This window comes from Cyprinodon tularosa, unplaced genomic scaffold, assembly GCF_016077235.1.
Source record: "Cyprinodon tularosa strain WSP-4 unplaced genomic scaffold, ASM1607723v1 ctg662, whole genome shotgun sequence".
In the NCBI taxonomy this organism is placed as follows: Eukaryota; Metazoa; Chordata; class Actinopteri; order Cyprinodontiformes; family Cyprinodontidae; genus Cyprinodon; species Cyprinodon tularosa.
The window spans coordinates 113040-377500 of NW_024039410.1; the positions used below are offsets into that span (position 1 = coordinate 113040).

The window sequence follows — 264461 nt, forward strand, 5'->3', positions numbered from 1 at the left end:
GAATATATCTACACATACCTTGCTAAAAAAAAAAAGAGAGAACGCATAAACAATATAATATAACTTCAGTTAAACTTCTGTGAAATTAAACTGTCAACTTCGGAAGCAACACTGATTGATATTAAATTCAGTTAGCAAGACACCCAATAAAGGAGTGCTTCTGCATATGGGGACCACAGACCACTTCCCAGTACCTTTGCTTTCTGCGTGATATTTTGGTCACTTTTGAATGTTGGTGGTACTTTCACACTCGTGGTAGTATACCCACACAAGTGGCTCAGGTAGTGCACCTCATCCAGGATGGCACATCAATATGAGCTGTGGAAAGAAGGTTTGCTGTGTCCTTCAGTGTAGTGTCCAGATATTCGAGGAGCTATCAGGAGACAGGCCAGTACAACAGGAGATGTGGAGTAGGCCGTAGGAAGACAACAACTCAGCCGCAGGGCCGCTACCTCTGTCTTTGTGCAAGGAGGAACAGGAGGAGCACTGCCACTGTCCTGTAAAATGACCTCCATCAGGACACAAATGTGCATGTGTCTGCACAAATGGTTAGAAACCGACTCCATCAGGATGGTGTCAGGGCCCGACGACCACAGATGGGAGTTGTGGTCACAGTCCAATACCGTGCAGGACACTTGGCATTTGCTAGAGAACACCAGTATTAAGATATTTGCCACTGGCGCCCTGTGCTCTTCACAGATGAAGCAGGTTCACACGGAGCACGACAGAGACATGACAGAGCCTGGAGATACTGTGGAGTGTGATCTGCTGCCTGAAACATCCTTCAGCATGACTGGTTTGGTAGTGGATCAGTAATTCTGTGGGGTGACATTTCTTTGGAAGGCCGCACAACCCTCCATGGGCTCGCCAGAGGTAGCATGACTACCATTAGATGCCGAGATGAGATCCTCAGACCCCTGGGTTCCTCCTAATGCAGGACAATGCCAGGCCTCATGTGGCTGGAGTGTATCTGCAGTTCTTGCAAGATGAAAGCATTGAAGGTATGCACTGTACCGCCCGTTCCCAAGACCTGAATCTGATTTATGGCATCTGGGACATTATATCTTGATAAGTGAGCCTCCATTTACATAATTTAAGTATGTGCTTTAAACTGTTCCTTTTATAGAATCATTTCTTTTTTTTTTCAAAATCAAACTAGTTTGATCAAAATAGGTCATACTAGTAATATTGATTTTGTTGTTTTTGCACCACAGATTATTTTTAGGATTATTTTAATTTTATTTACCATTAATTCCTGTAGCAGTTTCTCAGAACCAAAATGTATAAACCTGATGAAACTTACTGTAAATGAAATTCCTGCTAGTTTATTTTCACCATTTCTCTCACTAGATGACACACAAATGTCTTATCAGAGATATCATTGTTCCTTATATCCCTAGCAGAGCAGTTTGCTCTTAATCTGCTGGTTTATTAGTGGTTCCTAGAACTAAAATTAGAATGGGAGGCAGATCTTTTAGTTATCCTGTTCCTGTGGAACCAATTACTATGTTTAGCCCGTGAGGCAGACACCATGTGTACTTTTAAGGATTGTCTAAAACTGTCCTTTTTGATGAAGCTTATAGTTAGAGTGGCTCAGGTTATCCAGAGCTATCTCTATAGTTATGCTGCTATAGGCTAAGATTGTAGGATGAAATAGGGTCCCCTTTTTCATCATTCTGCTTAATTCTCTCTAATCTCCCACTGCAGAAATCCTTAGTCCAATCTCTGCTTTTTCTCAGAGTAGCTCCATCTGGTTTGTTCCTGTTTGGCTGTGACTCCATCCAGCTGTGCTGCTGCCATCAACACCCTTGTTTGTAGATGTTGGAGATCTGCCTGTTTTTCAGTGTAGTCCTGTTTCTCTGACTGTGACTGGCTGGATGTTCTCTCTTCATCCTCTGACATGGGAGCTGGCTCAGAGCTCGTCTGCCTGGCTGTGTGTTTCCTGGACGGGGCCGCCTTTTACAGCTGCTTTTTGTATCTCTGCCTCTGTCTCCTTGAACCCCAGTCGGCCTCAGCAGATGGCCGCTCACACTGAGCCTGGTTCTGCTGGAGGTTTCTACCTGTTAAAAGGGAATGTTTTCCCTCCACTGTCGCAACAAGCATGCCTGCTGCTAGCAGAGAGTACTACTTTGAAGTATTCAATGCAGGTCCAGCAGATTACAAAACAGCTTCTTCCTCAACGCCATCAGACAGCTGAACTGTTCTGAAAACTCATAAGAATGCGTTTTTTTGTACCATTTTTTTCTTACACACTATTTACATTTGATCACTGCTGCACTTTGAGAAATGGAAATGTCATAAGAGCTGTACAAAACAAAATTTAAAGAGTTGTCTAAGTCTAAATAGTCATAATATGTGAAGCATCTGGCCTCCTTATCCATGCCTCCAAAAAACAAGAACAAAATGATGTACATTTAGTTTTGAAGATCCTCAGCCACCAATGGACACAACTGATCAATAAAATGAATCATTGTTTGGCTTCATTTTTCTTTTTTTCTTTTCATTCTTATCTGAAGTCAGCGTTCAGAGCCTGGTGTTGGATCAGTGTCCTAAATGATAAGGCCGTCTGTGAACTTTGGCAGAAACCTTAAATATGAGATTGCAGCTGCTCTAATATTTCCACATTAATTTCAGTTGGCATACTGGACAATGCCCCCATCATTACAACACAGTCAGGGCAACATTTCAGCATGAATTTTCTGCTGGACTTAGAAAAAAAATGCTGACAGGAAAAGATTGCTGCAGGGATTTTATGCAAAGTATATAAATGATGAAGAAATAGAATTGCACTTTGAGGATTTGGGTAATCTAGCTGCTCATGGCTGATGACTGAATGGTGTCAGACATATCAGCTGGCTTTGGAGGACCCAAGAATAACAACGTTATTGACTTATTTTTCAAGACTCTGATCAAAGTACAAAGGAAATCACTGTGTTCTCAAAATCCTGCAGCATATCTTATCTTCGCCTTTCTCTAACAAAAACACAACAGAAGTGGAGTTCAGATGCCTGTTCAGAAATATTGATCATTCAGCTGAATTAATATCTGGAACATAAGATTAAACAGCATACATTAATTGTTTTATTAGACCTTAATAACACCTCAAATGTTATCTATTAGAGAACTTTGGCTTTTGTATGATTTGGCTTCGCTTGGATATTACCTAATAAAATGACTGGAACATGTGATAAGACCTTGGTTAATTCAATAGTAGCTTCAGGAGACCTATTGCCCTTTACTTTCAAGACCATAAAATCTACATCAGAAAGAATAAAACAATGACTTTTATTAAAACTGTTGAAACAGGGCCGCATGATAGTCGTAAAACATAAAAACCTAATAGATTCTGCACCGATGTGACATCATCATAAAGTGTTTTTTTTTCACCAATCAATTAACAGGTTGAAGTGAAAAAATTCAACACTGATGTAAAAATTGAAACAATCACATTTACAATAAAAACTGAACGATAAGAAGAGTCAGTGCTAGAAGAAATCATCTGAGCATGTTTGATCATGGTATTTAAGACTTTACTGGAATTAATGGAAACTTGCCTCATGGCTTTGTGTCTCTGTGTCCTTTGGTGTTCCTGAAGGATCAGTGCTTGGTCGACCGATTTTCTCTCCATCTTCTTCCTCTTGGTTTCCTTTTAATATCACCTTTTAAAATCACTTTCCATTGCTACACTGACAATGTCCAACTGTACAGACCCTTCACTAGAACCAGAATTAAACATGGAGAAGCAGCATTTAGTTCCTATGCTCCACTTATCTGGAACAAAGTTCCAGAAAACTGTTAAAGTGCTGAAAGCCTGAGTTCCTTTAAATCAAGACTAAAAACACATTTGTTTAGGACTACCTTCAACTGTTCTAGTTAAACAGTTCAACTAAAAGATTGTTAGTTCAACTTTTTTTTTCTTTAGTCCAACTGTTTTTAATATTCTTTTTTGTTTCTGCTTTTTTGGCTGTTACACTGTGTCAAGATCAGGGATCTTATGGCTGTCATATTGTGTCAGGATTAGGGATCTTGTGGCTGTCATATTGTGTCAGGATCAGGGATCTTGTGGGTACCATATTGTGACAGGATCAGGGATCTTGCGGGTATCATATTTTGTCAAGATCAGGGATCTTGGCACAATATGATACCCACAGGATCTGGGATCTTGTGGGTGTCATATTGTGTCAGAATCAGGGATCTTGTGGGTACCATATTGTGACAGGATCAGGGATCTTGTGGGTACCATATTGTGTCAAGGTCAGGGATCTTGTGGGTACCATATTGTGTCAAGGTCAGGGATCTTGTGGGTACCATATTGTGTCAGGATCAGGGATCGTGTGGGTACCATATTGTGTCAAGGTCAGGGATCTTGTGGGTACCATACTGTGTCAAGGTCAGGGATCCTGTGGGTACCATATTAGGTCAGGATCAGGGATCTTGTGGGTATCATATTGTGTCAAGGTCAGGGATCTTGTTGGTACCATATTGTGTCAGGATCAGGGATCTTGTGGGTATCATATTGTGTCAAGGTCAGGGATCTTGTGGCTACCATATTGTGTCAAGGTCAGGGATCTTGTGGATACCATATTGTGTCAGGATCAGGGATCTTGTGGGTACCATATTGTGTCAAGGTCAGGGATCTTGTGGGTACCATATTGTGTCAGGATCTGGGATCTTGTGGGTATCATATTGTGTCAAGGTCAGGGATCTTGTGGGTACCATATTGTGTCAGGATCAGGGATCTTGTGGGTATCATATTGTGTCATGTTCAGGGATCTTGTGGGTACTATATTGTGTCAAGGTCAGGGATCTTGTGGGTACCATATTGTGTCAGGATCAGGGATCTTGTGGGTACCATATTGTGTCAAGGTCAATGATCTTGTGGGTACCATATTGTGTCAAGGTCAGGGATCCTGTGGGTACCATATTGTGTCAGGATCAGGGATCTTGTGGGTATCATATTGTGTCAAGGTCAGGGATCTTGTTGGTACCATATTGTGTCAGGATCAGGAATCGTGTGGGTATCATATTGTGTCAAGGTCAGGGATCTTGTGGCTACCATATTGTGTCAAGGTCAGGGAACTTGTGGGTACCATATTGTGTCAGGATCAGGGATCTTGTGGGTACCATATTGTGTCAAGGTCAGGGATCTTGTGGGTACCATATTGTGTCAGGATCTGGGATCTTGTGGGTATCATATTGTGTCAAGGTCAGGGATTTTGCGGGTACCATATTGTGTCAAGGTCAGGGATCTTGTGGGTACCATATTGTGTCAAGGTCAGGGATCCTGTGGGTACCATATTGTGTCAGGATCAGGGATCTTGTGGGTACCATATTGTGTCAAGGTCAGGGATCTTGTGGGTACCATATTGTGTCAGGATCTGGGATCTTGTGGGTATCATATTGTGTCAAGGTCAGGGATTTTGCGGGTACCATATTGTGTCAAGGTCAGGGATCTTGTGGGTACCATATTGTGTCAAGGTCAGGGATCCTGTGGGTACCATATTGTGTCAGGATCAGGGATCTTGTGGGTATCATATTGTGTCAAGGTCAGGGATTTTGCGGGTACCATTTTGTGTCAAGGTCAGGGATCTTGTGGGTACCATATTGTGTCAAGGTCAGGGATCTTGTGGGTACCATATTGTGTCAGGATCAGGGATCTTGTGGGTATCATATTGTGTCAAGGTCAGGGATCTTGTGGTGTCAAGATCAGGGATCTTGTGGCTGTCATATTGTGTCAAGGTCAGGGATCTTGTGGTGTCAAAGTCAGGGATCTTGTGGTGTCAAGATCAGGGATCTTGTGGCTGTCATTTTGTGTCAAGGTCAGGGATCTTGTGGGTACCATATTGTGTCAAGGTCAGGGATCTTGTGGTGTCAAGGTCAGGGATCTTGTGGTGTCAAGATCAGGGATCTTGTGTCTGTCATATTGTGTCAAGGTCAGGGATCTTGTGGTGGTAACCAGGTCAGGGATCTTGTGGTGTCAAGCTCAGGGATCTTGTGGGTACCATATTGTGTCAGGATCAGGGATCTTGTGGGTACCATATTGTGTAAAGGTCAGGGATCCTGTGGGTACCATATTGTGTCAGGATCAGGGATCTTGTGGGTATCATATTGTGTCAAGGTCAGGGATCTTGTTGGTACCATATTGTGTCAGGATCAGGAATCGTGTGGGTATCATATTGTGTCAAGGTCAGGGATCTTGTGGCTACCATATTGTGTCAAGGTCAGGGAACTTGTGGGTACCATATTGTGTCAGGATCAGGGATCTTGTGGGTACCATATTGTGTCAAGGTCAGGGATCTTGTGGGTACCATATTGTGTCAGGATCTGGGATCTTGTGGGTATCATATTATGTCAAGGTCAGGGATTTTGTGGGTACCATATTGTGTCAAGGTCAGGGATCTTGTGGGTACCATATTGTGTCAAGGTCAGGGATCCTGTGAGTACCATATTGTGTCAGGATCAGGGATCTTGTGGGTATCATATTGTGTCAAGGTCAGGGATTTTGCGGGTACCATTTTGTGTCAAGGTCAGGGATCTTGTGGGTACCATATTGTGTCAAGGTCAGGGATCTTGTGGCTATCATATTGTGTCAAGGTCAGGGATCTTGTGGGTACCATATTGTGTCAGGATCAGGGATCTTGTGGGTATCATATTGTGTCAAGGTCAGGGAACTTGTGGGTACCATATTGTGTCAGGATCAGGGATCTTGTGGGTACCATATTGTGTCAAGGTCAGGGATCTTGTGGGTACCATATTGTGTCAGGATCTGGGATCTTGTGGGTATCATATTATGTCAAGGTCAGGGATTTTGTGGGTACCATATTGTGTCAAGGTCAGGGATCTTGTGGGTACCATATTGTGTCAAGGTCAGGGATCCTGTGAGTACCATATTGTGTCAGGATCAGGGATCTTGTGGGTATCATATTGTGTCAAGGTCAGGGATTTTGCGGGTACCATTTTGTGTCAAGGTCAGGGATCTTGTGGGTACCATATTGTGTCAAGGTCAGGGATCTTGTGGCTATCATATTGTGTCAAGGTCAGGGATCTTGTGGGTACCATATTGTGTCAGGATCAGGGATCTTGTGGGTATCATATTGTGTCAAGGTCAGGGATCTTGTGGTGTCAAGATCAGGGATCTTGTGGCTGTCATATTGTGTCAAGGTCAGGGATCTTGTGGTGTCAAGGTCAGGGATCTTGTGGTCTCAAGATCAGGGATCTTGTGGCTGTCATTTTGTGTCAAGGTCAGGGATCTTGTGGGTACCATATTGTGTCAAGGTCAGGGATCTTGTGGTGTCAAGGTCAGGGATCTTGTGGTGTCAAGATCAGGGATCTTGTGTCTGTCATATTGTGTCAAGGTCAGGGATCTTGTGGTGTCCAGGTCAGGGATCTTGTGGTGTCAAGATCAGGGATCTTGTGTCTGTCATATTGTGTCAAGGTCAGGGATCTTGTGGTGTCCAGGTCAGGGATCTTGTGGTGTCAAGATCAGGGATCTTGTGGCTGTCATATTGTGTCAAGGTCAGGGATCTTGTGGTGTCCAGGTCAGGGATCTTGTGGTGTCAAGATCAGGGATCTTGTGGCTGTCATATTGTGTCAAGGTCAGGGATCTTGTGGTGTCCAGGTCAGGGATCTTGTGGTGTCAAGATCAGGGATCTTGTGGCTGTCATATTGTGTCAAGATCAGGGATATGGCGCAAAATGATACCCATAGGATCAGGGATCTTGTGGGTATCATATTGTGTCAGGGTCAGGGATCTTGTGGTTTGAAAAAACAATGTTGTGTTTGAAATAAATAGGTCCGGGACCTATAAAGTCAACAGGGTTGACAGAAGTTGGTAAAGACATCATTGTTGGAGTCTGAATTTTTTATTTTTTATTTAATTTAATTTATTTATTTTCTTACTTTATTCCTACTTGCTTTGATTCTGTTTTATTTTCCTATATTTTAATCATATAAAGCACTTTGCTTTGTCTTTGTACTGAATTGTGCTATACAAATAAATTTGCCTTGCCTTGCCTAATGACATCTGTGCTTTAGAGGCCTGTTTATCAGCTATTAGGGTCTGACTGTCAAATAAAAGACAGAACAGACTTAATGGTAATCAGACCCCAGAAATAGTTGCACTCATCTCTAAAATGTGACAACTACGTGATAAAATTAAGGAACACGATTAAGAACCTGGGAGTATGGTTTCATCCTCATCTTACTTGCGAGCCTTACAGCAGGTGAATAGGACTACCTTTAATTATCTTATAAAAAAGTGCCAGAATTAGCCATTCAATGAAGCAGAGATTCTTACGCATGGATTTCTGTCCCCAGACATTGATTACTGCAATGCCCTTCTCCCTTGGTTATAGAGGAACAAATTATGAGGTTTGCAGACATGTCTAAATGCGACTGTTTGTGTTTAATAAAACTGAAATGTGCACGACCCTTCAATGGCTGCCCTATCATGCTGGAGCTGAGTTTAAGACCCTGTTGTTAAGGCTAAACTGTCTAAACTGTTACCATCTGGTGGGGTCTAACTTCTTGGACACCGAGATCTCAAGAAACCTGCCTTTTAAAAATCCCTAAAGCAGAAAGAAAACCTTCTCCCTTCGTGCCCCTTTTCTTTGGAACAACCTTCCTCTCTACATCAGGTTCTTAGGATGTTTGAAAGCGACGTTAAACATACACTTTTTTCACTGTGTCCAAGTCCTCTAAAATTAGGTACACCTACCCACCTGCTTATTAACACAAATTTCTCACCAGCCAATCACATGGTAGCTACTCAGACCCCATTAACACGAAGGGAAAAGGCTGATATTTCCCTGTGTTTTGGCCTCTGGCTTACACCAGAACCACGTTTTTATCACAGAAAACGATTATTTCTAAAACCTCCCGTGTTGGGAGCTGGAGAAGTACCACCTTCCTCCAGCAGAGTCCGCCGTGGATCCTCCGGAGTCGAGCCTCCTGCACAGCTGGAGCTCATTCCATCATCAGAGGATCCACAGTATTTAAGCTGTCTTCAGACCTTGCCTCAACGCCGCAGTGTTGATCCAGTTGGTTAGCACCTAAGCCTAGTATCTCTGAGAACCTTTGTTGACTTTTGAATCCAGACTGGATTCTAACCTTTGTCTCTGTCTTCCAGGAAACCTGTTTTTCTCCTGTGAAGCTCAGGAAGAGCTTAACCTGCCGAGCCTGCCCTCTGAGCCAAACCTGAAGCCTCTCTCTGGATTTCCATGCAGCTCTGGACCAAGAGCTGGAAAATCTAAGCCAAGGTCAGCTCACTCTCAAGAAGTAAGACGCTGAAACAGTTTACGGACTCTGCTGAACAAACTATCTCCGGACCCAACAGTTTCCCTCTCAAGGCTTTAACCAAGAACCCTCAAGGTACAAATCTGAAACTGTCAGAATCAAACTCCTCTGCGCAAACGCTAACTGAACTGTCTCCCACGCAGACTCCAGTGAACCAGTTTCCCCAGGCCTGAACCAGAACCTGTGATTAACTCTGTGCTTGTGACAATAAACATTGTTAAACCTTTTACTTCAGTTTCCGTCTCCGTGGTGTTCTGCATCATTGGGTCTCACTAGTGAACCCATCATGACATCCGGCCAAAGTGGACATTTCTGATAAAGGTGGTTATGTGCTGCCATGTCAAAAGGAATAATCAGCGTTTTAGCTTCTTAAACAACAAATTATGCGCCAGAAAATCCTTAACGCCATGTGAGCGCCTGATGTTTACAGTTTCTGGCATAGCTATTATGGAGCTCGACAGCTTATTTATGTGGGTTGATGTAAATGACAAGTTTTTTTAAAACAATGTTGCGTGCACAACGTTATTATTGAAAATATAGGGGGGGACATTCATTTCTCTAAATATGTGTAAATGTGGCCTCAATGCATTTAGGCATGTAGACATGGTGAAGACGATCTTCTGCAGTTCAAGCGGAGCATCAGAATGGAGAAGAAAGGTGGTTTAAGTGACTGATTGTGGTAAGGTTGTCGGTGTCCTAGTATTTCAGAAAGTGCTGAGCCACTGGGATTTTTTATGAACAACCATCTCTAAGGTTTACAGAGAACGGTCTGAAAATGAAAAAAATATCCAGTGAGTGGCAGTTCTGTGGGCTTAAGTGACTTGTTGATGCCAGAGGTAGAAGGAAAATGGCCAGACTGGTTGGTGTTGATATAAAGGCAAAAGTAACTCAAATAACCACCTGTTACTATGGAAGTATGCAGAAGAGCATCTCAGAATGTAAAACACTTCGAACCTTGAGGCGGATGTACTACAGCAGCAGAAGGCCACACTGGGTCTGACCTTGTCAGATAAGACCGGGAACTGAAGCTACAATTCATACAGACTCAACAAAATTGGCCAATAGAAGATTGGAAAAACACCGTCTGGTCTGGTGAGTCTCTATTTCTGCCTCGACATTCAGATGGTACGGTCAGGATTTGGTGTCAACAACAAACAAGCTTGGATCCATCCTGCTGTGTGTCAATGGTTCAGACTGGTGGTGGTAATGTAATGGCATGGACAATATTTCCTTAGTATCAACTGAGCATTTTGTCAATGCCACAGCCTACCAGAGGTTGTTGCTGACCATGTCCATCCCTTTATGACCACAGGGTAGACATCTTTTGATGGTTAATTCCAGCAGAATAACAAGTAAATCTTCTCCGACTGGTTTCCTGAACATGACTACGACTTCACTGCATTAATGAACTCCACAGTCACCAGATTTCAATGCACTTAAACACACAAACACATAACAGGAGAGTTGTCATGGATGTTTAGCTGACAAACCTGCAGCATCTACATGCTATCACGTCAATTTGGACCAAACTCCCTGAGGAATGTTTCCGGGAGCATTTTAAATCTATGCCACGAAGGATTAATGCAGTTCTGAAGGCAAAAGGAGTCCAAATAGCAAGCTGTACATACTGTAATAAAGTGGCAGGTGAGTGTAGATTGTCAACTCTCCTTTTAACAGTTTAGCACTTTGTACAAACATACTTTTTAAATAAATTTTATTATTGAATCTTTTTTAAGATTAAATGTTTTAGAAACACAGCCAAGAGATGCATGATTGCATTGCAGATGAGGCTGGTTGTTTCTCAACTCCAGGTTCATGTCAAGGACTGTCTGATAGTTTTGATCCAAAGGCTGCTATGAGTCTTGGCCTGGTCCCATAATTTAGTCAGTTTTGGGGAGAATTGCATCAGAAACTAAGTACAGTACTGATTTTTTCCAATAAAGTGTCAAACTTTCATTTAGGGTTATTAAACATGAAGACTTTGAAATATGTTAAAAAGCAAGTAAACAAAACCCTAAGGGGATTAAACACTGGCATGATTATTTCTCTTTACATTTTAACATCTACGGATGCCACCATACAGTCCAAAAGTCCAACAAAAACATTTAAAAATGTGTAACAAAGCTGGAACAAAATGTCAAAGGTCTTCCTGTATCTTCTGGCTGCAATGCTAAAAGCAAATTATTTCAGAATAATAATAATTCAGACTCACTATTGTAACATAATTGTAATATATAAATTCAAAACAGACTTATACCAAAACCCAGTCAAACGTATACTAAGTTGTCACACCAGTATATATATATGAATGCAAACAACAAAAAAAACATTATAAAACAAAACATAATTGAATTAACAGTTTTACTTTTTGTACATAAATCTTGCCCTTCGGAGGCTTGGTGAAGATAAATCTGTGTTTTGTATGTTGTTTCAAAAACCTGAAAAAATAATATGCCAGTTTAATAATAGGGAAGCTATTAGTCATCTTTATATATTTTTTTAATATATAAAAAATAAAAACTATTTATCTTCTGAGAATGTGGTTATTTAAGAGCAACTATGCAAATTAACAAACATCTACAAAAAGTACGATATATTATATTTTTTTCCTTGTGAATCCCAGATTGTTCATTCTTCTTTGCCTTTTCTAAAGAGTGATTTAAATCAGTCCTACCTGTCTTTATCCATACTGGGGGAGATCATTGATGTTTGAAAAAGGAGGCAGAATAAAGCGTTAGCCTCGCTACATGCAGTTAGCCAGGCCTTCTTGCTAAAAAAGGTCCTTAAAGGACTGAGTGAACAGTCTCCATCTATCTTTGGACTGCTGATCAATGTTGATGTTCAGCTTATCAGGTCCAGGATCCTTCGCCTCCAGCTTCTCTTGGCAAGTTCACTTACAGGTGTTGTTCCAGATTATTAACATAGAAATACATTTAAACTTTTTGTTTAAGTAGCACATTTGTAGCATATTGACCATAATATCAAAAAGACTCGTCCCTTAACATTTATTTGGGGAGTTTGAAGTCACAGGTCATTGTTTATGACAATATGAGAAAGTTTATCCATGTTCTAGTCCAATGAGGGTGACAGGTAATGGAGCCTAGCAGAAAAGTCGGGGGAGCATAGAGAGACATAACAATGCAGACGCTCACACCTCAGGACAATTTACAGTCCCCTCACAGTAAGACTACTTACTCTGGACTCTGAGAGGAAGCTGAATTACCCAGAGAGAACCCATACATGCAGAGAGAGCCTATAGATTGGGGTTCAAACCCATGACCGTCCTGCTGCAAGCAAAAAATGAGGAGTACAGAAAATGTGTACTTTATCATATTTTTACTCAAGTGAAGCTGGTGAACCAAAGCTAGCATGTAACCAGGGCACCCTGCCTGTAGCTTAAAGTAAGAGCATGGTGCCGCTTTCATATCTATTCATGCAGTAACCATAGTATTTTAGAGTGTTATTTTAAACTTTGCTCTATTTTGATCTTGTGCTCTTTGTGTAATAGATGTGAAGAACTGTTCAATAACTTTTAAATAGTATAATAATATAATTATTTCCTTGTGGTTTGCGTAAAAGAATTTTGGAGGTAATAGAATCACCTGAAACACAGTGACTCAAGTTCATACCAGCTGACCAAATTTACCTTTCTATGGTGTTATTGTGAAGTTTAAGTAATAGCACATATATTCACCTGATGATGATGATGTCTGTGTGTTACAGACCCTGGTTGCGTGCACTAAAGGGTATATGACAATAGTATACACAAGTAGTGAATTTCAATCTATTTATTAATTCTTATTTATTTTATTTTAAATTGGCCTATCTATTTAAAGTAGGTCTTTGTCCCACAAAATACATAAATAAATATTTTCACAGCATGCCCTGTTCAAAATGACTTCCAGGGGACCTGCCTCTTATTGAAGGAAGTTACTCATGACAGGTAGAGTAGCCAGAAATTTAACCATGGGAGAGAAATGATACCTTATTAGTATTTTTACTCAAGTAAAAACAACAGAACAACACCGAAATATTTAATTATAACAAATATTTTCCTAAATTACTCAATCAAATATCTAGCAAGGCCGCTGAAGAACTGGCCCTGCTGAGAAAGGGAGAGGAGATAAGAATTAAGGGGAGAGAGACAGAGATAGAGAGAGAAAACAGGGGAAATATATGGTGGCCCTGAAGTGCAAACTGCAACTTTGCTTTATGTAGTTTTGTTTTTCTTAATGTAGTTGCACTTTGCTTTATGTAGTTTTGTTTTTCTTAATGTAGTTGCACTTTGCTTTATGTAGTTTTTTTTTTTTTTTATGTAGGCTAGTTGCACTTTGCTTTATGTAGTTGCGATTTCCTTAATGTAGTTGCGCTTTTAGATTTGTAGTTGCAGTTTGCACTTCAGGGCCACCATAGAATTAGGGTAAAATAAAGAAAAAGAAGGGGGGGAAAAAAACAGAAAATTGCCTTCTAGAAGGCTGCTTCCATGTTAGTTAATTTTGTTTGGCCCACCCTGGCCCCGTGGTAAGTTTCGTACAGAACCGCCCCTGCTAGAAAAAAGGGGGGGAAAAAACAGAGAGATTTCAGAAGTTTTGTATTCAAATTCAAATTACATGACCATTTTTGTTTACTATTTACAAAAATAACCAACATGGCCAACATGTTTCCTCTGCTCTCCTCCACCTGCAGGCAGAGGTGGAGGGTTAAAGCTGTTGCTGTTTCCACCAGCAGCTGATCGGGCACCACGTGACCACCCCTTCATAAATACACAGACGCTCCGCGTCTCGTGGCCACTGCTTCTTCAGGTTTACCCACGCGCGGTCCAGCCTCGCGCCCACGCTGTGAGACGGAGCAGTTCAAAGCTTCCCTCCTGTCTGTCCCTAAATAACTGTCCGCTCTGCTGCTGCTGGACGGAGATGACAGAGCAGCTGTAGCTCCACAGTCTGCAGACCATTTACAGACCACCCAGCAGAGACCATGAAGACCATCCTGGCTGCCTACTCTGGAGTCCTTAAAGGTGAGACTTCAGCTGGCTTTGGATTTTAATGCAAAAGTCAAACACAAGGAGGTGATCATCAGTTTTAAGGATCATAATCAAAGGCTGCTGGTGGATTAGGATGAAATTAAACTATATAATATAATTTAAATTTAGGATGATGACATATATGTGGAATAATAATCAGAGTTTCTGTCAGTGGTACACTGAAAAAAATAATGCAACCTTTTTTTGGCATTTATTTAATCATATTGAGTTACTTTAACACAACCTTTTTATGTTAGCAGGGTAGGACTGGAAAAACAACTGTGTTAAAGTAACTAAATATGATTAAATAAATGCCAAACAAGGTTGCATTATTTATCTGATGTGCATTGTTTTTATTTTTGAAAATTTTTAGATTAAAAAACTACTTATAAATATGAAAAAAAAGTAAAAGGTGTCCCTCATTTTATGAGTTATTAGTTTTCTGTTGCCCTAAATGTCTATTTTCAGATGAAAGTGTTTTTTGTTTTAAATTTTACTTTTATTTTAATCCAATCAAGACCTCTGCATCCTGCTTTTCTTTTTCTGTCAGTCTTTTGTTGCATTAGTCCGTGAATTAACAGTGTTTCATGGCATCTTAAGTACTTTTAGTAGATACTCTGTTTTGTTGTTTTTCTTCGTGTTCTTTTGTTTTCTGTTAGTACCTATAAATCAGTGTTGTTATTATTAGAACAATTGGGGGGTTAAGCTTTAGTTTGGACGCCATCACTTTATTTTTTTTGCAACCTAAAATCCTTCCCAAATGCCAAACTTGTCCTTTTTGTTACCAGAGGCTAAAGTCTACAATCCTTTGTTTAACCAGCTAATTGCCAGTGTGCAGCAACAGGTGGGGGAGGAAACCTTGTGGTTTGAGACACTTTCTCTTTCTATTGAAACTTGGGAACATTGTGACTACATTTTAGTTGTTTTGAAACATTAATTTTAATCAAACATGTGTATTTTATATTGCTGCTTATGGAGTGAATTTTGTTCTATTATTGTTTATAGCACAGAACATGTTTTGTAAATCAGAATCAGACATGCTTTAATAATCCCAGAGGGAATTATAGAAAATGAAGGTTTTAGCCTAAATTACAGTAAATGAAAATCTGAAAAAAATTTGCAAGCCAGAAACTTTTTAAAGCATTTTAATAAAAGGTTTTAAAAAGTAACCTGCTGTTTTCACACATTTCTTTTTTTATTCCAAATGTTTTATTGTATTTGCTAAATGCTATTTGTTTTTTTTATAATTTCTTTTTCAGATTAAGTTTTCCAAATTGCTTTCTTCTTGCATTCTTTCCACTGGACTAAAAGGTTTTCTATTGGTTGGGTTTTATGGGCTTGTACTGGGCTTGAAGTGAAGAGAATCTGATATGTGAAACACAATTTAAAGAGAATGCAGCTGGTAAAATTATATCTGAAAAAGACAAATGTGTCAAAATGAAACATGAAAATGTAAAATGTGTAAAAGAAAAAATGAAGTTTGAAAAATATATATTAAAAAAATACACATTTTATTTTTGAAAAGGTGAAATATTTTTGTAGAAGATTTGTATTAAAGTTTAATTTCTAGTTTGCTCTTTTTCTTCTCAAATTTCTATTAACAGAGCAGGTTTTTCTTTTGCTACGATAATGGAACAATCTGTACTCCATAGATACCTGTAGCCAGCATATAGTCTCCACCCTCCTCCTAAATGTTTCCTATATGTCTTTAGTTAAACGGTTAAACTAAAACATCATTAGTTCAGCTGTTTTATTTTCTTTAGTCCAACTGTTTTTAATGTCCTTTTTTTGGTTTCTGCATTTTTTTTATTTTATGTTAATTTTTGCTACTTTGTTTGATTCTATGGTATTTTCCTATATTTAATCACGTAAAGCACTTTTCATTGTCTTAGTACTGAATTGTGCTAGGCAAAAAAATTGCCTTGCCTTGCCTATATAGAACCCAATGTGTTTGAGTTTAAATGCATAATTTCCGTATTGAAAGTGAGCACGGTTGTTATTTTGTGCACACTGCGATATCCTGCACATGCTCTGATTATTTAAAGGAACCATCTTTGAGGCAATTAATTTCTCAACAGCTCTTATGGAAAACAAGTTTTGTCTTTTAATTTATACTAAGAATAAAATGATACAGTTGAGGTGCTGATAAATCTATGTTTTTATTTGGTTCTTTAAAAAATGGCACTGGCAAACAAAAAAGAAATCTCCAAACTATATTTGTCACCTTCTTTAGGTTGTGTTTGCAGCATGTGAGACCCATGGCAGGATGCTCATCCATACCAGAGTACCCTGTAGTTCCAGCATTTTTCTCCTCCAGATCTCTATTTAGCAAAGCTTAGCTTCCACTTACTCAGGTCTTGCCAGTACCAATGTTCTTTCAACGCAGCAGGAGCCTTAAGTAGCTGCAGCATCCTAGTTTACAGGCATTACCACCAATGGTAGGTTATTTTCAGTGTGGGATTAGATGGCAGCGTTTTCCTGGAGTTAGCTCTTCTCCTTGTTGGCTCTCAGGTTAAAAAGCTTTAGTAGTTGTTAATTTGAACCACTTTGCCCTCAGTGCTCACGTGTACATTAACAGCATGGAGCAACCAGTAGCTGCAGTCCTTTCAAATAAAACCATCAAACACAGTTTTTGAGAAATCATTAAAGCTTTGTTTGCTTTTTGACCTATTTGGAAACAGCTGATTTATTTTTCCTCAGGAGAAGAAGTGAAAAAAATTTCAGGAAAAAAAAAAGTTTTCATGTCTTGTTTGCAGGCACGGGCTCCAGCATCCTGTCCTCCCTGCAGGACGTGCCGTCAGCGCTGTGGCCCTGCAGCTCCAAGATGGAAAAGCATCTGCAGGTCATCTCTGTGCTGCAGTGGGTCGTCTCCTTCTTAGCCATGGGTGAGGGCCAAACCAGAAACATTTGTCTAAAGCTTGGTGTACATTTTAACATGATCTAAGGTTCCATTTCTCCTCTCTGTGTCTAGGTATTGCCTGCACCCTGCTGTTGATCTATATGTTCTGCACAGATTGCTGGTTAATTGCTGCCCTTTACACCGCCTGGTTAATTGTTGACTGGAACACCCCGAAACAAGGTGAAAACCTGTAAATACATGACTTCCAAAAAAAGAAAATTAAAAACAATCCAAGCTTTTTTAACTCAAAAGTTTCAGTTCAAAAACTTTATCCACGCAAAACGGTTCAAAAGCTTCTTGGATGGGAAGCGGAACGTCTTCATACTTGGAAACAGAGTCCAGTGGATTGTTTTTAATTTTAATTTTTTTGGAATGACTTTGACCTGGATGACTGAGAATCTTCACCAGCGTAAATACGTGATATGGTGGTGCTGAAAGCTGCTGGGTCTGAGTGTCCATGAGTGCGTGCACAGACATAGCTGGCTTGTCATCATGGCGTCATATAAAAAAGTACAGCTTTACCACAGCATTGGGTAAGCTCTTTTGTAACGATGAGCACAAACAAGGAATGCATTATGCCTCGACTGGTTCCTCATCAAATCATCAGGATATGGCAAATTTCCAACCGCATCGGTGGGCTTCTTACTAAAAGCACAACTTAACTGACTTGGATTAGATCCTGTCTGCCAATAGATTTTCCCAGCTGTATGAAAAAGGGACTGAGTGATTTAGGTCAATATAAATCCAGCCATTGACTTTCGTTATGTGGGCATAAAGGCCTGAATCTTGGACTCTTCTTGAGATATTTACAAAAAGGTCAGTAAAACGTTGAAGCACTGGTTCCATCCGATTAGAAATCTACCAAAAAATAACATTTTCATTTCTCAAGGACAAGAAAATAAAGTTTTCCTTGCAACTATTGAAGGAGGTTTGTTACTTTTTTCATTCAATTCTCATTTTGTTCACTGTTTGTTTCAGAAACATTCAGTTGGCTCAAGTGAGAGAAAAGTATCATTTAGCTTCAGGGTTGTTTTCCTTTTTTTTTTCTTGATAGCCTCGGTTATCAGTGTTCTGTTCTGTGTTTCTTATTCCTAAGTTCTGTTAGATTCCCATTAATTTAATAATAATTTTCTTTGTCTGGATGATGAAGGGGGGAATCAGTAAAAACTCCTAAAGGGAATAAATATTTGGTCGTTTTTCTATTAACTCCAAAATTGCTGCTTGTGATAATTAGATAATTAGAATTAGAAGTTCATGATTACTTCCAAAATTATATATCCTTCTTACATTTTTCCCATGAAAGTCGCCGTTTTTTTCTGAAGCGCAATGAATGCTGGGTGGATGACCTGTTTAGCTCTGAATGGACCTGAACCTATAAAGCAGAGGTCACAGATTAGTGGACCACGGTCCGGATCCGGACCCCCTGCTGGCTAATCCGGACCTAACCTTATTTAAAACATTTATAAACAACTGCATGTAAATTAACTTGCCCCACTTCTCCTGTTAATACGGTAAAGCCCTCCATAGCGTTCGGCATCAGGCTACATGTGATACACATTAGCCAATGAGCTGCTGTCAGTCTGGGTTGCTGCTGCTGCTACTTTTAGACACAGCAGGCAAACCTGTGGCAAGCCGGGCAATGGGAAAGAAGGAGAAGATGATGAGAAAAAGAGAGCAGAGAAAGTGTGGACTGCTGGAAGAACTGTGGTGAACTGGTGAAAGAAAAGTGAAATGGTGCTCAAAGATGACCCTGCACATTTAGAGTATGTTTGACTCAACCTGCTGCTGTGAAGCAGGATTCTCCACCATGAACAGAATCAAAAATAAATCTGGATCCAGGCTCAAAATGAGCTCCTTGATATGTGCTTTGGAGTGACTTTGTCTCCATTAAACCCAGGTTTAAAGCCTTGCAGGGCAGCATGAAGCCCACTGCCAACATTAAGACAGAAAAAAGAAAGAAAACAACAGTTATTATATTCAGTTCAGGTGTTTTATGAAATATGTGAATCAGGAAATTGTCTTTATACCAAACTGAATTATTGTTGTTCTCTACTTCAAAAAAACATTTTAGTTTTAAAAATGGAGAAATGTTCTTTTTTTTATGTTATTTATATTCTTTTATTTAAAAAGTCAATTTATAACATGGATGCATAAACGCTTCATTTTATTCAGTGTTAAATTCTGTTTAAAATAACAGATTATGATTAAAAAAAGTCTCCTTACCTTTACTGGCGTGAAGGAAGCCATCTATATTAAGAAAGAAAAAGCAACCTTGAACAGAGGGGGTGGACTCAGATTTCAGCTTTAAAAAACCTACAATTCAGGAATTGAGTTAATCCCTTACTGCTGTCATCGCTGCCCCACCGCCTGTACAGGAGAGCAGAGGACCTTGCCTGTTCAGCGAGGCCAACAATTCCCTTTAACAACCCCCCTTTCAGAGACATAGACAGGTATGGGGCATTGCAGGCTAACAAAAGAAGTCAAAGGACCCCCATTCCAAAGGATTGGACCCGTTCGTCCTTTTCAATTTGCATGTTTCCTAAACAAAAACAAGGCTTTGTTGGGCTGCTGTATAAAACCTCAAAATTTCTGACATTTTGAATTGAAAAAGCTTCCTTGATGGGAAGCAAAACATCTTCAATCTTGGAAACAAAGTCCAGTGGATTTTTTATAACTTTGTTATGTAATAAAGGACCTAGCATACATCATTTACCCAGAATGCATACAGCGTAAACATGGTTATGTCTGTTTGACAATATTTTATTTGAATTCTTTAAAACGAAACAGCTTCTATTACTTTTACTGTGCAATTTTGCATCTAAAATATTTATCAAAGTCTATGTTATAACTAATATCTGATCCCTTGTAAATATGGCAATGTGAAACTTGTGGAAAACTAGATTTAAAAGAGATTTCTATTAAATACATAATTTATTAGAAATGTATGTAATTTCTTCATTTAAAACTTGAAAAATCTCCTTAGAAATTCTCAGGCATTTATTCAAACAAATTGTTTAATACTAACGACAAACAACCGTTGGTTTGATTTAAGGTGGGGCAGTTGGTTAAAGCTGAAGAACCCATTATGGCTAAAAATATTGTACATATGTGCACTGGATTGTTCTTGAAACACATCATTTATTCTAGTCCTCATTTAAAAAATATATATTGATGTCTTGTTTTTGTTTTTTCCTCAGGTGGTAGGAGGTCTTCATGGGTGAGAAACTGGACAGTATGGACATATTTCCGAGACTATTTCCCCATCCGGGTAATTATGTCAACTTTCTGCTCGATTGTGCTAATTCAAGAAACTTTAAAACTCAGGAAATCAAAATAAATCCTGAAACCTATTTAATCTGACACTGTGGAGCCTGTGCTGTATGACTTCAGCAGCTGTTTGCATGTCTACCATCTTCCTGTAGATAAGGCTTATCAGGGCTAGATGGTGTATCAGTTTTCTGCTCCAATGGTGTTCCTTGTCCCGTGTTAATGATGGAGGGTGTACGTTGGTCTGGAGTTTAAACCTTTGTTCTGCCTGATAGTCCGAAGGTATCTGGGTAATCCTTGCTGTGACTGGAGCAGTGTGCAATCACAAACTGGCACAAAAACACGCTGGCTCCATGCAGAGGGTGGTACAGTAGCTGTCTCTGGATGGCCCAAAGGTCAAGGCTGGATCCTGTTTAAACACAGGATATCGCCTTCTGATTGTTACAGTCAGCTGTCTGAGCATGTTTCTGGATTCAACGGATAATTAGGTCACCCAAAAAAATAAAAGCTACTTGAAGTGTTGTAAGAGGGAAGAAGAAAACCCATTTTGTGAGGATGGAAATCTGATTTTTAGAAACATTTTTGTTGTGATTGGCTTTTCCTGAAACAATTTTGTACTGATATACTAAAACCTGAGATAAGGAATGATAAAGAGTACATTTAGATTGCTTAAAAAAATGTAAATTTCCCAAACTTTTATTCAATCTTTAGTTTTGCTTTAGGTCTCTCATCTGGAATCATTTATTTTCTTATGCATACTTTTAATTGGATGACTAATAAACTAAATCCCACCTGATCAGAACCAGCAAACGTTATTTGAGCTTAACCAGAAGAGTATATTACTATTCATTACTGATGGTAGTGGTCATTTTTAAAAAAATAGTTGAAGTTCAGATATTGTTCTAGAAAATATTTTACAGGGGAGACTTTAAAGGTAAATGGTCATATTATATGGCTTAGCAAAAACACTAGAATTCAGTTACTTGTGATAGAATAAGGCTATATACTCCAAAAGTCCGTCACAATAGAGTTTTGATGGTCCTTTTTTGAGCCTAAATAGAACCCCAGCACCGGGGGACATGAGCAGGTGTAATCAGACGTGGTGCCATCTACTGGCAGAACCACTGAACTACCAGAAAGCCAGCTGGTCGCCAATAATGTAGCTACCAAGGAAGCTCTATCCATTGTAACCGTGCTGTAATGCCTCTTGGAAAACCCTCAACTTGGAGGATGGGGCTTAAAAGCATTGCTAACACCATTAGCATTGTTAGCAAGAACATGTATTTGCATGTCTACTGATTTCACAGCAGCATCGGAATACTTCCTGAGCTTTAGCTCCAGCTTTAATGTCTATCAAACATAGTATGGTTAACCCAATGCAGCTAAGATTTTATCCCTCTTTGAATGAAAATATATATGTGTATGTATATGTGTGCATGTACGCATGCACAGTGATGTAATCATGGTCACATAATGTTATGGTAAACGTTTGTTCTCATGGAGAGTTATCTCTTAGGGTGCATTCACACCAAACATTGTGTCTGCAGCAAGAGCAGTGGATCTGCAGTAGTGTTGCGCCGATGCCATTTTTTGGCCCCGATACCTGGCTGTGCAGTATTGGCCGATACCATAATAATGTAAACTAAATGCCATCATGGCTTTGTCAAGCTGCTGCTTACCTTTTATGAAGCAGGAAAAAATCTAATACAAAGTGAATCCTGTAGAACTTTTTAAGTTTTACAGGATAATAAAAATAAAAAGTTTTTGTTGCCTACCAGGAGTGGGTGACAATAGTTGAATAAACTTATGGCTCTCAAAATGGTATCTGTGCCCTATTTGTTGGTACAAGCCGATTCCGATACCACCATTTTAGGGCAGTATCGGGGCCCCGTCCGATACTGGTATCGGTGCAACACTAATCTGCAGGCAGCCACTGTTCTGATATCACTGTGAGGAGGCATCGGAGCAGGGACCGCTGAAGCGGAAATATCTGATGTTACCCTCTTTTTCTTTTAAAAAATTATCAAAAGGATGCGACTTTTGCCTTTTGTGGATGGAAAAATGGCTGCTTGTTCCTCCCGAGTTGCTTTGGAAAGAGTTTGATTTATCAGTCGGCTGATAAATCAAACTGATAAATCGGTGATTGGTTAAAAACTCGACAAGGGAGGCAGGTACCTAATCAGCTTGAAGAATTCTATTTAATGTCCCTCCCTTTTAAAAAAGCATCTGAAAAGAGGCTTCCTAGATTGATATTGTGTAGAATTCAAATTAAACTACAAGTTCAACTTAAGTTGGGTTTATTTCTAGTCTTTGACTAGGCCTTTTGGGAGGTTAACTTTCACCCCAGAACTCTATGAAACTCCACCTGTATGCCCATCAGTACTTGGCGCCTTTCTTGACAATCATCACGGCCTGATACTGCCACCACCGTGCTTCACCAATGCTGTATCCAGCATTAACAAACTCTGTTACTTTGCTTTAAAGCATAATGTTTTTCATGCCAGCCAAAAAGCCAAAGCCTAATGTTTATATTGATTATGAAGGTATCTTGGTTTTATTTATGGGCATATACGCGATTACAAATGCATGGCAGACTTTTTTTAAGGTATTTATTTGTGAAAGGTTTTCCTGCTCACTACTTTACAGGGTGTTGACACAATCAGCATAAATGCCAGGCAGAAGCAATTGTAAATGCATAGCAATCAGCAGGTTTAAAAAAAACAAAACCAGAGAACTCAGATAATTCGGTGCATCCATTTAAAAACAAAAACCTTGTTTTCTGTTCCACCAAACTGAGGTAGCTGGACTTTGTTAATCAAATTGATCTGTGGTGTTTGTACTGTTGAACTGCTTGTCTTTGTCTGTTTGAGATCCAGCTGCCATGCCTCCTGTTTGTCTTTCGTTACAAATATCAATAGCACTGTAAATCCTGCATGAGTCAACACAGAGCTGGAACGTGTACTTAGGTCCTTAGGAAGGAGGACTTAAGTTGACCTTTCATGCCTCTATAGATATAAAAAGAGAGAAAAACAGGCATGTACCGAGGAAGAGATTATTATTTATGAGCTGGAAGCTAACTGTTCAAAGTCTGACCATATGTTTGTGTGGAAGTGAACACCACAATAAATCTGGATTTGGATTGATTGTCAGATAAACAGCCTTATGCATTCTGATGTAAACCTAAAAAAACAAAGGTACTTCTGGGTAAGTGCAACCCGTTTGCTTCGGCCACTAGGTCTGTTCTCCGACTGTCCGGCATATATCCGCTGCCAGACGGAGGACTGAGCTACTATGGCAATCTTAAAGGGATCGCATTTTCCTAATGGGATTATGCAACCCCAGCTTTGACTTGCTGCTATGGAAGCCTTGTGTGCAGGTCAGGAGAGCTGTTTGTGAGTCGGGTTTGCACCTTTTTTTTTTTTTTTTTTTTTTTTTGTGTAAATTTGCAAATAAAGAAATCAAGATCTTGAAATGGCGCAGAGCGTTATAAGTCCAACCCGGCCAGACTGAGCAGGTGGGAACCATGCGCGCTGGGTCAGTAGTTTTATGATTGTGTTTAAAGCGCCATTGGATTTGAGCTGATAAGGATGTCCCAGTCTTACTAAAACATTGGAGTCGTTCCCAGATCCTCTGTAAAAACAATAACTCATCAATCAATATCTTTATCGATTAGTGCCTCCCAGCACACAGAAAACTCCTGAAATGGGAGAATCACTGAAGCCTGATCGGTTAACATAGGATTACTTAGTAAGATGTTATTATTTAGTATGTTTGTGCTTCCCTCTTCATGTCTTTCAGCTCATCAAAACCCATGATCTGCTTCCCAGCCGGAACTACATACTGGGCTACCATCCCCACGGTATCTTCTGCTTTGGGGCTTTCTGCAACTTTGGTACAGAGGCTACGGGATTCTCTAAGAAATTCCCGGGGATCAAACCCTCCCTGGCAACCCTGGCAGGAAACTTCCGCCTGCCCGTCCTTCGGGACTACCTGATGTCTGGAGGTGAGAAGTTCTGTCTGCTGCTGGAGGGGTGTTTGACTTCTTGGAATGTTTGATGATGTTGATAACTGTGTTTGTCAGAAAGCTGACCCTTGTCCTGTTGTTCAGCTTCAACAGCTCCTGTTTACTTCGATCTGCTGATTTGACTCATTTCTAGAGCTTCAACTGCTGAGGGGCTCTTTGTTCTTTTGACTTCATCTTTTCTCAGCGATACCTTCTAGACACTTTGTACACGTTTGTTCTCATGGAGAGTTATCTCTTAGGGTGCATTCACACCGAACATGGTGTCTGCAGCAAGAGCGGTGGATCTGCGTAGTATCCCTCTGCAGGCAGCCACTGTTCTGATGTCACTGCGAGGAGGGATCGGAGCAGTGACCGCTGAAGCTGAAACATCTGAACCTTTATGTGAAGTTGCATTGTGGCAACAAATCAGGGACTGTTTGTGGTTGTGAAGAGGTTGAATGAGTGCAGCCGAGACAAAGCTGTATTTAATTTTTTTGTGAAAAGATGATAAAATAATGCTGACAAAGGATGAAACAAAGAATGCTCTTTCAAGGTTTTTAGGTGGCTTTTTAAAGAAGCTGTTTTAATTTAGCCCTACACTGAAAATGCGATCTAGAAGTAACTCAACATTTCTTAGATTACGTGTATTTAGCCTTAATTTGAGCAGGTAAATAAGATACTCTGCCAATAGACTATTTTTACTCTTAAAATAAGATAATTAGATAATATGGACTGAAAATAAGACAATACAATTATTTTTGTTTCCTATTATAAATGCGAATTGTCTTGTTCCACTGGCAAAGTTCCTCACTTACCTCCTCAATTCAAGAAAAAAATCTTTTATTTTTAAGAAAATATGACATATCTAGTTTTTGATTTTTTTTCTAGTGTAGAAGGAATGTTGGTCATCCTCCTTTACCTCCCGTCCTTTATAGTCGCTGCCCCTCCCCAGCACTGCTGCTCTCTGCCCTGCTAGATACAAGGAAGCACCGCAGAATCCAACCATCATTCAGATGCAGCAATTGGGAGTCTAAGTGGCGCCTACCATCCATCTCTAGGTTATTGAGGGGACCTGTAGAGTTGAAATGGAAGATCAAGCTTCCCTCTTTCGCACGACTCACTGAGTGCTCGTGGAAATTACCACGGACACTGCGTTCCATCTGAACGCACCCTTAAGGGCAGATTAGACTTCTGCAGCCACACACATCAGATGTCTCTTGGGTCTGGTCACGAACCAGTTTTGCTGGCATGTTTCTGCACCATCGGTTTGGAATTTCTAGGCACGCACAGCAGTTTCAAAAGCACAACGGGGAGCCTATTTGAGAACTCACGAGAACTTCAGCGTATGGTCACAAGCACTTCGGCAGCGCCAGCGGGAGCGTTTTATCTTCCAAAAAAACAATGCCGTGTCTGCAAGATATCACTGTCATCTTATTATAGTTCGTCTGAGGCATCGTACAAGCGGTTGTACTTCCGAACCTCCTGGATTTACCTTTCGTCTTAGTTGTCCATTGTAGTTGTTCCTCGGTTTTTAAAAATAGCATGCCCCCAGCACCGAATCGAGAAGGACAACCACACAGACAGCCGGAAAGGCATACCATGGAACAATCACAGCTGCTTTTTGTCTGTGCACTTCTGCTTAAGGTCTACGCGGGATTACAACCATCCGACGCGTAGCCAGAATTTTTTTGTTTTTGCACAACAACGGTTGCGGAACCTCTCCACGCGGGGCGTGGTCGTGCACAGAGACAGTTTTGACGGTTGCAGAGGCTATGCCTCAGAAGCATAAATTGGCCTTTAGGGTTATTTCTGCTGCTTAAAAAGCAACTAATCTGACGGTGCTTTTTTGCTTTTCCACATATCTGTGAAAATATAAATACACCTTAGTTTACATTTTAGAACATAATCAAAAGGACCTGATCTAGAGGTAGAGCGCTACTTTAACACTGATCAGTGAGTGAAACGCCCTCTGATTTATTAGTGTATTCAACAGCCACGCCTTTAGATCACAAGAGGTGCATGCATTGCTGCTTTTACATCTGCTATTTATTGATGTTTGATTATTAACTTATTTCTTTACATTGAAACTTGTGCAACTTTTATTATCATGAATGAAGTAGGGCTGCAACTAAGATAATTGTGTAAATTGCAAAAAATATTGACAGTTTGATCAGACTAATTGGCAAAATGCTCCTTAGAGAAGAATTTATGCAGAATTGAAACTAAAAGTAAGCCTCTTAAGGAGTTCTGAATGGAGCAAATTTACCAACCATTCAGGATTTTTGCCCTAAATGCAAAATATTTATACAACCTTTACTGTTTTGTTACAAATATGTGCATCATTTTAACCAAAATAACAGCGACTGCCTTGTTTCTGTATCTTGCTCCCTGTTGCAGGTATCTGCCCAGTGAACAGGCACTCCATCGACTACCTGCTGTCCTGCAACGGGACGGGAAACGCTGTAGTGATTGTAGTCGGAGGAGCAGCGGAGTCTCTGCACTGTGCACCGGGCATAAATTCTGTCACCCTAAAGAACCGCAAAGGCTTTGTAAGGCTGGCCCTGCAGAAAGGGTGAGTACCCGCTTAAACGCTGCAACATAAACACACACTTCAAGGTCTCAAAATACAACCTAAGCCAAATCTGCTATGAAAACTTCTCTGCTGTTGTGAACCTCAGGAATGAACAAACCCTACATGATTAACCTTTGAAAGGTCAGAAAAGCCCAGAGCAAGGCGTCAGTAAATCTGTTATGAATGTGTCGTGTTGAGCGCCTCGTGGCATGGCCTACCGCTGCTGAAAGGTCAGACTGCGTGAACCCGTCCTGACCTGCACTCAGCAGTACTTTAAACCCCGTTATTAACTCCACCGATAAGTCATCTTGGTATGTTTCTCTAACCTAAACCTATCACTCTGTGCACCTTATGTGCAGTGATGAAGACCCTTCATTCATAACAACTAGCTTAGTGTTTTAATTTGTGAAGTTCAGGGCGCTTTGGATGCACTTTCCAGAAGTGGTTCATTTCTTATAAAATAGGCATGATGTTCCAGCCAGTTGAATAGCTTTCCTTTTTCAAAGGTGGAAACTAGCCTTGAGGATGATTTTCGTGTAAAACCCCAAATCCTGAAAGTGTTGCCTCAGACAATTTGAGAAGGTAATTAAATGAAGCGTCCCTAAAGTTCTCCTACTGACATCAATCATAAAGTTTCCCATTTCTACAATCCCCTTGCGTAATTGTTATGCATCGCCAGAACAAAACCCCATGTGTTTCTCCAGAGCGGCGCTGAAAATGGGCTGCTAATGCCAGCAGGGCGAACTAAACAGACTCCAGGTTAACAAAAAATCAGATTAAATAATACTACTTATACTTCAGCGATAGTATCAGGGTGCTACTTCATTGTATCTGCTATACTATATCCGCTGGTTGTGCTGTTCTCTCTGCTTCATCACCTGCAAAGAAAGATGTAAAAAGAAAACTTTTTATCATCATCTCCCTTTTATCTCCTCTTATTTTCATCTTTTCTCATTTTTTTCTGTTTTTCCTTTCCTGTTCTACTAACATTGCAGTGTCCTTATAATCTGTAATACTCCCTGCATGAATTATAATAAAGCAATGTATATGCATAAATCAAGCAGAACACTATGGCCATAGTCATACTGCTCCACTTGTGAAAGCAAAATCTGTTAGCCTCACTTTTTGGCATCAAGACAATTATTGTTATTGCCACATCGCCAGACTGGACACTGGTTTAAAAAAAAACTAAACAAGAAAACACCTGAAGCCAGCTTCTGTTGGACGTTTCTTTTAGCTGTGGTTTCCAAATGAAAGCATCCCACTTGGTTAAGCAGACATATTTTATTTTACACGTTTCCTCTGAACCATGGGCGGTTCTAGACGGGGGGCCAATGGGGGCCAGTGCCCCTGTAGATCATGTCGTGGCCCCTGTTATAGCCACTATACTGCAGAAATGATACTCAAACAAGTTCTGATGATGATACGCGCTGGAACAGACATGGTTTACTGATAGGTCCTTTGAATCTATTTCTTTTTTTTTTCTTTACAAATTCAGTTTTACTGATTATTTAAAAACAAAAAGGTGTTAGCTTCAGTGGTATTGAGATAGGATCCCAGTTTTCATCTGCTAAATGTTTTTTTTTTAACTAATTAAAAAAAAACTCTAATTTTTACATTTTTGTTAAATTTTGAAATAATTTTTAACACTGAATTTATCAGTTTTTCTTGACTTCTAATTCTGAATTTATAGAAAACTGTAATTTTAACTTAAGTTATAAAAATGTAAAATTCCTAAATTATAAATGTATATTGACCTAATATTCCAAATAATAACTTTATTCGATCTTTTAGATATTTATATGAATACTTTTTTTGAGTTGCTGTTTTGCTCTGCTAAGGGGTTTTTATTTTTATTTTGCGGATAACTCAAATGAACATTTTCAAGCCAAAAATAAATATTTTCAGTTGGAATTTGAATGAAACCTAATTCAATGGAAATTTCATGTCATGCAGCTCTCTTAAAATATTTAAATCCTTTGCCCATTTTTTTGCTTCATGCTTTTTTGTGCCCCCATTAAAAAAAACATGCTGGCCTCCCCTGGAAAATTAGGTCTAGAACCTCCACTGCTCTGAACCCTCAATCGTAATGATCTCTTCTCTCCCAGGCCATTTTCTGATATCATGACTATATAACAATAAACGCATAAATACTTGGGATGTTGACTGTTAAGCCTGGTAGATAACAGAAGTTTGGTTTCTTAAAGGAATTTTTAGGTCAACCTTAATGAGGCTGAATGTGTCCGTTTCCCCGCTTTTTTTTGTAGTTTCTATACTTTGTGTTCTTGAATGTAAACTTTAGCTGAATGACTTCCTCTGTGATGGTTCAGGTCCGACCTGGTTCCAGTGTATTCTTTCGGAGAGAATGACGCCTACAGGCAGGTGATCTTTGAGGAGGGGACCTGCTGGAGAGCCCTGCAGAAACGTTTGCAGAAGATCTTGGGTTTTGCCCCTTGCCTTTTCTACGGCAGCGCCTGGGGAATCGTGCCTTTTGGAAATCCTATCACAACCATAGGCAAGTGTCTGCATTCGTTGTTATGCATCTACAAGAGTGAAAACAACAAAAATGCACCCTAAGGTCCCTAAAGTATTCATACCCTCTTGGGCCTTTTAGATTCTAAATGATGGGAATAAAATGATTTATGACTCATAACTAGTTTAAAAGTTTTTTTTTCAAAGTACATCTTTAAAAGCTACAAAAAATTTAAATCTTAAGTAATTTATTTTCTTAAAATAAGTGGATTTTTTCTTGGATTGAGGAGGTAAGTGAGACACTTTGCCAATGGAACAAGACCATTTATATTTAAAATGAGAAAAAACAATTTCATTGCCTGTTTTCAAGTGCATTTTATCTAATTATCTTATTTTAAGAGTAAAAATACTCATTCCATTGGCAGATCCTCTTATTTACCTACTCAAATTAAGGGTAAATACACTTAATTTAAGAAATCTTTACTTATTTCTAGATTATTTTTGCAGTGTAGTGGTTAAAGGTCGCTACATTGTTCGCAGCAGGAGAGAAATTAATTTATATTCTAGAAGCTATGAGATGATATGATTTCATCTGATGCTTGCTCTTCAAGACATCCATCAGTCTATGTGATTGTGGAAGGTGTCTGAGGCTTGCACTAGGTCTCAGCTGTAGTGACAAATTCTCAAACCCGAGCTGTGGACCTCTGCAGCTCCTCCAAAGTAACGATCAGCCGTTTTGCTGCTTCTCGGTTTATTTATCTCTGGCAATAAACTGTTGCTCTATGCTCTTTGGGTGATCGATTAAAATTCTTTTACAATGCTTTTCTTTTTATTAAGGAGCCCTGAGCCTTTCTGAGAACAGCTTGAAGCTATCTGAACTTTGTTTAGTTTTTTTCAATAAAATAGCAGTAAAACACGGGGAAGTTTATGGCAAGTTTAAGAGGTAGGAACACGTTGGCAAAGCAGTATAAATTCTTTGTTTGGATGGTGCTTTAAATATAATTTAGTGGAGAATTCACTGATAATTAAAAGTTGAAAATGTTATAGAAATAAAGCTGTTATTCTGTCTCTATATAGATCCAGTCAGTTACTGTAGGATGTTAATACCAGGTCAACCTGTCCATGATGATCTTTACCTTTTAAACCGCCTCAATGTGACCTAGTGGCAGATGAGAGTTACCCTGAAATCACACATCCTCAATGTCCAGCCCGCTCCGCTCCAGACCGCCTGCACAAAGCAAAGCCTACAGCCTCTGCTGTTCCTCCCGTCCCAGTGGCGGCCGGCCCATAGGGGGCGCTGGGGCACCGCCCTCCCTGATAAGAAGAGAGAAACGTAAAATATATTTTTAGAAATTAACTCATAAATGTCAGTTTTACTCTCTAGACTGTGTACCTATAAGCAAAACAAATTATATAAACTACATTTCCCTATCTACTGTCATTAATTTGTGGATTTCCACAGACAGACTCCTACCGTCTCTGTTCTGGGGGCTGTGATCAGACTGACCCACATTTGCAGAGAATCTGTCAATCATGTACTATTGCTAGGTGAATTTAATGGCCAATCAGCGTCTCGGAACTTTATGGTCTTGGGGCGCTGAAAATACTGCGCTTTCACAGGCTTCTGAACCCAAGCGCAGGTGCAGACAATTAGAGGGAAGATGGCGAATGTAACGACCGAGATGCAGCTTCCACCAAATTCGGTGAGATCCTTATTTATCTACCCGTTTGCCAGAAGAACATCCCTGTTGTAGGATATGAACATTTCCTGTCATGGTTATTGTGACTGTGACGAATCCACCTCGTCGCTTAAAACAACCTCTCTAACTTTGCTCGCCACACACACATTCCTGTTATACTGTGTTTGTGAGGACCAATACACTCGCGCTGAGCCCAGTAGCTCCATGAACTTAAAACACACAAGCTGTTCCTGGTTACCTGCTGGCGTATTGAGGGTGCACACTTAATATTTCAGTGGGGTTAGCCGTGTGTGTGTGGGTATGTGGGGGGTGTGGGTGTGTACGTGTTTATGCTATGGGGACTTGTCATCTTCAGTCTGGCTGCGTCTTTGCTGGGTTCAAACCCAGTTTGGTGTAATTGAATAAGTCAATGAATCTGTGTAAAAGAATTAAGTTGTAAAAATTATTTGTTTTTGTACATCAATTGTTTGTGGAGGTAATATATGGACAAAACTGATTAATGAGAAGAAATCAGAAATAAGAGAGCCTGATGTGAGGGGCTTAAACTATTTAATGAGGGCTGTGGGAAGAAAAGCGGCAATTTTTGTTTTCTGTTTCTTTGTTACATTGCTGGTAACTGGAGGGAGGCTGAGGCCCAGAGTATCTTGTATATGTTTAGTTTCTTTTGCACCCTGTTTTGAGTTTTTGAGCACAATAAATCACCAACACCGGTAACCCGACTGAGCCTGGATTCTTGGAGGCCAAAGAACCCGTCACAGTGACCCAATTCATCACTGTTACTGTTATTATATAGTAAATTAAATCATTACTGTTAAATTGTATGTATTGTCCAATTGTTTATTTGAATTCTTATTCCGGATTAGTTGGAGACATACACTAGGCTATATCAGCCCCACCAAAAATATTTTTCACCAGCCGCCACTGTCCCGTCCTGCTCCGGTCCGACTTCCTCAGAGCTCGAGGAGAGCATGTGTGATATTATTTAATTTATAGGAGCAAAACGCGCGGAAAGGAACACTTAATTTAATGACGTATTAAAAAAAACAACAACATCAGCATCCAGCGTATATGCAGTTTCTACCCAAATATTTTCTTCTAGTTGTGTATTTTTGTAACTGGGATCACTAGGATCATGCATGGTAAATCTGGTAATAGGGTAACCTATTTAATTTGACAAACCGGATCTTCTCAATATTTTTTTTTCCTGTTTTATATGATATTTTATATTTTTATGTTTTTTTTTCTCTTTGATTAAAATGACAGACAAGCACTCCGCATGGCGTATGTGAGCGGAGTGGAGCGCCGACAGAGTATGTGGAATCTGGGGGTCAAAATAAGATGACCAGATTTCTGAACTCGTATCTGGAGACATTTCCAGCTCGTAGACAAAAAGAAATGCAAATCATAGGAATGGAATAGGAAACGGTTTCATCCATTTTTAGATATTTATATATATTTAAAAAAAAAAAAAGTAAAGTGTAAAATTTCAAGAATGTCCCTCTCCTATTTCTTAAGATTAATCAAATTAATCAATCGATAGAAGATAGAGGGAAGAAGTCTGAATGACTCGATGGCACTAATAAACACTATTTGTAGCTGACTTCTACCTGCTCTGTTTTACTCCAAGTAGATTTTTCCTCTGCTCTCATTCAATCTTCTTTCTATCAGTCTTATCTTCTTCCTCTTCTATCAATCTTAGACTAATCTAACACAGACATAATAAAATCTAAATCCCATAACGACGGATCTGTAACTGAAAAATCAGAGCATCATTTTTATATATTACCAAAAACTAAGACACTTTGTTTAAATTATTGGATGCAAACTATTGGAACTTCAACATGCCATGAAGCAGGGCGTGCTTTGGTGGCGCAGTGGTTAGCGCACACGACCCATGTATGGATGCCTAATACCCATACCCTCTTTCCTATCAGCCTACTGTCCATAAAATCAAGTCACTAGTGTCAGAAAAACAACAAAAAAATTGTACCATGAAGCAAATTTCTCATCTCCGTCAAAATATTCATTTTATACCAAGAGGCTTAAAAGTTTCTTTTAATCCCGTCACAGCTTCCAAGAGCGCATCTCCCAACTTCAAAACAAAATATCTCAGGCATGAATGAAGAGATGCTAAGTCTGGAAGTAAAGAACAAACCAATGTTGTATGATCCTAATTATCACTATTACAATGGTTACAATGAAAAGAAATGTCTGGGCAGAAACGTGTGATGGATGCTTATGGTGATTTTTAATTATGTCATTAAGTGTTAATTTCCGCATGTTTTGCTCCTATGATATAATAATAATAATAAAGTAGCGCATCCTCTCCTTGAGCTCCTAGGAAGTTGGAGCGGAGCCAGAAAGCAGGAATCGCAGAGGCTGTAGGCTTCGCTCAGGCGGTCTGGAGCGGGCCGGAGGATTTCACTGTAGTGCTGCACTCTGCTCCTCATCACAGCCAGCTTGCTAACAGCTGATTCTGCACACAACATGCTTAAGTGCTCTTTCTACCATAATAACAGTCTGCATGCAACATTATCATAAAACTGTAAAATCAGGGCCAGCTTTAGCTGAGGACAGGTGCTCCAAATTGGGGACTGTCCCTGGAAATCTGGGACGTCTGGTCAATACCTTGGTCTCTAAAAACTTGTTTTCCTCTTACAGTGGGGGAGCCAATCACGGTGCCTAAAATTGAGGACCCGACAGAGGAGATGGTGGATCTGTACCATGGAATGTACATCAGGTCGCTCCAGTGCATTTTTGACAAGTACAAAACCCGCTTTGGCCTGAAGGAGAGCGACATCCTGCACATCCAGTGAGAGGACCAGGAGCAGAGCTTCTCTCCTCCCGCTGCCTCAGCCGTCCGGTTTACCTCTGGAGCATGAAACCACACACCTGTAGACGTCTGCTGAAGAAATCTCCGTCCACCGCAGTGTTCTCAATGTCGGCTCGCACAGCTGTCGCTGGAGCTCAGGAAAAGACTGGCTTAAAGGATGGTTGCCTCACTGCAGAAATGTGTTTTTTGTTTTTGTTTTGTTTTTGGACAAAGTTACACCAAACACCACATCAAAAGCTGTGCCTCTTCTGGTTTATTCGTGTCTCTAAGAAGCCTGTACTGTCCCATTCAGGCAGAGGGGGGTAAGCTCCACTAGATGGAGCTGGAAAATCAACTTTAAACACACAAACAATGCAAGTGGCAAGCACCACTTTAATAATGTTTAAGAAGCCTAAAGTTAATTGAGCCAAAGGTTTGTTTTGTCCCACCTGCTGATTTCTGTGGGATGTACACAGACGGTGTACATTTTCTACAGGCTGGATGAACTTTACCCATGTGCCTGTAACTGAAGATGCCATAAAGTATTAATTGTATTCCTTTAAGGTGATTAAGCCCGTTTGGTTGATCCCCTCTAGAGTATTTCTCATGCACTTTTATAAGCGATTAAGCTCTGAAGCTTGTCTTAACAGTCGGCTTTAATTTCGTTTTTGAGAATATCTATCTGCTGCTTACGGCTTAATTCTAGCTGGACGCCTGTTATCTATGCCGTGAAAACTGATCATTCCTCTGTCTTCACACCTTTGTTTGAAAAGTTTTGAGGTTTAACAGGTGGATTGGGTTTGTTGGTGCCAAAAACCTAATGGGTTCCAGAAAGTGATGTAGTTTGATCAGTCAACATTGATTCTTTGTGTTAAAGGGATTCAGGCCTTTGGAAGGAGGCTCTGTTAAAGGAAGGAGTCAATAACTCACCTGCAGTATGGAAGGAATATTGGTCCATTATTGTTGGAAACAGAGAACATGTTTTGTTGATGGAAATAAAATTTTAAAAATGATTTATATCAAAAAGGAAATTGCAATCCAGAAATGAAACCGAAAAACTTCTTAATCAAAAGAAAGTTTGAAGATTAACTTAACTGTTTTCTCTAGCTTTTTATTTTTATCTTTTTTCACATATAATGTTCTAAAAATCATTTTTTTATTTTTTTGTTTTTTCCATTGAGTTACCGTAACCAATTCCATTCTTGCAGATCATCTCTTCACCTCTGGGGGGCGGGCTTTCCTCTGGAACGAGGAGCAAAGATGCATTTCTTTTAGCCTGCCTGAATGCTAACATTTAATTGTTTTTTTTGTATTGCGCTTGAGGTGAAGAGAAAGTTTTCTCTGAAATGCAATTTGAAAAAAATCTAAATTCATAAAACTCGATCTGAAAAACAGAAATTTGAAAAAAATCAAATCTAATTTCTAACAAAACAGCAAAGGTACTCTTAAAGCCTTTTTTTGATTAAGAAGTTTGTTTTTTTTTGTTTCCTTTCTTTGTTGCATTTCATAAACTTTCATTTACAAAACATGTTCCTTGCTAAGACAATAATGGAACAAAATCTACTCCATAGTGCAGTTCACTCTTTTTGAAGCATCCTTTAGCTAGATTAAAGCTAAGGGCTAGGCCTACTTTTGTTTTAAAAACATTCCACCTATTTGTTTGCCTTTTATCTGACCTTTAAACCATCATTATGTTTATTTGAGGCTGTTATTTACTCTTAAGTAGATGATTACATAGACCGGAACTAGAGGCAGGAGGATGGTTCGCCACCAATGACCTCCCTGTTGTTTTGAGTTACTCTGAGAAACATTTCACATTTTATTTTTTTACAAAAATCACTGTTGGCGCTCTGCTTTTAGATTCACATCCCAGTGTAAGGAAATATCTGATTGTAAATAACTGCTTATTCTAAGCATCATGATGGTTCAAATGGTTTATGCAGAAATCTTTGCTTTTCTTGTTTTTAAGATGGGAGTTATCTAAATGGTGGTACGATGCAAAAACTGAAATATAAGTTGGATTTTATTGGAATTGGTGAATTCTGCCTTATTTTGAGCAGGTAATGTGCCAATGGGTTAAGTGGATTTACATTTAGAATAAGAAAACTGTTATCCTGTTTTGTTGTGAACTTAAGGATAAGTTCACTTAAATGTTAACTTATCCTTTTTTTTTCTTCTTTTTTTTAAGGGCAAAATAATCTGTTGGCAGATCATGATAATTAGCTGCTCAAATTTAAGGCCAAATACACTTTTTAAATTTTTTTAAATTTCATTTCATAACAGTTTTTGCAATATCAAAATCTCCTCTGGTCTTAGCCTCTCTCAGCCTAGTTGTTAGCTTCAGCCATGGCAACTAACTAATCTAGTTAGTCCCCAGAAAGTTCTCCTCCTTAAGTGCTAAAACAGAACTTCCTTTCAAATGTGGAGTTAACCCTTTAAGCTGCGTAGTGTTTGCAGGTTTTCCTGTCCCCCTGCTAATTGTTCTGAGCAGAATCGTAACTCTGTAAGAATCACATTTTTAAGGTAACGTCATGTTGATCTGTATGAAGGTAGTCTGTAATAAGCTGGAAGATAAATTTCCTCTCGTCTCAACACTGTGACTTCCTCAGAGTAGTGAATCCCAGAGCAATGAAGAAGATGCCTTCTGATGGACGTCATCTGTCTTTAAATATTTAAATTAAAATTTTGTATGTTTCCAAGAGACCTGGATCTGTTTTTGTGTTTTTGTTGAACCATTTTCTGCAGGCTCCTCGTTATCATTTGCACCTTTGAACAGGCCAGCATGTGTCATTAAGACTAGAAAACAAAAATGTAAAATTCTAGATGTTTGGAATATAGAATTTTTGTAATTTTATTAAGGATCCCCATTAACTGTTGCCATGGCAAACAGCTAGTCTTCCTGGGGTCCACATTAAAAACATACAGTAAAAACGGTTACAAATATAAAAATTTCCAAAAATGTAATTTCTTAAAATTACTATAGGAAGTACAAAAGAACAAGTAAAATAAAACAGTCAATAAAACAAAACACTTCAGGGCATCAAATGGAGTCTCAGATTCTTCTTAAAGGATCATTTACTTTCAGTGTAGCGGATGTAGTGAGGATGTAGTGAGGTAGAAGTGAAATATCTAGTTGCTTAGTGACAAATTAATAGGTATCCATTGTTTTATTAATTCACACTGTCCGGTAGCTTTGAAACTAACAAACCTAACTAAAGTGTGGTGCAAACCTACACTCCTTTCTACATTTGGTCACATTATTACCACAAACTTCAATGCATCATGATCAGAACAACAACCAAGGAACACAGCAAAAGGATATCCAAAACAACCCACACCATGCTGTTTAATCCATATATATATAATTGGATGGAATATGGTTCAAACCCACCAAGACATGACTTTGCTGCTAAACTGACAGTTCAATTCAGTTTAAGATGGGCATACACTGTATGATTGTTTTTTTTTTGTTTTTTTTTTCCGGGCCGATCTTACAGTCGTGCGACAATTTTTAGATCGGGCCGAGTCGTATTATACAGGGGCGTAACAAGGGGCGATTAGCTTCTTACGACCACCTACCGATCAGGAATTGTAAGGTCGGGAGAAAATCAAACCTGTTTGAAATTCAGTCGGGCATTGTAAGGTGTTCGTGGGCAACTCCTGCTGTTGAAGCAGAGCTACGAGCTCGATTTAAGGGCAGATTAGACATCAAATGTCGCTTGGGTCTTGTTGCAAACCAGTTTTGCTGGTATGCTTCTGCACCGTTGGTCTGGAATTTCTAGGGAAGCAAAGCAGTTTCCCGCCAAAGCGCAAGGGGGAGCCTTATTCGAGAACTCGCGAGAACTTCGGTGGCGTCGGTGGGAGTTTTTCATCTTCCAAAACATCAATGGCGCGTCTGTAAGATATCACAGTCACAGAGATGGATCTAGAGCTTCTAGATATCGAAAAGGAACAGGATCTGGCTGATCGCCATCCAGCAGTTGGCAGAGACCTTGGCATCTTTATGTAATTTGTCTGAGGCATTGTACAAGTGATTGTACTTCCTAGATTAACCTTTCGTCATAGTTGTCCATCGTAGTTGTTCCCCGGGTTTTATAAATGGCGCCCCAGCATCAAATCGAGAAGGACGAGCACACAGACAGCCGGAAAGGACCAATCACAGATGCTTTTTGTCAGCGCACTTCCGCTTGAGGTCTGCGCCGGTTTGTGACCATCCGACGCGTAGTCAGGATTTGGATGAGGTGCACAATGACGATTGTAGAACCTCAACGCGGGGGGTGTGGTCTTGCACAAAGACAGATTTGATGGTTGCAGAGGCTATGCGTCAGAAGCATAAATTGGCCTTTAGTTGACTGCGCATGTGCAGACAAGGGAGGTCTTCTTCCAGATTGATGTCTCTTGGTGCTCAGTCAGACTTCTGGTTTTTAAGGGACAGTCAGATCACTGATGTAAGATGGAGCTTGGCCATTTAAGGCTTTAGACCACAGGTGTCAGAGTCGTTCCAGAAAGGGCCGTGTGGCTGCTGGTTTTCTTTCCACCCAAGCAGTAGCACACCAGACTCCATTCATCTCATCAAGGTGAGTCTAGTCATAACCTGATGACTTGATGGGATGAATGGAGTCTGGTGTGCTACTGCTTGGGTGGAAAGAAAACCAGCAGCCACACGGCCCTTTCTGGAATGACTTTGACACCCCTGCTTTAGACGTTCAGGTAAGGAGAGTGTGCTATCTGTGGAGGAGCTGCAGAGACACAGCCCAGGTGGTGGAATCTGAAGAAAGGACATGGCCTCTAAACATCAGTTATCATATGGGGTGTAGCAGGTCTCCATCTATTAAAACTGACCATCAACTAATATTGAAATAAGAATGAGCAATTTCTCGTCAGATTTTTAATCCCAAAACTAGAAACTGGAATTCCTTACACTGTTTTGTTGCCTTAAGACATTATCCCCCCCAAAAAGCCTTACATTGTGGCTGCAAGATGAACAAATATAAAAAATGGTAAATAATTAATTTAATATTTACATTGCAAAGTGTGTTTACTAAATACTACAAAAAATGGGTCTGTTTTATATGGATACTAACAGAAACTTTCAAAAAAGGCCTGTAAAAAAGTAAATCTGTTTATATTTCACAGAAAGCCAAAAATCATTACTTAATACACTTTTGTTAAAAGGCTGGAAATGGGATGGAGTCGTCCCCTAGTGGTCAATAAATATTCCGCTTGCGTCTTGTTTTCCAGATTTATGCTTAAATCAGATCAAATCAAAATGTATTTATATAGCAAATGAATACCAAAGTGCTTAACAACATGATTAGAGATCATACATACAATAGAAGGAGTGAACATGGAAAACAACTAAATCAAAAAACATACAAAAGAATGAAATTGTCACACCACTGCTGCTGTAGATTAATACGTAGTTTTTATTTTGGCGCGATAATTCTCAGGAACAAATGCAAATAAATAATAACAATATTACAAATAAGCTCTGTGAGTATTTAATACACAATAACATAATTTATAATGGGATAAACGTTTTTGCAGAGAAAATTATCACCTTGTGATAACTTTGCGTTGGTAAAGAATATCAATATTAATATAAATTATTAACAATTTGTAGTAATTAGAAATCTTAGTGTAGTAAACATGCAAATTCTGTTGAAATAATAAAATAAGGTAATAATTGTGTTTACCTTAGGAGACTAAGGCAATATAGAAAATAGAGCAAACAAGCTCAGACGGAACAAAACCAAAGGAGAAATACTAAACGGTAATTTAATCTATAAAAACATTTCTAGGATTTGACATGAACCAGTAAATCTCCTCAGAAATGTATTCAAAAATATGTCAATGAAGAGAAGAAACAAGAGAATAAATCATGGTACATTTGACTGCAACATCCAATCGTGAAAGTCAAATTCTCCTCAAAAACCACTTAAACAGATAGCGGTAAACAAAACAAAAAAATAAATAGATCAACGAAAAAAAAAATACAGAATTGCTTTAATTCTAATATTAAACATAGAAGTTTAATTGCTGGGGACTTTTTTAACAGAGAAAGTGTGCAGCCCGGTGCTGTTCTGTCACTTGAATGTCACGCTGCTCCTACAACTTCCTCATATTTAGCAGATTTTACAGAATTTAGCGGACGCTGGCCTATTCCTGGTTGACTAACGCATCTTTCAACCAATAGGAACGCTCATTGCCAAGACCGAGCCCCGCCCTCTTTTGATGGACGTCCGTTTGAGCCAATCACGGACCTCCTTGACGTACTTCCAATTCGGAAACGGACTTCCGAAGCAATTGTAGCAGATAGCCTGCACTTTGTTTACGTCTGACCAGCTGCTGGACTGACAGCTCCCGGAGAGCTTTAAACGCGTGTCTGAGCGCCTGCCGTGGTTCCCTGCATCTTGGTGAACTTTCGGAGGGAAACACTGGGGATGGAGCGTTTTGTTGAATGAGGGGGACTCGCTAGATGCCGACAGGAGGATGAACTCCATCACCGGTCGGGCTCTTGCCTCTGTCACCAACTCTGGAGCTTCATCCTCTCGAGCCCTGCATGTGGAGCTCACCTCCCAGCAGGTAGGCCTCCCCCTGCCCCCTCCCGCGGGTGGAAACAGAGGAGAACTTTGATGGAGTCATGTGTTTGTGTGTTTGGAGGAAATCAGGCCTGTCGAGCTAGCCACAGCTAGCTTGTTTTAGCTAGCTTGTAGAATATAAACTGACCTCTTGAACTCTGGGTTCTCTTAAAACTATCTAAATACATTTTGTATAATTATGACAATCCTCTTATTTCTCTATTGGGTGTGTTATTTATGGTAAAAAAATCACTAATTGTGTTGACAGCAGCACTGCTTCAGAAAATGTGACACAACTGGACGTTAGATCAGTCAGCATGTGACAGGTCACTCACTGGAAGCCGATAAGCTAAACGGCTATACTCACTGCAATCGTTGTACTACTGTTTTTTTAAATTATTTTTTCGCTTCTAAATGATATTGTCTTCAATTTTCATTTAAACGTGTTAGTTGTTAATAAAGAAAAGCTGATAATCTCGTTCATTCATTTGGAGGCATGGTTAAGAACGCTTGTAAGCGCGCGCAACACTCCCATATTTTGGTACAAATGCAAACAAAAGGAAGCTTCATGAGCCTTTTTGTTTTTGATAAGTTAAACCACTTTCCTCTACATCTATTGGCATTCTGAGAAACAGGACAGTGTAGTCTTGTTTCTCTGACTGTCACTGGCTGAAAATGCTCTCTTCATCCTCTGACATGGGAGCAGGCTGGGAGCTCATCTGCCTGGCTGAGTGTTTCCTGCCTTTTACAGTTGCTTTTTGTGTCTTTTGTGTCTCTGCTTCTGTCTCCTTGAACCCCAGTCAGCCTCGGCAGATGGCCGCTCACACTGAGCCTGGTTCTGCTGGAGGTTTCTTCCTGTTAAAAGGGAGTTTTTCCTCTCCACTGTCGCTACAAGCATGCTTATTGTGAGGGATTGCCTTTGAGTCAATGAGTCGATGCAGTCAACTGGTTTCCTTGCATAGAAAACTTTGAATCAATTTGACTGTATGATCTGGTTGAACTGTAAAGTGCCTTGAGATGACATGTGTTGTGAATTGGTGCTATAGAAATAAACTGAATTGAAAAAAAAAAATAGAATAATATACGTTTAACAATGGTAAACATGCTCAGTTTTCTTAGTATATAGTCCCTTAAACTATAAGTAACTTCATTTTTCATGGTAGTGACTGACTGGTGTTAGTCTGACTGATTTTACAGCAGGTGTTCTGAGTTCTACATACCAGCTATGTTTAAACATGATCATTCTTCCTTAAATTGATCAAAAGATCTGACTAGGCATCTATGGATGCACCAATCCAAGGGTGTAGCTCTGTGATGAAAGTTTATGGTGACGCTCTAACGTTGGAGGCTGATGGACCTACAGTTATTCCACCTGAACCCTTTTATTAGGTTTTTGCGTTTTCCAAAAATGAGCTCAAACATTTATTTATTGAATGCTTCCCTATTGTTGAGAACAAAAGAGAACCAAAATACACTAATATTTATATTTATAGATGTTAGAGAGAAGCCTTTTATTGCATGACATTATAGGGCCCAAAAAATATTAATGTATAAAAAAGAAAATATATGAATAAGAGCCGATTCCGATGCCAAAATTGATATGTCATGCATCCCTAAAAGTACGATTTAAATTCCATCCATCCAGAAAAATATGGATATGCTGCATTTTAAATATAGCAAAGCATTTTTTTTTTTTTTAAACTTTCTGGTAAACTTGGAGATATATTTTCTTACATGTTGCATATCAAAGTACATCTGTTTCCCCTTTAAATCTGCAGCTCTCACTACTTCTCTCTGTGCTTGAGAACAACACATAAAACAGACCCATTATACAGATGCAGAAATTGTAATAGAATAGACATCCATTTTTAAAAACCGAGGAACAACTACAATGGACATCTATGACAAAAGGTTAATCAGTCTTTTTGCCAACTCCATTAACAGAACCTGTTCCTCTTCGATGTCTAGCAACTCTAGATCCATCTCTGTGACCATGATATCCATTGTTGTTTTGGAAGATAAACACTCCCGCCCCTTCCACCGAAGTTCTCGCGAGTTCTCGAATAGGCTCCCCCTTGTGTTTTGGCGGGAAACTGCTGTGCGTCCCTAGAAATTCCAGACCGACGGTGCAGAAGCATACCAGCATACCTGGTTCTTGACCAGACCAAACCCACATTTGATGTGTGCGGTTGCAGAAGTCTAATCTGCCCTTAATCATGCTACGTTGCGCTTGCTTCATGGTACGGGCCGGTGACAGTGAAATCATTTCAGTAATTATCTAAATGTCTATAATGATAATAAAAGGTAGACGGACCAAACCCAGTGAACTTTTATTCAGTTCAACCTAAACTTAAAAACATTTGTAGTTTAAAAGCTGCACAAGGTTCATATGTTGATGTTCTGCTTGTTTTTAAAGTTTCTCATCATTCATCCAAACAGCCTTGAAAATATAAAAGTATTGTTCATTTTAAGATTCACATTGATCAAAATGCTATATTAGTAAATATGGTTTTCATTTTAAGCCATAAGCTGAAAAATGTCCTGTTGTCAGCCAAGTTGCACCAGAGCATGACACTACCACCGCCATGTCACTTGCATGAAAAGTGAGATTTTCGTCCCCGTAAACTCCCGTAAACTCCCGCAGATCTGCCTGATTTTCGTCAGTTTCCGACAATTTGCAACCCGTGCTTGTCCGCGTTTGTCGTGCCACAAATTGTCGGAAACGTACCGTGACGTATGTGGAGAGCGATCAGCTGTACTAATGGCCCTAATTAGCATATGAATACAGCAAACCCGCGCGGCTGGCCAAGTCTGGCTTGAATAACCTTCTCAGTATTGGCTGAAACCACTATTCTCAAACAAATGAAATCGCTCGTGATTGGCAGCAAAACCACACGTGGCCACGCCAGGCTTTAATTTTCTTACTGAGTATTGGACGGAACCACTTCTTTTTAAACAAGTAAAGTCGCTCGTGATTGGTTGGCATATATATATATTTACATATAAATTTACATATATATATATTTATTCATATATATATATATATATATATTTATTCATTCATATATTTATTCATTCATATATTTATTCATTCATATGCTGTGTATTTATGTTATCCTACACTACTACACAATTATTATGCTACCATCAAGGACATGAATGAATTTATACAGGAAATGAAGATTTGCCAGGAAGCTGTTTATGCAAAGAAAGAGCTTTATTAAAACACACACAACTATATACAACGCGTATCCAAACACATGCGTTTCTAAAAATTAAAACTCCGTGAACGGTCCGTTTGCTTCCTCGGGGTTGGAGGTAACTGGCAGCATTCCCTCCGAGGCAGGTCCGATGTGCAGACGCCTAGTGTGCGTGGCCCTGTACTTCGGCATCGCTTCTAACCGGGACTGCAGCTTAACACAGAGTTCAGAGGGATCCGGCATACGAAATGGCGGCGACCGTACAATCCATCCAGAGACACCGCCGAGGAAGGCGGACTTCCAGAGTTCCACTTCCTCATCTGCTAGCACACTCTGCCTCGCTTTCAGCAGCTGAAAAAAAAAACAATGAATCAGCGCACTGCGTATGGACACAACACATCTATCAATGCACCTGAAAAATAGTCACCAAATAAAGTCTTGCCATCTTTCTTCTGGCCCGACTCCGAGCAGATAGCCTCCGCACGCAGCGTGTGGCTGGCTGCGTATATCTGAAGCTCCTGCGTACCGTCTGAAAATACGTCTTACAGGCAGCTGGAAAACAATTAAATGAGAGTGGTATGAATGAAAAATCAAACGCAAGTCACAGTAACAAGGAAGGAGAAAACATTAAAATAAGTCACTTACACACAATGTCGTCTTTATCAACATCGTGCAAATCTGGACTTGCCGAGATGGGAGGTCTGTGAAAACAAAATGTAAAAGCTATGATCGGTATCCATCCGTATCCATTGCCTTTTACCGCAGAATGAAAGCATATTCTTTAAATCTTACCCTTGCTCCGGTTCATAGCGCCTCCAATTAGTCTCCGAGTTGTGAAGACGGCGTACTGCTTCCTGTAAATCACAAAAAATACACTTTAATAAAGCTTGTTCTAGCAAGGCTACTATTAGCCGCTATTAGCCGGTAGCTTAGGCTAGGCTGCTTTTAGCTTAGCAGGCAGTAATCGAACATATATTTACCGCTAGCATCTCTTCTTTGAGTTCGTCTTGTTCGATGCAGAGTCGCCATCGCGTCCAAGAGGAGTTTTACCCCGAAATCCAGAAGCTCCAGACCGCCTGCACAAAGCAAAGCATACATCCTCCACTGTGGCTGCACACCGCCGTTCTGAGTTTCTTGGAGATCGTAGGGAGCATGCGCGAGATGAACCAGGGTTTCCGCGGATCAATAAAAATAATTAAAAAATCATTCTTTTTTTTTTTTTTAATCAAGGCCTTAATTGGCACTAAAATTATTTAAATAGGTTTATCGAAGTATTTATAATTCTTTAATAAAAAATGCTTATAAAAACAATTTCGTCAGATATATTATATCGCTCCAGGCGGAGAAAAAGCTAGAGGATATACATATACGTATATATGTGTGTATGTGTGTGTGTTTATATACATACAGGAGTCATGGAACTGTGCTTGCAGCTCCTTCATATTTCATGTACACTAATAACTTGTGTACATGGTTCTTGTTGATGGCATTAAAATCATTTCAAATAGCATTAAAATAGCATTAAATTAGAGTCACTCATTCCTGTATGAACCCTGTGAGTACTTAATTTAATATGACATATTAAAAAAATCCCACCATCATCCAGCATATGTTCAGTTTCTGCCCAAATATGTAGATTTTTGTAACGGGGATAAGGATAATTCAAAACTGCTTTTTTTTGAATGAACTTGTTCACTACTTCCAAACTCAGCATCTCTTTTCATTCCTGTAATAAGAAGTTTCTTTTGAATGGATTTGATTAAAGTTTAAGTCCCTCGGTATAAAATAAATATTTTGATGGAGATGAGAAATCTGCTTCCTCGTTGGTGAATAACCAATAGTTTGGATCCAATCATTTAAATAAACGGTGTTAGTTTTTTTTTATATATATATTTATAAGAATTGTGCTATAATTTCTAGTCACCGATCTGTTGCTGCTATATTTTAATTTGACGAACCGGAATTTGTCGATGGTCTTTTTCCTGTTTGGTGCGATTGCAATTGCGGATCTTGACCTGGCCGGACCTTATGACCACAGTGTACTAATCTTCTCATGGCTACTTCCAACAGGATAATGCGCCATGTTATAAAGTAAATCATCTCAGACTCATTTCTTGAAACTTTTCCACTTAAGTAATTGTGAATTGAGCATATTGACAGACAACATTTTATTTTTTATCTTAAATGCAATTTTTTTTTTATAATTACTGCTCTAAATGTATTGCTCTGTCAGCTAAAGATCTGTTTTGGTCTCTATACTTTAATTAAATAAATCAATTCAAGCTAAAATGGAAGAGGCTATACTAAGCCTGATCTCTTTGTATCAGAGAATTTCTTACCCAGAAAGATGTCACTTGGGGTAAAACCCCCCCTGCAACCCTGGTTTGCATTTGTATAGCTCACAGCATGTTCATTTACATGTTAAAGCCTCCCCTAGAATTCCATGGGGGGGAGGCATGGGGGGAACACTGCCTAAGAGAGTCCACATCAATTTCTGACAATTTACGGGAGTTTTCGGCGAAGCCTGCAAATTGTCGTAAACTGCCGCTAACCTGAAGTTCCACAACAATCTACAGTGCCGCATATTGACGAAAATCCCACTTTTCATGCAGTGTGTTTAACAGATGACCTGCTGGCATCAACAACCAGCATCCAGAGCAACCTTTGCTGGATAAATTCAACCTGCAAACGTTCAACTTTCAATGTTTTTGTTTTGGTCAAAATCCGGACTGGATTGCGATGGAATACTCAACGTTTGAACGTCAGGCGGTTGAAGATGTTTGTTTCTCTGTTGCTGAGAGCTGCAGACGACACAGAGCTGTAATTCCTGGACATCATGTGTTTTTGATCCACGCTTCGTGTTTCAGGATCCAGAGTTTTCCCAAACGAAGTGATTCAACCTGTTTAACCATTGCCAAACTCTGCCTCTGCTGCTCTTGTTTCAGCTGCTCGTCATTTAGCTGCTTCTGCTTTTCATTCTTTGCAGCTTTTTTTTTTTTTAAAGCTCAAACGTTTCCTTTTTCTCCTGGATGTTTTAATCCTGTCTCATTCTCTCCTTTTTACTGGAGCTGACTTTAAAATCCAACACTAGAAAGGACATTTGGTCTCAGATGTTGAAAGTGGTGAAAACCAAGCTGTTGAGATGCATGAATAACTAAAAGCATCCTTGCATCGTGGAATATGCCAAACGTAATAAAACTGAACGAAAATCTTTTTTTTTGTATGATTACAGTTTTTTATTATTGGTTGGAGCTGAAATTGAAGTTTATCATATCGTTATCTTGATTAGTTTCTAATCATGATAAGGATTTGGATTTATGTCCAAATGATTGTAGTGACTTGTTCTTAACAAATAGAGAAAAAGAAAAAAGAATGAATCTAAACCACGGTGAGGTGTAAATCACAGCCATCATGGTGATTCGAATCAGTAGCAATTTCTTGACCCAATGATTCGATTATTTTCGATACTCCAGAATCCGCCGTGTTTGTCTTGCCTACTCTTTATGCAAGTGTGTGCAAAACAGAAATGGGGTAGTGCTAGAGGAAGCGAGGTAGGAGGGCAAAATAGGTTTAGCGTTTACACAGCACGGGAGTCAGAATTAGGTCCAGGAGCAAATGGATAAAAATAGACCGGAGACGTGTCGATGCATCGGATCATCGGCTGTCCTCTTGTATTAAATTAATAAAACTTCATGTTCTTGGCTTGCAGAGCATTTATTGATCCAACGCTCTCACAAAAAAGCTAATTTTAACTTTGTCCACTGGGTTACAACCAAAGGATCTTACATTTGCCGCAATGCAGTGATCAATAACAAATAAAAAAAACACAAAAACTACAAACAAGCGGCATATAATAAAATGCGGTGTGGCCAAAAAGTTGTGCAAGTTCTGCTACTTAGTATACTGAGAGAGGTCTGTAATTTTCATCATAGGTACACTTCAACTATAAGAGACAGAATGAGGAAAAAAAATCCAGGAAATCATATTGTAGGATTTTTAAAGAATTCATTTGCAAATTATGGTGGAAAATAAGCATCATGTAGCATGATTGTTGACCCAGTTCCTTCCCATCTTATTTCCCCCTGCATGTGGTTCTCTCTCTTCAGCTCCATTCAGAAATATGTAGGAACGTTTTTAAGGAGGGGGTTTCAAGTCCTCAGTGAAACAATCAGTTGTTTTGTTTCTCACTTCCTAATCTTCTAGTGAATCCCATGACTCAGATTCCACCTTATCCTCTGCTACAGGAAAGAAGTTAGACCACTACTGGTGGGAGTGTAGTAACGGGAAGCTGTAACATCTAATTCCTGTGCTTTCACCTCCCCCTCCTACACACACTCACACACCCCAACATATATATATATTCACAAAGACTGAGCTAATATATGAACAAGTGATGCTCTGAGAGCAAAGACTTGTTTTTGATACTTCTTGATGTGAAATTTTTGTGTGTTTGACGTGTTACTATTTATGTTTGAAGTAGAGGTGCAAACCTGTTAAAATGAAACTTGTTTCAGAGAAGCGACAATAAAACTGTGAAGCTGACACCTGAACTGGTTTTTAGCATCTTAAATAAACGACTCGCCTGGCAGACCTTTTGCTTACAGGCCCATGACCTCTTAGGGGCCCCATCACTGACACCTGGTGGGTCCCCTACGCAAACATACAACTTTGCAGATGTAATGGTGCGAAAAATTCCTCTTAAACCCACCTGATCCTGAAATGACTGAGTGCACGGGACGTATTTATACCACAACACATGGCAGATTTCACCATGATAGTGAGCCGTTTAAACACGACACAAATGGCAAAGCAGGCAGTGGTACTTTTAATTACTCTGTTAATAACTGTGTATAGTTCATTAGACGGTTGGTAAAAAATACTCATATAATATGTTTCAAAGAGCAATAAAGAATCTTAAAAGAACGATGTATTTGAGTATTTTTTACACTACGACTTGGAATTATGGGTAACCCAGAGCATACATTAAAACCATAATCATTACTTGCAATGGTTTAGCGGCGATGGATACCAAAAAGAGGAACTTAAGCAGATTCCAGAAAAGAAAAAGGAAAGAAGAGCTGCTGGAAGAATGGAAAAAATGGTCGATAAGCATCTCCCTGAAATATGTTTTTAGAACTTGGGGTGTCTGTAATGTGGTGGTGTGCTGTCATCAATGGTTCCATTCAAGGTGCGCAGTCACTTTTTTTCCGTGTGTGATGTGTGATCATATACTAGAGAATTGCATAATTATATCTTCTTACCTGATTTATGGAACTGTCACCCAATCCCGAACCTTTATCACATGTTGTACTTCAGATGGGGTCCGCCCAGATAATTCTGCATACGGGCCTATTGTTGTGTTGTTACACCATTGAAAACATGCCCAAAGGATTGGTATGTGATGAAATGACTTTATATTCAGATACGAGCACAGCTCTGACGCCTGCAGGGATGGCGATGTCATATAAGACCAAGATTAAAAATCAGTGCAAACAACAGTTTTACATGCAGAACTTTTATAGCCCTGAAAAAGTAGATGATTTTGAGTCAATTTGGAGCTTAATGAGGCGATAGTCTGGATGACCTAAAAAAAAAAATCTTTAATACATCTGAAACAGCAGTAGCAGACATCTCTATTATTTTCATGTGGGTGGGGTGTCAGCTTCATACAGCTAAAGCTCCTCCTGTTTGATACTGTTTGGGGTGTGTGAAAACTACAGCTGTACACACGCTCGATCTGAACGCACCATTAGTTTGATTACTCCGGTTAACAACTAATCAGTTATTAAATTAGTTGATGATTATTTTAATAATATATTAATCAGGATTAATCTGATTAATGGTTTCAGCCATACAGCTCAGTCTAGACATAATTCAGAACCTCACTGTAGTAAAAACACTAACTATTCTCGCTACATTATCTTTTTATTGATGGTTCTGCTCTGTTAAGTGTTGTTGTTGTTTGTGACCAATAGCAGGTCTGCTTGGCCTCCTCCATCACAACCCGAGTGGGTGGGGTCCAGCTTTTGTTCGCCAGACACTTTTCAGGTCTGATAGGACTAACAAACCCGCTAGGTCTCTTTAGAACGCGCTGTTTCAGACTGGTTTTATGTACAGCGGGGAGTTTGGTGCTTTTCTGGTCTCTACAAACAGGGGTGTGAAAAGTGTTTACCCCCTTCCTGGTTTCTTCTCTTTCATGTTTAGCACACTAAAGTGTTTCAGAACATCAAACACATCTTAATAGTAGTCAAAAAGAAGACTAGTAAACATCTCTTATAGTGCCAGTAGTGTATGAGGACATTATATAGGGTGTTGGCCTCCAGTCGGTTGGTATGTCAAAAAGGAGGCAAAGGAAAACTACTCAATTTGTCAAGACCATATTTTACCTCCTACTTGATTTTTAAGTTATTTGATTGTGATGTATTGTTTCATTTATTTTTGCGCTCTTCAAGGTCTTCAATCAAAGGGCATGTCATTGTTTAACGAACAGCTGATTTGCTGCTGGATGGAGTGTTTTTTAGGATTTAGATCAATCCTGAAAGCTAGCCTGCCCCGGAGCAGGTTTGTTGTTAAGAGAATGTTACCATGGTGACTAGCCTTGCTAAGAAAGAATCCAGCTTAAGTGGTACAGGGAGGTAAGGTTTGAAGCTGAAGTTGCCTCACTAACCCAGTAATCCTGCTTCGTGGTCCAGGCCTCAGCAAGTTCACCTCTGAATGGCTGCAGAAAAAAAAAATCCAGACCTGATTCCTATTCAGATGCTTTACCTCACTAACACTTCATTTAGCACCCATACTATTAATATTTTCAAGGCCAACCACTTTTCACACAAGGTCATGGAGATTCATTTGCATTCTAGGTTTACTTGTGTCATCTAATGTCTAATAATATCGAAGGTTCTTCAATTTTTTTGAATTGTTGAAGTGCAAAAAACATGTAAAAGAATAATAAATCAGGAAGTAAGCCAACATTTTGTCACATGGATGTTAGCTTCCTGTTGTTCAGCTCTGATGTTGGCCTCCTGTCGGTCGATCTGATGTTAGCCTCCTGTCGGTCGATCTGATGTTGGCCTCCTGTCGGTCGATCTGATGTTGGCCTCCTGTCGGTCGATCTGATGTTAGCCTCCTGTTGGTCGATCTGATGTTGGCCTCCTGTCGGTCGATCTGATGTTAGCCTCCTGTCGGTCGATCTGATGTTGGCCTCCTGTCGGTCGATCTGATGTTAGCCTCCTGTCGGTCGATCTGATGTTAGCCTCCTGTCGGTCGATCTGATGTTGGCCTCCTGTCGGTCGATCTGATGTTAGCCTCCTGTCGGTCAGTTCTGATGTTGGCCTCCTGTCGGTCGATCTGATGTTAGCCTCCTGTCGGTCGATCTGATGTTGGCCTCCTGTCGGTCGATCTGATGTTGGCCTCATGTCGGTCGATCTGATGTTGGCCTCCTGTCGGTCGATCTGATGTTGGCCTCCTGTCGGTCGATCTGATGTTGGCCTCCTGTCGGTCGGTTCTGATGTTGGCCTCCAGTCGGTCGATCTGATGTTGGCCTCCAGTCGGTCGATCTGATGTTGGCCTCCAGTCGGTCGATCTGATGTTGGCCTCCAGTCGGTCGATCTGATGTTGGCCTCCAGTCGGTCGGTTCTGATGTTAGCCTCCTGTCGGTCGATCTGATGTTGGCCTCCTGTCGGTCGGTTCTGATGTTGGCCTCCAGTCGGTCGATCTGATGTTGGCCTCCAGTCGGTCGGTTCTGATGTTGGCCTCCAGTCGGTCGGTTCTGATGTTGGCCTCCAGTCGGTCGGTTCTGATGTTGGCCTCCAGTCGGTCGATCTGATGTTGGCCTCCAGTCGGTCGGTTCTGATGTTGGCCTCCAGTCGGTCGGTTCTGATGTTGGCCTCCAGTCGGTCGATCTGATGTTGGCCTCCAGTCGGTCGGTTCTGATGTTGGCCTCCAGTCGGTCGATCTGATGTTGGCCTCCAGTCGGTCGGTTCTGATGTTGGCCTCCAGTCGGTCGGTTCTGATGTTGGCCTCCAGTCGGTCGGTTCTGATGTTGGCCTCCTGTCGGTCGGTTCTGATGTTGGCCTCCAGTCGGTCGATCTGATGTTGGCCTCCTGTCGGTCGGTTCTGATGTTGGCCTCCAGTCGGTCGATCTGATGTTGGCCTCCAGTCGGTCGATCTGATGTTGGCCTCCAGTCGGTCGATCTGATGTTGGCCTCCAGTCGGTCGGTTCTGATGTTGGCCTCCTGTCGGTCGGTTCTGATGTTGGCCTCCAGTCGGTCGATCTGATGTTGGCCTCCAGTCGGTCGGTTCTGATGTTGCCCTCCAGTCGGTCGGTTCTGATGTTGGCCTCCTGTCGGTCGGTTCTGATGTTGGCCTCCAGTCGGTCGATCTGATGTTGGCCTCCAGTCGGTCGATCTGATGTTGGCCTCCTGTCGGTCGGTTCTGACGTGAGTCTCCTGTAGGTAACATGTTTCTTTTTCTCTACTCACAGAGACGGTTGCGTCACCTCCGGAGCATTGCTGCCAGGAACATAGTGAACAAGAATGGCTCTCCACTGCTGGACACTTACTTCACCCTCCACCTCTGTGTAGGAGATCGCATTTCTAGAGGTCAGTAGAAACACCAGAAACAAACAAACTATCACCTCTTCTTGTTTTTCAGAAGCTCTCATTTGAATCCAAAAGGCAACCAATGTTCTCACATTCCTTTAATATCCAACAGTTACCGACCAGTCACTAAAAAAAATAAAAAAAATTCAGCTTTCTTGTAAGCTGTGTTTGAAACGCAGTGATTTGATCTCTAACAAAGGTTTAAAATGTCCAAGCAAAGCAGACTCTTAGTGCACTGGATTTGAGACGATCACAAAAAACACACAAAGTAAAATGCAGTCAAAGAAGCTAAAAAATGCATTTACTTTTACTTTTGTTTTATATGGCACAATCAGAACTGGTTTGCTTTAAGGAAATATAACAATTTCATTTTCTGCATTTCTGTCATGTAAGGAACACCTGGGGCCTAAAGCCAGGCTGGGATTGATGCTCGGTTGTTTCGTTAAAAGCGGCAATATTAATTTATTTTCTGTGTGCTTGGGATGTGTGGAGTAATTAAAGGACAACTCGCCCCCAAACCATCTTTTGTTTGCTGATAAACTGTCTGAAGATGTCTTACAGTGCTGTTTACACATACCAAGCATTATTTTTATTTATTTACAGCATCCTGAGGTTAAAAGGCATTGCTATATGGAGTGAATTTTTTTTCATTGTTATTGCAGACAAAGAACATGTTTTTGTTTATACAAATTTAAAAAAACTCTGAAATATATTTTTTTCAGTCTTTTTTTCTGATTTTTTTTTTCTTTTAAAGATTTACCTTTTAAAATATATTACTCTCATTTTCAGATTGATTTTTAGGACTTGCTTTCTTTTCAAATGTGTTTTACAGATATCATTGTTTTAACTTTAAATAAGACTGCTGCTAAAGTCCATGCAGGCCAATAGAAATGTGCCTTTACTTGTCACTGTGTTCGAATGTGATCAGTAAAACGTAATCTGAAAGAAATAATTTATTAAACTGAGTCTGATAAAGAGAAATCTGGAGAAAAAAAAATAAAATCTAAGAAAACAACTAAGACAATTCCAAAATTTTATTTCCGTAATTGTGTTGTTTTTTTTTCTAATTACCATGTTAAAAAAAAAAAACTAATTCAAAATCATATCATTAGCTAGATGTAATGTAGGCCAATTCAGGGGAGCTAATGCCAGCTGCTCCACCGTGGACAGTGGTGGTCCATTTAGGGATTCATGATAAATGATTTTGTTAGGATTGAACTGAAAATAAATTGTGTTTGTCTACTTTACAAGAGTGGTTAAAAATAGTTGATGCATTAAATTTGGATTACAAAACAGTCTGTATCATCAGCCTGTTGCAGGGGTCGGCAACCCGCCGCTCCATGTTGAGGCTCCCTGAAGCTTTTTCAAAAATGTATCAAAATGGAAAATATGTTTTTTTTTTTTTGTTTGTTTTTTTTGCAGGTCAAACAAATTTTATTTTCCAATGCTGTACATTTTTTTTATAATAAATAATAATAAAAAAAAAAAAAAATAAATGTAAACATTTCTGGCAACGAAGATTTGCGTCACAGCCTGCAGCACGTGTTTCAGTGCTGCGCGGTGCCTGGCAGGTGGCTGTAGTAAACAAAGCGGCGGGTGGGTCTCAGGCAGTGGATGCCAAAGGAAAAAAAAAAAGAAGATGGATGATGAGAATAGAGGATTCAAAGAAGAATGGACCGAATCACTTTCTTTCATTACAAATGTGGAAAGATTGCCTGCATGCGTGCGTTTGCATAAAAACCTGCTGTTATTAACCTTCTGGCATTGCTTCATCATTCCCCCAATCTGTTAGACGTGCTGACCTTCTCATAGGATTGCAATCACTACAGCAGGTTTAATTCAACCCAGAGATGCTGAACAGGTGCTTAGGTTGCTTATTTGTTTTGTGTGAGAAAGGCTATTGACCACTTAGGTCTTTCCTTTAATCAAAACAAGGACTTTTCGAATTGATAGCAGCGGCAGAAAGACTTTTCATAGATCCCTTCCCCCTCGTGGGACTGGTGCCCATCTCCAGCCATCAATGAGCGTCAGGCAGGACACGCCCTGGACGGGTCACCAGTCCATCACAGAGCAGCTTTTTCATAGATGTTCAGTTATTCTTTACAATAAGACCAAATAAAGTTGAAAGTTGTGAACGAACAAGGAAGGAGATCATTTCCTGCAAGCTTTTAGTGAGCATTGCTTGCATTGTACGCCCTTTACTAAAAATGTTAGTAATCTAATATTTTGATCTGGGAGCTGCCAGGGAGACGGATACAGCACTGCTGATGCAGATCGCTATGATCACTCCCCTGAAACAGTTTATTAACGCCTAAATTAACATAACATTTCAAAATGCTTTTATTATTCTTGTGCCTGCGGTTTGCACCATATACCTGAAAAACGATAACATCTACTTCCAGCTGCCACAAGCAGAAGGGGAAAATCCCCAAGAGGCGACCAGGCCTGAGACAGCTGCTGCTGGGGATTCCCAGTGAGTGCACACTGTCCATCTGTGGGGGTCTGAGTGGCTCAGACAGCGAAATAATATCATAAGGCAGGATCGAGATCTTAATGAACTGGCTGCACAGACGCTCTCTGCCATCGAACACAGGAGCAGCAGAGTCATCTGGACACACTTTACTGGAGCATCAAAGATGTCTGACCTTAATGTGGCTGTGATTGAATGTGATCAGTAAAACGCAGTCTGACAGAAATAATTCATTAAACTGAGTCTGAAAAAGAGAAATCTGAAAAAATCAAGTCTAAGAAAACGGCAAAGTTACTCTTAAAACCTTTTTTTTTGTTTATCCAAGACGTTTCTAAAATGTAATTTCCGGATTACTTTTTTTCTAAAGTTTTATTTCCGGATTGTGTTTTTCTTTTTCTAATTACCATGTAAAAAGAAATAAATAACTTGTTCAAAATTCACTTCATATTACTGCATATGTTTTTTTCTTTAGCATTACACTTTCTGATTGTTTGAATTAACCTATGAAACATAATATTGTACCTAAAAATTATCTCATATCTTACTAATAAAATTTCCACCTCTATCAAGCACACATACTTCCCTTAATCAGGACAAAAATAGTGTTGCATCAAAAACAAAAGGTTAGCTGCATTCCACCTCGACATGCCAGAAACAGCCTTTCAGAGTCTAAATTTCCACTCCGTGGAAAGCCTAAAGATGTGATGCACCCTACGAAATATTCCTAGCTAAAAGCCTGATTTCCTGGATTGACCTGCCGGTACTTTGAATCAGTCTCAAACAGAAGATATGTGAGATGACTCAGACTGGTTGCACATAGAAATACATAATCTGACTAAACAACTACTTTTAGATAGATTTGCATGGCTGCTATGCAGAAATAGACCAATAATAATAATAGCGATATGAATTCTTTGGACTCAAAAGAACCCGTCTGCATTTAGAAACTTGTTTAAGGTGAGCCTAACTGAGCTTTATTTTGATCTGGTCTGGTAAGTTCAGAATGCTGGAGATTCTGTGCAGGTTTCTTATAGATGTTAATCTTTTCCATGTGTTTTTTGTTTCAGACTTTTACAAGAGTGAAGTCATTCGAGACTCACTGGTGAGTATGCTGCCACTTCCTGTCTGTCTGCTGTTATGTCACCAACATAGCGTTATGGCATCTGGTTCATTTAGTGGGATACAGCCGAGAGAAAACACCAGCTCTTTGCATAACAGCAAGAGGAAAGCTGGCAGATAATTGTTAATCTTATCCTCATTTATCAGAGGCTTCTCTACTGATTGTGTTGGTTCAACCCCTTGAAGCCTGAATTGATATAAATGTACATATAAAAACACATTTTGTGTTTCCTTTTCCCTTTAATGCCATGCCAATTTAAAATGGTTAATGTTACTAAATAAATAGAAATGAAGGTAATGTATATTTTGTAACAGCAGTTGTAACTACATAATAACATACACTGTGACTAGCACTGGGGTGATGCATAAACATTATGATGGATGTTTGCCTACACTGCAAACTGAAAATGTCTTAAAATAAGTGTATTTACCCTTAATATGAGAAGGAAAATGAGATGATCTGCCAATGGAATGAGCATTTTTACCCTTAAAATAAGAGAATTAGATATTATGCACTTGAAATAAGAGAATGCAGTTGTTTTTGTTTCTTATTTTAAATGTACATTGTCTTGTTCCAATGGCAAAGTGTCTCTCTTACCTGCTCAATGCAAGAAAAAAACGCTTTTATTTTAAGAAAAATGTACTTAGATTTAAATTTTTTGCAGTGTAATACAAACGGTTTGTTGTTTATTAACAACAACAGGCATCAAAAGGTTAAAGACGGATAAAAACATATTAAGCTGAGTTAACAGCAGAACTGAGTCTGATATAAACTTTCTGAGGCTCTGAGTTTTCAGTATATCAGTGGATGACGGTCTGTTTTCTTCATTTTCTATTCTCCTGTCTCTGGTTTTTGTTTCTTTGCTTTTTAAACCTTCTGTCCTTAAAATGTCCCAGAGAGGCAGGGAATTTTCTCCCTGTTTGGTCTGAAGAAAAATATTCGCCATCAACCCATAACACACCCCAGTAGAAATATTGGTATTTTGGGTCATATAATGGAGAAATTCAATTTAAACAAAAGAAAATCATGAGCTCCATTTTACACCTTGTTTGGCTGTTTTTATTTAATTCTTTACTATGTGCAGTGAAGAAAATAAGAATTTGAACATCCTGCTATTTTGCAAGTTCTTCCTCTTAGAATTAATGGAGGCGTCAGAAATTGTCATCGTAGGTGGATGTTCACTGTGAGACATAATCTAAAAAAAATAATCCAGAATTCACAATATGTGATTTATTTTCCTCACTGTAGCTCAAATGTAGGTTAGAGTGAGACATTTAGACCGAGTTCTTACACCTGATGTGACCCTGGTTGATTTTATTCAGCCCTGGATTCTTGTGTCATTAGGTGCCAGAGTTCAGGTGTGTGTTTTTATGTCTCCTTAGAACCCGACCTGGCGGAGCCTGGACTTTGGTATGCTTCCAGACCTCCTGGATACGTCGGTGTCTTGCTTTGTGGTGAGGATATGGGGCGGACAGGAAGAACAGTACCAGCTCCTCATTGAATGGAAGGTCAACCTGGATGGCCTCAGATACACGGGACAGCAGGTCAGCAACCGTTAATCGTTTCACTCTACGAATCATTTAAGAAGCAGCAAATAGTTTTATCTTGTATAAAAAAAATGGATAACATGAAGGGCTATTTTTTTTTTTTTTTTGTATATATGCTAACTTAAAAAATAGTACATCATTATACACTCACCGGCCACTTTATTAGGTACCCCATGCTAGTAACGGGTTGGACCCCCTTTTGCCTTCAGAACTGCCTCAATTCTTCGTGGCATAGATTCAACAAGGTGCTGGAAGCATTCCTCAGGGAGTTTGGTCCATATTGACATGATGGCATCACACAGTTGCCGCAGATTTGTCGGCTGCACATCCATGATGCGAATCTCCCGTTCCACCACATCCCAAAGATGCTCTATTGGATTGAGATCTGGTGACTGTGGAGGCCATTTGAGTACAGTGAACTCATTGTCATGTTCAAGAAACCAGTCTGAGATGATTCCAGCTTTATGACATGGCGCATTATCCTGCTGAAAGTAGCCATCAGAAGTTGGGTACATTGTGGTCATAAAGGGATGGACATGGTCAGCAACAATACTCAGGTAGGCTGTGGCGTTGCAACGATGCTCAATTGGTACCAAGGGGCCCAAAGAGTGCCAAGAAAATATTCCCCACACCATGACACCACCACCAACAGCCTGAACCGTTGATACAAGGCAGGATGGATCCATGCTTTCATGTTGTAGACGCCAAATTCTGACCCTACCTTCCGAATGTCGCAGCAGAAATTGAGACTCATCAGACCAGGCAACGTTTTTCCAATCTTCTATTGTCCAATTTCCATGAGCTTGTGCAAATTGTAGCCTCAGTTTCCTGTTCTTAGCTGAAAGGAGTGGCACCCGGTGTGGTCTTCTGCTGCTGTAGCCCATCTGCCTCAAAGTTCGACGTACTGTGCGTTCAGAGATGCTCTTCTGCCCACCTTGGTTGTAACGGGTGGTTATTTGAGTCACTGTTGCCCTTCTATCAGCTCCAACCAGTCTGGCAATTCTCCTCTAACCTCTGGCATCAACAAGGCATTTCCGCCCACAGAACTGCCGCTCACTGGATGTTTTTTCTTTTTCGGACCATTCTCTGTAAACCCTAGAGATGGTTGTGCGTGAAAATCCCAGTAGATCAGCAGTTTCTGAAATACTCAGACCAGCCCTTCTGGCACCAACAATCATGCCACGTTCAAAGTCACTCAAATCACCTTTCTTCCCCATACTGATGCTCGGTTTGAACTGCAGGAGATTGTCTTGACCATGTCTACATGCCTAAATGCACTGAGTTGCCGCCATGTGATTGGCTGCTTAGAAATTAAGTGTTAACGGGCAGTTAGACAGGTGTGCCTAATAAAGTGGCCGGTGAGTGTATATGAAATACTGTTGTTGCAGCTGTATTAAATACTGACTGAATAAACAGAAATGTTTTGCAAAAATGCACATTATTAAATATACAACAAATCATGATCCTATTGAACGTATATTGAAACACTTAGAATGTCCAATGTACAGCGATGTAAGAGTATAATTTAAAGACAGGGTATGTTGCTTTATGAAATTTATTTCATCGAAATCCAGTGGATGCTAACTAGGGCGGTGCAGTTTGTAGCACTGCTGCCTTGCAGCAAGAAGGTTAAGGGTTCGATTCCTGGCCCGGGTCTTTCTGCATGGAGTTTGCATGTTCTCTCTGGCGATCTGTCCAGGGTGGGCCCCAAATAGGCACCAGATCCCCTTGTGACCCCAGCAGGGGTAAGCGTGAGGAAAATGGATGGATTATTGTTAACAAGGATATAATTCTCCATTTTTTATTGTAAGCTAACTGATTGTTCTAGTTATTCTCAGAGGAATGGTAAAACCAGAACCATGACGTGCATTAAATCACTAAAAACCTCTCAATCTACCGTTATTGTTGCTAGCTTTGTCTCATTCTGTCTTGTTACAAACGTTTATCCTCGGTTAACCTCATAATGTTCATTCAGCATCTTTGTCTCCATTAAACAGTGTAAATAATCCCTGATCAAAATCTGGATCCATTCATGTTTCTGCTTTAGCTTGCTTCCCTCCAGCCTGCTTTACTTTCTTGTTAATACCAGTGAGGCTGTTATAATGGCGCCCTCTAGTGGATAGCAGTAATACAACATAAAAAGCTTTTCTTTTAATTGGACGTTATCAATGAATCAGATGGAAAATTCTTTAATCTAATAAACCATTAACCGACACTTATAAGTTAATATTTGTTTATATTCCTAGTTGCTGCTCTTAAGTCTTTAACCTTTTCTTATCTTATTTCCATCTGGTTGTTTACGAAGGCAATGTCATAGGTAATATGGCAGGAAAGTGTGAAGATAATGATTTTTAAATTATGACCACATACGAAGATTGTTAAGGTTTGCTGAAAACAACACAGTCTTGCATAACTAAAACAGAGAATGATGTATAGTTTAGTACTGCAACGCTTCAGACTTTTTTATTCCATGCCCCTGAATAAATACTTTGAGAGCTCACGTTTTTTCCCCATTACATCTGATAGTCTTTGGAGGTATTAGAGCTGGGCCCTTTGCCAAACATAAAAATTGTGATTTTTACCTCCTTCCATGTCACTTGTCCTCCTGACCAGGAGTCTTCAATGTTTTCCAGGCCAAGGACCTCAAACTGATGGCCAGATGGAGCAGGGACCCCCTAATTATATATATTGTATGAAATTGTGTTAGGTAGGAGGTCTTCAACAGGACCCCCTGTTGAAGACCTCCGCTCTATACTAAGCAGAGGGATGTTCATGTTTAGCTTCCAGGTTTATGACCTTGGATGTTCTACTATTAAAGCTGCTACTAGCTTTCATGGACAGATGTGCAACCCTCTCCTTTCCCTTCTGCGTGTTTTTATTTAGGAGGTAAAAACTGCAAATAGCAGAACAAAAAAATCCAACATTTTTTGCCGGCAAGTTTTGAATCTTTTGTTAAAGTAGAAGCAATTATAACTGTTTTATAGACAATCCAGTTATTAAATATTTAAGTGGGGCTATTGGAGCACGCTTACTTTTCTTTGTACGGGGAGGAGAGGGGGACAAAAAAAAATTTCCTGGCTTTTCATGTAGACCTAGGGGAGTGTTAACCTTTTATATCCATTCATGCTCAATTTTCATTGTCTTAGAGAAGCTTAGATCACGACTTTCATGCAGCGTCTCCACACTTGGCAGGATGATCTTCCCGATGATCGGTCCCCAGAGACTCCTAGTATCAGAAGTTATCATTAAATATGTGGCAAAGATCTGCATGAATCTGTGTGAGAAAGCTGTGTGAAATGGACTTTAGAATAAAATAATTGAAATTCTTTGCATAAACCATCAGAAAAGTCTTTTAGATTCTATAAAACTTCTCCAAAGTGTCCTGTAGGTCCTGCGGCTCCACCTCATGCAACAGGAGCTGGTGCTTAAACAGCTCTTTGGGCTGTAAATGTTTCAGATCCCTGTTGTAGAAGAAAAGCACCAGCAGCATGACGCTGCCACCACAATGTTTTATCATGAGGAAGGTAGAAACAAGGAGATGCGCAGTAGGTTTGCCTGCTGACCACAGGTTAATTGTAGTTTTTAATCTGACCACTCCATCGTCTTCTTCATGTTGGCTTTGTCCTCCTTCAGATTTACTCCAGATTCATTTCAACAAACGTCCTTGTTAAATTTCTGTTCCTTCTGTATTGTCTTTGTTTCTCTGTCTCTTCGGTAGCGATGCCCAAGCCTCTGCCAGTATCAGCATTAATGTCTTTAAGGTTATGTTGTACCAACAAAAAGTGTTTTTCATGATTTTCATATAGAAGCACTTTTATTTTCTTAATATATTTGGGCAAGTTGGCATTTCTTAAAGCTACAGTGTGTAATAATTACAGGGATATACAGTCAGAAATGTAATATATTATACATAACTATGTTATTTATCATCATCTACGAGCTCAGCCTCTTAACCTTAATATTTGCGTTGCCTTAGAATTCGTTATTTATAATTACATAGGAGCGGGTCTCGCAGCCATGGAGGCAGACATCTTTGCGCTACGGCAGCGCAGAGCCAACAAACTAGTGATTGCGAGATCGCCAAAACGTCACAACGATGTAGAAAAAATAACGGGTATATTTATTATCTTAAGTCTTCATGAAATCTATACCCTACACAGACTAATGAAATACTATCTGTAAAATTATCTATGTAAACAAACCTCATCACTTGAGAGGGTAGGTGATGCGGACGTCGTGGAAGACATTTTGTCCCGTAACGCTCGCCGTACTGTTGGGGGGGGAGAAGCGGTGGGGGGGGAGATGTTCATGTTGCTGCGGTCTGCAGTCTGGACGTTAGTTGTCGCTGAAAATTACACACTGTAGCTTTAATACATTGACATTAATTTTTACCATCAAAATATCCATATTTTTTTTGTTCCACAGGAAATAAGCTCTTGTCCTGGATTTCAATAACACTATTGGCTTGAAACGTTGATTTTTAAAGTACGCTGGTGAAGATTCTCAGCCATCAAGATCATAGTCATTAAAAAAAAAAAAAAAAAAAATCCACTGAACTGGTCAAATCTTTGTCATTGCTAACTGATCTGATGTCAAATATTTTGGCAATAAAGGTTAAAGACTTTGCTGCTAACCTGTCTTCCCCCCTGGAAAGAACACAGCAAGGGGTCTATATTCTGTCTCTTTATCAATAATAATAATAATAATATAATTGAACTTTATTGATCTCACATTGGAGAAATTTACCTCAGCATTTAACCCATCCCCTTGGGGAGCATTGTGCGCCACCCGGCGAGCAGTGGGGGATTAATCCCGTTAGAGGGTACTCAGTGAAATACTGTAATTTTCGGACTATAAGCCGCGACTTTTCCCCATTTTTCAACCTTGCAGCTTATATAACAATGCGGCTTATCTATGAACTTTTACAGCTAACGGCCACTAGGGTTATACCTAAATCTATGGATTTTACCATCCACCATGTTGACGTCACATTTGCTTCAACACACAAGTGTTGAAGCAAAGCGGGAATGCGGAGGCCCTCCGGAAGCAGACTTCTACCGCGAGTGGTACGAGACAAAACGACAGCTAGAAAGACGGATATTAAACATAAAAAACCTGCGGCCTATAGTCCGGTGCGGCTTGTATATGTACAAATCATGCAATTTAGCTTCTGCGGCTTATATTTAGGTGCAGCTAATAGTCCGAAAATTATGGTACTTTGAAAATCAAAATTTCAAGCCAATAGTGTTATACAGGCAAGACCAAATATGGATATTTTAATGGCAAAAATGAATGTAAATGTAATAACAGGTATCTGGGGGTCTTTGACCTTTGCTTTAGAGCCATTAGCTTAAAAGGGCAAAAATATATATATATATATATACTTTAGATCCATCAGGTTTAATCTTTTATTTTAAATTCTAAAATTTGAGCTTGATGTGATTTTTTTTTATTTTTATTATTATTATTTTTTCTTTTTGTTCCACCTCCTAATAATCTTCTGTGTTGTTAACCTCTTGCAACTCATAGCTTTAGATATGAATCTAATCTAGACTCCAGTAAGATGATTACCGTTATGTTCATAGTTTTCTATTTTAACTAAAACTAAAACTCTTTCCACGTCGAGATTTGAAATATCTGTTCTCTAAATAAATAAATGTGTTGAAGTCATTCCTCCTTGTCCAGATGTGCAGGTTCACAGCTGCCCCAGCCTACAATCATTCATTCTGGCTTCAAACAATCGTCCACTTTCAGTCCGGATCCTAGTTTTCCTCCCTAACCCAGCAGAGGGGATGCCCATATATTTAGTTTTTTTTAAATAAAAGAAGCTCTCTTAAATTATGTCTATGCAGGGCCGTGCCACGCTGCTTCTGGATCGTCTTCAGATCGTATTATTCCGTTACGTTGAGAAATTGTAGCCCTTTTAAGCAGAGTTTAAACTCTAACAGGTGCGGATCCAGAGATGAGCTGTTTTCACTGTCAGTACGTTTGAAAAGTGTTCCTAACCCCACAGAAAGGTGCCTGCTACCTGCTGCTCTCCGCCGCCTCAACAAACCCACTGGAAGCTTCGCTCTGTATCAGGTTTAAATGATCTACAGGTCGTTTGGTTACCTTTTTAATTTACGCTGGATTCTTAGAAAGAAGGTTGCAAATCCTAAGTCTTCCACCGTAGTAAATCCTACATTCCTTGCAGATTTTCCTGTACTGTAAACTCTGCGCTGGAGTAAATCCTGCATCTCTGCATTCCTTTCTCATTTTACGCCGCGATAAATCTGATCCTCCTATATGTGAGCAGATGAGTTTAGCTCCCTGCTTTCTATTATTCAAAGCCTTAAGGAAATTGCTGAAGTAATTGAAGTTATTTGATTGTTTTTCTCAAGTGTGGGAAGCTTAGATTATTGTTTGATCTTCCAAATGCGTTTTACATCCATCATGAAGTTTTAATGTGTAATATAATCGATTTTGTAATTCTGCGCTCTAGTGCCAAATCTGAATGAAGCTAATCATTAAACGATGTCTGTTGTGAGTTTAGTGCATCGAATAAGAGGCCGATCAGTCTCATGATACATCAGAGCAAGCTTACGGTTCTGCTGTTCCTTCGCAGTGGGGCTGCGTTCAGAGCTCATAAACAGATAACTCAGTTTCATGCACATCCAGATGTCTCTTGTACTTTGTTCTCTCCGACCTGGTCCCCATATTCAGCCTCTACCATCCCGCTCTGCCCACAGATTCGATCCAGATACCCAAATGAGATCATATTTGGACTGAATGATGGCTACTATGCAGCTGACTTTGATCACAAGGTATTACCTTTGGCCTTTTTTTCTTTTAGTTAAGAAACAGAGTCTCCTAATAGTTGTATTTGAAAATAGAGAAGCTTCAGCGCTAAAGATGTGTCTGTTTCAGGATCCATCAGAGCGGAAGAATTACAGCCTGCTTCAGGTGGACCAATGCTCAGTCAGGAACTCCTACAGCGTTTTCTCTCTGCTCAGGTAAGAGTCCCACCACTCAGTGTTATTCTCTCAATGTACAGCCCATCTGATTTATAATGATCCAAAGGCAGCACTATATGGAGGACCAATCCTGCCATAATTAAAAATACATACAAAAATAAATGAAGGACTTAAAGTCGTAGGGAAACGGCTGTTCCAAACGTTGCATTTCCGAATTCTCCCGAGTGGTGCACGACTTTACATGAGTGAATAAAGTGAATGTGATTGGTCGATTATCAAGGAGGCGGGATTGTTGTGGTGGAAGGTTCACAAGCAAGTTTGGTTGTAGCCGGTTTGTTGGAAGCATCTCGCTAACCAGTTAGCAACTTAGTGCTAGTAGGTTCCCAATGGGAAATTCCATTGGGACCAAGTAGCACTAAATTGGTGACTTAGAAACGACACTGTCAAGGAACGCTATGGACAGAGGAAACATGCAAGAGGAGGAGAGTTTAGTGTCGGAGGTCGTGGATGAGTCTCCTCCGTCTCCTTTCAGTGGAGCACCCACAGAGCTCAAAGTATTAAGTTAAAAGTTCTCTTTTCTGTTGCTGTTGTTCAATAAAAGTATTTTTTAAGACAGGGGTGTCAAACTGGTTCCAGAAAGGGCCGTGTGGCTGCAGGTTTTCTTTCCAACCAAGCAATAGAACACCAGATTCCAGTCAACTCATCAAGGGAGTCCAATCTGAACATGATGACTTGATGATATGAATGGAGTCTGTTGTGCTATTGTTTGGTTGGAAAGAAAACCTGCAGCCACACGGCCCTTTCTGGAACCAGTTTGACACCTGTGTTTTAAGATCAATAGAGGCGAGAACATTATACTTTTAAGGGTCACTATATGGCCCATTTACCGATTTAATGCGTAATAAAAAAAAAAAAAAAGTTCACATGTTGTGAGGACTGAGGCAACCAGCGGACCTCTGAGGCTAACGGCAGCCAGGGCTAATTGTTGCCCGTCTGCAGCAGCCCTCTCTCTGCATAGCCGTCTGTGAAGGACCGCTGGCTGTGATGGAGAGTTTACTGTTTTATTTGGTAAAAATGTTCATTTGATTTGTGTTTATACGACTGTGTTCATTATTATTCCCCCAATAAGTCAAAAAGGTACGAATTCATTATTATCTAGAGACTATTAATAACAGGAGGTGAAATGCAGCTCCAGGTGAGCCGAGCAGGGGGTGATGTCATCAGTACGCTTCTGCTCCAATGGACCCATGTTTATCCTGCATGCTCCCGTTCTCCCAGAGTCCACACTTTACTGTGTTCTTCTCAAGAACATACTTAGCGAGAACACGAGTCCTTACTCGGGTTCTAGTGAATTTAGAAACAGCCAACAATTGGCTCTCCAACTATACGCCTATAAAGTTCACCATTACTCTGCGAAGATTGTTATTTCAACCACTGCGTATATTAGCTGCAACATGTGAATCAAGATGCTATGACCAAAAGAATTTGATTGAAAGATGATGTTGATATATGATTGGCCGAATTTAGGTGTTCAGATAGACGTATAACTAACTGGCCTGCATAAGATAATGAAGAAAAAAACACAGATTTTTAAGACAGGATTTTTTTTTTTTATAGAAATTTTTATACATTTTACACACATACATGATTAAACCAGAATGATTCAACATTTAAATATTAATTCCCTAAGACTTTAATTATATAAAATTGTATATATAATAATTAATTGTAATTTTAATTATATAAAACTTATTTTTTAAGCAGTTTTATATAATTTAGTCCTTCATTTATTTCTGTCTGTTTTTTTGTAAAGACTTCCTCCTCTACTGGGCCAGGTATACCTGGATCTGCCTTCTTCAAGTCACTGAATTTCTTCTTTTTACCACAACTTTTGGAATGTTATACATTTTCCGTCCAGCAGATGGAGTCTGTGTGACAGCTAACAATAGGATGCTCATTTAAATCAAGATTTTCTTCTCTCTAACTGAATATAAGCAGCCAAAGCCTGCAATTTACATCATAAAAAAAAAAAAATGAAAGAAAAGTGATTATGATGCAAAAATGTATCTAAAAATTACAAACAAGTTCTTTATTTTAATGCATTTACCTGAGGTTGAGCAGGTAATTAAGCTAATACAATAAAGGGGTGAGTATTTTGGCTTCTTAATAAGATAAAATCTATTTACTGCACTGGGAAAAAAAAGATTCATAAATGTTTTTTGTCTTATTTTAAGAATGAAAAATCCTACTCTTATTAGCAAATAAGGGGGAGCCCCCACTTATTTGAAGAAAAAAAAAACTTCCTTTAATTTAGTCATTTTGTATGGGCTGAGAGCAGGGGATTGTATTTGGGGGGGTGTAACCTGAGCCCCTCCACTTCACACCACAACAAGGCGACAGAGAAAAGCTGACTCGGTTGCTAATGAGAAGGGGGAACCCTGGTAGGCTCATTAAGGGCAAGAGCCACAAGGAAACCCTGGGAGTTGTTGACAAACACAGGTTTGTTGCCCCACAGCTATATTTAAACGCGGTGAGATATAAAAACCACTGTCTAAATCCCCAGGGCTTCCCCCCCTAAGGGAAACCCTCTGTTAGCCGGGGTCTGATCATATAACAGCATAATCACATCCAGTCGTTGGTCCATGGAAAAGTAAATCTGGATAGCTTTATTTAGACTCTTGTTAAATAGGATCAGGATCCTATGATTAGGAGAACTGTGAAACATTCTACCTCTTTGTTGGGGGGGGGCGGATATGCGTTAAAGGACTTTGTAGCACGGAGGAAAAAGGAGCGAAAGCCAAAGCCTGCTGAACCTTAGCAGCTCTGCTTTATTGTTGAAGTGGTCATGCTTTATGTGTATAGCAGCGCTCTGCCTCATGAGGAGCTCCCTGGAAAAAAAAGCCCAACTTCAGCCATAACTTCTCTGACCTCTGCTCTTACATTTTCTATTACCTTCATTCACATCCTCTTCCTTGTATCCTCACCCTGTGGGACTCCATGAAGTTTAACACCCTTAAACTCAACCCCTTTCCTCCTCCATGTCGCTCTATCTGCAGCTCCTCACCCCCCCCCGAGTCACTGATTTTCTTTGGCTTAATCTGCTCTCAGACACATGGGCTTTGATAATGTACAGCAGAATGATTAATAAGTTATTTTACACTCCAGCAGGGATTAAACTCTAAGCAAACAGCTGAAATACAAAGTTGTCAGTGTTTAGTTTCCGACCCGCAGCGCTGCTCATTCTTCAAAGTACATTAGTGCTCTGTACTCTGATGTTTTGTTAAGAGGAACCTTTACACAATATTTTCACATTCCAGCTACAGACTTTATTGCATTTTTGGGGATTTTATGTGATAGATCAACACAAAGTAGTTGTTTTACTGTTAGGTGGAAGGAAGAATATATATCTTTTATTTTTGTTTTTCAAAAGTCTTTAAAAATAGAAGACTGAGGCATTCATTTGTCTTCAGTGTTCCTGATTCTTTACTTTATAGAACCGTTTGCTGCGTTTATGACGTAAAGATAAAACCCCAGATTTTTTTTCAATAATATCTGAATGATCTATCTTTGTCCTCCTTTTTAAGTTTCATAAAAAAGATGAAATGACGAATTATCACAGCAATTAAAATCTAACACAATGTTTGCAGTCCGCTGTATTACACAACGAGGTAGTTAATCAGTTTAAATCAGTATCCGTATACATCATTATATTTAACTGATCAATAACAATAGAAAAGACATCTAATAAAGTTTCCAGTAATTTCCCTGAACCCTGATCCTGAACTTTGTGGTATTCTGAGGAATAAAGTTGGAGGAGAGGGTTTAGTCTCACAACCTCGTGGCCATGATGCCAAATTACGTAATTTACGTAATTACGTTAGCTTCCACACTTCGCACTGCGTCTACATAGACAGAATTTCACTACTGCGCACCTTGGAAGATGTGTGACAACATCATGGAGAAGCCTGGTGGAAGAGAGACAGCTCCTACAGGCAAAGGTTGGAAAAAATAAACACTTCTAGAAATGTCTATGATTCAGCCAATAAATATATACACCATCAACAGATTGTTAAAACCTCTCTGAGAGAAATTACTCTCACTCCTAGATGACACAAAGAGAAGAAGTCAAAGATGACTGTGTTTTCTACTTCCTTTGGTGTTGTAAGCTTGCAGTTTCTGCTGTGTACACCCACCTGGAGCCGTCCAGAATATTGGGTATAACTGGAGATTCTGCATAGAGTATAAAAACTGCAGAAGCTGATTGAATGAGTTTTTTTCCCACACCATGGCACAAATCGTATCTTGTTCAACTCTGATCCTCTCAGCAACTGAATATTCCTCCCTGTATTTTTTCCTCATACTGAAAGTAGAATCATGAATCCTTTTATGTTCGCTTGTTTGGCTGTGACTCCATCCTGGAGAGAAATATCAGCTGTGCTGCTGCCATCAGCACCTGCCTGTTTTCCAGTGTAGTCCTGTTTCTCTGACTGTGACTGGCTGGATGTGCTCTCTTCATCCTCTGACATGGGAGCTGGTTCAGAGCTTGTCTGCCTGGCTGTGTGTTTCCTGGACGGGGCCGCCTTTTACAGTTGCTTTTTGTATCTCTGCTTCTGTCTCCTTGAACCCCAGTCGGCCTCGGCAGATGGCTGCTCACACTGAGCCTGATTCTACTTGAGGTTTCTACCTCTTAAAATTAGTTTTTCCTCTCCACTGTTGCTACAAGCATGCTTAGTATGAGGGATTGCCTTCGAGTCATTGACATCTAAGATCTCGTTCTTTTGGTCATGAACATAGCTGAGGTTAGGAACATAAATCGAGAGCTTTTCCTCTGTGCTCAGCTCTGTCTTCATGTCATTCATGAACAGGACCCCAAGGTACTTGTACTGATCCACTGAGGACAAGAACGCTCCTCCAACAAGAACCAATATTTGCAGTCCTGTCAGAGTCCAACATGCATCAAGAACAGGTCTAATCCAGTGGCAGCAATGTGGCCCCTGCTAAGCTTGTACAGAGACCGGACAGCCACAAGTACATGTCCCAGACTCCCACAAAACATAAATGTACCGGGTTGGCAAATTGCCAAGAACCCTGCGAGAACCCTGCAGAGTGTAGAGCTGGTTCACTGCTCCAAGGCCAGGACAGAAAGAAGACTGCTCCTCCTGAAGCCAAGGCTTGACTGTCAGCCGGACTCTCCTCTCCAACACCCTGGCATAGGCCTTTCCAGTGAGGCTGAGTAGGTATAATTGGAACATACTCTCCGGTCCCCCGTCTTAGGCAGGAAGACCACCCCAGTCTGCCCACCACCCCAGTCCGACCTCCAGGCGATGTTGAAGAGGCGTGTCAACTGTGACAGCCCGGCAACATCCAGAGTTTTAAGGTACTTATGTCATTTACATCAGTTATTAGTCTTTATGGGGGCCACTCTTTGTCTTGGGTCACCCCAAAGAATATAGCCTCGGGATAATCCAGGCACTGATACCCCTCCGTCATGTTAAGGTGGCAGTTTTATCACATTAATACTGATAAGATTAATTAAAAGGACAGAATGAAGGAAGTTGAGAGACAGAGATGTTGGTCTATAGAAAGACGTCTTCATTGTGTGAGTTCAAACACATCTCTCAACACAGTTCTTTAACAAAACAATGAAAGCCAGCTCCATTGAGAAAAAAAAAAAAACACTTGTGAAAAATATCAGTAATTTGTTAGCAGATTTAGTCTGCTTTTCTGTTTGGACCCACCTGCTGACACCCCTGGGCTTGTGTGAGCAATGCACGCCGATGCTCACACTGTGAGCACCACGCGTCTTAGATGGCCAGATGAAGAGAAGAGCTTACATATCATCAATCAGCATGCTTTTGTCTCCCTCACACAGGCTGAGGTGAAGGGCAAATCCATCCTACGCAGCGACGGGCCTCTGTGTGGGTAGAGGGGGGAAAAAGCCAAAGCAGACGGTGACGAAGATGATCCAGCTGCTCAACAAAGCGTTTTCTGCTCCCCTTAGCAGAGCCTGATGTTTAAACAGTAAGAGAGGAGGGATGTCCTGTCAGTGCTGCTGAAAGACATTGCTGCTCCACATCATTAAGCCGCATATTTGACTGGTTGAATATTAACAAGGCAGCTTGACAGTCGGGAACTGTTTCAGTTTAAAGGGTTTTAAAGTCGTCCTTTTGCGGCATGTTTGCAGGAATGGCAGCTTAAAGTGACATTGGAGTGGAAGTCATTGAGCGATACCAGCGGCTCTTTGAAGCTTAAGTGTTACGTACTCACACGCAGACACTGAGTAGTCTTTCAAATGACAACAAAACCCTTGTGTATGCTCGGTATTAAAACACTGGCCCCAGTGACACATGGGAAACATCATTGTTGAGGTACAACTTATTCGGTTCAGCGCTGTGCCTCAAACTCCTGGACCCTCGAGGGGGGGAAACTTTCTTTTCTTCTGTGCTGATTAAACCCATATGTAGACTCTGCTGCCTTATTCACCATCTGAAGTATGCATTTATGTACAGTATGTGTCCACAGAAGCTGTGTGCAGTAATGATGAAGCTCTGTGGGGGGTTGGGGGGGCTGCTGTGACTGTTAGATAATGCTTTCCTTCAGACAGGTCTACTTGCCTCCCGGTTAGAGGATCTGAACTGTAGGATGCTGTTAAGATTCTCCTTTAAGTGGGCAGCTGGATCTAAGTCCATGGATGACTTTGGAGCGGGGGGGGTCTCAGCAGGCACCAAGCTGACTGCATGTGCTTAAAATTGGTGCAGCAGTTTGGATGCTGCTGTTTTCATTTCACACTGCTGGAGAAGACTTCCGATTGAGTGGAAATGAACCCTAATCGAGGACAAGAGGGCGTCGCTTTCCAGAGATTACTCATTTAATCGTGTGTTTACCGAGAGGAAATGTACTTTGTCTCCCTAAAATAATATAAACTCAGTGCAATATTCTTAATGTTTTATGTTTTAGCTAAAAACATAACTACTTTTTTCTAGAAAACACAAAAAAGAAAAAAAAAATACCAATAAAATAGTTTAAAGTGTGCTACATGCAGACCTTAGTGACCCTGTGTTGAACTGGTTTGCAGCTACCTAACCGGGATGGTATTTGTGTCTAAAGATGACGGATAAGCATGGGTGTTCCACAGGTGTCAATATTGGGACCATTTTTTATTTTTGCTGTTTTATAAAAATAATCTAAAGGAGGGTCATTAAAAAATCATTAAGTCATTAAATTATTATTTCTTAAATAAAGGCCTTAGTTCACATAAGAATGGAATAAATAGGGGAGTGGTGGCCTAGTGGTTAGGGCATTGGGCTTTGAATCCTGAGGTTGTGAGTTCGATCCCCCACTCCCACAGACTGCCACTGTGGCTCCCTGAGCAAGACCCTTAACCCCACACTGCTCCCCGGGCACCTCACAATGGCAGCCCACTGCTCCCCAAGGGGATGGGTTAAATGCAGAGAAGTAATTTCCCTCTGGGATTATTAGAGTATATAAAATACAAAAAAAATAAATAAATAAATAAATAAATGTGATTATCATGACATTTAAAATGACTTCTTTAAAAAAAAAAATAAGGTTTATAGAAACAATTTCGTCAGATATATGATATCGCGATATAATTGATATAATAAAAGCCGTAAATGCGGAAAAGAAGCAGAGTTGGAGAAAAAGCAAGAGAATGTCAGGAAAATGCAAATTTCAACAAAAGTGGCCGGAAAACGAGGAATTTGGGACATGGCGCAGCCTGTTGACGATAAAGATGACCAAGGGTTTTGGTGTATTTTTTATTTATATATATATATATATATATATATATATATATATATATACACTATATTGCCAAAAGTATTTGCTCACCCATCCAAATTATTGGAATCAGGTGTTCCAATCACTTCCATGGCCACAGGTGTATAAATTCAAGCACCTAGGCATGCAGACTGTTTTTACAAACATTTGTGAAAGAATGGGTCGCTCTCAGGAGCTCAGTGAATTCCAGCGTGGAACTGTGATAGGATGCCACCTGTGCAACAAATCCAGTCGTGAAATTTCCTCGCTCCTAAATATTCCACAGTCAACTGTCAGCTGTATTATAAGAAAATGGAAGTGTTTGGGAACGACAGCAACTCAGCCACGAAGTGGTAGGCCACGTAAACTGACGGAGCGGGGTCAGCGGATGCTGAAGCGCATAGTGCGAAGAGGTCGCCAACTTTCTGCAGAGTCAATCACTACAGACCTCCAAACTTCATGTGGCCTTCAGATTAGCTCAAGAACAGTGCGCAGAGAGCTTCATGGAATGGGTTTCCATGGTCGAGCAGCTGCATCCAAGCCATACATCACCAAGTGCAATGCAAAGCGTCGGATGCGGTGGTGTAAAGCACGCCGCCACTGGACTCTAGAGCAGTGGAGACGCGTTCTCTGGAGTGACGAATCGCGCTTCTCCATCTGGCAATCTGATGGACGGGTCTGGGTTTGGCGGTTGCCAGGAGAACGGTACTTGTCTGACTGCATTGTGCCAAGTGTAAAGTTTGGTGAAGGGGGGATTATGGTGTGAGGTTGTTTTTCAGGAGCTGGGCTTGGCCCCTTAGTTCCAGTGAAAGGAACTCTGAATGCTTCAGCATACCAAGACATTTTGGACAATTCCATGCTCCCAACTTTGTGGGAACAGTTTGGAGCTGGCCCCTTCCTCTTCCAACATGACTGTGCACCAGTGCACAAAGCAAGGTCCATAAAGACATGGATGACAGAGTCTGGTGTGGATGAACTTGACTGGCCTGCACAGAGTCCTGACCTCAACCCGATAGAACACCTTTGGGATGAATTAGAGCGGAGACTGAGAGCCAGGCCTTCTCGTCCAACATCAGTGTGCGACCTCACAAATGCGCTTCTGGAAGAATGGTCAAAAATTCCCATAAACACACTCCTAAACCTTGTGGACAGCCTTCCCAGAAGAGTTGAAGCTGTTCTAGCTGCAAAGGGTGGACCGACGTCATATTGAACCCTATGGATTAGGAACGGGATGTCACTTAAGCTCATATGTGAGTCAAGGCAGGTGAGCAAATACTTTTGGCAATATAGTGTATATATATATATTTATTTCTAAGTGCATTAAAAAGCATTAAATTAGAGTTAGTCATTCCTGTATAAATCCTGTAAAGGATCGTTTAGGTCCAGCTTTGGCTGATCTATACACATGATAAATGATTTATACAGGGGAATAATTTTGATGTTTTTTAGCTCCGTTCAAACAAAGTGGTTCAATGAGTCTAACTGGAAGAATAAACAACACAGATTACTAGAAAAACAATAAAAAAAAAAAGATGGATACTTCATTGTGAAAGAGGGAACATCTCATAAAAGCAAAACAAAGAAGAAACATTATTGTTCTACATCTGGCCATATTCTGATAATTAACTACGCATTCGTTGAAATCCTGCTTTTGTGTCCAAAACAGCTTTTTTTGCGACCTCTCCTGGTTAAAAAGGGTCACTGCATCTGATTTTTGCTATTGGCTAAAGCCGGGCATACACTGTCTTTTTTTGCCGTTTCCCTTTCCACCTCATCTTGCGTCCTGGATCGTGTAGTATACCGGGGGTAACGGGAGGCGATTAGCCTCTCATGAGCACCTCCCGATCAGGAATTGTAAAGTCAGAGGAAAATCAAACGTTTGAAATTCAGTCGGCCGTCGTAAGGTGGTCGTGGACAAATCCTGCTGTTGAAGCAGAGCTACGAGCGTCTATGAGCTGATTTACCAGAACCTCGAGCTCTGCGCTCTGGATGTGCAAACAAGGGAGTTCTTCTTCTTTTTCCAGAATGAAGAGTTCACCATCTCTCGATGCTGAGTCCAGCGCGTAGTTTTTGGACATGTTTTGTGAGCAGGTGGATTGCATCAGAGCGTTGGGCTGCACAGTGTGGGAACATACATCATGAGCTGCGAAGTTATTAACTGCAGTTTCCTCGAACGGTTTAAGTTGTAGCTGTGTAGAACAATTGAAAATATCGCACAGTGTTTGCCCGGCTTAAGGCCTAGTCTAGATGAAGATGAGCATGATTTATTTCCATAGGCAGCTTAGTGAAAAATTGGATACTTACATGTTTGCACAGCACCAATGAAGATGCTCTTGTACATCAGTCGGGCTTTTGGTGGCGCTGTGAAACAGAATCCCACCAAGACCTCTGAAAAAATACTGGGTTTGCTCAGAGAGCTCAAAGTAAACACAGCAACATGGCGGAGAAGAAGCAAATGCAGGTTACAGAGTTTAGGTGAGCTACAGCATCATTGTTAAAAAAAGAAAAAAAGATGCTGCTTGCATGTCCGTAATAAAACATGCAGCTGGAGTCTTCTGATTTTCCCACTCTAGGACTCGATTTCAAAAGTGAATACTTTTGCTTCTACAGGCTTTGTTTGATTATACAGCTGGAAAGACACTCATCTTTTTTTGCATCTTTGTGTGGATGTGGCCTTAGCCTTGGATGTGACCTCACTTAGGGAAAACACTTCAGCAGCTTCACCCTGGGCAGCGATGGTTCGCTTAGGGTCTGACTGTAAACACAATGATTTTGTTATCATGGGAAATGAAAGTGGTCAATTACAAAAGTTAAATAAAAGATAAATGTCTTAACATTGGATAAAAAACAAGACTGGAATGATGAACCAGTGTTTACATGTTGCTACAATTGGTTTTGAATTGGTTTTTGGTGTGATGTAACAACGTGGGCAAATTCACAGGTCGTAAACGGGACTGGACCAAAGCCTGTTCCCTTCTAAACAAAGTCGATTTCATTTTGTTCCATTATTTCACTTGACTTTCATAAGAAGTTGTTCAACTTGCCAGTTTGGATGAACCTGAAAATGTTTCAGTTGATGATAGTTTTCTATCCTTCTGCTACTTGACCATACATCTATTGGGAAAAAAACTAACATTTTGAAGAGAAGAAATATTGACAAAATTGGACAAAAGGTTTTGTCCAATGACTTGCTAGGGTGAAATAATGATTGGGCATTCATTCGTGTCAATAGTTCTTCCGACATGAAGGTGATTTAATTTCTGTTTACTAAGAGTGTTTGGCTCGGGTATTTATTGACTAGAACAATGTCTGTGGGAGGAGCGAGCAGTCAGACAGGATTTCTGAACCAGTGGATTAAACGGTATGGCTTTAGGCTGATTTATGCTTCGAAGCCAGGTCGTCTGTGTGTCGCTGTGAATGCAAAGACGTCCTGGCCCCTTCCGCAGACACTCTGGTGCACCTCTCCCAAATTATAGGTGGCCACAGAAAGGAGGCCTCTGATTGGTCAAATCTACATCCGCTTGCCGGCTTGTTTTGTTTGTATGACTACAATTGCGGAAAACAACTCATGAAGATGAACCAGCTAGGAGGAGTGAGAGAACACTGGGACCCTTTTTCCACCTCGATCCCCGCTCTTTTTCGCCCTCATGTCCCTCAAACTTGCCCCCACTTCCTCACCGCCTCGGCCGCATCTAGACCCACAGCTAGTTCCTGATTGGCCCTCTTGCATTTTGGCGTGGAATAACATAGCACAGACCATGCTTCAAATTTGAGCATAAATCAAAAATATCTGCGTCAAGCTCACTGCCATACACTGCTGCGGGGGGTACGGCCAGCCCTTAAGGTACACCGGCCTCCTCCACAGAACCTTCCTCTCCTTCCCCTTTTTCCTCTGTCTCTGGTGAAGACTGGAGAGATCATCCAACTCATATGATTGCTCCATTGCAAAACTATCACATCGCTCTGCTCTCCATGTTTGTGTTGCCATTGTGCTGCAGTCAATCAAAGCCAAGGCCACACCCAGCTTTCAACCCCAACCCCCCAGTTCATTTAAGAAAGTCCTTTATTAATCCCAGAGGGAAATAAAACATCACCATAACTCCCATAATATGGGTTTCTTTAATGTGTGGCTATAGGAATAGGCAACGCTGGTCCTCCAGTGCTACTGTCCTGCAGATTTTGTATTCATCCCTGCTTCCACACACCTGAAAATGGTTAATGGCCAGGCCTCTGCTAAACTTGCTGACATGCTAAGGAGGTATTTTAGCCTTTTGTTTGTAATAACAGGGCAGATATGCATGCAAAGGTCGCAGAGCATTGGTACTGGAGGACTAATGCTGCCTAGCTCTGCTATAAATGCTGATAGATGTAGACAGGAAGGATCTTCTATAGCTGTCTGTCTTACAGTGGGTCCTGAGGAGCCTCTGACTAAAGAAACTTTGTTCTATGACATTCTGATGAAAAGGAAGGCTCATGTTGTCCATCCTGTCCTTCAGTGTATTTAGAATCTTCTTTGTAAAGATGGTGAATACAGCGTGAAAAGGCAAAGTTTGTTGCCAATCATCTCAGAAACTCGTTCATCACATAGTCATCACATAGAGCAAGCCTTTATTGGTATTGATTATTGGTCCACAGGTAATGAAAACCCAACTCAGAAAATTAGAATACTGTGGAAAAAATTAATAACTTGAATCTTTAAACAGTCTATAAACCTCGGTCAAAAGGCCACATGATAAAGGGAAAGACTGCTGATATGACAGATGGTGACACTCTGTACCAAAGGTAATCAGAGAACTGCATCCTTGAGAGGATTCGTGAGGGAAATCCATTCAAGAACATAGGGAAGCTTCACAACGATTGGACTGAGTCTCAAGTCACTGCATCAACCGCTGCTAAGTGGTGAGGAATGTTAGACATGGGCTACAGATGTCGCATCAAGCCAATTCAGAATGAGAATAAAAAGTCACAACAGTGTGAGCAAAGAATTGGAACTGGATTTTGCTCATGATCCCAAGTTCTACATTTCCTTTCGAAATCAGTGTAGAGGAAAAAAGGGGAGGCACAGAGTCCAAAGTTCATAGTCCCTTGTCATCTGCCGGTTCTGAATCACTCTGTTTCTGAAGTCCACAGTCAATGCAAACATCTACCAGAAAATTTTAGAGCGCTTCAATTTTCCCTTTGCTTGTAACCCTCTGGATTGGTCAGCAGACTCCCTTGACCTAAACCCAATAGAGTATGCAGTCAGGAGGAGGATGAGACACCAGACTGAACAAGGCAGATGACTTGAAAGCAGCTATAAAAGCCCTATGGGCTTCCCTTACACGTATGTAGTGCCATAGGCTGATTGCCTCTTTGCAAAAAGACATAAATGCAGTGATTTATACCAACCAAGTATGGAGGGTAGGGCTGGACAATACTACGTCAAATCAATATCACGATTAATTGGGCAGTTTTAACCTCAAAGGCATGTGAAGGAAATGCAACTGATCTATTCTTTATTTATTTATTGACCAAATCAAATTACATATTACTTTCAATGAAACGTAATAGTCTTACAACCATTCAAGGTTAAATATTCAAAAATGTCTCATTGAACAGGAGAAAAATGTTTCCCCTGTTGGAAACATTTTTGCACAAAGATAATGAAACCTTTTGCACAACTTTGAACTCATCAGCGTGGCTGTGCTGCAGGTGGAGGAGGTTGGATGTGTTACTATAGGTAGTCCCTACAGTTTTCAGGCAAACTTTGCATTTCGTGTTCTTTTGCTCAACATCTATGGCGCAATGTTTGTGCTATCGAATTGAGCGTGCAGTGAGAACAATGTGTATGGCTTAAACTCGCACACCCTTTCTTGAAACCCATCTCCCGCATGCTGAACTCTGACAACACGTTCTCAACCACTTACTTCTCTACGCGCTCAGCTTCATCTCTGCGCTCGCTCGGTTCCACAGGATTAATTGATGTAATTTCATTTACAGCTGTGTTAGATGCTTCTTCACTGGGCTCGTCTGCCATTCTCTTTGTTTACGCTTCTGATTGGATTGGTGGAGTCACATGATTACCCACATCCTTCAGTGTCTGAAACGAGAAGTTCGTTCAGCAAGGAATAATCAGTGGATCATTATCTATACCTAAAACTAATATGCTTGCGGTTATTTAATGAGTTTAGTGTTAATCAGTAAAAGAATAAAAACAATCATTTTTGTTGCGATCACTGAGTCCGGGAACGGCCATTTTTGCCCAAATATAGTAACACGTCACTCCTGACATCTTCTGTCACGGTGCGGTAAGCCTAGCGCCATTCTCCCTGCTTTACAAGCAAAATCAATGGGAACTACTAGACACATCTGCAATCAACAACAATTATTGAAGATTTCCAGAGGACTTCACCATTGAAATTCACCAGAGCTATAGTGACAATGACAATGCCCATGTACATGGCAGTTGGACGTTGGCATAAATTTTGTAAAAGTGAAAAAAACATTAGTTATTTCACCTTTCCCATTCGACGGACCCGTTCGTTGGATTGCCAACTTGAAAAGGGAGGATTTGCCAATGAACTTCTGGCAAGATAAAAAACACGTGATATGTAGCCAACATTTGGAAGAAGAATGTTTTCAAGACGACTTTGATAATAGCGCGTTGTGACAAACACCAGGTACAGTACTGGGACTTGATCAACAGCCAATACTGCACCGTGACGTCACAAACTGACCGACTTTTCCTTTCAAGGGGAATGGAAATACCAGCCACCGGAAAAAAAGCCAAATTTCATTTATTTTTTAGCCACATGGGAACATTTTTGCCGGTTAGCGTAGCGAATGTTCTGTAACAGTTTATATATTCAGTTTATTGCCATGTCTAATTGAGGGCATAGGAATGGACAGGCTGGCATCCTATTTAATATTCTAACTCTGAATGAAAAACCACCTAAAGGCACGGGCACGTAGGAAGAGGATGTAGCCCAAGACGTGTCCACAGATAAACTCAAAATACTTCCTACACCCTGTATTGCTCTCTGTCTGATTTTTTTAATGGTACGTTTGGGTGAAGATCATACCAACCAAAACGTGTGCGGGAAGTTTTTTGTTAATATTCTGACTCTGAAACACCAGATTTTAAGTTTTCTTTGTCTGTAATCTACAATCATCAAAATTACAAGAATTAAAAGCTTAAAACATTTTAGTGTTTAACAATCTCAATAAATAACCAATTTAATTTCTGAGAAATGTTTGCATTTTTATACAATATTCTCTTTAAAAAAAGCAGCTCTGTGTTTATGCTTTTTATCTTGACAATGACTGTGGAAGCAGATCAGTTTTATCACAGACGTTATGGTTTAACAGAAAAAAGTAAAGTAAAGTAAAACAATTTGTGTTTTATAAAGGTAAAAAAACTTCCACGGATCACTCATCAAGGCTTCACCTTTTTATCTGGCATTGCCTCGCTACATGATCCCTTCCTGACCCTTTCGAGACTCGACATGTCTTTGCTCTGAATCTCGTCAGCCCACTCGTGTCTTTGTTGCATTGTAAACATGGCTTATGGCGGGTTAGCGGAGCTCCAGCCATCAGCCTGGAGGACGTAGAAGCTGTCAGAGAAGCTTCTCTCCAGGCATCTTATCTTCCGCTCCTCGTAGATGGAGATAATGGTGAGCTGAAAGTGGTTGGATTTGTTGACATTCTTCTGTGATGAGATAAAAGATGGAATTCAGAACGGTTGTTTGTTTTGATTAGGTGATTTTTTTTTTTTTTTTTTGTCACCAGTTGAGGTGTTAAGAGAGGTGTTATCCCCGCTTTGTTGTTTTGAATCCGTTAATTGAGGGCTCTGTTCGCACAAGCCTCTTTGAATGGTGGTTGCCTGAAACGAGTTCCTGGTAGAGATGAAGATGCGTTTGGAAACATGCAGGACAGGCATGTGTGAATAAAAAACAACCCTTGGATATAATGGATCGAGCTAGCAAAAGAAAAATATGTTTGTGTTTTGAAAAGGTGTGTTACAAGGCTCTAAAAACGAGGAAATGAAGTTTGTTTTGAGGAAAATAAAGTCTGGTCACATCTTTGAATAACGTGCTTTGCTTTTGATAAGCTCCCACTTTAAACAGTAAGTTTTTAAATCTAATGTTGGGAGTTTGGAAAAGAACTTTTAATGTTTTGTTTTCTTTTTTCATACTTTTAAATTCAATTCAGTTTATTTCTATAGTGCCTATTCACAACACATGTCATCTCAAGGCACTTTAAAGTTCACCAGATCATACAGTCAAATTGATTCAAAGTTTTCTATCTAAGGAAAACCAGTTGATTGCATCGACTTATTGACCCGAAGGCAATCCCTCACACTGATCATGCTTGTAGCGACAGTGGAGAGGAAAAACTCCCTTTTAACAGGAAGAAACCTCCAGCAGAACCAGGCTCAGAGTGAGCGGCCATCTGCTGAGGCTGACTGGGGTTCAAGGAGACAGAAGCAGAGATACAAAAAGCAGCTGTAAAAGGCGGCCTGAGCCAGCTCCCATGTCAGAGGATAAGAGAGCACATCCAACTAGTCACATTCAGAAAAACAGGACTACACTGGAAAACAGGCCGATCTCCAACATCTATAAACAAAGGTGTTGATGGCAGCAGCACAGCTGATATTTCTCTCCAGGATGGAGTCAAAGCCAAACAGGAACAGACGACTCTTAAAAACCTGTTTTAATTAAACTGTTCATCAAGTTTAAGTCAGGCACTTTTTTATTATATGTTTGTTTGCAACAATAATGGAACAGAATTGACTCCATACAAAAGGAAGCCAGCCGTCGCTCTACCAGTGAAGGGTCTAAGCCAGGCGTGTCCGTCTGTCCTTGAGGGCAGGTGTCCTGCTTTAACAAACCTTATTCAGAGAATTGCCCTTCAATAAAAGACTGAATCAGCCATCTATGAAAAAACAGGGAAACCTCTAATGCTACATTCAGACCGGACACAGCAAAAGCAGCAAAATCGGGTCTGCTGCTTCATTTTTGCTGCTTGTACCAGTTAGTTCTGACGCGCGGCTGAAGCAGCTTTGCTGCTCTGGCTGCGCGGTGCAAAAGTGTGTCTGACGCGCGTTGGGCGGAGCTTCACTATCACTATGTTTTTCATCTAAATAATCCAAACTGCATATTCTGCCGGCAGATTTCTGCATTTTAAGTTAATTATGCGTTAATAAACTGTTTAAGAGAAGTGATCAGAGCGGTCTGTGTCATCAGCGCTGTGTCTCTCTCCCAGCCAACTCCCAGATCAGCTTCTCTGATTGGTTGACGCGGCGCGTCGAGCAGCAAAAATTCAATTTTTCCATCTCGAGCAGCAGCGCGTTTGCAGCGCGTCAGATGCTTAAATGCGCCCGACGCGCTGCTTCAGCTGCTCAGACGGGCCTGCTGCTCAAAACGCGCCGCGGGACCTTTTGCTGCGCCTTGACGCGCGTCAACCATTGACTTTGCATGTAAACTCACTGCTTCTGTCGCGCCAGCTGCGTCCGGTGTGAATGCAGCATTAAACATGCAGGACTGACCTTAAAGTAATTCAATCCAAAACCTTAAAGCGCTCATAGTTACACCTGTACAGGTCTGTGTTTTCGTGTCACTCCCCAGACAAGCACTGTACGCACCACTTGTTGCATGTTTTTTATTAACACTAAAGCAGCTGATACTAATTAGCAACTATTCTTCTTATTTACTATTTTAACTAACTGTTATTTTGAAGACAAGCCTCACACTTTAAAGGCAGAATTGAATCTGACATTGTTGCAGAATCTCCTTCTGTGATGAAAGGGTGGAATGAGCTTGTTTGTCTGATGTTTATCAGGAATCGGGCTGATACCCACCTTAGCCATAACGACCCGATATTCTGCAGCAGAAAAGTTTTGAAGGTTTGGGATATTTCATAGTGGCCCATCTCCACTGTGGGTGCATGGGAACCTCCCCGTTCTCTCTACAGGGCTCCATATTGCCTACAATTGGGTAGCCATTAGGGTGAAAGTTTGAGGTGATAAGTGGGCAGACATGCGTGAAAAGCAGAGGAGAGATAACTAGTTAAACCTGAGGGAAGGGGACTTATCTGATTCTCTTATCCCAATCGCCCAAACAAACAGAGTTGTTGAAAAAGATCTATCCTGATAACCTGAGGATCTCTCCAAATTCTTTCCCTGTTGAGCAGATTAGAAATGTGGATTTGAAAACAGACAGTTTATACTCTCTTCCTGTAGAATAACAGAATTGGTTTAAGTAGCTTTTTTAAGAGTTATCTTTGAAAGTTATTTGCCATTGAGGGGCATTAATATTCAGAGATTACTGTGGCTATCATAACTATAAAGCCTCCCGGAATGAGTAAAATAACCCAACTAGGCTGTGGGCTCATTAAAGAAGAGTCTTCTGCTCTAAACTCAATCAGAACATATTCCCATGGAGGACATCCATGGCTTCCAGCCTGTGATCAAACCACATTCATATCAATAATCAGTCATGTTTCAGTTTTTTATTTTACCAGACAAAACCAGCTCCTGTTTGCCTAAAAAATCCACCTTAAAGTCATAGGGAAGTCATATTTAAATGTCTAATCATTCTAGCTTAAAAATGTATATAAATGTACTCTTTATCAGACCATATTGTCCCAAAATTAAGGCAAGGCAAGGCAACAACATTTTGAGTGTGCGTTAGAGACATCTCCAGCAACCACAACAAAATAAAACCGCAGTAGTTAAAGTCGTAGGGAACAGGCTGTTCCAGCTGTTGCATTTTCGAATTCTCCCGAGTGGTGCACGACTTTACACGAGTGAATAAAGTGAATGTGATTGGTCGATTATCAAAGGGGGAGGGGATGTTGTGGAGGAAGGTTCGCAAGCATTTTGGTTGTGGCCGGTTTATCAGAAGCATTTTTGCTAACCAGTTAGCAACTTGGTGCTAGTAGGTTCCCAATGGGAATGCTAACGTATAACTAACTGGCCTGCATAAGATAATGAAAAAAAACAGCAACACAGGTTTTAAGACAGGAATTTAAAAAAAAAATAGAAATTGTATAACTTTTAGGACAATGTCGTGTGACATGTTTAAGCCAGAATGATTTGACATTTAAAGATGAATTCCCTACGACTTAAAAAACTTCTAAAAGAGAAATGCCGCCATGACGGCACGGTACCATATGGATAGCATTGACACATCAAGCTGGACTGGGGTGAACTATTCCAGCCTGACAGTTTTATTCAGAGTTTCTCAGTTTTTCACTCTTTAGCTGGTTCCCAACATGGGAGAATCTTTCCTCTGGATGAGTTTGGTCCCGTGGGTTTGTCTATAGTTTGATGGCCTTTGAATTGGAAGCAAACATTCGCTGCTTATGATTGATGGTCATAATAATGTGTTTGCTTGTCATCTGTGTACTGATCTTGCAGTTTTCTGTTTCAGTGATGACAGTGACATGGAATTTGGAAATGGTTTGCGGCTTTTGGTAAATTAGGGGCCTTGGAAGGTCTGTCTGTGCTTTTACCGGGACTGATTGGTTCCGGTCTGCTTTCCAAGCCAATCCTGTTGAAGTTCATCTAGTTGATCTCTTTCTCTCAGCTGTAAAGGTCTGTTGTTTGGAATGAACTCAGTGTTGTTTCTGCTCATTATTTAATGTCAAAACTTCTCATTAACCTCTACAGAAAAACAAAACAAAAAGGGATAACAAACTCCGCACAACAACTATTCCCCACATGGGAGCAATCATAATTCTTACTGTGTCATGTAAACAGTTCAAAAACCATCCAAACTGAGTTGAATTTATTGCCTCTGTTCTTATAAATTACTACATTTTTATTCAGCTAATCAGTTTAATGACCTCTTTGCGAAGTCGGGGATGTCGTGGTGGTCCAGTTTGTTTGTGAGATGATGTTAACGGCGACTTTGTGATCTGCTTCCCCTTCTGGCAGGCTTCACACAGCGCAGAGAGTCATCAAACAGACCCAGATGACGGTCCAGAAGAGCGGGAAGGAGATCGAGGAAAAACTGAGAACCACAGCGGCTTGCACTGAGCGGGTGAGCCAGCCTGTCAATATCTTTAAATCTCAAGTGTTTCATCAACTTTCTGCCCTTTTCTAGACACATCATTCAAGTTGAATATGATGTATACACTCTTCATCAAGATAATAATTCACTAGAACTCCCAAGGCCGTCATTTTGACGGTTCTGAGATTTTAAAGGGAAAGACCTTATTTTAAAATTAATCTTATGTTGCTCATGTTAACTGACTTTTCCTATTTCTATATTTCCTTCATTTTCATGTATTTTTTTTATAAAATAAAAATGTAAAAAATAAATATGGTCAATTTTACCTGGATCTCTCACAGCAATGACGGCTGTGCGTAGCAACCAACATTCTTCCTAGAACTCTTTGGCTATTATGGAAAAATGGCTTTCAGAAGAAATCTAACAGTGAAACAGGCTTTAGAATTGCTTCAAAATATTGATGATAGCGATTTGGTTGGAAAGGGAGAGACCGATGAGGAGGACTGAGTAGAAAGAGAAATGTTTGGGGGGAATCAATCAATTTCTGTGAATAAAATTATAATTTCAAACTTTAAACCTGTGTAGTAAAATAGTCTTGCTTTATGGATTTATTTCTAATACAAATTTAGAACACAAATAATAATAGCATACAATACAGCCTTTGAAAAATATATATTAGACCTGTTTTAAGGTTTACGTATCCACAATGGGTTTATAACGCACAGAACCATCTCAGTTGATGACATAATCACTACTCATGTGTTCGATTGGGAGAAATGTCACCAACCAGTGGGAGTTCAAGTAGGATCTGAATAATGGGAGTCCTAGTGTTAAACAGGTTTTTAAAGAGATTAATTTATCAGAATATTATTGACAAGCTCCAATGTTTTTTTATAAAAACTTTAACTTAAAGGTGTACGTTTCTAATGCAGGGCTCGATGTTAACCATCGCCCGGGGCAAGTAGTTTTTATTGTTGGGAGAGTATAAATTTCATTGCATTTGCCCGGCGGGCAAGTGCAATGATCGCAAAAAAAATTATTTATCACTCAAAATTACTTTAAAATCACTGACATTCGCTGAAAACGACCCACAAGCGTTGCCGGCGCCATTTTTGTTGTTTGTACACATTCTCGCGTGATTTTCCATTAGATGACGTGATTCAGCTCTTGGGGAGAGAGTTCTGCAGAGCAGCAGATGGATGATGAATTTAATCTATACTATAATACACGCTAGATTTAAAATGATCAGTCAGGGATTAGGAAAATAACTGTATGCGATCAGTGTAAATATTTCTATCATATGGCAGTCTTCTGTACAGTGGTCATACATTAAAAAATGTTCATTAAATCTTTTTCTCTTAGACATTGGAGTGGTGCATTTAAATGTTATAGAGCTAAACATGTTAAATTGGTGAGTAGTAGTAGTGTAAGTTTTAACCTGTCAAGTTTTTTTTTAGATTTTTAACATTACAATTTATCTTTTTCCAAGCACACAACAGTTTAAAGCAAAGTTTAGTTTGAAAAGAATGTGCAGGAAGGATTGAAAAGCATGTTAACACGGTAATGTAGGCTTGAGTTCATTATCTGACGCATGCAGATACACACCAGGAACCTGGAAACTTACTGAATTACAAAAAAACATTTAAAAAACAAACATGTTTCATTGATTTATATACAAAAATGAATATCAGGAACTATATTTATCAAACATTATACTGGGCAAGTAATTATTGTTTCTGGGCAAATTCAATTCAATTCAATTCAGTTTATTTATATAGCGCCAAATTCACAACACATGTCATCTCAAGGCACTTTACAGTTCAACCAGATCATACAGTCAAATTGATACAAAGTTTTCTATCTAAGGAAAACCAGTTGATTGCATTGACTCATTGACTCAAATACAATCCCCCACACTAAGCATGCTTGTAGCGACAGTGGAGAGGAAAAACTCCCTTTTAACAGGAAGAAACCTCCAGCAGAACCAGGCTCGGTGTGAGCGGCCATCTGCCGAGGCCCACTGGGGTTCAAGGAGACGGAAGCAGAGATACAAAAAGCAGCTGTAAAAGGCGTCCCCGTCCAGGAAACACACAGCCAGGCAGACGAGCTCCAAGGCAGCTCCCATGCCAGAGGACGAAGAGAGCACATCCACTCAGTCACGGTCAGAGAAACAGGACCACACTGGAAAACAGGCCGATCTCCAACATCTATAAACAAGGGTGTTTATAGAAGCAGCACAGCTGATGTTTCTTTCCAGGATGACGTCACAGCCAAACAGGAACAGACGAGGCAAAGCTACTCTGAGGAAAAGCAGAGAGAGCAGAAGGTTAGAGATTGAACTAACAGATTCTGCAGAATAGGAGAACAGAGAGAGAATGAAGCAGAATGATGAAATGGGGGTCCCTATGTCCTCCAAAAGTCTAAGCCTATAGCAGCATAACTATAGAGATAGCTCAGGATAACCTGAGCCACCCTAACTATAAGCGTTATCAAAAAGGAAAGTTTTAAGTCTAGCCTTAAAAGTAGACAGGGTGTCTGCCTCACGGACTAAAACTGGTAGTTGGTTCCACAGGAGAGGAGCCTGATAACTAAAAGATCTGCCTCCCAATCTACTTTTAGAAATTCTAGGAACCACTAGTAAACCTGCAGATTGAGAGCGAAGTGCTCTGTTAGGAACATAAGGAACAATCAGATCTCTGATATAAGATGGAGCTTGGCCATTTAAGGCTTTATATGTGAGAAGGAGGATTTTAAATTCTGTTCTTGATTTAACAGGAAGCCAATGAAGAGAAGCCAGGAAATGAAATGAAATGTGAAAGCCACTTGCCCAAAGGGCAAAAAATCCTTGGTAAAATCCGTAGTAAAAATCCTTAACATCAACCCCCCTGTAATGTAAGAGTTACAACATAAGAGGATACTGGAACAGTTTTAAAATCTGCTGCTCAGGTACCTGACATAAAAAACTGTACAAAACTGAATGAAATCACCAGCTAAGACTCCTCAGCAGCCTGCAATGTTTACCACCAATACGCCCCACCGCTAAAACTGTTTAAATGTGAACATTGGCCCATTAAAATCATAATTTTATGCCATGTGACACTATATATATAGACTGAATCTGCATTGATGACGCTTTACTATCCTGAAAGTCAAAGTTTAAATGACAGCATGACCTATTTTCTTATATAATCTTCTTAATTGGACCAGTTGGGTTATTTATAAAGCAGAGATGGTTAAGCACTGAAATCAAAGATCTGTGGTGCATTCACTGTTCAGGAAGAGGTTAGATTTTGGGGATTTTGCTAAAAAAAAAACTCAGTTATCTCAACCTAAATAATCCATTTGATTCTGGTCAGTACTGTTTTGGTTTCTATAACCTTAACATAGAGCTGGATAATAAAACTACATTTATCACATTAGAAACCTTAAACATGATTGTTTTCCCAAAAGCACGGTTTCCGCGGCTCATTAAAAATAATTTAAAGTCATTAAATTATTATTATAAAGCAATTTTTTTAAAGTAAAGAAGTTTATTTTGTCTTTTTTTAATAATTAAACTTAGAGGAGACCAAAAATGAATCCGATTTGGTTGGAAAATATCAGAGACTGAATTTTTTTAACCACATCACCCAGCCCTAATAATTATAGGTTATCTTGTATTCATTAACAGTTAGTACTACTGACTTGGTGTTACACAAGCTAAGAATGTATATAAAGATTATCAGATCATGCAAACACCTCTGCGTCTGAACAGACCAACTGTCTGTAGTAATTTGCGTTTGCAGCAGTCAGCAGAAGTACGGCTGCTGGTCTCTGGTCTGACTGAAGAATCGGCTGATTCTACCATGAAAACTGTTTATTTGAAAAGCTTTTAACACCCACAGTCTGGCATGTCATTTCTTAATAAAGATAAAATTGACGGATCATTATCGCCTTCAGGCAGCTTCAAAATGTTTGAATGGCTAAAATACAGCGTGGGTCGAGAGCATTATGGTTCTGCCTGATTATTCCTTTAATAAAGCCTCCTGTTTATGCTTCCACCTCCTGTCATAACCCTGAGAGTGAGCGTGGAAAAATCAAGAAAACACATGAAGCATTTTTTGAATTCTCAGCCACACAGCTGAGTAAACAGAGAGCTCAGCTTTGAATTGATATATATATATTGTTAAATGTTCACCTTTTTTTTTCTTTTTTTTTGGATAAATCAGCCTAATTCATTGTCACTCTGCAAATTGTTGGTTCTTGTACAGATAAAAAAAAAGTTGTTTTTCTTTTTTCATTTAGAAATGTTAAAAATTGTTCTTGTTCAAAGCTTTGTGTAAATCTTATCCACAAGGGGGCACTAGACCGGTAATTTAATCTGATAGCACGGTGATTCCTGAAGTGGGTGTCGGGACCCAGATGGTGGGGGTGGGGGGGTGTGGGTGGGGTGTGTGTGTGTGTGTGGGGGGGGTGATTTCCAGAAAAATTAAATAAAAATTAAGAAACGATTAGAAATAGCGTCTGCACCTTGAAGACGGCGACTAATTCTAAGACGCTGGCTGAGTTTTGGATTTCAGTTGACAGTGAAATAACCACAGCTATCCAGGGCGGCTTTCGATGTGTTGATGCCGTTTGGCACTACCTACTGCGAAAAGACTTTCTCTGCTCTGATGTACCTAAAAAAAGAAATACGGATAGTATTTTGAATATGGAGGATGTTCTCCGAGTAGCGGTCTCCAACATTAAACCAAGATTGGTCCAAACATATTGCACATCCATCTCATTAGGCGAGGTCAAGTTCAAAATAGTAAATAGTAATTTACTGTAGAATCATGTTATGGCTGTTGTGCTATTTTGTGCTTGTGTTTGGATACGTCTATAGTGCGTGCGCAGTTGCGCGCAATATTTATATACGTTTATAGTGGGGGGTCCTATGTCACTTGCACCGTCATGGACTGAAAGTTTTGGAAACCTCTGTGATAGCAGGCCAGGTAGGACCAGAAGGTTGAGAAGTTATGGAGTTATTTGTAAATGGGGAAATATTTACATTATTACGTTAGAAAAACAAAACTTCGTTAAATTGTTGTTACATGACTTAGCCAGCTATGGATTCAGCGCTCTCAACTTACATGGATCAGTTAATGAGAAGAGCTGCCTGGACGGATCAGTGCTCAGAAAAGGCTTTATTATTGAACTAAATAATTGTTCAAGCTAATTCCGAAGTCAAAACATGCAAAAAATTAAACCCATCTCATTCTAAATCAAAAACCAACATTTAGTAACACATAAAACTAAATGGTAACAATGGATAGCGAATGAGGGAGCAGCAATGCACACACTTCAGGGCAGTGGTGACCTAGTGGTGAGGGCATACTGTAGGGCTTAGAAACCTGAGGTTCTGAGTTTGAGCCCCACTCCCACAGACTGCCACTCAGGGTCCCTGAGTAAAGACAAAAACTTCACGTCATCTCAGGGCATGGCTGTTGAATGCACCCAAACTTTTGTTTATAAAAAGTTTTTGCACTCTCTTGATCTCCAACGCTGCTCATTGTAGTACCAACAGTATATGTAATAGACTATAATCCACTTTAAGTCGCTAAAACTGCAATTATTTAAAGTTTAGCAGTTTGTTCTACTGTGTTGCAGAACTCAACATAGCTGTTAATAAATAAACTCTCAAAATGCCTCATTTTTCATTTCTTTTCTACCACACCCCCCTGCAATGATACTCCACCTCCCCTAGAGGGCACACCCTTTAGTTTGGGAACCATTGCACTAATGAATCAGTCAACTAACGCACTACAGAAACCGATACAAAACCCCCCATATCGCTAATGTTGGCCAAAAATATTGGCCAGCTATTTTATCGGTCTGTCTCTAATAATCACACAAACAATGAGGCAAGATTTTAGGTTAATAAGAGTTTTCTGAATGAAGCTCAAATGCAAATATGTTAAAGGAAATATTCCTGGTACCACTTATTCGTCTCAGTGGTTTAATTTTTACTAAAAATACCGTAAGAACTTTTTATTTTTTGTTGCTCTCTGAATGAATCCTCTCGCGTTAAAGGTTGGTATTTCATGAAGGTTAAGACCTTTTACACATCTCTACCAGGGTAACCAATAAATGGGGCGATGTCCTTGAATAGTCTTTTTTTTTTTTTTTTTTGCTGTCCATGGCTTTACATGCCTATATGCTGAACTGATTTCAGACAGCTGGCAGCTTTTCACGTCCACCTTTAGAGGCGAATCTGAGAATTTATGCACTGCTGCACCACGTGCTAAAACTTGAAGGGTTTTAGTGCAGCTGTTACAGCTGCTGCCTTTCCTTATGTTCTTTTGATATACTTCTTTCTTTTGTGTTGTGCTTCCCAGACCCTCACCTTGACTATATAAGCTCCCCTGCTAGCTTTAGCCTTCCCACAGAAACTTTAAGCCTCCATCCTCTCTGCTACAAAAAAAAAAAAGTCTCTGATTTTTCTCCAATATTGAAACATTCCTTGAAACTGTCTTCGGTGCCCAAATCGGCTAATAAATCACCTAATCCCTGCCTCTAGCTCTTTTTAAAAGCGCGGTAGAGTGGAGCATTGTTGGACTCTTCTAAGGCTTTAGCCTTTTCAGAGCTTTCCCCTTGGACGTATTATTGAGCCTGGATCAATGGAGGGCAGAGCGCCCCTTTCACCCTCTCACCCACACTCTGTCATTAATCTGCTGGGTTCTAACATGCCCCCCCCGCCCCCTCCTTATTTACTCAGCTGACCCACTGCTGTTTGATGTTCAGTAAGAGGCAGGCAGGCCCTGGGACACACACACACACACACTGATGCCTGTGACCCACTCGTCAACTCTAAGCTCAGTGAAAGTGTAGGAGGATGAAGCTTCGTGCCAAAGACAGAGGTGGTTAACATGCAAGCGCCACGGCGAGGACGCAGCAAGGGGAAGGAGGTTATATCAGTCCCCCCCCCCCTCAGCAATTTGCTAGAAGCAGCGTATCTGTGTTTCCTTAGATCCACACCGTGATCACTATCTGATTGCGTGTGCGAGATGTCACAGTCCCTCCCTGCTGGGTGTACCGGGATCAAAAACAAGCGCCATCTCTGCCAAATCTTCATCATCCATCTCATTCCCAGCTTTAACTGTTCTTATCCGACAACTCGTACTGCAATTTATTCTGCCTTTTAAATCTGATCTGGGTCTGTTTGAAGTGGGCTTACGCTTCGGCTCTGACTTGATATTTTTCATTATGCAGTTTTATTCAACACCAGCTGTTTATTGCGCTTTATTCCACATCTGGATCCATCTGTCCATTCAGCTGTTCCTTTTTAGATTGTTAGCACTCTGCAGGGCACGCCACCCACTATTGAATAGAGACATAAGAGGCACACTCTATGGGGAACGCAAGATGTTGCCTCAGATGTTTGTGCTCATTAGGGATCATTGTGATCTGATGGACCTCTGTGTTTTTGCGCCAAAGATCCCAACAAAGAGTCTTTTTCCATGTCTTCTCTGATTTTTTTATTTTTTATGGTTCATCTCTCATTTTCTCAGGTTGTTCGCTGCATTTATCTGCCTCTTTGTTTCCCTCCATCCATTTTCCGTCACTTTTATCCCAAGTTGGGTTGCGATTGGTGCTGGTGCGGGGTTCGCCCGGCACAGGTCGCCAGTCCATTACAGGGCAACACAGGGCAACCAGCCATTCACGCCCCCAGTCACACCTAAGGAGAATTTATAGAAGCCAATTAACCTAACAGTCATGTTTTTGGACTGTGGAAGGAAGTCAGAGTACCCAGAGAGAACCCACACATGCACAGGGAGAACATGCAAACTCCATGCAGAAAGAATTGAACCCGGGACCGTCTTGCAACAAGGCAACAGTGCTACCCACTGCACCACTGTGCATCCCTGCCTTTTTATTTCCATCATGGATATTTTCTACTTCCTCTGCTGCCTCTTAAAACACATTCCTCAATGATAAAACCCTGATAGTGCCTCTGTCTGCGTCGGTTTAAAATATGCACCTGTTTGAACTGACATATTGTCCGATTGAAGCTGGGAGGGGGAATCAAACAAAGCAATACTGAGATCCTCTGTGTGGAAAATGTCCACACCCATCCTGGTTTAAATTCCAAATTAGTGGTCAGAATCATCAGCTGAGAAGTGACTGTCTCCATAAAAGTGGCAGATGAGGATGTCTGCTGCTCTGCAGCATTCATGCTTTGGTGTTTTAACTCAGCAACAATGGTAGAGTGTTGGAATTCTGTCATTTTACAACAAGAAAAAATGAGCATCCCACTAAAATAACCCTGAAGTCAGCCTCTTAAAGGCTCCAATAGATTTCCTCTGATGGGTTAAAAAAAGAGCTACATTTTTAGACCTTGAAGGCCTCAGTTATAGAAGTAAAATTACCTTTGTTTCTCATGCTGGAGAAATTTAGGGTGTGACGGAAGCAAAAACTGTTTGACAGAAGCAGAGGTGTTTAATTATAATTTACATACTCAGTTACGTTTGCTTTAGTAACATTTTGAAATAAATATACTAATTGGAGTAGTTGTTATCTACTCTATGCTTTTATTTAACTAATATAGCTATTCATTTGATAGGAAGATTCAGATCAGGTAATTTGGATATCCAAAATCATTTATGGGTCCAATAGGCCTGCAGCTATCGATTATGTAAATATTTAATTAATCTATCACATTTTTTTCATTTAATCTAAAAAAAATATAAAAAAAAAAACACTTTAGTAAATTATGTATTTAAATAAGCGAATGTTTTGAATTGAGGGAATTTTAATAGAATTTTTTGAAATCAGTGAAATCGGGTATTTCCTGTAAGGTTCAGTCAGACTTCTGCACCTGTTGGTTCGCTGTTCATAAGCAATGTGCTTGAATTTGTCTGGGACAGTTTTTTTTAGAATTGTATTTTTAAATACAAATCTAAACTCTATATTATTTTACCAACTTAGGAATAAAAATTTATTTCAGACAATTTTGACAAACGACAATAAACAACAATAAATAAATCAACCAAATACACACAAGAGACTAGTTAACATTAACCAAACCAAACACCAATTTTCAAACTAACCGAACACTTAAACATAAATAGAACAAAAGCCTCATCCAAAAAAACCTGTCGGTATTGTGTCATAGCGTTCCTTGACAGTGTCATTCCTAAGTCACCAATTTAGTGCTACTTGGTCCCAATATAATTTCCCATTGGGAACCTACTAGCACTAAGTTGCTAACTGGTTAGCAAGATGCTTCTGACAAACCGGACAAAATCAAACTTGCTTGCGAACCTTCCGCCACAGCAACTCCTCCCCTTTGATAAACGACCAATCACGTTGCCTTTATTCACTCGTGTAGTGAGAATTTGTAAATGCAACGGTTGGAACAGCATTTCCCTTTAACTTTGACTTAAAAAACTCAGGCTTTCAGCTCTTTTTCAGTCTTCTGGGAGTATATTCCAGATCAGTGGAGCATATGAACTAAATGCTGCTTCTCCATGTTTGGTTCTAGTCCTGGCTGAACAGAGTAGACTGGAACTAGAAGACCTGAATGGTCTGGGAGGTCGATACACTGAAAACAAATCTGTTATGATCCATTCAGTGATTTCTATAGTATATTTGAGCTACAGGCGAAAGGACTTCTGAACCAGGCTGATTTCGATTTTTTTTCCTATATAATCCATTTGGTAAAGCTGAGTTTGACCCCTGACCTCATAAACTGATCTTATCAATGGCTGGAACCTCACACAGCTTAACGTGCGGCCGGGCTTTCCCACGACGGAGGCTCATTACTGACGGGTTTCACCAGGAGCGCTGATCTCTGGGCTCAGCGACGTGTTTTCAAAAGTCTGATCAGTCTTTTTCTTTCTTGTCATTAGTTGTTGACACTAGATTGTGGATTATAAACGAAAGCTCTGCCTTTGTGGACGTGCTTTAAATTAGCGAAATGTGGGATAAAGCAACTAAAACAGAGTGTGTTTCTGGAAAACCTTCCAGGAATTTTGGGATTTAACGAACACCCATTCAAGTCAGAATCTGTCTGTGGCCGCATGCTGAGCATTTTACCTCATGGTCTTCCTTTGTGTCCTCTGTTTGTTTTCACCGAGCAGAAGAAGGAGCGGGAGTGCATGCAGCTGCGCATCGCCGTGCTCCGCAGTGAGCTGCAGCGGCAGAAGAAGGCGCTTGGCCGGGAGACGGACATTCGACAGAAGGAGAGGGCGCGGCTTCAGAAGAAAGGTAACTCGGATGGAAGGAGACGAAAACCACATTTCCGTTTATAAATGGAAACCAAGGTTACAGCTGGACCTGCACGGTGATTTTAACTACATGAATAGTTGTAATAAATGCCAAACCTCTTAGAAAATTCCTTTCACTAGTTTGTTTTCTAGTGAGCTTTTGTATTGTTTAATTCTCCTTGGTGTAATAAAATACCAATCTTCACTTTCTCCTCCAATAACAGCTCACCCAGCGTAGAATTACTCACCGTTTGCTGTTTTAACCCTGTGACCCTGCTAAACCTAATGCAGACGCACAAGTAGAGAGAAATGAAAAGAGCTTCTGCAACTCATTTATTAGCCTCAAGTGGAGTCGGTTTACTCAAATACTTAATGCACTTGTGTTAGAAAACTTGTTATGATGGTGAAAACATGTGCAACTAATTCCAGCATCAGCCCTTTTTACTGTTTTCAGAAATATCTTACACTTGACACCATCTCAGATCCCACAGGGATAGAAAATTATTAAATGCATGAGAGATATTTTTATTTTACCATGATGAACTCTTTTTCATTCTAACATGCTTTCTCAACAGAAACAGATGTAAGTTAAGTGTGCAAATAAATGTGAACTAGGTAACCCAAATATAACACTCTTTCTGTAAAGCTAATATCATACAGGTAGCGTTAGCTTATGTTACTGGGAGGTTCGTTTCATTAAAGCACATACAAGATTTTAACAGACTCATTTGGAGTTTAGATGGATGCCCTTTGGTTTTTTTGACCGTCACCCTCTTTATCGACCGCTAAAGAACTCGCTTCTCTCTGCAGAATGGACGTGTTTTTCAGGAAACGTAATATTCCATTCACAGGTTTGAAAAGGAAAACTCTACCTCGGGATAAATTAGCATTCAGTTGCTGACCAATGCTGAGCTGAACTGTTGGTGCTCTTTCCCAAACTCCCAACCGAAGAGAGAAAAGATAAATGCTGTTTGGCTCTGCTGTTTGTTGTAAACCTTTCTAATCAGCCCACATGCATTAGCCTGTTTTATGATCTGGAAAAAACCTGCATTTATTATGAAGCTATTGCTTTTGGCGACAGGTGTTTACAGTGTTCCATAAAGCTGCTGATTTTGTTTGTCTCATCGGATCCCATCTTTGAAGGTATTCAGGATTTATTAAATGTGGTACATTTTCCAAACTTCCTTTTGAAACCCATACACTCCCATTGGGGGGGTAATGGCCCAGCGGTTAGAACAGTGCGCTTTTGCTCAAGGTTGCAAGTATCCGGTTCGATCCCCACAGCCTGCACTCTGGGTCCCTGAGCAAGACCCTTAACCCCCACACCTACCCTGGGTAGCGCACAATGGCTGCTGCCCAAGGAGATGGATTAAAATGCAGAGATAAATTTCTCCTGTGTGAGATTAATAAAGTCCAATTAGTATTTTAATTATTATAATTATTATTATTATTATTAAATGGAAAAACATCCCTTTGTTCATGGGTCTAGATAAAAAATTTAGACTTGATAACTGAAAAGTTTTTTCTTTCTTTTTTGTCTTACAAAGTAACTAAAAATAGCCTAAATACATTGAATTAATTATTATTTATTCTTGCATAAACGAATGGATCAGTAAGTTCCAAGCATCCAGGGTTCAGTATCTGCTTAAATGATCCAAGATGGAGGGATGGACGGGGTCTCTCTGTCACCAGCAGTAACGGGAAGCAAAAATGATAAAGTTGTCACATTTGATCACACAAGCTGTAGTGAAATTTTGTTGAAATATGAAGAACCGGAGTAAAACTGTGTGGAGGTTGAGATGCTAAACAGCTAATGGGCTTTACCTATATAGAGTTTTAGCAAGTTCAAGGAGCCCAAAGCCCTTTATGCAATATATGAGCAATTCTGCCATGCAGTCACCTCTGAGTTGACCAGCAGGTAAGGCAGAGGAGAAGTCCTACCCAAGGATGAACCCCTACCTCCTCAGGCAGTGTTGCTGTGTACAAATCCAAATAGTTGAATGTGTGAGTGGCATATGATTGGTTCTATTTCATCCCTACTGTCATCCGGGATTCATAGAACCGTAGTTACGGTAGTAACTTTCGATTCTGTGTCAACCTCCCTTTCCTGCTATTCCTGCTGCTTGTCTTCTGAGATAAACGTCTTACAGCTTTGGGCAGAAGGAAGCATTCTAGTTAAAGATACGGTTCAACTCAATCGTACCACAGATTTTCCACCGGATTTTTGTCTGGGTCTTTCTAACACACAGATGTGTGGTCAGGGGTGAGGTGTGCCACATCGAATGGAGGTCTGGACAGAACCACTGAACCGAACACATTCTTCCAAAGGTTCAGTTCAACAACAAGCAGTGTCCTTCTCTGCTGCCCACAGGCAAACAGACATATCTCCCTCCACTGACCCAAAGCTCTCCGGTCAAAAACATCCAAGGTTTTATATTCCACCTTGGGCCAAATGAGCAGAAGCTGGTTTTTCCTTGGCCTCTCCCAGGTGAAAAGACAGCTGGAGAGACTGAACCAGAACAAGGCTGCAGGTCCAGATGGTGTCAGCCCCAGAGTCCTGAAGGCCTGTAGGTTTCTACAGCACTTTCACAACCTTAGCCTGACCCAGGACACCGTTTCAGTGATGTGAAAGACCTTTAGGACAAAGAAAAGTAAATATCCATCAGTCATCTGTGACAAGACTTGTTACCCTGACATCCTAAACCCTGCAAATAAGCAGCTATCAGGACCCCCTGCAGTTTGTTTATCGCCTTGGATTTGGAGTTGAAGATGCCATCATACACCTGCTTTAACAAATGCTTTTTCATTCAGACAGGGCAGACGGCACGCATGTTCTTTGCTTTCCTCAGTGAATTTAACACCATTCTATGGAAGAAAAGCAGCCTCATTGAAATCTACCTTTTTTTATTAAACGCTGAAATATTTTACACCTTATTTTAAACATTGAAGTTTTTTACACATTAGATTCCTTACACTGAATTTTAATCTGATGAAAATTCACCTGCAAAAAAATTCTCCTGTAAAAAATTAACTTGCAAAAAATTACCCTAAAAAAATTAACCATCAAGATATTTGCCGGCAAAAAATTTGCCTGCAAAAATTCAGCTCCAAAAAATTCAGCCTCAAAAAATGTGCCTGCAAAAAAAATTGGCTGCAAATGTTTTGACCTTTTGGTGAACTCAAGCCAAAGCAGTCTACACTCAGTGCAGTCGAGCAGCTTGTAGCCAATGACATTAGCTTATTTGGTCAGGAAAAAAAAAAAAAAAAAAAAAGATTGCCACCAGCCGCTTCTTCCATATCAAACCAAGAGCCCTGTTAGACAGGGGTGCCGCACTAGCTTTGATTGGCTCAGTTCGCCGACTGGGGTTCAAGGAGACAGAAGCAGAGATACAAAAGCAATTGTAAAAGGCGGCCCCGTCCAAGAAACACACAGCCAGACAGACGAGCTCCGAGCCAGCTCCCATGTCAGCGGATGAAGAGACTCTACACGGAATTTTACACTGAATTTGACCAGATAAAAATTCAGTGTAAGTAATTCAATATGAAAAAAAAATCAGTGTTTCAAATTTGGTGCTACAAAAGTTCAGTGTTTAAAATATGGTGTACAAAAAAGGCAGATTTCAGTGAGACTGTTTTTCTTCCATATCATTCTTCCTGATTGTTATTTTTTAAATGGTAAAAAACTCTTAGGTTAAGGCTTTAAGAATCGCTTCGATCAGAAACGGACCACAGTTTTTACCTAAAACTGAGGGAAAATGGGCTACCTCTGCATCGCTAGTCTGGCAGATGGCGCTGCGGAGCCCTTTTGCTCTGCGGCGCAGTTCTATAACTGTAGTTGAGGCAGTCACAGCGGAAGATGTGGACTGACTCAAACCCCAAGCAACATGGATACCAAAAAAAGTGAATGATCAATATCCTCTGATGAACTTAAATAAATGTTGCTTATTTTAATCGAGAAATTCAATTTCGTATATATAATATCGTAACGCAACACCCGTCCCAATACTCACCCCTACCTTCACTCCAGTCTTAACTCTTTGGCTGCAAGTTTCCATGTCCCTGCTTAGTGAAGCATCCCCATAGCATGGTGCTGTCACCACTATGCTTTATAACAGGATGGTGTGGTTTGGATGATGGGGTCTGGGTAATAGTTTAGTTGACATTACCTTTAACTAGTCCAGTTTCCCTAAATCCAAGCCTACATCCGGAAAGCTTCTTCTATACTTTGTATTTGAAAGCCTGTGGAATAATCTTTAGTATCGGTAACTCAGAGTAGGTAGACGTTTTCTGTGTGATATGTGTATTGTATTTTGGTGTTGCGTATTGCAGGCTAACAAGGAACGCAAACGACTGCTCATTCCAAAGGGACGGACCCGTTCGTCCGGTTCAGTTTGCATTTTTTCTAAGCCAAAACAAGGCTTTGTTTTTGGTCCACTCTATAAAGCCTTAAACTCAGTGCTGTTTCTAACATTTTGAATTAAAAAAGCTTAACGGATGGGACGCAAAATGTCTTCAAACTTGGAAACAAAGTCCTGGATTGTTTTTTTTTTTACTTTTTTGAAAGGCTTCTCTGTGCGGCTTTCCCAGTCTACTGCATTGTTGTGCAGGAATGTTGTCCAAGTTTCTTTGATAATCCAGTTGCTTTAACTGGTTTTAGCTATCTGGCAGATTGTTATACACGGTGATGCTATATTCCTGTGGCCACAAAACAGCCCAAGTCCTCACCCCTCCACTGCCATGCTTTATAAAAATGCTAAAGACATCAGGTCTGTGATGTGAACAAAAGATGATGTAGATAGGGATCAATAAAAGTATATTATAAATCTTCTTTCTGCTGGCATTAATATGTTTTAAAACTGTAAAATCAATAAATACCAATATGCAGCAAGCATGACTTCAGGGATCAGGTTCTTATAAGTTGGTCTGATACAACATAACGCCCTCAAAAGTGTTGTTAAGGCCATGCTTTGACTGTAGGCTATGGTTGAACTCGGTGCTCCTACCCGACATCAAACACGTGGTTTTAATATTACGGCTATCAGGTGTTTGTGTTTATTGGATTAGTAGCATGTGTTTAATGTATAGAGTATTTTACACATTCCAGTGTTTATTGGATCCAGCAAACTATCAAGGTGTTATTGACATTTTAACAGGGTGTTCAAATAAACCCCAATATTCCTCCTGGGGTTACCATAGCAACATTTAATCTTTAGTTGTAGTTTTTTTTTCATTTATTCCTCTCTTCTCACTGTTGAGGGTCTCATCTGTACCTGGTCATGTGCTTCCCCTACTTCTCACACTTTCATTGCGAGTTGTAACAAATTATCCCCGTCAGCCATTTTTTTTTTCTCTGCAAACCAGTTTTCTCTAATCTAGAGGCTTGGATCATCCTGATAAAGGTAGAGGTTTTAGAGGTGTGTCTGCCAACACATGAGATGGGAATATAGACGTTTTTACTTAATCATTAAAATATCACTTAAGAATTACTAATACTTGTTCATGTATTGTCTGACAGATCTGTGTGGTCCCTCTTTGCCATCTTGGACATTGTGAGTAGGAGAATTTTCTTGATGAACAAGAAATTCTGGTACCCCTAGTAATGACAAAGTCTTCCTAAATGCAGACACAGTAGCTACTTCAGTCCACGTGATGTAGGGCAAAGTGTCGGTACCACCTTTTTCTTTTGTTTCTCCTTTTAAAGCTATGAGTTCACAATAAAAGTAGTTATTTCCCCAGCCTGAAAGGAATCCCTTTGGTCCTGCAAGGGTCACGCTCTTGTCACAATTTCCTCCTGTCTGTTTTCCCTCCCTCCAACTCGAGCAGACGACATAAATCAGGCCTGTGAGCAGCATTTATTGTACTTAGCAACGGTGGTTGTTCTCACGCTCTGCAGCATTGCCAGGTTTCCTGACCAATAAATGTCAGTGGTTAACTTCCTTAAGTGTGAGGAACAGTATTTTGTAGAGTGGGTTTTGTCACCTCCGAGAGAGGGGTCTCATATTGAAGCTATCACCATTAGGGCTCCTTTAGCAGAAGCTCAGTTTTATGCACTGACTTTTACCAGCAGGTTGTTGGGCGCTTGACTACCTGTGCTTCCCTGTTCATTGGCTCGACAATTTTTGTTGGTTTTCTGTTAGAAAACTTAAAATTCATCCAAACAATATGACCATATCAAAGCACAAGTATTAGAAGCAAAAATCAGTCTTGTTTTATGGCTATCAGCGGACCTATAATAGATAGAAAACATGCTAAACAGAAAAAAAAAAACGAAAAATGGGAACTAGAACTGTTAATGATGCACTCTCTAAGGCTCCAATTTTCCATGACCCTATTGGCCTAAATACCTACACTTGGTCCTGATTTTTTTTTTTTTTAATCAACGTTAGAAATTTAATTCCTAAATAAGAGTCAAGGTGAGATCATGCTATTGCAATAAAAGAGGAGTTTGTTGTCAAATGGTCTCCTGCTCTTAACCAGGGGCGCATATACACGTAGCAAGAACTGTTCCTTTGGAAATGTGAAAAAAGGTTGTTTCAAGCTAGCTTGATGCAGACAAATACACTGTACATGTTTTCAAAGTTCATGTTATTACTGTAACCATGTTGACTCAAGTTTTAATGTATGAACAACTTGGTACGTTAAAACACAGAGTAGCAGTAAGTTACTTTGACTCCGAACTAATTGGGTTAGAAGGCTCTGATGGACCTTGTGTGTTATTTAAAATAAGTTATAGCAAAAGTTTTCCAACTTTCTTTACTTCATCTTTTTTTCCTATCATGCTTAGATGGAGTGCCTTATTTTATTTGGTTCAGAGGTGGTTTTTTTTCACAGCTTCTATTCCTTATAAAACAAGGGTGAACTGTGTCCTGAAGTGTTTGACCTGAAGCTGAAATTTCCACCATTTGATTACATATAAATATTCTCAGCTGCTTTCGTCCACTGCTTTTTAGTTTAACACAATGCAGTCTTTGTTAGCTTGATATGAACTTTTATGGCCAAACAGCCAGCTCTCTGGTGTTTTAAAGAGTTTTTTTGTGGCGGTGTTGCTTCTCATCTGACAAACTAACAGTGAACAGATTGTCCTCCGATGAGGTAAGGAATCAAGAACTGAGATCAACTATGCTGTTGCGCTCATTCCACTAAATCTCTCTGAATATGTAAGGTCTTATAAAAAGTATTTATTTCTCTCAAAATTCCCCCATGTTTTGTCACATCACAACCTCAGACTTTAATGTAGTTCCATAGAATCGTATTTGATAAAAGGAAACTTAAACTTTCATTGAGCTAAAGTTCTAAAGCATTTGTATTTAGTCTCTTCCAAGTTTTTTTATTTTTTTATTTTTACCTCTATGATTACAGTTGTGTGTCTCAAACTACTCTGCATTTCTAAGGACCTAAACTTAGACCCTCAAACTGTGATTTCCACATACTCCTTTGGATCCTCAGTTGCATTTAGATCTTCAGGTTGATTTAATTATTTAACATAAAAATACGGCAAATTAATCTTTAATCCTAGTTAACTTATGAATACCTCAAAGGATATGCTCCATGGGAACCCTCTGGTCTGGTCTGGTCTGGTCTGGGTCTTGGTCTTGTAGTCATAGGGTCTTGTTTTAGTCTTGGAGTTGGTCTTGGCCTTAGAGGGTCTGGTCTGGTCTTGGACCTGGAGTCATAGGGTCTGGTCTTGGTTTTGATCTTGGACTTGGTCTTGGCCTTGGAGGGTCTGGTCTGGTCTGGTCTTGGACTTGGAGTCGTAGGGTCTCGTCTTGGTTGTAGTCTTGGACTTGGTCTTGGCCTAGGAGGGTCTGGTCTTGGCGTTGTAGGGTCTGTTCTTGGACTAGGTCTGGCATTGTTCTTGGTCTTGGCATCGTAGGGTCTAGTCTTGCTTTTGTAAAGAAAAAAAAAAAAACAGCCATGAATCCATCACAAATTTCCACCAAAGCTGACTTTACTGGTCTGATTTTGCTCTGTTCAGATGCATTTAAAACACAATAAACTCCATGTTTTCAATTAGAAAATGTGGACCAGCTCAACGAGTATCTTAATTTAATAGATAGATACAGGTGGATATGGAAAAAAGAAGTGAGAACTTTACCTGGGAATTTAACTCTTTTAGTGATGAGGTTTTGTTTTTTTTCCTAACTTCTTTTTTTTAGCTGATATTAAACTGGGCAGCATGTATTGACACTTTTATACAGTCTTTTAATTCTCCTTATATTGAATACCTCGTACTACCAGTAACATCCAGTTAGGGCTGAAGATATGGCCACAACTTATCACATTTATGTTTTTTTAAAGTTTAGTTGATAAGGTTTTATTCTAATATCTTTGAAAAATAAATAAAGGCCTCAGAACAACAGCCAAGAATGCCCACAACAAACAATAATTTTACCAATAATAATAATATACATTAAACCTGAAAACTCAGTGAATAATGCTATAATCATAAACTAATGTTCATTAAGATATTGAAAATGTAATATCATTATTATTGAATAAAATTATAGCATAATATATATTGATACTAACTTATTGTCTGACTTTAAGTCCAGTATTACTAGAATAATCCCCAGCAGCCCCTTGGGCTTGCATTTCTCTGCTGTATTTCCTTCTACATCTACAATGTTATGAGAAGGACCTCATAGTTTACTAGGTCATGTCAAAACTCTAAAAAGAAATGTTAGAAACCAATTCATAATTCAATTTCACCCTTGCATTTATCCAGATTATATAGTAGCCAATATTTTCTATTTTCTGTGGGGGTGTTTGGAGAAACCTGTATCCAGAGTAAAACATCTGTGCTGCAGTAGCTTCTGCTACGGATTGTCTGTCCATATCATACCACTGTACAAACGGGAACAGGTTAGAGACATGAAAGGATGGGAAGATTGATGGGCACACAAGATAGGGTCGAGCCACGCATTACATGAAAGAGGTGGTGGGATACAGGCCTCTGTCATTCGTGTTAAAATATGTTTTCATGTCATCACTCAGAACAGAGGGATGGACTGTCTGATCTCTGTCTGATGCTATCTGCCCAGACAGCTAATCTGATTGAGATGTTTCCTTCAACCTCTCTTTTCTCCATCAGCCTCTCACCTTATACCCTTATGATGCCTGTGGGGAAAGCCTGCATGTAGGTGGAAGGCCTTGATAACAAGCAGGTCCTCTGATCCATCTGATCACATGTTGTCTGATAATCTTAAATGCTGCGAACTTCTACGAAGGCCAGCTGTTGTAAGACTGTTCAACAGATTATCTTAATTAGTTCCTGGAAAATCTAATTTCAGACACATTCTTTACATGTTTTGAATGTGTGCACTTTAGAAAGGCTCTGTGGCTGTGTAGGAACATTGTTGCACCTATGCAGTACCCAGGCTAACCTGACTATTACATTTATATATACACTGCTAAAAAAAATAAAGTTAACACGTAGAACACATAGTATGACTTCAATGAAAACAAAATTCTCTCCATAAAGGATTGGTTCTGCAGGTCGGGACACAGACCACTTCTCAGTACCTTTGCTCTCTGGCTGATGTTTTCTTTACTTTGAATGTTTGTGGGGCTTTCACACACTTGCTAACATGGACAGACTCTACAAGTGGTGCAGAACATCCAGGATGGCACATCAATGCGAGCTATGGCAAGAAGGTTTGCCTTATTTCTCAGTATAATGTCCAGAGGCATGAGGCGCTAACAGGAGAAGGGCCAGTACACCAGAAGAGATGGCGGAGGCCGTAGGAGGGCAACAACTCAGCAGCAGGACCGCTACCTCTGCCCTTGTGCAAGGAGGAACAGGAGGAGCACTGCCAGAGTCCTGCAAAATGATCTCCAGCAGGCTACAAATGTTCACGTGTCTCCACAAATGGTTAGAAACCGACTCCATGAGGATGGTATGAGGGCCTGACGTCCAGGGATAAGGGTTGTGCTCACAAGCCCTTCAGAAAGCTTTGCAAGGTGTCCTGACCAACAGAATTGGCAAATTTATAGAGAGATATTTGTACCTTCGGTTATAGAGAACAGGAACCAATCCCAGTGTGCATTGAGACAACACGCGCGCCCATTAAAAACCGGTCTGGCCCGTGCTCAGCTCTGGAAAAACTCTTCTCAGCATCTCGTCGCGCTCAGTTCCATACGCGTGCTAGGATCCATTTCTGCTCGCGCTCGACCTGCTCTCTCCGTGATCAACACCAGCTGTGCGCTCGACTGCCTCTCTGCGCTCGCAAATTCATAAATGTATGTAAATAAACCACACCATCAGCCAATCACGGCCAGCTTTTTTTCATCCAATCAAAGTATTCGTTCCAAATACTACATCCGGTTAAAAAAAAAAACACAATCAGGAAATCTAACAACTCTTTTAGGTTCGTGGTCAACATTCAATTTGATGGACAGCAGATAGTACTATAAAATATCTTGAATTATCTCAAATAAATATCAGTAAAACAGTTATTAGATCATCACCTCATCCATCTCTTTTTGCCTGCTATTGATATGGATTTAATTTTGCTGTTTAAAAAGAGAAATCAGGAGGACATTTCAGATTCAAGTATGGTTCGATAGTATTAAGATAAAAATATTTTAGATATGGAAACATTTTTAGGGATCCTTCAATATATTCCAATATTAGGAATGGTGTTTCTTTTTAGTTACAGAATTTAATTTTAAATCGGGTAAAAGAATCAGTGATTGAATTCAGCCTCCTAAGGAGAAAAGTTTGTGATCATATTGGCGTTAGAATAGATTGAAGAAATTGTTCCTTTAAGAAGTTAAATTTTCTGTGATTCTAGTTCAGCGTTATATTCATTTAAACACAATCATTCAGTCAGCAGACAGTAGGATATATTTGTTTCAATCCCGATCTAGTTGTTTGCCAACCGCCATATTTACATACATTTATGAATTTGCGATCGCAGAGACTGAGTCGAGCGGGCAGAGAGACAGCTGAGTGCACAGCTGGTGTTGAGCGCGGAGAGAGCAGGTCGAGCGCGAGCAGAGACAGATCCGAGCACGCACAGAGATGGAACTGAGTGCGACAACAGTGTGTTGAGAAGAGTTTTTCAGAGTTGATCGCACCCGTGTTGTATCACTGCGGGCTCGGATTGGTTCCTGCGTGCTCAAACCGAAGGCACAAATATCTCTCCATACTAATTCACCACTGGTACCCTGTGTGCTTCATAGATGAAACCAGGTTAACACTGAGCACATGTGACAGACGTGAAAACGAGGATAGCGATCTGCTGCCTGCAACATCCTTCAGCGTCACCGGTTTGGCAGTGGATCAGTATGTGCTCCATGTGCTCGCCAGAGGTTGCATTGCTGCCATTAGATACTCAGATGAGATCCCCAGACCCCTTGTGAGACCATATGCTTGTGTAATTGGCCCTGGGATCCTACTAATTAAGGACAATGCTAGGCCTCATTTGGCTAGAGTTTGTCAGCAGTTCCTGCAAGATGAAAGCATTGAAGCTATGGACTGTCCTGTCCATTCCCCAGACCTGAACCCAACTGAACACATCTGAGACATCATGTCTCAATCCATCCACCAATGTCATGTTGTACCACGGACTGTCCAGGAGGTGGGGGATGCTTTGGTCCATGTCTGGGAGGAGACCCCTCAGGAGACCATGTGGCTTCTCATCAGGAGCGTTCCCAGGCATTGTAGGGAGGTCATACAGGCACGTGGAGGCGGCACCGAAGACTAAGACTCATTTTGACCTGTTCAAAGGACATTGCATCAAAGTTATGTCAGGCTGTAGTGTGTTTATCCACTTTAATTATGTGTGTGACTCCAATCCAGGCTTCAATTGGATAATTATTTGATTTCCATTGATGATTTTTGAGAGATTTTGTTGTCAGCACAATTTTGTACAGAATAAAGTATTAAATGAGAGTATTTCATTCAATCAGATCTAGGCAGAGATGGCAAAAGTACTCACTTTCCGTAAAAGTACAGATGCTTGTGTTAAAAAATACTCTGGTAAAAGTGGAAGTACTGATTAAACCTCTTTACTCAAGTAAAAGTAACAAAGTACAGGCTTGTAAATTTACTTAAAGTATAGAAGTAAAAGTAGAAACCACTTTTTTCATGCCGTTGCCTACATTTTAAATGGATGTCTGCCAATAGGACTAGATCTCCGTTGTGTTCATTTTCAATCATCTCGTCGTCCATGCTACTATGCTAACGCCACCGCCACCAAGCTGCAATGATTTGCCGCGAATGAATACCGCCGAATCTGTCGATTCATCTTGTAGTGGTGCGTCAAATGCAACGTAGATTCCCATCCAATTAGACTGAATTTGGTATTGATGACGTGAAAAATAATAACGGTAACTCCATTGAAATGATTCAAAACTAAAGTAACGAACAGATATTTGTGTAAAAATGTAAGGAGTAGAAGTAAAGGGTCACCATAAAAATAAGTAGTAAAGTAAAGTAAAAATATCAGAAAAATCTACTTGAGTACAGTAACAAAGTATTTATACTTTGTTACTTCCCATCTCTGGATCTAGGGTATGTTATTGGAGTGTCCCCTGTAATTTCTGAGCAGTATTTATAAGCAGGGAAAGTATATACATTGTCCCATGTTTCTACAATAAGAAATAAGAAAGCCATCCCCCCTTTTATCCTGATGCTCCTAAATGAGGTCTAATGAAGTTTCCATTAAAAAAATCCACCGAATAAGTAAATGGTGTCTGCTGTATGTCATTTAAATGATGCAGAGATAAATGTTCTGTGAAGTTCTTAAGGGTTTTGTTTCACAGAACCACACTGGGAGACCCAGCAGACTATGGGCTTGGACTGAAATACCTGCATTCAATGAGTGGGCAGGATAAGTGAAAACAAGTGATTATTTATTGGGCTTTTTTTCCCCCACAAAACATAGAAAAAAACACTTTTTTCCCAGAAAAACTGGGCAAAAGTCTGATTGCCTCAGATTTAAGCCAGTTTTGTGGTTCATGTTTATATGAAGGCCTTTTAATCTCTTGCATAGAGAGCCGATTTATGAAGCCACCTAATAAAAGCAACAGTGTCATTTACTTGGTTTTGCATTCATAATTAAAAACGCTCGTAAATCATCCTCTTATTTTTTACCCGCCTCAACATGTAGCCTCGCTGACTCGGTGAAAACAGGTTCCTGACAGGCTCAGAGATTATTACAGAGTCACAACTGCTGCGGGAAAGCACCACATATTCATATGCACAATCAGAACATAAAACAAATGATTTTTGGCACAGAGATCAGAAAAATATCGGGTTACAACCCTACACTTATTATACCTCTGTGGTTTCTGGTTCCCTGCTGCTTCAACTCGTCTGTGTTTCAGTTACTCCTCTTCCTCCGGCTAGATCATCACCGCCTCTAATGATATCTATTCAATTTGTGTTTATGTTACCCACTCTGTATTTATGGAGTCTGACAAATCCTATAATCTCCATGCATATGTTGTCTGGTTTTATGTGGTGTCAAAAGGAAATGGTTTGTTCCCGATCAAAACAAAAAACCTCTTTCATCTTGCGTAAGTTTGACAGTGGAAGGAAGCCAGCACAACGCAGGCCCACCTGGATGTTCAGATGTAACAGACCGAGGCACACAAACCTGATCATTTACATTTTTCTTTCTCTTTCTGCTTCTGTCAGAGGAAGTTTTTTCTACTCAGCACGAAAGTCTGAAGGAGGAGAAAGAGTCCTTAACAAAGTTGCAGAAGGAATGCACAGCCAAGAGGTAAGTGTTGGGATGTAATTAGACATTTCTACAGAAAACAGAAAACAAGTCATGCATTCATTTGTACATGCCAGGTCCCTGCCCTCTGAAATTGCAGCGTTTCTTTATCTAAATGAAATGATAACTAGAGAACAACCCGCTTCTTCGTCTTACTTTGCGTCTTTGAAACAAGAAGATGTTTGTCTCTGTGCATTCCTAAAAAAAACCCAAAGGCTTGGTTTTGTTCTGGCTTGTGGAACGATGTTGGGATGCATAAACTGGATGCTGCTTTTTGTATCCGAAAAATACCTGCCAGTTCCAGGGGGGTCACTGAAGCCCCAGGAAGGCCTGTGGGGGCCAAGAGATTCAGAGAACAGGATATTATTGCAGACACTTGGACATCTGCCTAAAACCCATTATGTGGAAATGTATGTTGTTCATGTAATCCTTCAAGTCTGGGACCTGAGACCCGGATCTGAGGATTGAGCTGGAATACCTTTAGCTGCAGACAGGAAAACTACAGCAGACTTGTTCTGCAATATTAGATTAAGAAGAAGGAACCTTGGAGAAAACTAAACAAAACCATGCAGAAAAAGTGCTGTAGTAGACATGTAAACCAGATATCTACATACTCTTTAAAATCATTTTTTAAAGTCATTTTTTGATTATTTCTATTCTATTCAAACAACCTTAGTTTATATATTGATTCATTTAGGTTAGCATAGCAGACAGAGAGGAGGGCGCTAGTGTTCAGATAATCTTGCTCCTCTCCTGCTTTGACATGAAGGACTTCCCTTCAGCAGCAAATTCAAATGTGCAGAACTGGCATTCCAAAAAAAGAAAATTACAACAATCCACTGGACTCTGTTTCCAAGTTTGAAGACGTTTCGCCTCCGATCCAGAAAGCTTTTTCCAATTTAAAATGTCAGAAATAGCGTTGAGTTTGACGTTTTATACAGTAGCCAATCAATTCTTGTTTTTGTTTTGAAAACATGCAAATCGGAACAGATAAATAGTTCCACCCCTTTGGAATGGGGGTCATTTGGCTTCTTTTGTTAGCCTGCAATGCCCCATACCCGTCTAAGTGTCTGAAAGGTCGGTCGTTAAAGAGGATTGACTGGCTGAAAAGGCGAGGTCCGTCGCTCTCCTGTGCAGGGGCTCGGGCTGCGATGATAGGGGGAAATGATTTAGCAATTGAGTTCATCTCTTCCCGCCAAACGACCCTCATTCCAAAGGGATTTACCCGTTCGTCCATTCCAATTTGCATGTTTTCAAAACAAAAACAAGGTTTTGATGGGCTGTTGTATAAAAATCTCGAACTCAAGCTATTCCTGACAATTTGAATTGAAAAAGCTTCCTGGATCGGAGGCGAAACGTCTTCAAACTTGGAAACAAAGTCCAGTGGATTGTTTTTTTTTAAACTTTTTTTTTGGAATTTGATTTCAACACATATCAGATTTCTCATCATCTGTTAAATAAATTCTAGTCCCTTGCTGTTAACGTTGCTCATAGATCATCACTGCCTTTAAATTTCAGGTGGTTTCACAGATTTGTTTCCTCCTGGTGGTTCAGACGCACAGAGCAGCTACTCTTGTACATCATGTGTTTTTGATCCATTACTGATTCCCACCAAACTGAATGGACATTTCCTTTGTTTGCTCTTTCTCTCATCTTTACTCTGACTCAAAACACATCCCACCATTTTCCACCTCAGCCTTTGACAGCGTTGGCAGACATTAAACAATAAGAGTTTTGTTGCAAAGAAGAACAGGTTCCAACGTATAAACGCCATCTACAGGATTGAATCCATATCAACATTTTAAACAAAGTGGGATTCATCTCAATATTATTATTGCAAAAGGATGTTTGGCAGGATTTCTTTTCCAGTGTCTGAAATTCACACTCTGCATGCCAACTATAGACTCGGCCTGTTGGGTGGAGCGTCCAGACGTGGCTGAAAGGGTGCAAATAAACACAAAGTTGGAACATCTTGATATCTAGATCAAAAAGAAGACTTGGACTTTTGTAACTGAGGTCATTGTAGTTTAAAAAAAAAAAAAAAACCCTGTCGCCTGTAGTGAGAATCGTGAAATAATCAAATTTCTGATCTGGCGTTTATCATGAGGAGTAGCTTCATTCACCAACAAGGCAAAAAATGAAGGTTAGAAGGAAGTTAAACTGGAATTACTCAGTAAAACCACATCAGCTTATGTCTGATGGTTTAAAACCTGGAATCCTGAGTTCAATTCAACAGATGTCTATCATTTAAAATAATAATAATAATAATAATTCAGCAGAAGTCTGTTAAAAATCATAGTTCTAGCTTTTTCATCAAAATAATGAGTGAATAATACAACCAAAGAATGTCCCAAATTAAAGTATTAGTTTTACTGAAAACATTTTAGCATTAATTGTTTTATAAATGTTGACAGGTCCAAAAAATATAAATATAACTTTTGGTTATGATGCAGACATGGAGACAAAAGGATGGTGCTCCAATAGGAATGAGTCAGAGCGTTGGTGGACGCTAGTGGCTCCATGATGGAGCTGAGAAATTGCTTCTTCTTCATCTCAGATTCAAGCATAACATAATGAAGCAAAACAAGGATAAATAGTTGGTACATTTTTCAGTGTTTTTGAAAACTTAGGGAAGCAAAAGTGCCCAGAAGCCGAACTGAGGCGGCAGCTTTTGTTCTGGGCGGCAGACGGTACAGCTGAAGGTTTGAAGGAAAGCAGTCGAGCACGAGTGTGCAACCTACTGGCTGGGACTAGTAGAACTTTTAACTATCCTGCGACTTATGGAAACCCCTGACCCCATCTGCATGAATATAATGACTGTTGAGTTCTAAAGAAGCCTGTTAATCAGATAATAATTTGATTCAGGCGTGTTGGAGAAGAAATGCATATAAAAGTTGCAGGATGTTAATTTTTTGGAGCCGGACTCTGGCATCATTGATTTAGTGCAACATTTCATCCAACATTTAGCATCCAGCCTTTTAGGATGACCCTATTCAAAATGTCTGACTTGGTAGTCCAAGTTTGGGATGAAACGTGCTTCATTTAGCTTCATGAAATAAATCAAATACAATAAACAATATAAAAAATCTTTAACTGAATCTGGTTGATTAACATGTTGTCAAAAAGTGAAAAAATAATGAATATCTATTCAATTTCAATTCAGATTATTTCTATAGCGCCAATTCACAACACATCATCTCAAGTCACTTTACAGTTCACCTGATCATACAGTCAAATTGATTCAAAGTTTGCTGTTGAATTAGCAAAACATTAAAGGGGGGAAACCTGAAGCTGCTTGGCTGCTTGAAAATAAGCAGCAGGGAAAACGACCTGAAACTTCAACGTTCGGGAATAATGAATTGGCAACAAAAAACTGCAATTTAATAGAAATTTGAACATTTTCTGAGCCAATGATGACATCTTTCAATATTAGCAATATTGAATAAGACTTAATGAGATTATTATGCGTATGGCACTTTAATATCAGGCCCAGGATCTAAAACTTCCCCATTTTTAACTCTGATTTAAAATTAGCATTACAGAAGCTATATTTTTATGATGGGGATGGGTAACAGTACATTTTTATGCACAAAGTGATGAGAACAACTGAATTTACTTAAATTCTGAGATCATTAAATTAGATGGAACTGTAGACTTATTATCATAGCTTATTAGATATAACTCATATGGGAAGATATGTTTCCTGCCCATTTTTTTATCTGGTCTGCATCGACTCTTTGACTCGAATGCAATCCTTCACACTAAGCATGCTTGTAGCGACAGTGGAGAGGAAAAACTCCCTTTTAACGGGAACAAACTTCCAGCAGAACCAGGCTCAGTGTGAGCGGCCATCTGCTGAAGCCGACTGGGGTTCAAGGAGACAGAAGCAGAGAAACAAAAGGTAACTGTAAAAGGCGGCCCCGTCCAGGAAATACACAGCCAGGCAGACAAGCTCCGAGCCAGCTCCAATGTCAGAGGATGAAGAGAGCACATCCAGTTAGTCACAGTCAGAGAAACAGAACTACACTGCAAAACAGGCAGATCTCCAACATCTAGAAACAAAGGTGTTGATGGAAGCAGCACAGCTGATATTTCTCTCCAGGATGGAGTCACAGCCAAACAGGAAGAGACCAGATGAAGCTACTATGAGAAAAAGCAGAGAGAGCAGAATGTTAAAGCTTGAACTAACAGATTCTGCAGAATAGGAGAATAGAGATAGAATGAAGCAGAATGATGAAAAAGGGGTCCCTATGTCCTCCAGCACAGCATATCCTCCTTTTAATAATCACTGCTGAAATCTTTATAGGCGTTATATTGATTAAGCTGTTGAGCAAATTTCTACTTGTTTCCAAGGAGCTTCTTTTATTTCTTTTTAAGTAGAAATCACAATTAGTTTGATGCTGTAGAAACTCACCTGTGATAATTAAATGAAGATCATAGCCTCTATATCTTCCAATAGCTAAATATTGTGATGCTTGAATAGCTGAAATAGCAGAAAGATGACAGAAGAAATGAAAAGCAGCAACAGGTTGAAATGTGGCATCAATTACTAAGAAAGTAAAAATAAACTGATGCATCAAAGTTCATTCGGAGAAAAAACTACTAATCAAAGTTCAGTTTTTAGTTAAAATTACGTCCTCGTTATTATTTCCCTCTTTGGGATTAATAAAGTATTTTTGGATGAAGTTGAATTTTAGTCCTGCAGCAGCTTTTCTAAGCTTTCAGCCAAAGTTTCTCTCGCTTTCATGCATACAGGATTACCTGCAAATAATCTGTGGGAAGGAAAAAAAAAGAAACTGGAAAAAAACCAAGGATCTACTCATCACCTTCTCTTCAAGTATTCAAAGGGACAGTAGGGAGAGTTTGCATGCTTCAGAAAAATACTTTTAAATGAGGTGGTATGGTGGGCGAAGCAGTTATAGGAGCCAAAGCCTGCTGGACACTCCAGATCAAACGATCTTCACCCACCAGTCTATCTGCTTTCCCACTTCCACCAAAGTGTTTCTTGCTGAGAGAATAAAAATAATAAAAGATTGCTAGCCACAGGCGAGGCCAGAAAGGAAATACAACTGAAAGGTTGGAAGCATTTATGGGAGGATGGATCACTTTCAATTACTAAACCAACCCCCCAAATCCCTTTTCATCTTCACAAAATGATGGGCTATTACCCAATCTGCCCCACCAGCGTATTGCATGGGACAGAGGGGAAACACACTAAAAAAACACTCTTTCACCCCCCATCTTCTTTAGCTGCGTTTATAAAGATGAATAAAAATTGCATTTAATGAAAAGAACCGGGCAGAAACACCATTTGCTAAAGATGGGCTCTGTGTCTGCACCTTGATGTTCTATCTCTCCAGGTCGTTTTCCTGAAAAGAGATCACTCAGGACAAACTCTTTAGATAACACTTCAGAACTTATATGTATTAAATAACCAGGAGATCTGACAACAGGTTCTGATAGAAATTGTAATCTTACTCAGACCAGAGAAATTGCTTTGAGTTTACAGAATGCCAGCCGCTCACCTCTCAGGAAGTAGCCCCATTAACCCTGTAATGCCAAATGTATCATATTTGATACATACAGTTTCTGAAATGTTTTGCGTCTGACACCTTTTGCATAATTTAATCGTAAAAACTTTGCTCAAAATCCTATTGTACACAATCAGATATACCTGATAACAGCCAGTAGAGGACTACACAAAAAATAATCTTGACTTATCGCATAGTAATAAATTATTAATATCAAAAATATATTTCTGTTTTTTCTTTTTACATAGTTTGTTAAAAGGCCAAATAAGGACTTCAAACCAAAAAAAAGTCATTTTCTATTTTGTTTTTTTTCTTGGATCTGGCTTTAAAGGGTTAAAAAAGGCATTTTCTACATCTCCAGTCTGCCACATCATCATATTTTACATCCTATACGTTAGCAGATGATTAGACATCCATGGCTCCAGCCTTATTAAAAATATTACACTTTGTCCTTAGCTGAAGGACTTCGCCCTCATTCCATTTCCTAATCTTTGCCAAGTACAGAATGAAGATTATAACTGTTGATCCAGACAGAGGAACTGTCCTAATTAGAATAAAACATCAGTTCTGACACACAACAGGCAGCCAATACCAAGGTTTAATAAACTCACACATCTTCAATGACAATTATCCTAACAGACAGGATTATTTTATTGATACTGAAATTAATATTTAATCTCACATGTAAAAACTTTAAGTAACTCAACCCTTGAAGGAATCACATTTATTCTGGACGGGAAGAAAATTCAACTTTTAAAAATTATTATTTTTTTTTTTTTACAAATTCTCCAACATTTACTATAAAATGTGCCCTAGAAGTATCAATCTGCCATCCTTCTAATATTTAACTCAGCAGTGATTATGATCAAAGGAAACATTTACACGGCCTGGGCAGGGCAGCGGTGAGTGTACGACAAAGCAAGCCAAAAATCATAAAACACAGGAATCGGTTCACACCAACAGGAAACCAAATGATCACAGCGTCTGGGTTTTCAAAATAATTTGCTGAAGATAAAAGATGGGCATCTTCACAGGTGATCCGACTTATTCAAGCAGTTTAACCTTAAAAACCACCAAACTGTGTTAAACCCCTTCCTGTTGGTCTTTTTATAGGCAAAAGGCAAGGCAAATGTATCTGTATAGCACAATTCAGTAAAAAGACAATGCAAAGTGCTGTACATGATTAAAATATAGAAAAATAAAACAGAACCAAAGCAAGTAGAAAAAAAATAAATAAATAAATAAATAATATAAAAAATGCAGAAACAAAAAAGAATATTAAAAACATTTGGACTAAAGAAAAATAAATAAAAGTTGAACTAATTATGTTTCAGTTGAACTGTTTAACTACAACAGTCGAAGACAATCCTAAACAAATGTGTTTTTAGTCTTGATTTAAAGGAACTCAGGCTTTCCGCACTTTTTTTTTTTCAGTTTTCTGGAAGTTTGTTCCAGATAAGTGGAGCATAGAGAGTCAAAGCTGTTGATTCTCAGCATTGTCTTTTACCTGTATGCTCCCACTGTCTCCTCCTGCCAGCCTGCTGCTCACTCTGCCCCCCCCCCTGTTGTTTGGTTTATCTCCTCAGAGAGCACTTCCTGAAAACCAACGCCCAGCTCACCTTCCGCTGTCGCCAGCTCCTCTCTGAGCTCTCCTACATCTACCCCATCGAAGTGGTAAGAGCCAAGGCCGATTCTACCGTCTCCGTTACAGTCTTCCGCACATTGACTGATAAACTGATCAGAACATTGATCCGATCTTCTTATTCACAGTATTTCTAAAGTTTTGACTCACTCATAAGATTTGAACCAGTTTCAGTTTGTCTTGAAGAACTACATCGTTAGAGGTAAAATTGCAGCATATTTGTATAGTATTTTTCAGTTCCGGTCATTTAAACGTGAAGAAAAAAGAAGAAACTTAACCTTTTTAAAAAGACATGGCCATTTTATATTCACCATTAGCACAGCTGCTAGTGCTAAAGTGCTCTCCGTTTCTTGATTCTAATGGATGTACTATAGATTTTCAACTCTTTTTCAACAGTTACCTACATTTGGTAACAAGTTGAAAGCTCAAAAGGATGAACAGTGGCAGGATGTTTAGCCTTCCTGTTACCTGCTGAAAATCTTGCTCTCTCTCATTTACAGCCTTGATAAACCTCAGATATTTCTCCACATTCAGCTGTATAAACACTTCCCTCCTAATTAGCTTATCAGCTCTCTAAAGCTCTTCCCTTTAGCCTCAGATGTGTCACATACTGTAATGGTTGCAATACGTTTTTATTTTCGAGCCTTCGGCTGTCTGCTCCTTCTTTCATTTATCATGTTTTAGAAAATATATTTGACATGGATGAAGCAGAAGTTTTGGAGACATTTTTTGATGGATACCTCCCACACATCTTTAGTCCACATTTTTTCTAAAATAATACATGTTTCACGGCTCATGTTTCTCTGCTTTCAGAGATCGTCCAGAGTCCTCACATCTCTGTAGGTTCCTCACAGACTCTTTCTAATCACTCACTTTTGTAAGATATTTGGCTAACAAAGTTGGAATGCTGATACCTTAAAACCATAACCGGATGATTTAAACCCAATCCGTCTGCCAGCTGTATGGTTTTTCCTCCCATATCATCCCTCATCTTGTGTGGCTCTGCTTCTGCTGGCTCCTTATTGTCCTTCAAATGAAACATTTTCCCTCAATCTGCAGGTCAATCAGTCGGATTATGTCATCTGTGGAGTGAAGCTGCCAAACTCAGACGACTTTCAAGGTAATTTATTAAGTGTCTGTGACCTGACCATGTTTTAGGCCAAACATGTTATTTATCTTCCGTTTAAGGATTTTGAATTTAAATAGATGTTAACTAAAGGACCTGGAAATTTGTATGGTTTGCAAACCAATCCTCTAAACTGAAAAAAATGTCCATAACTCATACATGTATTTCCCTTTGTGGACAAAAAAAGTCAGGTGGACATTTTTTTTTGCAATATGTTTAATATTTGATTTGCTTCCATAACTCCCCTCAGGCACTTTTGTTTTTCTTAGAATTTTCCTCTTCTGAAAGATTTTCCCAATAAATCTAAATAGCATTTTTTTTTTATCGATCCCCTTGCCTGTACTCTTCCTCCACCTGAACCCTTTCAGTAGAAACTCTGAGCTGAGTTCTCTGTGGTTGTTTGATCACCGCTGCTCCACGTCACATTCCTGTTTGCTCAAACCTTTTTCCAAAATTCTTCCACGCAATTTTATCCTTCTATTTCTTTAAATCAGTTTTTCAATAGAGATTTCACTTGGATTGCACTAACCACAAGCAAGTAGATGTTTCACTCCAGGGTTTGATTATTATTATGACCCGTAAAGTTGTCTTTTCCAGAGTCCATTGTCGCAGGATGTTATTGTTACTGCTCTATGGAAAAAAATATTTCTACTCTTGCATGGATTTCTGTGTTAGCTGCAACTCTGTCTTTTGTTGATCGTTGTGGCAAACCCACATTAAGCTGATTATATAAGCTTATTACTGCCACATAAAGGGCTGGAGTGACAAAGTCAGTGTCTCCTTTTAAATGACCAAAGTTGTTACAGAATCACAAGTTACTCCGTCTGGGATTTGAAAATAGCTTTTTGTTAAATTGTGGTTATTCTCCAGATTCAATTAATTGCCCAGTCCTACTCTTAACAAAAACTAAAACAAAATAAAGGGCAGGTCTGGTTTACGGTCTGCTTCCGGGTGGTGAACAGGGTGCCTATTGGGGTCAGTAGGGGAGCTGGATCCCTAATAGGACCCCGTTCCCCACTTCTTTGCTCCCCTCGGATGCCTCCCTACACCTGCTCTATCACACTTCCACCCACACAGGATGTCGGGGATCGTCACCAGGCCGGGGCTTCCTATGTGGTTTCTAACATTACCAAGACATATCTATGTAGGGCATCAGGGTGGGCAGTGGAAGTGGGTCAGCCCTCAAGCTTTGCCTCCGCTGCTCATTCCCACCTGTGGTTGTTGGAATGCATTTAGACACTTATACCCCTTTCCCAATGGCCTAAAATCACTTTTAAGCCTAGAAACAATTGGCTTTTAGTGGCAGTGGGAACGGCTCACTGACACGTGTCAGATCGTCAAATGACTCTGCAGGCGATTTGGGTTAAAGTCGTCTTCGAACGGCACTGCTCCAATCAGCATGCAGTGGGAACATCAGACCTGCGTGAACCCGCTCGTTTACCTGATACTATTGAGTGCAAAGTACGGACAATATCACACTGCACCAGTCTGATTCAACGAGCTGAAAGAAATCTGAGTGCATTTGATAAACATGGAGGAGCACTGGTGAGAAAACGTCTCGGGTGCTTGGTATATTTGGGGATACCATGGACTAGCTGTGGTCAGAGCTGTTTGGGGGTAGGTGGGGTTGGTAGTCTCTTCTGGTGGTGGGTCTGGGGTGGTGTTTGGGGCTAGACCTGAAATCGAGGGAGGATTTGTAATGTATGTATGATAAGTGTAAGAATATGTGTAGTGTCTGCTCCTCTGTGTGTACATGTTGAGTGTTTGTATATGTATTGTTGTAAGGGTGGGATTCTGTTAATGTGACTTTAAGAATGTGATTATGTCTTTGTCTACTTGTCAAATTTAGTGTTTGCCTCTCCTCCCACCTACTGGAACATCTTAGGCGCCTAAAGAGCTGGTTATACTCCCCGCATCAGAGTGTCGCTGTGAGCTTGTCGCTGATAATTTTGATTTATGCCCAATATTGAAGTCAGGTCTGCGCTATGTTATTCCACGCCACAACGCAAGTGAGACGATCAGAAAATGCTGGCTGTCTGGATATAAGTGCGACAATGGAGGGACATGAGGGTGAAAAAGAGGGGGGATCCAGGAAAAGGTTCCTAGCATTCTTGCGCACCTCGCTCTCCGAGGTGGTCCATCTTCATGAGTCGTTTTCCGCAATGGCGGTCATTCAAACAAAACAAGCCAGTAAGGAACCAAACAGGAAATATGCATAGAGTAGAGCGGATGTAGATTTGACCAATCAGAGGCCTCCTGCCCCTGCGGTCAGCTACAATTTGGGAGATGTGCAGCAGAGTGTCTGCGGAAGGGGCGGGTGCATATTTGCGCTCACTGCGAGACACACGCAGACGACCTGGTTTCTGAGTATAAAGGCTGATTTAGGCCATGCTTGGGGCCTAAATCAGCCTTTAGGCCCCAAGTATGAGCAGGGCCTATCTCCTCCCCCCTTCTTATGCTCCCTGCCAGTGACAGGTGCCTGTCTCTGCTGGTTCCCTAGGGTTGGGTACTTCAGTGGAAGCTGTCTCATTCCTGGTGGCTCTGTAGGGTCTCAGCTAGGGGGTGCAGCACCCACAGGCCTCAGACTAGACTTTAATTTGGACTTCCAGAATAAAAATCAGGGTTAAAACTACTTCCAACAACATTATTGGATGTTTAAATAGAAAAGGAAAACATGAAACCATGAAATATTTTCCTTTTTTTGGTGTTTGCCCATCAAATAAAATCCTAATGAAAACTGGATCATGTAATGTGATTTAATGTGGAAGTGGTTAAAAGTTAGGAATATTAAAGCTAGATATATTTTGATACAAATCGAAACATTAGACAAAGTAGCTTTTTGTTCCTCTTTGCTGCAGCCTTCAATCCTTTGTCCTTCAGTTGATCTGTTTGTTTGTCATCAGAAAGAACCCAAACCAGATGGCATGTAGGTTTTACATTTTCTCGCTTATTTATGGACTGAAATGTTTATTTCATCAAAGTTGTTTTTATTGAAATGAAGCTTTAAACAGAAACTGGAAGTCCCAACTTGGCAAACGTTTTCCGTTTCATATTTTTTTTTGACTCTTGAGCAGAACGACTCATCTTCCTCTCAGGGACTCGGTTTCAAAGTCATCTTCTGTTGGTTAATTATGATACGATGAATCCACAATTTTATGTTTCCATGTAATCGAATACCAAACAGAGCTGACAGTCTTGCAAACTGCTGCGCTCTGCAGCTTTTAAGTTTTGAAGGGGATAAAATACCTTTTCCTGCCTGAATAATGTTCTGCTGTCTTGGGTTGGATTTGCTTAACATGATGTCTTTGATGTGTTAATGTCTCCTTCAAAAAGCCACCAGATTAATTAACACTGAGTTTAACCCTGTTTGTGCTGCAGCGAAAGATGACGGGAGCGTGGCGGTCGCCCTGGGTTACACAGCACACCTGGTCCTGATGATCTCCTGCTTCCTTCAGCTCCCTCTTCGGTACCCGGTGATCCACAAGGGTTCCCGCTCCTCCATCAAGGACACCATCACAGACAGACTCACTGAGAAGGAGAGAGAGTAAGTCAGACTCAGCATTGGTCCACACACATAAGCTGTTTCTCAATATGTGTACTTGTGCGTTCTCGTGTGCTTGTGAAATGTCATCAGCCTCAGCCCTAGTCCTGTTTCAATTCAAAAGAACTAGAGGATCGAGAATGGACAAGGTCACCGGACGTTGTTCTCGCTTCTCCCTCTTTACCCAGCGTGCATTAGAGCAGATTTGTCCGTTCTTGAGATTGACAGCTGTCCCAGCATGCACTGCTGCAGCAGCAGCTTCCAGTGGAAGCTCACAGAGCTCAGAGTATTAAGCTAAAAATTCTCTTTTCTGTTGCTGTTGTTCAATAAAAGTAGGTTTTAAGATCATTTGAGGCGAGAACATTATACTTTTAAGCGTCACTATGTGGCCCATTTACCGATTTGCGTAATCTAAAAAACAATTTTCCATGTTGAGAGGACCGCAGCGACCAGCGGACCTCCGAGGGTAACGGCAGCAGGTCTAATGCTAGCCCGTCTGCAGCAGCCCTCTCTCTGCATAGCCAGGTGTGAAGGACCGCTGGCTGTGATTTTTTTTGGGTGTTTTATTTGGCATTTGATTTGTGTTTATCTGACTGTGGTAATTATTATTCACTATTATAAATGAAAAAAGTAAGAATTTATCATTATCTACAGACTATTAGCTCCAGACGAGCCGAGTTTGTGGCGACGTTCTGTTCCAATGGACCCATATTTATGCTGCGTTCTGCCAGAGTCCACACCTTCCTGTGTTCTTCTCAAGAACATACTCGGCGAGGACAAGAGTCCGTGCTTGCTTTATTGTGAATTTTGAAACAGCCCAAGTGTAGGTTCTGTTAATGTACAGCAGCAGCACCTTTGCTAAATGACAAATGAAGAATGTTCTGGAGCGGGTCCCATTGGTGGTCCAATGAATGTAGGACAGGACTCTAAGGGACTTTCTTATGGCCTGAACAGAATAGTCTTTCAGCACTCATCTGCTATGCTTTGCGTCATTGTCTTCCTTAAAGATCCAAATCTTTTGCTTGAATAGTTTTTGGATGATTCCTCTGGATTTGCTTCCAAATTTCCACTGAGTCCAAAGAGCTCATGATTTCATCAATAAATATTTGCACGAGATTCATAAAAAACATCTTTCTGATCGTTCCGTAAAGGCAGCTCTGGCTTAAATCTGCTTTTTATTTCATTTAATCTATTTGTGCAGCATCGGAAAACATATTAAAGTTATTTCTCCTTCTAGCCTCACAGACTCGGAATGGAAAACAGTCAATATCTTTTCTCCGGTTGAGCGACTTTCTCAACTGGAGCTGAACATTTCTTTAACCTGCAGAAGAATAGTTGGATCTATATTATAGGAATGTCATAGGACAGATCCGGCTCTGATTGCCTGGACTCTTTTCCTCCACATGAAACCTTTCTGTAGAAGCGCTGAGCGAAGTTGTCTGGTTGCCTGATGGAATTATTTCCCCCTATAAAAAAACTCTTCATTGCTGTTGTTCTTTCTGGGATTGCTTGTTTACTTTCTGTTTTCAGTCAGACCCTTCCATCTACAAATGTTGGGAATGAAAGACTCTGTGGATCTGATCCAACAAAAACTGACCTTCTTTAATCCAAATGTGCTACCAGAGGTGGAGATCCTCAGCTCAAGAAAAACACTAACAAAAACTACAACCTCTTTCTCGCTGTTTAAAAGTAAACAAACCATTAAACGATGTTGGATCCAAATCCTCCAAACTCTACTGCATTGGTCTCCAACCCTGCTCCTCAAAATCTACTGTCCTGCAGATTTTAGATGCATCCCTACTCCAAAACATAACTTTCTACCAAACCTTTGCCAAACTCGATGGCATGCTAAAGAGGTTATTCATTCCTTTGAATTTGGTGGAGCTGCGAAGGACTGGAGACTTGTCCAGGGTCTACTCCGCCTCTCACCCATTGACAGCTGGAGATAGGCACCAGCACCCCTTGCTATCTCAGCAGGGACAAGTGTTGCGGATAATAGAATTCAGTGGAGTATTTGGTAGAGAAGGGATGCATCTCAAATCTGCAGGACAGTAGATCTTGAGGAGCAGGGTTGGAGACCCCTGTTCTACTCTATAGACGCACACAGCTGATTACTGCAGTCATGGATGGGCTGGCGAAGAATCTCACTGTAAAATATACGAGATATGAAAACCAGGAACAAGTCTACTAGGAGTCATTAATAATACAGATCCTGAAAGAGTGGAGTCTAAGCTTTCCATCCATTTTCCGTCACGCTTATCCCAAGCGGCGTCACGAGGCGTGCTGGTGCCTATCTCTGCCTGTCTATGGGCGAGAGGCGGGGTCCACCCTGGACAGGTCGCCAGTCAATCGCAGGACAACACAGAGACAAACAACCATTCACACACACACTCACACCTAAGGAGAATTTAGAGAAGCCAATTAACCTAACAGTCATGTTTTTGGATTTGGGACTGTGGGAGGAAGCCGGAGTACCTGGTGAGACACCTACTCAGGGAAAACATGCAAACTCTGCAAGGCGGCACTGCTACCTACTGCGCCAATGAGCAGCTCTAACATTTCCAAATGGTGCCAACTTTATAAAAATCAAAGAAGATAAAACAGTTTGTATGTTTGTGCTTTTCTGGTAACAAAATCGTTGTGAATTGATTCTCAAAGATGAATTTTGTTGGACAATTATCCATTCGGAGCAGTAGTTAAGGCTAAACTGTGAAAAAGATTAAAAATCTTCTTTTTCGTCAAATATTCTCTATTCGAAAATATTAAAGGGGCAGGTTAAGTTTCACCTTGGTTAAATCATAAAAAGAAAAAAAAAGAAAAACACTTTTTGCTTCCTAATTATTAATGCCTTAATCCAAAAAGTTGTCAAAAAATGTGTTTATTAAGGAATTTCAATTTACGAAATGAATCTCCATTAAGATTAGTCAAAAAATACATTCATGATGAATTTATTGAGTAAATACTTAATAGTTGTGGCCCTAGTTTCAATGGTTTCACAGATCGGCGGTTTCCAAACAGCAGTGTTATCAGTTATTGCAATACTTTTTGGTATAATTTCTAAAACAAAAAGAAAGGTGGTTAAAGAGCAGGATTGTGATTTGGATTTGGATTTGATTGAGTTTGAAACAGGCCATTTTTTTTAAGAAACCCATCACTGGAAACATGCAGTAATAAAACATTTAGTGTTTAAAACTCAAGTTTGATCTGTTTTAAAAGTTGTTTTCTGCTTTAACTCGACCGGTGCAGCGTGTCTTTGGCTTCAGAATCCCGTAACGATGACAAACCATCTAATTGCACGAAACAAACGTGTGCATGTCCTGTGAAAAACCTCTTTGTTAAACAATTCTGCAATAAATTTGTTAACAAAGTAGAATAGATCCTGTGGGATCAAATGTAATCATGATGTTTAGCTTTGGTTGCAGTGACTCAGGATGCTGATTATTTGTTTATCTTAAAGTTAAAAAAAAGCAAGCATTCCCACAGTGCTGCCCTGCACACAGCACCATCAGGGGAATTGGTCTGTTTATACAAACATGTAGAGAGTTGTAGATTGCCTGTCTCTTTTGATTATGACAGCAGATGTACAAACGTCAGATACTGAAATGTTTCCTCTGGAAAACACACCTCTACATCTTCTGACCACTCTGCACAAGCGTTTTTATGGTCTGGTGAAAGTAGCAGTTGTAGTTTGATGTAGCCTGCGGCTGATTTGTGGCCAGATCCTTCCATTCAGCAGTTATCTGCTCTGTCTCTTTCCATTATCTAAGTTGAGGTAATCTGACAGAATATAACTCAATTCTGGAAATGTATATTTACTTAAGTCCAGATTTGTTTTGTATGAAAGCAGTTGCAGACATGATGGTGTGTTTGACTCTGGAGGATTTCTGAGCTCTGACACACTCTGCTCTGCAAACCTGTCTGATCCGTACTGACAGGAGGCTAAAAAGAGCTTTCTGTGCCACAGGTTCGTCTAAATGAAAGAACAAAAACGTCAAACAAAAAGGGGAAAATGGCTGATTCAGGGTTTTTAATCTCTGTCAGAGGAATTCATTTATTTATGCCAGGTCTTTGCTTGTATTTCTGTGATGTGTTGGTTTGGAAAGGCAGGCAGAATGTTAGCAGTGAAGAACAGAAAACGCAGCACCAGCGGTCATACATACGTCATTTGCATGGTCAGGAATATTTCTGTAAGGCATCTATAGTTCGGCTCAGAATGCTCTGATAAAACAATTTACCCTTTTACAGCTACCTGGATAAAGCAATACCATCCATATTTGCTTCCCTGAATACAGCACGCTCCCTACCTGTGATGTCATTGCCTCCTCTGATGCGAATGCAGGCTTAAAGCATGTGATGAGACTGTACCAGTGATGGACCTGCAATCAATATTTCACTGTGTAAACACAGTAAAATTCACAGTCATACTGAAAACAATGACACCTTAGAAAGAGTAGTTTAGATAGTTTTAGTGCAAAACACAAATTTACCTTAACAAAGCCTCAGAAGGGCAAGATTTGTGTACAAAAGTAAACCTGTAAATGAAACTATGATTGGTTTGTAGTATACGCCTATTGTGAATTTGTTGCCCCCCCCCCCCCCCCCCCCCCTTAGAGAAAACTCCAACAGGATAGTAGTTTATTTCATTCATCTGTTTTACTGTAATAGACTTTTTTTTTTTTTTTTTTGGCTCAACTGTTAAAAGATTGGCAGGGGCAAAAAACATCCTTTATCCCCTGAGGGCCTTAGGAGCAAATTCCACCTGTTCCACCTGAGATAACACTACTGTTCAAAAGTTTGGGGTCACCCAAACAATTTTGTGTTTTCCTGAAAAGTCACACTTATTCAACACCATATGTTGTGAAATGAATAGCAAATATAGTCAAGACATTGACAAGGTTAGAAATAATGATTTGTATTTTAAATAACATTTTTTTTACATCAAACTTTGCTTTCGTCAAAGAATCCTCCATTTGCAGCAATTACAGCATTGCAGACCATTCTAGCTGTTAATTTGTTGAGGTAATCTGGAGAAATTGCACCCCACGCTTCCAGAAGCAGCTCCCACAAGTTAGATTGGTTAGATGGGCACTTCTTGCGTACCATACGGTCAAGCTGCTCCCACAGCAGCTCAATGGGGTTCAGCTCTCTGCCTGCTTCTGCTCTAAATACTTCTTGCACAATTTGGAGGCGTGTTTAGGGTCATTGTCCTGTTGTAGGATGAAATTGGCTCCAATCAAGCGCTGTCCACTGGGTATGGCATGACGTTGCAAAATGGAGTGAAAACCTGTCCTTATTCAGAATCCCTTTTACCCTGTACAAATCTCCCACCTTACCAGCACCAAAGCAACCCCAGACCATCACATTACCTCCACCGTGCTTAACAGATGGCGTCAGGCATTCTTCCAGCATCATTTCATTTGTTCTGCGTCTCACAAACGTTCTTCTTTTTGATCCAAACACCTCAAACTTGGATTCATCCGTCCACAACACTTTTTTCCAGTCTTCCTCTGTCCAATCTCTGTGTACTTTTGCCCATTTTAATCTTTTTCTTTTATTGGCCAGTCTCAGATATGGCTTTTTCTTTGCCACTCTGCCTTGAAGCCCAGAATCTCGCAGCCGCCTCTTCACTGTAGATGTTGACACTGGTGTTTTGTGGGTACTATTTAATGAAGATGCCAGTTGGGGACCTGTGAGGCGTCTGTTTCTTAAACTAGAGACTCTAATGTACTTATCTTCTTGCTCAGTTGTGCAACGCGGCCTTCCACTTCTTTTTCTACTCTGGTTAGAGCCTGTTTGTGCTGTCCTCTGAAGGGAGTAGTATACACCGTTGTAGGAAATCTTCAATTTCTTAGCAATTTCTCGCATGGAATAGCCATCATTTCTAAGAACAAGAATAGACTGTCGAGTTTCCAATGAAAGTTCTCTTTTTCTGGCCATTTTGAGTGTTTAATTGACCCCACAAATGTGATGCTCCAGAAACTCAATCTGCTCAAAGGAAGGTCAGTTTTGTAGCTTCTATAACGAGCTAAACTGTTTTCAGATTTGTGAACATGATTGCACAAGGGTTTTCTAATCATCAATTAGCCTTCTGAGCCAATGACCAAACACATTGTACCATTAGAACACTGGAGTGATAGTTGCTGGAAATGGGCCTCTATACACCTATGTAGATATTGCACCAAAAACCAGACATTTGCAGCTAGAATAGTCATTTACCACATTAGCAATGTATAGAGTGTGTTTCTTTAAAGTTAAGACTAGTTTAAAGTTATCTTCATTGAAAAATACAGTGCTTTTCCTTCAAAAATAAGGATATTTCAATGTGACCCCAAACTTTTGAAAGGTAGTGTACATTTGTGAATTAAGGCAAGTACAGCTCCCAAACTATAAATTGGAAATATAATTGTTTGTATATGTGTGACAGAAAGGCATTGAGGAATATTTTTCAGGTGGGACCATTATTTTAAATGTCACCACGTCTGATTTATAGGTGATTAAACAAAGAAAAAATGAAAAAGTATTTAGCCCCACCAAAGATTTTTCCAAAATAAACACTGCAAAGCACCATGAAACCCATTTGAAACTCTGGATGAACCTTCAGACTTTATAGATCCACATCTTGACTATAACTGAAGCCCATTTGGACTGAATAAGTTGAAGCCTGTTTGTTCCACAAAGGTTTTAGTGATGATTTTGGCAACATGCCAAATGTGCAAAAATGCATGTTTTTCCACTCATAAGAGGGAATCTGACCAGACAATATGCTTTACATTATTGGGGATCTTCTGCATAAGGCAAAGCCTTTGCTCATAAGATTTAGCCATTGTTTCATTGGAATTTAGCACTGAACACACAATATCACCAAACTGAGTAGAAAATAAGATGAATTGTATAATTTTTGTCACCAAACAGGGATATTTTACTGAAAACAAAAATGAGAAATCCAAAAACAGTAAAAAAATGTAAAAATAAATTAGAATCAGAAGCTTCTGTCAAGAAAATGTGCAGAATATTTATTCATGCTAAATATAATGTAAAAAATGTGCTAAAAATGTTTCAATTGTAAGGGGTGACCATTTGATTTTCCTGCTGCCTCCTAGTATTTTAGCGTCTGTGGCTAAAAATTAATATGTGCTGTTTCATTATTCCAGCAGAGTCAGACATGTCAGGTGGAATTTTAAGTGTATTTTTTTGTTTACACAGCTATAAAAGTAGAATATAATATATAATAGTATTTGTGAAATAAATTATTTTGAAACATGTTTTAGAAATATTAAAGCCCCATTTTGAAAGGCAGGTTGATGAAACACCATGGGACTGTGTTTTGTTCATTTCTATAAAAAGATAAACATGAGCGGCCTGTACCGGGCCGGCCGGGCTTAAGAGATTAAATCATAGGGAGGTGGAACAAGAAGGTATGGGAACCATCATGTTAGCTCTGCTGGTTCTCCGTCCCTCTCCTCTGGGACTTCTGCATGGTTCTGATCTCTCTCTGCTGCAGCACACCTGATTCTAATCATTGCCTGACTTCCTGAGCAGCATTCATAAGCTCAGAAGCCCGTTAATCGTTCATAAATGTCAGGTGTGTGGCAGTGAGGAGACCTAAAACTAAAGAGCAGACATATTTAAGGGGCAGGAATAGAAACCAATGTACTGGAGACGCATCGACTACAGCAAGTCTTCCAGGTCCCTAAATAGATAATTGATTAATCAATCAATTAATGTTTAGACTAATAATTGGACCGGAAAAGGTTCCTTATGAAATTAAAACAGGTGAAAATAAAACTTTTCCACTTGAGGAGTTCTGGTGAGAGGATTAATGACAGACCAAAAGTTTTTTTAGATGCAAAATGTTTATATATTTTTTTCTTTCTTTTTTTGTATAATTGCTGCTCAAGGTGGGTTCCTATTTCAGCTAAAAACATGTTTTAGTCTCTGTACTCCAGTTAACGATTAATGGATTATTAAATTAGTTGCCGATTAATCGATAATCGATTATTCACAATTAATCTGACTAATTGTTTCAGTCCTAAACCCATCACTCTATGATCACCCTGGTTTACCGGTATGGTGACGTTTTCTATGATCTAAAGTCGTAGGGAGTAGGAAGTCTCCCGAATTATCCCAAATGGTGCCCGACTTTACGCTATTGAAGGTGAATGTGATTGATCGTTTATCAAGGGGGCGGGATTGTTGTGGCAGAAGGTTTGCAAAGCACATTTGATTGTGGCCAGTTTGTCGGAAGCATCTTGCTAACCAGTTAGAAGCTTAGTGCTAGTAGGTTCCCAATGGGAAATTCCATTGGGACCAAGTAATACTAAATTGGTGACTTAGAAACAACACTGTCAAGGAACGCTATGGACAGAGGAAACATGCAAGAGGAGGAGAGTTTAGTGTCGGAGGTCATAGATGAGTCTCCTCCATCATACATTTTTTATTTAGAGGAGGAAAGCGGGGAGGAAGATGTTGTGGAAGAGGACGCCAGGGCGGCAGAAGCATAAAGAATACATTTATATAGATGTTTAAGCGAGAATGATTTAACATTTAAATATGACTTCCCTACGACTTTAAAGTTCGTTGCTTAGAGAAAAACATATCAAACATTTAAATTTTGCATGTGTTTAAAGGTAGACTTTCATTAGGAAGAGGGTACTCCAAATTATGCAGATTGTTTCATTGAGATCCTCATTTAAAATAGAAATCTGTCTTGTTCAACACAAACAAAATGACAGGACTTTTCCCTTTGATGTATATATGCTCTTAGCCTTGTCTCGGTCTCGGTGATGTTTTGGTCTCGGTTAATACGGTCCCGACGACAACACTGTTTTCAGCAGCGCTCTTCTTTTTGGACTCTGCTTTAAAAGCTTATTATTTAGCAAAACATATTTAACTTGATGCATTAGAAGATGTGCTGCGCTGACACTGAGATGGGAATCAATTCTGCTTTGAATAGAACATGAGTCTGCTATGAAAACATCGTTCAGCCTTGGCTGAACTTTCTGATATGCTTGGGAGATGCACATCTACCTTGAAAGACCTCAAGAGAGTCTCTCATGGCTTTGTGAACATCTGCTCTGCTTTGTAGAGAGGAGTGTGACCCAACACAATTACAGGGCCTTGCACAGTTATTCAGTTCTCTTAAACATTCCCACATTTTTCATGCTAGAAGGAAATTCCAATTCTTTTTGTTGGGATTTTATACGAAACAGTCTATGGCTGCATGTAAAAATTCTTTGTTTGAATGAAAACGATACTGGACGCCTCCCTGAAAACGCCGTCCCGTCTGTTAAACATGGAGGTTTCAGCTGTACCCTGTGAGAATGCTGTGCTTTGGTGGCGGCCAAAGATGACAGAGTCTACGCCACCGTATAGGTTTGCACTTTGGGAAGTACATCCTGGATTAATGTGGCTGTAGTTTACAGTTTACAGGAAACTTCCTTATCCTCCACCGGCTCCTTGTTCAGAACCAGGACTGGTGTGTCCCGATCCCAGTACCCGATACCTGGCTGTGCAGTATTGGCCGATACCATCTGTTTGAAATTGATGTGTGTGTATATATGAAGAACTGCATCCTACTTGGATCTAAAATAATTGCCATCATGGCTTTTGTCAAGCTCCTGCCTACCTTGTTGAAGCAGGAAAAAGACTAATACAAAGTGAATCCAGTAGAACTTTTTATTGCCTTCCTGGAATGGGTGACAATAGTTGAATAGACTTTTGGCTTTCAAAATGGTATTGGTGCTCTATTAGTTGGTACTCGCTGATACAGATACCACTATTTTAGTGCTGGATCGGGGGCCCCGCCCGATACTGGTATCGTTGCAACAGTAACTACACTAGAGTTATAAGTTGTTTTGTTACGCTTCATTTTTGTTGTTTAAATAATATATAAACATGGATGAAAGCATCAGTGTCCCCGTTTCCTATTTTAATTTTCAAGATATGCATTTATTCTCCCCTACAAGCAGGAATTGTCCCCAGTAGGGCTGGGTATATTCGCCAAAGTCCGGAATCGATTCGATTTTGATTGATACAGTTCAAAATCGATTAATTTCGATTCGATCTGTCTTTACAATAATGAAAGTGGTTCAACTGTGTTTCAAAATACTGATGTATTTTATGTTTTCCTGTCATATTAAACACCAAGTGCAAACTTGTAAATCAGACAGTTTAAACTTGAGATGTGAACAAAACTGTCTCAAAAGTGCAAACTTGTTTGTGAAAAGTGAAAAAGTGAAGCCTCACTCGAGCAGGCAGACGTGACACAGCAGACATTCATGGGCTGCATTATCTCCATTGCACAAACTATATTTGCAGCGTTGTCAACTACAGGGTGTTTGCTGGTCAGTCCCCATGTCTTCAGTCAACCTATTGGGTATATTTGCAGCTGTCTGCCTTGAAGTATCTTGAGTGCATCTTTCCTGCTCATTTGAATGTGAACGTCACGCACATCACTATAAAACTAAACGATTTCATTCCCTAGACATCGATTTTGCAAAAATGTAAAGGAATCGATTCAAAATCGATTAAATAGATTTTTTTACCCTGTCCTAGTCCCCAGATCAAATAGCAGAAATCTGGTCACCTTAACTATAATGCTGACTATAGTCCTTAACATCATTTACTGAAACTTATGGTTGTAATCCAGCAAACGCTTTGACTTGATGATGGGATAGTGAGTCAATGATGATGAAACTTCTGCTGAAAACCTTCAGTTTAAGATGTGAATTCCTGGCGGGGTTTAGGCATCATGCCACACATTGAAATGTTATTCAGATATCAGCCTGTTTGTTAAAGGCAGCTCTGGATTTATGAGCAGAAACATCCTGTGCAGAAATAACCTCTCTACATCTCTTGATTTGTTGTTGCGTTGCCGTTGGTAGCAAATTGAAGCTTTTGGTCTTTGACGTTTTCTCAGGTGTTTCAGAGGACAGGAGCTATAAATCTGTTTGTGACGGAGTCTGCATCTTGCCTTTGGGGCTGTGACCCACTTCACTTCCTTTCTATGTAGCTTTATGTCTTTTTATTGTTGTAAAACATAATTAAAGAAAACTATGCAGTTTGATAACCTAACATCAGCCAGTGCTTTGTGTGATGATTTGTAGAGGACAGCGACTCATTAAATGAATATTTGTGTGTGTTATGGTGGTGTAACCATGCATCCAGAAGCAGTAGAAGTTGATTTGGATGCTCCTGCTTTAGGGTGGATCAGACATTCCTCACATTCAAGATGCTGCAAGAAAGAGAAAGATGAGAAAATCTGATGTCATCTGAATAGTTTTCAGACAGTGGAGACATGCTTTCACTTGACTGTACTTTCCCTCTACATCCATATACCGCCTGTCTGATCATCATCTTTTAGTTGCGTGACTTAAGGGGCCACAGTAGAGGGCTATGGAGGGAATTAACTTCCTCTCCTCCCGCCTTGTTTCCTCCTCTCTAGTAGCTCCACAATCAGCATCTTTTCCCTGACATGTTCAACATCCCTGCCCTGCGTTTATCCAAACTTCCTCAGCCATTTTCTCTCCATCTTTGTCCCTAAACTGATCAGCCTGAACCATCTTAGCAGTGTACTTATTTCACAGTAGAAACAGCTACTTTTCATGATTTTACATCTTTATGAAGTCATATAAGCCATCAATCCTTCCACTTGTCTTCCAACTTTTTATTGTCTTTACACTGTCACAAGTACAATACAGTGAAATTAACTTACTTAAGGGTCTTTGCTCAGAGAGTCTGTGGTAGTGGGGCTTGAACTCAGCAGCTCTGGATTCCAAGCACAATGCCCTAACCACTAGGGCACCACTCCTGGTATCAGTGTAACAAACATATCAAGGTTTAATCTAATAGATAAGATGGAATATAAGTGACAAAATCTGATGAATTTCTGCTGTTTTCTGTGTATTTCTGTTAAAACACTGTTTGTTGATTTATAAGGATGATGTTGGATTTTGAAACATATATGCTGATTGGATGGACTGGGTTCTGCTTCAACATTACATTTGCTGTAAGGTGGCATTATATAAATACACTGCTGAAAAAAATTAAAGGAACACTTTGAAAACACATCAGATCTCAATGGGGGAAAAATCATGCTGTTTATTTATACTGATATGGACTGGATGATGTGTTAGGAACAGAACACAGCAACCCAGGAGTTATGTTAGTTTAATAATCACCAAATTCTAAATGCAAATCCCATAAATAAGTAGGAAAATTTATTTTTTTAACTTTTCAAAAATTGTAACTTATAAACTTGTATTTATTTGGTGAAGAGGTTTGAGGTTTTGACTGTGAACCAGGAGACCAATGCTCAAATCAACCGTAACCAACATCAAATCTTTTCCGGAATAGGTTGACTTCTGACCTCTGAGTATGGGAACACCTTAAAGAGCAAAACAAATCTGAGTTTTCCCTCCTGTCCTGTGAGAAGGCAGCTTGTCTACTCTAACATCTAACTTTTTCTTTTTAAATGCATTTCTAGACGTGTTGGCTCTTCCTGTTTTAATTTAATTCAATTTTGATCAGTGATTTACAGCAGGGGGTACTTGTACCCCTAGTGGGCCACGCATGCATTGCAAGGAGTAAGTAAAAATATTTAATTGCTCATATAATAAAATAAAATAAGGCTGGGATCTCCCAACTAAAAACATGATCGAAGCAAGCTCAGGTGTCATGAACAATGAAAAGAAGATAAAACAAATGGAATTAGTCTGACTATAATTTTTCTTCATTATTTTCTTCCGAATTCCTCAAGTTTATTTGGGATTACAGGGAAGTTACTAAGAGGAGGTCCAGTTTAATAAAAAAAGGCAGATTTATAGTATGGTTTAAATTTGATTCCTTTTTAGCTTTAAGGCAACATATTTATTGTTTTTTTCTATTTGAGTTGGAAAGGATAAAGACAGACAGAGAGGAGGGCAGTAGTGTTCAGATAATTTTGCTCCGCTCACGCTCTGACATAAAGGACTTCCCTTCACCTAACAAATTTCAAATGTGTAGACCTGGCATTCCAAGAAAAGAAAATCACAACAATCCGCTGGACTGATGTTTTGCTTTCCATCCAGGAAGCTTTTTCAATTCAAAATGTCAAGAATAGCGTTGAGTGAAAGGTTTTATACAGTAGTCCAACAAAGCCTTGCTTTTGTTTTGAAAACATGCAAATTGAAACGGACGAAGGGGTTCACCCGTTCAGGATGGGGGTCGTTTGGCTTCTTTTTTCACCTGCAATGCCCCAAACCCGTCTGAGTCTCTGAAAGGTAGAAATGGCATTTGAGTAAGCACAGACAACGCCTTTCATATGAAGATGAACAGCTGGGAGAAAAAGTGTGAAGCGAGGAGAGCCACTTGAAGAGCCAGTGATTGAACAGTCACTTTATTTTTGTGTATTTGGTTATGTCTGACAACAGCTGGAGAGGCTCACTGAGAGTCACTTAACACATTTCCAGCCCTACCAAGCAGGATATTTACATCTGCGTCAGGCAACAGAAAAATGAGCCATTAACTTGTTGAAAAGACATGACGGGCCACCATGGCTCTTAGGTGTCCCTGAGTGGGGCCAAATACTTGCGTTAATTTTCACCCTCCGTTTGCGTGACGATGGCCTCTGAAGCCACGGCGGGCTAGAGAGAAAGGCCAACTACTTTCTGCTCAAAGTGCGTAAAAATAAGTAATGAAAGTGTGTGAGGTGGTGTTGGTTCAAATGTCTAAAGCTTCATTTATTTATATTGATTTACTCATTTATGCATCTAATCACTGTTATGTTCCTCTAAGATGATTCCATAAACCTAAGTCAGGATTTTACTGAAGTTCCACTAAGACCAGAACTCTATTCTTGGTGTTTGGTTTTGAAAGTTCGGACTGTTGCTAAATGTCAGCATTAAAAGGAGGGTTACAATCAGCAGAACTTCAATGTGGTAAGAAGAATGCGGCAATATCTACTCTCTGAGTTGAGCTTATATCATTTTACTCCTGCCCATCTGTTGGCTGAGAATGATGGCTGCCTTCTTTCAAATAGGAGCAGATTTTTCAACAGGAAAACCTGTCAGGCCCAGCGTTGATCTGAGCTGTGTTGTCTCTGTGAAAATGAGGCAGAATTTCAAATTGGCCCTGTAAGAGTTTTTAAGGGAAAGGTGTGGAAGAGGAGTAGACATATCTGTAACGTAATGCGATTCATTTTGGGATCCCAGAAGCAACGTTGGACCGGTCCGAAATGCTCTCTGTAATCAGCGGACATGTTGCGCCCACATTTGCTCACGCGGGGAGCTCAGTTCCAACGTTTCTGATTGCACAGGGGGGAAAAATGGAGAGATGTGATCCAGATGTCCAGTGTTTGACTGAGACCAGAAGCCAGCCTTTAAGAATCAAGAGCTGCCTCCTATAGTTGTTCAACAGTATTGGCTTAGAAACACCATATCTCTGGGAGAAGAAAAAAAAATTTAAGTAGAATTTAGATAGTTCTGCTCCTTTCAAACGCAACACAAACTGTCCAAGGATGTGCTCTGGATTTTATGAACTCCAGAGGAGGGGAGCCAGTTTAAAATGAGAAAAACCTGTTCTAACAATATCAGGGCTTTCACCATTTTTTTTGTCAGTTATAATAAAACAGACCAGATAGGGGAGGAGATTGCATCCCTGTTGTAGTGTAGCTCTACATACAGCCTCATTTACCATCCAATTTCTTTCATCTAGGGTTGATTACTTTCTTGGTATAGACAGGATGTGAATTTTATCAAAATATCAACAGTGAAGCTTTGGTGGGATAGTCAAATGTCATATCCATTGGTATTTCTGATTAATTCATAAATCCGTTGGCATTCTTCTTCCTATTCATGGTATCCCAGAAAATTCCCCTACCCATAAGGCTCTCTAGTTCGTTCAGCACACTAGGGCCAAAAGTGATGTGGATTCCCTCCAAAAGCTTTTAAAAAGAAAGATCCAACTGACTTTTTTCTATGCCAAGAAGCGACTTCCTTGGCAATTTGAGCTTCTCAAAGGACGAATCCAGCCATCCTACAGTGGAGGCTCATTTCAGTTTGGTCATAGTCTGTCTATTATAACTATATCTAAAGGTTATAAGTTTGCCTTACTGATGAATCAAGAGGTTTTTAGCCCAGCCCTCCTATCATTACTTGTCCTACAGGTGCAAGATGCAGCTACTTTTTCTACAGCCCCATTTCCACTACCCTTTTGAAGCCATGCCCAGAACGGTTTGAGCATGATATCTGAGATAATGGAGTGTAAATGGAGCGCAGCTGAACTGGACTGTGCCAGACACAATCGAACCCATTGTGAATCTAGTACTAGTTCAACAGTTGGGCTTGGTATGGTTCAGTTGTAGCTCAGTTCTCTGAAAACAAAGAGGACATGAGCAGACCGCGTCATCTCCTAGTTGCAGTCAGCTGACTCATTTTGTGGGTTTTCCAGCATTTCAAAGATCTCTTCACCTGTTTACAACATGAATCTCTTCTCAGCCTAGTAACAATAAATGGTATCAAAAGAGCTTTTGGTGCAACGTGGGATGATGCAGAGACCGAGGCTCGAAATTGGAGCGGAAGATGCTATCCAGGCACATAAGTTCCTCAATATTATGGGCGTGTCATTTTTTTAGCATAATGCTCACATTGAGAGCTATGGTATCCTGGTCCGCCTATAGAAGGTGAGGAACTGTGCTAGCATGATGTGTAAATGTTGGGGCGACAGTGGCTTCGGATGTAGGAGTTTGCCCTGAAATCGAAGGATTGACGGTTCAAGCCCCGACTCCGACTTTCAGTGTCGTTGTGTCCTTGGGCAAGACACTTCACCTGCATTGTCTACTGATGGTGGTCAGAGGGCCCGGTGGCGCCAGTGTACGGCAAGGCAAGGCAAGGCAAGGCAAATTTATTTGTATAGCACAATTCAGTACAAAGACAATGCAAAGTGCTTTACATGATTAAAATACAGGAAGATAAAACAGAATCAAAGCAAGTAGGAAAAAATAAAAAACAAATAAAATAAAATAAAAAATGCAGAAACAAAAAAAAAAGAATATTAAAAACAGTTGGATTAAAGAAAACATGTTTTTGTTGAATTGTTTAACTAGAGCAGTCGAAGGCAATCCTAAACAAATGTGTTTTTAGTCTTGATTTAAAGGAACTCAGGCTTTCCGCACTTTTACAGTTTTCTGGAAGTTTGTTCCAGATAAGTGGAGCATAGGAACTAAATGCTGCTTCTCCATGTTTAGTTCTGGTTCTAGGTATGCAGAGCAGGCTGGAGCCAGAAGACCTGAGTGGTCTGGAGGGTTGATAAACTGATAGCAAGTCTGTGATGTATTTAGGTGCTAAGCCATTCAGAGATTTATAGACTAACAGAAGTATTTTAAAGTCTATTCTCTGAGATACAGGGAGCCAGTGTAAGGACTTTAGAACTGGGGTGATGTGCTCTACTTTCTTAGTCTTAGTGAGGACACGGGCAGCAGCGTTCTGGATCAGCTGCAGCTGTCTGATCCACTTTTTAGGCAGACCTGTGAAAACACCGTTGCAGTAATCAATTCGACTAAAAATAAACGCATGGATTAGTTTTTCCAGATCATGCTGAGACATTAGTCCTTTAATCCTGGAAATGTTCTTCAGGTGATAGAAAGCCGACCTTGTAATTGTCTTTAAATGCTTTTGGAGGTTCAAGTCTGAATCCAGCACTACACCTAGACTTCGGGCCTGATCAGTGGTTACTAGCTGAAGGGACTGAAGCTGTGTGCTAACTTTAGATCTCTCCTCTATTGGTCCAAAGATTATTACTTCAGTTTTGTTTTTATTCAGTTGAAGAAAATTATGGCACATCCAGGCATTGATTTCTTCTAAGCATTTCCTCAGTGCTTGAATTGGTTCATAGTCACCTGGTGACATGGTGATGTAAAGCTGTGTGTCGTCTGCATAGTTATGGTAGCTGATGTTGTTGTTTTTTATTAACTGAGCAAGAGGGAGCATGTAGATATTGAATAGGAGGGGACCCAGAATGGACCCTTGGGGAACCCCACATGTGATTTTTGTCATCTCTGATGTAAAGTTGCCTACTGACACAAAAAAGTCCCTGTCCTTTAAGTAGGATTTAAACCAGTTGAGAGCTGTACCAGAGAGGCCGACCCAGTTTTCCAGGCGCTCTAACAGGATGGAGTGATCGACAGTATCGAATGCTGCACTGAGGTCCAATAGTACCAGCACTGTGGTTCTTCCGCAGTCTGTATTTATACGGATGTCATTAAACACCTTGATAAGGGCGGTCTCTGTACTGTGGTGAGCACGGAAACCTGACTGGAACACGTCAAAGCGGCTGGTCATATCTAAGAAAGTGTTTAACTGTTGAAACACTGCTTTTTCAATAATCTTACTGATAAAGGGGAGGTTTGATATGGGCCTGTAGTTCTGCAGTAGTAGTTTGTCTAAACTGTTCTTTTTCAGCAGTGGTTTGATATTTGCTGTTTTTAGGGACTGCGGGAAAACACCTGACAGAAGGGACAAATCAGACGCTATGACAGGCAAAACTTTCTCAAAGAAAGCTGTGGGTAGAACATCAAGGCAGCAGGAGGAGGAACTTAGCTGCTGAATGATTTCCTCTAAGCTTTTATAGTTTATTTGGCTGAATTGGGACATTTGGCCAAGATCAATTCCAGTTGGAGACAACTTTGGTACTGAACTTGATATGGATGTATAAACTGATCCTCTGATCTTTAGGATTTTCTCAGTAAAGAAATTAGCAAATTCATTGCAGGCCCGGGTGGAGTGGAGTTCAGGAGCCACGGGCATAGGAGGATTTGTTAGCTTGTCGACTGTGGCAAATAAAGCACGAGTATTATTGATGTTCTTGTTAATGATTTCAGAGAAGAAAGATTCTCTTGCATTTTTCAGTTGTAAGCTATATCTATAAAGTCTCTCTTTATAGATATCATAGTGAACCTGGAGTTTCGTCTTTCTCCACCTGCGTTCAGCTTTACGACACTCCCTTTTTTCACTTCTAACTGCTGGAGCACTTCTCCAAGGAGATTTTTTCTTTCCGGAAAAGACTTTCACTTTAATTGGAGCAATGCAGCTAATGATGTGTGAGACTTTAGACTGAAAGTTATCTACTAGCTCTTCTACTGAGTTGCACCCCAAGGTTGAAGTAGCAGAGTAAGCTTGAATAAAAGTTTCTGTGGCATTTTCCTTAAAGGTGCGTTTTCTTATGATGTCTCTTTGGCTAAATGAGTCACTGGAAATGATGCCCTCAAAGGTAACAGAAAAGTGATCGGATAGGGCAACATCAGTAACACTGACTTTAGAAATCTTCAGACCTTTAGTGATGATCAAGTCTAAAATATGTCCCTGTTTGTGCGTTGGTTGTTTAACATGTTGAGTTAAACCAAAGTTTCTAAGTGTGTCACACAGTTCTTTTGCACTTCTGTCTTCAGGGTTGTCAACGTGAAAATTAAAGTCTCCCACAATAATTAAACAGTCATAATCAACGCATATCACAGACAGGAGGTCACTAAAATCATTAAAAAAGTTTGATGTGGACTTAGGAGGCCTGTAAACATTTAGAAACATAGTTCGTACCGGGCTCTTTACCTGCAAAGCCAAATGTTCAAAAGAGTCAAATTTTCCCAAAGACACCTTTTTACACTTCAGTGAGTCATTAAACAATGTTGCCACTCCTCCACCTTTCCTTTGCTGTCTGCTCTCGCAAAGAAAATTGTAGTTTGGAGGAGACGACTCCAACAGAATATGTGCTTCATTAAGTCCATGTAACCACGTTTCTGTTAAAAACATAACATCAACATTATTGTCAATAATAAAGTCATTAATTAAAAGGGATTTTCCTGACAGAGATCTAATGTTTAATAAAGCCAGTTTATATGAATTAGTGGTTGATGTTGTCTCTGTAGCAGGCTGCATCTGACAGTTTATGACTCTTAAGTGTCTGTTCCTGTTTGTTCCCATTTTGTTTTTCTTATTTCTGCCACGTATCATCACAGATATTCCATAAGCTCCAGTGTAAGGCCCAAGCTGATGCTGGAAACTGTTATGTCTGATAAGCTTGTTGCCAGGGCCCGGTGTGTATCACGGAGAAGTTATCTGAAGGTCCTGACATTCCGTGATATGTAGAGGAGGATCTGGGGCTCTGCTGCTTTTAGAAGATGCTGGTTTTTTCACATAGCTGCGGCTTTCGGAATGGCTATGTGGAGAGGATGTCAACTGTAGGCCAATCTTGAAAACTTTGTTCATGTTATGAGAAAATTCCAGAAAAGGAACATCTGGGCTTTGTGGGGGAGAGGGGGAATTGGGTGCAGTCTGGACTGGTGTCTGTGGGGATGGGGGTTTTTGGTAATTTAAAGGGGAGTCCTCTTTTTGTCCTGCTGAGATCTGGGATGAATCCTCCTGTAGTTCTGATGTAGGCTCTTTCTGTGTCATCTTTTTGGCCATCTTTATCTTGGCTTGTTCGGGCTTTACTGGGCTTATCGTTTGTTTAGGCACTGGTTGTACTTTGTTTTGGAACAAAGCTAATGGTGCATGGTTCACAGAATAGAAAATGTTTGATATCAGCCGTTTCGCTCCTGACCTATTTAAAGAGAAACCATCTCTGTTGAACAAATGTCTCCTCTCCCAAAAGATGTTAAAATTGTCTATGAACGTTACAGTTGTTTGTTTGCATGTTGCATCCAGCCATTTGTTTAACATCAGAACTCTGGAAAACATTTCATCTCCACAATTAATGGGCACGTGAGGGCCGCTGAGAAACACCTTGACATTAAGACCATCAACTAAATTCAGCAGACGAATGTAATCCTCTTTCAGTATTTCTCTCAGGGCTGCGTCGCCCAAGGCTTCAGCTTGTATGATGAGTTTTTCCAAGGTCGGGCGTTTTTTCATGATCTCTGGAAGGATGTCTGTTACATTAGACACCAGGCCATAGTTCAAAGGGGTATAAATCAACACCTCTGTGTTTTTCTTGTTACAGAAATGTTTAATCCCACGTATAGATCCACTGCATAATATCAGGGTCCTTGGCCCTGTGGCCTGTTTTTTCTCTGGTAGCTTAGAGTGAAGATTGTTGACATACCTTTGATTGTCTTTGTGATCCTTCTGGGTCTCATCTTGGAGTGGAGCAAATCTGTTTTGTAACGGAATTCCAATATTTCCAGCAGGTTTACTCCTATCATTTGTTGTGAAAACATCCCGTTTTTGTTTCACTTTTCTTGGGATATCTCTCTGTGGTCTCGGCCAGTTTTCTGTGTCTAGGTGGGTTCGTTGATCCTTTGGTCTAGCACCCAGAGTGGTCCAGGGATTCTCCTTCTCCTCTGGGAACTGTTTGTTCGCTGAGTTGCTGGGCTGGTGGTCCCCGTTCGGAATCACAGGCAGCGTTGTTTCATTACCATACGCGGCGTTTACATCATAGTTTACTTCAAGTTGGTGGATTTTCAGCTCCATGACAGCTATTTTCTGTAGAAGCTTGTCAAAGTCGTCTGTGCTGAAGGTAGGCATCCTTTGAATCGGGTGGTTCTTCTCCATATCCACTTCGGGGAAGAAAAAAATAAATAAATAAATAAAAATGAAAATATTTAAAAAGAAATAAAAGAAAATAAATCAAATAACTAAATCCAACTTTCTGTAGTTTTGGTTAAGAGATAAAAAGAAGATAAAAAGACCAGAAAGTGTAAGCAAGCAGGGAGCAGAGAAAAGAGCGTGTGCACACACTGAAGGACAGTTTGACGGCAGCCCCACTTCTGTCAGTGAGCCCCAGGGCAGCTGTGGCTACAATGTAGCTTGCCACCATCAGTGTGTGAGTGAATGGGTGAATGAATGTAGTGTAAAGCGCTTTGGTCAAGTCTCCTAACTTGAATAAATGCGCTATATAAGTACATGCCATTTACCATTTAAATGGTCGTAAGAACCAACCTCGACACGGTTAACTGATCCAAGCTCAGGCTGAACTTGGCACAGGTTGGTTTCAGAGGGGTAGTGTAATTTGGAGAAATGAATCTGGTTCAGTTCAGAAGCAGAAGGTTAAGAGTCGTCCAGGTTTTGAGGTTTTTCAAGACACGCCTGTAGTATATGTAATAGATTAGCTTCATCTGGATTTATAGACAGCTATAGCTGAGTATGATCAGTAAAGAGTATCATCAATGGAAATTGATCCCGGGATCATATATATAGTAAAGAGAATTGGTCCTACAACTGAACACTGTTGTACTCCACAGGTAACCTTGGAGCATGTGGAAGAGTTATTAACGTGACCAAACTGAAATCCATCAGATGAATAAGATTTAAACCAGTCTAGTGCTGTTCCTTTAATTCCTTCAATATATTCAAGTCTTTCTATAAGATTATTATGATTAACTGTATCAAATGCAGCAGGGAGATCTAACAGGACAAGTACAGATAGAAGTCCATTATCTGAGGCCATGAGAATATCATTAGTGACTTTCACCACAGCTGTTTCATTGCTATGATGAGCTCTAAAGCCAGAATGAAACTCTTCAAAAAGTTCATTAAAGTGTAAGTGGGCACACATTTGGCAACGACTTTCTCAAGAATTTTAGATAAGAAAGGAAGATTGGATATAGGTCTATAATTGACCAAATCATTTGGGTCAAGAGACGGGTTCTTAAGTAAAGGATTAATTAGAGCGACCTGCGGTACATATCTCTGTTATAGGGATAGATTATTTAAAAAGTTACTTAAATTGACAAGAAATAGATGCTGAAATAGGCACATCTTCATAGTTTAATGAAGCAGCATTACTGTTAGAAATAGCCGCAGATAGCTGGTTCTTCCATTGAGCTCAATTAGTTAAAACAAATCACACACACATGCTGTGGATTATAAACATGATTTGCATGTGGTATAAATTTTTGCAGGTTTGTTTAGGTCTATCTGTAGATGAGACCAGTGTTGTATCATGTAGATTGGCGCTAGTACATCTTTTGGACATGAAAAACATTTTTTTTCCCCCTCTTTCAGCATAGAGTTATAAATTAGTCTGATTACATAAATGTTTAGCTTCCAATGATATTCCACATTGTGTAAAGCTCTGATTGAAAATGAATCAACCATATGTTCATCCATGTTTAGTATATATACTATTAAAAAAAAAGGTTATGCATTCTTCAGAGGACCATAGACCTAGATGCCATCATTTGTTATTTCATGGAGATGTGCACGTGTTTCGCAGTGGCTGCATAGTTGCTTTATTCTCCATATGAGAGATAAACGAGGCAATCAGCTCTGGAAGCCAGTTGATTTGAATCAAATTTGAAAACGGTCCATGATTTAGAGCTCTACGTCAACTACAAAGGCAGCCTGGGACTGGTCAGACTGTTTACTTGTCCTTTGAGGTTTTCTGCCAAATCGCTCCAGGACAATGGCGGTAGAGGTATGTTTATAATAGCTCAGAAAAAGTAAGGGTGTCTTCACAAGGTTGACAGGGTTGTTATATAAGCAGCCCTTCATCTTGGAAGTCCTGCTGTGTAGCTCAGTCAAGCAGGCTTTGTCGATTCTTCATTAAAAAGATAACAAGAAGCATCTGTGCCCAATGGCTTTTAGAAGATACTGCGGATTAGAGTCAGTTGTCTGTCTAACTTTGAAGTGGATTGTTCCACATTTGCCTAATAGAATAAAATATGGTAAAATGGTTCATATAGTTGATTTTTCTTTGTTTATTCTATATCACCCGTAGGTTCTGTGTAAAAACACTTTGTCTGATTGAGATGAACATGTTTGTAATGATAGTAGTGTTAATGTCACTGAAATATAAAGGTCAAGGAAAAAATGAAAAGAAGCTAATTTAACGAGGAGATCTTTACTTTTAAAGAGGATATTTTATAAATCAACCTTTGCCTTTTCTGAAAGAGTACTATCAGAGCAACACCAGGTTTTTGGATTATTTTGAATTTTTAATTAACGTCAGGATATTCCTATCATAGCAGTTACTACGAAGATACCAATTAATATGAAAAAAAAAACGTATTTTTTAAAATTTATCAAATTGAAGTCTGAGAAATATGCAATCCAGAACCAACATTTTGAAACACGTTTTATAAAAAAAAAAAAAAAAAAAAAAGATTTTTAAAGTAACTGCTGTTTCCTGAGAATTTATTTTTTTATGTAGTTTCCATTGCATTTTCTCAAATGCCTGTGTTTCAGATGCATTTCTTTTGATCTGTATGGAATTTACCCACATATTTTTCCAGGACAAAATTTAAATGATTATGTTTGTTGATGTTATTTTGAAAAATCGGGATTTGAACAATTAAAATTTAATGAAAAATCGGGATGGATTAAAATAAAAAAGTTAACTTAAAAATTTATTTTTTTATTAAGACGGTTTTCAAAATGTATTTTCCCATTTCATGGTTCTTTGGACTTGAAGCAATAATGGAGCAAAATTCACTCAATCAGCTAAATGGTCACTGTTTATTATTGAAGAGTAACACTGAAAACTTCTCTCCTACTCTTATTAATCGATCAACATCTTCATGGTTAATTTTTAAAATAATTTAAAATGCAGAAGTAGCTGATGTTAGCTCTTTAACTGGTCCTTGGTAGGTTTTTTTTCTCTACAATTACATTAATATAATCATTTTATATATTTTAAAAGGCATGGTTTGAAAAATTTTATATTTAATATTTAATTAGTTCAGTGCTGGAAAAAATACCATGTAGAAGCTCGGCAAGATTGGTAACTAGGAATCCTTTAGTCTCCATTTTAAATTAAACATTCTGTCCCAATCATAATGCAGCAATATCACAGGTTTAACTCATGCTTCATTAATGTTCTGAATACATGTGATCTGAAACAGGTACAGCTTCATATATTTGACTCATTTTTGATAGGTCTCATTGATAATTGGGTAAAAAATAAAAAAAATGTGAAGAGAAAACCTTTTATTTTATATACTGAGCATTTTGCTTCGAGCCTTACACCTCCTGTTCACTAGTGTTTCAGCTGCTTTCTGTCCATCATGGTCAACTAAAGGCTCGCTATGGGCGGCCTTTTGCAGAGAGTCATCAGCGGAGCTCTGAGACAATTTTCATCTCAAAAAGGATGAAAAGCACACACAGTAATTACAGTAAAATCTGAGCTCATTGCTACGTCTCGGAGGGAAACAGGATTAAACACTGAAACTCCATAATCTATATTTGTATAGATGCCCAGCATTTTGCTACTATGACAAGAATAAGCAGAGAGAGCATAAATTTAACTAACAAATACTGCAGAATAAGAGTAGAATGAAGCAGATGGAAAAGTGGTCCCTCTGTCCTCCGGCAGCCTAAGCCTATAGCAGTTTACCAAAAGAGATGACTCCGGATTAGTAGTTTATAGTTTGCTTTGTTTTTTTCTATCTGTAAACCCCACTTAAACAATAGGATGTGCTTTCTATCTCCCAATCTGTTTTTTGTTTTTGTTTTTTGCACATGTGGATTGTTAATTAAAATGTCTAAGCAAGCAGGCAAGTCAACACATGTGGAAACCTCTGCTTTTGTATACATTAGAGCAGGTCAGTCAGGCACTGGAAGAATTCCCACATATTCTTGTGAAGCACAGTTTACCAGAGGTCGGCCACCCACTAGCTTCTCTGTGTCCTCCTTTAAACTCCTCCACACCTTGTAATAAACCCAGAGAAGGATCCACCAGTCCAGAAAGGAGTCTCATTGACCCCCGTTCTGGTTTGTTAGCAGACTCTGTGCCCGTAAAGCAGCGTTCTTTTCATAAAGTTTTATTTGAAGCCTTGGATTATCATCAAGTCTTTTTTTCTCTCTCTTTGCACAAATGGCTCAGAAATATGTTCAGTTAGCTGGAGGCTTTAAAAGGAATCATGTGCCGCCGACACCTGAGGTGCAGTGATGCTCGATTAACCAGAGATGAAAGACTTATAACTCAGCCAGCTATTAAAATATCCCTCAGCAGAAATAACAGGCGGGGTAAGGAGAGGTTTGTTAAAGGACAGGAAGAGGGAGCAGGGTATGTCCTTCAGCTTCACCTTAACATTGGAGCAACTTGTTTTAACGAGGCTGTCTGTGTGGATGACTGCAGTCTAGAGCCTGCAGTTATAAAATTGGCAGGCCAGGGGGTTGTTTATTTCTTCGCCATAAAGTCAGGGGACTTTCCTACGAGGTGCTGCTTTTGTCTTTTTTTACTGCGCCAAGGCTGCACGCTTCTTATTAATGGCATATTTGTGTCTGTTGCACGAAGCCGGTCCCGTTGTTCTGACGGGAAATGAGAAGCAAAGAGGAGGGGTGGAAAAGTGACAGAATATTTTCTGTTCCTAAATCTCTGTCATGTCTTTTTCATCTCCCGTCTGCTTCATGCCGAGTCGAATACGAGCTAAAATGAAACCAGATTCCATGTTTCACTAATTAGCCTTTTTGAGTGGACCGTAAAGCGGGTGGGTGTGTTGATTATGGCGCCTGTCATATGCAGTTTGAAGTGTTTGAGTCTCCGACGTTGGGGGGCAGGAGAGAGATGTTCTGACGGAAGCGTAGATGCCTGTGGATCAGAGATGATTGGCTGGGACGATTCATTAACAAAGGAGGGGGTTTAGATTGGAGAGGAAATGCAAGAAACTAAAACAGGGTGACAGTAATTCAAATTGTTAGGAAACGGGACAAACATAACCAGCACTGTGACCCGTCTGCTTTGTGTCCGTTTACGGTCGAGCCTCCATGCTGATGGACAGACATGGTAATGATTTTGTCCTCTCCAGCAGGAGTATAATTTATTTCATCCTGTACGGTGAAGCGAACTGTTTGAATTTTTGCTCCTGGCCAAGTTATTGTAAAAAAAAATAATAATGTATATATATCAGACAGGTACTCCAAATAAATTTTTACAAGTTTTTGACAAATAAGAAATCGTTAGTTTTTCTTTTTTACAATCCCAAATCAGAAGGAATGCTGGAAAGTTTTTTAAAAAGTGACTTCCTGATGCTGAAACAGCCTGCAAGAGATTCAGCTCAGAGAAAAGAAGCTCCCTGTAAGGGGAAAATAAAAGTTTAAAAAGAAAGCCAACCTTTAATCACAGAACATTATTTCACAGCAGCCATTTGGAAAAATAAGTGTTATTTTTTAATTTCTTTATTAATTAAAGTTGCTAGGAACCTCTTATTAGTAATCGATCACTTTGCTTCCCTGGGGATAAATATGATGTTACACAGAGCTCCATTCATTGAGTTTTTAGGGGCCCGTATTTCCATCACACAGTGAGAAGTTTGGTGTATATCTAAAGGTCAACGTTTAATAGCTGCAGCAGGAGACATGTTTGGACTTCCAGTTCCTGAACATTTATCGTAGAGAACTTAACTTTCAAAACTTTATGCCGTCAACCTGATGCTATAAAAAGTAAAATATCCAAGAACACAGAAATGTTTGTCCAAAAAAAATTTTTTTTTCCTTTTTGCTTTTGTTTTTTATTGTTTTTCAAAGTTTCCTCTCTGGATTTTTTAATTTTTTTTATTTCTATTTACAAAACAAATCCATTAATTTTCAACGAATGGAACAAAAATCACCCCATACATTCTATTCACACTTTGGAGAAGCAGTTCATGCCCATCAAACTACCAGAGCTGTGAAAACACCTCAGATTAGTTATAATTCGATCAAAATTCAGCTTGAAAATAAACGAGTTAAATTTTTTTTTAGCTGAATCTGTTCCTGCCTCTCTAGTAGCATTTGGCGCATTAGAGGTAAGTATAAACATGGCTTTGTTGGATTAGCGCTAAGAGTTTTTAATAAAAGGAGAGTATGGGTGGTATTACCCACGATTTGGCACAGAGGCAACATCTACAAAGCTTTCAATATTTAAGTACCAAAGATGGACAGATTTCTGCTAGTTTATGCAGAAATCCTTCAAACAGATTGGAGGGATTTTCCAAAGCCCGTTTTTTTTATAGTACCCTATGGCTTCAGGCCTTTTTAGACGAGATGGACACATTTGATCCGCATCTCTGAGGCCTCAGCACGATCTGTCATTCATCGGTAGCTGATAGAATCTCATGGCTGAAGCATTTGGAGACATTTCTGCTTGGGAACAACAGAGTAGCATTCACAGATGCCCCTTCGGATCAGGCTTTGCTGTGCAAATGAGAAGGCTTTTTTATTTTGTTCGAGTCGAGTTTGCTTTTACTCCTCAGAGTCTGAAGACCCTGGGATGGACCATGGCGCAGTGGAAACGTGGGCTGTGGTCAAACCAGTCAGTATTCCAGATTTTACTTAAAAGAAATGAAAGCCATGTGCTTAATTAATTCAGAAAACATTCTTAGATCTCGGAGCAACGCACGCCGCTTTTTCCATGTTTTAACAGTAACCACATTCTGCAGAAAGGCGTGGCCGAGGAAGAGGCTGGTACTGGTTCTGAGTCGGTCCGATTATTTCCACAACAGAGAGCCTGAGGAGATTTAAAAAATAAAGATTGTGACAGCAATGACTCCATGCTGTCGGTCACTCTGCTTATATATGCAGAAAAACCCGGGTTGATGTACAGCAGCATGAGTGATAGACTCCTGCACACCCCCCTCCCTCCCTCCCTTGCCTGTGTAATAATATATTTGACTTTACTGGATGTCCCAGGAGGAATTCCTAGAGTTTGGTGAACCGGAGTCTCTCCAGTGTGATTTCAGACGTGGCGAGCAGCGGTCATTAATCACCATGCTGTGACTGAACCTGTGTGTTCACTGCTTTGCGTCTGGTGTGTACTTTGGAAGTGCCTCTGTTTTTCTTTTCATACATGTTCATCAGTGATCACATCCTATCTATTCTCGGGGAAAATTGTAGCCAGCGCTGCAAACGGAGGAGCCGTTTTTCTCAGACGCGTGACCTCTGGCGTGTCGCTGTCTCTGAGGAGCTCCTGGCTGCTCGTCAGGGATACGGAGGATGAACAAGTGAAACGGTTGCGTGGCCTCCAGGCTACGTCGTCTCAGTTTTTTGACTCGGCCAGACTTTACAGCAGCTTCCTGTTGGGGTTCAGTCTACCGCTGCAATGATCCCCATCTGTTCAGGGTTTACCTTTTAAACTTCCCAGAGCCGCAGCGTGAGTGATGAGGTGTTCACAGCCGTTGCTGCAGAACTATTCTAAGATCTCAAGACGAGCGCTGAGATAATAAAATACACCGGCCTAAAGTAAAGCCAAATAAAAGAAAGGGATGTTAGCAATGCTAAAATGTGGATTAAATCTGGTTTAGGAGCATCAAGATCTTGCAGTAAGATGCTAAATGGAGATCTTAACCTCTGACTGGGTTAGTACTTTTTGCAGCCCTATGCTCTTACTGGTCCCACTCATCTTCTTCTATGATGGAATTGCTAATAAAAAGCTTAGCCTCCATCCTCCAGGAAGGGAGGAAATAGACCAGATGCTCATAACATCTGCATGCATATGTGAACGGTTCCATACAGGAACAACTAGGCATAAGTAGATATGAGGTCCTCTGATGACAATAAATATGAATGCCAAAACCCCCCCCCCAAAACTATGATTTATCACAAATATATCAGGCCCAGCGATCGCCTTCCGATTAATTGTAATGGTTTATTAGATAATAATTTGTTGCATCGGATTAGCTGATAATATCCGCTCAAAGAGAACTTCCTTGGAGGTCCTTCCTGCGTCTCTTCCTGGACTGAGAAACATCAAAGACCCCTGCTTTAAACTTTTTAAAGTTTTACAGCCTCGGGTTGCCTTGTTATCAGCCCATGCCTAACTTCCCACAGGTTTAACTGTGTACACACACAGGTTGCCATTAGCAACAGGTAAACATGTCCTATTTAAGCACTTGTCTGTCAGGATTCATTTATTTAACTCCTTGGAGCCCGTTTTGCAAATATGCTATAAAACATTGTTGTATTTTGTTCACAGCAAGAAGAGCATGTGCATTCCTCATTCCTCCAGTGCCAGTTATTACACACTCAATGTGGACCTAGCAAGCTCTTGCTTTGTCATAACTGGTTCCTAACAGTGTATGTTATCATTTAACGTTATAAATGTTGTAACAAATTAGTAATATATCTATATTTAAGATAAATATAAACTTTAGAAATTTCAATTTGGCTACTGCTTAAAGGCAATATATATACATACTGGCGTCAAGGGGTTAACATGCTTTCCTGTGACATTTTCGAGACTTCATAATGGTTACAAATAAACATGGTCCAATGGGTGTTAATGCTAAATATTCAATAAACAATGAAACAGTTTCATACTGGCTTCATTGGAGCCTCCTCCTCTGATGATGAGGAAACCTGCTCAGTCGTGGCGTAGCCTTCTTTCCTCAGTGGGAGATCAGCTGATGATAACAGGATGGGAGAATAAACCCCCACCCCCTAGCAGGCGGGGTGATCTCACTGCCTTCACGCAGACATCTGGCTGGCACTGATGAGACTTTCCCTTCATGCTGAAAGCAAAAGTTCTCTTTGTTCCTGCCCGAAGGTTGAAGGACATCCAGCATGGACCCTTCTGCTTGATGTTTCAATAAAATGAGGTGCTGACTGGGCATCTGAAGGTGGAGATCATGGACCCAGACCAAGTCTTTTATCTGGTGTGCAGCTGTCCCCCGACTGGAACCGCTACAGACCAAATGACCGCATACTTTAGCACACCATTACAGGACTCCTTTGCTAAATTTGCAAAAGAAATAAATCCATAGATCCATTTTTTTCCCCCAGAACTCACAAATTGAATTTTTGGGGGGTTTTAGCTGCTGGTTCTGTTTCGTCTCAATACTAGAACACATAGAGGACAAAATATGCTGCTCATTCGATGGAAGCTGTACTTTAGGTTCTGGCATCGAACAATTCATGAGTGCATTTAGCGGCCGTGCCTTGAGATCATGTGAAGGACATGCATCGCTGCTGCCTCTGTTTGGGATCCATTATTTGATTTGTAAGTAATATCCATCCATCCATCCATTTCCATCACGCTTATCCCAAGCGGGGTTGCGAGGGGTGCTAGTGCCTATCTCCAGCTGTCTACTGCAGGGTACACCCTGGACAGGTCGCCAGTCCATCGCAGGGCAACACAGAGAGAAACAGGACAAACACAAAAACTCACACCTGAGGAGAATTTAGAGAAGCCAATTAACCTAACAGTCATGTTCTTGGACTGTGGGAGGAAGCTGGAGTACCTGGAGTTTTTTTTTTTTTATTATAATTTTTTTTTTTGAGTTTTTACGGCACTAGTGGCTCTTTTTTCTGACAGTAGGCTGACAGGAAAGGGTGTATGAGAGAGGAGGAGAGACATGCATCACAGAACCACAGGTCAGTTTCAAACCCGTACATGGGTTGTGCGCACTAACCACTGCGCCACCTGCACGCCCATTAATAACAGTTATTGTGTAATTTTTAACATGTAGATGGAAGAAGAGAAAAAAGTATCAGTTTTAAAGAACTGCCCAGATGAAGCAGATTGGAGCAGTTTTAGGCTAAAAGTGTGGGGAAGTTAGTTTTGATACATTTAGTGAGATCAGATTCTATAGCAGTTAACCTCTTCTACAAGTCAGAGCAGATGGATGGAAAATTGGCACCTAAACATCCCAATTAATACTAATCAGGTTCTGCTTTCATGTAGTATTTAAAAGCATTATGTCACAGGACACTGTAAGACCTTTATTCCTGAGACAAACATTAAAAGGTCAAGGTCACAGTAAACTCTTTGTTCTGAAGCTTTGAATCGTGGATTCTGAAGGGTTCTGTTCAGACTTTCTGCTGCTGTTCATAGCTTTAACATTAAAGGAGACTCCAGACTAAGGTTAAGCCTCAGTTCAGGTCTGCATTGGTTCTAGAAGTCACTGCTGGCACAGTGGTTTCATAGATGGTTTCTTGATGGATCAGTAACAGTAAACCACACAATCGTATTGACTAATTTCCCTTCTGTCATTTGCAGATTCCCTTTGTACCTCAGAGGAGAGCGCTTTCATTTTGAATATGGCGTCTACTTACTGAATAAGAACATCGCCCAGGTAAGGAAGGAAGACATCCATGTAAAATCTAGTTCTGATAAAATGCCAGGACCTTTGATGTTTTTAAGACAGAAGAAAAAGGGAAATCTAAATCTAACATGTCCTTTAAGATATAAAATATGAAAGTATTCACAATAGCAGCAATAACCCTGATCAGTAGGTCATGCATCAGCTTTGTATTTCAGTGGCATTGTAGGTAATGCCACTGAAATACAAAGGTAAAGGTAATTATTGGTGAATAATGTTGAAGCAACACCTTTCTGCACATTTAATATCATAAAAACACAATTTTAATCAACAGTTATAATTCATAGAAACATTCTCACAGCTCAGAAAAGATTTTTACATGCAATATTACAGCACTGGTTTAAGAGACACGATAATATAAGATGAGAGGACTTTATTGATCTCATAATGGCGAAATTTACTTGTTACATCAGTTGCAGAAAATAATGCTACATACAAAAACAAGAAAATGTGCATCAAAGAAGCAAGTGTACAAAGTTGGGCAAAAAAAATCTATGTATACGTGTATATATACATGACGAATTTTTATATGCAATGCTGTGTATATATATATATATATATATATATATATAATATTTGTGTGTGTGTGTGTATATGTAAAGTTGCTCAGGTTTTGGTAAATAAATATAGGCTTTTATTGCACAAGGTTTAGTTGGTGTTAAAACTCTCCATCTCATCACTTCCACTGCCTGGTTTCTCTGTTGATCTGTAGATGGATGTTGTTTTCCTTACGAATATACACTATATTGCCAAAAGTATTTGCTCACCTGCCTTGACTCACATATGAGCTTAAGTGACATCCCGTTCCTAATCCATAGGGTTCAATATGACGTCGGTCCACCCTTTGCAGCTAGAACAGCTTCAACTCTTCTGGGAAGGCTGTCCACAAGGTTTAGGAGTGTGTTTATGGGAATTTTTGACCATTCTTCCAGAAGCGCATTTGTGAGGTCGCACACTGATGTTGGACGAGAAGGCCTGGCTCTCAGTCTCCGCTCTAATTCATCCCAAAGGTGTTCTATCGGGTTGAGGTCAGGACTCTGTGCAGGCCAGTCAAGTTCATCCACACCAGACTCTGTCATCCATGTCTTTATGGACCTTGCTTTGTGCACTGGTGCACAGTCATGTTGGAAGAGGAAGGGGCCAGCTCCAAACTGTTCCCACAAAGTTGGGAGCATGGAATTGTCCAAAATGTCTTGGTATGCTGAAGCATTCAGAGTTCCTTTCACTGGAACTAAGGGGCCAAGCCCAGCTCCTGAAAAACAACCCCACACCATAATCCCCCCTCCACCAAACTTTACACTTGGCACAATGCAGTCAGACAAGTACCGTTCTCCTGGCAACCGCCAAACCCAGACCCGTCCATCAGATTGCCAGATGGAGAAGCGCGATTCGTCACTCCAGAGAACGCGTCTCCACTGCTCTAGAGTCCAGTGGCGGCGTGCTTTACACCACCGCATCCGACGCTTTGCATTGCACTTGGTGATGTATGGCTTGGATGCAGCTGCTCGCCCATGGAAACCCATTCCATGAAGCTCTCTGCGCACTGTTCTTGAGCTACATGAAGTTTGGAGGTCTGTAGTGATTGACTCTGCAGAAAGTTGGCGACCTCTTCGCACTATGCGCGTCAGCATCCGCTGACCCCGCTCCGTCAGTTTACGTGGCCTACCACTTCGTGGCTGAGTTGCTGTCGTTCCCAAACACTTCCATTTTCTTATAACACAGCTGACAGTTGACTGTGGAATATTTAGGAGCGAGGAAATTTCACGACTGGATTTGTTGCACAGGTGGCATCCTATCACAGTTCCACGCTGGAATTCACTGAGCTCCTGAGAGCGACCCATTTTTTCACAAATGTTTGTAAAAACAGTCTGCATGCCTAGGTGCTTGAATTTATACACCTGTGGCCATGGAAGTGATTGGAACACCTGATTCCAATAATTTGGATGGGTGAGCAAATACTTTTGGCAATATAGTGTATATTTTCAATCTTTTTATTTTTATATTCAAGAGAGCATTTTAAGGTTCTTTGTTATATTACCGTATTTTCTGGACTATGAGCCTCTACTTTTTTCCCGCACTTTGAACCATGAGGCTTATTTGAAGGTGCGGCTTTTCCGTCGATGTTGCTTTAACCGAAGTTACAGTTGGAAATGGAAGCATATGTTAGCAGCAGGCATGACAGAGAACAGTTGTTCAGAATTCACACATTTTGACATTTATTTTCCGCATTAAAGCCCTCGAACCTATAAAAAGACGGTGCGCAACTTCTGCAGAGGTGAAATAAAGAGCGGAAGAAGCCGCATCTTTCATTAGAAGCTCTTACTGTCAAGAGCTAACAACCTAACAGGAGCTGTCATTCTTCTTCCTTACTCCAAGGGCAATATGTAGAGCTCCCCCTACAGGTTTGGTGAGTAGCAGTTTGGTAGATTTGAGTGGCTTATACTTCACTGTGGTTTAAATATCTACATTTCCAGTTTAAAAAACATATTTTGGGTTTGGCTTTTCGTGAGGGGCGCTCTATAGTCCAGAAAATTCTGTAATTTGTAAGATCTTGAAGCATTTCCCTGCATATTCTCTATAAGGCATCTACATTAAAATAACATTTTATTGTTTTACCATTATGTCTATCTCATTGAATGCCCAAATGACAGAGGATAAAAAGGTTTAAAATAACTCTGCCATGAAAGTTCACAATAATCTTTCTTGCCAACACCAACAAAAATACCTTGAATATCATTTTTTCTTGTTTTTTCTTTTACTTTGTCGTCGACCAAAAGCAGGAAATGTACAAACATTTAAGCCTGAGACCGAGACTCGAGTTTCACATCATTATTTCACAAATTTCCATTTGCTATCTTGCATTCCTGGATTAGACAGGTTGCACAAAGCAAGGGCCAGAAAAATAATAAAAAAAAGGCTTGGTTTTAGCAAAGGCATAAGGAGTCTCCACAGCTGACAGCTGATACACTACTGGTAACTTAATTATGATTTCATTTACAGTGTACATTTACATAAGGATTGAATAACAACTTTTATCATCGGTGCTCAGAAAGAACAAGGATAGTTAATTTAGTAGCATCTGTTTAGCAGCAGCTATTATTCTTAAAACTAAACATTCAAAAAACAACCAGAGTCTGATTAAAAAACAAACTCCAAATGGTAGTTTTCTTGTACTGGAGAGCAGAAGACCTCGTCTATTCAGCCAGGCTAACAATTGCCTTTAAAGTCGTAGGGAAATTATATTTAAATGTCAAATCAGACAATATTGTCCCGAAAGTTAAAAAATTTCTATTAAAAAAACAAAATAACACCTGAACACCTAAATTCAGCCAATGATATATCAACACTCATCAGTCAATCAAATTTTTTCGGTCATAGCATCTTGATTAATATTGTCGCAGCTAATATACGCAACGGTTGAAATTTACTTTAGCAGTGTTCACGGGGATGGACGTCTGTGTCTTCAGCAGGCGTAGAGCTTACAGAACTGGCAGCGTTGCGAGGCAAGGGCTCAAACATGTACGGCTGTAAGCCTTCTACACCAAACCAAGCTTCCGCCGCCCTGGCGTCCTCTTCCACAACATCTTCGTCCCCGCTTTCCTCCTCTAAATATAAATGTATGATTGAGGAGACTCATCCATGACCTCCGACACTAAACTCTCGGAAGAATTTGGAAATGCAATGGTTGGAACAGCCGCTTCCCTACGACTTAACGACCCCCCTTTCAGAGACTTAGATGGGTATGGGCAGGGGCGGATCTAGAAAAATATTTATGGGGTGGCGAGAGGGGGGCAGGAATTTTTGAGGGGTGGCAACATATGGCATTTGTTTACACTGAATTTAATCACAGTTATCACAGTTTGGTGAGAATAGTATGTAGAGTAAGTGTTTCATGTGAAACAGTTCATATTAGAAATACATCGTACAATGAAATCTCACTTAATGGGAGATAGAAGAATGATTACACTACTTCTAGAGGGGCATTATCACAGGAAAGGTATTACGGTAAGACACAGGTGCTGAGTGGCAGATGTGAGATTGACTGTCAGAGAAGAAACTATAAAAAAGAAAAACTTATCCATCAGAGATCTATGGACTGAGCTGTACTAAAGTGAGCATAAATACACAGTAGAAATAAATGGGTCAAGACACCCAAACAAGGTACTGGACATCTATGTATTGTTTACTCTGAACACACATTTATCCCATTTGTTCCTCAGTAACTTCACATACAGCAGTTAAGGCAACATGAAAGGGACATTTCATGCATGTACAGGTGCTGGTCATAAAATTAGAATATCATGAAAAAGTAGATTGATTTCAGTAATTCCATTTAAAAAGTGAAACTTGTATATTATATTCATACATTACATACAAACTCATATATTTCAGATGTTTATTTTGTTTAATTTTGATGATTACAAATGACAACAAATGAAAATCTCAAATTCATCATATCAGAAAATTAGAATATTGTGAAAAGGTTCAAAATTGATGGCCCCTGGTGCCACACTCTAATCAGCTAATTAACTCAAACCACCTGCAAAAGCCTTTAAATGGTCTTTCAGTCTAGTTCTATAGGCTACACAATCATGGGGAAGACTGCTGACTTGACAGTTGTCCAAAAGACGACCATCGACACCTTGCACAAGGAGGGCAAGACACAAAAGGTCATCGCTAAAGAGGCTGGCTGTTCACAGAGCTCAGTGTCCAAGCACATTAATAGAGAGGCGAAGGGAAGGAAAAGATGTGGTCGAAAAAAGTGTACAAGCAAGAGAGATAACCGCACCCTGGAGAGGATTGTGAAACAAAACCCATTCAAAAATGTGGGGGAGATTCACAAAGAGTGGACTGCAGCTGGAGTGAGTGCTTCAAGAACCACCACACACAGACGTATGAAAGACATGGGTTTCTGCTGTCGCATTCCTTGTGTCAAGCCACTCTTGAACCACAGACAGCGTCAGAAGCGTCTAAAGAGAAACAGGACTGGACTGCTGGTGAGTGGTCCAAAGTCATGTTCTCTGATGAAAGTAAATTTTGCATTTCCTTTGGAAATCAAGGTCCCAGAGTCTGGAGGAAAAGAAGAGAGGCACTTCATCCACGTTGCTTGAAGTCCAGTGTAAAGTTTCCACAGTCAGTGATGGTTTGGGGTGCCATGTCATCTGCTGGTGTTGGTCCATTGTGTTTTCTGAGGTCCAGGGTCAACGCAGCCACATACCAGGAAGTTTTAGAGCACTTCATGCTTCCTGCAGCTGACCAACTTTTTGGAGATGCAGATTTCATTTTCCAACAGGACTTGGCACCTGCACACAGTGCCAAAGCTACCAGTACCTGGTTGAAGGACCATGGTATCCCTGTTCTTAATTGGCCAGCAAACTCTCCTGACCTTAACCCCATAGAAAATCTATGGGGTATTGTGAAGAAGAAGATGCAATACACCAGACCCAACAATTCAGAAGAGCTAAAAGCCACTATTAGAGCAACCTGGGCTATCATAACACCTGAGCAGTGCCACAGACTGATCGACTCCATGCCACGCCGCATTGCTGCAGTAATACAGGCCAAAGGAGGCCCAACTAAATACTGAGTGCTGTACATGCTCATACTTTTCATGTTCATACTTTTCAGTTGGCCAACATTTCTATAAATCCTTTGTTTTTATTGGTCTTCAGTAATATTCTAATTTTCTGATATGATGAATTTGAGATTTTCATTTGTTGTCATTTGTAATCATCAAAATTAAACAAAATAAACATCTGAAATATATGAGTTTGTATGTAATGTATGAATATAATATACAAGTTTCACTTTTTAAATGGAATTACTGAAATCAATCTACTTTTTCATGATATTCTAATTTTATGACCAGCACCTGTAGATCTGCTGTAGATAGAGCTGCTGTATCAACAAATCAACATAAAGGCAGGTACTGTATGTTACCCCCAAAACTCCACAAATCTGAAGAGAAGCAACATAAAAATACATTTTGCTTCCAATCTGTTCATACGTGTTCATACGGGTCATTTCTGGATAGTTTCATACTATATATACAAAAAAAGAAACAACAACACTGCTTCATACTAAGCAGGATTCACACCAGTATCACATTTTTTAATTTACTTTCAACGCTTTTGGTTTTATTAAAGTAAATATTAGCCTCGTGAGACCATCCTGATCTCGCGAGCTTTTAAGGTTTCACTCGTAGATCAGTCTGGCTACTTTCCATTAAAGAAAATTTGGAGCCGTTCACCAAACGGCTTTGAGGCGGGTTGAGGTGAAACTAGCGTTAGCGTGGCTATCGAGCAAGTTTTATCAGAATTACAGAGTATTTCTTCACTGAAAGAAGAGCAAAACACTGCTCTGGAGGCTTTTCTCATAGGAAAAAAAGTTTTTGCGCTTCTCCCGACTGGTTTCGGCAAGAGTTTGATCTATCAATTGGCTCCTCTTCGTCGCTCTGTTATTACAGGGTTCCTACAGCATAAGGCAAGTTAAATTCAAGACTTTTTTAGACTTTTTAATGCCACTTGAAATAAAAATTTAAGACCAAATTGACAAGAAACACAAGAAAAACCTGCTTGCGACAACTTAACCCAAAGGTTATTTTAACATAAACCACTGCACTAATGTTTCAAATGTTGAAAAGCTTCCCATACAGGAAGAAAGCTAAAAACACACAAATGACAGATATATTTTAACAATTATTTAACTGAATTCACAAACTTTGTTTTAGCAGGGAACAAAACAAATCAGTTTTAAAGCCACAACATACAAGTCTTTTTTGCAGCTATTTTTCTTTGTCAGTAACTGAGTAATTGAGTCAGTAACTCAATTTTGACGCTTTGTGTTCCGCGCTTCGCATGTGTTTCCCACTGCCTTAATTTCCACCGTTCCGAGCTTAAATCGCTCTTGCACAAAATACACTGAGCCTTATGTATGTTCCCTGGTACTGGTTTTAGCCATAGAGAAAACTCTTGGCTGGATAAACAATTTTCATTACATTTACACTTGCACACATTTTCCATTTTTTTTTTTTTATAAAAAGAAAAAAAAAATGTAACGTTTTATTTAGATTACAAAAATAAATCGTAATAAAAATAATCCTATTTATGATGTTTTGAAAATTAAGACCTACCAAAGACTGATTTAAGACATTTTAATACCAATTAAGGCCTTAATTTTATTTTGAAGAATTCAATGCCTTTTAAGACTTTTTAAGGACCCGCGGGAACCCTGTAGTACGTCATATGCTCCGTTGATCTGATTGGTTTATTTGGCCCGTCTATCACCATCATAGGCCAATCAGCTAACCAGTATTTTCGCCCCTTCCCAAAATTACTTCAACCGAAGGTTTCCAGATGGATGTGTGGAGCAAATCCAGCAAATCCATCTGGCGGAGTCAGGTTAAGGAAATATCAGATTTTCTCAGGTGCCAAAAGAAAATGTAACATCTCTGTAAAGGCTCACCAGAGAGCATAACATAAAGTTGACATGACTATAACAGCTGAATGTGGTGATTTCCATGTTGCTCAGCAAAATGCTTCAAAAATGTATTTACCGTATTTTCACGACTATAAGGCGCACTTAAACGTCTTTTTTTCCCCTCAAAATGTGCGGTGCGCCCTATGGTGCGGTGCGCCTTATGTGTGTTGTAACTGCGACTTTTGAGACCACCTCATTGAGGAGATGATGAAAGAGTGGCTGAATGTAAGGAGACCAGGTGTTTTTTTTCCACGCATCACCATCGCTGTTAATCTGTAACTCCATGCGTGCCCATCTCACAGCTGATGTGAAAAACATGGGGAAACAAATTAACGCTGTGCTCGCTGTTCAACCGCTCGACATCGGTGTGAACCGGACCCAGCAGGTGCAGCAGAAGCAGCGAGTTTACATGCAAAGTCAATGGTTGACGCGCATATAGGTGCAGCAAAAGGTCCCGCAGCGCGTTTTGGTGCAGCACGTCGGGAGCGTTTAAGCATCTGACGCACCGCCAACGCGCTGCTGCTGCTCAGATGGAAAAATTGAAGTTTTGCTGCTGGACGCGCCGCATCAACCAATCAGAGAAGCTGATCTGGGAGCTGACAGCGAGACACAGCGCTCTGATGATATTAACGCAAATGAAAAGGCTGGATGAATGAGGAGATGATGAAAGGCAGGTGTATGTGAGGAGACCAGGTGCTTTTTTCCACGCATCACCATCGCTGCGTGCCCATTTCACAGCCGATGTGAAAAAACGATGAATCAAATGAACGCTGTGCTCGCCGTTATCCCGGGGGTCTGACAAAGGAACTTCCACCGCTCGACATCGGTGTGACGCGCCCGTTCAAAGTAAGGCTGCGAGCGGCGTGGGAGCGATGGAAGACAGACTGAGACCACAGTTTCATGATAAATGGAAGGCAGCGCCGTGCAAGTTACGCCACCGTTTGCGGATGGATTGTAGATGGACTGTGTCTGCTGGCTCTGTTTTTCAAGCTTTCGCAAAAGCCGGCATTATTTCTGAGGAGCTGCGCTGCACGGAAAGTGACTCTGACAGCGCAGAAGGGGAAATTGGCATGTCTGATTTAGCGCAGCTGTTTTATTCAGAGGAATGCTGAGGATAACAGAGGATGATGACTTTGATGGGTTTAAGGCGAATGAAAAAGGCTGGTTGGACGAGGGGATGATGAAAGCTTGGCTGAGGGAGGTGTATGTAAGGAGACCAGGTGGTTTTTTCCACGCATCTCCATCTCTGTTAATTTGTGATTCCATGCGTGCCCATCTCACAGCCGATGTGAAAAAAAAGGTCAAAGAAATGAACGCTGTGCTTGCTGTTATTCCGGGAGGTCTGACAAAGGAACTTCAACCGCTCGACATCGGTGTGAACCGCCCGTTCAAAGTAAGGCTGCGAGCGGCGTGGGAGCGATGGATGACAGACGGAGACCACAGTTTCACTAAAAGTGGAAGGCAGCGGCGGGCAAGTTACGCCACCGTTTGCGGATGGATTGTAGATGCTTGGACTAACGTTTCTGCTGGGACTGTTGTTCGAGCTTTTGCAAAAGCCGGCATCATTTCCAAGGAGCCGCCCGGCACGGAAAGTGACTCTGACAGCGAAGAAGAAGGGGAAACCGGCATGTCGGATTTAGCGCAGCTGTTTAATTCCGAAACAGAGGATGAGGACTTTGATGGGTTTGATTAATACTCTGTAATAAATACTTGAATAAAGCACAATCATACTCAGTTTTGCTCCCGCTCTATTTTTCTACCTAAAAAACTTAATTCAACAGCCGCCTCTGGGCCGCAGCGCATCCGGACTCACCTCCGCAGGTGTTTTTTCATCTAAATAATCTAAATCTTTTTAAGTGAGAAAGTCCACCTGAAAATTTAATCATTGCAGTCAGTTCATCCAGATTATTATCCTGCCTATGTTTTAAGTTAATTTATGCGTCAATAAACTGTATCAGAGGAGTAATCGCAGCCCTGTGTCATCAGCGATGTGTCTCTCATGGCAGGTTCCCAGGTTTGAATAATACTTTGTAATAAATACACCTTGCAGCTTTATTTGCTGTGATCAGTGGGAATAAAGTAGTTTTAATATGTTTTTAAGTGAGAAAATCCACCTGAGAGGACATGTACCTGTATATAAAAAACGCGCCCTATAGTCCGGTGCGCCTTATGTGTGTGTTAAATACAGAAATGGCAACATAACTGAGAGTGCGCCTTTTAGTCCGGTGCGCCTTATGGTCGTGAAAATACGGTAGATCCAATGCATTTGTGCGTTTTGATTTGAGTAAAACCAAATTTGATAGTCTCTTTTCTGTCATAGTTGACCGCAAATATGTCTTTATGAGCCTGAAACATCAGGCCTAACTAACATCATAGTTAGAGAAATAACGTTCTGCAACCTGATTTTTATCATCTGTAAATCAGCATTGCAGCTATGCTAGCAACATTGTGCTTTCATTATGATTTAATTTCTCGATAGATAGTTAATCAGTTTCTACCTGTTTCATCCTGTGTCTCCTCTCCCCATGACCCCTGGCTCCCTCGCTTTGCCCCATTCGGTTTTCAAAACTAATCAGTCTCAGTCGCTCTCGCGTCATCTCGTGCTGCATTCACTGCAGTCCGACATTGGAAATTAGAGGCTGTAATTCTCAAATTATCCATAATTTATAAGCCTCGCCAAGCCTACAGCCAACTGGGGTGGTAGCGGGGGTGGCAAGGCTGTCATTTAGGGTGGCAGTTGCCACCCTATGCCACCCCAGTAGATCCGCCTATGGGTATGGGCAGTGTTGGGAAAGTTCTCTTTCTACGTGAACTAGTTCAAAGTTCAGTTCACACATTTTAAAATTAACTAGTTCAGTTCATAGTTCATAATTCAAATTTTTGGACTAAGTTCACAGTTCCAAAAAATGAACTAGTTCATAGTTCTTTTTTTTTTTTTTTCATATATTGCTCAATTATACGGAGCCCCTCTGATGACATGGTCAAAAAAAAATCGAGCGCGCCTTCTCTAAGGTCTAAGGCGCGCTCGATTTGCTTACCCAGTTGTCCAGGAATTATATTATTATTATTAATAAGTATTTCGTGCGCACGATGAACTTATTGCGTGGCCACAGAGTAGTATTTCGTGCGCACGAAATACTACTCTGTGGCCACAATTAAACATTTTTTTTGACCATGTCATCAGAGGGGCTCCGTACAATTACACCATAGCCTACTGTAGAACCAGACAGCAATTATTTTATCAGTTGTAACACTGAAACTGTGCGTCAGATTTCATCTTCATATCCAGTTTTGAATCCTTATCCAACCAGGGTTTAGATTAGCATTGAGGGGACAGCATTTCCCCATTGTTGCTTTACGCTTTGTTGCTGTCCATTCACTTCACACTAGTAGCAGCTGCAGCTTTCACCCCTACAGTATATTCTCAAAAACATCAGGAAAAATTTGCTGCTTGAATGGTCTTTTTTATGAGGAATTATTAAAAGAAAAATAGGAAAGTAGTCTTTAAGGTGCAAATGTTTTTTTAATTTTAAATTTTTTTTTTCAATTTGAAATTCCATTTCAGTACATACTAAAAATGAATCCTGGAAAATTATACCAGGCAGGTTTAACAAACAAGTTACATGAATAGTAAATCCCTTAAGAACATTTTACTAACACAAACTGAGAGACCAGGCTGAGGTAGGAATTTAAGGTTACTGAAGTGCGGATTTTTTTACTGAAAGCCGGCGGGCAAAGTTTGCAGAGAAATGTAAGATTGTTGCCATCATCCTCACCGACCACCTGGTCATAAAACTGTTTTAAGTCGCCTCCATGCTGCTGTTGCTTCCACGCTGCATTTTGTTTTGATGACGCACGCGGCTGTAGGCTACGACGCTGGTAGCTGGTGTTGCCAGATTGGGTGTTTTTCCCGCTACATATTAAGGCCTGTTTACGGTGTGATTTAGCCGGGGTTTCGCCTGGAGGACTCTATAGAAATCTGGCAACCTATTGAACGGAGTTGAACTGAGAGAGCGTGCCGTTCACAGACACCAGGATGAACGAGTTCACAATAACGTTCATCAGGCAGTAATACAGTACGTTCAGTTCACGTTCGCCCAAAATATGAACGAGTTCATGAACTTTCGTTCAATGAACGCGTTCAGGCACAACACTGGGTATGGGGTATTGCAGGCTAACAAAAGAAGCAAAATGACCCCCATTCCAAAGGGTTGGACCCCTTCGTCCGTTTGAATTTGCATGTTTTCAAAACAAAAACAAGGCTTTGTTGGGCTACTGTATAAAACCTCGAACTCAACGCTATTCCTGACATTTTGAATTGAAAAAGCTTCCTGGATGGGAAGCGAAACGTCTTCAAACTTGGAAACAAAGTCCAGTGTTTTTACTTTTCCTTTTTAGGAATGACTATGACTTGGATGACTGAGAATCTTCACCAACATACTCCCTATGTTTGCTGACCTGACCTGAATATTTGTCCCTTTTAATTCAGTTTATTTATATATATATATTCACAACACATGACATTTCACAGTGCTACAGTATCTACCTTTTAAAGTTGATAAATCTCACAAAGACCAAAATCTTCCAATTTGATAGAGAGCAGACTCTTTGATTCGTCATTGTCCGCAGACGGACATCTCAAGGAGTGACCAGTGGAATCGTGAATGAAGGCGATTGCCCGCCCCTCACCACAGGGCTCTGAAGTATTGATAATAGAAGAACACTTCCTGACATTTCATGTTTTCTCAGCTAAAAATAGCTATTCCAGCTTAAAAAATTACTTTTTTTTTTTTTTTACAGAGTACTAGAAGTGTCATCTAAAAACATATACGTTTCTTTGTTTTATTAGATGTTAAGGAAGTAGCGTGTTTTTGGTTTTCACACTCGGAGATTTTGGCCTCTGGTGTCATTTTTTTGCAGAAAGGCCTTAAATTCCAACATTGAGGGCGTACGTACTGATAGTGTTTTCCACATGTCGGAGTATCCATTCATCTAAGAACAGCAGGAGCAGCAGGGAGCTGAGCACACTGCTCCACTAAGCCAACCACAGCTCTACTTTTTTACTGTCTTGTTAAATCTTTTTGGACATCAGGGAAATGAGCTGAATCAAGCTTGAACTGTACACAACCCAACCGTTGGCGGCATTAACCCATTTAGGCCGGGAAAGCATTACCGCATTTCTACCATTCAAGCCGGGGGCGCTGTTGCGTCATTCTACCATTGACGCCGGGAGAGCATATAAGTCAAGCAAGAAGAAAGAAGTTTTTTTCAAGCAAACATGGAGGAGTTTGACAGAGAAGAGATGTCGGAAGGCAGTGATTTTGAGGAGTGTGTCGGCTTTGATGACGGTATAGATGAAAATGATGACTTTGAACGCGCTGAACCAATCGAACTACCACCGCAATGCACGGAGTGTTTTCAACCGCACACCTGGAGTGAAAGTTGATTTGCCTGCAGACACCACACCGCTGCAGGCATTTGAGCATATTTTTAATGAAGAACTTTGGATGCATCTTGTTACCGAGACGAATAGGTACAGTGACCAAACAAACCAAACTCCAACAAGAGCAAAGATGGCAAAGTGGTCACCCGTGACTGTGACGGAGATGAAGACATTTATTGGGCTGTGTATGGGCATAGGACTTCTTGTGTTGCCAGTACGAAGAGATTATTGGCGACAGAGTAAACCTCTCTTCAGGACGCAGTTCCCCCAAAATATGTCCCGGGACAGATTTGTGGCCATCTGGAAGTAAGTTGTATGCAATTTATAACACAGACATATGCATTATTATGCATAATAATACTGTTAATAAGTAATCATCAGATAGTTATTTATGTAATGTTTGTTCTTTATTTTAAAAACGTTTTATATTGCACATTCTCAATGAAGACATGATCACATATGGAAAAAATAAAGGTTGAATTTTTTATTTTTTTATTACTGCTTTTCACTTTTTTTTTTGGAAGAATTTCAAAGATAAAATATATTTTGAGTTCTATCTGCTACAGAAGCTGAGATATCAATAATTTACTAGGCGTTGACACAGTTGCTGAATTTACAGAAAAACTTCAGGTTTTAGGGGTATTTTTTAAAATCGGCCATAGGTTTTTAAGGTGTTTTTTCCAGGCGTTTTAGGCCTAAATGGGTTAACTGCTCCTTCTGATCTTGCCATGTGATTTGTTGAACTTGTAACCTCACTGTGCTTATTAAAGTACATCTGTGTTGACCACGTTCTGTTTATCTGGGAGACGTTCAGCGCAGACTTTTACTGGTTTGCATTCCTTTTTTTCTGTTTTGCTCTCCTATTCAGGTGGAAATGAAGGGCCTCTCTTCTGAATAAGGCAGGTGGCTGGTTTCAAACAACCAAACAGCCCTGCAGGACTGTCGTTATTAATAAATATTCGACCATATCCTGATACAGATTCTGTCCATTTCTGGTCCATCTTTCTGAACTTTAATCCAGAATCGTTCATTAAACCGTTTTATAGCTTTCTAGATACTAACGGTCATTTATGTTCGATGCAGAGGCCGGTCACACCATGTGTGTTTAAAAAGAAAAAAGCTAGCATGATTGTAAATTCTGGCTTTGAATTTGGTTTGGCATGTTAGCGCGGTTAGCATTACTGATTGTGAGCAACAGTTTCAGGGTGTAGTCGACCGTAAAGGTGATAGTTTCAGGTTTAATTCTTCCTGTCCAGTAGGTGGGGCTCTCGCCCACTGTGGTTCTAACTTTTAATTGTATTGTTCATCAAGGGTAAACCGTTAGCAAACATTTAACTTGTCTGTCCAGAAGGGAAGCAGACATCTCCTCTTTGCTTCCATAATTCGGCACCAACGTCGTAAAGCTTGACCTGCCGTAGTCGGATGACCCGGGTTCGAATCTGACCTGTGGTCCTTTGCCGCATGTCTCTCCCCCTCTCTCATACACCCTTTCCTGTCAGCCTACTGTCCAAAAAAAGGAGCCACTAGTGCCACAAAAACTCAAAAAAAAAAAAAAGATTAATAATTAAAAAAATAACTATTCTTTCTGCATGGAGTTTTCATGTTCTCCCTTTCGGTGGTTTCAGGTACTCTGGCATCATCCCATTGTCCAGGAACAATAAAATAAGAATATGAGTTCAGATGAGTCTAACTTCATCATTTTTAAAATGCCGAATTTAGTTCGGTATTAAACTTAAAACATTTCTCTATTAAAGCCGTTTCTTTTATCAGTAGGATTTAGTCTTTTTTTTTTTTTTTTTAGCTGTAATTAGTGTTGCGTCAATGCCATTTTTTGGCTCCGATACAGTCTTTTTTTAAATTGATGTGTGTGTATAGACTAACTGCCCCATCCGATACTGGTATCGGTATCGGTGCAACACTAGCTGTAATCAAAAAACCAACATGGACAATAGAATTAAAGGGGTTTAAAAACACTAGTCTGTTAAATGAATCTGTAATGTGAAAAGTCAAATTCCTGGTTAAAACATCATGATCCGTATTAATAAAGATAATCAGGATTATTTTTTTTAAAAGTTCTTTAAATTAGCTCATAGGTTAGATGTTTTTCAAAGATTTCTTTTTTATTCATCAGATGTTTCCATTTCTTTCATTCTTACACATTGAACATTTGGTTTGCAGTTATTTAATTCCTATTCCCACCTTTAAACTCCTCCCCCATCCATTTTTGATGATCAAAGCTGCACCTCGTGAACCTGAGCTTTCTGAGATTTCAGTTTCATGAATCTCAACCATGTGTTGACTGAGCTGAAGCTTTAATTTGCTCGCTGATAGAAGGCACATGTAAGTAAGAAATATTCTTGACTGTAGGTCAGAACATCTCCAATTAAATCTAAAATAATAACACCAAAGCCGCCGGTTCAGATGGTGACATAATCCGCGTCTTTTCAGGTTCTAAAAAAGGAAACCTTGGTGTCCGTTCTTTAATGCAGATTTTAACGAGTTCTATAGAAGGAGGGGAATATGGAGCTTTGAAGGAAGATGAAAAATGAGATTGAGCCAGCAGGGCGTCCTCTCCGCTGTTCATGAAACCACTGCTGAAAGCTTTTCACTTCAGGGTTTTTTAGAAGCAGATGGAAACAGGCAGCTGTGGCACAGGTGGGCACATGTGAGGACTGGATGATGACTCTGTAAGACGGATGAGGCAGCATGGCAGAGAAACGCTTAGAGGAGCTCATCCCTGCAAACCGAATCTGAAACTTTTACAGAATTTATGTCCTAATTTCTTTTTCCAGGATGGCTTTGAGGGAGCCATTTTCTGTAGCAGCAGTTATTGCATGAAGAGTTCAGTATTTTTACAAGGTGAAACTTCATCCAGCTTATAAAGCAGAGTGATGCTCGTTCCATGTGTCCCTCTGTCCATCCAGCTTAACAATGAGGTTTGCATCAAAGCAATAACGTTTTGTGGCCTAAAGAGCACAGCCATCATTTTAGAAATAAGGAAGTGGTTCATGTGTTACTGGAACATCTCTGCTAAGGGATTCTTCAGACATATCCTGTAGGTTTGTCCTCTTTTGGTTGCATCACAGAAGTTCGGCTTTTGCTTCAGCCTGGGCAACACATGGAACCGATACTTTAGCTTTGAGTTCCTCTGTTCTCATTTAGCTTCAAAGAAATAGACAAAGAAACCCGCGATCAGCAGGTATAAAACGAAGAGGTAGAACCTTTTATCGTATTAGTGAACACATCATATCGACGCTTTACATTTTGGCTGCTGTTACTGGGTATCTTAGGATACTGGGAACAGGCACAGAGATGTGGGAAACTATATGCTCTTCATCTCTCTTCATCCAGACTGTGAGACGGAGACAAAAAGTCTGAACGTTTTACAGCAAAGTTTGTCTGTTTATCCTCTTGAGCTTTCAGTCTTTCAGAAATCTGATCCTGTGGTCTACATTCTTTCAGGAACAATACCAGAGATTACTGTTTATTTATGGATGGGTTTCTCCTAACGCCAGCACCACCGATCACTAATATAAGAAGCATAGAAGATAGTTTAAAATCTGAACTCCAAAATCTTTTTTTATAGATTAAAAGCTAGAAATGTAACTAATTGATCCTCATCAATTGTATGATTAACAAACCCACTACTTCGATTCACATCATTATCTTTAAGATAGCCTTTTATTTTGAAATTTTGAAGACACAAGAAAAAGGGAGCAGTTGATATATTACAGTAAACCTTTTAATGAAAAATGCTGTTTTTGGTTAAAATGTCCTGAAGTATGGAAGTGCAAGCATTTCCCCCACTTAAAGCTCCAGTTTGTAATAAAATAATAATTTTAAATCTCATAGTTAGAATTTTAAAGCTCATAATTATGATTATAAATCTTAGAATTATAATTTTAACCCTCGTAATTATGATTTTAAATCTCAATTATAATTTTAAAGCTCAGAATTATGATTTTAAATCTTAGAATAATAATTTTAGCACTTGTAATTATGATTTTAAATCTCAATTATAATTTTAACCCTCGTAATTATGATTTAAAGGCTCATAATTATGGGTTGAAATCTCAGAATTTTACCATGTATTCATCCAAACAAATTAAATTACATTGCATCATGATAAAGTCGATTGTTCAATCCCTTCGTAATAATCTGTTTTATTATTATTTTGACTCTCTTATACAGTCTGAATGCTTGTTTACATTAAAGTTAAAAAAGGATCAAAATTGACCACATCAGATATCAGTAAGGCAGATAATAAGATCCGTTTTCCTATTCGGAATCAGTTCTCATTAATTCCTAAAGATTGTAAGGACAGTGTACTGTCCTTACAGCCGCCTTTAACTATCTTTACTTTATTAATTCGCTTTTTGAATGCCAAACCAATTAGCATCAGTATGTTGCAACTACAGAGCTATGTAATTCATCTATCGGCTAAAGAAATGCTTTTAATACCAGAAATCCAATTTGAAATCCAAACCAGATGGAAAAGAATTGATTCTTAATCTTTTGAATCAGGATTCTATCAATTCTTTGAGAAGTAGAAATGATACGCAGCCCTAAAGTTCAGACCTTTAGAAATCCCAAACTGCATTCCAGTCTCTGATTGGTCATTCGTTTTCTAAAGGAGGGGGGCGGGATGCCAACTTAGTTTTAACCACGGCTGTCAGGAGGATTTTTCTTTTTTTCTTCATCTCCCTGAGTTTAAAGTTGAAGAAGCTGGATGGGACATCAGGTGTTTCCTGTTCCTAAAGGAAATTAGTTTTACAATGAGCAGTGAAAAAAGACAACCGATTTTCTCCAAACCTCAAATAAGTTAGTTTGCTGTCGAATATTAATTCAAGAACCCCAGAGAGGCCTGTTAAAGCCACCTGTGTTCTAACTTTTACATTAACGGCATAATAAAGGCTTTTTTTCTTTCAGTTTCATTGTTAAATGATTTCCATCAGGCTGCTGCTGTTTGTACAGAGCTCTGGGCTGTAACTGGGCCTGATGTGGCCTTCCATGGGGGGGGCAAAAATGTTTAAACCTGCCTTCCTTCCATTTGAAGAGACAAATGAGCCAAGTCAGTGTGGCTGACTCCAAAGGAAAACCAGCAGCCTTTTGTCTGGAAAAGCTCCCTGCTCTGCATTCTCTAACTCCCAGAGTTATCCACTTGGCGATGCTGTTGTGAAACAGGCATGTGGGGCTGATTAGATGACAACTGATGCTACACAACATCTAACTTTTTGAGGAGAGGGAACGATTATGTCTTACTTACTTGAATGATGAGATTTTGTGGCCTGCAGCAAAAAGAAAACATAATATTTAGATTTATTAGGGTTAGATTAATCACAGCGCTGCAGGGTCACCTCAGGATTCACTTTCTTCTCTGTCTATTGCGGCAAGATGGCTGCAGTCTCTGCCTCCCAAGTCTGTGCGCTGTGATGGACAGGCAAAGTGCCCGTCTGGTGGTCTGATGCATACGTCAGAGAGCCTGCTGCAGTAAAGAGGGGCGACTGTGGCTCCATAAAGCACCGCTATGAGTCATGGGGTAGCCTGCCGTCGTTAGTGGTTAAAGGAGGTGGCGGCGAGTGGAACAGGAGCTGCTTGAATGGAGTTATTCTTGTTGGAAGGTCTTAAGTGATTGGGTTTGTGTTAAACTGAACCTTTTAGAATTACAATAATTATCTGTAAGCGGCTGCTTTCCCGTTTGGGAACCTATTTACTCCTGGGAGTCCGAGATGCAGCTTGATGTTTTGCTGTTATTTTTAGCGGCACACATCTACATCCTTAGACTCTGCCTACTGGGCGACATTCAGTCCTTTCATCGTCTGAGCTTCATTATCTCATTTTTTTCATACAAATTTGCAATTAACCCAAACAGTTAATGCTCCGTGTTCAATTTGCACCTAAATATTACAGTTGTATAAAACTGTTTTCAGTTTAAACAGCAGAAAAGTAATTTTTACAAATCAGAATTTTCAGTGAGACGTTTTCGGTTTGGATAACATGCAAGAAAAATTGTACTTTTCCTCCACAGAAACCCAAAGTTGGAGAAAAATTTTGATTTGTAAATAAAAATGAGCCAGCTGGAAAGCCACGTCTCTGTTTGCCATCTTAAAAAAAAAAAGAAAAAAAAGAATGTGGAAATACACAGTGTGTGTCATCTGTTTTGATGAGGAGAGTCAAGCAAACTCGCTCACCTCCGGCTTCTTTTTTTGCACGAGGATCATCTTCAAATCAACGTGCTTCATTGTGAACTTTAGCTCCTCGGTTTGTTTCTTCACCTCTGGGGCAAAGCTTCTGACCTCAGACCAAAGGGATGCGATGGAGTCTTGGCATGGCTCTTTGCTGCCATTAGCTCATGTGATTGGGCTTCAATAAAAACCAGATGACCCACAGACATGAAAACATGGAACATTAAGCAGATGCCCTCTACCTCAGAGTAAATGGTCAAGACAGTTCCAATTCCCCAATGTAAACTGTCTCCAACTATTACTTTCCTTTTTTTCCCTGAAATAATCTGGATGCAGAGGATGGTGTAACACCTACAGCTCTATATGCGCCCTCGAAGACTGAATGATCCACGTCTTTCCATAAAAAGGCACCTTTTCACATTTTTATCATTGAAACTACTAACCTTAAAGTATTTTAATGAGATTTTATATAAGAGGTCAACATAATTATTGTAGAATTATGAAGTGTAAGAAAAAATGATGGTTGTCGGAAATGAAAAGTCGTCGGCTCTCAGTTTTTCCCCTATGCAGCAGTCTGATGGAGAATCTATGGACACAAACTTTAATCTGATCCCCGAATTGCATTTTAACTGGCCTTAACTAAATCAACAGAAACTAAATGCCTGAAAAAGTATAAATTAAATCAGCAGCACTTTAATCCTAGGGAGAATCTAGTCGGATATAAAAATTGCTTTAATGTCAAATTTAATTCAGTTTATTTCTATAGCACCAATTCACAACACACGTCATCTCAAGGCACTTTACAGTTCACCAGATCATCCAGTCAGATTGATGCAATGTTTTCTTTTTAAGGAAAACCAGTTGATTGCATTGACTCATTGACTGGAAGGCAATCCCTCACACTAAGCATGCTTGTAGCGACAGTGGAGAGGAAAAACTCCCTTTTAACAGGAAGAAACCTCCAGCAGAACCAGGCTCAGTGTGAGCGGCCATCTGCAGAGGCCGACAGGGGTTCAAGGAGACAGAAGCAGAGATACAAAAAAGGCGGCCCCATCCAGGAAACCCACAGCCAGGCATAGGGTGGCCTTATTGTGGCAGTATGAGGCTTCATATTTGGAAGCACCACATACACGCTAACAGGTAACTTAAGGTATTGTCTGTACTGAGTTCTTTCAAACATCTCAGCAGGCATCTTCCAGCTCCTGGTGTTTGGCTCCATCCATCAAACCCGCGCTCTGGCAAGCTCACCTGTTCTGCTAACCATACTGTTTGTTTTCCTTCTCATCAGAGCAGAAAGCCTCCTTCCTCATCTTTCCTCTGATCTCTGCAGGACCTCTGGATTGTTTTTAACTTTAATTCCTAGCAGTCCTCTATGAAGGCCTGCATACTGAGTTTAAAACGGATGGACATAGATCCTTCCACCTGAGCGCTGAATCTATGCAGTTCCACTTGCGTTTCCATGTGCCTCACCCTGCTGTTTAGGTTAGATCAGGGGTAGGAAATCCAAATTGCTCAAAGAGCGATACTGGACCAAAAAAACAAAAAACAAATCTGTCTGGAGCCGCACAAATTTAAAAGTCTTCTATAAGCCTTGCATGTTACCACAGGCTCTAAGTGTATTAGCCCACTGTAAAAAGGGACTACTTGGGTCCAATTACATCAGTTCAGTTCAGTAGCTTTTATTTGTTCCAGTATGGGCAATTTTTGTGCAGCAGTAGTACACCTTTTACACACACGTTCACATTTCACAAATAAAATAATATATAATTAATTATGTATTAAGCATTCATGATTTAACGGTTTATTCTTTAGCAAATGTCACATAGTAGCATGAGGTGAGGGAGGAGCAGTGAACGTTCTCACCGTGTGGAATTCACAGCGCGCCGCTTCACCGCCTGTCACCGCGCGGTTTAAGTTTTGTTGCATTGATGAAATTATAGAAACATGATAAAGGAATCTTTCTGTGACGGACATGATTCTGTTGGGAGGAGCTGATTGAGTCATGAGGACCCAAGCAGGAACTGACATCCATCAGAGCAGAGCTCTTTAACCCTGAAATCCCACATCCGCCGTCACCATCGTTCCTTGATGTGATTTAGATTTTTAGGATTTGGGGAAAAAATGGAAGAAAATTCACATCCCTGCATCAGAACGCTACCAGTTTGATATGTGTGGACGGTTTTTTATGCTTGGAACAAAACTAGCAGCTGTAGTGGAGTTTGGGGATGCAATCCACTTCTCAAACCTTTCTTTGCTCTCCTCTAATTTAACCAGAAGTTCTGCAATCACACTTTTTCTAAAACTCCCAACTTTGTGGTCGGCTTCATATTTAGCATGCCTTCCCTGGAAATGCCTTTCCAAATTACTCTTTTTATTCTTTGACAACCTTTCATTACAAAGCAAAAACGCAGACAATCCTTCCGCATTGATTTAGTCCGTTTTTCTTTAGGCCGCTTTGTTTGCCTGGCACCGCACCGCGCTGAAACCTATGGAAGAGGATTATGGCCACTGAAAAAATAAAGAAAAAAAAAAAAAATTTTTTTATTTTATTTCAGTATAATATGAGATAAAAGTCATAATTCTGATTTTAATCTCAGAATTCTGACTTTTTTTCTCAGAATTCTGAATGATTTCTGACAGCTAACAAACATGTTAGCATCAAACTGTAGCCATGTCTGTTTTAGAGACTAAACTAGCTCTCTTGCTTTAATCACCTTCTGCTCTTCCATTAATGGAATAGCATCACCAGGGATGCCTTGAGCACCTAAAAAAATCACCTAATTCTGTCATTTTCCACCAATGTGTTACTGACCCTCCCAAACAACCCACATCTTTGTCAGTGAAGCTGAGTGCTCCCACATTTCTTCCTTCATGGTGTCCATCTACATTAAGATCCACAATTCTTAGATTAAAGTCGAAATTCTGAGATTAAAGTCAGAATTCTGAGAAAAAAGTCTGAATTCTGACTTTAATCTCAGAATTCTGACTTTTTTCCCCACATTAAACTGAAATAAAATGTTAAAAATCAGTTAACTTTTTAAAATTTTTCCAGTGGCCCTAATCCTCTTCTCCTATAATCGTGTGTTGCAGGCTATGAACACTAATCTCTTTTGCTGTGACGCAAATTTTTTTTAAGAGAAATGTTTACTTTTATTGTTTAAATGTATTTATTATACATTTTTTTACAGCATTGGAAAATATAAGGAATGTTTGTTTGATCTCCTGCACACCATATTAAAACAAACAAAAAAAATCTTTAGATGAGAGTCTCCATTATATGTACAGAAATAATGATTGTTATACGAAGTCCTAATTAGAATTGGCTTCCTCTCTCCCGAGCGTGATACACCTTATGTAAATGCGCTCTGCTGTAATATCAGTTTCTGTTGTCACATCTTGGAGTCATTCCTCAGGGCAATCTGACCTTACCGAACCGTTTGAAGTTGGAGAGCAAACTGCGACGTTGTAACTTCATACTCTGAATCTAGTCGAGCCTCTTTTATGTGGGAGGAGGAGAAAAAGATCACAGCTAACTAGGATTCCTAGTTGGAACTCCGAGCCGTTGCTCTTTGGGAAGTTGTCCTGTAGTTGTCCATGTATGCCATGTTTGCTCTGTCTTTGTTGTCTAGATCCCTTCTAAATGAGAGCAGAAACTGGATCCCCCCCATCTTCCAGTTTCCTAGCAGGGTGTTTCTCAGAAACGAAGCACATCAGACAGAAATATTTCAGATTTCATTTAGAAGGATTGTCTCTTTGTCCAGTTGAGGCCTGTGGTTTGTGACTCACTTTCTGCTGCGTTTCACAGATAGTTCTCGGCAAGAGAAGAGAAAAACAGACAAATCCCCACTGTTCCCCTTGAACAAAAACTCTCACTCTTCTGTTTACTCGCCTCTGCCCAAACCTCATCTCCACCAGCAGAGCCATCAGTATTTAGAAATTATGATGCAGCCCACTGCGAGGTGTTTGTTTACTTGAACTCTGGGTCCCCCCCGAGGCTCTGCCACCATCCGTACCCGAAAGACAGACGAGACCTGGAAGCAATCAGGCTATTTCCACAGGCCGCTGCCACTTTTTGTCTTCATCTCTCCATAATGGCCACATCCGTTTTTCATTTTCAAGGGATTGATACGAAAACATGAATAACAGAGAGGACAGGCACCAGCAAATGCAAAACTATCCCATCATTGTGTGCCTCATATTCAGCCTTGAGGAATGAGGAAACCCAAGACGTGGGTTCCAGGTGAGATTCTTTGTAACTGAAGCCACAAAGGTGTCTGGTTTTGTTTTAGCTTGGTGGGGAATAGTTGGAGTAGCCATCCTTTAGCATTATATCCAACATGGACAAATGTTGGACAGTCAGGTTACGCAATGGGTTTGATGTTTCCACACCATTATTGTGGCACTTTTACCAAACGTTCACATCCTTGATCATCTGACAGTAAAAAGCCTTTATTATTTTTCACATTCCTGTCTATAAACAATCCGTGGCAGGTTGAAAGGGGTTAAACTGAGAACAGTTTGAGTTGGGTTTAAGGATTGTTAACAACCCTGCATGACATCATCATAATCATCAATACGTAGAGAAAAGATGGACCTAGAATATGTTTTCTATTTAAACGTCATAATGAAAAGAATATTGGAATAAAAAGAAAAGTGATGCAAAGACAAAGCGTGTAACAGAGAAATGACACGATCAGCCAACAGAGCTCTAAAGCTTTAAAGGAAAGCCTTTGTTTGCAAGCAGAGCAAGCTACAGGTGAAGATATTCGTAAAGTTGTAGTGCACGACTGGAACCCTGTGTAGTAAGTCATTATTTTACTGCAATACAATGAAGATATTTAGTAATATTCTGTCATTATCTGATTCCATGAACAGCTGAGGAAGAGGAAACATTATTGGGGGGTTTTCAGATCACTTATGGCTCCGTTTGTACGCCTGCTGTCATTTCTTTGGTTGGAAGGTTGATGTATACATTCTCTCAGGGCTGTACGCTATAAACTGTATGACTTTTTTCCCTCTTCAGACTGATCTCCAGTCGCACCAGAATTTGTTCAATCTGGCCAAGTTTTAGCCTCATCATGCGTCCTACATTGTGTAGTATACAGGATGTAATGAGGGCCAATCGGCCTCTCACGACCACTTCCCGATCAGAAATCGTGAGGTCGGGAGAAAATAGAGCATGTTTGAAATTCAGTCGACCGTTGTGAGGTGGTCGTGGGCAAATCGCTCAGTGGGCAAACAAGGATTCTTCTTCTTCCTCTCAGACGTAAACACAGAAGCACGGTGGGGGTGCAGTCAAATAGAGTTCTTTCTGTAACATTGACAGACCGTAGCAGCCACGTTTGCTCAGCCATGTCTTTGTCCAAATACATCGTTGCCTTTTCTTTTTAGGGCTTTCAGCACAAATTTGCACAAATTGCCAAGGCAGTGCATTTCACTCTAGTGGGCTATATATTCCTCTTCTACTGGTTTGGCTTCCAGATAGACAAGTCCGTGTAGCGCTATCTCACTGCGGAGCTGAGTCCGACATGGTTTTTAGACGTACAGTGTGAGCAGGTAGATCCGAATATACACCGTGAGCTCACAGCTCACACTGTACGACTAAACCGCAGGGTTTCATCGTACAGTGTGAGCTTTCGCTGCGTGCAACAATTGAAAAAATGGTAGAGTGTATGCCCGGCTTTAGGTGTCGCTGCCAGCAACAGCAACGTCTCGTAACTTATTCGTTTTGTATTTTCCTCGTAAAAAAATGTTTTACTGAAAGACAGATATCTTCTCTAAATGAAGCCTGGTTACCTTTTTTTAAGGGAGGTAGCTCACGCAATTGTTGAATCAAGATTTGTAGCCTTTTTCTTCTCCATTTATATGTAAAATACAGAAGAGCCAAATTATGTTTTTTTCTCGCCACACATACAAGTACACTGCAAAAATGATCTAGAATTAAGTTAAAATGTCTTAGATTAAGTGTATTTACCCTTAATTTAAGTAGGTAAATAAGATATTTTGGCAATGGAAGGAGTATTTTTACACTTTAAATAAGATAATTAGATAATATGCGCTTCAAATGAGACGATTCAAATGCTGTTTTTTTTATCTTATTTAAATCTAAACTGTCTTATTCTATTGGCAAAGTGTATCTCTCACCTCAATTTAAGAAAAAAATATCTTATTTAAAAAAAAAAATTGCAGTGAATTATTACTTTATTTTTAGGCTTACAGTTTATATTTAGATCAAATCCAGCTGATGACATATATTTTCCTGGTTGACATGGTCCAAAATCTCTACTTTGAAGCGATTTAATAACCAAACCCAGACTTTAAGCACTCCTCTCTTTCCCCACCGGTTTTCAAACCCTGACTGTGTGGTCTCTGTTTTCCATCACAAACATTTGTTGTTAGCTGCAGCTTGAAGCTAGTGCAACATTTTTCCTCAGATTTAGGTTTTGGTGGAACCCCCTTTTATATTTACAGCAGGAAAAGCCTTTTTTTCCCCCCATAAAAAGTGTTATCAAACGTAAGAAACGGAGCATTGAAGCAGTTCTCCTGGAGCCTTCATGCTGGGCCTTAACCACTAAGCTTCAGGTACCCCCGATAGTACGAAAGGAAAGAGTGGGATTAGTGGACGCTCCTGTGCTGACCAGCTCCCACCTTCTGTCAGCCAGAGTGTTTGATTTACCAGCAGGTCTCAGTCTGCTCGTCTAAGTGTCGCTGTTCTGTGGTTTCCAGTTCTGGGTGTGTGTACACAGTCAGACTGTTGGTGTGCTGGGATTATGCCTGAGCTCCTGGCTTTATGGGAATTCCTCTGGATAACCACCTATGACTTTATAAAACACTTTAAGTTTGTTTAATTGATTTTCCACATTTTGTGGTCACATGTTCCAGGGTTGTCCCTCGCCACAGAGGGGATCCAAAGTAGCTCCTTTTATACTAAATGGACGTTCAAATGAATGTTAATATAATTGGGAATAATCCTACAACTGTGTGAAACTGAGGAAAAATTAAAGATGGTGAAAAGCTTATTTTTATCACCGTTATATTTTGGCTCTTTGAAGCCTGGTTGCTGGTAGCCGAGCAGAGTATTCTGAAATACAAACAAGGATCATAAAACCATTATTCCTCCATTCATCATTTTAAAATCACACTGAAAAAAATCAAAATCTAGATTACTAATTTTTTCTTAAAATAAGTGCATTTTTCTTGCATTGAGGAGGTAAGTGAGACACTTTGCCAATGGATCAAGACAATTTAAATTAAGAAAATAGCTATTTCATAGTCTTATTTTAAGTGCATATTATCTAATTATCTTATTTTAACAGTAAAAAATCCTTATTCCATTGACAAATCATCTTAATACCTACTGAAATTAATGGTAAATACATATACATTTAAGACATTTTGACTAATTTCTAGATTGTTTTTGCAGTGCAGAAGGTTACAGAAACATGTGTTAGGTCTCATCGAATGAATTTCATTTGTTGAAGCTCTACTGATTGTGGCATTTCAGTCTAAAACATTTCTAATAAGGGACAGATCAGAAAAAATTATTAACAAAGTAATGAGGTCAAAATTGCATTCTGGGATGCTAATCTTGATTTGGGGCCCCGATGCAAAAGCTTCTTTTTATGTCTTTTCTTGTGCGCATAGGATGAGCTTCTTAAGTTCAGCTACGACCTTTAGATCATAATGATTGTACATTAATAATACTCATCATTACTTGGTCAGTTTAGGCTTATTTGATTTCCCTATTTCAGGTGTTCACCTATGATATGTTCTATTTTCTTCCAAATTGTTATCTGGCTAGTTTAATTTACTGTGCATATATATGCTTAGGAAACCAAACCTTGTTTGATTAATACCAGAAAAAGAAACAGTAGTATATCAGTATAGCAGTATATCAGCAGGGCTGTGGAAGAGCAGGGGAGGAATACTGGATGCTTATCTTGATCTAGATTCTTGTCCCCTTAGAGGTGAAAAACACATTGAAGAGATACAGCTGAAGTGAAAAGTTACAGGGGAATTTATTCTGTGGTGGATTTGAACTTATTATTGCGCAAAGTGTTTAATTTAGTCTGGTTCAGTTCTCTGCTTTTATCTAAAAATGGCGCCTTTATCAGTTGCCGTTTAGAGGTCCAAATACTACAAAATCAACTTTTTTAGGGTTCTATCATTGTTATAATGCTCTTCCTTCGTTAAATCATGCCCAAACAGTCAATTTGATGGCTTCCTATAAATCTAAGTAATCCTATTGAATCCTCTGAGCAGCATCTTCTTTCCATTCTGGGACACGCAGCCGTCACTGTTGCATGTAGAGCAGTGATTACATCCCCCCTGCAGGAAACACCTACCTTCAACCCACAGTGCATGCCTGGTTAACGGCACACCTACTTTCTCTGATTTCTGATATTTGTCAGAGCGCTATCATTTCTGCTTAAAGCTAAGACGCAGTGGATTTTTTTGTTGCTAATCTACCCGATGAATGCAACGGTTCATATTAATCTATTCTCAGAGCTGTAAAAATATGTTTTTTTGGCTGCGAGAGATCCTGACTTTGTTCAGCTGTGAAGAGAAATATGTTTCATTATTGTTGCAAGAACAGAATATATTTCGTAAATGGACATTTGAAAACCATACAATCAAAAATAAATACTTTGAAAAACTTCAACAAAAGTTTTGATGGGAAATTGTCTATTTTCTCATTTTTTCTTCATTTTTTAAAATATTTTATTACAAATTTTTTTAAAATTACTACATTTTTTTCAAAAATCATTTTACATTTTTTTGATTATATTTCTTTTTTATTATCTTTAGTATTTTTACACGTATTCATACATATATAGTTTTATTTTGCTTGTTTATTTTAAAAATCTTAATATTTTCCATTATTCCATTATTTTAAAGAACAGACTCGTTTCAATTGGTCTGTGTGGATGTTGGTAACATTATTTTATTAGTTAATGTGGCGGAGCGTCTGTATTGGGCTTAATGACAAGAGAATGTGATTTTTAAAATACAATATGAAAAGAATGAAATTCATAAAACTCAATCTGAAAATATGAACATAAAAATAAAATTTAAAGTGATTTGGAAAAGTGAAATGTGAGAAATTCACAATGCTACTCTGTTACTCTATTTTTTATTTTTTTTTTCCATTTACAAAACACAATCCTTGCTTGCCAAAATAATGGAACAAAACTCCCTCCATATTCATCCTTTTTAAGAAGAGCATCCTTTCGTCAGAATTGGCACATTACCATCACCTCTATGGCGGCCTCATGGAGCAGGCGGTACCCACACAGGAGAGGTGGTGTCACGGCCAACCCTAGTCTTTCTTGGTCAAAAAACACAATATTTTTAAAGGTCCAATCATGGTCCCGGTTCCAGACCCAGCCTCCCTCATCATATAGTTGGTTCAATCGATTCATACTGTGTTCTTGATTCTGATTTAAAGGAAAAGTTCTGTCAGCGAGGAGCAATGAATGGATCATTATCTATGCTTAAAACTGAAAACGTTCACAGTGATTTAATGAACTTAGCGTTAATTAGTAAAAAAAAGAAAAGTTATAATTTCCATCGCGATCACTGATTCTGGGAGCGGCCATTTATGCTCAAATATAGTAACACCTCACTCCTGACATCTTGCGGCAGTGACGTCACGGTACGGTAAGCCTATCGCCATTCTCCCCGCTTTACAAGCAAAATCAATGGGAACTACTAGACACATCTGCAATCAGCAACAACAGAGAAAAAACATGTAATATGTAGCCAACATTTGGAAGAAGAATGTTTTCAAGATTACTTGGATAATAGCACATTGTGATAAACACCAGATACAGCATGGGAACTTGCTCAACAGCAGATACCGCACTGTGACGTCACAAACCAGTAGGTGGCAGTAGTGTTCTTTGACAAACATGGATGCCTCCAGTAAAGCACATTTAAATGAAAATTACTCTTAATTAAATTATTTATATATTCATTTATTGAACAGTACATAATAATTTTATATTTAAAGTACTTTCAGAAGTTTGAATTCTGAACATGACCCGACTTTTCCTCTAAAAGTAAAACCCATGTCATCAAAGGCGTTTCCTCTCTAAACCACTTAATGGCTTTGGTGAGCAAAGTAAAACATGATCTGTATCTAAACTGTCACTGCACTGATCTCTGTCACTAAATGAAATAGGAGTGTTATTTGTTTTTCAGATTATAATCCGGTGCTAAAGATCTCTTCCGTTTGTAAAATAGAAAACCAGGAGATCTCCTCATTCACAGCCACTCCTGATGAAAGCATATGGGGATGGTGGAGAGGAACAGCTCTTTTCTAGTAGGAAACCTCCTGCAGAACCAGGCTATAACTATAAGTCAAGTCTTTAGGATATCCTGTATTTACTCTGAGAACTGGCACCATTACAAATCTGGGATATGTTGCAAGCTTGGATAAAAAATACAAACATTAAATGAAGCTGACAAGATAAATGCTAAAATATGTTGCGGTCATCGCTGGAAAAAAGGAGTATGCAGAAGTCTAAGAATCACTGCTGTCTAATTTATTTGCTTTCTGTGTAATGTCCCTGGATTTTTAGATTTGGGGCTGGATGTTTTATAACTTAAAGAATCGGAACAGATAGACTGAGAGCCAAAGATCACAAACATGGATTTGCTTGTGTGCCTCATCTTTGACGATCAATCTCTGCAACGATGTTATGATTTCTTCTGAATGTAGTTTTCCCACAGGTCAAACTGTGGATTTTTTTTGCCAAGTGATCCAAAAACTGAAGGTTTGCTGTGATTCAGGGTGTTTAGAGAGCGTTGGCTTCTCTCCTCCATCATTTCCTTAATAGCGCGTTTGCAGTTTCCAGCTGTTTGGAAAAACGTAGCTGAGGCATAGTTCTGTTGCCTTTGTCTTCACGGATCTCAACAAGTGCTGCGGCCACTCCGCCTCAGCAGACAGGACGTGCTAAAACCTCTCTCTTCATTTAGCTGGTCTTTGTCATATAATCATATCTGAGACATTTGGCTTACATAAAACAAAACTCCTTGGTGAATCAAAGAGAAACAGATCCTATGAGGTTGCTCCCTGTAAGTTATGCTTCCTCCACTGGGAGTTTTATCAGTGGCTTTGATCTGACTTTGGTCTTACTCTGTTACAATAGCTGTAGTTGTTGGATCCCTCCTGCTTTCCTATTGGCTAAGTAGGGGATAGAAACTGGACCAAAGCACACAAGCAGAAGAATTTTCTCTGCTGGTGGACCCTTTGTGGCTCGCCAAGCGCGGCTCATCCCTCCACCCCCCACCCTTCTACACTCGTCATGAGAATGTAGAGGGCAAAAAAGCAAGTATATTTCATGTCAGCGACTTTAGAAAAACCTGTTTGTTTTGTTAATTCAGCAAACCCCATGTGCTGCCACTTGGGTGTTTGGGAGCCATTCGCTCATGGCTGCCGGCGTTATTGTGGCTGAATGAAATTAAACAGCTCTGAGAATAAAACAATGCTGGCCCCGTCTGGTCAGTGTTTGAACAAATATATTTCTGGCTCTGCTAAAATCCTACCATCCAGCTTGGTTTTTCCTTTCCATGTGGCTTCTGTTAAAGCCATTCTACTCTGGCCAATCAGCAGCTCCCACTGTAAAGGACACAAAGCGGCTGGATCCCACACAGTCCATACGGTGGCACTCCGCATTTTGATGACTCTTCCCTTATTTTTTCTACACCAAACCAAGCTTCTGCCGCCCTGGCGTCCTCTTCCACAACATCTTCATCCCGCTTTCCTCCTCTAAAATATGACAGAGCAGACTCATCCACGACCTCCGACACTAAACTCTCCTCCTCTTGCATGTTTCCGCTGTCCATAGCTTTCTTTGACAGTGTCGTTTCTAAGTCACCAATTTAGTGCTACTTGGTCCCAATGGAATTTCCCATTGGGAATCTACTAGCACTAAGTTGCTAACTGGTTAGCAAAATGCTTCCGACAAACCAAAACCACAACCAAACTTGCATGCGAACCTTCCGCCACAATAATCCCGCCCCCTTGATAAACAACCAATCACATTCACTTTATTCACCCGTGTAAAGTCTTGCACCACTTGGGAGAATTCGGAAATGCAACGGTTGGAGCGGCCGTTTCCCTATGACTTTAAATGTACTTATTATGAGCATTTGAACCATTCCTTCTACTGGGTTACCTTGATGATATAACCTAAATCTAATTCATTTTAATTTTGGGGTTTCCTGGTTCAGATCAGCTCCTCCAAGTCCGAGGCCATGGTTCTCGACCGGAAAAAGGTGGCTTGTCCCCTTCAGGTTGGAGGAGAGTCCCTGCCTCAAGTGGAGGAGTTCAAGTATCTTGGGGTCCTGTTCACGAGTGAGGGAAGAATGGAGCGGGAGATCGATAGACGGATCGGTGCGGCTGCTGCAATAATGCGGACGCTGCACCGGTCTGTCGTGGTGAAGAGAGAGCTGAGCGAAAAGGCAAAGCTCTCAATTTACCGTTCGGTCTACGTTCCTACCCTCACCTATGGTCATGAAATTTGGATCATGACCGAAAGAACGAGATCCCGGATACAAGCGGCTGAAATGAGCTTTCTCCGCAGGGTGGCTGGGCTCTCCCTTAGAGATAGGGTGAGGAGCTCGGTCATTCGGGAGAGGCTCAGTGTAGAGCCGGTTCTCCTCCACATCGAGAGGAGTCAGTTGAGGTGGCTCGGACATCTTCTTCGGATGCCCCCTGGACGCCTCCCTCGGGAGGTGTTCCAGGCGCGTCCCACTGGGAGGAGGCCCAGGGGACGGCCCAGGACACGCTGGAGAGACTACGTCTCTCGGCTGGCCTGGGAGCGCCTAGGGCTTCCCCCAGCAGAGCTGGAGGAGGTGTCTGCGGAGAGGGAAGTCTGGGAGTCTCTGCTTAGTCTGCTGCCCCCGCGACCCGGTTCCGGATAAAGCGGGAGACGACGAGACGAGATCTAGCCTTCAAATGCCGTTCAAAAATGTTAAGCTGGGTTAAAGACAAGTCTGTAGATCAGTTTGCTTGGGATTAGTGTTGTATCGGAATACTCAGCTATGTCAGTTTTAACGGTCTAACTTAAATTTGTACCCTTGGGTAATAAAAGATGGGTTTGAATAAAATCCAGGAGCAATTTGGTCAGAGTGAGTGCTAAACAACCAAGAATAAAAAACGGACATTTTCAGGACCTGATATAGACACAGGTTTTATGGATGTGAAACCAATGTAGAGGTTTTTTGGACATTATGGCTATGTGTCTGTTAGAGGGAATAACGATTGAGATTTTAGTTTAAAGAAGATTGTCCACCATTAACTGGTAGCATAACCCTGGGGGTCTATTATACTGCTTTTAAGACACTAAAAAGTAGTACTAGTTAATTCTAAACCTTTGAAAGTGAATGGGGTAAATTATAAGGTGATCTAGCTCCATATTTTTAAACTTAAATCTCAAATCAGCAGCTAAATGGTTGCAGCCTGAGCAGCGCTGGGTGGGTATACCAAAAGGAAAATTAATGACCACTAACATTAATCAGAAATACTTGTAGATTTTTAACATTAAGCTTCTATAATAACTAAACCAAATCTGACAGCCATACAGAAAATCAGATACAGCTAAGTCTGAATTTAAAGGTCGACTTATGTCAGAAAAAATAAAATCTATTAGCCTAATTCTTTCAGGACGAGTGGTCAGATATAAAACAGAGGTATACCAGATTCTCATTCAGGAATACAGGAAGTGTTTGTTGTCATGATACATCTAGCAATGGGACAGTTGCTTTTTGTATGAATTTGAGAATATTTAAATCTGGTCATCAGCTCATAATGGCCACAACAATAACATACCTGTGTAAATTCTCAGTCATTCGAGTCACAAAGCCATGGTACAGATCAAGATAACCAGTAGCTGTGGCCCAGATTCAGCTATAGACTTGGACCTTAAGAACAAAAGACCTCAAGAACAAAAGACCCACGAATAGTTTTAAGATTTTGGGCAAAGGGGACATAAGATTTGAAAGAGGATTGAAGGAAACTGTCTTTAATAGTAAAACATCACTGAACAGGGGGATTATGGCAGTTTCAGGAACTCATTCTGATTAGTTAAAGAAGCAGTCTCATCATAACCTGACAACAGCCAGATGCATGTCTCGCTCCGCCTAGCTCCACTCGCATACATCTGGGAACCCGCTCATTGAAAGTGATTTTCCCAACCAAATTTATGGTCTGGCCAATCAGGACGCAGGGCGGGTGTGTCCTGGATGTGACATAGTGGAGAAGCGAGTTCTATAAGTCGTTGGTCTATACTTTTTTGGTTGGCTTCTTTTTTTAAAATAAGTCTGCTGTGCACAATGTTGCCTTTTATCCGCACATTTTCATGGCACAAAGACATTGATCATTTACCGACATTGCGCTGATTCCACTGTTGCCATATCCAAGATGTCGACTTTTCTGTTTTGTTTTTTTCCTGCGTAGCTCTCACAGCGTCACGGGTTAGCTTCGGTGTGAGTGGTTGAAATAGCACGTCGATAAAGATGACAGACAAGTGGCTTATCCAATAATATGCAAGGAGTTTTGATAAGGCCCAGCCTTCAGTAAAGGCAATTCCTATGGCGGTGTTCCAGATGTATGTGAGTGGAGCTAGGCGGAGCGAGACATGCATCTGGCTGTTGTCAGGTTAGTCTCATCATGGTTCACATGACCAAACACAAAACATAGAGAAGAACGACGACTAGTGTTGCATGCTTCAGGACATCAGCGCTCCAACTATAGATTGCTCTGGGGCCAGTTTTCTAAACTGACCGAGACTCCTGGATATGTGTGGACACGTTTTCAGGAAAAAAATGAGGCAAAGTTTCGATTTAGACCGATCCCAGGAACTTGAAGGTGGTGGGAAGAATCTTTAGGATGGATGTGAGGGAACACATACATGATCTCCTGCTGAGGTTGGACCAGATCCCCAAAGGGAGTTGACTTACACTGAAAAATATAAATTTAGGGAACTTTCCTTGGTTATAATGGTGTTATAATGGTATAAAGTGTTCTTTTTTATTAAACTTATGACACAATTATGTCATGTGTTCAGACTGGGCTTAATTACAGATCGACCACTTTGTTTGTTGTTGTCTACCACGTTGCTACCCGTACATTATGATGGAAAGCAGGCATATATCTGCTGTCGGTGGACAAATCATTGCCTTTGCAGTCGTGGTCCCCATGGAAACGGGTCCTTTTTTAAATTAAAAACACGCCTCACCCAGGTTCTTGGCTCCTTCTTTAAAGAGCAATTAGGATGGTGTCCACAGCAGGGACACCCTGCTGCAGCTAAATACGCACCTACGAGCAAACAGAGACACAAATGCACAGGCTGTAATTATTGTGTCAGTGTGGACACTTGGCTTTTGGTGCGTTTGGAAGCTTGCAGCCGCCTCAGCTGTAGTTTATCTCCCCTTTCCAGGACTGTGAAGCTGCTGGAGGAAACTATATCAAAGAAATCCACAGCATTGCATCACTTCTTGTTGAAATGCTGTTCTGTTTTTTTAATTTCATCAACTCTATTTATGTATGTAATCTGAATTTCCTGCTGAAAATTAGTTTTGAATCTTAGATGTCTTACTTTAAGTTTAGCAGTTTTAACACTTTAACTACCGTAATTGAAATGTGGTAGAATGCAGTTTTAAGGACCCTTATTTCTGTATCCTTTCCATACCTCTATGTGAGTCCAACGGTGGCCTCCGTCCAGCTCATTAAAGAGTTACAAACCGCATATTCAACCTCACACTTTGTCCCATCGCTGAAATGATGGAAAAACCTACATAGTAGTTGGCCTCTGAACGTGCAGGGGGGGAAAGTGGAACTGCACAATGGCGATTTGTTTCTCATTCTCTGCCTCCCTCTTTACATCCTAATTAGATTTCGTTAATAAGAAATTAGTTCACATTTAACCAGATTCTATTTATCAGGGTTAGCTGTTATGCAGTTCTTTACGATGCAGCTGTTGCGGAGGGAAGCATGTACCATATTGGCTTTGTGCTCTATGCAAACCGTGCAGATTTTAAAGGAAGTGACTTTTACTGATTATGTATATTTTTGTCTGGCAGCAGCTGCAGAGGAAGTGGAGCAAATTAATCTTATCGTTGTTCAAGCCAAGCGGTCAGAGGTGGTTATTATTAAGCAGGCTACACTCTGAGTCAAAGTAAGGAGCTTGAATGTAGCATTGAATTTTCAGATTGTATTTTCCTGTCATACGGTTTAGTGAACTTTTTTTTTCTTCCATTGTTTGATTGGTAATATTACATGTTGCACACAGTAGTATCCCTAATCCCTCATTTATTATTACAAATTGTTTTTCTATTGGGCTGTGACTGCTTCAGTTCCAAACACTGAAAGCTTTTGGCAGCACAAAAAATGTTTTAACATCCTTAACACTATGCAGGGTCACAGTTGAACAAACCCAGATGACCAGGGAACGCTCTGGGCGCTCCAAAGTAAACCGGACGCAGCCCGCGCTCTCCCAGTACCGTGGCAGGTTTTAATTTGATTCGCAGAGCCGATGGAAACGGAGAGCCAGGACTTTCTCTTTGCTGCTGTTAATTTTTCTGTTATGCTGCTTTATAATTTCTCCTTTTTTATTTAACATTTATTTTCATATTCTACTGTGTTTGCCGAAGGTGGAGTTTTCTGCTTTTTTGTTTAGTCAACTGTTCACTGCTGCCCAGGCACTTGGATTTATCGAAACCTTTCCTTCAAATAGACTCGTCACCGTTTTTGTGTTTTTTTTTAGTTGAATCTGGAAACCAAGCCTAAGGAACTTGGGCCGTTTCTCAATTCACAACAACAAGAGTTTTTCTTTGTTTGTTTTTTTATGGCTCGTAACCTGACAGTACGCTGAGGGGGAGAGACATGCGGCAAAGGACCACAGGTCGGATTAGAACCCGTATCGGTCTCATCGAGGACTAAGGCCTCTGTACATGGGACGTGCACACTAATCACTGCGCCACATGTTCTTGAGAAGAACACAGGAATGTGTAGACTCTGGGAGAACAGGAGCACGCAGAAATAATATGGGTACATTGGAACAGAAGCGTTCTCGTGACGTCACCACATGCTCGGCTCGTCTTTAGCTGCATTTCACCTCCTGTTATTAATAGTCTCTAGATAATAAAAATTCTTATGTTTTCATTTATTGGGGGAGTAATAATTAACACCGTAGGAAAAACACAAATCAAATGAAAGTTGTGCCAAATAAAACCAAAAACTCTCCATCACAGCCAGCGGTCCTTCACACACGGCTATGCAGAGAGGGGGCTGCTGCAGACGGGCTAGGATCAGACCTGGCTGCTGTTAGCCTCTTAGGTCTGCTGGTTGCCGCCATCCTCTCAACTTCAGAAAAATGTAATTAAATTACTAGATCATTAAATGGGCCATATAGTGAGAATTAGAAGTATAATGTTCTCGCCTCAAATGATCTTAAAACCTACTTTTATTGAACAACGGCAGCAGAAAAGAGAACTTTTAACTAAATACTCTAAACTCTGTTGGCGCTCCACTGGAAGCTGCTGCTGCCGCAGTGCATGCTGGGACAAGAACGGACAAGTCTGCTCTGATGCATGCTGGGTAAAGAGGGAGAGGAGAGAACAACATCCGGGGACTTTGTCCGTTTTCGGTCTTCTTGTTCTTGTGAATTGGAACAGTACTAGGGCTGAGGCTGATGATGTTTCACGAGCACATGAGAACGCACAAGTACAGATATTGAGAAATGGCCTTGTGTCTTTTGCTGTTTCTGGTGGATCTCTGATCTTGTCTGTGGGAAATAAAATAAAGTTGATCTTTTGTCCAAAAGCAGTGATGATTGTAAATGCTGGATATAAGGAATCTTATCCATCAGTCTTTCTTTATACAAAAAACTCCTCATATTTGCACATGCAGAACAAATGCTTGTACAAAAATGTTGTTTTTAGTTGGTTGCTGTGTTTTTTGTGACACATTTCTTCTCCTTTTAAAATAGAATATAAATATAGAAGGTGACGAAGAGGGTGACATGTAGGTCCCACTGTTTTACTTCAGTAGTCTAGTTCTGCTGAGTAGCAAAGGACACTTGGTGCACCACCATCACACAGGACATTAAAACACCATTAAAGCTTTTCTACTTTCACTTAGTAAGGTTTTTTACCACACCCATACTGTCATTTTTAGTTGTCTTCCTGGAGTAACGCCCACACTGAAGAGCATCACATAGAACGTGTTTGTTGATAAGAAAAATGTCCAGTTTTTATATTCCCCATCAGGTCCAGTAGAGCTTCAAATTGTCCAATTCTTCTGACAAGACTATTTTATCTAAATATCAGTATTGTGTCATCAGATTGTGCTAAAGATCTTTTTTTTATATACAATATGGAAGTGTGAGCAGCAACCATGAGGTCAGCAAGTTTTTTTTTTGTCTCCAATTTATTTAGTTAGACTAGAAGAAAAAAGCTGATATTACATCCATTTGAGTCTGAAGGAATGTTTCCAAAGGCAGTAATTGATTCCTAGTCTCCCTGTGCTGCAGTAATAACACTAATATAAAACGTCAGTCAGGTTCACCGAATAAAAAGGGAGGGAAAAGAAAATAAGACGACCATTCACAAGTAGCAGAGCAGAGGAGAACATGTGGGCTGCAGAAAGCCAGAATAGACACCTGCCCACAAACCTTACATTCATCCTCATCTGGACTCTGCTGTTTTCCAGAGGGGCTTTATGGAAACACAATTTAAAAAAAGAAAAACTGTTTCCCTTCTTGTAAAAAAAACACATAGTTTTAATTGTAAATAATAAAAAGAGTCTGATCAGGCTTTAGCAACAATAAAGACAGTTTTATTGCTGAGTTTGTCTGCTTTATTAATGCGGTGTGCTGTTACTGGGCTAGAGCTTGTTTGTGGACCTTTATGCTTCACAACACTTCTTTGCCTGTTTGGTTGTTTGGCAGCGTCCATAACTCCTGCCTCAGAAACTAAATCAATTCCTACAACAGCACATTTTGTTCTGCTTTGATACAAATCTGTAAATTAGAGAATTACTTGGCTCTCCTGGGTGTGATTTCCTGTGAGAGGTGCCAACTGGAATGGATGACGTTCCTACATGCCGATACTGCTAAAGTTGACCTCAGAGGTGAAACTCCAAAAACAAGCTTAGCTTGTGAGCCGATCAGGTTACCTGGTCTGACTCCAGACTTATTAGCCTTGAGCTACCCCTCATAAGGGGAGGTGGCTCTTCCAATAGGTGTCACTGTAGCCCAGCAGACTCTGACCTCTCTTGCTGACCAGCACATCCACTCTCTGCAACCATATTGTAATACCAGCTGTTGTTACCTCAGCCCCTCCCCAGGGTGACGGGATCACAGCAGACTTCCACTGATCTCTTGTGACCGGTGTTCCCCTAACTGAATTTCCTATTCACCTCACACAGCCTTTCCCATAATTATGTAAATCTGTTTACTGCATTTGGCAGCAATGTGATCCTAGGCAATGTCTGACAACAACTAATGCAAAAGAATCTGGTTTTAGTTAGGGTTGCATTTGAACTGGACTCGGTCTAAGAGAACCCTAACCACACCTGTGTTGCATTACTGCTGTTCAGAGACCCAAATGAGAAACAAATCCACCGATGGCAGAAGTGGCAGAGCTTTCAGTGCGTCGTAATGCTGCCTCGTTGCTTCTCCTCCCAGTTATGCAGTAAGGTGGTATTTCATTTCAGCTCTTCTGACATAACGTGCTACTGCCAAAGGATGGTCACAATAATGGATAAAACAAAACCAATGAAATATGACAATTACAGATTATATAATGTTGAGGTGTTAGACTGTATGGTTTTTGGTCAAATACTGAAACTATTAGATGAAAAGAATATTTCCTCCTTCACTATTTAAATAGCTGCATTACTACAGTAGCTGGATGGGCTACTCCATTAACCATATGAAGGTAAAACTATTGACATTATTTAAACTAAGCGTTGTCTAATGGATCTTTGTGTTTTGGCAGCCTTTACCAAGTCAGTTTACTGATAAAAGTAACATTTCTTATCAGGATCTCTAAAAACTGCTCTTTGGTGAGTCAAATAGTCAGCGCTGCTTCAGCTCTGTCTGGCGAGTGGGTTGTTTTTGGGTGAGCAGACGTGTAAAGCCGGGCATAAACGGCGTTTTTTTTTTTTTTTTTTTCTTTGCTTTTTTCGGGCCGACTTTCCAGTCGTGCGAGAATTTTTCGATCGGACCGACTTTCAGCCTGATCGTGCGTCATCTTGTGTAGTGTACAGGGGGCGATGTGGAGCAATCAGCCTCTCACGAACACCTTCCAATCAGGAATCGAGAGGTCGGGAGAATATCAAACATGTTTGATTTTCTGTCGGTCATCGTGGGAAAATCGCTCAATGCGCAAACAAGGAACAACTTTTTCTTCTTCCTCTCAGACGTAAACACAGAAGCATGGCGGGGGTGCAAGTGAGATGGAGTTCTTTCTGTAAAATTGACAGACCGTAGTAGCCACATTTGCTCAGCCAATGTCTTTGTCCAATGTCTTTGCCTTTTCTTTTTAGGGCTTTCGGCACAAAATTGCACAAATTACCAAGGCAGCGCGTTTTACTGTAGTGAGCTTCATATTCCTCTTCTAGTCATTTAGCTTCCGGATAGACGAGTCCGAGTCGCGCCATCTCACTGCAGAGCTGAGTCCGACGTGGTTTTTAGACTTACAGTGTGAGCAGGTAGATCGCATCGGAGCACGGGGCCGTACAGTGTGAGAACAAACATCGTAAGCTGTGACCTCACACTGTACGAGCAAACCCTGCGGTTGCAGTGTGAGTGTTAGCTGCGTGGAACAATTGAAAAAAATCGCACATGGACCAAAGAAGAATGCTAGCTCCGGTTAGCTTGATGACTCATAGCAGTAAGAGCTTCTGCTGAAAGATGGGGCTTCTTCAGCTATTTATTTCAGCTCTGCAGGAGTTGAGCCCAGTCTCTTCATCGGTTCGGAAGCTTTAATGCAGCAAATAAATGTCAAAATGTGTAAATACGGGACCGTTGTACCCACCGATCTTTATTTATTCACTGGATTGCTGATGTAATCAGCCGCCATCTTGGTACTTCCCACTTTCACAGAGTCATGCCATAAAAATGCCTGTAATGTAATACCATTACCAAAAAAAATGTAATCAATACATGTACATCATGAATTTAGCACTTATGGCACATCATCAGATAATATGTGTCTACATTTGTAATATTCTTATTATCTGACTACAGTATTATTATTCTCCATTAACACACTCATTTTGTTGTGATGAATTTGTATAATATGTTATATTACATGATTTATAGACTTCATAGACTTCATACTAAATATAAATGTGATGTGCCTATTTTTTATCTTAAACGGCAGTAACCTACTGATCCTATGAAACAGGAAGCATTTGTTAAAGTGATGGTTTTATCTTTGCTTTAAATGTCTTAAGCCCCCCAGAAAATAAGAACATCATCAAAGTTCGATGCTGTAGTGCACGTATTGTTCACATTCTGACCGTTCTGGTCTGGTACTAGGGAGTACCAATATGGCGACAGTTGACTCCACGGCAATGTCTACTACCAACGGCTAATCCATATCCAGTGAATAAATAGAGATCAGTGGTTGTGCCTGGTGCTAAAATGTCGTGCTAAATAAAAATTAGCACCTCATTTCATTTTCAACTTTGTCTTCCCCCTCTGGCAGTTAGGAAATTAGTTTATAGTCCGGTATATACGGTACATTTTTGATTCAAAGACTAATTCCTCACATATTTTTCTAAACACTGGTTAAATTGGGGCTCAAACCAGTAATATACTTGAATCGGTGCCAAGCGCCACAGAGGCCTGAGATCGACATGTTTGAGCTGCTGACATCATTCCAGGAGATGCTCTCTTTAGACCTTCTGGACTTCAGTGAGGTGGGATTTATAGCTCAGCTTATACACTTTAAAAAACATTGAGGTCACAAAACTGAGGCATCCCATGAAGCTTTTGTTTTTATCCTTTATTGTGGCAAAAAGTGATATTCCCAGTAACTACTAAAAAATAACACCCTTTAACATAGATAACTAATTTTAAATAAATACCTTTAATTGGTTATCAAATTATTTGCATTTTAATGCATTTTTGTTTGTTTTTCGTCTTCTGAAAGTACGCCTAAATGTTTGTGTGTTAAAAATATTGCCACAGTATTAACAATACATATTAAATTCAATTTTGACTCTCAACCTAAAAACTATACATTATATTCGTAGATAAAACGTTCACTCTTTAAAAAATTAAAAATACAAAATGCGATCAGAGTGTGGGTAAAGGTGGGAGTGTGTGGCTGGAGTATGTCAGAGGGTCCCATAGAAGGGAAGTGAGTGTTTGACAGAAGAGGGAATATTGCTTTCACAACTCGCTTAAAGTGAGACGCTGTTTTTAAACTGGTCTGGTCTGGATGTAATACTCCTGCACCGTTTTCCTGATGGACATGAAGAAGTCCCTGCATGGTTGGACCCGTAGCAATGTGTCTGCCCATCTTCTGGATTTGTGAAGCATAAATTGAGTTCAGATCTAGTAGATGGTGTCCCGCAATCCCCTGTGCTGTCCTCGCCATCAGGAAGAAATGCTTCCTATCCTTTTGTAGCTCCCAGACCACACCGTCACGCTGAGACACGACATGCTTTTTGTTTTGGTCGTGTAAAGGTTTGCAAGCAACCGAAAACAGAATCCAGACCATGTCTGCTTCCTGAGAAAAAGAAGCCATTGTTGGGCCTTTATCCACAAGTTAGGATGTGTCCTCAGTCCAGAGGAGGTCAGCAGGAGTGTGACTAAAAAAAAACAAAAATTCCAGAACTGTCTGCTGAAGGAAGCTGCATGTTGAAGTAGCTCTGCTAGATTGGTCCTCCATGAGTGACTTGTTTCTTTTTCTGTTTTTCTTTTTTTTTAACCACTGGATTGAATGCCATGCAGCTAAATGGATTTTGCCAGTGTCTTATCTTTTTATTTGGGGACATTTCTTATGATGCATAACCGTAGCAACCATTGCAACTTGGTATGTTACACCCAGGAGCAGTTTTTTTACTTTTTAAAAGCTGAAATAATGATTCCGCTACTGACCCAGAAGATGGTTCCAATGTGGTGGAAGACCTCCGGTACCAAAGAAGACTCAGCCATCAAACATATTTTTACTTTCTTCTCAATGATGCTTTACATTCTAACTGTTAAATGCTAGTGTGCACTAAGCTGCATAGCTTGAATCTGCCCTATTATTTGTCTCCAGTCAGATGTTCACACTAATCTGAAGCTCAGTGGCTTTGCTTTAGCGTTTATCTTGTTTTTTCAGGTCCAGCACTACAAGGCGAGGCGATTTAATTTGTATGGCACAATTCAAAACATGGACAATTCAAAATGCTTTACAGGAATTATACAATAAAATAGAAGAAAAATCAAAGCACAATTAAAGGCAAAAAAAAAGCAGAATAAATCAAAATTAAAACATGATAGTCCTTCATGGACAGAATTTCTAGGCGCAGCAAAGGTGTTGAGGCGATCCGTTTTGGTAGCATCTCTGCTTTTTGCAGATGATGTGGTCCTATTGGCTTCATCAGGTCGTGATCTGCAGCTCTCGCTGGATCAGTTCGCAGCCGAGTGTGAACCGGCTGGGATGGGGATCAGTGCCTCCAAATCCGAGGCCATGGTCTTGAGCCGGAAAAGGGTAGAGTGCCTTCTCCGGGTCGGGGGGGGGGGGGGGGGGGGGGGGGGGGTGTCCTGCCCCAAGTGGAGGAGTTTAAGTATCTTGGGATCTTGTTCACGAATGAGGGAAGAAGGGAGCGGGAGATCGACAGGCGGATTGGTGCAGCGTCTGCTGTGAAGCGGGCGCTGTACCTGTCCGTCGTGATGAAGAGAGAGCTGAGTCAAAAAGCGAAGCTCTCGATTTACCGGTCGATCTACGTTCCTACCCTCATCTATGGTCATGAACTCTGGGTCATGACCGAAAGAACGATTTCGCGGATACAAGCGGCCGAAATGGGTTTCCTCCGTAGGGTGGCTGGCTCTCCCTTAGAGATAGGGTGAGAAGCTTGGTCATCCGGGAGGGACTCAGAGTAGAGCCGCTGCTCCTCCACGTCGAGAGGAGCCAGTTGAGGTGGCTCAGGCATCTGTTTAGAATGCCTCCTGGATGCCTCCCGGGTGAGGTGTTCCGGGCACATCCCACCGGGGAAGACCCAGGACACGCTGGAGGGACTATGTTTCTCGGCTGGCCTGGGAACGCCTTGGGGTTCCTCCTGAGGGGCTAGAAGAAGTGGCTGGGGAGAGGGAAGTTTGGGCCTCCCTTCTTAGGCTGCTGCCCCCGCGACTCGCCCCCGGATAAGCGGAGGAAGATGGATGGATGGATAAAACATAAAAGCAGGTAGAGAAGAAAATAAAACAGCTTGATCACAACCTAATAATACCTGAGTTAACAGTTTAACTTCAGCAGTCAAAAGAAGCTCTAAACAAATGGGTTTTTAACTTTAAAGAACTCAGGCTTTCAGCACTTTTCCAGTTTTTTGTTCCAGATCAGTGAAGCATAGGAACTAAATGCTGCCTCTCCTTGTTTGGTTCTAGTTCTGGATGAACAGAGTAAACATGAACTAGAAGACCTGAGTGATCTGGGAGGTTAATACACTGATAACAAATCTGTTATGATCCATTCAGTGATTTGAATATTATTTCTGAGCTACAGGTTTAGAAGTGGGCTTGATGTGCTCTACTTTCTTAGTTCTAGTAAGAACACCGAAATCGGCAGGAAGCTCTGATCTCCAGATTTAAAAAATCAACAAAACCGAAAATTTATAATGCATTTTTTTATTATAATGATGGTTCCTTTGATTAGTTTTAGTATTTACCTTTGTCTTTTGACTGAAACTTTTCCTTATCTATTGCACACGGTCAGTTGTTTGGTCCTTAGTGGACACAAACACAACCCCTCTGCTAGGGTGGTAATGGTTTGTGAATAAAATAAGCAAAATAGAAATAATATATTTGTTTTAGGGCTGGGCGATAATTCAATAACGATATATATCGATCGATAGACGTGTGGCGCAATAGAAAAAAAGAGGGTCGATAAAAGTTCGATAAAAAAGAAACGCAGTTTTCCTTCCTTCTCATTGTAGCCTAACATGTAGGTTTATGCTAGTCACTACTTCCTCCCAACCAATCACAATCGCGGACCCAGGCATGCCGTCACCAAGCGCCGCCCTCTCAAACCACAACACAGAGCACATGAAGATGCAGCAAGTAGAACCTTTTTCAACAAAGGGTTTTTGTAGTTTGGCAGTCTGGCAGTATTTCGGTCATGGCAAGTCGGACCAAAAACAAACCACAGTCATCTGGAAAATGTGTCGGGAACCAGTGAAAACCATTCTGATAACGAAACCAACTTTTTTTTTATCATCTCAGCCGCTCACAGCCCCGGTGCGGCTCTCCTCCGAGGAATCTTCGGAAAATATATATATATTTTCAGTTCTGGGCAGTTTCCCACGTAGTTCTAACAATTGAGATAAAAATGCTGAGGGGCCAGAAACTTCAAAGTAATAACTCAGGTTAAAGCAGGAAACGGGGGCGGCGGCGGTGGGGGGCATTTATTTATTTGTTATATTTATTTTGGTCACTTTAGTTTATTCTTTGTCAGTATTTAATAACATAACTCAGGTCTCTTAAGTTATTTTTCTTTAAAACAATTCTGTTATGGTTAAAAAAGTTGGTTAAATAAAGATTTAATTCGAAGTCTGTGTTTGTGTTTTTTATTAAAATTAAATCATTTAGCAATATTATAAAAGTCAAGGCAGAGCTGCACATAAAATATGGTTTCAAATCTTTTCAATAATTATCGATATCGATCAATATGCATTTTTTTTTTATCGATAAGCTTTTTTTCTATATCGCCCAGCCCTAATTTGTTTCATAACAACTAATAATCAGTCTATTGATGAAGCTGTTTGCATTTGATTTATTTCGCTGGAATCACATTTCTCGTTCACTTTTTTAATAGAGATTATCACACATCTGTGTAATGTGTCCCTATTTTATCCTCTGGTCGGCTATCCGGCTCAGATGAATGAACGCTTTGAAGGTTTGAACTGAAAGTGGTTCCTCTTCCCGCCTCCTGCACTGACTGATGTTACCAGAATAAAGCGGTGCATAGCAACTAATGGAGCCACTTAGAGATTTTAAATGAAACAAAAGTCCTAATCTTAGCTCACATTTATCAGAAGGAAGAAATATCTTTTGTAAGTCCTGTTTAGTTCATAAGTGATTCTTCACGGTCCAAATTTGTGGGAAGAAATTTTCAGCGGTAAGCAAACGCCTGTGGTGTTTATGAGTTCTGATTCTTAGTTTGACTTGGAGGGTAGATGATGATGACCGTGGCACGTATTCAAGGCCAGAACACTGCTTCCAGTTGAGGGGAAGCGAGGTTCTGTTGTGAATGAATTATATGACCTTAGCCAGACTCAAACAACTTTTCAGCCCTGTTCTGTATATTTATGGAGACACATGAAAGGCTGTAGTGATTAATCATATTGGATTTCATATTCCATGCTGTACCACACGATTGTTGAGGTTTTGAACCTCTGTTGCGCCATGTGAGGTTTTACCATCAACTCCAGCGAAGCCGTAAATGCAAAATCTTTGAACATCTGGACAGTAAATAACAAAGGGGCACTGCTATAAATGCATGTCCAATGAACATTTTAACATATTTCTTTTATTTTCTTCTTAAACAGTTAGGCTCTGAGTCGCAGCCATTTTGTCTTAGCTTTAGGGGCTGAGTGACGGCTGTGTAGGCTGAGTTTCATTAGGGAACCACTGAACTGCTGCGCTGCACCAACGTTGGAAATCCATCGAGGAACTAGGAAGGCTCCAGCAGAGCAAAGTTTCCGTCTAACGGAGATCAGCTGAATGAATCTGAGCGAGAAACAGCCTAAAAAGTTCAACTGAACACCAGCTTCCTGTACATACACATTATATAGAGCAGGCATGGTTTTCCGGGTGTTTGTCACTTTTCCACTTTCATGTCAGATGCATCATATTTGCTGTTATTTGTAATGTTTTGCCTCATTTTGTCTGAACTGCTGGGCTAAAATAAACACACTATAAGGAAAAGCTTGCTGCTCAGCCACAACAGTAACGTGCAACGTTCCCTAATTCTTCTGGACAACTTCAGCTGAATTAAAACATCAGAACAGAAGTTTGGATGAAAGCCCTGCAGAATGTAAATAGCATGTTGCACCACAGAGGTGAAGGAACTGTTTATTGGATCAAAGCTTAGACGTAGCTCTCAGACGGCTGGCAACCATCATTCTTCTTGGCGGGTGGAGGAAACGGAAATCCAAGGATTCGGAGCTGCGTATGTGGCTCTCAGAGCCGTAAACAAAAACTAACAGTAATTGGAGCAACGTGCCACTGTGCTGCTTTGTTTTACAAGTTAAAACATATTGACAAGAGCCAACCAAGCTCAGGAGTATAAATATACTGCAGTGACGGCTGTAATGAGGAGGACGAAGCCTCAAAGCTTCACCTGCTGCCACGATGAACGCTGGCATTTGGAGCCCAGCAACGGATCAGCTCCAGAGCGACATTAGATAGCGGTTAGATCATGGCGCTGGCGTCCGGGGCGGGACCTTTCTCCGGAGTTGGGGGTTCTCCCAGGGGCGTTTTCACTCGTGTTTTCTGAGCATCGTTGTGCGGCTCCAAATATTAGGCCATTTTTCACTTATTACACTTGTTTTCACACCAGCTTTTTGTCTCTTGGCACCAAAAACTGCAGTAAATGGAGGAGCTTGATGTCTCCATGACAACCAGTTGAAATCCAGAAGCGCAGCTGCTGAAAAAAGAACCAGAGTTAAATGGATAATACTTTAATGATGGAGACTGAGGAACGTTAACTGTAGCTCTCGCCTTTTATTTCTTTATGGTTTTCTTGAAGTATTGGACAAAAAATAATGTTTAAAAATTAAGGGCAGCTGCAGCTTTAAAATCTACTGATGTACTGTAGACGATCTGCCTGATTCAGGAGAGGGCGTAGATTAATGCTCCATGTATTCTTCCATATCAATGCGTTTTTGGCACCATGTTTTTTCTCCTCCACTCTTTACATTTGATAACTGCTGCACTTTATGGAGTGGAAATGTCCATTTACTGTCTCAAAAGCTGTACTAAACGTAAGTTTGTTTTGTATACACAAAAAAAGGTCCTTAACATGCACCATGAGATCCTCATCTGGAGCAGATACCAGCCACCGCTTTATGACATATGTCATATATAATTATGTTTTCACACTAATGTGCAGCAGAGTTCAGCTGGTTGTTGCACATCAGAGTCCTATCTAAAGCTGCAGGCATGAAAATAGCCTTAGTTACTATTTTACCGCTGTTTTACTTTAAGTACCATTTATTCAACCTATGAAGTGCTGGATTCTATAGAGTCACACAATTATTGCACTGAAAACCATCAGGATCCAAGTCTGTATTGGTATGGTCAAATACTCGGTTATATTACAATCTAATTAAATAATAATTATAAAATCAGGAAGGCTTTTTTTAATATAACTAAATCTTCATCCTTTTGGTGCAACAAGAATTATTGAAACTACTGCTGTGCCGCACTAATAAAACATCCTGCTGCACACCATCAGCTCCCATTAGTTCATCTGGAAAGAAACACCAATTATTTACAAACCTGCATATAAATCATATTTCCACATTATTCTGGATAAGATTTGGACATCATTGGACGATTGGATCTGTGATATTTTACACGTCTTTTTTCTGACTTTTTAGCTAGTTGAATTGTAGCAAGTTTTGTCTTTCTATCCTACATGCTGGGAGGTCAAAAGGCTGCTGCTGGTGTGTGGTTTGATTTCATCCTAAATACCAGACCCTCAGCGGTTCGTTTAGACGACTTTGAAGTCTAGTCGGCAGGTTGAGCCTCTGCACACTGTATAGGAGTGTGGTAGTTTTATGGGCTGGTCACTAACCTTAAGCTGCAGGTGGAGGCAGGAAAATGCATCCATCACTCAGATGTAAAGAACCAGAACCACCTCCTCCACACAGAGTTCCTCTCCTGCTTCACTGCTCTATACAGATCGCAGTGTACGTCTCTCATCTCTGTATCCGCTGCTCTCAGTAGAGCGCATAAACCCAGCAGGTTCTGTCAGAAACATGTTGTGTTTTATTGAAAGGATGTAATTAAAGCAAATCTGTTAGCTAAAGCTTGGAGTCTGGTAAACTTTACCGGCGGCGCTGCTTTTAACTTGGCTAGAGATTAACATTATTACCCAGCACAACTTCTGTGCAGCACCTGCAGCCCAGATTTAAGCCCTACAAGCATTTTTCCTTTTATTGGAGCAGCAAAGTTGCATCAGCAGGATGTGAGCTTACTGGATCACAACCCCAGGGATTGGCAAGACAATGAAAAAATAACTCATAACTGCAAAATTTGGGTTCCATCTTCTCCACAAAGAAAAACATAATGATTCTCTGGCATAATGTCATTGTTTTGTTGTGCATTAATTTCTCAACGGTCTCACACACATATGTATGAGCTTGGGACAATGACGACTGATGAGGCAACACAGTCCAGCAGCTTTTCAGCTACTGACCAATCAGCAATGGCGATTTGTCCCGAAGTGAAATGTCCCTGACCTGAATTAGCAGCAGCTTCTTTCCTTTTAACAAAATTTTGAAATACAAAGGTGAAGCAGGCAGAAGGATTTTCTGTAAAAGGCATCTAATAAATACCTCGTAAGGCTAAATGCTCTCAGTGGGGAAGATGTGATCTAATCTGTGTTCAGATGGTGAAACACAGTTTCAGTCCAATCCAAACCTGGAAAAGTCTCCTGAAAATGTAAACGATGCGAAGAGGCCTGCTGCCCACCTGATGAGCAAATGAACACAACAGAAAAATGGTGGTTTGTTTATTTAATAAAGGAGCCATGTAGTGATGAACTGCATCCAAGGAAATGTGCTCGCACCCTGAATCTAGATGTGACGCAAACATCCTTCCAGTTTTAGCCCTTTGTTTCCGAACTGTTTTCACTCACCTGCTACTAAAAGCAAATGAAGCAACATGCATTTGTCTGTTGTTTCCTTTTAAACTCGTACGGAAATCATATTTAAATGTCAAATCATTCTGGCTTAAACATGCATATAAACTTACTCTTTATCAAACCATACTGTCCCAACATTTAGAAAATTTCTATTTTAAAATAAATCCTGTCCTGTCTTTTTTTCGGTATCTTATACAGGCAGTTAGTTGTACGTCAGCCTGAACACCTAAATTCGGCCAATCATATATCAACGATCAACTGTCAATGAAATTTTTTCGTTCATGGCATCTTGAATCAAATGTCTCAGCAAATATTTCTCAATGGTTCAAATAAGAAATAAGAATCATTTCCTTTCCTATTGAGTTGCGTCCCAGTGTTCACGGGGATGGACGTCTGTGTCTTCAGCAGACGTAGAGCTAACAGAACTGGCAGCGTTGCGAGGCAAGGGCTCAAACATGTACGGCTGGAAGCCTTCTACACCAAACCAAGCTTCTGCCGCCCTGGCGTCCTCTTCAACAACATCTTCGTCCCCGCTTTCCTCCTCGAAATAAATAATGTATGACGAAGCAGGCTTATCCACGACCTCCGACACTAAACTCTCCTCCTCTTGCATGTTTCAACTGTCCATAGCGTTCCTTTAAGTGATGCTTAGTGCTACTTACTCTGGAAAAAACCTAAATCTAGATAAGTCATTTTTTTCTTAAAATAAGTGCATTTGTTCTTGGATTGAGGAGGTAAAAGATACATTTTGCCAAGGGAACAAGACAATTTACACTTAATATAAAACACAATTGCATTGTCTTAGTTCTAGTGTATGTTATCTAATTATCTTATTTTAAGAGTAAAAACACTCATTCCATTGGCAACTATCTCATTTACCTCTCAAAATAAGGCTAAATACACTTAATTTAAAAAATTTTGACTTATTTCTAGATTGTTTTTCCAGTGTGGTCCCAATGTAATTAATTTCCCATTTTTTAACCTACTAGCACTAAGGTGCTAACTGGTTGCTTACCAACCTTCTGTCACAACAATCCCACCTCCTTGATAAACAACCAATCACATTTACTTTATTCACTCGTGTAAAGTCGTGCACCACTCTGGAGAATTCGGAAATGGAACGGTTGGAACGGCCGCTTCCCTACAACTTTAAAAACTTAATTTTCCTGGTTGTTTTTGTCTAAATATTTGCCGATCAGGTTAAATACCTCATTAACTGCATCCGGTGACCTTAATGCTTCACTATGCACCAGGGAAGCCGTCACATGTTTCATTTGAACAGGCTTGGATTTTAGGCGAAGCATTCGCAAAGCTTGTGTTCTGTAACATCAGCATACCCTTTAGTCATGTAAAAAAAAACAACTATTTAATGACTTACTTTTTGGTGTTTTTTGAAGCGTATGGCGATTTGACCTTAAATTGTTTTTCTGTACATGACTAAAGGGATACACACCCATCCAGGTATTTTGAGTTGTATTTTTCATACAAAACTAAAGGGAAAGAAGAGAATAAACTAAAGGGATAATGCACACGTGTATTGACTAGAGGTATGCTTGTCTGACGGGGGTATGCTGATCTGACAGAACACCGGCAATAAATGTCAATAAGTCCGCAGGTTTGATTGTGAGTAAAAAAAAAAGAGCATTTTTTTCATAAACAGGTTTTGAATCTGGAATCCAGCTTGGTTTTCCATTTCAGGTGTTCTAATGACACCAAAGCAAATTTCTCTGCAGGATTTTGTGTCCAAGAGCTGCTTTCTGTGTCACCTTCATTGGTTCTGCTGAAGTGTCCGACCAGAAGGATGGTGGAGGAGAGAACAGCTGGTTAGCCCCTCTGTAACTAGCTGTCATATGTACTAATGAACTCCCTGATTACCTTCCCCACGGAGCCTGTTTAAGTCCTGATCTTTCTATTTTTACCCCAATGGACAAAAGCTTCTGGCTATAAATCATAGGATAATTGTGCATTTTGCAGGTCAGACATGCACAGGATCTTCTGGAGTTTGATTTAGACATCTGACCTGTTGATGCATGAATTGCATCACTCAAAATGCAAACATCCTGTATCCCAAACTTCCACCGCCTCCAGTGACTACAGCCTTAATGATGTCTGCACTGCATTTCCCAGACAGCTATACGGTACTATAAAAGGAAGTAAGGGGGAGGTGGCCCCGTTACCTGGCCTCCTCCCCTCAGCACCTCATCATCATCAGTAATCAGCCTCGCAGCTCTCAGCTGCCCGCCTACATTAGAGCTCTAATCTGAGGGTGATTAGCCCTGACAAACTGGGGGAAACTATAATGTGCGGTATAAGCGCAACTGTTTGTTTAGCCTCTGAACAGAGCTCAGGGCAAGCAGGGAAGTTTTGCCAAATGATGGATGGCATGCACTGTAAACGGACTGGTTCCCTGAGGATTTGAGTCAGCCTCGGTGTGTTTCTGTGTGGTCATGGCTCCAGTGGACTGGCTGCCTCGACCTGTAAACACTGCCACATTCTTTGCTTTGTTGCTTTATGTTTCCTCCTAAGATTCCTAGCTAAGCGCGGATACACGCCCGTGTACAGTTTGGTTCAGTAGGTAAATGAGGGCGACAAGGTGCAGGAGAAAAAGCTCAGACTAGGATCTATTTCACTGTGTCATGTAATGAAGCTGTAGCGGGTGTCCCCCGCTGCACCTCCCCCACCCGCAGCCACCCAGCGCTCTCACCTTTCAGCTCTCCTCAATGGGCTTTGGGAATTTCTCACAACGATCTGGTTAGCCGTGTCACAAAGAAGCCTGTGGACAGTTGGAAAGCACGCTTCCTCACACACACACCCATAGAGGATTCCAGCTTTCATCACAGCCAGTTAAGAGGAGGAAACTGGAAACGACAAGCCGTCTCACAAAGCGATTGATCCCGAGTTACGTACATCATCTGCTCCCTCACACAGTAACATTGATCGCTGTTGCGACATCCTCCAAAGGAGCAGTTTGGGTTTTACAGACCAGAATCTAAACCTCACCCACTCGTCTGTTTGTTTCCATCCCGATGTTGAAGCTTTCGAGGCGCTGACAGTTGCAAATGACATCCAGCTTTTTGTTATTAAGCTGCCTTGCACTTTCTTCCACTGCTAAAGAGGGCTCTTTTCTTCCACATGATTTAACCGGGTCACCAAAGTTTTTGTTTGTCTCAGGCAGGCGGAGACCAAGGGAACGAAGGTCGATGTTTGCATATTCGACAGCCGACACACACTGTGATTGCCTCCAAAACTTGTGCACACAGACCTGATGAGATATTTGATGCAGCTTCCACTGCAGAGGACCAAACTAGTTCATGATATCGATAGCCTGGTCTGCAGATCCCTGGACCAGCTGTATGGGTGTTGGTTATTTTTTCCTCTAGATGTGAGCAGAGTACCACATTATACTGGAAAAAATAAAGATAAATATTTTTTTCTTAAAATAAGTGCATTTGTTCTTGGATTGAGGTAGAGACAGTTTGCCAATGGAACAGACAATCTATACTTAAAACAAGAAAACACAATTGCATTGTCTTAGTTTAAGTGCATTTTATCTAATTATCTTATTTTAAGAGTAAAAATACTTATTCCATTGGCAAACTATCTCATTTACCAACTCAAATTAAGGGTAAATAAGACATTTTTACTTATTTCTAGATTGTTTTTCCATTGTATGGAGGTGTGAGGAGTGATCACAGTCAAGTTTTTTTTTATTTATTTTCCATTTATCAATTATGCAAAGCTACAACACGTCCGAGTCAATGATTGATTAGGGTGCTTGTTTAGATATATTTCCATGACCAAAAGACTTGGATTAAGCTTGGGGTGAGGGTGGGGGTTTGGGTTTGACACAATGTGAATGTCACGGCTGGGGGGCCCCTATCCCGTTATCATAACAGTTCATGAAAATCACTGCCACACAGTTTGTGTGGTCTGTGTATTAGAGTATGTTTTATTCACTTATGTTGATGATCTTTTAGTCTTATTTCATTTAAGGAAAAGTCCGGGCAGCAAGGAATAATCAATGGGTCATTATTTATACGTAAAACTAATACGTTCGTGGTCATTTAAAAGCATTTTGTGTTAATCAGTAAAAAAAAAAAAAACATTTTTTGCCGTAATCACTGAGTCCGGGAGCGGCCATTTTTTGCCCAAATATAGTAACCCCTCACTCCTGCCATCTTCCAGCAGTGACGTCACGGTGCGGTAAGCCTAGCGCCATTCTCCCCGCTTTACAAGCAAACTCAATGGGAACTACTAGACACATCTGCAATCAACAACAATTATTGAAGATTTCCAGAGGACTTCACCATTGAAATTCACCAGAGCTATAGTGAAACTGACAATGCCCACGTGCATGGCAGTTAGATGTTGGAATACATAGGGGAAAAGTGAAAAAAATATTTGACCTTTCCGATTCCTGATCCTCCACGGACGGGTTCATTGTTGGATTGCCAACTTGAAGAGGGAGGATTTGCCATCGAACTTCTGGCCAAAGAAAAAACACGTAATATGTAGCCAACATTTGGAAGAAGAATGTTTTCAAGATGACTTGGATAATAGCGCGTTGTGACAAACACCAGATACAGCGCTGGGACTTGATCAACAGCCGATACCGCACCGTGACGTCACAAACCAGTAGGTGGCAGTAGAGTTCTTTGACAAACATGGATGCCTCCAGTAAAGCACATTCACATGAAAATTACTCTTAATTAAAAACTCTTATCATTTCATATTTAACGTATTTTCAGAAGTTTGAATTTTGAATGTAACCGGACTTTTCCTTTTAAAAAACAGCTTTATTAAGGAAGAGTGTTTCTGATGTTACCTAGTACCTTGGTCTGGTGCGTTCACTGCTCGTAAAAAAAGCTGGGATATCCAGTTTCCTGATTCTCTGAGCCTCACCATTTTTCTGTGCATCTCTGAGCTCCAGTGGTGTCAGTGGCCTTTGGCAGAGGCTCAACAAAAGCTAAACCCGCCTGTCTGTAGGTGGGAGTTTGAAATCTCTCATCCGTCGTATTCGGCTCAAGAAAACAAACCAAAGCGGTGATGTCAGCCTCTCTGCTGTCTGCACCCATAACTGTTTTCTGTGTTGGGTTCTTGCCAACTGTTTTACTCATAAGGAGAGTTCTGAGGGTGAGGCATGCGGACGCTCGGTCCTGAAGCACTCCTACTGACTCTCAGACGTCAGGCGATTCTTCTGCCATGAGGCTCCTGTTAGACATGCATTGGGGTTATTACACACACTTCAGAGCTGATGCCACGCGAAGGGTTTCAAAGATTTAGATTCAAAGCACTTTATTATTTCCGCTGACTGAGGAAAAAAACATGCAGTATGTTTAACAAATTCTTTTATTCAAACAGAAATTGCAATATTTATTTTGCACTTATATTATGATTTGTAATTTATATTTTCTAGAGAGAAACTTTAAGATTTCCATGAGATTTTGATTTCCTTTTTTGACATCTGGTGAGCAGAAAAAGTAACCCTATTCCCATATATTGCAAGGGGATTTTTTTTATCTTTTAAATGCTGGTGCTATTGATTTTAGGTCGAAGTTTCAATCCCAGGTCAGACTCTTAACCCTGAGTGGATCTCTCTGCTGATGCTGGAGATTCTGACCCTTCCATTACTTATTGGGTTTTATTATCCACCTCTCATAATCTGAGCTATTTTTAATCCAACCTTTACTCCGATATCATCACAAATGTAGTTTTACACAATTATTTTCTAAATACAGAGAGGCAGTGCAGATGTGATCTGTGTCTCAGTGGATCCTTAGGCTGAACTTTATCATTTTCTGAGACAGAAGAGCCTCTTCAAACTGCTTTACAATCGGGCTGCCGTCATTGAGTAAGAGTCGATTCACCCTGAATGGGTTCCCAGTTTGTTACAGGGTGCGTTAACATGTAAATATGATATAATACTGATGTTTTTGCCTAGTTAAACATCTGTGGTGCATTTTTTTCACTTCACTCACATGTTTTAAATGAGCAAAAAGTTAAATATTTGGCTGTAAAATGAACCAGAATTATTCTAATTGTCAGCTGGAATAAAAGTAAGATTCACTTTTTCTTCTTTCAAAGCGGTGTAGAACTGCAGTCTGCAGCCTGTGTGGTAACTTCCTGTTTCTGGAGCCAATCACATGAGACTTGCCAAAACAGAGCACAGGATTAGGTATTTTACGTATTCAAAACAGCAGCAGAAATTATCTCAACAAAGCCTAAGAAACCTAAGCATCCTTCAAATTCTCTTTAAACACAAAGTAACAGGATTTCTTCTTAAGCTGCCCAATGCTAATTTATGTGGCTAATTAATTAGCTCTATTCTTAGAACTTAGATTTGAATCTTCTGTTTAACAACAAAAGAAATAGTTCAGTCACAGTTTGGTGTTTCTTAGTGAATGTGTTAGAACCAGTCCCGAGTCTTCAGGTCTCAGGCAGATATATATCTTAACGCATATATTCTAAATGAGGAAGCGCATCAGTATCAGACACTAAATATATCTCACTGCAAAGTAAGACTTATCGGATCACCAACAGCCTTTTTGCAGGTATCTACAAAAAAGAATGTTATTGTAGAAGATTAAAGATTCTTCCTGTGATTGAAAATGTACAATACAGAGAAAGTAGGGGGCAGTTTTATGCTGCAGGGAAACATTTCCTCTCTATGGATAGGGAACATGATCGGCATCTATGCGAAATGGATGCAGGCATACCTAATAAAGTCCTGGAAAAATATGTACTAGATTTCGACTGATTTTCTTAGGTTATTTTAAATCCATGTGTCAAAGTTAAAACATGAATAAACTAAACAAGATTACAGAGCTTGAATATTTATGTTCAGAAAACTCTGTCTATCCATCCAAACTGTTTGAGGTGTTCTGCAGAGATGAAGACAGACATGTCTGTTTGTTGAAAGCTGACAGACAGAAATACATTCAGCTGAATCTCACACGAGATCAGCCAGACACTCCAGAAGACTCAGGTGGAGGAATCAGAGATAAACAGACCACAGTTTGTTAGACTGAAGGGTCAGCTGTCTGATCAAGTAGTCAAGAGCACCACAGGGGGCGGTACTCTCCCTATTCCTCTTTAATCTGTATACATCTGATTTCTAGTAGCAGACAGAGTCCTGTCATCTCCAGAAATGCTGGGATGACTGCAGTAAATGGGTTCATCAAAGATGTAGAAGAAGCTGAGTACAGAGCGCCAATGAATTTCAGGAACAAGTTGAATCCTGTTAACATGAAGGGAGAAGAAGTGGAGGAGTATAAACACCCTTGTGTTCACTTGGACAACAAACTGAAGTCATCTACTAGAAGGAACAGAGCAGACTGTTCTTCTACAGGAAGCTCAGTGTTTGCAGCAAAGCTCTTCTGTCAGTGTTGTGGAGAGCGGGATCTCTTCCACCTTAATCTGTTGGTGTAACAGTATCAGATTGAATCACTGCAAAAAAGATCTAGAAATAAGTACAAATTTCTTAAATTAAGTGTATTCACCCTTAATTTGAGTAGGTAAATTAGTGAGTTTGCCAATTGAATGAGTAATTTTACTCTTAAAATAAGATAATTAGATAATATGCACTTGAAAAAAGGCAATGCAATTGTGTTTTCTTATTTTAAGTGTAAATTGTCTTGTTCCATTGGCAAAATATCTCTTTTACCTCAATCCAAGAACAAATGCACTTATTTTAAGAAAAAAGGACTTATCTAGATTTAGTTTTTTTGCAGTGAATTAAAACAGCTCAAGCTAATAAAAAAGGCCAGCTCTGTTATAGGAACTCATCTTGAGCCTCTGCAGATCATTTAACAAAGAAAAGTTATCACTTAGAAATACTTAAGTAAAGAAGATTATGGACAGCAGTGAGCGTCCACTTCATCAGACTGTTAAACACAGTGTCTACAGTGTAAACAAACCATTACAGAAAATCTTTCCTGCCTACATCTATTATGATTTAATTTCCCTTTGTCATCAATATAGAGTTTTTAATTGCATTGACATTTAGAAACGCTTAATATTGATACAATGGAGCTTAATGAACGCTAACCTGCTCAATTTGTATTTTATCTTTTTATATAAGATTAATATTATGATATTACATTCATTTTCCTTCTAATCAACGGTTTAGTCACATGTTGTCTTGATCCAAAACACAAAATCATACGAAGCTACATGTTTAGTTATTGGTTGTAAAACTTTTAAAGGACTATTTGCAACATTATAAATGCAATAGTGGCAGCTTATAAAGACTGATTAGCAGGAGTTGAGCTGTAAATGATTTTGTTGAAGAACTGTATGCCAATATTTTATTTAGAATAAATAAAAAGCATTTCTGCTCAAGCTCAGAAAGTTAGGAAGGGTTTTATCAGTAAATGAAAAAGCCTCTGTCATAAAATCTGATGTGTGTTATACAACGGAGTATTAGGGTCAGGTTAGAGATTTATTTTTATTTTGAGAATAAAGTGGTAACGGTACCAGAAAAAGTCATAAAATTATGAGAATAAAGTTGTAATATTACGGGAAATTAAGTCATCATTCAACAACCTGTTTCAGAAATAAACCTTTAATCTCCAACCAGCAGATGACGGCCGACCAACTCAACCAATCAGCAATCTGAGTCCACTTTGTCATCCTGCCCAATTTGATGCTGGTGCTAAAAATTTCCTTATTTGTCGAACCAGAACCAAAGAATAACTTCACATGATGCTCGACATTCCTCATTTTAGTGAAGAAAGTGCTTTTTGTAAGAGTTGTCATAAAATACAACTTGTTTCTTGTAATTTTAGGACTTTATTCTCTTAATATTATGACTTTACGACTATTCTCGTTGTGACTTTTTTCCCGTAATATTAAGACTTTTTTTCTTGTAATTTTATGACTTTATTCTCATAATTTTATGACTTTATTCTCATAATTTTATTACTTTATCCATATATTGTTACGACTTTATTCTTGTAATTTTATGGCTTTTCTCGTTGTGACTTTATTCTCATAATTTTACGACGTTATTCTTGCAATGTTAAGGCTGTATTCTCGAAATAGAAGAAAAAAAAAATCTCTAGCCTGGCCATAATACTCCGTAGTGAAATATTGATGAACATTATGGTCTGCTGACGCCCTGAATTTCCTGATAAAGTGTGAAACAATTCCTTCCTTACCAGGACCGGCGACCTCAGGCCTCAGAGGCCATCTTTTTACTTATTTTTTTTTTTATTTCTCATCATTAAGTCATTCATCTATTATCCTCTCCGTATAAAAAAAAAACAGCCGATTCGATTTGTCTCAGGTGTGTGTGGCAGAGGAAGCAGGTTGCCGTGGTAGCCAAGCGGAAACAGAACAGATGTGGGTTGGTGGAGGTGTCCTGCGTGACATTTGGGCCTCAGAGATATACTCTGGATGTGTGGCGTGATGCTCCTCTGCTGTCCGGGCAAATAGGTTAAATAAACTCAACGGGATGATGGCTGGCATTGCTCTGACATCACTTCAGGGAGGGGAGGGGGGGACATCTGGTGCCTCAGCCTACGCTTCAAGGTGGCCTTGTTGTATTTATTTTTTTGTCTTTTTTACTGGAGTCGATTCTATCATCATGAAATAAAGAGCTGAGCTGCAACAAGAAACTGTTCAAGGCCAAGATTAATGAGGGGGGGGGGGTCGCTAAAAGCAGTGGGAGAGTCTGCTGGACAACCTAATGAGCTTCATGAAGCGTTTTCAGCCCCATTTGGTCCAGATGTTTTATCAGAGGTGTTTTTTTCTTCCTGCCCACATTTCCTCTCCTGTCTTTCAGCACATCTTGCTCATTATCAACATGCCTGTTATCAGGGGAAGGTGGCCATTGTGTGTCCAGATGAGTAATAGTCTGAAGGAGGGAATAAAAACGTGTCATAGAGGAAGAATGTAGACTTTAGACGTGTTCATAAGGGATGTTTTTTTTTCTTTGTTCTCCAAACATGCCAGCAACATGCTTCAGAGTGATACAGTACGTTGGGGACAGCGAGCTGGATGTGTGGGGTATTTTTCCGCAGTGTTGGTAATGTTTTCTTCCCTTGTGTTGCAGCTGAGATATCAGCACGGCTTGACCACCCCAGACCTGCAGCAGACGCTACCCAACTTAAAGAACTTCCTGGAACATGGTCTGATGGTGCGATGGTAAGAATGAAGAAAAACTTATATACGCTATAAAGCTACATTTAGATTTTGCCTCAGCAAACTGTGATCAAAAATGCTAAAAGCTTTTATTTTTCTGAAATTAGACAACTTTTTTTTTTTTTTTTTATAAAAACACTGTTGAAAATTCCTAAAAATATATATTATTGGAAGTCCAACCACCAAATAAATACACAGCTCAACATAACAGCAAGTGAAACCACATGGTTTTTAGCCAGAACGTCTGTTGTGTAACATAAAACACTTCTGGACGAGTCCAGCTGGCAAAGCATCCCTAAGACAAAACAATTCAAAGAATAAGCCGGTTCTCTAGAGGCCTTTCCGTGTGTCGGCTGCACAATGTTCTAACATTCCTGCAACTTATTCCTTAGACCAGGGGTTCCCAACGTAGGGGTCAGGAGATGGGTTTTCACAATCATGATGTGAACCCTGGGATATATGGAACGCAAAAACACATAAAGAAATAAATGAATGTACAATAAAATAAAAAGATGGAATATTTATTTATGTATTTATTTACTTATTTATCTTACACATCAGGGGTAACCAATTAAAACTCAGCAGAGTCTGAATAAAGAAAATCAACAACCAGTAAAGGTCCGGAGACACTGTTAATTATAATCTGTTACTTTAAACAGAATTTAACACTGAAATAAAATGCTTATGCATAAATAAAATGATTATGCATCTGTTATACATTGAATTTTTAAATAATTCTAAAATCTAAATTGTTTTTGAAGTAGAGAACAACAATCTTTCAGTTTGGAAAATAGACAATTTCCCGACTCACTTTTTTTTAATAAAACACCTGAACCAACCGTTTCTTTCTTTTTTCTGTCTTAATGTTGGCAGTGGGCTTTATGCTGCCCTGCAAGGCTTTAAACCTGGGTTTAACCGGAGACTAAGCCATTCTAAAGCACATATCAAGGAGCTCATTTAGAGCCTGGATCCAGATTTATTTTTGATTCTGTTCATGTCGGAGAATAGGCCTGGGTATTTTCGCTAAAGTCTTGAATCGATTCAACTTTGATTCATACAGTTCTAAATCGATTAATTTCAATTCGATCTGTTTTTACAATAATTAAAGTGGTTCAACTGTGTTTTAAAATACTAATTTATTTTCTTTTTTACTTTCAGATTAAACACAAAGTGCAAACTTTTAAATCAGACAGTTAAATCATGAGATGTGAACAAAACTGTCTCATAAGTGCAAACTTGTTTGTGAAAAGTGAAAAAGTGAAGCCTCACTCGAGCAAGTAGACGTGACACAGCAGACATGCGTGGGCTGCATTATCTCCTCTGCACAAACCATATTTTCAGCATTGTCTGTAACAACTACAGGGTGTTTTCTGGACCTTTGTTTATGTCTTCAGTCAACCTATTGGGTATATTTGCAGCTGTCTGGCTTAAAGTAATCTTGAGTGCATCTTTCCTGCACATTTGAATATGAATGTCACGCGGGTCACAATAAAGTGAATCGATCTCATTCTCTAGACATCGATTTTGCAAAAATGTAAAGGAATCGATTCAATATCGATTAAATCGATTTTTTTACCCAGCCCTAGTGGAGAATCCTGCTTCACAGCAGCAGGTTGAGCCAACATACTCTAAATCAGGGGTGCCCAACCTTTTTTAAACCAAGATCTACTTTTGAAGTTGATGGCATGCTGAGATCTACCACGCCAAACACAAGGGATGGCAGTATTTGTTTTTTATTTGCACAGGTGGAGAATAAAATGTAAGTCCAACAAACGGGGAAATGATCAATTGTGTCAAAAAATAGGTTGCAAAAACAGAACTTAACAATCTCATTAGAACTTCACACCATATCACTCACTCACTGATAGATTTCCTTATCTCATTATCTCTTCAGATTCCTCTTCACGCTTTAGAGTCCCTGGTAACAACCTAGCAACCGTGGCAAACCATGCCCAGCAATCAGCATGCATAAAAAAAGGTTCCCTGCATACTTTTTACTTTTCATTTTATTATTATGAAAACAGACGTTGGCCTCTCATGATCAATGATTTGATAGTGTTTTTTTAAAACGTTTTTTTTTTTTTTTTTTTGTTATAGCCATAAATAGGTCTACATTGTAAAACTTCTCGCGATTGACTGAAACTCCGTCCGCGATCGACTGGTTGGGCAGCTCTGCTCTAAATGTTCAGGGTCATCTTTGAGCACCATTTCACTTTTCTTTCACCAGTTCACCACAGTTCTTCCAGCAGTCCACACTTTCTCTGCTCTCTTTTTCTCATCATCTTCTCCTTCTTTCCCATCGCCCGGCTTGCCACAGGTTTGCCTGCTGTGTCTAAAAGTAGCAGCAGCAGCAACCCAGACTGACAGCAGCTCATTGGCTAAGGTGTATCACATGTAGCCTGATGCCGAGTACTCTGGAGGGCTTTACCGTATTAACAGGAGAAGTGGGGCAAGAGAAGTTAGACAGTGTGATCGGACAACATGCAGTAATTTCTAAGTGTTTTAAATCAGCTTGGGTCCGGATTAGCCAGCAGGTGTGTCCGGATCCAGACCGCGGTCCGCTAGTCCGTGGCCTCTGTTATACATGATTCAAACATTTAATATGTGATCAGTTGTAAATAAACTAAATAATTAGATGAATATCCTTCACAGGGTGGCTGGGCGCACCCTTCTAGAACGGGGGAGGAGCTCAGTTATCCTGGAGGAGCTCTGAGTAGAGTCTTTGCTCCTCTACGTCGAAAGGAGCCTGCTGAGTGGGCTCGGGCATCTGTTCCAGATGCCTCCTGGTCGCCTCCCTTGGGAGGTGTTCCAGGCATGTCCCATTGGCAGGAGACCTTGTGGAAGGCCCAGAACACACTGGAGGGACTATGTCTCTGAGCTGGCCTGGTGTCGCCTCAGGGTCCCCCCAGAGCAGCTGGAGGAGGTGTGTGTTGATCGGGAAGTCTGGGCATCTCTGTTTAAACCGCTGCCTCTGTGACCTGGCCCCGGATAAAGCGTAAGAAAATGGATGAATGGATGGATTGTTGAAAATTTAATTGGGATAGCTAGAAAGAATATTGCAACATAAAGTGATAGTGCAATATAGTGATATTATATCGGGAAATGTATAATATCGCAACACACATGCCAGTTCTCACGCCTACCCCCATCGCTCAAACCTTTTCTGCCTTGAGGTCAACTCTGGCAAACTAAGATTCACCACCCGTGGTCCTAATTCAATCCTTTATTTTGCTCGATTGACGATTTCTGCGCACACTCACTGTGCTCTGCCTGATCTCTGTGATCGTGATTTGTTTAACTGTATAAAAAGAAATCGCACCAATCGCCAATCAAAGACAAGCTTTTTTTTTTTTGCAATCAATCCACTAAAAGCTCCATATTGAATAGCATTTGTTAGACTCCTAAAGGCAAAGATCTGTGCAGAGCTTAACCGGCATAGTCCGTTCAGTAGTAGAAATGAAGCTTATATTCCCTTTTGCAGGCAATTTATTTATGCCTTATTGCTATATTTCCTGTTTTACAATAGTTAGTGGAAGGAATCGTGCTACAATTAATGTTTACAGACTGATCACACTTCTATAGAGGAGATTTTTTTTCCAAAGAAAAAAGCAAAAAATATCCAGTTTTAAAAAAATAAAGCTCAAGTATTATAACTTTCAACCAATCTAACGGTTCAATACCATAAATAAACGATTAAAGGCATGTGTTGCTGTGCTCATATGATTATTTCTTCAACATTTTAGCATCAAAACGGGTTTTTGACTTGAAAATTTGGTTTAGTTTTGTTCATTTATAGCTTTAGATTGAATGCGATTATTGCGATAGCAGACCTTGTAATTAACTTGATGAAAAATTCAAACCACATCCCAACACAAAAATTTACAAATGTTTTCAAAAAAAATACAACTAAGACCATAATTTAATACATTTATAATTGTTGCATTATCACGCTATTTACATTTTTAGTGTGACTCTCATATGATTTATTGGAAACGGAAGTGGCCCCTGAGAGAGAAAACAATGCCCACTCCTGTGCTAAAGCAGGTGCATCTAATTCTGCCATATTTTTGCACATGAGAAACACTTTTTATCCTTAAGTGTCATTGCTTTTTTAGTTCATTGTGTAAATTAAATCAATTCATCTCACAATTGCTGTCAGGCCCCATCCAGGATCTTTTCTATATAATTAAAATCTGATCTTCATTCAGTTAATCTAATGACATCTTTCTCATGCAGAACAAGCAGAGTCCCTCTTTCACTGCTATATTCTTCGCCTCCACTGTTATCACAGCTCAGATCTCTGTCTTCTTCCGCAGCCTTTTGGCCTTCAAGTGACCTTAAATAAAACCTGGGAGCTGGTATGCACCAGACTTTAGCTCCATTGGCCTATAGAAGACAAAGCTGTCTTTGATCTCCTGCCCTGTCTGAGGGTCGGCAAAGGGGGAAAATGTCTATTACAAACAATAATTGAATAATCTTTTGTTTTGAAAGAAAAGAAGCCATGAAAAGTCGAAGCTTCCAAATCAGTTCTCCATCCCTCCCCCCACCTAATGGGGAGTGGAAGGGCCCTAAGATATGAGATGAAAGCATAGCTCCTAAAACCCTTAAGCTATGCCTGTGTGCTTTGGGGAGTGTATAGATGTCCATGGGATAGTTAAAAAAACGGAGGTGATAATATATCAACATCCAAACTTTTGTCAAAGTGGCAAACAGCTCAATTATTCAACCAAAAAGTCGTGGTAGATTTAGACTTTAAGTCACCAAAAATGTCCGATCCAGCAGGAAACGACTTTGTCTTTAATGAGGATCTGTTTTTAAACAGACCAATGTTCTCCTAAATAATCTTATTTTCCACAAATGTTAGCAGCTGGTTGACCAATAAAACTGAATATTATAGAAATGCTTCTGCAGACGCCTGATAGTTATTAAACCTTTAAAGTTCAGGTTACCATTTTTGATCACTTCCCTCAGTGAGGTCTAGAAGCACAAGATCTATATCCAGCCATTCAGCGAAGATACTGCTACATGGCTGTACCTGATGTGTTTGTTTCACTCTGTGTTTTTCATGAATAGATGCACTATTTTTCTTAATATATGCGTGCAAGTTGACATTTCTTGTTATTACATTGACATTAATATTTGCCATCAAAATGTCCTTTTTTTTCTTTTTATGTAACAAAGGTAATAAGGTGTTTTCCTGGATTCCAATAACACAATTGGCTTTAAATTTAGATTTTCAAAGTATTTCACTGAGTGCCCTATAAAGGGTTAATGTGTTTTTAGTTTGATGGGATGGATCCCGGTCATATGAATGAGTTTGATCCTGTTTGTATTGCTGTATCAGAAGCAGAAAAGAAACAGCAAAGTTCAGGTGGTTAAGCTTCATGTACCAGCAGGTATGAGGTCTTTTGATGGCTGACGTGTTCTGTTGGACTTCCTGTAGTCCAACAGAAAGGGGGGCGGGAGGTGGGGGTTCGTCGAAGTCCTGTTTTGACTTTGACAGATACCTCATTCCATCAGTTGCTAAGTATTTTTAAAGGTGCCTGACCTTTTCCAAACAGTTTCTGTAGAGGCTCTCCCAGGTGTTTCTGTGAAACAAACCATCTGCTGCATCAGGTTAAAGGACAGATTTGCTTTTTCTGAGATTTGGTCCCTTTGGAGAGTTAATATAGTCCCAGCTCATTAGAAGTCCTTTACAACTCAACCAAGCCCATCTAGAAACAGCAGGCTTGTTTTGTTTTTAAGTTAAGGTATTAAAAACTCCTTCATAAAAAGTTTTTAATAAGGTTGAACATATGGAAACTGTATTTCAGCTGGTGTCATCCTTCAACCACCTTTTACACAATCAAGCCACACTTTTTTCTGTCCTACATATATGAATTTTTAAGAGTCATGAGAACACTCACCTAATGAAATATGATCCACATACATGTTTTTCCCATCTTAATCAAATGGAACATGTCAGCTGTCATCTGTTGTGGCATCATCTGAATAAAATTATCCCAGGTTTAATTTTAAGTGTTAAATTCCCATGGCCTGTCCTCTACCAAAGGCTTTCCTGTAGAACAACCGCTGAACTGGGCTGATGCTATTATTACAGTATAAGCAGGGAGTTGATTTTTTATAAGGGGGGGCCAGAGTAGGGTCATGTTTTGTTTTTTAATGCGGATACAGAACAAAATAATAAAAAAACACATACAAAAAAAGCAAACAAAGAAGATTATTTAGTATATATGTTGAGCCGCAAAGAGGAGGTTGCAAACCTCCTGATCTAACAGATGAAAACTGTCATCCTGTCTCTGTTTGGCTAAAGCTTAAAGTCGTAGGGAAGTCATATTTAAATATTGTTCCAAAATTTTGAAAATTTCTATTACAAAAGAAAAAAAAACTTTCTTATGCCAGTTAGTAATACATCCGCTTATACACCTAAATTTGGCCAATCATATATCAACTGTTATCTGTCAGTCAAAGTTTTTCAGTCATAGCATCTTGATTCATATGTCTCAGCTAATATAAGCAACAGTTGAAATAAGAATAATTTCCTTTCCCATTGTTCGTCCCAGTGTTCACGGGGATGGACGTCTGTGTCTTTGGCAGGCGTAGAGCTAACAGAACTGGCAGCGTTGCGAGGCAAGGGCTCAAACATGTACGGCTGGAAGCCTTCTACACCAAACCAAGCTTCTGCCGCCCTGGCGTCCTCTTCCACAACATCTTCGTCCCCCGCTTTCCTCCTCTAAATAAAACGTGTATGACTGAGGAGACTCATCCACGACCTCCTACACTAAACTCTCCTCCTCTTGCATGTTTCCTCTGACCATAGCGTTCCTTGATAGCGTCGTTTCTAAGTCACCAATTTAGTGCTACTTGGTCCCAATGGAATTTCCCATTGGGAACCTGCTAGCACTAAGTTACTAACTGGTTAGCAAGATGCTTCCGACCAACTGGTAACAGTCAAACTTGCTTGCGAACCTTCCACCACAACAACCCTGCCCTCTTGATAAACGACTAATCACATTCACTTTATTCACTCATGTAAAGTCGGGCACCACTGGGGAGATTTCGGAAATGCAACTGTTGGAACGGCCGTTTCTCTACGACTTTAAAACTGGCTGCAATCTCTAAATAACTGCTGGATGAATTGTAAAGGACAAAACCTTGAACTGATCTAAAGAACAAACTAGGAAGAGGTTCTTCTATCAATGCATATCATCATGAGAAAAATTTTTTTTGTATCACATTGCAAAAGTGGATCTAAGACGGTACAACTTTCTTAAACTAAGTGTATCTGCCCTTAACATGTGTAAATAATTATATTGATCTGCCAGTTAGATTAGTGTAGATTTGATGAGTTTTTTGGGGGGGTTTTTCTTACTCTAAATGCTCATTCTTATTCCACTGTAAAAAAAATTCGAACCTACCTACTTTAAAACAGGGTAGAATGCACATCTTTCAAGAGAAATTGACTATGTTTCAGTTTTAGCAGTATGTTTTTAGTACAGGGGCCAAACAGGAGCCAGGACCACTGGTCCCTACTGGTCCCTTTCTAGAACCACCCATAATGCTTGAAGCTCTGTGGTTTTCATCCTAAACTGTTATTTTACAGTTAAAGAGGAAGTAGATACTGAGATGTCCTTTTGTGTCTCTTTCATTTAGGGTTTTTGAACATTGTTTTCTAGAACGTCTCTGAACCTTTTGTACCAAATATGCTGTTATTAGCCTGTATTTTGACTGTGGCTCTTACACCTGGATCTTTTGGTAGCCTAACTTTCCTTCTATCAGGGGACCAGATCCTCGCTCAGAGTAGGATTTTTTTGGTACTGCTAATGGTTTAAAGGCTAAGAAATACACCTACTGTATATTCTAAGCAGAAATGCGTCGTTACATAAAGTGAATTTAATTGGACTGCATTGATTCTGTCTCCTAGAGTCTCGATCACTTTTACTGTCAGGTATCTGAATTCACTTTTTAATTCAAAGTCATAGCCATTTGTATAAATAAGTTTAAACTCAGAGGAGCTTTGTATTAATCCACAAATCTTTAGTTAATTTAACCTGCAGGATGTGTGGTATGAGCATTAGTCATGAACCTTTTACCGAAGTGTGTTTCATTCAGAAGTCAGATGCTAAACTAAAGGGACTTTTAGTTTTACTGGGTTTAAACTGCATTTTTATCACCTGCATCTAAAATGTGCTCAACCTAATAAATAAATTAACGGAAGTTAAAGACTCTTCGGAGTGAAGTTGTAGATTCATCAGATCTTTATTTTCTATTTTCTTTTCACAAAACTCAAAATTTCATTGTGTTGTTTTGTTTTAATTTAGGATCCCCAAAGTCTGAGTTCTAGAATTGAAAGTAAAAAGAACTTTAACACTTACAGGGTTTCAACACGTCATTAAAAATCCTAAAAATTAATTAATTATTATTTTTTTAAATTAAGGTCTTAAAATTCATTAAATCTGATTATCTTTGCATTCAAAATGCTTTAATAAAAAATACAAATAAATTATTTTTTTTTAGTATTCTCATTCTGATGTTTACTGAAGACGTCCTTCATTCAACCTGGAAAAAACATTTCAAAGGGAGCAGACTCCTGTGTCTCTGGGGGGAAATGGTGGCTGTCTCACGAAGCCCTGTTATGAGGAAGATATGCTTTTAACACACAACATTGCACCATTTCCTTTCCATATCAACTCCAGTTGTTTTGTTGAAGGGAAAAAAAGCATAAATTCAGATATAATATCTCGCTTTGTGATCCGACTTATGAAATATGGATGAATGAAAGGACTAAATGGCAGCTGCAGGTAATTTTTTCTTTAGACTGTGACAGACAGGATAATCTGCTTCCTTTGCTTCTTTATGCCACGCATCTAAACAAGAAGGACCCTGTGAAGCAGGGAGGAAGCCGCTTCCAGAGCAGGTTTGGAAGCAGCTCCAACTCTGCATTTCTAAGTATTTCAGCATGCGTCCTTTCTGCAGGGAGATTGTCTGTAATAGACCGAGACGTACACAGAGAGCGTGGCTGGATCATCTTTAACATTCTCTTCAGATCAAGTGGGACAAAATATGGTGGAGCAAACTCAAACGTTTTATTTCTTAAGCTCCTCTGGCAAGTTTTTGATCTTATCTGCATACATTTCCAAAAAGCGTTCCCTCACACACAGATAACCTGCCAAAAGAAATACACGGTAGCTTCAGCCAAAGTGGGCAGAAAAGGATGAGAAACAGCTGGAAGATGGGGAATCTATTACCCCAAGGCGGACAGGGACAGTACCAGAAAACAGTTTCTTTGTAAACTGCTCCGTCTGCAGGATCAAAGCAAAGCGGTTCAACATGCTCCCAATTCTCTGAGGGTCTGCAGGAAGTTCTCAGGCTCCTAATCCCACCATATAGCCCTGAAAGTAGGGTAGGGGCAAGACAACGTAGGAGTGACAGAGTGCTGAGTCAGGACGATCCAACAGCGGCTGGATGATGTATATATGAGGGTCTTTATATGTAGAGAGCTGTGCCATGGTCAGAGGGGGAAAAAAAGTTTAGATGTATGAATAAGATAAGCAATTTGCAAGCTTCATTGAAGCTGACAGGTGGTTATGAGTTTTCTATATTCCTAATAATGGCTGATTTAAAGGGTGAAAAGACGAATGTTTCTTTTTCTCCCTACCTCTGATGGTACATTAACTCTCTGGACACCAGGGCATACTGTGGTAACATTAGGATTTTCTTTGCCTCACTGAGCCAAACATTTAACTGGCCTCATGTTGATAGTTTTTACTCCTTTTATTCTCTTTAAAAGGGATGGTGATGTAGTTCAAAAAGCAGATGGTGGGATCGTCAAACACGCTGTGCTGTGGTTAGTCCCCGTCTTCAAAGGCCTAACAGTCAATAATCCTTGTCCTGTTAAAGCTAAAGCAAAACTAGCTCCCACCACAGTGCAGATCAAACTATTACACCCTTTTTTGTTGTAGTACCGTAGGGGATATCGCAGAGCCACTTCAAAGGCCAAGTCTTATCTGCCATTGTTTATTTTGGCCTCAGCAATGGGCTGGATTTAGGCATGGATAGGGACATACTGAGGCGAGTCAGGGGGACTTATTACTAAAACTACTAAAAAGAAAGAGAGCAGGCTAAAGTTAACCGATGATTTCTTTAAATCAACATGACAGCAGAAAAAAAACCAGAGGTCTCCTGATGGCTGTCCAAAACCACTGACTGCCTGGTCCTCGTGTTGGGAGGGAGCTGGTTGAAGGGACGACTCTGCATGTGGTGGACATGTTTTTTGGCGTTTGGTTGTAGGGGTTGATGTGGAGTGGGGCTGCTACCTTTGGTGTAGCGGCTCTGTGGTTGGTGTATCCATGGTTGGGGTTGTTATCCACGTTCCTAACCTTGAACCTTAAATGCGCCCATTTCCTTCCTCTGTGGCAAATCTTTCCTCCACTTCTGTTCACATGTAGATTCATGTCCACACATGCTACCTGTGATTTCTTGTTTCTACTGTCAAGTTCAACTGTTATTTGCATCAAAATAACACTTTATATACATGCTTTAATCTAATTATTAAGAAAGATCAGTAATACTTTTTGTACAAAAACAGTAACATCAGTCAACCACTAAACGTTGCCATTAATGCAGTTGATAAGTTTCAGATAAAAGACTTAGATAGAAAACACAACTGAAACAAGAGTCAACATATTCAATATTTCATTTTTTTTTTACATAACCATTCAATGGAAATTAATTAGAAAAACATTTAATGATGAAATCCAGGAGTAATAATTAATTCCTTTAGAGAGAATAGCTATGTGGCTAAAGTTAGGGTGGAGAATCCAGACAGAAAAAGGATAAATAAAACTGTAATGTTCCTTTTACTTTACATCTATGTTCTACATTTATGCTCATGTGTGGTTTTAGGTTGGAAAAAATGTTGATAAGGCGTGGATAAGGCGGGTCGACACCAGAGGCACTGGATTAGTATCCTATCCACATGGCTCATTTCTAGAGTCATATACTTCTGTTCTTGTTGGAACTTTATATTGTCTCCAACTTAAAATCCCAGTGGTTTTATGCTGGATGCGCTTCATGATGCAACTAAGATTAATAATTATGGTTGTTCCTCAAAATTCAGGTTCTGTATTAAACGCCTGCCTTTGTGACCACATCACAAAACACTTTAGTTAGCGGTTTCACACCTGATACAACCTGTAGAGGCTAGAATATTAACCAGCACTTCGATGCATAAAGATTCCTCCATTATCATAATTGATTTCAGTTCCTTACTTTATTTTAAGGATCTCTGTAGTGTTTGCCATCTGCTACCTCATACTGGATTATCAACAGCAGATCTTAGCTGGGATGTCCACACGTTGCAATTTAATTCACAATGACCGCATTCATGCGTAGAAGAATGGAGCAGAAGAGACCTCATAACTTAACCACATCCTTCCTGAAAATGTACAAATCTTTAAAATAATCTACCTATTTTAGACGATAATACTTGATAATGATTAGGTATTTATTTTATCTTCTGCTTTTTTTTAAGAAATGGTATCATTCATATTTTAGCTAAGTGATATTAACAATGGTACCTCTGTGGATACTTCAGGTTTTTTCTGTTTGTCAGAGTTGTTATTTTTGCCCCTGCCAATCAGCATCCTTACCCTTTGTTTGTTATTCTAACATGTTTTGACCCGCCCAATCACTGCCAGTCAGTGTGCAAAAGAGAGTAGGTTTTTTTTCCCCATTTTGTGGAACAAACCTGCAGCTGGTGCTGGATGCCAACCATGTCCAACATTTTGTTTTCATAAGCTGCCTGTGCCACAAATATTATTGTTGCTCAGGTTGTGCACCAAACAGACTGTCAATCTTTGACCTATAATACACAGCTGCATAAGAAATCAGGATGAAGTATCAGTACCTTTTACCATGGAGGTACTCGTGACTTTGCTTTGCTTCTTTAATGTTTAAAAGTTAAGTTTCACAGAACCTTTGAAATCAAACGTAGATCTAGTGTTGAGAAGATTTTCTCAAATGGATGATAAAATTGGAAAAGATTAAGCTACATTGATGTCTGTTTATTCTATGTTTATTACATTCAAATTATTTAAAATGTATGCAACTTAAATTAATTCAATTTATCACACATTAAATTTATTGTTTTCTGTTTATAAAGATCATACCTCCATATTCAGTTCCTCAAGAAATAAAGGTATTACATATAACAGAACATTTGATGTATAAATATCAGCCTATTTTAAGTTATTTCCCTTCATTGAACAGTATCTTCCCCTAAACACATGGTGAGAAGACCTTTTACCTTAATTATTGGTGAAGAAGCTCAGCTTGTGGTTCTGCTGAAGTGATGTGGAAGGTCAGGCTGCTTTAGGACTACCCTTAAACTTCCCTGCATTGTTAGCAGTGGCATCGTTTACTTCCTTCGAACAATAGCTTATCCCTTTCCTATGGGTTTAAGGTCAGACCAGTTTAACAAACAATTAAACGTTATTTAGGAGAGATGAGCTACACTTGACTGATAAATGCGTCTATTCAATTTAGTTTATTTATATAGCAATAATTCACAACACATGCCATCTCAAGGCAAAACATCCACAAAGACTGAAGGTTTTCTACGTCAGGAAACCAACATCCAGTTATTGACTTTGTAGGACACTCCCCTTCTGGATGAGTATGAAACAACAGCAGAGATTTGCTTTCGTCGTGTCTTTGACTCTGCAGCAATCCCTCATATCAAACATGAATGCAGCGACAGTGAGAAGGAAAAATTCCTTTTTAACAGAACGAAACTTCCAGCAGAACCAGCCTCAGTGTGAGCAGCGTTCTGCCGATTACAACTGAGATTCAAGTAGACAGAAGCAGACATAAAGGAGCAACATAGAAGTACTGTTCCATTAAAAAAAACATTTTATGTTTACAGTAAACTAGCTTTAAAAGGCTGCTTTTAGAAAATAAACGCTTGTTTCAAAAGGGGAAGTTGATTTAGTTGATTTAGGCAGCAACCCAGTGATGCCTCCCTGCAGGATGGTGTCACCGATAACCAGAACAGATCAAGCTACTATGATGAGGAGAGGCAGAGAGAACACGAAGTTATGGGTAGAACTAAAGAATATTGCAGAATTGGAGAAACGAAGAAGAATTTAGCAGAGTTAGGAAAAGTGGTGTTTTGGTCCTCCAGTGGCCTAAGCCTATAGCAGCATAACTATAGAGAGAGCTCTAGATATCATGCACCACTCTATCTCTACGCTTTAAAAAGAGAAGTTTTCAGCCTAGCCTTAAAGGTAGAGAAGAATAAAACCTAAACTTGATCCATAAGGAAAAGCCATTTAATTTTTTTTCTGTCTTGTGCTCTGCTAGCTGCTAAAGTTCCTTTAGACAGAATAGCATTGTATGCATATCTTCTTTTTTGGTCCTCCAGTTTTGTTTTTCATCATGTAATTTTAGAAATAATTACTGAAGTTATTAAAATTATGTAAGGAAGAATCTAACTTTTTGATATATTTGATTAAATTTCAAATGATTTATCAGAATTGTTACTAATACAATTTCCTGCCTTTCGAATATGGCATTTCTTCTAAATGAAAGTTATTTTGAACTTCATAATTATTCATTTTTTTCAAGGAGATATTTCTGTAAACAGCATTGCTTAGTGTTTTCAGCATTTGTAATATGCACATAAGCTTCTCCCTGTGTGCCCAAATTATCCACATTTAAACAAAATATCCCATCGTTATAACCGTTAAAATGGTTTAAAACAGAAGATGTTATGACTGGCTTGAAGTTTGTTTGCCAGAGGTTCTCACCAACACACCCAGTCTTCTCGGTAACGCTGCTATCTGTGGCTGTTTTCACATAGGAGACATGGCTCATTCTCCCAGAGTGGCAAAGCTTTGTTGCTATGGGAACATTTCCAGTTTTCTAAGCTTAGTTCTCCTGTCAGGGAAAACCTTTGTTTCTATAATAAAGGATTTGACTCAAAATCTAAGACGCTTCAAGCAATCATATTTAACTTGGTTATTTTACATTAAATAACTTTAAAGCTCAACTCATCCCATTTCAGAGCCTTATTCCTCCCAATTCTAAAGTGGGCATTATAAAGGTGGTGACCATGTGACCATAAACCTGGATGTGTTTTAGCAAGCTAAACAAATGCTAAATAATCCAGCTGACTGCTAAGCCAATAAAACATTTATAAACCCTGAAAATTATGGTGGCCCTGAAGATCAAACTGCAACTACAAATCTAAAAGCGCAACTACATTTAAGGAAATCGCAACTACATAAAGCAAAGCACAACTACATTAAGAAAAACAAAACTACATAAAGCAAAGCGCAACTACATTAAGAAAATCGCAATTACATTAACCTACCGGAAAAGGTAGGTACCAGTGGGGAAACATGAGACATCGCTGATTGGACGACGGCGCCATTTGACTCTTGAACCGGAAGTTTCGTCGTCTGAACAGTCCAGCTTCTTTTAAGTGTGTCTTCAGTGTACGCAAACTAACTGAAATTTCGTGATTAGTCTTGAGCATATCCAGTATCACCTCGTACGTATGTCCTGATTCAAAATATTCCTGGATAACGGCAGCTATGTTTGGGGCGCCAACAATATCCATGTTTTCAAAAGCCGCAGCAGGCAGAATGACTACCGACCTACCGAAATTCAGGGGCCTCTACTGTAGAAAATGAGTGCAAACCCTTAACAATAAACTTTGTAATTGCACGGTGACACTCATCTATCTTCACCTGGGACATTTTATTTCTGGCTGCCTCGACGAAGCAGCTGCCAGCCTCTGAGCCAGCCAGGCTACCCGTCTCCTCACAGTTATCTAAATCTAATGGAGAAGACATCTGTTTAATGATAAAGCATTACTGTACAATTTTGGGAAATAAACTCATCTCCCCCTGATTTAAATAAACAAGCATCACCTTTCTCTCCCTCCCTGAACTGCGGAGCAACTTTGTAGCGTGTTACATTACATCCACTGCAACAGCTAGAATCATGTAAGAATTCCAGCTACCAGTAGTTCTAATTAAAAAACATGCTAGCAATGAAGGGCTGGATTAACGACAAAGGCACACTCCCTTATAACCCCAAAGAGAGGTAGGAAATGAGTTTATTTCTAGAAATGGGATATGATATACCAGGAACAACATTAAGCATAGCCAGTGATGTAAAACTTGCTACTTACCAGACTTGCCTTCCATCCTTGTAGAAATTTTAGCCTCTTTCCGGAAGGCATCAAAAACACAGCACTCATAAAATTTATCCCATGTTGTGGGTGGAGGTGTTTCAGCATGTTCGAAGTATTTCCTCCCGCAATTGAAATTGTAGCTTTGCAATGATTGCAAAGAGCCTTCTTGCCATCTTTTTCGTTTTTAAAATGAAGCCAAACTTTTGATCTCTTTACTTGGTGTGGCGCCATTTTTTTGCTTTCCTTTTTTGCCTAGTCACGTCGTACTTGCTTACTGGACGCCGTGTGCGTAACTTGCGTAAAAAACGTGACGTAAGTCGTGCTCCCCAGAGCCGGCGCTTTAGGCTCTGGTGCTGCGGGAATCGAAAAAAGAATCGTTCAGCGAGCTGCCAAACGATGCCATGGAATCGGAAAATATGGAACCGGTTCTGAACAGGAACCGGTTTTCTATTCCCATCCCTACTCATGTTTCCCACTGGTACCTACCTTTTCCAGTAGGTTAATGTAATTGTGTTTTCCTTAATGTAGTTGCGCTTTGCTTTATGTAGTTGCGATTTCTTTAATGGTAGTTGCGCTTTTAGATTTGTAGTTTCAGTTTGCACTTCAGGGCCAGCGTAGAATATTGATAGAAAGATTACAGCAGAGCTACTGTTTTCAGTTTTTCTGGGTGATGTCACAATATTTTATTAGCCATCACCAATATTGATAAAAAGATACAGATACAGTACCATTGTTAAACATGAAGACGGCAACAAACAGACAGTTTAGGATACTAAAGCTTGATTGCAACAAATGAACAATCAAAAATAATGCCTGTTACATAGAGGCAGTACTATAAGACATCAATGAATTAAATTTATTAGGAAAAAGTAATCTGGGGATAGTTGTTCTTCTGAAGGCGCCATTTAATTGGAATCGACTGGTGGCAATAATCTATCTGTTTTTGGAATAAACTGCCTGGTGATATGTTGACTTTATGGACCTTTAAGAGACAAACATTTACCAATTATCAAGTTTTTTGAAGTCTCAAAGAGTCCAAAGGACGTCGTTAAACCTTTAAATATATAATTTTTTACTGTTTTCCTCTAAACAAGGTCTGAATATTTCGGCCTGACTTCAGAGAGTTTAGAATGGTTTGTTTTGGTTTAGCCTTTGTGTTTTATGTTCCACTGCAGATTTCTGTGGTTAAATGATAAAAGCACTATTTACATTTTAATAAATTGAGTTTTGCAGGAGTATTGAAACCAGTCTTTGTAGGGGGGAGTTTCTGCATTGCATGATGTGTTTCTGCTATTATGTGCAGCCATGTAAATCCCAGTCCAACTCCTCGGTCCAGAGTTGAAGAACCCCTCTAAGAGCTCTGACATTGCTTAACCTTCAGACATGTTTATCTGTTTCCCTCTGATAAGTCACTCATACCTTGCTGAATCCTCACTCTGTGACCGTACTGTACCTTTATGCGGTGGATGGTTCTAATTTGACTGCAACACGCACACTTTGAAGTTGACAAGTTTCTCCTAACACGAGACAGGCCTCTCCTGTCGTCAGTGGGACGTCCTGCCCGTGAACCCGGTCAGGACCACCTCAGCGGGGTGTCTGCAGGGGTCAGGCTCCGGGTCCGTTTGACAAGCTGTCATGTGTTCGGTCATAAAACCGTCCATCAGGCCGCCGACTAACCAACCATGAAAGCCTGTTCTCTTAACGCTGATGTCGGCTCTCCGCTCTTCCAATTAGCCTTCCTAGGTAAATGCCAGGCGACTCGAGAGTTATCTGGTATGACAGCACGTCCAACTGAACAAGCAGAGACCTGTCCTCGAGCCTTAAACCAACACATGCAAATGTGTAAAATGGCATGGAGTCACAATGAAGACAGCACTTAAGCCGACCAGAGAATTATACATGGCCTTGGCTATTAGAAGAGGCAGTGAGGCCCCCATTTAGATCGATTTATGACTGCAGTCCTGCGGCTGGGTGGGGTGTCCCAGATCTCGAGTCTGTTATCTGTTTTGGAAGAAAATATCTGACATACTTGGGTGGATGCCTGCTGCGATCTTCCAGTCAGGAGAACATGAGAGAAGCCTTAGAGGCTGCACAAATGCTTTCTGAAAGCTGTAAAGTAGAGTGATTTACAAAGAGCTGCAGCTGCCCCCCGGATTAGAAGCAAAGTAGCTGGGTGCTGGGCTGCGGAGGTGCTGATAAGCGTTAGCCCTCTTTGGAAATCTCACTTTCTTCTGCTGCCTGGTTTCTTTAATAAATCTTAGTTTGTAAAAAGTAGTATTCCTACCCCTTAAACTCTCCATGATTTGTCAAAGTAACTATAACCAAAACATCTTTTTAGACCAAAGTAAAGCTTAATTGTGACGTGGAAGGAATTTGGTCAAGCAGATGCACACACTCACAGCTGGAAGCCCTTTGCACATTTAGATATGGACATTTTTTCCAATCGTTCTTTATAAAACACCTCAGCTCAGAGGATGCCATCAGTATGTTACAGTATGTTAAAGTTTTGTTACAGATAGTGATCCGATTTTAGGTCTAAAATCAGGTCTGGAACATTAAAACGCATGAATATGATCTCAAGGTTAAATTTAGTTTCTATTAGGTTTATTTAAATAGTATCAATTCACAAACCAGAGAACATTCAATCAGATCATTCAGTCATATCGGTTCAAAAGTTTTATAAGAAAACTCAGTTGATTGGGTCGACTCATTGATTCTGCAGGATTCGCTCCTGCAGGATGAGCATGTAGAGACAGCAGAAATCCTCATTGACTCTGCAGCAATTCCTCACGCCTAGCAGTGAGAGTGGAGAGGAAAAACTCTCCGTGTGCACGGCCTTCTGCCACGTCTCTCAGCCACTTTTCATGTCAAAAGGGATGAAAGAGAGCACATGCAGTTAATCACAGTAAAAGCTGAGCCCATAGCTGTGTCTAGGAGAGAAACAGGACTAAACGCTGAAAAAGAGGCCCAATTCTATCCATCTATAAGTGAAGTTGTTGATGGTAGCATCCCAGCTGACGCCTCCCTACAGGATTGTCTCACAGCTAAAAAAATAGACCAGATGAAGCTACAATGACAAAAAAAAATGGGAGAGAAAACATAAACGAACACATAGTGCAGAATTGATGAATAGAGATGGAATAATCTTGAATGATATAATGGGGTCCCTATGTCCTCCAGCAGTCTAAGCCTATAGCAGCATAAATGTAGAGAGAGCTCAGGATAACCTGAGCCACTCTTAACTCTACAATAAGCTTTATCAAAACGACCCTGGTTTTAGACAGATTTTCTGCCTCCCAGACTAAAGTTAAGTCAAGTCCCAGTTTTTCTGGTCCAAAACATCTGAATCAAATGGTTAAATAACCTCCTCAGTGTGCGATTATTCCCTGACAATGACCTTATTTTATTTAGCAGTGTAATTCAGTGACTTCAGTTTGAAACCTCTGATCTGTAGTTTCATGTTCAGGAACATTGCATATTATGCTATTATACAGCCTCCCTGAAGAAAAGCATCTTGGTAACATAATACTGCCTCCAAATTTAAAGCGCTCTTAACAAACCTCTGAGGCCCTCGCAGAACAGCTACATCAATACTGAGATTAAATTAAGCACAGATGGACTCCAATTACTAATTTGTTAACCGCCAGCAGTACGTAATTGATTGCACTGGTTTCTATTTATGGGTATTAAAGTAGAAGTGCTTAAATGAATTTGCACAATAAGCATTTTAGACTTTTATTTGTAAAATATTTAAAGAAATTCCCCATTTTTGTCTTCGTTAATCCCCTAAAATCCAAATAAAATCCCCAAAACGTAAATAAATCATTTAGAACATTTCTGTTTATAGAATCATTTGCTGCACATAGTTACTTTTGTTGTTGTTCATCAGATTTGTTTCTATTATTTTAACAGCGATCGACATCACATCTCCAGCTCGATTCCAGTGCCCTGCAGGTCCCAGTTGGGCGTGTCCGCTGCCTCCGAACCGGGTTACTCTCACCACAACAGTTCCCCCGACCGCGGCCCGAGGAAGAGGGCGAGCTCGGAGGCCGAGGCACAGCTCAAGTACAAGCCAACGCCTTCTCCAAACAACAATGCGGCCGCAGGGAAGGAGCAGCCTCCTGCTAACCTGACGCCGCCCTCGCCGGCATCCAAACATGCGTCCTCATCTCCTGATGCCAGCATGGCCTCACTTCACCTCACCACCACTGCAGCGACCAACAAGGAGGACGGGGAGCAGGGAGGGCAGCCAGATGTAGAGGAGAAAAATAAAGACGCTGGCATGAAGAGCAAAGAAGTCAAACAAAAAGAATCTGAGGAGCGGCCGAGCAGCTGTGCAGGGGCATCCGCTCCCTCTGTATCACAGGAAGCTGGACAGGAAGCCGTTTCAAGTAACCATACAGGTGTAATGAACGGCTCCCTGGCATCAGGACAGGCATCTGTAGGCCTGGTCCCAGAGCTGCACTGCTCCGTGGAGCAAGCTGAGGAGATCATGGGCACAGAGGCCACAGGTTTAGGTCTGGGCCTGGGGTTAGGCATAACAGATGAGGCCCAGCTGGAAGGTTACCGCTGCATTCCTGTGGACCACGCAGTAGCTGTGGAGTGTGACGAACAGGTGCTGGGTGAGCTGGACGTGGCCGGCTTCGAGGAGTTCAATAGGCGCATCTATGCACTAAACGAGAACATGTCCAGCTTCCGCCGGCCTCGCAAGAACTCTGACAAATGAGACAGGGGGCAGGAGGCTAGAGGGAGCCATGGGGGAAACTTGCACATTGTCTAAGCAGATACAAGGCAGGGAGATGACCTAAAAAGGACAGAGAGGCAGGTTGAATCTTTGGGGCTTTTGTGAATGAACCGATTTGCACTTATTAGTGACTTTTCCACATGAATCTTTTCAGTTAGTCGAGTCAAACTAAAGTCCTGGGACAGGAAGCTTTTCCTTTTTCTATTCCAGCTGATAGATATCTTTTAAAAAAGATATAAAACAGCTCACATGTTTTAACATCTATTCACAATACCTGTGATAATATGTGTGATATTGTGTAGAAGGCCCAAAGTGAGGGTTGGTGGCCTTTCACGGGGCCATCCAGTCGGATCCTGAGACACGTCTGTGGTCCATTCAAACTGCAAGAGAGAGCAGGACTTAAAGGTAACAGGAAGGAAGATTGTAAAGTACTCGGTGTGTCATGGAAGGTTGACCTGAAGTCTGAGGTCAAGGTTACACAGTGAGAACATGACTGGTTCTCTAAGTCATCCTAATAGGCTAAAAACAATCTGAAATATCAAATTAATGTATTAAATAATGATACGGTTCTGTTTTTGACTGCCTGTTCTCTCCTGTATGGTTACTAGTCGGCTGGATTTGGTATCAGGAGGTCAAAGCTTTCCAAAAGCCTTCTTATCACTGCGTCCTTATTGCCACCCTTAAAAAAAAAAAATTTTCTGCACAAACGATTTCTGTTTGCAGCCACTGATCTAATGAGCACATAGTGTTAGAAGCGGCTCATCCTTAAAGCTTTTTGTCCCAGCACTTTCACCTCTAACGGAAGTTATTTCAAACTTTCATTCCGGCTGCATGTCATTGGATGCGTGCAGGAGGGAGCGTTTTGGAGCCATACATCAGCATGCAGACTGTCACACGTACACGGCTAGAGCGCTCCACCAATGAGCTTTGATCACAGCAAAGTGAGGAGGAAGCAGGAGGCCCATTCAGCACACACTCAACTTATCCTTCAGGTTTTAACACAAAGTTCACAGGTGGTGGGTCGGACCTCACAGCTAATGGCAGGGAAACGGTGCAATCGATTATTTCCTTCATCCACCTTCGTGTCTATTCCTTTTTTTTTCTTAATTGTATGGATTCTAAAGAATATAATTCTGTTTACTCAGTGGATCAAATGTAACTCTGTATTCTGGAATGTCCCACTCAGGCTCCCGTCTAACTGTCAGAAACAAATCCTGCTGTCTGATTAAGTCTCGTCTCCCTGTTCTGAATGCTTTGCTGCACTGGTATTCAACTAATGCTTTATTTATGTCTCTACAGATGTATGTAAAATGAAACCCGACGCATAGTTTTTATTTCCTGATAATATTGAATGTTGCTCATGAATATTGTTGATTCCTAGACTGATATCCAAAGTAGGGAGCCAGACTTGGACTGTCCCTCTGAATACTCTGCCACGCTGACGATGGACTCGCCTCATTCAGACCGTAAAGTGTTTCAGATCCTGTTGGGGGGGAGGAGGTGCTGGAAGGGGAACAATGTTAGATCATTTCCATAAACTATACAGTTAAACAGTTGACTATGTACATATACTTTTGTATGAAGAACTTTTTGGTTATTAAAGACTTTGAGTCCGATGGCATGGGTGCATTTACCCCCTTTAAAATTTGTCTGACTGGTTTTCTTGTAATGTCCGTGTGTCTGATCTGTCTTTAAACCTTTCAGGATTAAAGTTTGACAACATCCATCACAAAAAAAAAAAATACAAGATTACAAAAGTAAAGTTTGAAAGAATTCTGTCACATCTTTGTAAGTTGAAAGGAATGTAAAAAAAACCCCAGATTTTTCAAATCACGCACTGGAAAAAAAAAAGGTCAATTTTAAGGTGACAAACTTCAGCAAACTTGGGAGTTTAGGACGTCAACTTAATCCTTTATGTTCTGCTGTGAAGTTTTGCCAAACTCTAAATCCTATAATTGTAGCTTAGAATGTTAAATTTTACCATCTTATGCTCAGACAGGCTGCGATCACACTGCAGGAAACGCAACAAATATGACTTTTCTTCCACATATTCCACTCATATGCAGCTTTTTCATGGTAGTCAGAATGACTTTTCTTTTTAAACCCAAAAAAACAATTTTTTCGACTTCTATAGGCAGCACTAAATCAAATACATATCCAGTAGTTTATTAAAAGCATGTTGCATTTGATCTGAGGCTCTGACCATTCATACAGACTCCTCTCCATCAGCAGTCACTGCTCAACAAAAACACATCGAAAATAGTAGATATCCCTTTTTCTTTCAGGGATGGGAAGTCTGGTTAACTACTTATATGTCTTAGTTTTTCAGGTGAATATAACTGAAAAAGGTTTTTCAGTCCCAAAAAAATTAACTTCAATTGAGTTTATTCATTTAGCGCCAATTCACAACACGTCATCTCAAGGCACTTTGCAGGAACAATAAGGACATGCTCCTCCTGGATTGTCGTTGACTCTACCGCAATCCCTAACACCGACCACGCATGAAGTAACAGTGGAGAGTAAAAACTACCTTTTAATACGAAAAAAAACCTCCAGCATAACCAGGATCAGTGTGAGCCTGCAGAGGTCCACTGGGGGTTCAAAGAGACAAAAGCAGACCTATCAAAGGGAATATACTGTAGGAGCCCTGATACATGAATGCTTTCTATATTAGAAATGCTAAACAGCACCATAGTTGGTTAGCTCTGAGCATGTTTTTATGTCAAAAGGGATGAAAGAGAACAGATCCAGTTAGTCACAGTAAAAGCTGAGCCAATAGCTGTGTCTAAGAGTGAAACGGGTCTAAACACTAGAAATCAAGTCAAACTCCATTATCTGTAATCAGTGGTGTAGTTGGCAGCAGCCAAGCTAATGTTTCCATCCAGGATGGGGGAAAAAAGCCAAACACGAAGAGACTAGATGAAGCTACTATGATGAGAAAAAGCAGAGAGAACATAAAGTTACGGGTCAGAGAATAGAGATAGAAAGATGAGAAGGGGTCCCTATGTCCTCCAGCAGTCTAAGCCTATAGCAGCATAACTATTACTATTTACCTCCTCCTTCTTGACTCACCCACAGGTGTGCAAACATCACTTGGTTTTTAACTATAAACTATCAAAAACTGAAGTTTTAAGCCTAGTAAAGAAGGCGTCTGCCTCATACACTAAAACTGGTAGCCTGTTAACTAAAAGATCTGCCACGCATTCTACTTTTAGAAATTCTAGAAACCACTAGTAAACCAGCAGATTGAGAGCAAAGTGCTCTGTTAGGAACATTGTGTTTTTAAAATTCAGTTTATCTATATAGCGCCAATTCACAAGGCCCTTTACATAGGGTGACCATATTTTCATTTAGGAAAACCAGGACACCTGGGGGGGGGGGTCACAATAACATATCTACAGTTGATTTATTAATAAGTGCTTTTCAGTAAAAGTCGACTGCAATAACTCCAATAACAAACGATAATTTCATTCAAAATGCATTTATTAAAAATGCTTAACAATTCCTGTAATGAATGAATAGCACAATGAAAGAAATAATGTCTCATCTAAACATCCCTCACTTAACAATAAAAGTTAACAATAACTCTAAACTCCCAATAACAGATGATACTCAGCCTCAGCAATGAACGAAATAATGTCTGTTCTGTAGGCTATTGGAAAAAATAAATTAACAAATGAGCTAATTAACAAAAAATACCTATTGTGTAGCAAAAATAACTCAAAATGTACCAAAAACGAACAAACATATCAATAGACTATCTTTACTTTGGGTGTCTAGGTGGCTTTTAAGATCCCTTGCACCGCCATTGGACACAGAGACGTATGTGCCTGCTTTGCACACTGTGCACAAGGCCTCCCGTTTGTCTCGACCCGGTCTGAAAGCGGGGAGACGCTTTTATAAATCGTCGGTAAACATACATTTGCGCTTTTGCATGTTGTTGGTGAACTGACAGCCACGCTATCTATCTTCTGATTAAGAACAGGGCTGCCCGCACTGACGCGGCTCAGGGATTACGTCACACGCAGCGTCGTGCGCAGTGACCTAGTGCCTGTAAATTTAATGGTCCAATTAAGGTAATTTAAAAAATCAGGAAATTTCCTCACTTTCTAAAAAAAAAAACGGGACGCCCAGGACAGGACGTGAAATACGGACATGTCCCGGGAAATACGGACGTTCGGTCACCCTACTTTACAGACACAACAGTGTGTTTTTATTTGTCTTTGCTGTAGAAGCTCTTATTTTTCCCCCTCGCAATCATTCAGTGTATCACAGGGTTCATTTGTTTTCCATGCAGAACCCTTTAAACCCAAATCAAAGGTTAGATGTTTCAGTGTTTAACTGCCTTTCAGATCAGTTCATCTGCTCTGCTTAGATATCGGAGCAGTTTCTAAAACCTTTGCTCACAATTGCTATTTACAAAAGATTAAAATTAAAACTGATTGGAATCATACTTGTTGAACAGATTCCAGCTTGTTATGAGATAACCCACCTAGCTTCCATTGGTTGGTTTTTATTCCTCTCCCTACATGAGGAGAAAGACATGTGACTAAGATCACAGTGCAGCCTGTACTGGTTTAAAACACAGTTTCAAATGAAATGAGCCCTCCTGCTTTCCTTTACCTCATTATACCAGTAGCCTTTTCCTTTGTATTACTGTTATTGTTTTGCTGAGGCTTCAAATACTACATCAATTTGTTCACACTAAGTATCGGAAAACAGTAAGTGAGGCTGTGTGAACCATGTTGGCTGCTTGTAATTCTCTCCCCATGATCTTCCATTCAGGTCACTTTAATGTGGGCTTCTTTCATTACCTTTATTTCCCACTGCTGGCTGAAATAAACCTTTTCCTTTGGGAATTTCAAGATGGATGCCTCCACCACACACTTTCACACACAACTGCTGATTCTGTAGTTTCTGTGTCCAGATTCCCATCAGGTTGTTTCCTGATCTTCAATCTTAAAGGCCTCTCTTGTCACTGCTGACTGACTTCCTGCATAGCTGCTGCCTGAAGGCCTCAACATTGCATTGCATTTACACAGATGCCAAAAAATTAGCAGGTTAAATGGATGATTCAGGAATTATTAAGGAAGTTTTGTTTTTTAGGTTATAAGCAGAAATGGGTATTAAATAGCTACAATTAATCCATTACATTTTAGGTAACTTTAGAAGAAAAATGACATTTAGGAGTGGTACTTTAGGGTGCATTTACTTTTACTTGAAATGATATTAATTCAAGGATTCAGGGTGTTGCAGTGTGTAGTACTGTTGCCTTGCACCTAGAAGGTTAATGATTGGAGAATCGGCCCGAAAAAGGCAAAAGAAATGGTACAGTGTATGATTGTGTGGTTAATACCTCTATGGTTTTGTAACCACAGATGGAGATGGGAGGAACCCTCCAGAGAGTTAGCCAACTAGAGTGGGGGGAGAAGGCAGAGGCAAGAATCCTGCTGGAGAAGGGGCTCCAGCGAGCAGAAGCTCCAGCTGGCTGGGGTTAGGTATAGAAGCTAAATGCAAAGGGACAGAGGAGCACAGCAGCAGATCGGATAGGTCCACCTGGAAGATGGATCACTGAAGGCAGGGTAGAGACTAAGACTGCCTGGGAGTAGAACAGTGGTACATCGGGGAAACCAGGAGGGGAGGCAGAGCTAGGAGAGCTATAGCTAGCTGGAGCTAACCTCTAGAAAATACCTAAAGAAGATTAAAAGGACTACTGGAGAGGATCAGCGAAGCTTGCCTGGGCAGACATCGAGGCAAGACAAGAAAACTATTTTCCATTTTTAATAAAAAGCTCTTCTCCACCGAGCTCTTTCTTTCACATCTAGTCCCGGACTGGATCTCGCAATTTGAATGTACACAAGAATTCTGATTTTTCAACTTAATTCATAGTCGAGGCGGTGAGCTCCTTAAATTCGCCTCCTTCAGCATCACTCCACTTTACTTCACTCCACATTCACCCTCTTCAAGCAAGGGGGGGTAATCCCAGTTCCTGAGGGCCGGTATTCTGCAACTTTTAGATGTGCCTTTGGTTTAACACACCTGAATCAAGTAATTAGATGATTGAGAGGACTCTGGAGGAACTGACTACATCCTGAGGAGGTAGTGTAACTCAGCCATTTTATTCAGGTGTGTTGGAGTAAGGGTTAATCTAAAAGTTGCAGGATGAAAGCACTCAGGAACTGGAATTGCCCACACCTACGTAGAGATAACATTGGAATCCTTTGCTCCAGCGGCAACTTTTGTGTTCGGTGGGAACATACCTTTACGGCAATTGTACATATGGTTGGAATTTATATTTTTATTATGTGGCTTAAACATATGCATTCAAATCTTTTTCAAACTGACCAAAAGTTCAGTTTTGTTCTTTTTTGTGTTTTAGAAAGTTAAGAAGGAACAAATCTGCAAAACTCATGGAGAGAAGTGAGTCACTGAGAATGAGAGTAAGCAGAGCCTTTACTCATAAAATCCTCCACAGATTTTCTTGCTGTGCTGCTGGTTTAAACATTTCCCATCTCCTTTACAGTATGATCTGCTGTACTGCTCCTCATCACTGGCACATCACAAAATAAACACAATCGTAAACTTGTGCTGCTGGCTGTCAAAGAGCCCTCCTTTGGGCTTTAAAATACAGAATGTCACAAATCAACCTGTTCTCCCTGCCTCTGTACCCCCCAGCACTGTCCTCATTAACTCAAAGGGTTTATTTACATATAGATACCAGTTTAAATGATCGTTGAACCATTCCTGACACAATAGTATTTGGTTTTTGTTGTAGTTCCCTCCCATAACTGCATAGGAAAGGCTGGCAAGTTTTTTTATTGAACAATTCAAAATGCTTAACATGAATTATACAGTTAAATAGGGGAAAACGAAAAATTAGAATTAAAGAAAGTAAAGATAGAAACCAGATAAAAATAGGCAATAAAGCAATTAATATACGGTACTCAGCCATGCTGGAGATTCTGTGGCCAAACTGATGACACACGCACATATTCTGGTCTTGTCAAAAGCTAACCACATACTGGCATAATGTTTGCCTTATTTTGAAAAACATATTGGGTTATGGAATACCCAGATCATGTAAAACACTTTATCTAGGATGTCTGACACACAATGTAATTCAAAAGGATGATGAATACCTGTTAAAAATATTACTTTCAGCATCAAGGAAAACCATCACAAAACTATGGTATGGACAAGACCCCCCCGCGGTGGAGCAGTGGATGAGCATTGTGGAAGAGATTTTTGTAATGGAGAAAATCACATATTGAGATCGCAGGAGGACAAGTTTGTTATTAAATGGGAAAAATGGAGCGACTACAGACGCAAGGAGAATACCATTCTTATATCCAGACAAATATGGTCACGGTTGTCTAACATTGTATATGAAGTTGAATGTATTGTTACCTCTCCACTGTATGTGTTCAGAAATGTTCAATAAAAAATAAGTATAAAAAAAAAAGTTATCAATATAGTTAAACCAAAATTGCATGTTCTCCCTGTGCTTGTAATATATTACAGTAATACAGACAATGCTCCGCCTGGATACTCTGGCTCTCTTCCACAATCCAGAAATATCCCTGTTAGATTAAATGGTGTTCCTAGTTCAGGTGGGAGGGTATGTGTGTTGTCCCACACTGAACAGGCAACCTGTCCATGTTGTACCCTGCCTTTTGCATAAAGACTAGTGGCACCAGTGACATATTGTGGACCCTGACAGACAAGTGTTTAAAGATAGATGATTAAAATAACATACAGGGAGTATCCTGACACTTACCGAATGTCTGCTAGAGTCCCCAATATCCCCTAAAAACCCTGTGATGAGGTAGACAGTGGACAATAATTGCATCAATTTAACATAAATAAAATGCCAGACTAAAGCATTATGTTCTGGCCTCGGCTATCTGTTACTTTTTTGCATCATGATAATTAGTTCTGTTGTTTCTTTGTCAGCAGCAGCTTTGTCAGATTAAAAATCTTCATCCTTTACATAGTACGCTCGTACAGCCACCTGTTGCCAGATTATTGAAAGCCAGAAGATCGCCAGCGTTCCTAAGCTGCTTTGCCTCGCTTTTCCTGGATTCTTGTTCCCTAGATTTCTCTGTCATGTCTTCCCCATATCTAATGCCTCATCGGCCTAATCTGTTTTCCAGGACCACAAACCTTGTTGCTTGTCTGTAAGTACACCATGGTCCCTGCCCAGAGCTGCCAGTCATCGCGTTCCCTTAACTGTCAGTGCCTGGATAGATATCAGTTATAGATAGAATAAATCTTTTGCCAATACGATTCTTAATATCGCCTCTTAAGATCACTTTAACCTCAGATTTTCATCATTCTGTCTTCATTTGTTATTAAATCACTTTTTGTAAGAGTCCCTTTGGAGATAAAAGAGATATCATCAAGGGACAACTTGATTAAGAAAAGCCCACTTGAGAAGTGGGTTAAAAGGAAATCTCATAATAGTATGCCTCCAATCTCAATTATGCTGTGGTTATTTTGAAGGAGACTTAAAGAGATTGACATGAGAAGAATCTGAGACCTATGTTGGCTTTAGTATCCTTTATTTGAGAAAAACTGACAGCAAATTGGGATGAGTGAGAAAGGGAAACATACGCAACCTGCAACAGCTGGATTAAGGCATCTTTATATAGATTATGCATTTTGACCTCTTCAGATTAAGGATAACCAACTGAGACATATTTGAAATCAGCACAATATTTGAGAAAGAGACAGTGAGAGAATTTTGAGAATAGAATTCAACTTAATTGTCATTCCACTGTCACAAGTACAGAGCAAGGGGTTGTAACCATTATAGCAGCGGGTCCATCCATCTGTCTATCCATCCATCCAATCATCCATGTATCAGACATACTTTAATCCCAGAAGGAAAGTACTTAAAATTAACCTAAACGCTGTGAGCAGGGTTCGAACCTGCGCGGGGAAACCCCATTGGATTTCAAATCCAACGCCTTAACCACTCGGCCATCACAGCTCTAGCTCACACATTGAGACTTATCTCCCAAGACATAATTTTAGGAAGAATAGGGAAACCATGTTGGTCTTGATCGGTGCTCATTTGTATCTATCATTTATCTAGATGTATTTTTAAATGAGATTCATCTTCAATTTTACTTTGCTTTGGTAGGTCTGACAGGAAAGTCACAGGTGAGTCCCCTCTTTTCTGCAGGAGTTATTTTTTTTATTTGCTGGCCTGGAGATGCGCCTGAGCACACAGTGTCATCACCTTCACTGCAAGCAAAGCAGTTTTGTTTACCCATCTCACAGACAGAAGAGAAGACATAAACATTGATCTAGGAGTCATTTCTTTTTGAGAGAAAAGTAAAGGGTTAACAGCAGCAGTAACCCCTGTAGTGGCTTCATCTAGAAGGAAAACAGCTGAAGATGATCCAATATTCAAGTCTAGAAGATGAAAGAGAGATGATGTAGTTAGTTGCAGTAAAAGCTCAGCCAACAGCGGCAGGGTTAAGCCGGGCATACACTGTGCGATTTTTTGCCCTTTTTCGGGCCTACTTTCCAGTCCTGCAAGAATTTTTTGATCTTTGGTCTTTCAGCCTGATCGTGCGCCGTGCATCATGTAGGGTGCAGTGGGTAACAAAGGGCGATCAGCCTCTCACAACCACGTCCCGATCAGGAATCATGAGGTTGGGAGAAGATCAAACATGTTTGAAATTCAGTCGGCCGTTGTGGGCAAATCGCTCAGTGCGCAAAACAAGGATTCTTCTTCTTCCTCTCAGACAAAAGCACAGAAGCATGGCCGGGGTGCGAGTGAAATGGAGTTCTTTCTGTAAAATTGACAGACTGTAGTGGCAATGTTTGCTCAGCCATGTCTTTGTCAAAATACGTCGTTGCCTTTTCTTTTTAGGGCTTTCAGCACAAAACTGCACAAATTGCCTCACTGTAGTGAGCTTCATATTCTTCTTCTACTCGTTTGGCTTCTGGATAGACGAGTCAGAATAGCGCCATCTCACTGCGGAGCTGAGTCCGACCTGGTTTTTAGACGTAGAGTGTGAGCAGGTAGATTGAATCAGAGCGCCCTGTCGCACAGTGTGAGAACATACATCGTGAGCTGTGAACTTTTAAACAATGCGGTTTTGTCTTGCAGTGTGAGCTGTAGCTGCGTGCAAAGATTAAAAAAATAGCACAACGTATGCCCGGCTTTAACCATTGAAAGACTAGAGACATAAAGTCGGGACTTTTCTAACGGCTGTTTGATGGGAGCTGTAGATATACTCTACATTTCTCAAAAGAGAAGCTGGGTTTTGAACTTATTGCCTTACAGAGAAGTTAGAAAAACCCAGAACTTCTGCAGGATGGATTGTTGTCATGTTGGGACTTATTGCAGACTTCATCATACAAAACACCGATAGGTGTTCACCCACTGTGGCTGCATAAAATGATTTGAGTTATTTTCTCTCCAGCAAGCATAGCGTGTGATAACAGATATTAATGTAAAGATTCCATTAATATTTTTTTTTTTGTCAGTCCAAATACCTTACAGTGATGAGGAAACTGTATTATATTACTATTTCCTTCCAAACAGTGTGGCAGTAAAGAAGAGCTAGGACCAGAAAGCAGGATGCTTCCTAGTGCCAATGAAGTTAGCATCGGGACCTGCAGTGTGTGTCAACTGCGTCAAGATGTCCATAAGGCTGAGGAATACTTTTTTGGCCCAGCAGTCCGGAGCTTCTTTCCTATCTTGGGTAGTGTTTTTACTGTTGAACTCCCAAAAGTTTAAGGGATAGGAGCAGCATATGAGGTATAAGGATCAACAGATAATCCAGAGTCAAGATTAAAAATCCGAGACAATAATCAACTTTGTGTGAGGTCTGTGGCTTCCATAATCTCCATAAAGAACAGCAATGACATACAGGAAGATTCAAAGACAGAATCGTAGAGAGTGGGCTAATGTTCAAGGTCAACATTCAGTCCTGTGTGTAACCATCAGACTGGTGATGGGAGAATATCTAAACCTTACCAAGAAGAATATCAAATATCATCTTCTCCAAAGATGTCTGGGCATTCTTTGCAGAAACTTTTTTGAGGTTGAACATTCTGCAGACTGATGTGTCAGCATCCCGCCCATCCAGAGAGGATCCAACGCCATAGAGGAGGAATTAGGGAGTGGTGGCCTGGTTTAGGGGAGTGGCGGCCTAGTGGTTAGGGCATATAGCTCAAAATCCTGAAGTTCTGAGTTCGAGCCCCACTGCCACTCTGGATCTCTGAGCAAGACCCTTAAAGGAATAGTACACCCAAAACATGATTAGCCTTCATTTTCTACTCACCCCCATGCTGAACAACACTCTGGAGTACTTTTTTGATATCTCAAATGCATCTGGAGATCTGGGAGGCTTCTTGCTGTCTGCTGACATTCAAATAATGGAGGTCTATGGTGCCCGAGACAGAAAGGTCCATATAAGTCCACATAAACGTGTCAATATTCCTCCATACTGCTCGTCCAATGTATTCCAAGTGTCCTGAGTGGGTAGCATCCAGAATTTACTCGAAACGAAGTCATTTAGAATGTTTTTAGAGCATAAACAGTAGTGTATAGGATTTCCTACAAGCGCGCGCCTGCGAGTTCATGAGTCTACGGAAGCCGGCAGACCAAACCAGACGAAAGTGCGCATTCAGCTCGGCAAAGAACTCATGCTCTTCCTCAACACTGAAGTCCTCAGACATTTTTCTTTCGTTGTTTCTTTCTTTGCACAGGTAAACAGCACATTTCTTCTTCTACGCTTGCATTATCAGCAGAGCAGACGCTGAATGCGCACTTTCATCTGGTTTGGTCTGCCGCGGTTTCCGTAGACCCGTGAACGCGCTTTTAGGAAATCCTATACACTACTGTTTATGCTCTAAAAACATTCTAAATGACTTCGTTTCGAGTAAATTCTGGACGCTACCCACTCAGGACACTTGGAATACATTGGACGAGCAGTATGGAGGAATATTGACACGTTTTTTGTGGACTTTTATGGACCTTTCTGTCTCGGGCGCTATAGACCCCATTATTTGAATGTCAGCAGACAGCAAGAAGCCTCCCAGATCTCCAGATGCATTTGAGATATCAAAAAAGTACTCCAGAGTGTTGTTCAGCATGGGGGTGAGTAGAAAATGAAGGCTAATCATGTTTTGGGTGTACTATTCCTTTAACCCCCAGACTGCTCCCGGGTGCCACACAATGGCAGCCCACTGCTCCCCAAGGGGATTGATTAAATGCAGAGTGTTCATTTTAATGCTCTTTACATGTGATAGTGTAATGACAATAAAAAAAGCTGAAACAGCTTTATAAAAAAACTCCAACTTGCAGAATGAAGTCATGGTAGACTCTTCATACGTTGAGTAAGCACGTATTCTGCTTTCTAATTTAGAGCAGGAGCATCTGGCCGTCAGCCACTGAGCTGAAGCTCAAGAAAAACCCAGGTCATGTGGTCAGACAAAGATCCCAAACATTTACATCTACATCTGAGGGGCTCAAAAGCAACAAGATAGATGTTTTGGTGTACCTTATTCCAAGTCCGGTCATAAACCCTTACTGACTTCAGAACAGTTTTACCTCACACACTCTCTACAGTGCGGCAGCATTAAAGAGGCTGTGGAGAGAAGAGCATGTTTGTTCTGCATCAGAGTCTCATCAGAAATGATCTGATCCTAGGTTATGAGAAGAGTTTGAGCCTCATCTTCACTCCATCATGAGGATTTATATACAAGCCTATGGAGAGAAGTTTAGGATGTCATAGAGCTCCCTTTCCTCTGTAATGACATGGTTAAACCTGACATGTCATTGGTTCTGATACTTAACAGTTTAACTCCTCTGTTTAAAGGGGAGTCACTGTGAGCAGGTAAAAGACTCACACTGACTCCCCGTGTTCACCTTTTTACAAAGAGAGGCCCGTTATTTCCTGGATTCCAGAACCTCTTTTTTTTTTTTTCCAGTTTCCTTGATGGGTCCTTGGCTGGTTCTCTACAATTCATTTAAACATCAATCTTTGTACAAAAATGTTCTTTCTGTCATGATTTGTGGACAAGAAGAAGATCTAAAAGAAGCATCATCTCCTGGTCAGATCCTGTAATTCAGTGAAAGAGTGGAGTCAGGGTAAAAAAAATATGCACGGCCAGGAGAAGGCCGCTGGCTGGAAGTTGGAGGGGATTTTACTTGGAGCTGCAGGGAAGTGGGCTGCCATTCTGCTAGCGTTTGACTGGGAAGGGCCTTTTTAAATGGCTACTACTGTAAAAGCTGGGGGCTTCTTGAATATAAGAGGAAATGTAGCATTTGGAAACTGCTGTGTTTAAAAATAGCACCACAGTGGCTGTCACGCTTTTATTCTTGACTTTGTGAAATTTAAACTGACTCTTCATGACTCATGTCGTCTCACTCTATTAAAGGTGCCATACATTGATGCACATGCACGTTGTGTTTTCCTGTAATTAGCTTTTAGCATTTCGTCAATGACGTAACTGACACCTGACATACAGAGGAAGAAGGGAATCCTCCCCAGATACACAATGGGCTTCCCCCTACAGCCAACAAGGCCAGACAATGACAGAAGGCATATCGCTGTACATATGGTAATGTTAGATTTTCACTCTGTGATTTTTGCTTTGTGCTGAATATGATGAACATGTTTTGAAGAGGATGTACTTTCACACATAACATCATGACTTCCCCTCTCCTATTTCTGGAGATAATTTATCTTCTGGTCGTTGCTTTGAGGTAATGGGGATTCCTGATCCTGAGCAAAGTCCCGCTAATGTGATACTAGGAATATCCTCCTTTCCCTGGCTGCTGATCAGCTGAATCTAGACTATAAATTAGTAAATAAATCTGACTGTATTAAAAATTACAAACCAGACACCAAACCAAAAACATTTTGCCTCATGCACTAACATCTTCATATTTTACCGTGGGCTTTTAATAACGCTCTTCATCAGATTCAAGAAAATGTTAACTTCAGTAAATGATTGTAAAGGATCCTCTTAAATGTGATGCAGTCCAACTGTGTGTAAGTGAGCCTGCGTTCCAGAGAAATGTAAACATGCATCATTATCACCCCAATTAAGCCATATAAGGCTGCATATAGGTGAGAGGGCTATGGCTTCCTACGCTTGTAAAAAGGTGTTCATTGATAGAAACGTCATTAAAGACAAAAAAATAATACATTTACTGGTTTGAAAAGGACATAGAACAAATTTGTGCATACAAATGGTTCTTGCATGTGACCCATTTTTCCTTTCTCCATACAGGAATTCATAAAAAGTTGCATGCTTTACACTAACACATTGTATGAGTGGAACACTATAAGTATACATAATTAATGCTGAACACAGACATAATAGTCAAACATTTACATGTTTTTCCCATTTTTTCCCCAGTTTAATATCAGGAAAAGTGTTGCTTTGTGCCATACATCTTAGGGCTATTGATTATTGTTTTCAGCCATGTTTTTCCTTCTTTGTGTACAAAGCAGGATTGGACTGGTAATCTGTGATATTGGTGGATCGGCCCTAATTTCAGTGTGCAAAGGTCGGCCCTCCTTAAATCATACCGGCCCCAACACTTACTCTCTGGCCGATGCCCCTACCTGTGACAGTAAATAACTCAAGGAGCTAAAGAAGTAATGCAATGTTGACTACCTAAACGATGCATGCAGTATATATAGCCCTTCCTTGTCATGCGCATCCTTGTGACGGTTGGCATATGGTGTCATTTTCTATTTCTTCAAACTGTAAAATCTTTGCAACAAACTAAATTATAATAAAACTAAAATGCTTTCTTTAAACCAAACTACGATTTTCTTCATATATTTGGCTAATTTATCTTTTGGGTTAATCATTAACTGGAGTATAGAGACTGAAAAATATGCCTTTAGATGACAGAACGACCCACTTAGAGCAGTAATTATGTCAACATTTTAGCATTTAAGATAATAAATAAAATGTTGGCTGTCAAAATCCTCTATGCAGAACTAACTCCTCAAGTGTAAAATTTGAGTTTCACCTTGTTTAATTTTGTAAAAAAAAAAAAAAAAGTTAGTTTTGCATCTAAAGGCTAACGTTTCCCATTTTACGTGCATTGTTGCCAGGTTGGGATGTTTCCCAATCTGGCAGTTTAGGATGGCCGTCTATGGGTAAAAAAAGTTGTTGTTTTATTTTTTAGATTTATGGCTGAAGAGATCAATAGACTTTGGTTCAAATTGGGTGAGATTTCATATATGTAGGCGGTTTATGAACGTTTTGGGGCTGGAAATCGTGAGTCAGTGACATCTGGCAACCCTGCTGATGTGGTGGGGGTGACCTTACGCTGCAGCAGTCACTGTCGCCTCAGTGTTAATAACCAAAGCCAGTAAAACCGCGTTCTAGAAGTCTTGGTGATGCTTGAAGATAGATGGGTTAATCCACAATGTGTATTCGTATTGTGTTTCACATTTGAGACACAAGCCTTTGACTGTGCTTGTATTTTTTTATATTTAACATCACTATCTGGCCAATTTACTGATTTAATTCGTAATTTAAATAGAAAAATGTTCCAAAGTTGAGAGGACTGTGGCAACCAGCAGACCTCCAAAGCTAACAGCAACACGGGTTAATCCCAGCCCGTTTGCAGCAGCCCTCTCCCTGCATAGCCGTGTGTGCAGGACCGCTGGCTCTGATGCCGATATTTTTGTTTTATTTTGCAAAATGTTCATTTGATTTGTGTTTATCTGACTGTGTTAATTATTATTCCCTCAATAAATGAAAAAAGTCAAAACTTAATATTATCTAGAGACTATTAATAACAGGAGGTGAAATACAGCTCTAGAAAGAGTTGAGCGTGTGGTGATGTCATCAGTGCGCTTCTGTTCCAATGGACCCAGATTTATGCTGCGTGCTCCCGAGTCCACACTTTGTTCTTCTCAAGAACATACTTGGCGAGGACAAGAGTCCATACTCCAGTTCTTGTGAATTTAGAAACAGCCAACAATTCGCTCTACAACTATACACCTGTAACTGTCACCACTACTCTGTGACGATTCTTATTTCAACCGTTGCGTATATTAGCTGCGATATATGACTCAAGATGCTATGACCAAAAGAATTTGATTGACAGATGACCGTTGATATATGATTGGCAGAATTTAGGTGTTCAGGCTGAAGTATAACTAACTGGCCTGCAGAAGATAACGAAGAAAAACCTACAGATTTTAAGACAGGATTTTTTTTTTATAGAATTTTTCCTAAATTTTGGGTCTGATAAAGAGTGCATTTATATACATATTTGAACCAGAATGAATTGAGATTTAAATATGATATCCCTACAACTTTAAAAACAAACAACAATATTTTAAATTACATTCTAAACTTAACAGGGAGCCAGTGCAAAGATGCAAGGATTGGGCTGATGTGTTCACATTTTTGTTTCCTGTTAAAAGTCGTGCTGTAGCGTTCTGGACTAACTGCAAGCAGGAAAATGCTTTTTGGCTAATGCCTGAATAGTAATAGTAAACAACATCAAGCCTTATATCATTATTAATTTGTCAGCTATGTTGCACACCCCGGTCTTATTCACATGTTTTTAGACACATTTGCATGAAATGTTCTGACATTTTCTAACCAGCCATTAGCCCCAAGATCTATTTCTGTTTGAAAAAGCTGCAGCTAAACATTTACTGCTAATGCTAATCCTGGTTAAGGTCATGTCTTAACAAAAAAAACATCATCCACTTAGAAACAAAACGTTTACAATCAAGCAATCTGATTTTCAGGCCCAGATCCAATTTGTTCCAGTACGATGCCAACTCTACAAGGGTTATCAAAGAGAAAGTTGAGAAACCTTTTTAGAATATTTTTTCACTCCTCTTAGCATCTGCTTTTCTGTTTTTATTGATCATTAACACACATTTACTTTTGGCTTTCTGTTTCACAAATCAGGATAAGAAGGACTGAAAAAAATTTAAATGCACCAAAAAACACAGAGTCAAGTTGAACCAACAATAAATAAAAAACCCTAAATAAGATAGATATAACAGTAGCCAAAATGTCTTAGTGTTGAAATGTATTTACAGCACTGTCAGTCCACATAAGGTAGATTTCAATGCTAACTTTGTTAGATGAAGAGTTGATATGCAGGATATTGCCAGAGGATTTGATCTATTACCCTCAGCAGGAACAGCAGATAATAGAAGTTAGAACAATGAATAAATCCCAGATGTGTTGTAACTGTATCAAATCATTTCCAGTGACCTCTGAAATAAAGAATTTCAGGATTTAGATTAACAAGAAGTTGTATTCGGTATGGAAATAGGATTATTTTTCTATACATTAAGTAAAACAACCAAAAAGAAAAATCAAGGGTTACATGATGTGAGTAAGTCTAATCATGTGGGACCAAAACCTTTGAGCCAAAGGCAGTGATGGCCAAATGTTTTGAGAATAATGATATTACATCTCCTCAGGGTCTACTGCTTCAGGGTCTGCTGCTATGGTATGCTGAAATATAATTACAATCATTTCACAGGTATAAAAAGCTTTTATTGACCCTTCTTTTTCAAGGTCTTTCCAGTTCTCCCTGAAATGCTGTTAATCAACTTCTAGATCAAATCCTGGCTTATGGTAGTCCATGAGCATGCAAAGCAAATCCTCAACCAGTAACATCAGAGACATTTTTAATTATAGTCTGTTACTTTAAACAGAATTTAACACTGTGATAAAATTAGGATTTTATGCATCCATGTTATACATTGAATCTTTAAATAAAAAATAAATTAATTAATAAAATAGATTCAAAGATAAATTAATAGATAAATGTTCAATTTTAAAATCTAAAGTGTTTTTGAAGAAGAGAACAACAATCATTCAGTTTGGTATGCAGACAATTTTCTGATTCATATATTAGCACTGCTGCCTTGCAGCAAGAAGGTTGTGAGTTTGATTCCTGGCCCGGGTCTTTCTGCATGGAGTTTGCATGTTCTCCCTGTGCATGCTTTGGTTTTCTCTGGGTACTCCGGCTTCCTCCCACAGTCCAAAAACATGACTGTTAGGTGAATTGGCTTCTTTAAATTCTCCTTGTGTGTTCATGAATGATTGTTTGTCTCTGTGTTGCCCTGTGATGGACTGGCGACCTGTCCAGGGGGAAACCCTCCTCTCGCCTGTAGACAGCTGGAGATAGGCAGCCTTCAGCAAAGGATCCAGAAGAATTACTCACCTTTTTTTTAGGGATGCATCTGGACTTTTTCACAACTAAATAAATGTACAAACTGCTGTTTGTGTTTGCTCTGTCCTCTTAGACCAGAACCCTACCGAAAAAACCGAAATAAACCAAAGAAAGATTGATGAAATGACAAATCCTGAAAATAAAAACAAATAAACACACAAAGGGCCGGATTTTTCAAGATCCAATTTTGCGTGCAGTAATTTGCGCTCGCAAACTGGAATTTTGCGCGAGGGGCTGAACCATGGTTTGCGGGTGATTTAACAAGAGCGATTGCGTAACTGGTGGCAGGTGCAAAACTGTTGGAGACGCCCTATTTAAATGATGGTTTTGTGCGTTTGGTGGTTTGCGGCATGGCGAGTTTGGACAGCAGAAAGCGCAAAAGGAAATTCGACCCCATGGAAATGGAGGTATTGGTGGATGAAGCCAACAAACATTTAAGTGAGCTACAGCAAAGAAGTGTTGATAGATCAGTTTGTACATTTTTTAGCGTGCGCAGTGAAATAGCTCACGTTTTTATACACGCAAACCTTTGATAGATCCGGCCCAAAGCATCACAAAAAAACATAAACCCTGAAAGGTAATTCCAGATATTTTGTTTGAGGCCTTAATGAAACAAAGTTGGTTCTCTGTGATTTCTGACAAAGCTTTAGGAACTGGTTTCTTTGGGAGCAAATCCACTTGGACATGGACCCAGCAGTTAAACGTGCTAATGGGCAACAGCAGTTTACATTCAGTGTGTATGTTTTTACAGGAAAGGCTGAGTGGTTTATTGCTAAACCCAAAAAGTGGGGGTCATCACCTTTAGGCCGACCAGTTTGTCACCTTTATGGGTTTATATTCCCATAGCAACCATCACACAAATTACATCCAACCCACAGTGCCCTCTTTACTACATCCCTACTGGAAATCTAATCAGAGTGTCAGGGAGTGGCTGCTAAAATAAATATGTCCAGGATCAGAAAGTAGATCAAATTTGCAGCCAACTTTGCTTCAAAAACCTTAATAGTGCTGATAATAGGAGACACATGGCTGCCGCCGCCGCGTACAATGGATGAGGTGTCGGTTTGTTTAAAAGATCTTCAAGGATGTCTTGGTTTTCTTGTAAATTTACTCTCCATGCAGGTAATTATTTAGTTTAAACAGCACAGGTTTTTAATTTAACACACCTGATGTTCCTTTTTCCAGCTGAGACCACTGGTTACAGTCATCGTGAGAAAACAGGAAGTGGAATAAATGTAGAGGTGAGATTAAGAGGGAAAGGCTGAGGGCCAAAGTATCTTGGCCTAAAATAATCCTTTATCTCGCCAGTAAGACAAACCCGCCTGTGGATTTACCAAACTGCCTGGCTACGTCACAAAAAAATGCGCTTATTTTAGAAAAAAGAGAACAAAGTAAAGAATGTGGTGTTGGCTTTCCTAGCTGTGATTCTCCTGGAAGCAGCGGAGGATTTTTGCCCAGATAAAACCAGCCGGGTTGTTCTCTGCTACACGTCCATGCTTGCAGCCCCCCATCCATACCACAATGTCAGTTCCGTGTTTCCAGCAGTGCAACCCGACCACCATCACTTCCACAGCGTTAGAGCTGGTTTCAAATATGTATGTAGCGGTCACATTTGCTGCAGAACCGTTCATCATGTCAAGTTATTTTCAGACAAGTCATTCTGTTCTTCCTCTTCTGGAGTGTCGGAGTTGTGTGAGGAAACACGGGTCAGAACTGTTCATCATTCTGTGGGAGAACTCTCCGTATTTCAGGAAGCCACGGGGGGAAATAAAACCAAGTGGTGCTAAAACTCTACTTACTGGATTGTGCCTCTTAAGACCACCTTAGACAGGTCGGCATGCTGGGGAAATTATTAAGATTTACTTTGATAAGTCTTCATCTCTGGACAGTTCAGTTTGTTCCATCATTGGAAAATGTAAAGAACACATTATAAATCTAAATTTGAAAAAAAAATGTCAGTTTGACAAATAAAAAAAAAGGTCAAATCCAAATATAAAACTTGTTTTTAAGTTATATTCTCAATTCATTTTGATTCAGTTTATTTCTATAGCGCTAATTCAAAACACACGTCATCTCAAGGCATTTTACAGTTCAACCAGATCATCCAGTCAGATTGATTCAAAGTTTTCTATCTAAGGAAACTGTTTGTTTATATTTGTTATTTTTTTACATTTGTAACATTTTTGAAATGTAAAATGTTATTTTCAAAATGTATATTTTCCTCGGATCTTTTCAAAATATTTTACTGCGATGAACTGGCGCCTCTCAGCCGTAGACAGCTGGATAGGCACCAGCACTGCTTGCGATCCTGCTTGGGATAAGCATGACGGAAAATGGATGGATGGATGGACTTTTTTTCATAAGTTCTGTGTTTCAGACTTAGTTTGACGAATTCTTTTCAAATTGCATTTCAAAGATCACATTCTCTTCACTTCAAGCGTACTTCAAGCCTCTTCCATATTTGCACAATGACCAGTAAAATGTTGTTAAACATCCTTCCTGACCAATAGAAATATATCTTTGATCCTAAGAGGAAAGCTTACTTCAACAAAATATAAAATCTGTTAAAGAAAAATCTGTAAAAAGAAAAAAAAAATGTGAAAATGGAAACAATGTCTCTTTTTAAAATCTTATTTGACAAAAAAATCTAGAAAAAAAATTATTTTTAATGTTACTCTCACAACTCTTTTTTTTTTTTTATTAAAATTTGTTTAATTTCTTTGTTACACACTTTTTTTTTTTACATTTTCAATCAAAAATGTTCCAGTGTTGTTGCAACAATAATGGAACAAAGTTTACTACGTAGTACTCCAACCTCCCCACACTGTCCTGAGACATGGTTTACAGCAGGGGGAACCAATTACAATTCATCAACCAGTAAAGGTCTGGACACATTTTTAAGTATAATCTGTTACATTAAACAGAATTTAACACTGCGAAAAAAATGAGGTGTTTATGCATCCATGTTATACATTGAATCTTTAAATAAAAAAAAGATATTTAAAAAAAGATTAGAAAAAGAAAAAGATGCTTGTTTTCTTTCTTTTTTTCTGTCTTAATGTTCGCAGTGGGCTTTATGCTGCCCTGCAAGGCTTTAAACCTGGGTTTGAATGGAGACAAAGCCATTCTAAAGCACAGATCAAGGTGCTCATTTTGAGCCTAGATCCATATTTATTGTTGATTCTGTTCATGGTGGAGAATCCTGCTTCACAGCAGCAGGTTGAACCAAACATCCTCTAAATGTTCAGGGTCATCTTTGAGCACACCATTTCACTTTTCTTTCACCAGTTCACCACAGTTCTTCCAGCAGTCCACACTTTCTCTGCTCTCTTTTTCTCATCATCTTCTCCTTCTTTCTCATCGCCCGGCTTGCCACAGGTTTGCCTGCTGTGTCTAAAAGTAGCAGCAGCAGCAACCCAGACTGACAGCAGCTCATTGGCTAATGTGCATCACATGTAGCCTGGTGCTGTGGAAGGCTCTACCATGTTAACAGGTAAAGTGAAGTAAGACACTGTCATCGGACAACATGCGGTTATTTATTTATTTTTTTTAACAGTGTCCTGTCTGGCAATGTGGCAATAAGAATAATTGTCTTGTTGCCAAAAAGAGCCCAACAGATTTTACTTTTACAAGTGGAGCCATAGTGTTCCTCTTGATTTATGCATATAAATTGCTTTATTATACTTTTGCAGGGAGTTTTACAGATTATATGGAGACTGTGATGTAAGTAGAAGGTAATTTATGCGGTAATTTATAAATGTTTTAAATGAGGTTGGGTCCGGATTAGCCAGCAGGGGGGTCCGGATCTAACCTGACAACAGCCAGATGCATGTCTCGCTCCGCCTAGCTCCACTCACATACATCTGGGACACCGCCATAGGAATTGCCTTTACTGAAGGCTAGGCCTTATCAAAACTCCTTGCATATGATTGGATAAGCCACTTGTCTGTCATCTTTATCCACGTGCTATTTCAACCACTCACATCGAAGCTAACCGGGACGCTGTGAGAGCGACGCAGGAAAAAAACAAAACAGAACAGCCGACATCTTGGATATGGCAACAGTGGAATCAGTGCAATGTCGGTAAATGATCAATGTCGTTTGTGCCATGAAAATGTACGGATAAAAGGCAACATTGTGCACGCTTCTCCACTACGTCACATCCAGGAAACACTCGCCCTGCGTCCTGATTGGCCAGACCATAAATTTGGTTGGGGAAATCACTTTCAATGAGCGGGTTCCCAGATGTATGTGAGTGGAGCTAGGCGGAGCGAGACACGCATCTGGCTGTTGTCAGGTTAGTCCGGATCCAGACCGCGGTCCGATAATCCGTGACCTCTGATTTATAGGTTAGTATGTCTCCAAGTTGACCGTACTACTCCTCTCATTTCTAAGCATTCTAGTTAACTGCATCCTAACTTAGCAGCAGAATGATTACATGTGAGCACAGCAATAAAGCTTGATCAGATCAACATATTTTTGTGGCGTTATACTGAATAGTCTTCTTGCCTGAAGATGGACCTTTTCTTATCTGCTCAGCCTGATGTTCCCAAACCTCCCATTGGGACTTCAGCAGCTCAAACAGGCTGCTGTTGGACCAACTGCAGCATCTTTGGATGCACATGTTCTTACTCCGCTCTGGCAAACTTTCTGTACGAAAAAAAAAAAAGTGCCTCAAACAGCAGCAGGAATTTCTGCTGGTGGGGAAATTAAACCTTATTTGTTCCATAAACAGTTTTTCCTCTGGAGCCTCGTGGAACATAAGGATCATATGAATATTAACAATTAAAATTCTCCCTCTGTCCGACAGACCGGAGCATGCTGCTAATTATCATCGGTCAACTCTTATTACCCTCACCCTCTCTGTGGCCTGTTACATAACTCCCTTGGCATTTTCCTCTCCTCCCATGTGTCACAGCAGAGGTGGATACAGTCTGCTTATTTTCTCTCTTTAAACCTTTACTTAGCATTTAATGAATACATAAACTGGAATTCTATAAATGTGTCATTTATTCTGCCGTAGACGATTTGTTTTATATTAGGTAGAGACGGGGAAACATGGCATTCTGGATGAACTACTTGGCTTTGACTAAAATTCTTCACAATAAATCTCAAGGTGGATTTGCAGACAATAAAACTCTGTGTAGTATTTTACGGCCGAACAAGTAACTGTTTTTGTACATAATGGGGAAAATTCATCACCTTGTCAGTATGTGCACTTAATTATTTTTAAAGAAAGAAATCTATCATAGTAAAATTTCCACTTATTTGGGTAATTCTATATTTCACATTTAGTTAGAAGTTTCCTTACTGCTTCACTGAGATGAAAGCGGTCAGGTTTGTTCGGTGAGTTCACAGCATGTGGAAAAACTCCAGATATAAAGACTTACTGCAGCAGCTTTTATATAACCTTTTATTAGCTTTGGAGTTTGGATTTTGACTCTTAAGAATTTCTTGCCAGAGGACAGCAATCTGTAAGAGGTGGATGATAAATCCATCAGAAGTCGCTTTCAAAAAACTAAATATAAGTCATCCAGGAGACTTGATTATGACATCATTAAATACTTGTCTTTAGACCTCCATCAGTCAGTCTCTGCTGGATTTCTGCTTCGTCTCCCCATTCAGCACGATATATAGTGGGCTGAGATCATGATATCTCACCACATCATGTTGAATGAACCACAGCAGAACTTGAGTTTATCTATGATGCCTGGCTTGGTAAAAGGGAGTTTGGGTCAGACCTGCAATAGCTGCAGTGTAGACATTTGAATTATCTAGTTTTTCCTCTGTTCATCACTATGGTTTGGCTTATCAACAAAATATTTTTATTTTTATTTATTTATTTTATTTGAATTAGGACAATGCACATTCATCAACATGTCAGCATAAAGCATCAATGTAAATATGCCAGAATTAGCACAACAGCTAATTTGCATCCGCTGTCCTAAGGCAGGTAAAAACAGTGAACATTAAACAAGACGCTACAGAAGAGAACAGAGTGGACACAAACAGATAAGATGCCAATAACATAAAATCACAATAAAATTAGGTTAACAATAAAATGAGGTTAACAGGCCCATGGAAACGGATCGATTTACCTGTGAACACATGTCTGGTTAGTTTTCAACCAATGTTTTAAGGAGAATTTAAAACGTATGTAGGTTACACAGCCCCTAACATTAGCTGGCAGTGTGTTCCATAACTGTGAGCCTCTGATGGATGCAACCAAATAGGATGGTTCTTGCCTCTGCTGTTCCATCAGATTTGCAAGGTGACCTTCCTTCCATCTTGGATGGTTCAAAGCTCGCTGCAGATCCCACACATCCTGAACAAAATATCTTTAATATTATAGCTTCAGGCTCATCCTACAAAGTTCCATTGCAAAAAAACTGTCACAAAAGAGACTTTTTTTCCTCCTAGCCTCTTTATCTGATGAGTAAAACAAACACTTAACAGCCTGAGTAGCAGCTACTTAGCAACCACAGAACCACCGCCTTTCCTTTCTTTATAAATGATATGAAGATAATGTACATACGGCTATTTATGAATTAATATCTACTTGCCGTTGATGGTTTAACTTAAGTCAAATTCCTTCACAGTAGCCAAATTGAGATTATTCTTTTTTGTTGCAGTCATTACAGCGCTAGTGGCTCAGTTTTCCAACAGTAGGCTGATAGGAAAGCAGGCATAAGAGGGACATGCAGCAAACGACCAGGTCGGATTCAAACCCGGGTCGCCCACACCTCCTCTCTACATGGGTCGTGCACGCTAACCACTGCACCACCGAAGCATGCCCTTAGCTGATTTTGAAAACACATCTTTCTCTGATTTCCTGCTGAAAGAAGCGCCCACACCACCAAATTGTGCATAAAGGTAAGATTCTGCAGTTTTAGGCTGCTGTTCAAATGGAAAGTTATTCCATGCTCTCAATACGTTTATAATGACTAATAAAATTATCACAGCTTGGCTTTGAAAAAAACAACCTGAGACTTTAGAGTGTCGGTCAGGGAAGATTATTAAAATACACACAACATTATGAGCATTTTGAGATCATGGTTCCTTCACAGAACCCAGTTCTAGGTTAGAATTTTTATGCAAAAACGGCTCCTTCAATAGAGTGGAACACCAAACAGAAATCTCCACCACCTGTACCAAGCTGCTGATAAATTGCTGCTCCTTTCTCCTTTTTTTTTTTACAGAAATATCCTGCTATAGATGTAGCAGGAATCCCAGTCGGCCTCAGCAGATGGCCGCTCACACTGAGCCTGGTTCTGCTGGAGGTTTCTTCCTGTTAAAAAGGAGTTTTTCCTCTCCACTGTCGTTACAAGCATGCTTAGTGTGAGGGATTGCAATTGACTGTATGATCTGGTGAACTGTAAAGTGCCTTGAGGTGATATATGTTGTGAGTTGGCGCTATATAAATAAACTGAATTGAATGGAATTTTTCAGAGTGGTTGTGGTGGGAAAGTTAAGAAAGCTGTGGGGAAGTAAAAAACAAACCAAAGTGTTGCGCCGTACATAAACACCTTTAAGGTTTCCAAATGTGATGCATTCATTTTTTTACGTGTCGTTTACTCTTTTTCAGCAGCTCTGGGAAACAATATTAGCTTATTTTATTTTTATTTAAACAGAGCAGGCAACATAATATTTTTTTTATTGCAGCTTTTATTTGCTCTGTGGTGTGGGCCCCCAGTTTGTTTGCTCCTGAGCTTATGAGGTGTTTTAATGCAGATCATAAATACAGAGCATAAACCGCTTTCACACTCTAAACACCTTTTGTTGCTGCCGTGTGAGCTGTAAGGCAGTGGGAACAATTGTTTCAGTTTCACTGCTTCCAAAGATTAACCAGGACCTCGAGCTGTGATCCACTGCAGATCTGGCTGCTGCTCTTTGACTGTGGGAGTGTGACGGAGGCAGCCTAGACGTTCACCACTCTCACTCTGTCTCCGTCTGTTCTCTACAGCATCTGTCCTCAGCGATCAATGGCTTTATTATATTTTAAACTTTGAATCTGTTAAACTCAACTAAAGGAAACAGGATTATTGTTGCTGAAATCTCTGAGGAGACGAGTGAATGAATACTTCTGTCATTACTGTAAAGCAAATGTAAATTTGCAGTCAGCAGCCTGTAGTTGTTTTTGGCTAATAAATCCATGTACGGCTCCAGTGTGTGGTCTTTAAAATGGTGAATTTGGTTAAGTAAGAGGACAGCTTTTTTTAAAGCTGAAACAGCAATTAAGAATCTTTTTATTTATGAAAAACATGAACAGGGAATTGCAGCAGATCTGGCCTAAAAAGCTGTGTAATTAGAGCTAAAGACCAAACAGGTGATAATTTAGCACCAGATTATAAGAAAATATGAAACAGAAAACTACTGTAGAAAACAGAAATGGAAATTATTGAGAGATCCTGGAGGACAAATAATTAATTTTAACTGCTAATTGTGACGAATCCGAAATAAGGACCCAGAATCCAAAGCAGACAGACAGGTGTGATTCTCAAAAGCGTTTATTAATATATGCGGACCTGTAACTCAGCAGCTAGGGAGTCAAAGGCCAGAATCTCTGGTTTAAGAGTTCAGTCCGTGCCCAGAAGGTTCACAGGCAGAACAGGTCAGAATCAGGCAAACAAAGCAACAAACAGGAACACCAGAGAACTCTCATCGAAGGCTCTAATAATCTGGAGCTGATGACTGGGAGCAAGAAGTTTAAATAGAGGCTAGAGCAGGTGGCATAGGTGAACAGTGATGAGGAACTGAGTGGAGCTAGACAAGTGAATGGAATGAACCATTAAGCCAGTCATCAGTGCCAAGGCCATGACACCCAATGATTAATGAAAACACAACACTATATGTGTTTGTTGATAATTATAGAAATTGGAAATCTGAAAATGTATAAAATAAATATAATCCTTGAACAACTTTTAGTGGTTTAACTAGGAGACGATGTGATGGAACAAAAGAAAACAATGGATAATAGTATAAATAAAGTTTCAATTCAGTTTATTTCTATAGCACCAATTCACAACACATGTCATCTGAAGGTTCTTTCCAGTTCACCAGATCATCCAGTCAAATTGATTCAAAGTTTTCTATCTAAGTAAAACCAGTTGATTGCATTGACTCATTGACTCCAATGCAATCCCCCACACCAAGTATGCTTGTAGTGACAGTGGAGAGGAAAAACTCCCTTTTAACAGGAAGAAACCTCCAGCAGAACCAGGCTCAGTGTGAGCGGCCATCTGCTGAGGCCCACTGGGGTTCAAGGAGACAGAAGCAGAGATACAAAAAGAAGCAGAGATACAAGAGGCAACTGTCAACCAGCTCAACAGGCCGCCCCTTCCAGGAAACACACAGCCAGGCAGACAAACTCCGAGCCAGCTCCCATGTCAGAGGATGAACAGAGCACATCCAGCCAGTCACAGTCAGAGAAACAGGACTACACTAAAAAACAGGCCAAACTCCAACATCTATAAACAAAGGTGTTGATGGCAGCAGCACAGCTGATATTTCTCTCCAGGATGGTGTCAGAGCCAAACAGGAACAGACCAGATGAAGCTGCTATGAGAAAAAGCAGAGAGAGCAGAATGTTAAAGCTTGAACTAACAGATTCTGCAGAATAGGAGAATAGAGATAGAATGAAGCAGAATGATGAAATAGGGGTCCCTATGTCCTCCAGCAGTCTAACAGCATGACAATCTCTCTTTGATTTATTGTCACACTGTGTTTGGACTCCTGTATCTCTGAACCAGCCTGTTCATGTTCTGTCCTGGCTTTGGACTCCTGGACTACTGAGCCTTTCTGTTCTTATCTGTTTCCCTGATGAGGTTTCAGACTCCTCCGTGTTCATGGCTGCAGCATCTGGGACACTCTGGGCTGCGGCTGCTGCATCCTGTTGGCAGCCCAACAGCTGGATCATAGCTTGTTCTCTCGCCCAAATATTTATAAAGACACTCATAAATGTCTTAATAAGACAGTTTTTTCATCCAATATAGCTGCTTGCAGTTAGTTAATTTTGCTGTGATGGTTCTGTTTACTGTTTGAACAATGTTATGTATGTATATGTAGTGTGTGTTGGGAAAAATATGATAAGATTAGATTTAGCTGGTGTTCAGCTGGTCGTGTTAATGTGCTGAGGACTTTAAATGCTGTCATTGATCACAGAGGTTTGTGTATTTGGTATGAAGTTTACAGTCGAGCACAGCACAGAGGATCCTGACATGGTGGACATTGAAGGTAAGTTGTGTTTTTCAGAAGTCTGGTTCATTCTGCCCAAAGAAGAGCCTGATTGGCAGACGTGGTGTTTAACGGTGACATCATGAACATGAGGAGAGGCGGCTTCACAGTGGAGGCAAATGTGAGAGAAAATGCTTCTGGGTTGGAAAAATGACACCAGAAAACATTTCATTTTATACTAAATAAATAAGTTGACTTTGAGAAGCTTACAGAAGCTTCAAAAGATCCTGCAAAAAATATTGAAGAACTGTTGTAAGAAAAACATTTATGCCTCAAATTCTTTTCCAAACTAAGCCAAATGACTTTGGAACAAGAGTTACGATGAGTTCTGGAAGGGTTTTTACTTTAAGAAATAGAGTTTCAATGTGACGAGCTGCAGCTGGCCTCGCCGATAAAAAACTGCACGACATAATTCACCAAAAGGTTCTCTACTTCTGCTTGATTTAGTGATGGAAGTGTCTGATTCACAACACCAACATGATAGTTAGAGTATCATCTAACTGACCTGGATGAAGAGAAACCACAGAATTCTCAGTATGTTGTACGATCATCTGACAAAGGGACGATGCTGAACCTGCCATGACGAAGAGCAACTCTTTGACCTCCTGTTCCTCGCTGACAGAAATCTTTCTAGATTACGATGACTTAATACGTTAATCTATCGTGCTGGGATCTCTACGGGCCACAGATAGATGGCAGTCGCCACCACAGACAGCTAAAAGACGTAAAGCATAAGCTGCCTTTCCAGGAAGCCCCAACAATCAGTGTCCTCCCGCTCAAATAAAACCCCCTAAACTCTACGACTCCCGCCTTCTCAGCCACCATCTCTGTGGGTCTGACTACGCTGATCAGATATCAGCCTGTAAATCTCGAGTAGTTTTAGCTCATTAAAGGAAAATAGCTCTATTTTCAGAGTATGTGACTTTATTCTGTGACCCCTAAGCCACACGCACAGAAAGGAACACTCCCAACTCCGGGTATGGTTTCACTTATCGCTCAATGTTGTGATGAATGCCATAAAGCAGCTGAATGTAGGGAAGCCGTGGGAGTGGGACATGTTATTTACGATAAAGAGGGCAGTATTCATATAAACCTGTACATATTTCAGAGCAGAACTGGAGATTAAATCCACACATTCTCCTACTGTGGGATTTGTCAGGGTTTTTTTCCTCCTGTTTTTCTCCACTAGGTACTGAGTGTTTTTCTAGAGGGGCCTGGTCGTGTCGTTTTTCAGCAGCGGAAAGTAACATGGCTGTCCCTGGTTGTGAAGACCGTTCCAGAAATCTATTCCAGCATTTCAGCTCCGCGGTGGCGTTGACAAACAGCGGTAACCACGCTGACCTTCGCCGACCAGCTTCCCTTGGAGAGCGACCTAGACAAATGTTATTACTCTAGGCCTATTAATATTCTGATATAAATAGTGAAAAGGCTGATTTGCGTCAGAACCTTCTGAGCTTTTTATGATACTTCTGGTGTTTTACTGTCTGAAACTGTGTTGAATCACAGAAAATTAAAGGTGAAATGGTTAATTAAAGAGGATAAAATGATGAAAATTATGAAATTCTTTCATATAAAGCTTGTAGGACAGGGTTTGTTTGTCTTTATATGAAATAACCTTTAAAACAATACACTTGAAAAAAATCTAAATTAGACTCAGACTTTGATAGATTTTATTTTGTCATTTTGTGCACACAAGTGTATACAAAAAAAAATTTATTTAGTACAGCTCTCTAGACTTTTTCATTTTTTAAAGCTACAGTGTGTAATAATTACAGGGATATACAGTCAGAAATGTAAAATATTATACATAACTATGTTATTTATCATCATCTACGAGCTCAGCCTCTTAACCTTAATATTTGCGTTGCCTTAGAATTCGTTATTTATAATTACATAGGAGCGGGTCTCGCAGCCATGGAGGCAGACATCTTTGCGCTACGGCAGCGCAGAGCCAACAAACTAGCAATTGCGAGATTGCCAAAACGTCACAACGATGTAGAAAAAATAACGGGTATATTTATTATCTTAAGTCTACATGAAATCTATACCCTACATAGACTAATGAAATACTATCTGTAAAATTATCTATGTAAACAAACCTCATCACTTGAGAAGGTAGGTGATGCGGACGTCGTGGAAGACATTTTGTCCCGTAACGCTCGCCGTACTGTTGGGGGGGAGAAGCGGTGGGGGGGGAGATGTTCATGTTGCTGCGGTCTGCAGTCTGGACGTTAGATGTAGCTAAAAATTACACACTGTAGCTTTAAAGTGCAGCCTTGATAAGGTAAGCAGCAGCGACAAAAAATCATTGTGATGAAAAAAGTGATGTAAACATATGAAAGTATAGTTAAAGTTCCAACATTTAGTTTTTTTTGTTGTGTCTTTTTATAACCCGTTTTATACAATGTTTACCAGTGTAATGGAAGTGGGAAAGAAACTGTTGTGAAATCTGCTGGCCCTGCATCAGTTGCTTCGAAGCTTCTTCCCAGAGGGCAGCTGGGAGAACAGTCCATGGTGGGGGGGTGAGGGCTCGGGACACGCAGCGCTGGGATGAAATGTCTTTAATGGAGGGAAGAGGAGCCCCCATGATCCTCTCTGCTCTTCTCACCACTCTTCTCACCTTCTTCCAGTCTGAGGCGCTGCAGCCTCCACACCACACAGTGAGACAGCTGGTCAGAACGCTCTCTGTGTCGTGCTTCTGTAGAAGGTGGTGAGGATGGGTGGGGGCAGGTGGACTCTACTCATCCTCCGCAAGAAGTACATGTGTTTCTGTGCCCTTTTGATCAGTGAGGTGTTAACAGTCCAGGTGAGGGTGTCTGTGATGGGTTCTTGGATTGAGGAGGTAAAAGAGACATTTTGCCAATGGAACAAGGCAACTTACATTTAAAATAAGAAAAAAAAATTACTTTGTCTTATTTCAAGTGCATATTATGAAATTAACTTAATTCAAGATTAAAAATACTCATTCCATTGGCAAACTCATTTACCTACTAAACTTAAGGGTAAAGAAACTTAATTTAAGAATTTTCTTACTTATTTCTAGATATTTTTTTCCAGTGTAAAGATAAGGAAATATTCAAACAAACAAACAAACATTTTACTGAAAATAAGTTGTAGTCTTAGAATGATCCAGCCAAGGTCCAGCACCAATCATATTAGGATCTCTGTGATCACTGGAGAGCAAACTACCATAGCAGACAACATTTTAGCAGTTTAGCAGATTATTAAAAAGGTTTAGGCTTTAGGATTCTGCTGACTTTAGTTTGTGCAGCCTTTTTTGTTTTTATCTGTCCTGTTTTCCAGTACAGCTCTGAGAATTGATGTCCCGGTGCTGGATAATAGCCCAGCAGATTTACTTTCACAAGTGGACTATCATGGCGGTTGCCATAAGGTTCCACTTAGGAATTGTGTATGAAACTTTATTAGAAGTGGCTTTGGAAAAAAAAAACATATGCAATGGACACAAAGACAGAAAGGCTGGTGAGAAAGGGAGAGAGAGTAAGAAATGTGTGGAAGAGAGAAAGAGAGAGAAAATCTGCTTTCACACCTGCATAAAAATAAAAAGGAAGAAAAGAAATGAGCTCAACACACCAACCCTGACAAAAGAGGGAGTATCCCATGGACACACTCTACGCAGCTTTTCTAGATTTTCCTTCATATATCAATGCCATGTAGATTTAGACAACTTTGGAAATAATTTATCATGATCTGAAGAATGATCCAGGTTGCTCAGTGGTGCAGTGGGTAGCACTGCTGCCTTGCAGCAAGAAGGTTCCAGGTTTGATTCCTGGTCTGGCTGGAGTTTGCATGTTCTCCCTGAGCATACGTGGGTTCTCTCTGGGTACTCCAGCCTCCTTCAACAGTCCAAAAACATGACTGTTAGGTTAAATGGCTTCTCTAATTTCTCCTTAGGTGTGTGAATGTCTGTTTGTCGCTCTGTTTCCCTGTGATGGACTGGCCATCTGTCCAGGGTGACCCCACCTCTTGCCTGCAGACAGCTGGAGATAGGCACCAGCACCCCTCGCCACCCCCGCTTGGTATAAGAGTTTCGGAAAATGGATAGCTTAAGTATAATTCTGTTATTTAAAAAGGGCTGTAATAAATTTTTTATCTCCTCTTTCATCTCAGCAGGAGCAGCTTCTGAGTCAGATCCTGACAATCTTTATTTTCTTAGGGACCTTTCCAACAAACTGGTGCCAGCTGTGGGCTGGTGCTAGCCTCTGCCAGCCTCCAGTACTTTGTGAGGCAACAGTAGATGGTTGACGGTTCAAGTCCCGGCTCTGGATTTCAGTGTCGTTTTGTCCTTGGGCAAGACACTTCACCTGCATTGATCAGAGGGACTGGTAGCCCCAGCATAAGGCAGCTTCACTTTTGTCAGTTCACCTCAGGCCTGCTGTGGTTAAAATGTAATTTGCCACCATCAGTATTTGAGTGTGTGCTTGAATATTCCTGTTTGGCTGTGACTCCATCCTGGAGAGAAATATCAGCTGTGCTGCTGCCATCAACACCTTTGTTTCTAGATGCTGGAGATCGGCCTGTTTTTCAGTGTAGTCCTGTTTCTCTAACTGTGACTGGCTGGATGTGCTCTCTTCATCCTCTGGCATGGGAGCTGGCTCGGAGCTCGTCTGCCTGGCTGTGTGTTTCCTGGACGGGGCCGCCTTTTACAGCTGCTTTTTCTATGTCTGCTTCTGTCTCCTTGAACCCCAGTCGGCCTCAGCAGATGGCCGCTCACACTGAGCCTGGTTCTGCTGGAGGTTTCTTCCTGTTAAAAGGGAGTTTTTCTCTCCACTGTCCCTACAAGCATGCTTAGTGTGATGGATTGTATTTGAGTCAATGAGATGATGCAATCAACTGGTTTTCCTTAGATAGAAAACTTTGAATCAATTTCAGTTGATGATCTGGTGAGCTGTAAAGTACATTGAGATGACATGTAATGACAAATAAGCTCTGGTGAAAAACAAAACAAAAAAAAAACTATATAAAGAGTGTTGGACTATTTAAATGTCTCCATGCATTAAACTTTTACTGAACTGGAGATCTCTCTCAGTAACTAAATACTGCAACCTGGGTGCACAATGAAGCCCTGTTGCAGATCCTTCCTCCCAGCTGTGGTTTTTTTTTGCTTCCAACCAGATCATGTGCTTACTTACATGCAACTAACTGCATGGATGTATGGTTTATCTTTTTTCACATCCACACTATTTTTATATTAATTTTTTATTTGCCCTTCAAATTTTAAAGTTGTTCTGTAAACCAGTCTCTGCTTTCTGTTATCTTCAACATTTTTCCTTTGATCTTACTGTCTCAGTTTTTACAAAATGCGCATTTTTTTTATTTTTAAGAGGTTTTTTTCTATACACTATTCTGTTTTTATTTATTCTTTTCATAGATGTGGCCTGTTTGTACCTGTACCCCTTCATTTACCTATTTACCTTGCTGCTAGCTTTCCAAAATATCCCCAATGTTTTTCTATTGTATTGTATTGTATTATATTATATTATATTATATTATATTATATTATATTATATTATATTATATTATATTATATTATATTATATTATATTATATTATATTATATTATATTATATTATATTATATTATATTATATTATATTGTAAAGGCTAATATGTGTTGAGATTCCAAAATGTGTCTCTTCATACTCATATTTCTGTCTTCA

General features: G+C 40.1%; 2 protein-coding genes, 1 long non-coding RNA gene and 1 other non-coding gene across 4 annotated transcripts; 2 read left to right on the forward strand and 2 right to left on the reverse strand.

Annotated features, from left to right (window-relative positions):
• The first annotated feature begins 14072 nt into the window (after nt 1–14072).
• On the forward strand, nt 14073–34175 carry dgat2 (diacylglycerol O-acyltransferase 2). Its single transcript, XM_038267140.1, has 8 exons — nt 14073–14308; nt 17071–17199; nt 17286–17393; nt 20411–20481; nt 24279–24483; nt 26881–27055; nt 29386–29570; nt 33889–34175. Exons 1-8 carry the CDS (start codon nt 14269–14271, stop codon nt 34041–34043), a joined length of 1068 nt encoding a protein of 355 aa, XP_038123068.1. The 5' UTR covers nt 14073–14268; the 3' UTR covers nt 34044–34175.
• Nucleotides 34176–40311: 6136 nt separating this feature from the next.
• uvrag (UV radiation resistance associated gene) lies at nt 40312–231988 on the forward strand. The gene is made up of 15 exons (XM_038267137.1): nt 40312–40624; nt 52300–52417; nt 55955–55989; nt 57390–57551; nt 64283–64357; nt 64461–64546; nt 84204–84309; nt 94380–94506; nt 108151–108235; nt 115350–115437; nt 116465–116525; nt 119910–120075; nt 150952–151027; nt 210309–210400; nt 229512–231988. The coding sequence occupies exons 1-15, from the start codon at nt 40532–40534 to the stop codon at nt 230323–230325; spliced, it is 2184 nt and encodes a 727-aa protein (XP_038123065.1). The 5' UTR covers nt 40312–40531; the 3' UTR covers nt 230326–231988.
• LOC119771280 lies at nt 197135–203416 on the reverse strand. Its single transcript, XR_005279131.1, has 3 exons — nt 202959–203416; nt 199184–199356; nt 197135–198028 (listed from the first exon to the last, which is right to left on the reverse strand). It is a non-coding gene; the product is annotated as an uncharacterized LOC119771280 (long non-coding RNA).
• A 7265-nt stretch (nt 231989–239253) lies between the features above and the next one.
• Nucleotides 239254–239335, reverse strand: trnas-uga. The gene has a single exon. It is a non-coding gene; the product is annotated as a tRNA-Ser (tRNA).
• Nucleotides 239336–264461: the final 25126 nt, after the last annotated feature.

Bases quoted from the DNA above. Each gene is read 5' to 3' on its own strand.
- uvrag (XM_038267137.1), top strand. From the start codon at position 40,532: ATGAACTCCATCACCGGTCGGGCTCTTGCCTCTGTCACCAACTCTGGA. The intron at 64,547-84,203 runs GTAAGAGTCCCA...CCCTTCTGGCAG, and splicing joins AGCGTTTTCTCTCTGCTCAG to GCTTCACACAGCGCAGAGAG. The intron at 210,401-229,511 runs GTAAGAATGAAG...TTATTTTAACAG, and splicing joins CATGGTCTGATGGTGCGATG to CGATCGACATCACATCTCCA.
- dgat2 (XM_038267140.1), top strand. From the start codon at position 14,269: ATGAAGACCATCCTGGCTGCCTACTCTGGAGTCCTTAAAG. The intron at 20,482-24,278 runs GTAATTATGTCA...CATGTCTTTCAG, and splicing joins GAGACTATTTCCCCATCCGG to CTCATCAAAACCCATGATCT. The intron at 24,484-26,880 runs GTGAGAAGTTCT...TCCCTGTTGCAG, and splicing joins GGACTACCTGATGTCTGGAG to GTATCTGCCCAGTGAACAGG.